At 37.9% G+C, this 288,358-nt stretch overlaps 1 protein-coding gene across 2 annotated transcripts; it reads left to right on the top strand.

Annotated features, from left to right (window-relative positions):
• Nucleotides 1-61,107: 61,107 nt before the first annotated feature.
• TDRD3 (tudor domain containing 3) lies at nt 61,108-282,031 on the top strand. 2 transcript variants are annotated; one of them, XM_061434427.1, is made up of 14 exons: nt 61,108-61,326; nt 126,706-126,790; nt 131,515-131,580; nt 165,958-166,118; nt 171,501-171,642; nt 178,385-178,456; nt 181,069-181,218; nt 201,381-201,521; nt 205,600-205,756; nt 206,520-206,645; nt 227,888-228,738; nt 238,323-238,448; nt 274,199-274,324; nt 281,778-282,031. In XM_061434427.1, exons 1-13 carry the CDS (start codon nt 61,286-61,288, stop codon nt 274,313-274,315), a joined length of 2,235 nt encoding a protein of 744 aa, XP_061290411.1. In that variant the 5' UTR covers nt 61,108-61,285; the 3' UTR covers nt 274,316-274,324; nt 281,778-282,031. The 2 variants fall into 2 exon arrangements, with proteins under 2 accessions (XP_061290411.1, XP_061290412.1); XM_061434428.1 differs by lacking the exon at nt 131,515-131,580 and having other exon boundaries at nt 61,202-61,326.
• Nucleotides 282,032-288,358: the final 6,327 nt, after the last annotated feature.

The following is a 288,358-nucleotide window of genomic DNA, read 5'->3' as shown; positions in this document are numbered from 1 at the left end:
TTTGTTGGTTATTCAGCAGGGTGTTGTTCATCCTCCATATGTTGGAATTTTTAATATTTTTTTCTCCTGTAATTGAGATCTAATCTTACTGCATTGTGGTCAGAAAAGATGCTTGGAATGTTTTCTATTTTTTGAATTTACCAAGCCTAGATTTATTGCCCAGGATGTGATCTATCCTGGAGAAGGTTCCATGTGCGCTAGAAAAAAATGTAAAATTCATTGTTTTGGGATGAAATGTCCTATAGATATCAATTAGGTCTAACTGGTCTATTGTATCGTTTAACGTTTGTGTTTCCTTGTTAAATTTCTGTTTAGTTGATCTATCCATAGGTGTGAGTGGGGTATTAAAGTCTCCCACTATTATTGTGTTATTGTTAATTTCTCCTTTCATACTTGTTAGCATTTGTCTTACATATTGCGCTGCTCCCGTGTTGGGTGAATATATATTTATAATTGTTATATCTTCTTCTTGCATTGATCCTTTGATCATTATGTAGTGATCCTCTTTGTCTCTTTTCACAGCCTTTGTTTTAAAGTCTATTTTATTTGATATAAGTATTGCTACTCCTGCTTTCTTTTGGTCCCTATTTACATGAAAAATCTTTTTCCAGCCCTTCACTTCCAGTCTGTATGTGTCCCCTGTTTTGAGGTGGGTCTCTTGTAGACAACATATGTAGGGGTCTTGTTTTTGTATCCATTCAGCCAGTCTTTGTTTTTTGGTTGGGGCATTCAACCCATTTACGTTTAAGGTAATTACTGATAAGTATGATCCCGTTGCCATTTACTTTATTGTTTTGGGTTCGAGTTTATACACTGTTTTTGTGTTTCCTGTCTAGAGAAAATCCTTTAGTGTTTGTTGGAGAGCTGGTTTGGTGGTGCTGAATTCTCTCAGCTTTTGCTTGTCTGAGAAGCTTTTGATTTCTCCTTCATATTTGAATGAGATCCTTGCTGGGTACAATAATCTGGGCTGTAGGTTATTTTCTTTCATCACTTTAAGTATGTCTTGCCATTCCCTCCTGGCTTGAAGAGTTTCTATTGAAAGATCAGCTGTTATCCTTATGGGAATTCCCTTGTGTGTTATTTGTTGTTTTTCCCTTGCTGCTTTTAATATTTGTTCTTTGTGTTTGATATTTGTTAATTTGATTAATACATGTCTTGGGGTGTTTCGCCTTGGGTTTATCCTGTTTGGGACTCTCTGGGTTTCTTGGACTTGGGTGATTATTTCCTTCCCCATTTTAGGGAAGTTTTCAACTATTATCTCCTCAAGTATTTTCTCACGGTCTTTCTTTTTGTCTTCTTCTTCTGGGACCCCTATGATTCAAATGTTTTAGCATTTAATATTGTCCTGGAGGTCTCTGAGATTGTCCTCATTTCTTTTAATTCGTTTTTCTTTTATCCTCTCTGATTCATTTATTTCTACCATTCTATCTTCTAATTCACTAATCCTATCTTCTGCCTCTATTATTCTACTATTTGTTGCCTCCAGAGTGTTTTTAATTCCATTTATTGCATTATTCATTTTATATTGACTCTCTTTTATTTCTTCTAGGTCCTTGTTAAACCTTTTTTGCATCTTCTCAATCTTTGTCTCCAAGCTATTTATCTGTGATTCCATTTTGATTTCAAGATTTTGGATCAATTTCACTATCATTATTCGGAATTCTTTATCAGGTAGATTCCCTATCTCTTCCTCTTTTGTTTGGTTTGGTGGGCATTTTTCCTGTTCCTTTATCTGCTGGGTATTCCTCTGTCTCTTCATCTTGTTTAGATTGCTGAGTTTGGAGTGTCCTTTCTGTATTCTGGCAGTTTGTGGAGTTCTATTTATTGTAGCGTTTCCTCACTCTGTGTGGGTTTGTACAGGTGGCTTGTCACGGTTTCTTGGTTAGGGAAGCTTGTGTCGGTGTTCTGGTGAGTGGAGCTGTATTTCTTTTCATTCCTTTCGAAGACTTGGGTTGCTTTTCTGGGTGCCTGATGTCCTCTGCCGGCATTCAGAAGTTGTTTTGTGGAATTTACTTGGCGTTTAAATGTTCTTTTGATGAATTTGTGGGGGAGAAAGTGTTCTCCCTGTCCTACTCCTCCACCATCTTAGCTCCATCTGATCTGCTTTAGAATGGACTGGTTGGATCTCCTTGCAGTCCAAGGGACTCTCAAGAGTCTTCTCCAACACCACAGTTCAAAAGCATCAATTATTCAGCACTCAGCTTTCTTCACAGTCCAACTCTCACATCCATACATGACCACTGGAAAAACCATAGCCTTGACTAGATGGACCTTTGTGGGCAAAGTAATGTCTCTGCTTTTGAATATGCTATCTAGGTTGATCATAACTTTCCTTCAAGCAGTAAGCGTCTTTTAATTTCATGGCTGCAGTCACCATCTGCAGTGATTTTGGAGCCCAAAAAAATAAAGTCTGACACTGTTTCCACTGTTTCCCCATCTATTTCCCATGAAGTGATGGGACCAGATGCCATGATCTTCGTTTTCTGAATGTTGAGCTTTAAGCCAACTTTTCCACTCTCCACTTTCACTTTCATCAAGAGGCTTTTTAGTTCCTCTTCACTTTCTGCCATAAGGATGGTGTCACCTGCATATCTGAGTTTACTGATATTTCTCCCAGCAATCTTGATTCCAGCTTGTGCTTCTTCCAGCCCAGCGTTTCTCATGATGTACTCTGCATGTAAATTAAATAAGCAGGGTGACAGTATACAGCCATGACGTACTCCTTTTCCTATTTGGAACCAGTCTGTTGTTTCATGTCCAGTTCTAACTGTTGCTTCCTGACTTGCATATAGGTTTCTCAAGAGGCAGGTCAGGTGGTCTGGTATTTCCATCTCTTTCAGAATTTTTTACAGTTTATTGTGATCCACACAGTCAAGGCTTTGGCATAGTCAAGAAAGCAGAAATAGTTGTTTTTCTGGAACTCTCTCACTTTTTCCATGATCCAGTGGATGTTGGCAATTTGATCTCTGGTTCCTCTGCCTTTTCTAAAACCAGTTTGAATATCTGGAAGTTCACAGGTCACGTATTGCTGAAGCCTGGCTTGGAGAATTTAAGTATTACTTTACTAGCGTGTGAGATGAGTGCAATTGTGTGGTAGTTTGAGCATTCTTTAGCATTGCCTTTCTTTGGAATTGGAATGAAAACTGACCTTTTCTAGTCCTGTGGCCACTGCTGAGTTTTCCAAATTTGCTGACATATTGAGTGCAGCACTTTCACAGCATCATCTTTCAGCATTGGAAATATCTCATTTGGAATTCCATCACCTCCACTAACTTTGTTCGTAGTGATGCTTTCTAAGGCCCACTTGACTTTGCATTCCAGAATGTCTGGCTCTAGGTCAGTGATCACACCATCGTGATTATCTGGGTCGTGAAGATCTTTTCTGTACAGTTCTTCTGTGTATTCTTGCCACCTCTTCTTGATATCTTTTGCTTCTGTTAGGTCCATACCTTTTCTGTCCTTTATCGAGCCCATCTTTGCATGAAATATCCCCTTGGTATCTCTAATTTTCTTGAAGAGATCTGTAGTCTTTCCCATTCTGTTGTTTTCCTCTATTTCTTTGCATTGATTGCTGAGGAAGGCTTTCTTATCTCCTCTTGCTATTCTTTGGAAATCTGCATTCAGATGTTTATATCTTTCCTTTTCTCCTTTGCTTTTCGCTTCTCTTCTTTCCACAGCTATTTGTAAGACCTCCTCAGACAGCCATTTTGCATTTCTTTTCCATGGGGATGGTCTTGACCCCTGACTCCTGTACAGTGTCACAAACCTCTGTCCATAGTTCATCAGGCAGTCTATCTATCAGATCTAGTCCCTTAAATCTATTTCTCACTTCCTCTGTATAATCATAAGGGATTTGATTTAGGTTATACCTGAATGATCTAGTGGTTTTCCCTACTTTCTTCAATTTCAGTCTGAATTTGGCAATAAGGAGCTCATGATCTGAGCCACAGTCAGCTCCTGGTCTTGTTTTTGTTGACTATGTAGAGCTTCTCCATCTTTGGCTACAAAGAATATAATCAATCTGGTTTCAATGTTGAGCATCTGGTGATGTCCATGTGTAGAGTCTTCTCTTGTGTTGTTGGAAGAGGGTGTTTGATATAACCAGTGCATTCTCTTGACAAAACTCTCTTGGCCTTTGCCCTGCTTCATTCCGTATTCCAAGGCCAAATTTGCCTGCTACCCCAGGTGTTCTTGACTTCCTACTTTTGCATTCCAGTCCCCTATAATGAAAAGGACATCTTTTGGGGGTGTTAGTTCTAAAAGGTCTTGGAGGTCTTCATAGAACCATTCAACTTCAGCTTCTTCAGCATTACTGGTTGGGGCATAGACTTGGATTACTGTGATATTGAATGGTTTGCCTTGGAAACGAACAGAGATCATTCTGTCGTTTTTGAGATTGCATCCAAGTACTGCATTTCAGATTCTTTTGTTGACCATGATGGCTACTCCATTTCTTCTAAGAGATTCCTGCCCACAGTAGTAGATAATGGTCATCTGAGTTAAATTCACCCATTCCAGTCCATTTTAGTTAGCTGATTCCTAGAATGTCGACGTTCAATCTTGCCATCTCTTGTTTGACCACTTCTAATTTGCCTTGATTAATGGACCTAACATTCCAGGTCCCTATGCAATATTGCTCTTTACAGCATCAGACCTTGCTCTATCACCAGTCACATCCACAACTGGGTAGTGTTTTTGCTTTGGCTCCCTCCCTTCATTCTTTTTGGAGTTATTTCTCCACTGATCTCCAGTAGCATATTGGGCACCTACCGACCTGGGGAGTTCCTCTTTCAGTATGCTATCATTTTGCCTTTTCATACTGTTCATGGGGTTCTCAAGGCAAGAATACTGAAGTGGTTTGCCATTCCCTTCTCCAGTTGACCACATTCTGTTCAGACCTCTCCATCATGACCCACCCGTCTTGGGTGGCCCCTCAGGGCATCGCTTAGTTTCACTGAATTAGACAAGGCTGTGGCCCTAGTGTGATTACATTGACTAGTTTTCTGTGATTATGGTTTCAGTGTGTCTGCCCTCTGATGCCCTCTTGCAACACCTACCGTCTTACTTGGGTTTCTCTTACTTTGGATGTGGGGTATCTCTTCACGGCTGCTCCATGTTCAAGGTCAGGTGGGCTGGCAGTGAGGAGATACCCCTCATCTTGTTCCTTTACCTGCTGGGTATTCCTCTGTCTCTTCATCTTGTTTATATTGCTGTGTTTGGGGTGGCTTTTCATATTCTGGCAGTTCGTGGTTCCTCTTTATTGTGGAGGTTCCTCCCTGTGGGTGGGGTTGGATGGGTGTCTTGTCAGGGTTTCCTGGTTAGGGAAGCTTGTGTCAGTGTTCTGGTGGGTGGAGCTGGACTTCTTCTCTCTGGAGTGCAATGAAGTGTCCAGTAGTGTGTTTTGAGATGTCAGTGGACTTGGTGTGACTTTGGGCAGCCTGTATATTGAAGCTCAGGCCTATGTTCCTGTGGTGCTGGAGAATTTCCATGGTATGTCTTGCTCTGGAACTTGTTGGCTTTTGGGTGGTGCTTGGTTTCAGTGTAGGTATGGAGCCTTTTGATGAGCTCTTATCAATTAACATTCCCTGGAGTCAGGAGTTCTCTAGTGTTCCCAGGTTTTGGACTTAAGCCTCCTGCCTCTGGCTTTCAGTCTTATTTCTACAGTAGCCTCAAGACTTCTCCATCTATACAGCACCAATGATAAACATCTAGGTTAATGATGAAAAGTTTCTCCACAGTGGGGGACACCTGGAGAGGTACACACAGTTACATGGAGAAGAGAAGAGGGAGAAGGGAGATGGAGATGATCAGGAGGAGAAGAGGGGGAATCAAGAGGGGAGAGAACAAGCTATCCAGTAATCACATCCCTATGTGCGCTCCACAGTCTGTACCCCTCAGAGATGTTCACAGAGTTACACAGAGAAGAGAAGAGTGAGGAAGGAGACAGACGTGTCCAGGAGGAGAAAAGGGGGAATCAAAAGGAGAGAGACAGATTCAGCCAGTAATCAGTTCCCTAACTGTTCTCCAAAGCCCAGAACACACAAAGAGATTCACAGAGTTGGGTAGAGAAGAGAAGGGGGAGGGAGGAGATAGAGGCGACCTGGTGGAGAAAAGGCAGAGTCAAAAGGGGAAGATAGCAATCAGGCCAGTAATCTCACTCCCAAGTAAAAATGGGTACTGAAGATTGGGTTCTTAAAGGTACAAAGTTGATAACAAATACCAAAAATCAAAGATTAAAAATCTAGAGTAGAGGTTAGGGTCTCAAAAATCAATATTAAAAAAACAAAACAAAGTCACAAAAATTACAAAATATATATATGAAGTTTGCTTTAAAAATAGGGTCTTTTTTTTGCAAGGTAATATTAGGTTATAAAAATGAACATTAAAGGAGTAATAGAGGACTGTAAAATAAATAAAAAACTTTAATTAAAAAAATGATAATAGTAAAAATATAACTAGAAATTTATCTGGAGCTGTTGCGGACAGTGTGGGATCAGTTCATTTTCAGATAGTTCCTTGATCTGGCTTATACTTCTCAAGATCTATAGGCCCCTTCCCATGTAGTTGGTGCTAACTACAGGGTTTTAATCTGTTGCACCTGTCACTTCCAAAGTGGTTCCCTCTGTTTATTTTAGCTTCTTCTGTTTGCTGGTCTCTTCAGTGTCTAATTTCCACCCTGACACAAGGGGGCGATGGTGGTCACTTTTTTAGGCTCACTTGTTCGGTCGTGCTGTGGGGAGGGAGGAACACTGCAAACAAATATCACTGGTGTGTGTGGGGAGTGCTAGCAGTGTTTCCGCTGCACTGGGTTCCCACCCCCCACCCTCACCTCCCGTCCTGCTCAGAGCATGTGTGCTTTCCCAGTCTACACTGCTTAGGCTCTAGGTTGCTCTGCTGGGAACTGTCTGAGGCCGGCCCTTGGTTGTATGCATTTCCCAGGTCTGAGCTGCTCAGGTTCAGGTTCTCGGGTACTCCACAAAGGCGCAGACTAGGTTGGGCCTGCGTTTTGTGCCCTTCCCAGGTCCGAGCAGCTCAGGTGACCAGGTGCTTGGCGAGTGCAGTTGCCCCCAGTTGGGTCTGCGTCTTATCGCCTCCCCCATCCCGGCTGCTTGGTTTTCTGGGTGTACAAGGGCTGCACCTTCTCAGGTGTGCCATGTGTCTCTTCTGGGGAGCTGATCTCTGGCTGCAACGGATGTCAACCGTCCAGAATCCCAAGAAGTCTTGGTTAGCAACAAAGCCTGATTGCAGTTTGGTAGATGATGCCTCTCTGGGGCCGTGATTGCCCCCTTCTGGCTCTGGCTGCCCCCGCCTGCCTGTCTCTGGTGGGGGATGGGCCGGTTTGCAGCCGGCTAGCTCTGCTCAGTCCTTTGTTCTGTGAGCGGGCCTGGCAGTGTCTTAGGTTAGGGCTTTTCCCACGACATAGCTATCCCACAGTCTGGGTTGCTATCTCTAGTTAGTTCCTTCAGATTGCCCTTGGGGCATTCAGGCCTGGTCCTTACCCTAAGCAATGCAGCCCGTGTCTCCCTGTCCAGTACCCGCTTGCTAGTGGCAGATGTGAGTGTCTGGGCTGCTTCTTCTCTGGGAGTTGTGGTTAGGCATGTAATCTGTGGGTTTTAATTAATTATTTATTTATTTTTCCTTCTGGTTATGTTGCCCTCTGAGATTCGAAGACTCACCACAAACCTGCCAGGGAGAGTGTTTCCTGGTCTTTGGAGACTTCTCTCTTTCTTAAGACCCCCTTCATGGGACGGATCTCCATCTCTACCTCTTTTGTCTCTCTTTTTATCTTTTGTCCTAGTTCCTTTCAAAGACAATGGGCTGCCTTTCTGGGTGCCTGATGTCCTCTGCCAGCATTCAGAAGTTGTTTTGTGGAATTTTCTCATCGTTCAAATGTTCTTTCTGTGAATTTGTTGGGGAGAAAGTAATCTCCCTGTCCTATTCCTCCACCATCTTAGGACCGCCTCCTGTACTGAGTCAAATAATATTTCTATAGATTCTTTTTATTATTGCCCAAGATGCATTGGAGATTTGTTGGGTAACACTCATAAATGCATAACATTTTTTTTTTTAACCCAGAAAGTACAAATGCTATCTGACACTGATTTTAGTCCATTAGTCTGATAGAACCTAGAGTAAACATTTCAAGTTTATCAGATGACAACAAGGGTTTATTACAGTCAGTAGCCAATGTCCTTGAATACTCTGTGCTTGTGTGTTTTATATCATTTAATCTTCCAAAAGTTCCTGTTAGTATGGTCCATTGGGAGATAATGAGGGTCAGAAGCTAGTTAGTTCTCCCAGTTCAATTCAATTCAGTTCAGTCACTCAGTCATGTCTGACTCTTTGTGACCTCATGGACTGCAGCACGCCAGGCCTCCCTGTCTATCACCAACTCCTGGAGCTTACTCAAACTCATGTGCTTTGAGTTGGTGATGCCATCCAACCATCTCATCCTCTGTCATCCCCTTCTCCTCCCACCTTCAATCTTTCCCAACATCAGAGTGTTTTCCAATGACTCAGTTCTTCGCATCAGGTGGCCAAAGTATTGGAGTTTCAGCTTCAGCATCAGTCCCTTCAGTGATTATTCAGGACTGATTTCCTTTAGGATTTATCTCCTTGCAGTCCAAGGGACTCACAAGAGCCTTCTCCCAGTAATGCACTGCTAATGAAAGATGCAGCCAGAATTCAAACCTGGATATCTAACTTCTAAATACACACTGTTGACCACCAAGCTTTGTGACCAACTTCAGAAAAAAGGATGAAATAAGGTCCTTGCCTATAAGCACCTCGAATTGTGAAGGGAGAAATGGGTGGATATATACACAAATGATACCACTGTGGTACAGTAAGAACTAGAGAAAATGAATTTACAAAATAACATGTGGGCACAGAGATGGTGGGTAGAAGTTGTGTCTGGGTAAATCAGGTGACGGTTCACAGACCTGAAGTCTGAGGCCCAAAGGAGAAGTAGAGTATTCAAGGCTAAGAACACAATTAATTAAAGAGCCACCAAAGAGGAAAGGGCTTCCCTGGTGACTCAGACAATAAAGAATCCACCTTCAATACAGGAGACCTGGGTTCAATGGCTGGGTTGGGAAGATCCCCTGGATGAGGGCATGGCAACCCACTCAAGTATTCTTGCCTGGAGAATCCCATGGACAGAAGAATCTGGTGGGGTACAGTCCATGGGGATTGCAAAGAGTTGGACACAACTGAGTGACTAAGCACAGAACATCACAAAGAGGAAATGAGATTAACACATTATGGAAATCATGCAAAGAGGTCCTTGTGGTAGGAGCACTGAAATTAAATACAGCAATGCTCTGAATTTACTCTATTGAATAACTGAATATTAAAATAGTCTGTAAGGATCAGGGAGCATAAGTTAAAGGTTAAGTGACTAAGACAGGACTTATGGCTTGCTAAGTTTCAAGCTAGGTCTATTTCTCCAGTTATTTTAATTACTTTGTCAGCATCCTTTAGAACATATTCTTTCTGTAGACTTTTTGTTTCAGGTCAACAACTTCTTGTGCACTTCAGCTAATGCCTCATTATTATGCTAACTGTATTTTCTCTGTTGAAGCTCTGTATTACAGCGTGTTACTATATATGGCAGGCTATGATTTGGCCTTGCTGAACTTTGGGCAATTACCAGTAGCTTCAGACTGAACAGGGTTATTTTGAGGTCATATACTGATGCTACAAAGGATTGAATTATTTATGACTTTAATATTCACCAGTGTTTCTAGTGCAAGAACCAATATACCACTGACTATTATCTGTCAACAAAACAATGCATCTGTTCCATTTGTTGATGACCGATAAAACAAAACAGTTTGAATTGCTGCTTTGAACGCCACGTGGGTTGAATTTCTTTTGGCCCTAAGTATTTCAATAATAATAATGAAAAAAATATTTGTAATAAATACTTAAAATGTTTATTAAAATAATCGTTTTGTGTGTGTTACTAATTAGCACTAACAAAGTGAATGTATAAAATTAAACATCACATCAGATCAGATCAGTCACTCAGTCGTGTCTGACTCTTTGCGACCCCATGAATCTTTGTGTATATTTGTAATTTTGCTGTATTACTATACTATTTTTATTTTTGCATAATATAGATTGACTTGGGGAAATAGGTGTCACCTTCAAACTCTGTAAGAAGTCAGGATTTGGTATAAAATATATTTTTTAAAACTTATAAAAGACTATTTCTATCTTACTTGACCACTTTTCCCCTTACACTTCTTAGCTTCATTAAAGGAAAACGGATATTAGTTATTATGAAAGAAGAAGTAGAAGAATAATTATTTTATAAAAGTAACTAAAACGTCTCCTTTTAAGTGGCACACCAAAAATAAATATATTGATAAGCTTATAGAATTAAGCCTTAGAAATGGAAGGCAGTTTAGAGTTCAGTTTTGGTAATTAAAAAAATATTTTTTTTTCAAAACTGTCAACATCAAAATAATTCTTTCTGACTACAAACCCTGAAATGAGTTTTCATTACCTAACACTAGTACTCCTTTGTACGAATCAAGTAGCACAGTGATAACAGCACTAGGAAGTTGTTGTTCAGTTGCTAATTCGTGTCTGACTCTTTGCAGCCCCATGGACTGCAGCACACCAGGCTTCCCTGTCCTTCACTCTCTTCCTGAGTTTTCTCAAATTCAAGCCCACTGAGTCGATGATGCCACCCAAACATCTCATCCTCTGTCATCCCCTTCTGCTCGTGGCCTCAATCTTCCCCAGCATCACGGTATTTTGCAATGAGTTGACTCTTTGCATCAGGTGGCCAAAATATTGGAGCTTCAGCATCAGTCCTTCCAATGAATATTCAAGATTGATTTCCTTTAGGATTGACTGGTTGGATCTTGCTGTCCAAGGGATTCTTAAGAGTCTTCTCCAACACCACAATTTGAAAGCATCAATTCTTCAGTGCTCAGTCTTCTTTATGGTACAACTCTCACATCCATATGTGATTACTGAAAAGTCATAGCTTTGACTATTAGACCTTTGTTGGCAAAGTGATGTCTCTGGTTTTTAATATGCTATCTAGTTTTATTAAAGCTTTTCTTCCAAGGAGGAAGCATCTTTTAATTTCGTGACTGCAGTCAATATCTGCAGTGATTTTGGAGCCCGATAATATAAAGTCTGTCAGTGTTTCCACTTTTTACCCTTCTATTTGCCATGAAGTGATGTGACCTGATGCCATGATCTTAGTTTTTTGAATGTTGAGTTTTAATCCAGCTTTTTTACTCTCCTCTTTCACCTTCATCAAGAGGTTTCAGTTCCTCATCACTTTCTGCCATCAGAGTGGTGTCATCTGCATATCTGAGGTTGCTGAAATTCTCCCAGCAATCTTGATTCCAGCTTGTGAGTCATCCATCCTACCATTTCCCATGATGTACTGTGCATATAAGTTAAATGAGCAGGTGACACTGTACAGACTTGACACTATATATCAATGTCACTATATATATATATATATATATATATATATATATATATATATATAATTTATCTCTGTCTATATAAAATCAGTTTGTTGTTCCATGTCCAATTCTAACTATCATTTCTTGACCTGCATACAGGTTTGTCAGGAGACAGGTCAGGTGCTCTGGTAGTCCCATCTCTTTACAAATGTTCTACAATTTGTTGTGATTCACACAGTCAAAGGCATTTGCGTAGTCAATGAAGAAGAAGTAGGTGTTTTTCTGGAATTCCCTTCTTTTCCTATGATCCAAAGGATGTTGGCAATTTGATCTCTGGTTCCTCTGCCTTTTCTAAATCCAGCTTGTACATTTGGAAGTTCTCAGCTCACGTATTGCTGAAGCCTAGCTTGCAGGATTTTGAACATTATTTTGTTAGCATGGGAAATGAGTACAACTGTATGTTAGTTGAACATTCTTTAGCATTGCTTTTCTTTGGGATTGGAATCAAAACTGATCTTTTCCAGTCCTGTGGTGTAGGGAATATGCTATGTAGAGGCCTGTACTATAATTAACAGGGCCTCTTTGAAAAGTAGGATTGACTTTCTCATCACTCCCAGGCAAAGGGCTGGGAGCAGTAAAAAGTAAATCATGGAAAGACATCTTGAAAACAAGATGCTGAAGTACTGATGTGACCAATGGATAATCATTAGTTCCCATAACCAGAGCCTTGAGGGAGTTGCTGAGAAACAGCGTCACTAGCCAAAGGGCTAAACAAAGTCATGAAAGGCCTGGAGGTTTGACATTGAGGACTGTGCATTGCATATCTTTATCTGAGATTGTAAAGAACAGATATCTCTTGAGCAGATATAAGGAAGCAGAAATTAACAATAAAAAGCATGCAAGGATTAGGATCTAGGTTTTTGCCTCCAAACGGCATCAGCTTCCTGATCCTCACTTTATTTCTGAGTCTTCTTTTTCTATATTCTTCTGCAGCACCGCTCCCTCAGGTCAGTTCGTTTTGGGGCTGGTCCCAACACTGTGGCCACTGCTGTTTTCCAAATTTGCTGACGTATTCAGTAAGACACTTTAACAGCATTATCTTTTAGGATTTGAAATAGCTCAGCTGGAATTCCATCACCTCCACCATCTTTGTTCACAGTAATTCTTCCTAAGGCCCACTTGACTTTGCACTCCAGGATGTCTGCCTCTAGGTGAGTGTCCACTAGAAAGCAGAACATCTTAAAATCTTATTTTCCCAAGGGACAACATTACATCTGGGAGTTGCTTTATTGATGAAAACTTAGCATAAAATAAGTCACAGATATGTCCAATAATACAGTATAAAAGCAAATATTGATTCATCATTCAGACCAGAGAAAATGATGCAAGTAAGTTCCTGGCACATAGTAGGCAATCCATACATGTTAGTGTGTCATATTCCAGGTTCTGTTTACTTTGGTTGCTTCAAAGACTGCCCTCAAAACTTAATGGATTAAAATAATAATAATAATCACCTGTTCTTTCTTATGGTCCCCAAACTGCATGACTCTAATGGGACTTGAACCCAGCCAAAAACACACACTACAATGAAGAATATGCTCCATTCTTTGCAACTAGAGAAAGCCCATGCACTGCAATGAAGACTGAACACAGACAAAAATAAACAAATTAACTTTAAAAAAGGAAAATGGGCTTAATGCATTTAAAACTATCCATCTGTGTAAAAAAATATACTTATATGAGAAATCTGTATTACTGAAACCAATGTTGGAGAAAGATGTTTCCCAGCTGGGGTTAAAAAGTGCAGATATGTTTGATAGGCAGGCTGACTCATGACCTCCCTGACATCTACTCCTGTAAGCGAGAGGTATGAGGAGGTTTCAGCAAGACAAAAGAGTGGAGAGAACAGTGCCATGTCAGTTCATTAACCCTGTTCTGTGCAGCCTCTTTTTTGAGCTGTAGGGAATCTGAAAGTGAAAGTGAAAGTGAAGTCGCTCAGTTGTGTCTGACTCTTTGCGACCCCATGGACTGTAGCCCACCAGGCTCCTCTATCCATGGGATTCTCCAGGCAAGAATACTGGAGTGGGTTGCCATTTCCTTCTCCAAAAGGGAATCTGAGGGCTGAAGCAAATGCTGTTTCAAAAGCAAAGTGTGTGGCCCACCAAGTAAGCAGAGTCCTAGGTGAACCAAGTGTACCAGGATTTAGAGAAGGGCTGGCCCCACTTTATGCAGAAGACATGGTGGAGGGAACACATTGTTCTTTGACATGTTGAGGTTTTGCAGGTTAGGGTCAGAATAAATAATCTCCTAGACAGAGAAATGGAGAAGTCAAGGTATGATGATTATATCCAAGTACTTTATTGTAATGGGTTGAGAGCCAGTGGACAAAACAAGAGGCCAGAGCAGGACACCGTGAAGGACTGTTGTTGCCCAAGTGTTACACATCTCCTGAGGAGTCTTTGCAAAATTAGAATTCATTATTGTCAGGGTGGCAATAAGTAATTCTTAAGTCCTGTAGTTACGCTCAGAGAAGGCAATGGCACCTCACTCCAGTACTCTTGCCTGGAAAATCCCATGGAGGCTTCCATGGAGGAGCCTGGTAGGCTGCAGTCCATGGGGTCGCTAAGAGTAGGGCACGACTGAGCGACTTCCCTTTCACTTTTCACTTTCATGCATTGGAGAAGGAAATGGCAACCCACTCCAGTATTCTTGCCTGGAGAATCCCAGGGACAGAGGAGCCTGGTGGGCTGCTGTCTATGGGGTCACACAGAGTCGGACACGACTGAAGCGATTTAGCAGTAGCAGTAGCAGTAACAGTAGCAGTAGTTACGCTGTGAAAAGAGACAGTAAAATTGGTATAGAAATGCTAATGTAGACTTTTTGAACTCAGTGTCAGATAAGGTCCTTGAAAATTTGGATCACACTAATAAACTATCTATAATTAACATTTAATTATTGATAATTTTATTTGACTTCTTAGAATTTTGAAGGATATTTGGAGGAATGATTTGGATAACTTATGTCTAAAAAAACTGAATGGTTACCTTCTCTGAGTCAAGCAGAAGCTTTATAAAATTATTCCATTTATTACCCTTTTCAGAAACATTTACTGAAGCATCTATTTCAAAGTATCATTATATGTTTTTTTGTTGTGAAACTTAGGGATCCAGACAGATCTCTGAATCTCTGGATCTTAGAGAAACAGACAGATCTCTTCTGTCTGGTTGTCCTGTTTATTGTTTTACTCTTTGCAAGTGTTAAAAAATGGAAAGGAAAAGAAAAAAGAAAAAAATCTACCATATGAACAGAATAATCACATGGAAGGCATAGCTTGGATTAGTGCTACAGAAAGAGTGACAGGAATAGAGAGAGGAAAATAAGCAATTGACCTCAAGTAATTGGCACCAAGGTTATGATTAAGGGTTTCATGGGCTAGGGGATGTTTAACACAATGCAGTTTTTCCTAATTTTAGTCATTTACAAGCCACCCTCAAAATTCTGCCATTTATCTACATTCTTCCAGTATTATTGCTTGCCTAATATAAGTTTTTGGACAGAGGCACTATTAAAAATCTTATCTGTATTTAGACAGGAAACTTTACTGACTATTGAAAATGGAAAACTAAAATAATTTGCCCTAAATAGAGAGCAACTATAAAAAATAAATACAAAGAAAATAAAGCAATGTTAATAAATTATAGTTAAAAGTTGTTGTCTACAGAATATTTGACCTTAAGGACTACTGTCTTTCTTTTTCATGAAAAATGGAGGTTGGCAAGTGTTAGGGAGATATTATTAATACAAACACTTACTCCAAACCAATACCTCCTCTTGAGGCCATAAGACAAACTGAAAAAGAATTGGAAAGGGGTATAACTTTCTTCTATGTGATTTATTTAATAAATATTTGCTAAGTTAATGTTATTTAAGGTCATATTCACAAACATGATAGTGATGTTTATGATAGAAATAATAGAAATTTCATGATAGAATGCCGGGGTCCAGCCCTGGTGGATCCAGGGAATTCGAAGCGGGGATGGCGTCGGTGAGGATCAGGAAACAACTGCTTAATTAAACATTAATTAAGGATATAAAGAGTAATAGAATAAGGATAGCTCAGTAGGAAAATTCAGTGAAGAAAAGAGGCTGAAATAAGGATAGCTCAGTGAGGAAATTCAGTGGAGAAAAGAGGCTAAATAATTCAGCCAGAAGCTGAGAGAAAGAACAACATGGGGAGACCAAGTTTCGGTGAACAAGGCCCACACTTTATTTTCCAAAGTAATTTTTATACCTTAAGTTATGCATAGAGGATAATGGGGGAAGAGGTAGAGTCATGCAGCAAGCCAGGCTTTCTTCCGGCAAACTTATCATATGCAAAAGCTTAGGTGATTTGCATCATCTTCTGGGCCGGAGGCCTGTTAACATTTTAAGACCCTTTCTTCAGAAAACTTATTTTTCTCTAAAGGTGATTGGTCAGGAGCCACCCTCCAAAAGCATTAGATAAAGTTGCATTCCTACAGAGCAAAGGTGTGGTGGGTTATAACAAGAAAAAGAATTAACTCAAGGGTCCCAGGTTACAAACATTAAAGCTACTACTTACACCAATTATATTAATCAATACACTGCTAGGGACACAGCAGGTAAGGGATATGGAAACTTAGCAGCAAACATTGGCCCGACAAGTGAAAAGTCCTTCACCAATACAATTTCTAATCAATCTTTTAACTGCTCAAAGGAATCTGTATTTAGACAGTTTAGAACATCTCATGCCTCTCACAGTTGGGAGGCTCTGAGCAATCACATGTGGCCGGAAAAACCTATTCAGGCAGGCTAGAGGACTTCCAAAGGAGTTTGTAGGTTGAAACACTTTCACACCCAGGAATTATTAACTGGAGCTGTAAGCTAACTGTTTTTTCAGAGAGAGGTAGTGGGGGACAGCCCCCTGTAAAGTCAGAGGTGAAGGTGAAAGCACAAAGCAGAAAGTAGGCAGACTCTGGTTTTGGGGGTAGATGCTTGAGAATTTCCAGGGGGACTCCTGAGGTTTGATCCCACCTTTGCGTATGCCGAGCCTCCTTCCTCATGACCTTTGTCATGGGTGGAGGTCTTCACGCTGGCTCCCGGCAATGATAGAATTCCAGTTGAGCTATTCCGGATCCTGAAAGATGATGCTGTGGAAAGTGCTGCACTCAATATGCAATATGCACTCAGTATGCAATATGCCGGCTCTCGGCAATAGAAAACTAGCAGTGTTCTCCATCTCTCTTTGTTCCATGTTTCAAGAATGTGTACTGGTTAAGAGGGTGGCGAGAGTGTTGGATAGACATGGATTTAAATCCCAGCTTTGTCATTTAATGGCACAGGTATCATGGAAATGTAATTTTACTACTATAATTCTGTCTAATTTGTATTTAAGGAAATATTTATCATACATAATGACAATGAAGCTGTCTGTAATGTAAAAATGAACAGGATGTGCTAAGGAAGGGACTATAAATATATCTCTATTGTTTTATTAAGGCATTATCTACAGGTTGGCTGTCAAGAAAATCCATTCTAACTTAATTTAGCTCAGTTATTTTAACAATCCATTCATATTATTTGTCCTCCTAACATCATATTCCTCCCAGCAATCTGGATATAGCTTCTCTGTTTTCTTTGCTACTTCCTTTCTTCTGCTTTTTAGTGTGATTTTTCCTTAGGCTCAATCTTTAAGCCTCTTCTCAGGTTTTATATTATTCCTTAGAAGCCTGGTCATTGATAAGGCTTTAACAATGTGTTGTAAGAAAACAACTCCCAAAATTGGCATCTCCAGATCTGCCCTTCACCCATTTATAGTCTAAACTACTGCTTGATACTTGGCACATCTTGTCCCTTTTAGATCTGACATGAGCAAAGATAGCACAACAACCTCTTCTACCTTGCCAATGATCCCAGCATTTTCCAGTTTCTTATGAGTGTGAGGGCTAATTGCCTGTGCTTTGGAGTCAGAATCCTTTGGAAACTTGGCTCTAACATTTACTAATTTAACTGAAAGTTACTCATCAACAAGATATTATGTGTATATAGTCAAAATTCCCCAAAACTTCAAGAAAAGTGTATGCTGGAAAAAACAATCTATAATGAAATGTATATAAAATACTCTTTACATTGAATTTCATTACTTACTTGTCCATTCTAAAGAGAGATATTGTCACCAGACACCAAAAGACTACAAAGACTTTTGGGGGACGATTTTCAGTTCTCTTTAAAAACATCATCCTTTGCACTGTATTAGACCATGTTGTGGACATAAAATACACATGGTATCTCTTCTAAATAGTTTAAAAGGTAAGTTCACTGGCTCTAGGGAATATAGCAAAAGTTAGTACCTGAAGTGAATTAAATAAAATAGCTAAAGTATGTTCAGTCTAATTTAGTAATATGAAAGCAAAACAGGCTAATTCTTCTTGAACATACTTATGATACTTGTCCATGTTGTAAAGTTTTTGGAAAGTGGCTGCCAATGATTTTTATTTAAATAAGAGTGATTATAGGAAATTTGAAAGTTATCCAGAAGATATATAAAAATTGTGATGATTCATTTTATGAGTGGGTGCAACTAGCATTCTTTTAAATGGAAGGTTTTTGGGTAAGTGAAAAATATAATACATGACAAAATAATGATTTGTACATCATTAGAAGGAATACAGCTCTGGTAGGTATCTTTTGGAGTGTCTGCTTGGGTAAATATCCCGTTGATTGCCTGCTTCTCACGTGTGATGGTCTTCTAGCACAGGAGTCCCCAACCCCTGAACCATAGACCAGGACCACCAGTCCGTGGCCTGTGTGGCACCAGGCTGCCCAGCAGGAGGTGAGAGGTGGGCAAGTGAGTGAAGCTTCGTCTATATTTATAGCTGCTCCCCATCACTCCCAGTACTGCCTGAACTCCGCCTTCTCTCATTTTAGTGGTAGCCATAGATTCTCGTAGGAGCATGAACTCTACTGTGCTTCAATCATCTTGAAATGATCCCCCTACCCTGCCCATGGAAAAACTGTCTTCCACAAAACCAGTTTCTAGTGACAAAAACGTTGGGGACTGCTGCTTTTGCAGCTCTGGGTGAAATGTGAGTCCTACTTTCTGACCATATTGGTTGAACTCCTGATGGGCTCCTTATCCATGCCATGCCACGTGGGAGTGCCTTCTCAGATATTTCCTGTTGAGGTTCAAGAGTGAGAGTTAGTCTCTCTGGGGCCTGGAACTATAGTATGTAAACTCATGAGTTAAGGATGTATGCTGTCATGCAAATTAGGAAGTAAGGAAAAAGAAAGAAGTTATACAGCGAGTGGAAGAGATGTAGCAAGAAGACAAAATTTCATCTGGGAATCCAGTGGCTTTTGGCCATTGCTTTTGGTCCTTCTTAAAGTCCACAGCTTCTCAGCTTGTGGATTCTATAGAATCCTGTATATCTTTAAACACACATTCTACTTTCCCTTAGTGTTACTGAAACCAAAGAGTCCTAACACAACTTCTACTGCATGGTCAACACTTTCAGTGGTATATCAAAGCTGTATTAAGAGCGGTGGCTGCATGGCGCTGGAGCAGTGAGCAGCCAAGAAGAGATACCCCACGTTCAATATCAGAGAAACCCAAGAAAGATGGTAGGCACTGGAGTGGCTGTTGAGGAGATACCCTACATCCAAGAGCAAAGGAGAAGCCCCAGCAAGACAGTAGGAGGGGCAAATTCGCATTTAGAATCAAACCCCATTCCCTCCAGAGCCGCTCAGAGAGCTCAAATAAACCCTGTGTGCACCAGGACCCAGGGACCCCTCAGAGACTGAGACAGAACTGTGTTTGAGTGTCTCCTGTGGAGGTATGGGTCGGCGGTGGTCTGCCAAAGGGACAGGGCCTCTGGGTGTGAGTATGGCATAAGTCCTCTTGGAGGAGGTCGACATTAACCCCACCATAGAGCTGCCAGAACTTACATAGGACTGGGAAATAGACTCTTGGAGGGCACAACAGAACCTTGTGCATCAGGACCCAGGAGAAAGGAACAGTGACCCCACAGAACACTGTCCCAGACTTGCCTGTGGGTGTCCAGCAGTCTCTGGTGAAGGCCTGGGTCGGTGTTGGCATGCTGCAAGGTTGGGGGCATGGACTGTAGCAGTACATGCATGGGATCTTTTGAGGGAAGTCACCATTATCTTTATTACCTCCACCATAGTTTGAAAGTGAAACTGAAGTTGCTCAGTTGTGTTCGACTCTTTGCTACCCCATGGACTGTAGCCTACTAGGCTCCTACATCTATGGGATTTTCCAGGCAAGAGTACTGGAGTCGGTTGCCATTTCTTTCTCCAGAGGATCTTCCTGATCCAGGGATCAAAAGGTAGACGCTTTACTGCCACCAGGGAAGTCAGTGGTCCATAGTTTGGCCCCAGGTAAATAGCAGGGAGGGAACACAGCTCCCCCCACAACAGAAAACTGGATTAAAGATTTACTGAGCATAGCCCCGCCTATCAGAACAAGACCCAGTATCCCCCTCAGTCAGTCTCTCCCATCAGGAAGATTCCATAAGCTTCTTATTCTTCTCCATCAGAGGGCAGACAGAATGAAAACCACAATCACAGAAAACTAACCAATCTAATCACATGGACCACAGACTTGTCTAACTCAATTAAACTATGAGACATGCAGAGTAGGACCACCCAAGATGGACGGGTCATGGTGGAGTGTTCTGAAAAAATGTGGCCCACTGGAGAAGGGAATTGCAAACCACTTCACCTTTCCTGCCTTGGGAAACCCATGAACAGTATGAAAAGGCAAAAAGATACGACACTGAAAGATGAATTCCCCAGGTCAGTAGGTGTCCAATATGCTCCTGGAGATCAGTAGAGAAATAACTCCAGAAAGAATGAAGAGACGGAGCCAAAGCAAAAACAACACCCAATTGTGGATGTGATTGGTGATGGAACAGGTCTGATGCTGTAAAGAACAATATTGCATAGGAACCTGGAATGTTAGGTCCATGAATCAAGGCAAATTGGAAGTAGTCAAAAAGGAGATGACAAGAGTGAACATCGACATTCTAGGAATCAGCGAACTAAGATGGACTGGAATGGGTGAATTTACTCTAGATGACTATTATATCTTCTACTGTGGACAAGAATCCCTTAGAAGAAATGGAGGAGCCATCATAGTCAACAAAAGAGCCTGAAATGCAGTACTTGGATGCAGTCTCAAAAGTGATAGAACGATCTCTGCTCGTTTCCAAGGTAAATCATTCAATATCATGGTAATCCAAGTCTGTGTCCTGACCAGGAATGCTGAAGAAGCTGAAATTGAACAGTTATATGAAGACCTACAAGACTTTCTAGAACTAACAGTAAAAAAAAAAAAAAAAAAATGTCCTTTTCATTATAGGGGGCTGGAATGCAAAATGAGGAAGTCAAGAAACACCTGGAGACATAGGCAAATTTGGCCTTGGAGTACAGAATGAAGCAGGGTAAAGGCTAACAGAGTTCTGCCAAGAGAACACACTGGTCATAGTAAACACCCTCTTCCAACAACACAAGAGAAGACTACACATGAACATCACCAGATGGTCAACACCGAAATCAGACTGATTATATTCTTTGCAGCCAAAGATGGAAAAGCTTTATACAGTCAGCAAAAACAAGACTGGGAGCTGACTGTGGCTCAGATCACGAAATTCTTATTGCCAAATTCAGACTTAAATTGAAGAAAGTGTGGAAACCACTAGACCTTTCAGTTCAGTTCAGTTCACTTGCTCAGTCATGTCCGACTCTTTGTGACCCCGTGAACTGCAGCATGCCAGGCCTCCTGTCCATCACCAACCCCCAGAGTCTACCCAAACCCATGTCCATTGAGTCGGTGGTGCCATCCAACCATCTCATCCTCTGTCATTCCCTTCTCCTCCTGCCCTCAATCTTTCCCAGCATCAGGGTCTTTTCCAATGAGTCACCTCTTCACATAAGGTGGCCAAAGTACTAGAGTTTCAGCTTCAACATCAGTCCTTCCAATGAACACTCAAGACTGATCTCCTTTAGGATGCACTGGTTGGATCTCCTTGCAGTCCAAGGGACTCTCAAGAGTCTTCTCAAATCAGATAAGATCAGATCAGATCAGTCGCTCAGTCGTGTCCGACTCTTTGCGACCCCATGAATCGTAGCACGCCAGGCCTCCCTGTCCATCACCAACTCCCGGAGTTCATTGAGACTCACATCCATTGAGTCAGTGATGCCATCCAGCCATCTCATCCTCTGTCGTCCCCTTCTCCTCCTGCCCCCAATCCCTCCCAGCATCAGAGTCTTTTCTAATGAGTCAACTCTTCACATGAGGTGACCAAAGTAATGGAGTTTCAGCTTTAGCATCATTCCTTCCAAAGAAACCCCAGGGCTGATCTCCTTCTGAATGGACTGGTTGGATCTCCTTGCAGTCCAAGGGACTCTCAAGAGTATTCTCTAACACCACAGTTCAAAAGCATCAATTCTTCGGAGCTCAGCCTTCTTCACAGTCCAACTCTCACATCCATACATGAACACAGGAAAAAACCATAGCCTTGACTAGATGGACCTTTGTTGGCAAAGTAATGTCTCTGCTTTTGAATATGCTATGTAGGTTGGTCATAACTTTCCTTCCAAGGAGTAAGTGTCTTTTAATTTCATGGCTGTAGTCATCATCTGCAGTGATTTTGGAGCCCAGAAAAATAAAGTCTGTCACTGTTTCCACTGTTTCCCCATCTATTTCCCATGAAGTGATGGGACTGGATGCCATGATCTTCGTTTTCTGAATGTTGAGCTTTAAGCAAACATTTTTACTCTCCACTTTCACTTTCATCAAGAGGCTCCTTAGTTCCTCTTCACTTTCTGCCATAAGGGTGGTGTCATCTGCATATCTGAGGTTATTGACATTTCTCCTGGCAATCTTAATTCCAGCTTGTGTTTCTTGCAGTCCAGCGTTTCTCATGATGTACTCTGCATATAGGTCAAATAAACAGGGTGACAATATACAGCCTTAACGTACTCCTTTTCCTATTTGACAAAGGAATGTCTCTACTTCTTAATATGCTGTCTAGGGTGGTCCTAAGATGGTGGAGGAATAGGACGGGGACACCACTTTCTCCCCCACGAATTCACAGAAAGAATATTTGAACGCTGAGTAAATTCCACAAAACAACTTCTGAATGCTGGCAGAGGACATCAGGCACGCAGAAAAGCAGCCCATATCTCTTTGAAAGGAGGTAGGAGAAAATATAAAAGATAAAAAGAAAGACAAAAGAGATAGGGATGGAGATCCATCCCAAGAAGGGAGTCTTAAAAAAGAGAGAAGTTCCCAAACACCAGGAAACACTCTCACTGGCGAGTCTGTGGCTAGCCTTAGAACCTCAGAGGGCAACATAACTAGGAGGAAAAATAAATAAATAATTAAAACACACAGATTATGTGCCTAACGGAAATTCCCAGTGGAGAAGTAGTGCAGATGCTCACATCCGCCACTAGCAAGTAGGGGCTGGACAGGGAGGCGCGGGCTGCATTGCTTAGGGTAAGGACTGGGCCTGAATGCCCCTAGGGCAATCTGAGGGAACTAACTTGAGATAGCAACCCATACTGTGATATAGCTATCGCACAAAAAGCCCTAACCTAAGACACTGCCAGGCCTGCTCACAGAACAAAGGTCTGAGCAGAGTTAGCCGGCTGCGGACCAGCCCATCCCCCACTGGAGACAGGCAGGCGAGGGCAGCCAGAGCCGGAAGGGGACAATCACGGGCCCAGAGAGGAATCATCTACTAAACTGCAAGCAGGCTTCGTGGCTAACCAAGACTTCTTGGGATTCTGGATGGTCGACTTCTGCAGGGAGGGTCACAACCAGAGATCAACTCCCCAGAAGAGACACACAGAACACCTGAGAATGTGTACCAGTTGCACACCCAGAAAACTGAGCAGCTGGGACGGGGGAGGCGATAAGTCGCAGCCTTCAAATGGGGGTACCGTGCTTGCCAAGCATTTGGTCACCTGAGCTGCTCGGGCCTGGGAAGGGCACAAAACGCAGGCTCAAACCAGTCTGTGCCTTTGGGAAGTACCCGAGAACTTGAACCTGAGCAGCTCAGACCTGGGAAGTGCATACAACCAAGGGCCGGCCTCAGACAGTTCCCAGGAGAGCAACCTAGAGCCTAAGCAGTGTAGACTGGGAAAGCACACACACTGTGAGTGTGGGCAAACCCATTGCGGCCAAGACACTGTGAGCACATGCCAGTGCTATTTGTTTGCAGTGTTCCTCCCTCCCCACCGCACAACTGAACAAGTGAGCCTTAAAAAGTGACCACCACCTCCCCCTTGTGTCAGGGTGGAAGCTAGACACTGAAGAGACCAGCCAACAGAAGAAGTTAAAACAGAGGGAACCGCCTTGGAAGTGACAGGTGCAATAGATTAAAACCCTGTAGTTAGCACCGACTACATGGGAAGGGGCCTATAGATCTTGAGAAGTATAAGCCAGATCAAGGAACTATCTGAAAATGAACTGACCCCACACTGTCTGCAACAACACCAGAGAAAGTTATAGATATATTTTTACTATTATAATCTTTTAAATTAAAAAAATTAAAAAAAAAATTTTAAGCCCTCTACTACTCCTTTAATTTTCATTTTATAACCTACTATTACTTTGCAAAAAAAAAAAAGACCCTATTTTTTAAAGCAAACTTCACATATATATATTTTATAATTTTTGAAACTTTGTTTTTTTCTTTAATATTGTATTTTTGAGAATCCAACCTCTACTCTAGATTTTTAATCTTTGCTTTTTGGTATTTATTATCAATTTTGTACCTTTTAGAACCCAATTTTCAGTATGAATTTTTACTTGGGAGTGAGATTACTGGCTTGATAGCTCTCTCCCCTTTGGACTCTCCTTTTTCTCCACCAGGCCACCTTTATCTCCTCCCTCCCCCTTCTCTTCTCTACCCAACTCTGTGAATCTCTTTGTGTGTTCTGGGCTGTGGAGAACACTTAGGGAACTGATTACTGGCTGGATCTGTCTCTTTCCTTTTGATTTCCCCTTTTATCCTCCTGGCCACCTCTGTCTCCTTTCTTCCTCTTCTCTTCTCTGTGTAACTCCGCGAACATCTCTGGAGGGTAAAGACTGTGGAGACCACATAGGGAAGTGGTTACTAGCTAGCTTGTTCTCACCCCTTTTGATTCCCCCTCTTTTCCTCCTGGCCACCTCTGTCTCCCTCCTCCCTCTTCTCTTCTCCATGTAACTCTGTGAACTACTCTGGGTGTCTCTCACTTTGGAGAAACTTTTCATCATTAACCTATATGTTTTATCATCGGTGCTGTATAGATGGAGAAGTCTTGAGGCTACTGTAAGACTAAGACTGAAAACCAGAGGTAGGAGGCTTAAGTCCAAATCCTGACAACACCAGAGAACTGATGACTCCAGAGAACATTAATTGACAAGAGCTCATCAAATGCCTCCATACCTACAACTGAAACCAAGCACCACCCAAGGGCGAACAAGTTCCAGAGCAAGACATGGAATACCACTCAAATTCTCCAGCAACACAGGAACAAGGCCCTGAGCCTCAATATACAGGCTGCCCAAAGTCACACCAAACCCAATGACATCTCAAAACTCACCACTGGACACTTCATTGTACTCCAGAGAGAAGAAATCCAGCTCCACCCACCAGAACACCGACACAAGCTTCCCTAACTGGGAAACTACCAGGGTCCAGCCCCAGCAGGATCCAGGGATACCCTCAGGATGAACGGCATTGGCAAGAGGGTAAAGGACAGAGAAAGAGGCTGATATTCCTTGGTTTACACAGAAAGCCAATAAAGTCCCCGACACGGGACTTGCTCTGTTCACAGAGGCCACAGGCACCCTCTCGATGGAGCGAAGATGCAGAGCGCTTTCTCTCTGGAGTGAAGATGCAGAGTGCCTTCTCCATTGGGTCTTAGAAGCCTGGGCAAAAAAGTGAACTCAGAGAGACTCTGTGCTCCAGGGAATCAGCCTGAAAAAAAAAAAAGAGAGAGAGAGAGAAAGAATGACACGGGGAGACCCAGCTTAGGTGGAACCAGGTATGCAGCTTTATTTTCAAAAGGAGCTTTTATACCCTGAGTTACACATTTCCACAAGTGAAAGATACAGAGTCATACAGAGTCAGCTCAACATTACATCAGTTTGACCTTCATCGAGACCAGGATGTTTTATGCATACCTTTCCATTTACAAGGGTCGTTGTGTTATGCACATTATCTTCTGGCCCAGAGCCTGTTGACATTTTATGACCTTTTTCTCATAAAGGTTGGTCAACCAGAAAACTTGTTTTCCCTTAAAGTGTTTCTTCTTTATTTTTCCAATCTCTCTCAGAAACTATTAAATAAAGTTGCATTCTTATGGAGCAAAGGTGCAGTGGGTTACAACAAAGAAAGAACTTATTCACTCAAAAGTCTTATGTTGTTAATTCCAAGGCTATTACTTGTTTTTCTGCATTTTACCTATGTTAACGAATGCACTCCCAGGCTCACAATGGATATGGAGACTTGGCAGCAAGCATTGGCTCAACAATGCAGTATTATTCTAATCAAACTTTTTCATCCCTCAAAGGTCATGGTTGGGATGTCGCGTTAGTTGCAAGAGTATGGATAGAATGCCAACAGAGGGGTCTGAGTTGAAATACTCCTTTCCTGCCCAGGAGACTTATTAATTAGAGCCCTAAGTTGATTTTCTTCAGAGAAAGGTGGTCGGGGGATAGCCCCCTGTTAATGTCAGAAGAGTTGGTGAAAGGCATAATATAGTAAACAGTAGACAGACAGACTTTGGTTTTGGGGTAGATGCTTGAGCAGGTCCAGGGAGTCCCTCGAGTCCTAATCCGCCTTGCCTGTCAGGTCTCCTCTGCATGATCTTGTCATTGGCAGGATCTCCCGTGGTGGCTCCCAGCAGGAAACCTTGACAAGCCACCCATTCATCCCCACCCATAGCAAGGAAACTCCACAATAAAGAGGAACCACAAACTGCCAGTATACGAAAGGCCACCACATACACAGCAATATAAATGAGATGAAAAGGCAGAGAAATACCCAGGAGGTAAAGGAACAGGATAAAGGCCCACCAAACCAAACAAAAGAGGAAGAGATAGGGAATCTACCTGATAAAGAATTCCGAATAATGATAGTGAAAATGATCCAAAATCTTGAAAACAAAATGGAGTTATAGGTAAATAGCCTTGAGACGAGGATTGAGAGGATGTAAGAAAGGTTTAACAAGGACCTAGAAGAAATAAAAGACAGTAAATACATAATGAATAATGCAACAAAAGAGATGAAAAACACTCTAGAGGGAACCAACAGTAGAATAATAGAGGCAGAAGATTGGATAAGAGAGGTAGAAGACAGAATAATAGAAATAAATGAAACAGAGAGGAAAAAAGAAAAATGAATTAAAAGAAATGAGGACAATCTCAGAGACTTCTGGGACAATGTTAAACTCCCCAACATTTGAATCATAGGCATCCCAGAAGAAGACAAAAAGAAAGGCCATGAAAAATACTTGAGGAGATAATAGTTGAAAACTTCCCTAAAATGAGGAAGGAAATAATCACCTAAGTCCAAGAAAACCAGAGAGTCCCAAACAGGATAAATCCAAAGTGAAACACCCCAAGACACATATTAATCAAATTAACAAAGATGAAACAAAAAGCACAAATATTAAAAGCAGTAAGAGAAAAACAACAAATAATGCACAAGGGCATTCCCATAAGGATAACAGCTGATCTTCCAATAGAAACTCTTCAGGCCAGGAGGGAATGGCAGGACATACTTAAAGTGATGAAGGAAAACAACCTACGCCCAGATTACTATACCCAGCAAGGATCTCATTCAAATATGAAGGAGAAATCAAAAGCTTTACAGACAAGAAAAAGCTGAGAGAATTCAGCACCATAAAACCAGCTCTCCAACAAATGCTAAAGGATCTTCTCTAGACAAGAAACACAGAAAGGGTGTGTAAACTTGAACCCAAAACAATAAAGTAAATGGCAACGGGATCATACTTATCAATAATTACCTTAAATATAAATGGGTTGAATGCCCCAACCAAAAGACAAAGACTGGCTGAATGGATACAAAAACAAGACCCCTATATATGTTGTCTACAAGAGACCCACCTCAAAACAGGGGACACATACAGACTGAAAGTGAAGGGCTGGAAAAAGATATTCCATGCAAATAGAGACCAAAAGAAAGCAGGAGGAGCAATACTCATATCAGATAAAATAGACTTTAAAACAAAGGCTGTGAAAAGAGACAAAGAAGGTCACTACATAATGATCAAAGGATCAATCCAAGAAGAAGATATAACAATTATCAATATATATGCACCCAACATAGGAGCACCGCAATATGTAAGACAAATGCTAACAAGTATGAAAGGGGAAATTAACAATAACACAATAATAGTGAGAAACTTTAATACCCTACTCACACCTATGGATAGATCAACTAAACAGAAAATTAACAAGGAAACACAAACGTTAAACAATACAATAGTCCAGATGGACCTAATTGATATCTATAGGATATTTCACCCCAAAACAATGAATTTCAACTTTTTATCAAGTGCACACGGAACCTTCTCCAGGATAGATCATATCCTGGGCCATAAATCTAGCCTCAGTAAATTCAAAAAAATTGAAATCATTCCAAGCATCTTTTCTGACCACAATGCAGTAAGATTAGATCACAATTAAAGGAGAAAAACTATTAAAAATTCCAACATATGGAGGCTGAACAACATGCTGCTGAATAACCAAAAAGTCACAGAAGAAATCAAAAAAGAAATCAAAATATGCATAGAAATGAATGAAAATGAAAACACAACAACCCCAAACCTATGGGACACTGTAAAAGCAGTGCTAAGGCGAAGATTCACAGCAATAAGGCATACCTCAAGAAACAAGAAAAAAGTCAAATAAATAACCTAACTCTACACCAAAAGCAACTAGAAAAGCAAGAAGAAGAACCCCAGTGTTAGTAGAAGGAAAGATCTTAAAAATTAGGGCAGAAATAAATGCAAAAGAAACAGAAGAGACCATAGCAAAAATCAACAAAGCCAAAAGCTGGTGCTTTAAGAAGATAAATAAAATTGACAAACCATTTGTCAGACTCACCAAGAAACAAAGGGAGAAAAATCAAATCAATACAATTAGAAATGAAAATGGAGAGATCACAACAGACAACACAGAAATACAAAGGATCATAAGAGACTACTATCGGCAACTATATGCCAATAAAATGGGCAACTTGGAAGACACATGGACAAATTCTTAGGAAATTACAACTTTCCAAAACTGAACCAGGAAGAAGTAGAAAATCTTAACAGATCCATCACAAGCAGGGAAATTGAAACAGTAATCAGAAATCTTCCAGCAAACAAAAGCCCAGGTCCAGATGGCTTCACAGCTGAATTCTACCAAACATTTAGAGAAGAGCTAACACCTATCGTACTCAAACTCTTCCAGAAAATTGCAGAGGAAGGTAAACTTCCAAACTCATTCTATGAGGCTACCATCACCCTAATAGCAAAACCAGACAAAGATGCCACAAAAAAAGAAAACTACAGGCCAATATCACTGATGATCACAGATTCAAAAATCCTTAACAAAATTCTAGCAAACAGTATCCAACAACATATTAAATAATCATACATCATGATCAAGTGGGTTATATCCAAGGGATGCAAGGATTCTTCAATGTCCACAAATCAATCAATGTAATACACCACATTAACAAATTGAAAGATAAAAACGCATATGATTATCTCAATAGATGCAGAGAAAGCCTTTGACAAAATTCAACATCCATTTATGATAAAAACCCTCTAGAAAGCAGGAATACCTCAACATAATGAAACCTATATATGACAAACCCACAGGAAACATTATCCTCAATGGTGAAAAATTGAAAGCATTTCCCCTAAAGTCAGGAACAAGACAAGGGTGCCCACTCTCACCACTACTATTCAACATAGTTTTGGAAGTTATGGCCACAGCAATCAGAGCAGAAAAAGAAATAAAAGGAATCCAGATTGGAAAAGAAGAAGTAAAACTCTCATTGTTTGCAGGTGACATGATCCTCTACATAGAAAACCCTAAAGACTCCAGCAGAAAATTACTAGAACTAATCAATGAATATAGTAAAGTTGTGGGATACAAAGTCAACACTCAGAAATCCCTCACATTCCTATACACTAAGAATGAGAAAACAGAATGAGAAATTAAGGAAACAATTCCATTCACAATTTCAACAAAAAGAATAAAATACTTAGGAATATATTTACCTAAAGAAACTAAAGACCTATATATAGAAAACTATAAAACACTGGTGAAAGAAATCAAAGAGGACACAAATAGATGGAGAAATATACCATGTACATGGATTGGAAGAATCAATATAGTGAAAATGAGTATAATACCCAAAGCAATCTATAGATTCAATGCAATCCCTATCAAGCTACCAACGGTATTTTTCACAGAGCTAAAACAGATAATTTCACAATTTGTATGGAAATACAAAAAAAACTTTGAATAGCCAAAGCAATCTTGAGAAAGAAGAATGGAACTGGAGGAATCAACCTGCCTGACTTCAGGCTCTACTACAAAGCCACAGTCATCAAGACAGTATGGTACTGGCACAAACACAGAAATATAGATCAGTGGAACAAAATAGAAAGCCCAGAGTTAAATTCATGCACCTATGGACACCTTATCTTTGACCAAAAAGGCAAGAATATACAATGGAGAAAAGACAATCTCTTTAACAAGTGGTGCTGGGAAAACTAGTCAACCATTTGTAAAAGAATGAAACTAGAACACTTTCTAACACCATACACAAAAATAAACTCAAAATGGATTAAAGATCTAAACGTAAGACCAGAAACTAAAAACTCTTAGAGGAAAACATAGGCAAAACACTTTCTGGCATAAATCACAGCAGGATCCTCTATGACCCACCTCCCAGAATATTGGAAATAAAAGCAAAACAAAACAAAACAAAACAAATGGGACCTAATTAAACTTAAAAGCTTCTGCACAACAAAGGAAACTATAAGCAAGGTGAAGAGACAGCCTTCAGAATGGGAGAAAATAATAGGAAATGAAGCAATGGACAAAGAATTAATCTCAAAAATATACAAGCAACTCCTGCAGCTTCATTACAGAAAAATAAACGACCCAATCAAAAAATGGGCCAAAGAACTAAACAGACATTTCTCCAAAGAAGACATACAGATGGCTAACAAACACATGAAAAAATGCTCAACATCACTCATTATCAGAGAAATGCAAATCCAAACCACAATGAGGTACCATTTCATGCCAGTCAGAATGGCTGGTATCCAAAAGTCTACAAGCAATAAATGCTGGAGAGGGTATGGAGAAAAGGGAACCCTCTTACACTGTTGGTGGGAATGCAAACTAGTACAGCCACTATGGAGAACAGTGTGGAGATTCCTTAAAAACTGGAAATAGAACTGCCATATGACCCAGCAATCCCACTGCTGGGCATACGCACGGAAGAAACCAGAATTGAAAGAGACACGTGTACCCTAGTGTTCATCGCAGCACTGTTTACAATAGCCAGGACATGGAAGCAACCTAGATGTCCACCAGCAGATGAATGGATAAGAAATCTGTGGTACATAATCACAATGGAGTATCACTTAGCCATTAAAAAAATATATATTTGAATCAGTTCTAATAAGGAGGATGAAACTGAAGCCTATTATAAAGAGTGAAATAAGCCAGAAAGAAAAACACCAATACGGTATACTAACAAATATATATGGAATTTAGAAAGATGGTAATGATAACCATATATGGGAGACAGCAAAAGAAATGCAGATGTATAGAACAGTCTTTTGGACTCTGTGGGAGAGGGCGAGGCTGGGATGATTTGGGAGAATGGCATTGAAACCTTCATATGTGAAACAAATCGCCAGTTCAGGTTCGATGCATGATACAGGATTCTTGGCGCTTGTGCACTGGGATGACACCGAGGGATGGGATGCAGAGTGAGGTGGGAGGGGGATTCAGGATGGGGAACACATGTACACCCGTGGCGGATTCATGTCAATGTATGGCAAAACCAATACAATATTGTAAAGTAAAAAAATAAAATAAAATATCCCCACCCCCCAATAATAATATGCTGTCTAGGTTGGTCATAACTTTCCTTATAAGGAGTAAGCATCTTTTAATTTCATGGCTTCAATCACCATTTGCAGTGATTTTGGAGCCCCCCAAAATAAAGTCTGTCAGTGTTTCCACTGTTTCCCCATCTATTTGCCATGAAGTGATGGGACCGGATGCCATGATCTTCGTTTTCTGAATGTTGAGCTTTAAGCCAATTTTTTCACTCTCCACTTTCACTTTCATCAAGAGGTTCTTTAGTTCTGCTTCACTTTCTGCCAAAAGGGTGGTGTCATCTGCATATCTGAGGCTATTCATATTTCTCCTGGCAATCTTGATTCCAGCTTGTGTTTCATCCAGCCCAGCATTTCTCATGATGTACTCTGCATATAAGTTAAATAAGCATCATGACACTATACAGCCTTGATGTACTCCTTTCCCGATTCAGAACCAGTCTGTTGTTCCATGTCCAGTTCTCACTGTTGCTTCCTGACACGGGTACAGGTTTCACAAGAGGCAGGTCAGGTGGTCTGGTATTCCCATCTCTTTCAGAATTTTTCACAGTTTATTGTGATCCATACAGTCAAATGCTTTCACATAGTCAATAAAGCAGAAATAGGTGTTTTTCTGGAACTCTCTTGCTTTTTTGATGATCCAGCAGATGTTGGCAATTTGATCTCGGGTTCCTCTGCCTTTTCTAAAGCCAGCTTGAACATCTGGAAGTTCACGGTTCATGTATTGCAGAAGCCTGGCTTGGAGAATTTTAAGCATCATTTTACTAGCATGAGAGATGAGTGCAATTGTGCGGTAGTTTGAGCATTCTTTGGCATTGCCTTTCTTTGGGATTAGAATGAAAACTGACCTTTTCCAGTCCTGTGGCCACTGCTGAGTTTTCCAAATTTGCTGACATACTGAGTGCAGCACTTTCACAGCATCATCATTTAGGATATGAAATAGCTCAACTGGAATTCCATCACCTCCACTAGTTTTGTTCGTAGTGATGCTTCCTAAGGCCCACTTGACTTCACATTCCAGGATGACTGTCTCTAGGTGAGTGTGAGTGATCACATCATCGTGATTCTCTGGGTCGTGAAGATCTTTTTTGTACAGTTCTTCTGTGTATTCTTGCCACCTCTTTTTAATATCTTCTGCTTCTTTTAGGTTCCTACCATTTCTGTCCTTTATGGTGCCCATCTTTGCATGAAATATTCCCTTGATATCTTTAATTTTCTTGAAGAGAGCTCCAGTCTTTCCCATTCTATTGTTTTCCTCTGTTTCTTTTGTTGATCACTGAGGAAGGCTTTCTTATCTCTCCTTGCTATTCTTTGGAACTCTGCATTCAAAAGGGTATATCTTTCCTTTTCTCATTTGCTTTTCACTTCTCTTCTTTTCTCAGCTATTTGTAAGGCGTTCTCAGACAGCCATTTTGCTTTTTTACATTTGTTTTTTCTTGGGGATGGTTGATTCCTGTCTCTTGTACAATGTCACGAACCTCTGTCCATAGTTCGTCAGGCATTCTGTCTATCAGATCTAGGCCCTTAAATCTATTTCTCACTTCCACTGTATAGTCATAAGGGATTTGATTTAGGTCATACCTGAATGGTCTGTTGTTTTTCCCCACTTTGTTCAATTTAAGTCTGAATTTGGCAATAAGGAGCTCATGATCTGAGCCACAGTCAGCTCCTGGTCTTGTTTTTGCTGACTGTATAGAGCTTCTCCATCTTTAGCTGCAAAGAATATAATTAATCTGATTTTGGCGTTGACCATCTGGTGATGTACATGTGTAGTCTTCTCTTGTGTTGTTGGAAGAGGGTATTTGCTATGACCAGTGGGTTCTTTTGGCAGAACTGTGTTAGCCTTTCCTGTCTTCATTCTGTACTCCAAGGCCAAATTTTCCTGTTACTCCAGGTGTTTTTTGACTTCCGACATTTGCATTCCAGTCCCTGTAATGAAAAGGACATCTTTTTGGGGTGTTAGTTCTAAAAGGTCTTGTAGGTCTTCATAGAACCATTCAACTTCAGCTTTTTCAGCTTTACTTTTCAGAGCATAGACTTGGATTACCGTGATATTGAATGGTTTGCCTTGGAAAGGAACAGAGATCATTCTGTTGTTTTTGAGATTGCATCCAAGTACTGCATTTCGGACTCTTTTGTTGACTATGATGGAGTGGCCGAGAGAAGCACCCCACGTCCAAGGTCAGGGGCAGCAGCCAAGAGGAGCTACCCCACGTCCACGATCAGGGGCAGTGGCTGCACTTTGCTGAAGCAGCCATGAAGAGATACCACACGTCCAAGGTAAGAGAAACACAAGTAAGATGATAGGCACTGAGAGAGGGCATCAGAAGGCAGACAGACTGAAACCACAATCACAGACAACTAGCCAATCTGATCACACAGACCACAGCCTTATCTACTAAATGAAACTAAGCCATGCCATGTGGGGCCACCCAAGATGGGCGCATCATGGTGGAGAGGTCTGACAGAATGTGGCCCACTGGAGAAGGGAATGGCAAACCACTTCAGTATTCTTGCCTTGAGAACCCCATGAACAGTATGAAAAGGCAAAAAGATAGGACATTGAAAGATGAACTCCCCAGGTCAGTAGGTGCCCAATATGCTACTGGAGATCAGTGGACAAGTAACTCCAGAAAGAATGAATGGATGGAGCCAAAGCAAGAACAACACCCAGGGTTGTGGGTTGTGGATGGAACTGGTGATAGAAGCAAGGTCTGATGCTGTAAAGAGCAATATTCCATAGGAACCTGGAATGTTAGGTCCATGAATCAAGGCAAATTGGAAGTGGTCAAACAGGAGATGGCAAGAGTGAATGTCGACCTTCTAGGAATCAGTGAACTAAGATGGACTGCAATGGGTGAATTTAATTCAGATGACAACTATATCTACTACTGTGGGCAGGAATCCCTTAGAAGACCTTTCAGGTATGACCTAAATCAAATCCCTAACGATTATACAGTGGAAGTGAGAAATAGATTTAAGGGACTAGATCTGATAGAGTGCATGATGAACTATGGACAGAGATTCGTGACACTGTACAGGAGAGAGGGAGCAAGACCATCCCCTAGAGAAAGAAATGTAAAAAAGCAAAATGGCTGTCTGAGGAGGCCTTACAAAAAGTTGAGAAATGAAAAGACGCTAAAAGCAAAGGGGAAATGGAAAGATATCCCCATTTGAATGAAGAGTTTCAAAGAATAGTAAGGAGAGATAAGAAAGCCTTCCTCAGTGATCAGTGCAAAGAAATAGCAGAAAACAATAGTATGGGAAAGACTAGAGATCTCTTCAAAAAATTAGAGATATCAAGGGAATATTTCATGCAAAGATGGGCTCAATAAAGGACAGAAATATTATGGACCTAAGAAAGGCAGAAGATATTAAGAAGAGGTGGCAAGAATACACAGAAGAACTGTACAAAAAAGATCTTCACGACCCAGAGAATCACAATGGTGTGATCATTCACCTAGAGCCAGACATCCTGGAATGCCAAGTCAAGTGGGCCTTAGAAAGCATCACTACGAACAAAACTAGTGGAGGTGATGGAATTCCAGTTGAACTATTTCAAATCCTGAAAGATGATGCTGTGAAAGTGCTTCACTCAATATGCCAGCAAATTTGGAAAACTCAGCAGTGGCCACAGGACTGGAAAAGGTCAGTTTTCATTCCAATTCCAAAGAAAGGCAATGCCAAAGAATGCTCAAACAACAACACAATTGCACTCATTGCACACGCTAGTAAAGTAATGCTCAAAATTCTCCAAGCGAGGTTTCAGCAGTACCTGAACCTTGAACTTCTAGATGTTCTATCTAGTTTTGGAAAAGGCAGAGGAACCAGAGATCAAATTGCCAACATCCGCTGGATAATTGAAAAACCAAGAGAGTTCCAGAAAAACATCTATTTCTACTTTATTGACTATGCCATAACCTTTGACTGTGTGGTTCACAATAAACTGTGAAAAATTCTGAAAGAGATGGGAATACCAGATGACCTGACCTCCCTCTTGAGAAACCTGTACCCAGGTCAGGAAGCAACAGTGAGAACTGGACATGGAACAACAGACTGGTTCCAAATCGGGAAAGGAGTACATCAACAGTGTATAGTGTCACCATGCTTATTTAACTTATATGCAGAGTACATCATGAGAAATGTTGGGCTGGATGAAGCACAAGCTGGAATCAAGATTGCTGGGAGAAATATCAGTAACCTCAGATATGCAGATGACTCCACCCTTATGGCAAAAAGTGAGGAAGAACTAAAGAACCTCTTGATGAAAGTGAAAGAGGAAAGTGATAAAGTTGGCTTGAAGCTCAACATTCAGAAAACTAAGATCATTGCATCCAGTCCCATAACTTCATGGCAAATAGTTGGAGAAACAGTGGAAACAGTGGCAGACTTTATTTTTTGGGGTTCCAAAATCACTGCAGATGATGACTGAAGCCATGAAATTAAAAGATGCTTACTCCTTGAAAGAAAAGTTATGACCAACCTAGACAGCATATTAAAAAGCAGAGACATTAGTTCACCAGCAAAGGTCCATCTAGTCAAAGCTATGGTTTTCTCCAGTAGTCATGTATGGATATGAGAGCTGGAGTCTTATTTCTCATAAAGAAAGCCGAACACCGAAGAATTGATGCTTTTGAACTGTGGTGTTAGAGAAGACTCTTGAGGGTTCCTTGCACTGCAAAGAGATCCAATCTGTCCATCTTAAAAGAAACCAATTTTGAATGTTCATTGGACGAACTGATGTTGAAGCTGAAACTCCAATACTTTAGCCACCTGATGTGAAGAGCTGATTCATTGGAAAAGTCCCTGAAGCCGGGAAAGATTGAGGGCAGGAGAAGGGGACAACAGAGGATGAGATGGTTGGATGGCATTACTGACTCAATGGACATGAGCTTGAGTAAACTCTGGGAGTTGGTGATGGACAGGGAGGCCTGGTGTGCTGCAGTCCACAGGGTTGCAGAGAGCCGGAAACGACTGAACGACTGAACTCAACTGAACAGATATTAATACAGCTATGGAAATGTTTAATGAAATATTAAATATTTAAAGTACTCAGTGATTTATAGAAAATTATGAAGTAAAAATTACGTTTAAAAAGGATACATAGAATACTTAAGTCAAGTAAAACATTAAACCTGAAAAAATATTCAAATATATAAATACAATTCATGTTACGTGTAACAAATAACAAGGAGAAAAATATTAACAGAAATGGAAAATATATGTAATACAAAATGTTACAATGCATTAGATGACAAAATCCTTAACAAGGGTAGGTAGAAGAATGTTCAAATTGATATAGCTACCAAGTGTATTGCACATAAATTACACATATATGTGAAATTCTAAGACTTCAAAGAAAAGAAGATGCCATGTAAATTCACTCTGCCACATATTTACTAGTGCTTATAAGACTAAAACTGTATATTCTAATCTTAGAATAATATATACATATGTAAAGTAGAACCTAAAATTTCCTATAGCTACCTAGAAAGCTACACTAGTAACATTTATGCATATGCTCTTTCAGTCTTCTTCACTTATATATAACTCAGGTTGCTATATTTGTGTCCAGTAAAGCTCACATAATTGTATTATTTTGTAATAATTGAGAAGAACCACAGTGATCACCTAAAATATTCGATTTGCTAAGTAAAACTCATTGTTTCTCCCATAAAAAATTAGAAAGAAACCTCTACAAATGCAGAGATTCCATTGGCCTTAATCACTGTATCTTCCCATGCTTAGCCTTTGGGTAAGTAAATTTTTGTTAAAGGATATTTGCATAGGTGATCAATAGTCACATTCAAGGACACATATAGAATACATAGAGCAAAATCAAATTACTTAAAATTAGTCATTTCAATAATAATGAAAACATAGATTCATAATATTACAAATAAGACCACAGGTTTGGTTTGATATCTTCATTGCACTTACTACAACTGTAACTAATTACCTGCATATTAAAGTAATCTAATATTTTTATACTCAGACTATAAATGTGTATGAGAGAGCTGGAAAATAAAGAAGGCAGAGTGCAGAAGAATTGATACTTTTCAACTATGATGCTGGAAAAGACTCTTGAGAGTTCCTGGGAGAGCAAGGAAATTAAACCAGTCAAACCTGAAAAAATCAACCTTGAATACTCTTTGGAAGAACTGATGCTGAATCTGAAGCTCCAATACTTTGGCCACCTGATGCAAAAAGCTGATTTTTTGGAAAAGACCTTGATGCTGGGAAAGATTGAAGGCAGAAGGAGGAGAGGGTGACAGAGGATGAGATGGTTGAATGGTACCAGATTCAATGACAAGAACTTGGGCAGATTCCGGGAGATGCTGAGGTACAGGGAAGCCTGGTGTGCTACAGTCCATGGGGAATCAAAGAGTTAACTATGACTTGGTGATTGAAGAACAATAACAACACGCTATAAACATCAAAAGCAGGGCTCATAACTGCTGATCTTACCTACAGTGCCTGGCACAATGGTTGGCTCACAGTGTGTGCTCAGTAAATCCCTGTTGACTGAATGACTGACTTACTCATCTAGCCTCATGATTCTTAAACCTTCTTTTTATTTGTTGAATCTTATATTCAAGTTAAAGCAGATAAGAGAAGTGCTGTTCTCCTTTAAGGGCCTCATGGGCTTAGACTTCACCTTGCTGCCCCTTCTTGCCACATTGCGTGGTTCTTCAGGCACGAAGTGGAGCCACTAGGGCTCCTTGAACATCTAACTGCTTGGATTCTTTTCTATATTTGTACCAAATAATCATGCAACAGAGGCTTGAATCATATAATGCTGGGGAAATTACTTTGTTCTGACACTGTCTGTTTCTTTGTTGGACTGCCTCTAGATTAAGATTTTTTATTAAATTAAGTTGAAATCTTCTCTTTAATCTTTAGGACTATCCTTTGGAACTGACAAGGACAAGTCTAAATTTTCTTTCACATTTCAAATATCTAAGGTCACTTTCTACAAAACAGAAGCAGACTATTACAGTCCTTTTATCTGACCTGCTCTCCCTTTTATTTTTTCTTCCTTGTTATTTTTATTATTTTTTTAACTTTACAATATTGTATTGGTTTTGCCATATATTAACGTGAATCCGCCACAGGTATACACATGTTCCCCATCCTGGACCCTCCTCCCTCCTCCCTCCCCATACCATCCCTCTGAGTCGTCCCAGTGCACAAGCCCCAAGCATCCAGTATTGTGCATTGAACCTGGACTGGCGACTCGTTTCATATATGATATTATTCATGTTTCAATGCCATTCTCCCAAATCATTCCACCCTCTCCCTCTCCCACAGAGTCCAAAAGACTGTTCTATACATCAGTGTCTCTTTTACTGTCTCATATACAGGGTTATTGTTACCATCTTTCTAAATTCCATATATATGTGTTAGTATACTGTATTGGTGTTTTTCTTTCTGGCTTACTTCACTCTGTATAATAGGCTCCATTTCATCTACCTCATTAGAACTGATTCAAATGTATTCATTTTAATGGCTGAGTAATACTCCATTGTGTATATGTACCACAGATTTCTACCCATTCATCTGCTGATGGACATCTAGGTTGCTTCCATGTCCTGGCTATTATAAACGGTGCTGCGATGAACACTGGGGTACACGTGTCTCTTTCAATTCTGGTTTCCTCAGTGTGTATGCCCAGCAGTGGGATTGCTGGATCATATGGCAGTTCTATTTCCAGTTTTTTAAGGAATCTCCACACTGTTCTCCATAGTGGCTGTACTAGTTTGCATTCCCACCAACAGTATAAGAGGGTTCCCTTTTCTCCACACCCTCTCCAGCATTTATTGCTTGTAGACTTTTGGATACCAGCCATTCTGACTGGAGTGAAATGGTACTTCATTGTGGTTTGAATTTGCATTTCTCTGATAATGAGTGATGTTGAGCATCTTTTCATGTGTTTGTTAGCCATCTGTATGTCTTCTTTGGAGAAATGTCTATTTAGTTCTTTGGCCCATTTTTTGATTGGGTCATTTATTTTTCTGGAGTTGAGCTGTAGGAGTTGCTTGTATATTTTTGAGATTAATTCTTTGTCCGTTGCTTCATTTGCTATTATTTTCTGCCAATCTGAAGGCTGTCTCTTCACCTTGCTTATAGTTTCCTTTGTTGTGCAGAAGCTTTTAAGTTTAATTAGGTCCCATTTTTTTATTTTTGCTTTTATTTCCAATATTCTGGGAGGTGGGTCATAGAGGATCCTGTTGTGATATATGTCAGAGAGTGTTTTGCCTATGTTCTCCTCTAGGAGTTTTATAGTTTCTGGTCTTACTTTGAGATCTTTAATCCATTTTAAGTTTATTTTTGTGTATGGTGTTAGTTTCTAGTTTCATTCTTTTACAAGTGGTTGACCAGTTTTCCCAGCACCACTTGTTAAAGAGATTGTCTTTAATCCATTGTATATTCTTGCCTTTTTTGTCAAAGATAAGGTGTCCATAGGTGCGTGGATTTATCTCTGGGCTTTCTATTTTGTTCCATTAATCTATATTTCTATCTTTGTGCCAGTACCATACTGTCTTGATGACTGTGGCTTTGTAGTAGAGCCTAAAGTCAGGCAGGTTGATTCCTCCAGTTCCATTCTTCTTTCTCAAGATTGCTTTGGCTATTCGGGGTTTTTTGTATTTCCATACAAATTGTGAAATTATCTGTTCTAGCTCTGTGAAAAATACCGTTGGTAGCTTGATAGGGATTGTATTGAATCTATAAATTGCTTTGGGTAGTATACTCATTTTCACTATATTGATTTTTCCAATCCATGAACATGGTATATTTCTTCATCTATTTGTGTCCCCTTTGATTTCTTCCATCAGTGTTTTATAGTTTTCTATATATAGGTCTTTAGTTTCTTTAGGTAAATATATTCCTAAGTATTTTATTCTTTTCATTGCAATGGTGAATGGAATTGTTTCCTTAATTTCTCTTTCTATTTTCTCATTATTAGTGCATAGGAATGCAAGGGATTTCTGTGTGTTGATTTTATATCCTGAAACTTTACTATATTCATTGATTAGTTCTAGTAATTTTCTGGTGGAGTCTTTAGGATTTTCTATGTAGAGGATCATGTCATCTGCAAACAGCGAGAATTTTACTTCTTCTTTTCCAATCTGGATTCCTTTTATTTCTTTTTCTGCTCTGATTGCTGTGGCCAAAACTTCCAAAACTATGTTGAATAGTAGTGGTGAGAGTGGGCACCCTTGTCTTGTTCCTGACTTTAGGGGAAATGTTTTCAATTTTTCACCATTGAGGATAATGTTTCCTGTGGGTTTGTCATATATAGCTTTTATTACGTTCCTTCTATTCCTGCTTTCTGGAGAGTTTTTTTTTTTTTTTTTTATCATAAATGGATGTTGAATTTTGTCAAAGGCTTTCTCTGCATCTATTGAGATAATCATATGGTTTTTGTTTTTCAATTTGTTAATGTGGTGTATTACATTGATTGATTTGCGGATATTGAAGAATCCTTGCATCCCTGGGATAGAGTCCATTTGGTCATGGTGTATGATCTTTTTAATATGTTGTTGGATTCTGATTGCTAGAATTTTGTTAAGGATTTTTGCATCTGTGTTCATCAGTGATACTGGCCTGTAGTTTTCTTTTTTTGTGGGATCTTTGTCAGGTTTTGGTATTAGGGTGATGGTGGCCTCATAGAATGAGTTTGGAAGTTTACCTTCCTCTGCAATTTTCTGGAAGAGTTTGAGTATGATAGGTGTTAGCTCTTCTCTAAATGTTTGGTAGAATTCAGCTGTGAAGCCATCTGGACCTGGGCTTTTGTTTGCTAGAAGACTTTTGATTACTGTTTCAATTTCCATGCCTGTGATGGGTCTGTTAAGATTTTCTATTTCTTCCTGGTCCAGTTTTGGAAAGTTGAAGTTTTCTAAGAATTTGTCCATTTCTTCCACATTGTCCATTTTATTGGCATATAATTAATGATCGTAGTCTCTTATGATCCTTTGTATTTCTGTGTTGTCTGTTGTGATCTCTTTATTTGCATTTCTAATTTTATTGATTTGGTTTTTCTCCCTTTGTTTCTTGATGAGTCTGGCTAATGGTTTGTCAATTTTATTTATCCTTTCAAAGAACCAGCTTTTGGCTTTGTTGATTTTTGCTATGGTCTCTTCTGTTTCTTTTGCATTTATTTCTGCCCTAATTTTTAAGATCTCTTTCCTTCTACTAACCCTGGGGTTCTTCATTTCTTCCTTTTCTAGTTGCTTTAGGTGTAGAGTTCGGTTATTTATTTGACTTTTTTCTTGTTTCTCAAGGTGTGCCTGTATTGCTATGAACTTTCCCCTTAGGACTGCTTTTACAGTGTCCCACAGGTTTTGCGTTGTTGTGTTTTCATTTTCATTCATTTCTATGCAACTTTTGATTTCTTTTTTGATTTCTTCTGTGATTTGTTCATTATTCAGCAGCGTGTTGTTCATCCTCCATATGTCGGAATTTTTAATATTTTTTCTCCTGAAATTGAGATCTAATCTTACTGCATTGTGGTCAGAAAAGATGCTTGGAATGATTTCATTTTTTTTGAATTTACCAAGACTAGATTTATGGCCCAGGATGTGATCTATCCTGGAGACATTTCCTGTGTGCTTGAGAAAAAAGTGAAATTCATTGTTTTGGGGTGAAATGTCCTATAGATATCAATTAGGTCCATCTGGTCTATTGTATTGTTTAACGTTTGTGTTTCCTTGTTAATTTTCTGTTTAGTTGATCTATCCATAGGTGTGTATGGGGTATTAAAGTCTCTGACTATTATTGTGTTATTGTTAATTTTCCCTTTCATACTTGTTAGCATTTGTCTTACATATTGCGGTGCTCCTATGTTGGGTGCATATATATTGATAATTGTTATATCTTCTTCTTGGATTGATCCTTTGATCATTATGTAGTGACCTTCTTTGTCTCTTTTCACAGCCTTTGTTTTAAAGTCTATTTTATCTGATATGAGTATTGCTCCTCCTTCTTTCTTTTGGTCTCTATTTGCATGGAAAATCTTTTTCCAGCCCTTCACTTTCAGTCTGTATGTGTCCCCTGTTTTGAGGTGGGTCTCTTGTAGACACCATATATAGAGGTCTTGTTTTTGTATCCATTCAGCCAGTCTTTGTCTTTTGGATAGGGCATTCAACCCATTTACATAAGTATGATCCCGTTGCCATTTACTTTATTGTTTTGGGTTCGAGATTATACGGCCTTTTTGTGTTTCCTGTCTAGAGAATATCCTTTAGTATTTGTTGGAGAGCTGGTTTGGTCGTGCTGAATTCTCTCAGCTTTTTCTTGTCTGTAAAGCTTTTGATTTCTCCTTCATATTTGAATGAGATCCTTGCTGGGTACAGTAATCTGGGCTGTAGGTTATTGTCTTTCATCACTTTAAGTATGTTTTGCCATTCCCTCCTGGCTTGAAGAGTTTCTATTGAAAGATCAGCTGTTATCCTTATGGGAATTCCCTTGTGTGATATTTGTTGTTTTTCCCTTGCTGCTTTTAATATTTGTTCTTTGTGTTTGATATTTGTTAATTTGATTAATATGTGTCTTGGGGTATTTCACCTTGGGTATACCCTGTTTGGGACTCTCTGGGTTTCTTGGACTTGGGTGATTATTTTCTTCCCCATTTTAGGGAAGTTTTCAACTATTATATCCTGAAGTATTTTCTCATGGTCTTTCTTTTTGTCTTCTTCTTCTGGGACTCCTACGATTCGAATGTTGTAGCGTTTAATATTGTCCTGGAGGTCTCTAAGATTATCCTTATTTCTTTTAATTCGTTTTTCTTTTTTCCTCTCTGATTCATTTATTTCTACCATTCTATCTTCTAATTCACTAATCCTATCTTCTGCCTCTGTTATTCTACTATTTGTTGCCTCCAGAGTGTTTTTGATCTCATTTATTGCATTATTCACTATATACTGACTATTTTTATTTCTTCTAAGTCCTTGTTAAACCTTTCTTGCATCTTCTCAATCCTTGTCTCCAGGCTCTTTATCTGTGATTCCATTTTGCTTTCAAGATTTTGGATCATTTTCACTATCATTATTTGGAATTGTTTATCAGGTAGATTCCCTATCTCTTTGTCTTTTGTTTGGTTTGGTGGGCCTTTATCCTGTTCCTTTATGTGCTGGGTATTCCTCTGTCTCTTCATCTTGTTTATATTGCTGAGTTTGGGGTGTCCTTCCTGTATTCTGGCAGTTTGTGGAGTTCTGTTTATTGTGGAGTTTCCTCGCTGTGTGTGGGTTTGTACAAGTGGCTTGTCAAGGTTTCTTGGTTAGGGAAGCTTGTGTCGGTGTTCTGGTGGGTGGAGCTGGATTTCTTCTCTCCGGAGTGCAATGAAGTGTCCAGTAATGAGTTATGAGATGTCTATGGTTTTGTAGTAACTTTGGGCAGCCTGTACATTGGAGCTCAGGGCTGTGTTCCTGTGTTGCTGGAGAATTTGTGTGGTATGTCTCGCTCTGGAACTTTTTGGCCCTTGTGTGGTGCTTGGTTTCAGTGTAGGTATGGAGGCATTTGATGAGCTCCTGTCAATTAATGTTCCCTGGAGTCAGAAGTTCCCTGGAGTCAGGGTTTGGATTTAAGCCTCCTGCTTCCGGTTTTCAGTCTTATTTTTACAGTTGTCTCAAAACTTCTCCTTCTATACAACACCATTGATAAAATATCTAGGTTAAAGATGAAAAGTTTCTCCACAGTAAGTGACACCCAGAGAGGTTCACAGAGTTACATGGAAAAGAGAAGAGGGAGGAGGGAATTAGAGGTGACACGAATGAGATGAGGTGGAATCAACAGAGGAGAGAGTGGGCTAACCAGTAATCACTTCCTTATGTGTACTCCACAACTGGACCGCTCAGAGATGTTCATGGAGTTATACAGAAAAGAGAAGAGGGAGGAAGGAGACAGAGGTGGCCAGGAGGATAAAAGGGGGTAATGAAAAGGAGAAAGACAGATCCAGCCAGTAATCAGTTCCCTAAGTATTCTCCACCGTCTGGAACACACAGAAATTCACAGAGTTGGGTAGAGCAGAGAGGGGTTAGGGAGGAGACACAGGCGACCTGGTGGAGAAAAAGGAGAGTCCAAAGAGGGAGAGAGCAGTTAAGCCAGTAATCTCGCTCCCAAGTAAAAATGGGTACTGAAGATTGGGTTCTTAAAGGTACAAAATTGATAACAAATACCAAAAAGCAAAAATTAAAAATCTAGAGTGGAGTTTGGAATTTCAAGGATACAATGTTAAAGAAAAGAAGAAGAGAAAGAAAGAGAAAAAAAAGTCACAAAAATTATAAAGAAAATATAGGTACAAAATTGATAAAAATAACAAAAAGCAAAAATTAAAAATCTAGAGTAGAGTTTGGAATTTCAAAATACAATGTTAAAGAAAAGAAGAAGAAAAAGAAAGAGAGGAAAAAAAACAAAGTCACAAAAATTATAGAAAAAAATATAGGTACAAAATTGATAAGAAATACCAAAAAGCAAAAATTAAAAATCTAGAGTATAGTTTGGAATTTCAGAAATACAATGTTAAAGAATAGAAAAAAAAAAAAAAAGAAAAAGAAACAGAAAAAAAAAAAAAACAAAGTCACAAATATTATAATATATATATATATATATATATATATGAAGTTTGCTTTAAAAAAAATAGGGTCCTTTTTTTTTGCAAAGTAATAATAGGTTATAAAAGTGAAAATTAAAGGAGTAATAGAGGACTTAAAAATTAAAAAAAAAAGAAAGAATGATCATGAAAATAGTAAAAATATATCTAGGACTTTCTCTGGTGTTTTTGTGGGTATTGTGGGGTCAGCTCATTTTCAGGTAGTTCCTTGGTCCAGCTTATATTTCTCAAGATCTATAGGCCCCTTCATATGTAGTCAGTACTAAGGACAGGGTTTTAATCTATTGTACTTGTCGCTTCCAAGGCGGTTCCCTCTGTTTTAGCTTCTTCTGTTTGCTGGTCTCTTTAATGTCTGATTCCTGCCCTGACACAAAGCGGGTGGTGGACACTTGTTTTTTTTTTTTAGGCTCACTTGTTCAGTCGCGCTGTGGGGAGGGAGGGATGCTGCAAACAAATAACACTGGCATGTGCTTGCAATGCCTCAGCCACACTGGGTCTGCCCCCACTCACGGTGCGTGTATCCTCCCTGCCCACACTGCTCAGGCTCTGGGTTGCTCTGCCAGGAACCATCCGAGGCTGGCCCTGGGCTGCATGCACCTCCCAGGTCTAAGCCGCTCAGGTTCAGGCACACGGGTAGTCCTCAGAGGTGCACACTCGGTTGGGCCTGCGTTTTGTGCCCTTCCCAGGTCCGAGCAGCTCAGGTGATGAGGTGTTTGGTGAGCGCGGTCGCTGCAACTTATCGCCTCCCCGCCATTCGGTTTTCTGGGTGTACAACCGACGCACCTTCTCAGGTGGATGTTGACCATCCAGAACCCCAAGAAGTCTTAGTTAGCAAAGAAGCCTGCTTACAGTTTTGTAGATAATGTCTCTCTAGGACTGCGATTGCCCCCTTCCGGCTCTGGCTGCCTGTCACCGTAGGGGGATGGTCTGCAGTCGGCTATCTCTGTTCAGTCCTTTGTTCTGTGCGCAGGCCTGGCGGTGTCTTAGGTTAGGGCTGGCTTTTCACGTGGTAGTTATCCCACAGTCTGGTTTGCTAGCCCATGTTATTTCGCTCAGATAGCCTTCGGGGCATTCAGGCCAGTTCCTTACTCTAAGCGATGTAGCCCATGCCTCCCTGCCCAGCCCCCGCTTGCTAGTGGTGGGTGCAGGTGTCTGCACTGCTTCTCCACTGGGAGAGTTACCGTTGGGCTCGTAATCTGTGGGTTTTAGTTATTTATTTATTTTTCCTCCCTGTTATGTTGCCCTCTGTGCTTCCAAGGCTCAGCACAGAATTGGCAGTGAGAGTGTTTCCTGGTGTTTGGAAACTTCTCTCTTTTTAAGACTCCCTTCCTGGGACGGAGCTCCATCCCTCCTTCTTTTGTCTCCTTTTTTGTCTTTTATATTTTTTCCTACCTCCTTTCAAAGACAATGGGCTGCTTTTCTGGGTGCCTGATGTCCTCTGCCGGCATTCAGAAGTTGTTTTGTGGAATTTACTCAGCATTTAAATGTTCTTTTGATGAATTTGTTGGGGAGAAAGTGGTCTCTCCATCCTATTCCTCTGCCATCTTAGCTCCTCTCTCTCCTTGTTATTTTTATACTGATTATATGTTCATTATATTAACAACATAAAACAATATGCTATAGAAAATAAAAGTATATTATTATTAACATTGTACAGGAGGCAGTGATCAGAACCATCCCCAGGAAAAGAAATGCAAAAAGGCAAAAAGGTTGTCTGAGTGGGGCTTACAAATAGCTGAGGAAAGAAGAGAAGTGAAAGACAAAGGAGGAAAGGAAAGATATACCCATCTGAATGCAGAGTTTCAAAGAACAGCAAGGAGAGATAAGAAAGTCTTCCTAAGTGATCAAAGCAAAGAAATAGAGGAAAAAATAGAATGGGAAAGACTACAGATCTCTTCAAGAAAATCAGAAATACCAAGGGAATATTTCATGCAAAGATAGGCACAATAAAGACAGAAACAGCATGGACCTAACTGAAGCAGAAGATATTAAGAAAAGGTGGTAAGAATACAGAGAAGAACTATACCAAAGAGATCTTAATGACCCAAATAACCATGATGGTGTTTATTATCTAGGTTACCACTCACCTAGAGCCAGACATAGTGGAATGTGAAGTCAAGTAGGCCTTAGGAAGCATCACTATAAACAAAGCTAGTAGAGGTAATGGAATTCCAGCTGAGCTATTTCAAATCCTAAAAGATGATTCTGTGAAAGGGTTTCACTCAGTATGCCAGCAAATTTGGAAAACTCAGCATTGGTTACAGGAATTAGGAAAGGTCAGTTTTCATTCCAATCACAAAGAAAGGCAATGCCAAAGAATGTTCAAACTCCGACACAAACTGCACTCATTTCACATGCTAGCAAGGTAATGCTCAAAATTCTCCAAGTGAGGCTTCAACAGTATGTGAACCAAGAACTTCCAGATGTTCAAGCTGGATTTAGAAAAGGCAGAGGAACCAGAAATCACATTGGCAACATCTGTTGGATCATCAAAAAAGCAAGAGAAATCCAGGAAAACATCTACTTTACTTCATTGACTACACTAAAGCCTTTGACTGTGTGGATCACAACAAACTGTGGAACATTCTTAAAGAGATGGGACTTTCAGACCACCTGATCTGCCTCCTTAGAAACCTATATGCAGATCAAGAAGCAACAGTTAGAACCGGATATGGAACAAAGGACTGTTTCCAAATTGGGAAAGTAGTATTTGAAGACTGTGTATTGTCATCCCCCTTATTTAAATTATATACAGAGTACATCATGAGAAATGCCAGGCTGCATGAAGCACAAACCAGAATCAAGATTGCTGGGAGAAATATCAATAACCCCAGATATGCAGATGACACCACACTTATGGCACAAAGCAAAGAGGAGCTAAAGAGCCTCTTGATGAAGGTGAAAGAGGAGAGTTAACAAGTTGGCTTAAAACTAAACATTCAAAAAAAAAAAAAAAAAAAAATAAGATCGTGGCATCTGGTCCCATTATTAGATGGGGAAACAATGGAAACAGTGACAAACTTTATTTTCTTGGGCTCCAAAATCACTGCAGCCATAAAATTAAAAGATCTTGCCCCTAGGAAGGAACGCTGCAACAAATCTAGACAGCATATTAAAGAGCAGATATTACTTTGCTGACAAAGGTTTGTATAGTCAGAACTATGGCTTTTCCAGTAGTCATGTATGGATGTGAGGGTTGGACCACAAAGAAGGCTGAGAGCCAAAGAATTGATGCTTTTGAACTGTGGTGTTGGAGAAGACTCTTGAGAGTCCCTTGGACTGCAAGGAAATCCAACCAGTCAACCTAAAGGAAATCAATCCTGAATATCCATTGGAAGGACTGATGATGAAACTGAAACTCCAATACTTTGGTCACCTTACATGAAGAGCTTAATCATTAGAAAAGACCCTGATGCTGGGAGGGATGACAGAGGGATGAGATGGTTGGATGGCATCACTGGTTCAATGGACATGAGTTTGAGCAAGTTCTGGCAGACAGTGATGGACAGGAAAGCCTGGTGTGCTGCAGTCCATGGGGTCGCAGAGTTGGACACAACTGAGTGACTGAACAACACCAAATAATGTAATACAATACTAGTGTTACAACTTGTAAAACCAAAATTATAAGTAATAATATAAGAATATATTCTTATTACTCAAGGAAAAATAACTAATATATTGTCATAATTGCTTCTGCTCCTTTTAAAGAAATAACTTTGTCAACAAAGCAAAATTCCTCTCTGGCAACCTCCCTCACACATATTCCATTTCTTCCTCAATTTAACCAGTATTCTGAGTTTGTTGTGTATCCTTCAAATCTATTTTCATCCTTCTATATATGTATATGTGCATCTATATATCCAGACATAAATATATCTATGCTGTTCTGTATAAAGCCACCAGCCAGTGTGATTATTTAAATCAAAATAAAATTTTTAAATGTTAAAGATCAGTTTTCTATTGCACTCATGATATTTGAAGTGCTCAGTAGCCACACATGACTAGTGGCTAGGATATTGGATTGTGCAGATATAGAATTATTGCACGGAGCTCTATTGTAATAGATGTATTTTTATAAGTGTTTTTTTAAATTTCACATAATGTAATACACTGAATAAGTTTACCAAGCTGCTTTTTCTTTTACTTGGCATTATGTGGTCAAGATCCACTCAAGTTGATATGTAGCATATTTCTTTAAACTAACATAGATTATTCTATTTTTTGATAGAACACATACATATACAACTCTTTAAAACCCATTTCTCCTTACCTGGACATTGGAATTTTCATTCTTCTATTTTAAGCAATGTATTAATGAGCATTTTTTCTCTGGAATATAGATCTAAAAATGAAAATACTCAATCATAAGGTATACACCTTTCAAGCTTTGCTAGAAATTGCCAAGTTGGGTTTCCCTTGTGGCTCAGCAGTAAAGGATCTGCATGCCAATGCAGGAGACGTGGATTCAGTCTCAGGGTGGAGAAGATCCCCTGGAGAAGGAAATAGCAACCCACTCCAGTATTCTTGACTGGGAAATCCCATGGACAGAGGAGCCTGGAGGGTTACAGTCTGTGGGTTCCCAAAAAGAGTCAGACACTACTCGAGCGACTAAACAACAACATTCATATACTCTGCCCATTTCTCTACTGAAATGTTGCCTTTCTCTTAAGGATTTGTACTAATTAATCATATTAAAACTTGCTTTTATTCTTTTACTCCACATATGTATCTGGCTAATATATCTTAGTCAGTACATAATGATCTATTTCTTTAACTTTTTTCTTTTGGTAATGTCTATGGTACCCACTGTAACTTATCTAAATATTCCACTATTGATTGACTTTGTTTATCTCCAGGATTTTGTCATTACAAATAGTACTGAGCCACATTGACTACCACAGTCATTAATCTTGCTCACTGAATATTTCTAGCTCTTCACCTACCAGCTCCTGGTGTTCGACTTCTTGTGTTGTTCTGTGTCCAATCCTGGCAGAGCATTCAGTTTCCAATGTGAGATACTCCAGAGTCTTCCTTCCTGTTACTGCTTCACTAGTGATCTTCCTGATGGTTAGTGCTTTGTCAGGGTTCTGAAGTGAGAAGGCCTTTCCCCTCATTCTCTAGACATCCACAGTGGACACATTACATGAAAGAGAAATAAACATGTTTTTTTTAAAATCACAAATCACTAATATGTTGTGGTTTTTTGTCATGGCATAACCTGGTCTCTCCTAATAGCAACCTACTTGTAGTCAGTACTTAAGAAACTTTTTTTTTTTTTAAAGGAAATAGTTCATTTTCTATAAAATTCTAGGACTCAAACAATCTTCAGACATCAGTTATTTGAATTACTCTTCCTACTAAATCATTTCATAAATCATGAGTTCTAAAACCATGTCAAGTGTGTTAACAGTAAATTCTCTGGTCTTCAGTTTGTGGATTCCCATTCCTTTTATGTATCTTTTCATCAGTTGATGGGCATTTGGATTTTTTCCCACTTATTGGTTATTACGAATAAGACTGTGAATAGTCATGTCCATGTTTTATGTGGACATATGTTTCCATTTCTCTTGAGTATATGCTGAATGGTTTTATGAAGACCTACAAGAACTTCTAGAACTAAGACCCCAAAAAGATGTCCTTTTCATTATAGGGGACAGGAATGCAAAAGGAGGAAGTCAAGAAACACCTGGAGTAACAGGCAAATTTGGCCTTGGAGTACAGAATGAAGCAGGGCAAAGGCTAATAGAGTTCTGCCAAGAGAACACATTGGTCATAGCAAACACCGTCTTCCAACAACACAAGAGAAGACTCTACACATGGACATCACCAGATGGTCAACAATGAAATAAGATTGATTATAGTCTTTGCAGCCAAAGAGGGAGAAGCTCTATACTGTCAGCAAAAACAAGACTGGGAGATGACTGTGGCTCAGATCATGAAATCCTTATTGCCAAATTCAGACTTGAAGAAAGTGGGGAAAACCACTAGACTATTCAGGTATGACCTATATCAAATCCCTTATGACTATACAATGGAAGTGAGAAATAGATTTAAGGGACGAGATCTGATAGACAGAGTGCCTGATGAACTATGGACAGAGGTTCATGACATTGAACAGGAGACAGGAATCAAGACCATTCCCAAGAAAAAGAAATGCAAAAAAGCAAAATGGCTGTCTGAGGAGGCTTTACAAATAGCTATGAAAATAATAGAAGTGAAAAGCAAAGGAGAAAAGGAAAAATATACCCATTTGAATGCAGAGTTCTAAAGAATAGCAAGCAGAGATAAGAAAGCCTTCCTCAGCCATCAATGCAAAGAAACAGAGGAAAACAACAAGTGGGAAAGACTAGAGATCTCTTTATGGAGAAGGCAATGGCAACCCACTCCAGTACTCTTGCCTGGAAAACCCCATGGATGGAGGAGCCTGGTAGGCTACAGTCCATGGGGTCGCTAGGAGTCAGACACAACTGAGCCACTTCATTTTCACTTTTCACTTTCATGCATTGGAGAAGGAAATGGCAACCCACTCCAATGTTCTTGCCTGGAGAATCCCAGGGACAGGGGAGCCTGGTGGGTTGCTATCTATGGGGTTGCACAGAGTAGGACATGACTAAAGCAACTTAGCACCAGCAGAAGCAGCAGAGATCTCTTAAGGAAAATTAGAGATATCATGGGAACATTTCATGCAAAGGTGGGCTCAATAAAGGACAGAAATGGTAGGGACCTAACAGAAGCAGAAGATATTAAGAAGAGATGGCAAGAATACACAGAAGAACTGTACAAAAAAAGATCTTCACGACCCAGATAATCACGATAGTGTGATCACTTACACTGACCTAGAGCCAGATATCCTGGAATGTGAAGTCAAGTGGGCCTTAGGAAGCATCACTATGAACAAAACTAGTGGAGGTGATGGAATTCCAGTTGGGCTATTTCAAATCCTGAAAGATGATGCTGTGAAAATGCTGCACTCAATATGTCAGCAAATTTGGAAAACTCAGCAGTGGCCACAGGACTGGAAAAGGTCAGTTTTCATTCCAATCCCAAAGAAAGGCAATGCCAAAGAATGCTCAAACTACTACACAACCAAGCCAGGTTTCAGCAATACATGAACCGTGAACTTCCAGATGTTCAAGCTCTTTGTAGAAAAGGCAGAGGAACCAGAGATCAAATTGCCAACATCTGCTGGATCATCGAAAAAGCGAGAGAGTTCCGGAAAAACACCTATTTCTGCTTTATTGACTATGCCAAAGCCTTTAACTGTGTGAACAATAAACTGAGAAATTCTGAAAGAGATGGGAACACCAGACCACCTGACCTGCCTCTTGAGAAAGCTGTATGCAGGTCAGAAAGCAACAGTAAGAACTGGACATGAAACAACAGACTGGGAATTTTTTCCAAACAGGAAAAGTAGTACGTCAAGGCTGTATATTGTCACCCTGCTTATTTAACTTCTATGCAGAGTACATCATGAGAAACGCTGGGCTGGAAGAAGCACAAGCTGGAATCACGATTATTGGGAGAAATATCAATAACCTCAGGTATGCCAATGACACCACCCTTATGGCAGAAAGTGAAGAAGAACTAAAGAGCCTCTTGGTGAAAGTGAAAGAGGAGAGTGAAAAAGTTGGCTTAAAGTGCAACATTCAGAAAACTAAGATCATGGTATCCTGTTCCATCACATCATGGCAAATAGATGGGGAAACAGTGACAGACTTTATTTTTCTGGGCTCCAAAATCACTGCACATGGTGACTGGAGCCATGAAATTAACAGATGCTTACTCCTTGGAAGGAAAGTTATGACCCACCTAGATAGCATATTAAAAAGCGGAGACATTACTTTGTCTCCAAGGTCCGTCTAGTCAAGGCTATGGTTTTTTCAGTGGTCATGTATGGATGTGAGAGTTGGGCTATAAAGAAAACTGAGTGCCTAAGAACTGATACTTTTGAACTGTGGTGTTGGAGAAGACTCTTGAGAGTCCCTTGGACTGCAAGGAGATCCAACCAGTGCATCCTAAATGACATCAGTCCTAAGTGTTCATTGGAAGGACTGATGTTGAAGCGGAAACTCTAATACTTTGGCCACCTGATGCGAAGAGCTGATTCATTTGAAAAGACCCAGATGCTGGGAAAGATTGAGGACAGGAGGAGAAGGGGATGACGGAGGATGAGATGGTTGGATGGCATCACCGACTCAATGGACATGGGTTTGGGTGGACTCTGGGATTTAGTGATGGACAGGGAGGCCTGGCGTGCAGTGGTTCATGGGGTCACAAAGATTCGGACACGCCTGAGTGACTGAACTGATATATTAATTTTGGGTCATATGAAAACTCTATCATTTAACTTTTTGAGGACCTGCCAAATTGGTTTCCAAAGTGGCTGTGTGATTTTATATTTCCACTGGCAATGTATGAAGGTTCCAATTTCTCCACATCCTCACCAACATTTGTCACTGTTCATCTGTTTAACCATAGTCATAATAGTGGGAGTGAAGTATCTCGTGTACTTTTCATTTGTATTTCCCTAATGACAAATGGGGGCTTCCAGGCAGTGCTAGTCGTAAACAACCCATCTGCCAGTGCAGGAGATGTGGGTTTCATCCTGGGGGTCAGGAAGATCCCCTGGAGGAGGGCATGGCAACCCACTCGTCTTCTTGACTGGAGGAGCCCCTGGACATAGGAGCCTGGGAGGTTACAGTCCATAAGGTTGCAGAGTTAGACACGACTGAAGAAACTTAGCACACATGCATGCAATGACTAATGATGTTGAGCACCTTTTCATCTATTTATTAACCATCTGTATATGTCCTTTGGGGAAAGGACATATACAGTCTTTTGGAGAAATATCTGCTAAAGTGCTTTGCCCATTTTTAACTGAGTTGTCTTTCTATTATTGAATTATAAATCTTTATATATTCTTGATACAAACCCCATTTTCTCTCATTCTGTAAATTGTCTTTTCACTGCCTTTGAGGCACAAAAGTTAAGTTTTTTTAAATTGGGGAATAGTTACTTTACAATGTTGTTGGTTTCTGCTGTACAGCATTGTGAATCAGTCACCCACACACACATTTTATATATATATATATATATATATATATATATATATATATATATATATCTCCATTTCCTTGGATTTCCTTACCTTTTAAAAGTTTTACATTTTGATGAAGTTTAAATTATCTAATTTCTTTTCAAAATTGTGCTTTGGTTGCCATATCTATTGCCTAACCCATTGTCGTGAAGATTAGCTTTAACATTTTGAGTATTATATTTTTAGCCCTTGCATTTAGATCTATAATCAGTTTTGAGTTAATTTTTACATATGATGTTAAAGGGGGTCCAACTTTTTTCTTCTGCATGGGAATACTGAGTTGTCCCAGCACCATTTGTTGAATATATATTTCCCCCCCTTTTAAGACTGAAAATCTTTTCAGGCATCTAGCGCATTTCTTGATATGCTCAGCAATTCGTCAGAGCTCCGTGGCATTGGCTCATCTAAGTCATTCACAGGTTATTTTAGTATTCTCTGTAAGGCGAATTGTTTAAAGTCAAAGATTTAATGTGTCTCAGAGGGGCTAGGTACTCTTATAATACCATTTTTTATTGTGGTTTTTACCTCCTTATCCAAAGCCTTCTATCATTTTCAATCTGAGAAACTTTTCTTTTACTGAAATGAAACAGTTGAATGGATTTTCAGTCTCTCTTCTCTTAATTTATTCCATTGACTCCAAATATATTTAATTCCTCATTTTTGTCCTCTTATACCTAACACTCTATTCCAATGACACAAGAGAAAACTCTACACATGGACATCACAAGATGGTCAACACTGAAATCAGATTGATTATATTCTTTGCAGCCAAAAATGGAGAAGCTCTATACAGTCAGCAAAAACAAGACTGGGAGGTGACTGTGGCTCAGATCATGAAATCCTTATTGCCAAATTCAGACTTAAATTGAAGAAAGTGGAGAAAACCACTAGACTATTCAGGTATGACCTATATCAAATTCCTTATGACTATACAGTGGAAGTCCGAAATAGATTTAAGGGACTAGATCGGATAGAGTGCCTGATGAACTATGGACAGAGGTTTGTGACATTGTACAGGAGACAGGAATCAAGACCATCCCCAAGAAAAAGAAATGCAAAAAAGCAAAATGGCTGTCTGAGGAGGCCTTACAAATAGCTGTTAAAAGAATAGAAGTGAAAAGCAAAGGAGAAAAGGAAAGATATACCCTTTTGAATGCAGAGTTCCAAAGAATAGCAAGGACAGATAAGAAAGCCTTCCTCAGCCATCAATGCAAAGAAATAGAGAAAAACAATAGAATGGGAAAGACTAGAGATCTCTTCAAGAAAATTAGAGATATCAAGGGAACGTTTCATTCAAAGATGGGCTCAATAAAGGACAGAAATGGTAGGGACCTAACAGAAGCAGAAGATATTAAGAAGAGGTGGCAAGAATACACAGAAGAACTGTACAAAAAAAGATCTTCACGACCCAGATAATCACGATAGTGTGATCACTTACACTCACCTAGAGCCAGACATCCTGGAATGTGAAGTCAAGTGGGCCTTAGAAAGCATCACTACGAACAAAACTAGTGGAGGTGATGGAATTCCAGTTGAGGTATTTCAAATCCTAAAAGATGATACTGTGAAAGGGCTGCACTCAATATGTCAGCATTTTTGGAAAACTCAGCAGTGGCCACAGGACTGGAAAAGGTCAGTTTTCATTCCAATCCCAAAGAAAGGCAATGCCAAAGAATGCTCAAACTACTGCACAATTACACTCATTTCACACACTAGTAAAGTAATGCTTAAAATTCCCCAAGCGAGGTTTCAGCAATACATGAACTGTGAACTTCCAGATGTTCAAGCTGTTTGTAGAAAAGGCAGAGGAACCAGAGATCAAATTGCCAACATCTGCTGGATCATCGATAAAGTGAGAGAGTTCCAGAAAAACACCTATTTCTGCTTTATTGACTATGCCAAAGCCTTTGACTGTGTGGATCACAATAAACTGTGGAAATTCTGAAAGAGATGGGAATACCAGACCACCTGACCTGCCTCTTGAGAAATCTGTATGCAGGTCAGGAAGCAACAGTAAGAACTGGACACTGAACAACAGACTGGTTCCAAACAGGAAAAGGAGTACGTCAAGGCTGTATATTGTCACCCTGCTTATTTAACTTCTATGCAGAGTACATCATGAGAAACGCTGGGCTGGAAGCACAAGCTGGCATCATGATTGTCGGGAGAAATATCAATAATCTCAGGTATGCCGATGACACCACCCTTATGGCAGAAAGTGAAGAAGAACTAAAGAGCCTCTTGATGAAAGTGAAAGAGGAGAGTGAAAAAGTTGGCTTAAAGCGCAACATTCAGAAAACTAAGATCATGGCATCCAGTCCCATCACTTCATGGGAAATAGATGGGGAAACAGTGACAGACTTTATTTTTCTGGGCTCCAAAATCACTGCACATGGTGATTGGAGCCATGAAATTAAAAGATGCTTACTCCTTGGAAGGAAAGTTATGACCCACCTAGACAGCATATTAAAAAGCAGAGACATTACTTTGCCAACAAAGGTCCATCTAGTCAAGGCTATGGTTTTTCCAGTGGTCATGTATGGATGTGAGAGTTGGAGTATAAAGAAAGCTGAGTGTTGAAGAATTGATGCTTTTGAACTGTGGTGTTGGAGAAAACTGTTGAGAGTTTCTTGGACTGCAAGGAGATCCAAGCAGTCAATCCTACAGGAGAGCAGTCCTGGGTGTTCATTGGTAGGAGTGATGTTGAAACTCCAATACTTTAGCCACCTGATGCGAAGAGCTGACTCATTTGGAAAGACCCCGATGCTGGGAAAGATTGAGGACAGGAGGAGAAGGGGATGATAGAGGATGCGATGACTGAATGGCATCACTGACTCAATGGACATGGGTTTGGGTGGACTCCGGGAATTAGTGATGGACAGGGAGGCCTGGCGTGCTGTGGTTCATGGGGTCGCAATGAGTCAGACACGACTAAGCGACTGAACTGAACTGATACCTAACATAGCTCTTCTGTCTTCTTTAGGCTCTTCTCCAGCTTTCAGCTCATTGTAGACTTTATATTTTCTGTAAATCAATGATTCATCTTATTAAAAATGGAAATCTAATTTTTTTGTCTAGTCACCTCCTACCATATCACATGGCATTAACTTATGTATATAGAGCATAATCCTAATTCTTGATGTGAAAGAAATGAGTATATTCCATGCTTTTCCCTTAAATTTTTATTTTGAAAAGCTTTAAACTTAGCAAAAATTTTAAAAAATATATAATGAGCACTGGACCCTCCAATTAGATTCCATCTTAAACATTTTGCCACATTTACCTTCTTTCATAGCACGCACACACACACACACACACACACACACACACACACGTGGTTATAAACACCACAGCTTTTCAGCCATAAATATTTGACATAAAGTTTCTTATATTAAGGACTTTATCATATCTAAGAAAATTATAATTACATTATACTATCCAGTATCTAGTCCATATTGAAATTTGTCCATTTGGCTACAAAATCTCTCCTGTTCCTTCCCCTGATTCTTTTTAAATCCATGATTGCATGTTGTTGTCATGTCTTTTTATTGTTTTTAATCTGGAAGAATTCTTTTTTAAAAAATTACATTTTCACAAATGTAAAAGTTAAATTACATTTGTACAGTCCCTGCCAGGTTTCTTGTACAAGATGCCAGATTCCAGTTTTATCTGCCTGTTTCCTTATGTTTTACTTGTTAAATTCCCTATGTATCTCAGCCTTGGCACTACTGACATCTTGGATCAGGTAGCTATCTTGTGTATTGCAGGATGTTTAATATTTCCCTGTTCCCACCAGGTTATAACAACCAAAATGTCTCTATACATGCCCAAATATGCCTGGAGGGCTGGTGGTGGAGGTTTAGATAGGGATCTAGAAGTTCACTCAAATTCGGGGTAAACAACTTTTTTGAGAATATTTGTCATATGATGTGTATTTCTGATTGCATTGTATCAGTAAGCACATAACATCTGATTGTCCCATTATTGATTAGCCTTGATTACTTATTTAAAGCAGTCACTTTTTTTTTTAACATACAGGTATGTTTTTCCCTTTTATAATAAGGGAAAAACAGACTTTTGATACTTTAACAACTTGATACTTTGACACCGAGTGAACATCCTGTACTCCTACTATCTTTCACCCAGTGACTTTTGGCATTCTCTAGTCTGAATCAATTGTGACTGATTTGCAAAATGGTGATTTTCTAATTCTATTATTTGTTGTACATTTACTCTCTGGTATTTCTATGAAAGAAAAGTTTTCATCCTTCCCTTTATTTATTTCTACTGGCACTTTTAAATTCATGCATTTTCTTTACCCAATTTTTAAATTCAATTATTCCAATTACTTTTTTTGAGGCTTATATTATCTCAAATTCCTCCAGTGGGAATCTTCAATCCATTCTTTAAGCATTTCTTACCATAAGAGAATTTAATGTTTTATGGAGAATTTTAATAAAGTTATTGTTAAGTACCACACAATGGTAAATTCTTATTGTATACACTGCACATGAAACCATATATTTAGCCAGTGAAGAATTCTGATTGGGACAACATATTAGTTTCACATTTTGACTACCTGATGGAAGAGCAGACTCAGTGGAAAAGACTCCGATGCTGTGAAAGACTGAAGGCAAGAGAAGAGGGTAGCAGAGCATGACATCATTAGGCAGCTTCACAAACTCAACAGGACATTAATTTGAGTAAACTCCCTGAGACAGTGAGGAACAGGGAAGCCCAATGTGCTGCAGTCCACAGGGCCACAAAGAGTTGAGGACAGGACTTAGCGACTGAAGAAGAGAAAATTCTGTTTCACAACCAACAAAAATTATCAGCCATTTAATTTGATTCATCTATGTGAAAGAGAAAGTTGCTCAGTTCTGTCTCACTCTTTGAGACCCCATGGACTATACAGTCCATGGAATTCGCCAGGCCAGAATACCAGAGTAGGTAGCCTTTCCATCATCCAGGGTTTCTTTCCAAACCAGGGATCGAACCCAAGTCTCCCACATTGCGGGCGGATTCTTTACCAGTTGAGCCATAAGGGAAGCCCAAGAATTCTGGAGTGGGTAGCCTATCCCTTCGCCAGGGCATCTTCCCTACACGGGAATCTAACTGGGGGTCTCCTGCATTGCAGGCAGATTCTTTACCAACTGAGCTATCAGGGAAGCCCTTTGAGTCATCTATTCACCTTCAAAATGGTAAATCTTTTCCTGACTCCAGGATATTTTGAAGTGGATGTCGCTCAGTCCTGTGTGACTCTTCGCGACCCCATAGACTATACAGTCCATGGAATTCTCCGGGCCAGAATACTGAAATGGGTAACCTTTTCCTTCTCCAGGGAAATCTCCCCAATCCAGGGATCGAATCCACGTCTCCGGCATTGCCGTCAGATTCTTTACCAGCTGAGCCACAAGGGACGCCACGAGGGATATTTTGAATGGTGCCTATAAATAGAAATACACAGATATAATACGTTTCGCCTAAACATTGTATACAATTCTAAAACTGCTTCAAAATATGTTTCATTAAAATCAGTAACTAAGCAATGTGCTTGGGCACACATTTCAACAGCATCCCAGTTAAGCAACATATCGTGATTTTAAAACTATGACTTTTGGGAAGCCCAAACGAAATAGGTCAGTTAAAATGAAAACAAAATTAAGGAATTTTAGCTTCACTCTGTAATTATCCCCCTCTTTCTGTGAGAGTCGGTTTCCTCCTCAGTCTCAGGTGTGGCTCTGCCGGGTTTCACAGACTCTGCTCTAAGTTCATGTTGGTGATGATGAAACAGATGAGGTAGCTCCGGTTATAGGGCTGAAGGTTTTAACAGTCTCCCCGCCGGACTTCACAGCTTGGACCAGCGCCACTCAGAAGAACCTTTCTCCTCAGCGGCCGCGGGAAACGACGGTGGAAGGCAGGGACAACTCTAGAGTATCCCCTGGTCCCACAGCCCCTTCCGCCTGCTCCTTTGATTGGCTGGTGTGAGTCTCGGCCGCCCAATCCCGTTGGAACGTCTCCCGCGCCGCTCGGCGCCGTCACCGCGCATGCACATTCCGGACCCGCCCCTCGTTTCAGCCCGGAGAGCCGGAGCAGGGCACCGGCACGGGGTGGGCGGGAACTAGGCCTGGCAGTACCCGCGCCGACGTCACAGCGCCGCGCCGGGGCCTGCACGGGCTCGGTGGGAGAACAGCGTGAGAGACAAGCACAACACAGCTCCCCGAGTTCCCACATCCCTTAGGTGCAGGTCTTCTTGGGTGCACGCATTCACTTTCATTGTAGCGCGGGACCTGGACAGTCCGATTTGACTCTGCGGAATAGAAAAAATTCGATTATATTGTTTTCTCTGCACCCGGGCAGATGGAAAAGGGGAAGGAATCGTTATAAGAAAGTAGCTTTTCTCCCGTGTAGAGTGGGTCGGGAACACTGTCCCTTTGAGCTTCACTGTAGGAAACGCGGCCGCCTCAGAGCCTAGCTGGCAGCGCCTTCCCGCCGCCTAGCGCCTCAGCTCTGCCCTCGGGAGGCGGCCGCCTGTGCGCGCTGGGAACGCAGGCTTCTTTTCTGCCGCACAGAGGACCGCCCCACGGGTCTCCACGGCGTGAAGCTCGGGAAAGTGAGCCTGGCGACGTGCAGCCGGCCCTCCGCCGCGAGGCCGCGCTGACAGACCGGCCTCGGCCCGTCCTCCGCGCACCGCCGCCCCCGGAGCGCGACGGGCTCGCAGCCGCACGCCGGGCCGGCCCCCGCGGCCGCTCGGAAAACGCGGCGAGCGGAACCCGCACGCGGAAGCGCCCGCCGCACTGAGCATGCCCAGTCGCAGAGCCGACCGGAGGAGTTTTTTTCTTTTCTTTTTTCTTTTTCTTTCTTTTTTTGGGGGGTCTCAAGTAGCAGGCCTCCCCCAGCCCCCTAGCCGAGCCCCCCAGCATCCCGGCATAAGCAGCTACCATGGCCGAGGCTCCCGGAGCGGCGCTGTCCCGGGCGGGTTGGTAAGTGGCGGGTCTCCCGGCCGCGGGTGCGGGCCGGGCCCGAGGAGGCCGGGGCCGGGGCCGGGGGCGCTGGGTGCGTGTCGGGGTAGGCAGAGGCGCCGCCTGCCCCGGCCTCTCCCGGGGCCCCCCGGCCGGCTCCGCCGCCGGCGCTGCGCGGAGCCGAGAGTCCCCCGGCTCCCTGCGAGGCGGTGGCGCGGCCTGGGCCCCGGGAGGCGGGCGGCGGGCCGCAGGGAGGCCGGGGACGCGGGGCGGGCGGCGGTGCAGGCCCGGGTGCTCCCACGGCGCTGCCGCGGCGGGACGAGGGGAGGCGAGGGCTGGGGAACCGAGCGCGGCAGAGCTGGGCGAGCGCCGGGCCCGCGCCCGCGCCCCCTCATTCCCAAGTACAGCACGGAGCGGGGATAGCCATCCTCTGCGGCGCACACAACTTCTGAGGCTGAAAATGCCCGCACTGGAGACTCGGGTGGATGCTCCCTAGAACTTTTCTTGAAAGGATGACGGTGTTCTGATTTTTAAGGACGCTTTATGTCAAGATTTTAGGATGAAAACAAACAAAATATACGAAAGTAAGCAGTTTCTGGAACTTCGGCCACGAGGGATATAAACATATAGCTTTATTTCCTAATGCTTTTCCAGGCCTGCATAGGCACAGTCTGGGATGAAAGGTGGCAAGGAAGTTGAAAAAGATTTGCTCCTGCTCGCTGTCTTAGCGCTAGGAGAAGGAGGCATTAAAACAGCAAACACACAAACAGGGGGAATTGTGGTAAACTGTACAGAGGTGCAGGCAAATGTGGTATGGAATTGGAGAGGAAGGAAAGTTGATTTTCCTAGAGAAGTGGACTTGGAAGTCTGGTGAGGAAAAGGTTTTCTGGATACAGAGCCGCTGGAGATAAGGCAAGGGGAGGTAGGAAAGAGCTTATTGGCTTAAAGTACTGACATTAAATCCCTATGGTTCCTGGAAGTAGAAGAGTGTCCAATGAAGAGTAAGACCTTAAAAGTTAGTGGCCAGATTGTGCAGCCTACGAGTGTCTAAAGGATGGATTTGATTTTATGAATAAAATTTTTGGTTAGAGTACTGTAACACCTGTGTTTTGAAGACGCTGCTCCTGGCTCCACAGATATCTCATTTTAGAGGTGTACAGATTAAAGCAGAGAATTGTTAAGTAACTTAAAAAAAAACTGACATAACTGGAAAGTGATAGAGTTGAATGCTGAGGACAGGGGTCTGGTTCCAACTCTGGTGCTTTTAACTGTTCGTGTTCTTACAGCTTTTGCATAAAACAGCATTACCATAACAAACTGTAGCTTTAAAAAGTCACTTTTTTTTTTTCAGTTTTACTTTTGTTCTTCTAACTTTATACATTCAGATTCTTCACCTCACAGTGTTGTCTTGAATAATCTTGTATCACTCTTCTATTTGAGTTGTCCCCCATTCTTAGTGAGCCTTAGTTCTTCAAACTACTTGTGTGAATTCATTTACAGTCTTTTGTCTGCTATCCAGCATGATGATGCCACCAGTGTCAGAAACACTAGTATCCTTATTTTGGTTCAAACACACACTAAATTGTTCTTTGGACTCTTATTTAAGATCCTTAAATGTGGTTAAACACCATCTTATGTTTCAGTATATCTGGAATGGTGGGAAATATTGTAGATTCTTAGTAAAATCTGGTAAAATTGACCTTGGATGGCAGTGCCCCTGACAGTCAGAATTCTCTAACCAGGGTCTCTACCCCAGCTTAGCATTTTTCTTGTCTTTATTTTGTTATAAATCCTCAGTAATGTTATTTTGTGACATTTGCCACTTTATGTTGCAGATTTTCTCTTTACATGTTTCTTACTCCAAACTGCTGCTTTTGAATGGCAGGGATTCATAAAGGCAGAAGTAATCAGATCAGATCAGATCAGTTGCTCAATCGTGTTCGAGTCTTGGCGACCCCATGAATCACAGCACGCCAGGCCTCCCTGTCCATCACCAACTCCCGGAGTTCATTGAGACTCACGTCCATCGAGTCAGTGATGCCATCCAGCCATCTCATCCTCTGTCGTCCCCTTCTCCTCCTGCCCCCAATCCCTCCCAGCATCAGAGTCTTTTCCAATGAGTCAGCTCTTCCCATGAGGTGGCCAAAGTACTGGAGTTTCAGCTTTAGCATCATTCCGTCCAAAGAAATCCCAGGGCTGATCTCCTTCAGAATGGACTGGTTGGATTTCCTTGCAGTCCAAGGGACTCTCAAGAGTATTCTCCAACACCACAGTTCAAAAGCATTAATTCTTTGGCGCTCAGCCTTCTTCACAGTCCAACTCTCACATCCATACATGACCACAGGGAAAACCATAGCCTTGACTAGACGGACCTTTGTTGGCCAAGTAATGTCTCTGCTTTTGAATACGCTATCTAGGTTGGTCATAACTTTCCTTCCAAGGAGTAAGCATCTTTTAATTTCATGGCTGCAGTCACCATCTGCAGTGATTTTGGAGCCCCCCAAAATAAAGTCTGTCACTGTTTCCACTGTTTCCCCATCTGTTTCCCATGAAGTGATGGGACCGGATGCCATGATCTTCGTTTTCTGAATGTTGAGCTTTAAGCCAACTTTTTCACTGTCCACTTTCACCTTCATCAAGAGGCTTTTTAGTTCCTCTTCACTTTCTGCCATAAGGGTGGTGTCATCTGCATATCTGAGGTTATTGATATTTCTCCTGGCAATCTTGATTCCAGCTTGTTTTCTTCCAGTCCAGCGTTTCTCATGATGTACTCTGCATAGAAGTTAAATAAGCAGGGTGACAATATACAGCCTTGATGTACTGCTTTTCCTATTTGGAACCAGTCTGTTGTTCATGTCCAGTTCTAACTGTTGCTTCCTGATCTGCGTACAGATTTCTCAAGAGGCAGGTCAGGTGGTCTGGTATTCCCATCTCTTTCAGAATTTTCCACAGTTTATTGTGATCCACACAGTCAAAGGCTCTGGCATAGTCAATAAAGCAGAAATAGATGTTTTTCTGGAACTCTCTTGCTTTTTCCATGATCCAGCGGATGTTAGCAATTTGATCTCTGGTTCCTCTGCCTTTTCTAAAACCAGCTTGAACATCAGGAAGTTCACGGTTCACATATTGCTGAAGCCTGGCTTGGAGAATTTTGAGCATTACTTTACTAGCGTGTGAGATGAGTTTAATTGTGCAGTAGTTTGAGCATTCTTTGGAATTGCCTTTCTTAGGGATTGGAATGAAAACTGACCTTTTCCAGTCCTGTGGCCACTGCTGAGTTTTCCAAATTTGCTGGCATATTGAGTGCAGCACTTTGACAGCATCATCTTTCAGGAGTAATAGGTGAGGCTAATAAGACTATCTTCCTACGAGTTTGGGGGTGATTCCTGGTGAGTTTTGAACTCATGAGACTTGTGAAGAAGACAGGAGGATGTCTTAGGCTTATAGTTGGCATGTATTAGATTTTATGTTTAAGTAGAGATTTATTATGTTAATATACGGAATCTCAAAGGTATACGTAGAGAAGAGTACAGGAAGGAGAATTTCTGGCCATAGAGCTGCTTTGACCAGCTCATTCCAGTTCTGACATCTCGAGTTTCCTATGACTCTTGGGATTCTCTGTTGTCACTGACAAAACCATTTTTTTTTTTTTTTAAGTACTCAGTCTGTTCACTTAATTACTTGTAGGACCTCAAAAGAAGTAGATGCTAAAACACTTCAACTATTATTATCTATTCTGTCAGCCTCATCTAAAATAGTAGGTTTGAGAAGTGTTTGCTACTTCACTTCAGTGAAGTCACTTCAGTCACTTCAGTCGTGTCTGACTCTGTGCGACCCCATAGACAGAAGCCCACCAGGCTCCCCCATTCCTGGGATTCTCCAGGCAAGAACACTGGAGTGAGTTGCCATTCCCTTCTCCAGTGCATGAAAGTGAAAAGTGAAAGTGAAGTCGATCAGTGGTGTCCGACTGTTAGTGACCCCATGGACTGCAGCCTACCAGGCTCCTCCGTCCGTGGGATTTTCCAGGCAAGAGCAACTGAAGTGGGTTGCCATTGTTTAGTGCTGAGTAATTTATGTTTCTGAAATTTTGATCTTCAGGAGGTGCAGATGGTCTTGATCTATTCCACTTTATGTTATTTTTTTCAGCACATATATATTTTTTTCTTTTAAGCCCTTAATCGTCATTATAATTCCCACAAAAAGCCAGTATTTAAAATAAAACTCCCAATAGCAGCCACCCTGGCAGACTACAATAATTTTTTTTTTTTCTTTGTGGCTAGTAGCACAGAAAGTGCTAGGTTTTGCTGATTTCAACTTAAAAGTTTCAGGAACTACTCTAGTATAGTGACAGTGTTTAAATACTGCATGAAATTATACCTTCAGTTGATTTAAGTTGCTCAGTCATGTTTGACTCTAGGGACCCCATGGACTGCAGCACACCAAGCTTCCCTGTCCATCACCAACTCTCCGAGTTTGCTCAAACTCATGTCCATCCAGTCAGTGATGCCATCCAACCATCTCATCCTCTGCCGTCTCCTCCTTCTGTCTTCAGTCTTTCCCAGCATCAGGTTGTTTTCCAGTTAGTCCACTCTTCACATCAGGTGGCCAAAGTACTGGAGTTTCAGCTTCAGCATCAGTCCTTCCAATGAATATTCAGGACTGATTTCCTTTAGGATTGACTGGTTGGGTCTCCTTGCAGTACAAGGGACTCTCAAAAGTCTTCTGTAACACCGCAGTTCAAAAGCATCAATTCTTTGGCGCTCAGCTTTCTTTATAGTCCATCTCTCACATCCATGCATGACTCTTGGAAAAACCATAGTTTTTACTAGATGCACCTTTGTTGGCAAAGAAATGTCTCTGCTTTTTAATATACTGTCTAAGTTGGTCATTGCTTAGTACTCTTGCCTGGAAAATCCCATGGACGGAGGAGCCTGGTAGGCTGCAGTCCATGGGGTCGCTAAGAGTCGGACGCGACTGAATGACTTCACTTTCACTTTTCACTTTGCACTGGAGAAGGAAATGGCAACCCACTCTAGTGTTCTTGCCTGGAGAATCCCAGGGATGGGGGAGCCTGGTGGGATGCCATCTGTGGGGTCACACAGAGTCGGACACGACTGAAGGGACTTAGCATAGCATAGCTTTCCTTCCAAGGAGCAAGTGTCTTTTAATTTCATAGCTGCAGTCACCATTTGCAGTGATTTTGGAGCCCTCCAAAATAAAGTCTGTCACTGTTTTCATTGTTTCCCCATCTATTTGCCATGAAGTGATGGGCCTGGATGCCATGATTTTAGTTTTTTGAGTGTTGAGTTTTAAGCCAGCATTTTCACTCTCCTCTTTCACTTTCAAAAAGAGGCGCTTTAGTTCCTCTTTGCTTTCTGCCATAAGGGTGGTGTCATCTCCATATCTGAGGTTATTGATATTTCTCCCTGCAATCTTGATTCCAGCTTATGCTTCCTCCAGCCTGGCATTTTGTATGATGTACTCTGCATAGAAGTTAAATAAGCGGGGTGACAATATACAGCCTTGACATACTTTTTTCCCAGTTTGGAACCAGTCCGTTGTTCCATGTCTGGTTCTAACTGTTGCTTCTTGACTAGCATACAGATTTCTTAGGAGGCAGGTAAGGTGGTCTGGTATTCCCATTGCTTCAAGAATTTTCCACTGTTTATTGTGATCCATACAGTCAAAGGCTTTAGTGTGGGCAAAGAAGTAGAAGTAGATGGTTTTCTGGAACTCTCTTGCTTTTTCTATGATCCAACAGTTTTTGGCAATTTGATCTCTGGTTCCTCTGCCTTTTCTAAAGCCGAGTTGAACATCTTAAAGTTCGTGGTTCACGTACTGTTGAAGGATTTTGAGCATTACTTTGCTAATATGTAAGATGAGTGCAGTTGTGCGGTAGTTTGAACATTCTTTAGCATTGCCTTTCTATGGGATTGGAGTGAAAACTGACCTTTTCCAGTCCTATGGCCACTGCTGAATTTTCCAAATTTGCTGGCATATTGAGTGCAGTACTTTCACAGCATCGTCTTTCAGGATTTGAAATAGCTCAACTGGAATTCCATCACCTCCACTAGCTTTGTTGGTAGTGATGGTTCCTAAGGCCCACTTGACTTCACACTCCAGAATGTCTGGCTCTATGTGACTGAGCACACCATCATGGTTATCTTTGTCAGTAAGATCTTTTTTTGTGTAGTTCTGTGTATTCTTGCCACCTCTTAATATCTTCTGCTTCTGTTAGGTCCATACCATTTCTGTTCTTTATTGTGCCCATCTTTGCATGGAATGTTCCCTTGGTATCTCTAATTTTCTTGAAGAGATCTCTAGTCTTTCCCATTCTGTTGTTTTCCTATATTTCTTTGTGTTGATCGCTGAGGAAGGCTTTCTTATCTCTCCTTGCTATTCTTTGAAACTCTGCATTCAGATGGGTATATCTTTCCTTTTCTCCTTGCCTTTAGCGTCTCTTCTCTTCTCAGCTATTTGTAAGGCCTTCTCAGACAACCATTTTGCCTTTTCACATTTCTTTATTTTGGGGATTGTCTTGATCACTGCCTCCGTCCATAGTTCTTCAGGTCCTCTATCAGATCTAATCCCTTGGATCTATTTGTCACTTCCACTGTATAACCATAAGGGATTTGATTTAGATCATACCTGAGTGGTTTTCCCTACTTAAGTCTGAAGTTTGCAATAAGGAGTTCATGATCTGAGCCACAGTTAGCTCCTGTTCTTGTTTTTGCTGACTGTATAGAGCTTCTTCATTGTGGCTGCAAAGAATATAATCAGTTTGGTTTAGTTATTCACCTTCTGGTGATGTCCACGTGTAGCATCATCTCTTGTGTTGTTGGAAGAGCGTGTTTGCTATGACCAGTGCATTCTCTTGGCTAACTCTGTTAGCCTTTGCCCTGCTTCATTCTGTACCCCAGGGCCAAACTTGTCTGTTATGCCAGGTATCTCTTCATACTTTTGCATTCCAGTCGCCCAGGATGAAAAGGACATCTTTTTTTTGGTATTAGTTCTAGAAGGTCTTGTAGTTCATCATAGAACCATTCAGCTTCTTCAACATTAATGATTGGGGCATAGGCTTGGAATACTGTGAAATTGTACCTTGGTGTTCTGTAATGCTTACTTATATGCATAGAACGAGTACTGAGAGAAGACATTTGACTAACTTTGTCTGAATGGACAGATTTACATCTCTTTGTTTCTCTTGAGGTTTCTTTAAGGGGAACTTATGTACTCCAACCTACCTTTTATGGTAGGTATGTTATGGGCTTCCCTGATAGCTCAGTTGGTAAAGAATCCATCTGCAATGCAGGAGACTCTGGTTCAATTCCTGTGTTGGGAAGATACGCCGGAGAAAGGATAGGCTACCCACTCCAGTATTCTTGGGCTTCCCTTGTGGCTCAGCTGGTAAAGAATCTGCCCACAGTGTGGGAGACCTGGGTTCGATCTCTGGGTTGGGAAGATTCCCTGGAGAAGGGGAAGGCTACCCACTCCAGTGTTCTGGACTGGAGAATTCCATGGTCTGTATAGTTCATGGGTTCGCAAAGAGTCAGGTTTAGCGACTTTCACTTTCACCTAACTTTTGGCTTATTTTTTAAAGAAAGAATCAGCCTTTCAGATTTTTCTTTCTTTCTTTCTTTCTTTTTTTTAATTAACAGAGTAATGTATTTATTGGGGGCAAAAAACCAAATTGAACTGTATAAAGTGAGAAAAGTTTAAAAAGTCTGGTCAGGATCACAAAGCTAAACCTTGAAGTGAAAACTAGAACCCAAGTCTTATCATTCATGAGAACTCTTTTAAAAATAGAAACATGTTAAGGGAATATAATCATCTGTATTTATTTTGGAAAAAGGTATTTTTTCTTTTTATATAGAATTAGTGATTGTATAGCTTAACTCCCTCAGTGTGCAGATCAAGAAGCTGAAACACTGGCATCAATAATTTACTCAGAGATATAAGGGACAGAATGAAAAGAGCCTAAATATTCAGAATAATATTCAGAATAAATATTCGGAATAAATATTCAGTACTGATTTTCATTAAGTCCTGGTGAGCACATTTAATTTAAATTGTTGATCAAGTAGAACACATTTTAAAATTGAGAATTGGATTTAGCCATTTTTTGATATGTAAATTTGCTTTCTTCTCTGGGAAAGATTGATGCTTATTCTGAGGAGTGATGCTGTTGGAAATCAAAGAAACCTTTACCTTTTGGTGGTTCACCTAATTACTGATTGGACTTATGTAAAAATCTGGTGAATTCTGTATTTTGGAATCTAAGAATATCTGAAAAAGTAAGGCATTATTTTCATGTATTTGACTTATCCAGAAGTTTTGAGTTCAAAACACCATAAATAATCATTAGAAATAATGCATTTCCATTTTATTCTGAAAAAAGACGTATTTTCTTAGAAACCCCAGGTTTCTAACATCCAAAGTTTAACTTGGTTGTGCTTTGAGGTGTTTTGTTTGGGTAGGGCAGAGTTGGAGGGAAAAGAGAGGATGAATACAAAGGTCATCTTCTTATCTTGACCCCCTTGAATTTCACTTCCCTTTTGGAGTTCTCTTTCCTTGGTTACTGGTGCTACCCCCAAACTGATATCTTCTGGCCCAGGAGTATACCAGACTTCATCCCCTTGATTTCACCTTTGAATAAGAAAGGCTACAAGTATAAATGTCTTTCCCAAGACAATACTAGAGGAGAGTATTTATTTATGGGATAAGGAGAGGAATAAAAGCACAATGTCAGTATAGATTATAAAGTAAAGGCTCTCTTGTGTTGAGAAGCCTGGTCTATTATTCCTTGTGTTGCTTTGAGATAGTGGCTCCAAAGAGCAAAGAGGTGGAACAATTTCAGGACATTTTGCTGGAATTTGGAATTCCTAGCTTTTGACCTATCCACAGGTAGAGAGCTTCCTTTTACATCCTATCACTTAGAAACTTCCTCCAAAGCATATCAAGACCAAAGAAGTCAAATTCTTGTTCAGTAGCTACCCTTGCATTTTCCTTGTTTGTGTTTTTTTTTTTTTTTTTCCTGAGAGACACACCTATTTCCCAGGAGATTGCTGGTGAATGAGCTCAATTTTCAAGTCAGGAATGATCTTTGTAGCATCATAAAAATAACTATACCTGCATATAATATACTCTTGGTAATAGTCAAGCATAAGAGTTTATGCAAAGGGTATCATAAGTTTTGGTCCCTCGTGATTCCTTGGTGGCTCGGATGGTAAAGAATCTGTTTGCAAATTGGGAGACCTGAGTTCAATCCCTGGGTTGGGAAGATCTCCTGGAGGAGGGCATGGCAACCCACTCCAATATTCTTGCCTAGAGAATCCCATGGACAGAGGAGCCTGGCAGGCTACAGTCCATGGGATTGCAAAGAATTGGACAACCCTGAACGACGAAGCACAGCACAGCACAGCATTATTCCAGCATAGCTCTTAGATATAGGTGTCTTTGTAAAGAATTTTGATAGTTCTTTATAAGGTTGTATGCTTAGTGCAGGATTTTTTTTTATTTTCTAAAATTTTAAAATACTTGACCATTTTTTAAATCTGTATAAAGTGTCTTTTTAAAAAGATGAATATTTTTAATGATAGGTACCATTCACATAGGAGGTAGACATCATAAACCATTAGACACCTTAATAACAAAGATACATAAAGCAAAAATCAAAAGAAATATAAGGGAAAAAATATATAATCATAGACAAATTAGCATTTCTCTGAGAATATTTTGTCAAATGCAGAAAAAAGAATAGGAGCATCTTGAATGATGTCATTAATTTACATTTAATAGATTTATATTTAATTAATTTATATCAATCATATCCTACACAAATATACTTAAAAATTTTCTATCTCATATGTTGTTATTAGAGGTCCATAGGACATTTAGAAAAATTGGCATAAAGATAAACATTACTAAATTTCAAAAGTAGACTTTTTTTGCGTGTGATTTATTTATACATATACATGTATTATTTTTGAAATTATTTTCCACTATAAATTTTTTACAAAATATCAACTATAGTTCCTGGAGCTATACAGTAAATCTTTGTTTCTTGTTGCATATCTGTTTTGTTAAATTAGAAATCTAGCCTTTTATTCATACTAAGTAAAATAAGTGGAATCAAAACATCATACATTTTTTAGTTAGGCAAAAATTCATAAGTTTTCTAAAATATAATACATATTATTTATATGTTTATTTATATATATATATATATATATATACACATATGTATGTATGCAAAAGCTTTTCTGCTGTGCTTGATAAGGAAATGGCATCCCACTCCAGTATTCTTGCCTGGAGAATCCCAGGGACGGAGGAGCCTGGTGGGCTGCCGTCTATGGGGTCGCACGGAGTTGGACATGACTGAAGTGACTTAGCAGCAGTAGCAGCATATGTATGTATGCAAAAACTTTTCTGCTGTGCTTGATAAAGACTTGGGAAAGAACCTCGAAAAAAAAAAAAAAGATGGAGAAACTAGAAAACATATACTGAATGAAATGAAAGCACTGAATATGAAATAGAAAAAGTGAAACAAACTAGATAAAGGTAAAAGATCCTCCTATAGTCCAGTTGTTTTTAAACATGGCTGCTCATTAGAAATATATCTGGAGCTCTTAGGGGGAAAAAAAAGAGCAGTACATGGACATTTGTATTTTTCAAAAAGTTCCAAGGTAATTCTGATATGCATCTGGATTTTAAAAAGTGATCACAGGTTTTCTATTAAATGGTAGTTTTGGTGATACAGAATTCTATAATTTTCCTGTTAACCAATCATGATACAATGGTATTAAGTGAGTAATAGTTATGTAATCACAATAGTGAAGTGAAGTGTTAGTTGCTCAGTCATGCCCAACCCTTTGTGACCCCATGGACTGCAGCCCACCAGGCTCCTCTGTCCATGGAATTTTCCAGGCAAGAGTACTGGAGTGGGTTGCCGTTTCCTTCTCCAGGAGATCTTCCCAACCCAGGGATCGAATCTGGTTCTTCCACATTGCAGGTAGATGCTTTACCATCTGAGCCACCAGGGAAGCCCACAATCAATAGCCAGACAAAAAATAAAAGATTATTACCATTGCAAGCCATAATGAGAATGTGATTAACCTAACGATATAAAATAATTACATATAATTTGGGGGATTAAGCAGCATACATGCCCATGTTTTCATTTGCTCAGCCAGTCTATGTTTTTTGCTTGGTGCATTTAATCTATTTACATTTAAGGTAATTACCAACATGTATGGTCCTATTTTCCCTGATGCTGGGAAGGATTGAAGGCAGGAGGAGAAGGGGACAACAGAGGATGAGATGGTTGGATAGCATCACCGACTCAATGGACATGAATTTGTGTAAGCTCCGGCAGTTGGTGATGGACAGGGAGGCCTGGTGTGCTGCAGTCAATGGGGTTGCAAGGAGTCTGACACGACTGAGTGACTGAACTGACCTGAACTGATGATCCTGTTGCTGTTTTTTAAATTGTTTTGGGTTTAAGGCAATGGCAACCCACTCCAGTACTCTTGCCTGGAAAATCCCATGGACAGAGGAGCCTGGTAGGCTGCAGTCCATGGGGTCGCTGAGTCAGACATGACTGAGCGACTTCACTTTCACTTTTCACTTTCATGCATTGGATAAGGAAATGGCAACCCACTCCAGTGTTCTTGCCTGGAGAATCCCAGGGACGGGGGAGTCTTGTGGGCTGCTGTCTATGGGGTCACACAGAGTTGGATATGACTGATGCGACTTAGCAGCAGCAGCAGCAGCAGCAGCAGCAGGGCTTCCCTGATAACTCAGTTGGTAAAGAATCTGCCTGAGATACAGGAGACCCCAGTTCTATTCCTGGTTTGGGAAGATCTGCTGGAGAAGGGATACACTACCCACTCCAATATTCTTGGGCTTCCTGTGTGGCTTAGCTGGTAAAGAATCAGCCTGCAATGTGGGAGACCTGGGTTTGATCCCTGGGGTTGGGAATATCCCCTGGAGAAGGGAAAGGCTACCCACTCCAGTATCCTGGCCTGGAGAATTCCGTGGACTGTATAGTCCACTTGGTTGCAAAGAGTCAGACATGACTTCACAGCTTTCCCTTCACTCTGTAGGTTGGACTTTTCCCTCTCTTGTTTTCTGCCTAGAGAAGTTCTTTAGCATTTGTTGTAAAGCTGGTTTGGTAATGCTGAATTCTCTTAAACTTTTGCTTGTCTGGAAAGCTTTTGATTTCTCCATCAAATCTGAAGTAGAGTTTTGCTGGGTAGAGTATTCTTGATTGTAGATTCTTCCCTCTCATCACTTTAAATACGTCATGCCATTCCCTTCTGACTTGTAGAGTTTCTGTTGAGAAATCCACTGATAACCTGACGGGAGTTCCCTTGTATGTTATTTGTCGCTTTTCCCTTGTTACTGTTAATATTTTATTTCTGTCTTTTATTTTTATCAGTTTTATCACTGTGTGTCTTGGTGTGTTCTTCCTTGGGTTTATCCTTCCTGGGACTCTCTGTGCTTCCTGGACTTGGTTGATTATTTTCTTTCCCATGTTAGGGAATTTTTCAGCTATTATCTCCTTAAACATTTTCTCAGGTCCTTTCTCTCTCTCTTCTCCTCCTGGGACCCCTATAATGTGAATGTTGATGTGGTTAATGTTGTCCAAGAGGTCTCTTAGGCTGTCTTCATCTCTTTTCATTCTTTTTTTCTATATTCTGTTCTGTGGCAGTGATTTCCACCAGTCTGTCCTCTGGGTTATTTATCTGTGCTTCTGCCTTAGTTATTCTGTTGTGAATTCCTTCTAGTGTATTATTCATCTCTGTTCTTCAGTTCTTATAGGTCTTTGGTAAACATTTCTTGCATTGTCTCAATCATTGCTTCCTTTCTTTTTCTGAGATCATAAATCATCTTCACTATCATTATTCTGAATTCTTTTTCTGAAAGGTTGCCTGTCTCCACTTCATTAAGTTGTTTTTCTGAGGTTTTATCTTGTTCCTTCATCTGGGAAGCCCTGATAGCTCAGTTGGTAAAGAATCCACCTACAATGCAGGAGACCCAGTTTCGATTCCTGGATCAGGAAGCTGCATTGGAGAAGGGATAGGCTACCCACTCCAGTATTCTTGGGCTTCTCTTGTGGCTCAGCTGGTAAAGAATCTGCCCTCAATATGGGAGACCTGGGTTCGATACCTGGGGTTTGGAAGATCCCCTGGAGAAGGGAAAAGCTACCCCCTTCAGTATTCTGGCCTGGAGAATTCTGTGGACTGTATAGTCCATGGGGTCACAAAGAGTGGAACACGACTGAGTGACTTTGACTTTACTTCATCTGGGATGTAACTTTCCACTTTTTCATGATGATTAATTTTCTGTAATGGGGTTTTGCTTTAGTCGCTGTGGGATTGCGGTTCTTCTTGCTTCTTTTGTCTGCCCTCTGATGGAGGAGGCTTAGAGACTGTGTCTTTGGTTTATGTTGTTTGTGAAATTATAATGTCGAAATGTAATAAGTGTTGTTGACCTTCTGTCTCAAAATATGTTATGTATTACCATGTATTACCTGGTTGCTTCTGTAAAATGCCAATAATGACTGTGTATTCTGTTAAACTACTTAAGTTTTCAGGTTTGAAGGTGCTATTTGCAGTAATTTTTTTGGTGAATAACCTATAAATCTAGTTTCAACTGCCTGTAGACTTGACTGCCTCAAGCATAAAGGGGGTATAAAAATAAACTTGCTACCTCAGCAAGTTGAAAGTAATTTTCTCCTCATGCAGCAGCATTTGCTAGATCAAGTAAAAATTGCATAGTAACATTTAAGAACCATAAAAATATAACTATATCTTTTTTTGGCTTATGCTTTTTCTTTTTGACAAAAGAAGAACATTAGCATCTTGACTTATCATGTTAAGTCCTGTCTATCTAGAAATTCTGACTTTTTGAAAGGTATAGGATCTGGAACTAGCTGAAGAGCAGTTTACTTCTGTATAATTTTTAGAATAGGCAGACTGCATATTTAGCAATGTAAAATTTTTCACGTAAAATTTGAGAACATTTGTGAAGTCATAAAATGACAAAAGCAGAGAAGAGAGCAGAAGTGTGTGGTGATAAAATAATAAAGTAAATCAAAGATACTCACAGCAGATACTCACAGGTCAGGTAGAGAAAGAGGAAAGAACCACACTATACTCTAGGGCTGGACAGAGCATACATGTGCCTTAGTACTGTAACCCCTGCATGGGTTACACCCATGCTCATGGGTGTGACATATGGGAGTACTGGTCATGCATTTTTCAGTTTTACACCCTTTTATGTGGAGACAGTAGCTATTTTAATCTCAGTATAGTGCTACTGAATGTATGACATCTTTGTAACAAGAAGTAAATTTAATGCATTAATTCAGGAAGGTATGTAACCCTGTAGTATTGTGTTGGAGAAGGAAATGGCAACCCACTCCAGTGTTCTTGCCTGGGAAATCCCATGGGCAGAGGATCCTGACAGATTGTAGTCCCTGAGTCTGCAAAAGAGTCAGACATGACTCATGACTAAACAGCAATAGTAATGTGTATAATCGGAGAAGGCAATGGCACCCCACTCTGATACTCTTGCCTGGAAAATCCCATGGATGGAGGAGCCTGGTGGGCTCCAGTCCATGGGGTCGCTAAGAGTCGGACACGACTGAGCAACTTCACTTTCACTTTTCACTTTCATGCATTGGAGAAGGAAATGGCAATCCATTCCAGTGTTCTTGCCTGGAGAATCCCAGGGATGGGGGAGCCTGGTGGGCTGCCATCTATGGGGTCGCACAGAGTTGGACACGACTGAAGCGACTTAGCAGCAGCAGCAGCAGCAGCAGCAATGTGTATAATAAAATACAAGTAGTAAATATTTATGCCTCTTCTACATAAGGCACTGTGTTTGTTGTTAGAATGATGTACAGGACAGAATTTGAACATGTTATACCCTGGTATTTTGCTTCCAGGGTGTTGTTGAGAACAGTTAACCCACACTTAGAAAGTCTGGAATGTTTTCCAGAACTAGTGATGTATAAGGAGGGTATGTTATATATGCCAACTCAATATGGTATCTAGTCTTTGGGAACAAAAACAGGGCAGATTCCTTGATGTACTCATTTAACAAATAATTATTGAACATCTTGTTGTGGCAGGCACTTTGCTGTAGTAGTATAATCAGAGGTAGTTTGTGGGAAGAAATCCATTAACTGCATATTCAAACATATTGCATTGGTAGAATATACTAGAGAGGAGAAAGGACATGACTCCATAAAAGCGAAATTTGGTGTCTTCATGGTGATCAGAGCATGCTTCCCTGAGACCAAGTTCACTTCATGGCAAATAGATGGAGAAACATTGGAAACAGTGACAGACTTTATTTTCTTGGGCTGCAAAATCACTGCAGATAGTGACCACAGCCATGAAATTAAAAGACGCTTGCTCCTTGGAAGAAAAACTATGACCTACTTAGACAGCATATTCAAAAGCAGAGACATTACTTTGCCGACAAAGGTCTGTCTAGTCAAAGCTATGGTTTTCCAGTAGTAATGTATGGATGTGAGAGTTGGATCATAAAGAAGGCTGAGCACTGAGGAATAGATGCTTTTGAACTGTGGTGCTGGAGAAGACTCTTAAGAGTCCTTTGGACTGCAAGGAGATCCAACCAGTCCATCCTAAAGGAGATCGGTCCTGAATATTCATTGGAAGGACTGATGCTAAAGCTGAAACTCCAATACTTTGGCCACCTGATAAGAAGAACTGACTCACTGGAAAAGACCCTGATGCTGAGAAAGACTGAAGGCAGGAGGAGAAGGAGACGACAAAGGATGAGATGGTTGGTTGTATGCATCACTGACTCAATGGACATGAATTTGAGCAAGCTCCGGGAGTTGGACGGAGTTGCAAAGAGTTGGACGTGACTGAGTGACTGAATTGAACTGAAGGGGAAAGCAGCATAGGTGAAGACTATATGACAGTAGGGAGTATGATTTAGTACCAAGAAATGAGGTACCAGTATTAATGGGGGTGAGACAGAGAGGTGGTGTAGTGAGATTGGGCTGGGAGATACCCAGGGACTAGATCAAGTATCTTGGGCCTCATAGGTCACAGTAAGTTCTGTTTTTATTTTTAAGCAATAGAAATCAGTTGAAAAGTTTTATTAGGTGAAGGGAGGGTTGAAGTAGGGGCTACATCTTCATTATGTTTTGAGGTATCCTTGCATTGAAGAAAATGGATTGGAGCTGCTGCTGCTGCTAAGTAACGTCAGTCGTGTCCGACTCTGTGTGACCCCATAGACGGCAGCCCACCAGACTCCTGTCCCTGGGATTCTCCAGGCAAGAATACTGGAGTGGGTTGCCATTTCCTTCTCCAGTGCATGAAAGTGAAAAGTGAAAGTGAAGTTGCTCAGTCGTGTCCGACTCTTCTCGACCCCATGGACTGTAGCCTACCAGGCCCCTTCATCCATGGGATTTTCCAGGCAAGAGTACTGGAGTGGGTTGCCATTAGGCAGGAGTAAATAGATTGGTGGTGATGACTGAGGTAGAGAGCAGTAGGTTGATTTGAGAGATATTTACGGGGTAAAATAAACAGAACTTTTTGATGAATTGGATGTGGGAGTGAGAGAAAAGGAAGTGTCAAGGGTTTGATTTCTTGGTTTCTGGCTTGTATACCTGAGTTGAATACAGTACAGTTAGATAGGAACTGTTAGAAGAGGACCACATTTTTGAGGGATGAATCATGAATTGAAGTTGGACATTATTTGAGTGTGAGGTGCCTTTGAATCATCTAAAATAAGATGCCATTTGGACATTAGGAAATACTAATCTTGAACTCAGAAGAGAAGACTGAGTTAAAGATATACATTTGTGGTCATCTGAGTATAGTTCAAGGTGAAGCAGTGCATGGATGAGATCCAGGCTGCACTGTCCAATATAGCAGGCATTAGCCGTGTGTGGCTGCTGAACAATTGAAATGGGTCTAGTCCAAATTCAGATGTGATGTGAAGATAAAATACACACTGAGTTTGAAAGCCAGTACAAAAATGGAATGTAAATATCTCCAATTTTTATATTGTTTGCATATTGAAATAATATTTTCAATATGTTGTGTCAAATATATTATTAATATTAATTTTACCTATTTCCCTTTACTTTTTAAAATATGGTTACTAGAAAATTTCAAATTACATATGTGACTTGCATTGTATTTTCTCTAAGACAGCAGTGATCTATGATCTAAAGACCGGTCTTTGAGTAGGAAGAGGCTAGTTTCAAGCAGTGAGGAATTTCAGCATTTTTAGAAAATAAGCCTTTAAGGAGCAGCCAGAGGAGGGAAAGCATAAGAAGTCATTGACTTTTCAAGAAGAGAAAATGGATATAATCTCTAAGAGTTCTGTGACAAATTATTTGATTAGGTTAGCATTAGTTTATTGACTTGCTGGTATTATAGTTTTAGAGCAGTTTTTAAGACATACTTTATAAATTTAAGTTATCTGAACATCATTTAAAAAAATTCTTCCCAAATCCCCCAAAACTCCTTTAAATATAAACTGCAAATAAAACTCAGTTGCAGCTTTTCAGAAGACAATCTATCATGAATATAAAGTGAAGATGTTAAGGAAAGACATTTTTATTTTGCGAAATTTCTAAGCAGGACCTTGAGAAATTTGAAAACTATCTAATATGAAATAACAAACATGAATATTGATGGGAAAAGTTGCTAAATAAATTTACCCAACATTTTATAATGAATATTGGAATTGATTCTCTTCAAGTATTGTTTTGAGAGAGAGATAATCATGATAAAATTAATGAAATAATTTTACCTTTTTCTCTTAAATATATTTTGATTTTAGAGTCAAACTAAATAAATATTTGGCTTTTCTAATTAGTTGAAATAGTTTGAGTTGTTGTTTTGTAAGCTCCTGTGAGGTGAGGATCAAGTCTATTCATATTTCTGTAGTATTCCTAGCATTTAGCAGGATGTAAGGTATACAATTCAGTTCAGTTGCTCAGTCATGTCTGACTCTTTGCGACCCCATGAATCGCAGCATGCCAGGCCTTCCTGTCCATCACTAACTCCCGGAGTTCACCCAGACTCACATCCATCGAGTCAGTGATGCCATCCAGCCATCTCATCCTCTGTCGTCCCCTTCTCCTCCTGCCCCCAATCCCTCCCAGCATCAGGGTCTTTTCCAATGAGTCAACTCTTCGCATGAGGTGGCCAAAGTACTGGAGTTTCAGCTTTAGCATCATTCCTTCCAAAGAAACCCCAGGGCTGATCTGCTTCAGAATGGACTGGTTGGATCTCCTTGCAGTCCAAGGGAAAGGTATACAGTAGGCACTTAAATGCTTGTGGAATGAATGTTAGCATCACCTTAATTATTCTTGGTATCTTTCATCGTATAGTTTTTGTGTTTTCAAGGGACATTAAATTTCTTCAAGTTTTTTGTAGAATAGAAAATTTTAGTTTCTGAAATGAATGTTGTAAAATGAAAAAAACAGCCCTAGCAATTTTATGACAAATGTAATCTCCACAGGAGTACAGGCAATGATCTGTTACACAAATATTTCTCTATTGATACTTATTTCTAACTGAATATAAAAATATATAGTTACAAGTATGTATTTGTATTTAGTTAGATGTAAAGTTTGAAATATGTTGATAAATTTTTTTTGCTTGGAACAACCAACTGCTTCTGTAGGGGCTTTGAAATGTTCTCTTTCAAAGTAATATTAATAGAACTATTTTCAAAAGCTCATTAAGTCAGTATATGTTTGTCCTAAGTCCTAATTATTTTCTCATACATTAGATATTTTATGAGATAAACCACTAATTCTTATTTGTCTTTTTGATATTTTAGAATTAATTGTTAGCTCCAGGTCCCTGGTTAACAAGGTGTTAGGATGATGAGATTGTAATTTATTCTAGGGCCTTTGATGAGGCAAAGAAGTATGCATTTAGGCACTTACCTAGTCAGGATTGGCGTAGGCTCCCAGTCCACCAAGCACACGTTGCTCTTTTATTATTTAAATTATGAGCACGGAAAAACACCATGTATATGTTACTAGTTAGAACACAAAGCACGTGAAATAGGCTTCTTCTCAGTATCCAGTTTCAGTGGCTCTTTCTGCCTGAGCTGGGGGCCTGAGTTGGTATAAAGGGACTCCTAATCCTATGGGTTTACCATGATCTTTTTCTGTTGCCTGCTGATTCTTCAGTCTGTGCCACTCTCAATTTTGAGTAATAATGAGATTTCTTCAGGGTTGTGTTTATTTGACTTCTTTGCTCAGTTGAGCTTTTGGGGGAGGATTGGGGTAGACTGCCCTGATGGTTCAGATGGTAAAGAATCTGCCTGCAATGCTGGAGACCCCGGGTTTGATCACTGGGTCGGGAAGATATCCTGGAGAAGGAAATGGCAACCCACTTCAGTATTCTTGCCTGGAAAATCCCTTGGATGGAGGAGACTACAGTCCATGAGGTGGCTCAGAGTGGGACATGACTTCACTTTCACTTTGGGGTAGACTAGTACCCATCATCAGAATCTTCTTTCCTTGCTACATTTTGAAGTTTTACAGGATTGGCATGTACTATTTCCTTATTTTGGTTGCCCCGATGAGTTTTTTGTCTTGATTTTTCTGGTTGTGGTTATTTTCTTTGTTTTTTACTGTTTTTTACCCTTGTTCATGTAATTAGTTACACATATACCAGCAGTCCTTATGAGCATATATATTATCTAGGTGTTTCTTAAGTAATTACAAATTGATAAATAATAAAAGTATTATATATATATCTAGTTAACTGCTATACCAGTACCGTGAAATTTCAGTGCCCTTGTTTATATCTTTTTCTACATCCTTGTTGTTACAAAGTGATTACCTAATGTAACTCTTAACTTTGTTGATAAACATACCTAGCTGCTTTTTGCTGCACTTACATTCAGTTTTCTACCAAAGACAAAATTTTATTTGCTTATAAAAGGGTATTGTACACCTTCCTGGTTTAATCATGTTGCTAATACCTAGTATGGCATGTCAAAGAAAGATGATCATGTTTGTTATGAAATACTTTTCAAATGTATTCTAAACTTTCTTATACTTTTATTTATCAACTAATATGAAATAATATTAGTTTACTGTTTGTTATGAGACTTACCTGTCATTATCATATTAGCTAACATTGCTTGACATGGTTTGAATTATTCTTGCCTCAACATGTTTTTATGAAAAATAAAGTTGAATTGGACTGTTGGTGGTCTTTTAAATTATTTTACCTTATCACAGTAATGTTCTGTGTAAATTGAATTATTTATAGTTGTTGGTAATGCTTTAATGCTTTAGGCAAGAGTATATTTTAAAAATGTATGGTTGTATATTTTTATGTATTGAAGATGCTTACTTTTAAAGTGGAAAATAGCCTAATATTTGAGTAAATGTTTTTGTTATATTCAGCATGCTTGTTGCTGTTTTGACCTGCCTCATATTACCCTGTGGCACCAATTTTTCCCATCTAAGTACCTTAACAGGAGATGGCAAGAGTGAATGTCGACATTCTAGGAATCAGTGAACTAAAATGGAATGGAATGGGTGAATTTAACTCAGATGACCATTATATCTACTACTGTGGGCAGGAATCCCTTAGAAGAGATGGAGTAGCCATCATGGTCAACAAAAGAGTCCGAAATGCAGTACTTGGATGCAATCTAAAGAATGACAGAATGATCTCTGTTTGTTTCCAAGGCAAACCATTCAATATCACAGTAATCCAAGCCTATGCCCCAACCACTAACACTGAAGAAACTGAAGTTGAACGGTTCTATGAAGACCTCCAAGACCTTTTAGGACTAATACCCAAAAAAGATGTCCTTTTCATTATAGAGGACAGGAATGCAAAAGTAGTAAGTCAAGAAACACCTGGAGTAACAGGCAAATACAGGCAAGTACTTAGGCTTGGAATACAGAATGAAGCAGGACAAAGGCTAATAGAGTTTTGCCAAGAGAATGCACTGGTCATAGCAAACACCATTCCAACAACACAAGAGAAGATTCTACACATGGACATCACCAGATGGTCGACACCAAAATCAGATTGATTATATTCTTTGCAGCCAAAGATGGAGAAACTCTCTACAGTCAGCAAAAACAAGACTGGGAGCTGACTGTGGCTGATTATGAACTCCTTATTGCCTAATTCAAACTTAAATTGAAGAAAATAGGGAAAACCAGTAGACCATTCAGGTATGACCTAAATCAAATCCCTTATGATTTTACAGTGGAAGTGAGAAATAGATTTAAGGGACTGGATCTGCTAGACAGAGTCCTGAGGAACTATGGACAGAAGTTCGTGACGTTGTACAGGAGACAGGGATCAAGACCATCCCCATGGAAAAGAAATGCAAAAAAACAAAATGGCTGTCTGAGGAGGCCTTACAAATAGCTGTGAAAAGAAAAGAAGCAAAAAGCAAAGGAGAAAAGGAAAGATATAAGCATCTGAATGCAGAGTTCCAAAGAATAGGAAGGAGAGATAAGAAAGCCTTCTTCAGCGATCAATGTAAAGAAATAGAGGAAAACAACAAAATGGGAAAGACTGGAGTTCTCTTCAAGAAAATTAGAGATACCAAGGGAACATTTCATGCAAAGATGGGCTCGATAAAGGACAGAAATGGTATGGATCTAAAAGAAGCAGAAGATATTAAGAAGAGATGGCAAGAATACACAGAAGAACTGTACAAAAAAGATCTTCACAACCCCAGATAATCTTGATGGTGTGATCACTCACCAAGAGCCAGACATCCTGGAATGTGAAGTCAAGTGGGCCTTAGAAAGCATCACTATGAACAAAGCTAGTGGAATTCCAGTTGAGCTATTCCAAATCCTGAAAGATGATGCTGTGAAAGTGCTGCACTCAATATGCCAGCAGATTTGGAAAACTCAGCAGTGGCCACAGGACTGGAAAAGGTCAGTTTTCATTACAATCCCAAGGAAAGGCAATGCCAAAGAATGCTCGAACTACTGTACAATTGGACTCATCTCACACGCTAGTAAAGTAATGCTCAAAATTCTCCAAGCCAGGCTTCAGCAATACGTGAACCGTGAACTTCCAGATGTTCAAGCTGGTTTTAGAAAAGGCAGAGGAACCAGAGATCAAATTGCCAACATCCGCTGGATCATGGAAAAAGCAAGAGAGTTCCAGAAAAACACCTATTTCTGTTTTACTGACTATGCCAAAGCCTTTGACTGTGTGGATCAAAACAAACTGTGCAAAATTCTTCAAGATATGGTACAGTATGTCAAGGCTGTATATTGTCACCCTGCTTATTTAACTTCTGTGCAGAGTACATCATGAAAAATGCTGGGCTGGAGGAAGCACAAGCTGGAATCAAGATTGCTGGGAGTAATATCAATAACCTCAGATATGCAGATGACACCACCCTTATGGCAGAAAGTGAAGAGGAACTAAAAAGCCTCTTGATGAAAGTGAAAGTGGAGAGTGAAAAAGTTGGCTTAAAGCTCAACATTCAGAAACCTAAGATCATGGTATCCGGTCTCATCACTTCATGGGAATTAGATGGGGAAACAGTGGAAACAGTGTCAGATTTTATTTTTCTGGGCTCCAAAATCTCTGCAGATGGTGATTGCAGCCATGAAATTAAAAGACGCTTCCTCCTTGGAAGGAAAGTTATGACCATCCTAGATAGCATATTGAAAAGCAGAGACATTACTTTGCCATCAAAGGTCCATCTAGTCAAGGCTATGGTTTTTCTAGTGGTCATGTATGGATGTGAGAGTTGGAGTATAAAGAAAGCTGAGCACCGAAAAATTGATGCTTTTGAACTCTGGTGTTGGAGAAGACTCTTGAGAGTCCCTTGGACTGCAAGGAGGTCCAACCAGTCCATTCCAAAGGAGGTCAGTCCTGGGTGTTCATTGGAAGGACTGATGCTAAAGCTGAAACTCCAATACTTTGGCCACCTCATGGGAAGAGTTGACTCATTGGAAAAGACCCTGATGCTGGGAGAGATTGGGGGCAGGAGGAGAAGGGGACAACAGAGGATAAGATGGCTGGATGGCATCACCGACTTGATGGACTTGAGTTTGTGTAAATTTTGGGTGTTGGTGATGGACAGGGAGGCCTGGCGTGCTGCGATTCATGGGGTTGCAAAGAGTCAGACACGACTGAGTAACTGAACTGAACTGAACTGAAGTACCTTAAAATAATAGGTCAGCAGAGAGTCTGGATTGTGAAAATACTGCCTAGGTACATGTTTGGATGTTTGAAACTGAGATGAATAAATTACATGGTTTTGAGTAGTTAAAAGTCTATTTTAGAATTATTAGTTAAGTGGAATTAATTAGAATTAAATCACAAAACTGGATTATCATGAGGAATTACCAAGGAAACAAAGTTAGAAAAACGTTAGTGTGTACCCTTGATCTTCAGTTAGACTTATACTTTTTTGGGGCTGCTCTGCATGGCTTGTTGGATCTTAGTTTCCCAACAAGGGATTGAACTCTCAGTTACTCCATAGTGAAGTGGTATGGTTGGTGTTTAAGAGTATGGGTTCTGAAGTCCTAGTCTCTTGAGGCAGGGTGTGTCCTGGTTCTGCCACTGAGTAGCTGTAATCTTGATCAACTGCTTGCTGCCTCAGTTTCCTCATCTGTTAAATGGTGCCGGTTGTGGCATTGACCCCATAGCATAATTATGAGGATTGGTGAGTGAATACACACAGTTTTAAAGAACATTACTTGTTGTATTATGAATGCTCAACGAATACTTGCAGTTCTTCCTATTATATATTAGGGCTGGACTCTCACAACTGATTGTTATCAGTGAAAACTGTACATATATGGATTTCTAATACTGTGTTGTTAATTGTTCAGTCTCTCAGTTGTGTCTGACTCTGTGATCCCATGGACTGCAGCAGACCAGGCTTCCCTGTCCTTCACCATCTCCTGGAGCTTGTTCAAACTCATGTCCCATGGCATCAGTCGATGATGCCATCCAACCATCTCATCCTCTTTTGTCCCCTTCTCCTCCTGCCCTCAATCTTTCCCAGTATCAGAGTTTTTTCCAATGAATTGGCTCTTCGCATCAGGTGGCCGAAATATTGGAGCTTCAGCTTTAGCATCAGTCCTTCCAATGAGTATTCAGGGTTGATTTCCTTTAGGATTGATTTGTTTGCTCTCCTTGCAGTCCAAGGGACTCTCAAGTCTTCTCCAACACCACAGTTGAAAAGTGTTAATTCTTTGGTGTTCAGCCTTCTTTATGGTCCAACTTTCACACCTGTACATGACTACTGTGAAAACCATAGCTTTTACTAGGTAGACCTTTGTCGGCAAAGTGATGTCTCTGTCTTTTTAATATGCTGTCTAGGTTGGTCATAGTGTTTCTTCCAAGGAGCAAGCATCTTTTAATTTCATGGCTGCAGTTACCATCTGCAGTGATTTTGGAGCCCTAGAGAATAAAAATCTGTCACTGTTTCCATTTTTTTCCCCATCTGTTGGCCATCAAGTGATGGGACTGGGTGCTATGATCTTAGTTCTTTGAATGTTGAGTTTTAGGCCAGCTTTTTCACTCTCCTTTTTCATCTTCATTGAGAAACTTTTTAGTTCCTCTTCACTTTCTGCCACTAGGGTGTTGTCATCTGCGTATCTGAGGTTATTGATATTTCTCCCTGCAATCTTGATTCCAGCTTGTGATTCATCCAGTCCAGCATTTCACATGATGTTGTGTTACTTTTAGGAAAAATTGTTTTATTTTAGAATACCTTACGTAGTCTCTAAAAGGGTTCCTTTGATAAAGACAAAAATCTTTATGTCTTAAGGATTTTTAATTTCATAATAAAGTATATTCTCATTATTTGGTAGTTTTATAGTATTTGTGTTTCAAGATAAAAGATACAATGGTACAGATAGAGTATTTCAACGTAATATTAATTACTTCATATTTAAAGGAAGAATAGATGTTTGAGAGAAGAGATTGTCAATATGCAGTCTCTTATTATGAATATTAATGTAGTAGGTGGCTCAGCAGTAAAAAATCTGCCTGCAATGCAGGAGACATGGGTGCAGTCCCTGGGTTGGGAAGATCCCCTGGAGGAGCAAATGGTAACCTACCCCAGTATTTTTGCCTGGAGAATCCCATGGACAGAAGAGCCTGGTAGGCTGGAGTTGTAAAGAGTTGGACATGACTGAGCAACTGAACAATAATAGCTCAACAATAAGTCAGAAATAGTGATTTGCCTTATATTTTTGTAAATAAGGATTTCATTTAAGGGAAAGTGGGAGTCCTCAAAAATTAAATGTTTGGATCCAGCTATGTAATATGTAAATTTATGGGACAAAATTTATTGCTCAAAATTCTCCAAGCCAGGCTTCAACAGTCTGTGAACCGTTAACTTCCAGATGTGCAAGCTGGATTTAGAAAAGATAGAGGAACCAGAGATCAAATTGCTGACATCCATTGGATCATAGAAAAAGCAAGAGAGTTCCAGAAAAACATCTAGTTCTGCTTTATTATTTACACCAAACCCTTTGACTGTGTAGAACACAACAAACTGGAAAATTCTTCAAGAGATGGGAATACCAGACCATCTGACCTGCCTCCTGCGAAATCTGTATGCAGGTCAGGAAGCAACAGTTAGAACTGGACATGGAACAACAGACTGGTTCCAAATCGGGAAAGGAGAATGTCAAGGTTGTATATTGTCACCATGCTTATTTAACTTACATGCAGAGTACATCATGAGAAATGCTGGGCTGGATGAAGGACAAGCTGGAATCAAGATTGCAGGGAAAAATATGAATAACCTCATATATGCAGATGACACCAACCTTATGGCTGAAAGCGAAGAAGAACTAAAGAGGCTCCTGATCAAAGTGAAAGAGGAGAGTGAAAAATTTGGCTTAAAATTAAACATTCAGAAAACTAAGATCATGGCATCCGGTCCCATCATTTCATGGTAAATAGATGGAGAAACAATGGAAACAGTGACAGACTTTATTTTGGGGGGCTATAAAATCACTGCACATGGTGACTGCAGCTATGAAATTAAAAGACGCTTGCTCCTTGGAAGAAAAGTCATGACCAACCTAGACAGCATATTTAAAAGCAGAGATGTGACTCTACCAACAAAGGCCCATCTAGTCAAAGCTATGGTTTTTCCAGTAGTCATGCATGGATGTTAGAGTTGGACTATACAGAAAGCTGAGCCCTGAAAAATTGATGCTTTTGAACTGTAGTGTTGGAGAATGTTGAGAGTCCCTTGGACTGCAAGGAGATCTGACCAGTCCATCCTAAAGGAAATCAGTCCTGAATATTCATTAGGACGACTGATGCTGAAGCTGAAACTCCAATACTTTGTCCACCTGATGTGAAGAGCTGACTCACTGGAAAATACCGTGAAGCTGGGAAAGTTTGAAGGTGGGAGAAGAAGGGGACGACAGAGGATAAGATGGTTGGATGGCATCACTGACTCAATGGCCATGAGTTTGAGTAAGCTTTGGGTGTTGGTGATGAACAGGGAAGCCTGGTGTGCTGCAGTTCATGGGGTTACAAAGAGTTGGACGTGACTGTGTGACTGAACTGAACTGATAATTGTTTAAGATTAAATACATTTTGAGAGAGGTATCTCCTAAGTCTAGTTTTTGAGGAAAGAAGGGTAAATAGCTTTACCCTAAGTAGGAGGTTGGTAAACTATGGCCCATAGGCCAAATTTGACCTGCTGCTTGTTTTTATAAAACTTTTTGAAACACAACCAGACCATGCTATTATGAGGTAGATTTGAGGAGATATGACAGGGATCATATGGCCTGAGAAACCTTCAAGTTTTACTATATGACTCTTCATAGAAGGTTTGTTGATGTCTTCTCTAAGTAATTAGTGAAATAGATTAGTCCATTATTAGAAAACACTGAAGTTTCAAGTAGTACATATTATCTCTCCAGTATTTGTCAGCAGTAACTTTACAAAACAATGACAGTTGTTCTTGTCCTGTCTCCTAATGATTGGTATGAATGGTGCTGGCTCACAGATTAGTAAATCCTCACTATTGAATAGGAATGTGCCAGTGCTTGCAGTGGAGCTTTCTATCAAATACAGAATTGTCAGGTACTTTTGAAGTTTTCTAATTATTTAATAGAAGTTTATCCTTATGTCCTAGGGCAGATAAAAATCCTTCATTAGTTTCACTTGAGAATTTCTTTAACATCTGGACAACTCCTGGATTTCATAGAAAACCTAGAGCACAGATAGTTGTTAATCAATTTAATACTGCTTACAGGAAGAAAATAGAATGGATGTAAAGTTGACCTCTTTAAACATATCAATCTGGAGTAAAATATAAAAGTTTGTTTTTAAATAACAAAATATATGTGGTACCCAGTCATTTAAATTAGCCTGATTTATCTGTAACAAGCTGATATTTTAGATTAGAAATTGAACTTATGGAAAAAAATCACTTCATACCTTGATTTGACAAAATTGGTGACGTTTTCTATCAGTGGTCCAGGGATTAAACGTGAAGGGTCTAATAAAATGCAATTTTTCAATATCTGTTGCCATTTTCATTCATATTTTTCCTTTTTGGAAATGTGTCCTCACACTTGTACAGTTACCAGTCCTACCATGTAGAGATTCATATTTGCTGGGATCCAGGGCATAATATCCATTTTTGACATTACTCTGATTATAGATAGAAATTATTGTTTCATCTGAACTTTTACATTTCATCTAATTACTTTGGTGTACTGGGGCTATAACTAATATACTGATTATAAGCAAACATTGCCATTTAACAAATGTAACCCAAGACAGAATGAGTCTGAGTGAACTCCGGGAGTTGGTGATGAACAGGGAGGTCTGATGTGCTGCGATTCATGAGGTCACAAAGAGTCGGACACGACTAAGTGACCTGAACTGAACTGAACTGAACCCAAAGCAAGAGAGTTCCAGAAAAACATCTACTTTTGCTTTATTGACTATGCCAAAGCCTTTGACTGTGTGGATCACAACAAACTGTGGAAAATTCTTAAAGAGATGGGAATACCAGACCATCTGACCTGCCTCCTGAGAAATCTGAATTAAAGTCAAGAAGGAGCAGTTAGAACCAGACATGGAACAACAGACTGGGTCCAGATTGGGAAAGGAGTAGGTGTCAAGGCTGTATATTGTCACCATGCTTATTTAACTTACATGCAGAGTACATCATGAGAAATGCTGGGCTGCATGAAGGACAAGCTGGAATCAAGATTGCAGGGAGAAATATAAATAACCTCATATATGCAGATGACACCAACCTTGTGGCAGAAAGCGAAGGAGAACTAAAGAGCCTCTTGATGAAAGTGAAAGAAGAGAGTGAAAAAGCTGGCTTAAAACTCAACATTCAGAAAACTAAGATCATGGCATCCGATCCCATCATTTCATGGTAAATAGATGGGGAAACAATGGAAACAGTGACAGACTTTATTTTCTCGGGCTGTAAAATCACTGCACATGGTGACTGCAGCCATGAAATTAAAAGACGCTTGCTCCTTGGAAGAAAAGTCATGACCAAACTAGACAGCATATTTAAAAGCAGAGATGTTACTCTGCCAACAAAGGTCCGTCTAGTCAGAGCTATGGTTTTTCCAGTAGTCATGCATGCATGTGAGAGTTGGACTATAAAGAAAGCTGAGCACTGAAATGATGCTTTGGAACTATGATGTTGGAGAAGACTCTTGAGAGTCATTTGGTCTACAAGAAGATCCAACCAGTCCATCCTAAAGGAAATCAGTCCTGAATATTCATTGGAAGGACTGATGCTGAAGCTGAAACTCCAGTACTTTGTCCACCTGATGTGAAGAACTGACTCATTAGAAAAGTCCCTGATGCTGGGAAGGATTGAAGGCAGGAGGACATGAGTTTGAGTAAGCTCCGGGAGATGGTGATGGACAGGGAAGACTGGTCCATGGGACTGGAAAGAGTTGGACATGACTGAGTGACTGGACTGAACTGAACTGAACCTATAATAGGCAAATGCCATTAGTAAGAAAACCAGGCCTTGCATTTTAGCTACACTGAACAGACCAAGGCAATCTTTATAGCTCAGGCACACACTTAAATAATATAATAATTTTGAAGAATGCATAGTTTTTCTGCAAAAACTATGATTAATTTTGCATATCAAATTGTGAGATGTAAACAAATAAAAAATGCTTCCTTCTTTAAAATAGCCAAGCTTTGTATGGATGACTTGATAAATCTCCTGGGAACCACCCTAGCCTAGAGACCTACTGAAAGTTTTAAATCAGGGCAATGAAAAGATCAGATTTGCTGTGTTTAAAAAGATATGTCTGGATTTTATTTCAAGCATGGCTTAATTGTTACACAGGGACAGTTTAAAGAAAAACATTTTTTAGAGGTAAATGTCATCAGTGAATTTATTCCTCCTAATTCCCTTAAGAAAGAAATGGAAAACTCTGGTTGGCTGTCAGTGTCCTTGACTTGTCTCCCCACCCTACTTTGCCCCAACTAAAAAAACCAGTTAATTCTGTTTACTCTGTGTTAATGCAGGTTGTTTCTTGGTGTCCTTTAATAAGACATTAGACATTAGTTTGTTGGATGCCTGAAAAATTGTGCTTTGTAACTTCATAAGTAGTGATGTTAGATTTAACATGTTAAATCATAGCAAAAATGACCTGCTTTATTTCAGTTGATCCCTTCAGTAAATAAGGTATCACTCTTAAGTGCAAAGGAAGATGAGGAAGTCCATAATATGGTTTTTAGATCTAAATTTCTGAAAAGAAGTAGGTCCGTTATTTTTAACTGGATCAACCATTAATTCCATTCTTACTTTAATGCTATTTCCAGTTGAATTATGTGACAGAGACTGTATTTAAAACATTCATTTGATAAGTAGATATTTATTAAGCAAGACATTTTTCTTTTAAGATCTGAATTGCCTTTTAAAGAAATTATCTTGTGACTGGCTTTTCTGATATTTTTCTTTGGTTTGAAAGTTGCTATTTTAATGTTGAGCTCATGTATGATTATGTTCATATGTAGAATTCTTTGAATCAGTCTTTATATTACCTTCTACCTCTTTATCTTTACCTCCTGTTCCATTTGTTGTCTGCTGCAGTCTGCCTTGTGCTTCTTCCACCCCACTGAAATGCATTTGCTAAGGTTAAAAATGACCTTCCAGGGAAGTACATTTCAACATGGGATGGTATTGGTCAACCTACTTCTTGAAATTCACTGTTTCTTATATTCTCTAACGCTACAGAATTCTTGCTCTCTTCATCCAGTTACTGGCTTTTATGGTATTCTTGTCCTACCCTTCTCTGCCTTTTCTTACCTGTCCTGTTGGTACTACCAAAATTACGTCGTTTCACTTTCTCATTCTTTTTTACTTTAACTGATAAATCTCATTTGAATTCATATTTAAACTAATTTATATATGTTAATGATTCCTAAATTTGCCTAGGCCTTTATTTGAAAAGGCACCCTTGTATAGGAAGAAAGTAGGGAAAACCACTAGACCATTCAGGTATGCCCTAAATCAAAACCCTTGGAATTATGCAGTGGAAGTGACAAATAGACTCAAGGGATTAGATCTGATAGAGTGCCTGAAGAACTATGGACGGAGGGTCTGTGACATTGTACAGGAGGCAGTGATCAAGACCATCCCCAAGAAAAAGAAATGAAAAAAAGCAAAATGGTTGTGTGAGGAGGCCTTACAAATAGCTGAGAAAAGAAGAGAAGCAAAAGGCAAAGGAGAAAAGGAAAGATACACCCATCTGAATACAGAGTTCCAAAGAATAGCAAGGAGGGATAAGAAAGTGTTCCTCAGTGATCAATGCAAAGAAATAGAGGAAAACAATAGAATGGGAAAGACTAAAGATCTCTTCAAGAAAATTAGAGATACCAAGGGAACATTTCATGCAAAGTTTGGCACAGTAAAGGACAGATATGGTATGGACCTATCAGAAGCATAAAATCTTAAGAGGTGGCAAGAATACACAGAAGAACTATACAAAAAAGATCTTCATGACCCAGATAACCATGATAATGTGATCACTCACCTAGAACCAGACATCCTGAAATGCGAAGTCAAGTGGGCCTTAGGAAGCATCACTATGAACAAAGCTAGCGGAGGTGATGGAATTCCAGTTGAGCTATTTCAAATCCTAAAAGATGATGTTGTGAAAGTGCTGCACTCAGTATGCCAAAAAATTTGGAAAACTCAGCAGTGGCCACAGGACTGGAAAAGGTCAGTTTTTATTCCAATCCCAAAGAAAGGCAATGCCAAACAATGTTCAAAGTACCATGCTAGCAAAGTAATGTTCAAAATTCTCCAAGCTGGGCTTCAACAGTATGTGAACTGAGAACTTTCAGATGTTCAAGCTGTATTTAGAAAAGGCAGAGGAACCAGAGCTCAAATTGCCAACATCCTTTGGATCATTGGAAAAGCAAGAGAATTCCAGAAAAAACATCTGCTTTATCGACTATGCCAAAGCCTTTGACTGTGTGGATCGCAACAAACTGTCAAAAATTCTCAAAGAAATGGAATACCAGACCATCTGACCTCCCTCCTGAGAAATCTGTATCAAGTCAAGAAGCAACAGTTAGAACTGGACATGGAACAACAGACTGGTTCCAAATAGGGAAAGGAATACATGAAGGCTGTATATTGTCACCCTGCTTATTTAACTTATATGCAGAGTATATCATGCAAAATGCTGGGCTGGATGAAGCACAAGCTAAAATCAAGATTGCCAGGAGAAATATCAATAACCTCAGATATGCAGATGACACAACCCTTATGGCAGAAAGAGAAGAACTAAAGAGCCTCTTGAAAGTGAAAGAGGAGAGTGAAAAAGTTGGCTTAAAACTCAACATTCAGAAATCTAAGATCATCCGGTCCCATCACTTCATAGCAAATATATGGGGAAACAATGGAAACAGTGACAGACTTTATTTTTTTGGGCTCCAAAATCACTGCCAATGGTGACTGCAGTCATGAAATTAAAAGACACTTACTCCTTGGAAGAAAAGTTATGACCAACCTAGACAGCATATTAAAAAACAGAGACATTTCTTTGCCAACAAAGGTCCATCTAGTAAAAACTGTGGTTTTTCCAGTAGTCATGTATGAATGTGAGAGTTGGACTATAAAGAAAGCTGAGCGCCAAAGAATTGATGCTTTGGAACTGTGGTGGTGGAGAAGACTCTTGAGAGTCCCTTGGACTGCAAGGAGATCCAACTAGTCCATCCTAAAGGAAATCGGTCCTGAATATTCGTTAGAAGGACTGATGCTGAAGCTGAGACTCCCAATACTTTGGCCACTGACTCATTTGAAAAGAACTGACTCAACTCATTAGAAAAGACCCTGATGCTAGGAAAGGTTGAGGGCAGGAGAAGAAGGGGATGACAGAGGATGAGATGGTTGGATGGCATCACCGACTGGATGGACATAAGTTTGGGGAAGCTTTGGGAGTTGGTGATGGACAGGGAGGCCTGATGTGTTGCAGTCCATGGGTTTGCAAAGAGTTGGACACGACTGAGTGACTGAACTGAATTGTACTATATATGGAACACTTGCTACATAATTTGAACTAGGTATCACAGAATCACCTCACATTCCCCATTCCTCAGACAGTGCTTCTCTTTCCCACTTCTCTTTTTACTTGATCTTAGTTGATGGCGTATTCATCAGTCATGTTAGAGTCAGTTTTTGCCTTATACCATTTTCTTGTATTTAAATTAGGTGTTGGTCCTGCCAGTCGTACTTGTAAATACTTTTCCACTTCAGGCTTTCATTGTTGTGAACATATTAGTAGCCTCCTCACTGGTTTTCTTGTGTCCTCTTAAATTCATCTTTTCCATGGCTATTAGAATGAGTTGTCTAAAATAGTCGTCTAACTTTTAGATCTTTTGTTACCTACGAAATGGACACTGTCTTCCTTACACACGTTTGTATGGCTTCTTGTTCTTTTTCTGGTCTTCTTTCTTGCTCCTATCTTCCTATAGTGTGTGCTGTAACATCAACCTGCTTGTAAATCTTTTGTGTATGTGGTGTATTGTGTCCTTCCGTTGTACCATTTCTCATAATGCTTTCTTCATTTGAGTCCATTCTTGCCTATCATTTTAAGCTGTCACCTGTTACTGGACTTCTTTTCTGATGGGACGTCCTTCCTCTGAGCTCCTGTAATATTCTAGCTGTAGGTCATTGGGTTATAATTATTTATATGTCTGTCTTTTCAGGTCAACTAAACATCATTGGAACTGAACGTATTTGAGGTCAATGACTGTTCCTTTCATCTTTGAATTCCAAGGACTAGCACAGTGTCACAGAATAGGGAGTCAAGACATATTTATTGAATAAAGTGACTGGACTTATATCAAGTGATATTGCCTATATGTGGAATCTAAAAAATGGTACAAACGAACTTATTTGCAAAACAGTATTGGAGTCACAGATATAGAAAACAACTTATGGTTACCAGGGAGGAAATAGGGTGGGGGAGGGTAAATTGAGAGACTGAGATTGACACATACACAGTACATTATATAAAAGAGATAATATAGGTCTATAATATAAATAGATAATGAGGACCTACTATGTGTATAGCATGGGGGAACTCTACTCACAACTCTGAAATGACCTAGACGGGAAAAGAATCTAAAACAGAGCAGGTATATACATACAAATATCAACTATACTGCAATAAAAATTAAAGTGATTGGCTTTTTCTTTTTAAATTTTAGCATGATTAACATACATTAGGGTATGCAGCTTTTAAGTGTTTAGTGTAGAAGATTTTAATAGTTGTTTACACTTAATGCCACCACCATCCTAAACGATGAAACATTTCCATCACTCAAGAAAGCTTTCTTATGCTCTGTCCCTTCCATTGGCCTGTGGCCCCAGGTCATCTTTGACATGTCATCCTGAATTAATTTTTCCTGTAATTGAACATCATAAAAATGGAATAATTTTTGTCTCACTTCTTAGAAGCTTAATAATGTTTTTGAGACTCAATTCATGTTGTCACCTGTAGCAGTAGTTTATTATTTTTTATTATTGGGTAGTATTTTTACATGTTTGCTGCTGCTGCTGCTGCTACTGCTGCTGCTGCTAAGTCGCTTCAGTCGTGTCTGACTCTGTGCGACCCCATAGATGGCAGCCCACCAGGCTCCCCGTCCCTGGGATTCTCCAGGCAAGAACACTGGAGTGGGTTGCCATTTCCTTCTCCAGTACATGTTTGATAGCATAATTTTTAAGTCTTTTTCCTATTGGTAGACATTTTGGGTTGTTTCTGATTTCCAGTTATGAAGAAGACTTTTCTTGTACAAGTGTTTTTTGTGGGCGTGTATTTCATTTCTTGTGGATAAAATGTATAGACATGGGATTAGTTGGCCATATGGTAGATTTATGTTTACCTTTATTTCTGAAGTGGTTGTGACATTTATACTCCAACCAACAAACTGATTTCTCTAGTTCCTCATGAGCGTTTTCAGTCCTTTTAATTTTAGCCATTCATACTTGTGTGAGATGGTATTACATTGCAGTTTTAATGTGCATTTGCTTGGTGACTAAAGATGTTGAGTACCCTTTAAAGTGCTTAGTGGTCATTTGCATATATTCTTTTAAAAAATTTTATCAAAGTATAATTGATTCATAATGTGTTGATTTCTGCTGTACCAAAGTGATTTAAACATATGTGTATATATTCTTTCACATATTCTTTTCCATTTTGATTTATTGCAGGATATTGAATATAGTTCTCTGTCCTATACAATAGGACCTTGTTGTTTATCCATCCTGTATATACTAGTTTGCATTTGCTAATCCCAAAGTCTCAATTCTTCCCTCCTCCTATCCACCTTCCCCTTGGCACCTGCAAGTCTGTTCTCTATCTCTGAGTCTGTTTCATAGATATGTGTTTATCTTCTTTTATGAAGTATCTGTTTGAGTCTTTTGCCTGTTTCTTTAAAAAATTGGATTGCTGAACTTTTCCTGTTGATTTACAGAAATTGTTTATATGTTCTGGATACAAATCTTTTGACAGATGCACATACTATGAATACTTTTCCATTTATGGTTTTTCAATTTATTTTACTAATGTTATTTTTTGATGTTAGAAATGTTTAATTTTATTGAAGATCAATTTTATCAGTTTTTTTAATGAATATTGCAGTTATGTCCTGTCCAAGTATTGTTGCCTACCTCATTTGTGAAAATGCTCTAATGTTTGCTTCCAGAAGCTTTATGGTTATATTTAGGTATGTGACCAAATTAATTTTTGTGTGTAGAGTGGGAAAGAGGCTGAATTTTATTTAATTTTTTATACACTTACTCAGTTTTTTCAGTAACATTTGTTAAAAAGATTTTGCTTCACTATTGGGTTGACTTAGCATTTTGTTGAAGATCTGTTGACCGTATTTTGTTCATCTATATTTAGATTCTTTTCTGTGTCTTTGTTCTGTCTTCATGCCAGTATCACAGTTTCTTAATTAATGAAGCTTTATCAATTAGTGTAAGTACTGATATCAATTAGTGTAAGTTCTCATCTCTCCTTTAAGTATAATCTGTCTGTTCTTGATGTTTTGCATTTCCGTATGAATTTTAGAATCAGTTTACCTATTTATTGAACAAAGCATACTGGAATACATGATAGTTAGAAAATGATGGTAGTGCAATGAACAACCTCTAAAATTGCCTCTCAACCTATATTTATGACAATTCTATGTAAAAACGTACTCTCAACTTATATGAAGATGAAGAATGCTAACACTGTCAAATAGCTGGGGGTGAAAAAACGTTAACAAACAGTGGTACCATGGTTTCACACACTCTCCCCTCAGACTGTTCCACTATGGGACTGGATGATTCAGGATCATAGGAAAAGCAGAGGAGAGATGCATGGGGCTTGAGGGGGAACCAGAAAGGTGAAATCTACCCTAAAGTTGAAAATGTTAAAGTAACTTGACATATCAGAAAGGTATTTCAAATTATGCATATCTTTAAGGGATACTTTCCAAATAAAGGACCAGGTTGAAGATTTAAAGAGATAGGTGTTGTCCAGTTGGTCAGGCATGGAACTTAAAGAGCGAGATGGTTATATAAAGGAACAAGTATGTGATTTAAAGGCTTAGTCTTGTACTTCCCTGGTGGTCCATTGGTTAAGAATTCGCCTGCCAATGCAGGGAACACAAGTCCAATCCCTGGTCTGGACTGCACATGTCTTGGAGCAACTAAGCCCATGTACCACAACTACTGAGCCCACACTCCAGAGGCCACAAGCTGCAACTACTGAAGCCTGCACACCCTAGAGCCCATGCTCCACAAGACGAGAAGACACCACAGTGAGACCCATGCACTGCAACTAGAGAGTAGCCCCTGCTTGGTGCCACTAGAGAAAGCCTGTGCAGCAGCAGAGACCTAGCATAGCAAAAAGAAATACATAAATAGAACTGATGAAAACAAATAAAGTTATAAAAGAGATAGACTCTAATTAAAAGATTGACTGATTTTAAAGAGCAGGCATTATTTGCAGGCATAAGCTTCCAAATTGCATAGCTTCTGAGAGAGAAAAAGGCAAAAGGGTAAAAAGTAGTTTTCTTTGGCATTTGGATAGTGAGGAGGAAAAAAATAAAAGACAGAATATTACAAGGCATTTGAATCGCAAGTTGGAGGATTCACAAAACTACTTCTGCTCCTCTGCTTTAAGGGAACAGACCAACCAACCACCCCATTAAAGTACGAGGCTGGTATTGATAAGATAGGGTGACATTGGACTAGAAGTACTGTAAAATGGATTAATAGCACAAAATAAAAAGGTTTCTGAACAGCAAACAGTTTCGTGCACAAATTAACTAAGAACCATCCCCCCGCTCCTGCCTTAATACATGCCATGAAGTTAGGACAACTGTAAATTGATACTCCAAACAGAATTAAATTGACAAGAATTTGACAATATGAAAAATATCTTTAATCAGAAATTCAAAAACTGAACACAGAAATGGACAACAAATGGGGAAGTCAAAAAAAGAATTGATGAAGTTCATAAAATAGAAGAAAGTGTCAAAATTATCCCAGAAATGAAGAATATATTACAGGGTGCCAAGGGGATAATAGACTAATATGAGAATTTAATAAGAGCATCAAAAAAAAAAAAAAAGAATAACTATGAGAATTAAAATTACATTAACTATGTAATGTTACATTAACTATGTAATGTTAACTATTACATTAACTATGAGAATTAAAATTTACAGAGAAGTAAAAAAATGTCACAGAAACAATAGTGGAAATGGAAAACAGTCAAGGAAGGAATAATATTTGTCTTCTTGGAATCTCTGAAGAAGAGAACCAAAACAACTGAAAAGAGCTAATATCTGAAACTATAATTCAAGAAAACTTTCCAGATAGACCCTGAATCCACACTGAAAGTATATCAAGAACCTGGAAAAATTAATTCATAAAATATATATAATTACTAGTATATATATTAGTGAAACTTTATTTCAAAGATAATAAAATCCTTAAGACTCCATGCAAAAAACCCAAATAACTTAGAAAGGCAAAATAATTATACAGTTAACCTTTGAGCAATGTGGGTGTTAAGGGTACTTACTCTCCACACAGTTGAAAATCCACAGGTAACTCATAGTATTCTATATCCACAGTTTTGGCACCTGCAGATTAAACTAACAGATTGTATAGTATTACTGTAGTATTTATTAAAAGAAAAAATGTGTATACCTGTGTATAAGCAACAACCTGTATTGTTCAAGGGTCAACTATACTAGCATCAAACTTTAAAACCAACATGCAAAACAAGGTAAAATGGAACAGCATTTTAAAAATTCAATGAAAAAAAGGATTCTGGGTTTTATATACAGTGAAGGTGGTTTTTAAATATGAAGATTATGTAAACATAGTTTTTAGCCTACCAGAACTTAGAGAAATGTTTACCCCTCAGTCCTTGAGAAATCTAGATGATGAGCTTCATCCAACCAAATGATTGGAAAAACTTCAACAGGAGAACTGATGTTGAACATCTTAAAATTTGTAAGTATACTTCTAACACTAAAAGAAGATGGGTGTGAGGATGAAATGCTAATATAAAAGTATTACATATTTTGACAGCATTGGAAAATAGGAAAATGGAGAAGGAAAAGGGAAAATGGTGCATTAGGATTTAAGAATATCAACAGTAAATGATAAATCATACATTATAAAGTTAAATGAGAAAACAAGACTCAAGGGGATTTAAAAAGGATTATAAGTACAGAACGCACCACAGAAACAAAAGTACAGACATTTGTAAAACCAAAAAACCTTTAAAATAGCGAAAAATACACATCCTGTGGATAAAGAAACATGCTAAAATAACAAAATACAAATTTTTAGAATATGATGATGAACTTGAGACCAGTGATCACTGTGAATGGGCTTTCCTCAAAAATGAAAAAGTAATTTGGTACATGTAATAGAACCTGATATGCTATTTACAAGAGACATAGTTAATGTGATTCAGAATAGCTGAGAATAGAAGGATGGAGAAAAGTATACCAGACAAATGGAAATAGTGTGAGAACAGGGGCAGTGATAGATAGAGCATATCTGTCAGATATGGTAGAATTCAAGCCCAAGAACATTAAATGTGACAGAGAAGGTTAATGCTAAAACCCACATCCCACAATTAAGATGTTACACTTATGAATATTTATATTTATCAACCACCTTTCAGAAATAAAACCCACAGGAGATGCAGGGCACATAGATAGAAACATACCAGTAAAAGGAGACTGTAATATACCACTTTCACTATTAGATAGGTAAAGTGGACAAAGAATAAAAGGAGATGATATAAGTAACAGTAAGATTGCTCTTGAGTGCAAACTGAGTGCTACAGTTCAGAAATAAAGAATACATGTTTCTACTGAGTGCCCGTAACACATTGACAAAGTTGGTTATATATTAAGTTTCAAAGAAAACAATAATTGCCATAAAGTAGACATATTACACACAACACTGATTACAATGCAGAATATAACTAGGTTTTACTACCAAAAGCGAAAACAGCTTTTTCTGCCTGGAAATTAAAAAATTGATTGAACAGCTTCTTGGTAAAAGGGGAAATAGAAAATCCAGAATTAGACCCCATAACAGTGGAAACATAGTATATGGCAAAGGTAATGTATCAGTCTGGTTCCAATAAGGAGAGAGAAACCACCATAGCAACTTGAACAGAGAAAACTTAGTGTAAAAATTATGAACTATAGCAGGAGATCTGAGTAATGAGGACTTACAAGGAGCAGAGAGAATTTCAAAATATATAGGAATAGAAGAGACGGGTAACAGCTACTATGCCTAAGGAGCAATTTCCCTTATCCTTAGGTCTGAGTGAGAGTTATTCCTTATTGAAGAGGGTACTGAATGGGAGAGAAATTGCTGTGGTCCTGCTCTGGCAGAACTTGCTGAAAATCACTCCTTTGGAACTTCTAAGTGGAACTTCTAAATCTACCTTGTAAAGTGTCAGTGAAGGCTGGTCACAGGGAAAAGTTACTGTGACTCTTACTGGAGTCACTCCACTATGCAACCACTTAGGGATGGTGCTGGGTGATGCTATTGGCCACTGTGCCCTGCTAGTTGGGTCTTGTTGAGCAGGTGCACTGGAACCTGGAAGCCAAACTCTTTCATCATGGAGTCCCTGATGCCCTCTACTGGCAAAGTTTGGCAAACAGGGTACCAGTTGGCAAAGAGAAAATACTTAAAAGGCTCAGATTGAATATCATAGTTCAGGCATCAAAAGGTGAATTTGGGGCTGAAAGACAGTAAACTGATAATGGTCCCAGGCACCATCTCAAAGCACTACAAAGAAGACATACTTTTAAAGGCAGTGGTACTGGGACAATTTAGTAGCCATTTGGAGAAAGGTAAAATTACATCCATGTCATAAACTATCCATAATATAATCTCTAAATGGATTACTATCTACTTGAAACTATACATGTAGTAGAAGAAAACACGGATGACTTCCTCTTCAACCTTAGAGTAGGGAAATAAATGCTTTCTAATTCTGACTCAAATCCAGAGGCAAGAAAAGATTGATAAATTTGCCTGCATAAAAATAAAAGATAGTTTGCACAGTGAAAAATACCATGAACAAAAATAAAGAAACAACTGCCTAACTGAAAGACTCAATATATAAAACAGACACAGGACTATGATACATAAAGAACTCTGGCAAAAGACCAATAGTCTGATAGAAAAATAGAGATTCCCTGGTGACTCAAACTATAAAGAATCTGCCTGCAATGCAGGAGAGCCATGTTCGATCCCTGGATGAGGAAGATCCCCTGGGCGGGGGGGGGGGAGAGAGAAATACTTAGAAAGGCACTCAGCATCTTCTGACATCATCATAGATTATCAGATGCATTCAGAAGATGGTGTTAGAGGATGAGATGGCTGGATGGGATGCAATGAAAGACAGTAAACTGATAATGGTCTGCCAGGCACCATCTCAAAGCACTACAAAGAAGACATACTTTAAAGGCAGTGGTACTGGGACAATTTAGTAGCCATTTGGAGAAAGGTAAATTACATCGGACATGTCATAAACTATCCATAATATAATCTCAAATGGATTACTATCTACTTGAAACTATACATGTAGTAGAAGAAAACACGGATGACTTCCTCTTCAACCTTAGAGTAGGGAAATAAATGCTTTCTAATTCTGACTCAAATCCAGAGGCAAGAAAAGATTGATAAATTTGCCTGCATAAAAATAAAAGATAGTTTGCACAGTGAAAAATACCATGAACAAAAATAAAGAAACAACTGCCTAACTGAAAGACTCAATATATAAAACAGACACAGGACTATGATACATAAAGAACTCTGGCAAAAGACCAATAGTCTGATAGAAAAATAGAGATTCCCTGGTGACTCAAACTATAAAGAATCTGCCTGCAATGCAGGAGAGCCATGTTCGATCCCTGGATGAGGAAGATCTCCTGGGCGGGGAACGGGAGGGAGAGAGAGAGAGAGAGAGAGAGAGAGAGAGAAAGATATGCATGAAATGTTCCCTTTTGAAGAGATCTCTAGTTTTCCTCTGTTTCTTTCGTTGATCACTGAGGAAGGCTTTCTTATCTCTCCTTGCTATTCTTTGGAACTGTGCATTCAGATGGGCACATCCTTCCTTTTCTTCTTTGCCTTCAGCTTCTTTTCTTTTCTCAGTTATTTGTAAGGCCTCCTCAGACAACTGTTTTGCCTTTTTGCTTTTCTTTTTCTTGGAGATGGTCTTGATCACTGTCTCTATGTAATGTCATGAACCTCTGTCCATAGTTCTTCAGGCACTCTATCAAATCTAATCCCTTGAATCTATTTGCCACTTGTAATGAAATAGACACTCTCATAAGTGTGAATGCAAATTGCTCTTCTGGCCCTGCTGCCTCTCCTAATTCTGCATTAAAAACCTGGAATGCCTTGGAATGCATTCTCTAGTTTTCTGAGGGCCTTAAGCCTTTGGTGACTGAATGGCTTGAGCATTTTGGGGATCCTCTCTCAATTCTCTTGCCTCACTCCCTACTTTTAGTAGTTGACAGCCTAGACAAAAAGAACATTACATAATGATAAAGGGATAAAGGGATCAATCCAACAGGAATATCACATATTTATAATGTATGTAACCCACAAAGATGCATCTGAATAGATAAAACAAATACTAACAAAATAAAGGAAGACGTTGAGAGTAACACAGTAATTGTAAGGAACTTTAATACCTCCACTTGCATCAGTGGACAGAGAATCCAGACAAAATTAGTAAAGAAACAGTGGCTATAAACAATACGTTAGAGAAGATGGGATAAATATTAATGTATTAAATACTTGACCCAAAGGCAGCAGAATAAACATTCTTTTCAGTGCACATGGAACATTTTCCAGGATATACCACATTAGACCACAAAACAAGTCTCAATAAATTTAAAAATCATAGTAAGTGTTTTTTTTCTAACCAATCATATGAGACTACAGGTCAACTATAGGGGAAAAAGAATACTTCAAAAGACACAAATGTGGATTTGACCCCTAGTGTTCTTGCCTGGAGAATCCCAGGGACAGGGGAGCCTGGTGGGCTGCCATCTATGGGGTCACACAGAGTTGGACACGACTGAAGTGACTTAGCAGCAGCAGCAGCAGCAGCAGGGAACTAAGATCTCACATGCCACTTGGCATGGCCAAAAACAAAAGAAAAAACATAAAATGGAGGCTGAACAATATGGTACTAAACAATCACTGGGTCACTGAATAAAATCAGAGATGAAATTATAAACAATACCTTGAAACAAAACAGAAGCACAGCAATCCAAACTCGATGGAACACAGCAAAAGCAATTCTAAGAGGGAAGTTTATGATGATACAAGCCTACCTCAGGAAACAAGAGAAAAAAAAATCCCCCAAAACCTAACTTTACGTCTAAAGGAAGTAGAAAAAGAACAACAAAGCCCCAAGTTAATAGAAGGAAAGAAATCCTGAATATTTCTCCTAAATAAGTAAAAAAATTAAAGACTAAACAATAGAAAAGATCAAGGAAACTAAGAGCTGGTTCTTTGAAAAAATAAAATCGATAAACCTTTAGCTGGACTCATCAAAGGGTAAAGGAGGTGGCCCAAGTGAATAAAATCAGAAATGAAAGGGCAGTGACAACTGGCATTTCAGAAATATAATGGATCATAAGAGATTTTTATGAACAATGATGTACCAATAAAATGGACAACCTTGAAGAACTGGATAAATCCCTAGAAATGTGTGGTCTTGCAAAACTGAATCAGGAAGAGTAAAAAAATGAACCAGTTACTGGTAATGAAATTGAATCAGTAATTAGAAAATGCCCAGCAAATGTACAGAGCCAATTGACCTCACAGATGCATTTTACCAAACATTTTAAGAAGATTTAACATTTATCTTCATCAAACTATTCCACAAAATTGCAGAGGAAGAATACTTTTGAAGTCATTCTGTGAGGCTCACATTACCCTGATACTTTGAAAACCAGTGAAAGATAACACACACAAAAATTTGCAGGTTAGTGTCACTGATGAATGTAGATGCAAAAATCCTCAACATAATATTAACAAACTGAATCAACAATACAGTAAAAGGATCATAAACAATGATCAAATATGATTTATCCCAGGGATGCAAAGATGTTTTAATATCAGCAAATCAAGTAATGTGATATATCACTTTAGCAAGTTGAACAGTTAAAGTTATATATCATCTCAATAAATGCAGGAAAAGCTTTTTGACAAAATTCAACATCTATTTGTTAATAAAAACTCTCAAAAAGTGTATGTAGAGAGAACATATCTCAACATAATAAAGGCCATATGTGACAAGCTCACAGCTCATATCATACTCAATGGTGAAAAGCTAAAAATGGTTCCTCTAAAATCAGGAACAAGACAAGGATACACTCTTGTCATTGACTTTTGTTATAGTACTGCAAGTCTTAGTCACAGCAGTTAGATAAGAAAAGAAAATAAAGAAATTAATATTGGAATGGAAGAAATAAAATTATCACTGTTTGCAGATGACATGATACTGTGTATCAGATGAGATCAGATCAGTCGCTCAGTCGTGTCCGACTCTTTGCAACCCCACGAATCGCAGCACGCCAGGCCTCCCTGTCCATCACAAACTCCCGGAGTTCACTCAGACTCACGTCCATTGAGTCAGTGATGCCATCCAGCCATGTCATCCTCTGTCGTCCCCTTCTCCTCTTGCCCCCAATCCCTCCCAGCATCAGAGTCTTTTCCAATGAGTCAACTCTTCCCATGAGGTGGCCAAAGTACTGGAGTTTCAGCTTTAGCATCATTCCTTCCAAAGAAATCCCAGGGCTGATCTCATTTAGAATGGACTGGTTGGATCTCCTTGCAGTCCAAGGGACTCTCAAGAGTCTTCTCCAACACCACAGTTCAAAAGCATCAATTCTTCGGTGCTCAGCCTTCTTCACAGTCCAACTCTCACATCCATACATGACCACAGGAAAAACCATAGCCTTGACTAGACGGACCTTTGTTGGCAAAGTAATGTCTCTGCTTTTGAATATGCTATCTAGGTTGGTCATAACTTTCCTTCCAAGGAGTAAGCGTCTTTTAATTTCATGGCTGCAGTCACCATCTGCAGTGATTTTGGAGCCCAGAAAAAGAAAGTCTGACACTGTTTCCACTGTTTCCCCATCTGTTTCCCATGAAGTGATGGGACCGGATGCCATGCTCTTCGTTTTCTGAATGTTGAGCTTTAAGCCAACTCTTTCACTCTCCACTTTCACCTTCATCAAGAGGCTTTTTAGTTCCTCTTCACTTTCTGCCATAAGGGTGGTGTCATCTGCATATCTGAGGTTATTGATATTTCTCCTGGCAATCTTGATTCCAGCTTGTGTTTCTTCCAGTCCAGCGTTTCTCATGATGTACTCTGCATAGAAGTTAAATAAACAGGGTGACAATATACAGCCTTGACGTACTCCTTTTCCTATTTGGAACCAGTCTGTTGTTCAATGTCCAGCTCTAACTCTTGCTTCCTGACCTGCATACAGATTTCTCAAGAGGCAGGTCAGGAGGTCTGGTATTCCCATCTCTTTCAGAATTTTCCACAGTTTATTGTGATCCACACAGTCAAAGGCTTTGGCGTAGTCAATAAAGCAGAAATAGATGTTTTTCTGGAACTCTCTTGCTTTTTCCATGATCCAGCGGATGTTGGCAATTTGATCTCTGATTCCTCTGCCTTTTCTAAAACCAGCTTGAACATCAGGAAGTTCATGGTTCACATATTGCTGAACCCTGGCTTGGAGAATTTTAAGCATTACTTTACTAGCGTGTGAGATGAGTGCAATTGTGTGGTAGTTTGAGCATTCTTTGGCATTGCCTTTCTTAGGGATTGGAATGAAAACTGACCTTTTCCAGTCCTGTAGCCACTGCTGAGTTTTCCAACTTTGCTGGCATATTGAGTGCAGCACTTTCACAGAATCATCTTTCAGGATTTGGAATAGCCTAACTGGAATTCTATCATCTTTACTAGCTTTGTTCGTAGTGATGCTTTCTAAGGCCCATTTGACTTCACATTCCAGGATGTCTGGCTCTAGGTCAGTAATCACACCATCATGATTATCTGGGTCGTGAAGATCTTTTTTGTACAGTTCTTCTGTGTATTCTTGCCATCTCTTCTTAATATCTTCTGCTTCTGTTAGGTCCATACCATTTCTGTCCTTTATTTAGCCTATCTTTGCATGAAATGTTCCTTTGGTATCTCTGATTTTCTTGAAGAGATCTCTAGTCTTTCCCATTCTGTTGTTTTCCTCTATTTCTTTGCATTGATCACTGAAGAAGGCTTTCTTATCTCTTCTTGCTATTCTTTGGAACTCTGCATTCAGATGTTTATATCTTTCCTTTTCTCCTTTGCTTTTCACTTCTCTTCTTTTCACAGCTATTTGGAAGGCCTCCCCAGACAGCCATTTTGCTTTTTTGCATTTCTCCATGGGGATGGTCTTGATTCCTGTCTCCTGTACAATGTCACAAACCTCATTCCATAGCTCATCAGGCACTCTGTCTATCAGATCTAGTCCCTTAAATCTATTTCTCACTTCCACTGTATAATCATAAGGGATTTGATTTAGGTCATACCTGAATGGTCTAGTGGTTTTCCCTACTTTCTTCAATTTCAGTCTGAATTTGGCAATAAGGAGTTGATGATCTGAGCCACAGTCAGCTCCTGGTCTTGTTTTTGCTGACTGTATAGAGCTTCTCCATCTTTGGCTGCAAAGAATATAATCAGTCTGATTTCGGTGTTGACCATCTGGAGATGTCCATGTATAGAGTCTTCTCTTGTGTTGTTGGAAGAGGGTATTTGTTATGACCAGTGCATTTTCTTGGCAAAACTCTATTAATCTTTGCCCTGCTTCATTCCGTATTCCAAGGCCAAATTTGCCGGTTACTTCAGGTGTTTCTTGACTTCCCACTTTTGCGTTCCAGTCCCCTATCATGAAAAGGACTTCTTTTTTGGGTGTTAGTTCTAAAAGGTCTTGTAGGTCTTCATAGAACCGTTCAGCTTCTTCAGCGTTACTGGTTGGGGCATAGACGTGGTTTAATGTGATATTGAATGGTTTGCCTTGGAAATGAACAGAGATCATTCTGTCGTTTTTGAGATTGCATCCAAGTACTGCATTTCAGACTCTTTTGTTGACCATCATGGCTACTCCATTTCTTCTGAGGGATTCCTGCCCACAGTAGTAGATACTGTGTATAGAAAATTCTGAAGGTATCACCCGAAAACCATTAGAACTCAGTAATGGTGTAGGTTACAAAATTAAAATACAAAAATCGGTTGTGCTTCTATATATACACCACCAACAAACTCTCAGAAAAATTAAGAAAACAATCCCATGCATAATTACATCAGAAAGAATGAAATACCTGGGACTAAATCTAACCAAGGAGGTAAAAGACCTGTACTTGGAAATTTATAAGATATTGATGAAAGAAATTGGAGATTGACACAAACAAATGAAAAATATACCATGCTCATGGGTTGGAAGAATTATTGTTGTTAAAATGTCTGTATGCCCCAAAGAAATTTATATTCAGTGCATTCCCTATCATAATATTAATGGCATTTTTTTCCTTGTTACAAAAATGGAGGAAATAATTCTAAAGTTCATATGGAAACAGAATAGACCCCAAATAGCCAAATCAGTCCTGAGCCTGGAGAATAAAACTGTAGGTATTACATGCACTGATTTCAAACTATACTTTAAGCTATAGTCACTAAAATAGTGTTACTGGCACAAAACAAGACACACAGGTCAATGGAACAGAATAAAGAAGCCCAGAAATGAACCCACAGTTATATGGTCAATTAATCTCTGACACAGTATGCAAGAATTGATAGAATGGAGGGAAAAAACTGCCTCTTCAACAAATAATTTTGGGAAAACTGCCTCATGCAGAAGATTCTAACTAGACTACTTTCTCAAAGCATATACAGAAATAAAGTCAAAATGAGTTAAAGACATAAATGTAAGACCTGAAACCATAAAACTCCTAGAAGCAAAACATAGGCATTATGCTCTTTGACATGAGTCTTAGCAGTTTTTTTTCAGATCAGTCTTCTCAGGCAAGGGAAACAAAACCAGAAATGAAGAAATGGGGCTGCATCAAACTAAATAATTTTTGCACAGTGAAGGAAACTGTCAACAAAATGCAAAGCTAGCATACTAAATGGGAGAATGTATTTACAGACATTATGTCCAAAACATACAAAGAATTCATACAACTCAATGTGCAAAACACAACCTGATTTAAAAAATGAGCAGAGGATCTGAATAGATATAGTTCCATGGAAGACATCAAGTGGTTAGTGGACACATGAAAAGATGCTGAACATCATTAGTCAGGAAATTGCAGATCAAACTTGCAATGAGATGTCACCTTACATATTTCAGAATGACTGTTATCCAAAACAGCATTTAAGTATTGCCAAGAATATGGAGAAAAGTGTAACCTCATTCACTGTTGTTGGGAATGTAAATTGGTACAGCTTCTCTGGAAAAAATATTGAGGCTCCTCAAAAAATTAAAAATAGAAATACCATACAATCCAGCAGTTCTACTTACGGGTATTTTTCTGAAGAATAAAAAAAAATTAATTTGAAAGATACATTCATTCATATGTTCATTGCAGTATTATTTATAGTAGCCATTATATGGAAGGATCCTAAGTGTCCAGCAATAGATGGGTGAATAAAGAAGATGTGGTTTATAGGATCAATGGAATATTTTTCAACCATAAAAAAGAACAAAGTCTTGTCATTTGTGATAACGTGGATGGACCCAGTTGGTAGTAGGCTAAGTGAAATAAGTCAGACAGAGAAAGACAAATACCATATGATTTCACTTATGTAGAATCTAAAAAACAAAACAAATGATACAAGAGAGAAACAGACTCTTAGGTACAGAAAAGAAGCTGATGGTTGCCAGAGGAGAGGTGTGTAGGTGTTTGGGCAAAGTAGAAGAAATGGGTTGCTGGGTAAAAACTTATAGTTACACAATAAATGAGTGATGCAGATGAAATATACAGCATAGGGAATATAGTCAATAATATTGTGATAACTGTGGTGATAGATGGCAACTAGACTTACTTTGTAATGTGTAGAAATAGCAAATCACTGCATTGTGCACCTGGGACCAACATAAAATAATAGGGGAATTATACCTCAGTTAAAAATATAAAGAACACATACAACTCAGAAAAAAAAAAAAAACAATCTGAGTAAAATACTGAAGTGGGTAGCCTTTTCCTTCTCCAGGGGATCTTCTGAACCCAGGGATCGAATCCAGGTTTTCCGCATTGCAGGTGGATTCTTTACCAGCTGAGCCTCAAGGGAAGTCCCCAAACTGGGCAGGGCAGCTAAATAAGACGTTTTTCCAAAAAAGATATACATATGGCTAACAGACATGTACACAGGTACTCAGTATCACTAATCCAGCTTTCCCACTTTGGGCTATTCAAAGACTATGAAAACAGTAGTTTGAAAAGATAGAAGTACACCTCTGTTCACAATGGCATTATTTACCATATCCAAGATAATGGAAACAGCAGAAGTACCCTTCAGTGGGTAGATTAATGGATAAAGAAGGTATGGTATGTATATACAATGTAATACCACTCATCCATTAACAAGATGAAATCTTGCCATTTCTGACAATATATGTGGACCTGGAGGATATTATGTTAAGTGAAATATGTCAGATGAAGAAAGACAAGCATCATATAGATTTCATTTTAGTGTGGAATATAAAACAACCAAACAAAGCCTACCAAATAAACCAAACCAAAGAAAAACAAACATGAAGATTTAGAGAATAGATTTGTATTTACTAGAGAGGAAGGAGATGAAGGAATAGATGGTATCAACTTTATGGTGAAGGAAGGAAACTAAATTTTTGGTGGTGAGTATGCTGTAGGGTATACAGAAATGAAAATATAATGTATGTATGAAACGTGTAATGTTATAAGTCAGTATTATCTCAGTTATTTAAAATTGAGATTTAGTAATCTGTAACAGTTCCTAATTTATATATGTCAGATATTATGAAACAATGCTCTTTTAAAATTAAAAGACATACCAAGGCTTCTTTATGATTAGATTTATGAAGGTGCAACTATTAGGTGAGTCATATGTCATTTCTGGGCAGGTTCACACACATCAGAATGAATAAACTGATATAAGCATAAAATCATGAGTTTATACTGAAAGTTATATTTCTAAACATTTTATATAAGAGACTTGAACATCTGCTGATTTTGGTTTCTGCAGAGGTCTTGGAAACAATCCCCCTTAGATACTAAGGGACAAACAGCCATTGAACAGAATGAGATGGGGAAATCTATGTTTGAAATGGAAGTTGGCCATGATGTATTCTTAAATGAAAAGATCTATTGCAGAAACTTTTATGTACCTGAGTCTACTTCTATAAACAAATATTTCCTTCTAAAATCTACCCCAGTTTATGTGTATGTGTATTACAGGGATATACCTAACATTGTTAATAATTTGTATTTTTTGGAAGAATTGGGAAGGGGCCACTTTCACTTTTTATTATTATTCCTCTGTAAAGTTATATTTTATTATTTATTGAATTAAACTGATCAAGTTCACTGAAGTTGATCATTCAGGGAGAGTTAATGAATCAGGACATTTTAAATTGAATAGAGGATGTTCTTCATAGATTCTCTTGTAAAGGATGACCTTTCAAAAGATAGGTTTTTATTGAGTCAGTACTTTCAAATGGCTTAAATTTGTAATAGGTGTGTCATTTTCATGTGAATGCTGTACCAAATACCCACAAGCAGAGGGGTTAAAACCATAAGAATGTACTCTCTTACAGTTCTGGAGGCTAAAAATCTGAAATCAAGGTGTGTGCAGACAGTCTGGGGGAAAATCAGTTGCTTGCTGTGTCCAGCTTCTGGTGGTTGCTGGCATTCCTTGGCTTGAGACCTCATCACTCAATTGCTGTGTCCATCTGTGTCTTTTCTGTATGTGTGTTTCAAAATTCCCTGGGCCTTTCTCTTATAAGGACACTTGTCATTAGATTTAGGATGCACCCGGATGATTGTCTCAAGTCTTTAAGAAATCATTTTTTCCCAATAAAGTAACATTCATTGGTCTCAGAGATTAGTACAGGAACATATCTTTTGGGGTACCACCATTCAGACTACTACAAAGAGATGAGTATTTAAATTACATTTTCTAAGCTGGAAAAAGAAAATTCTTAATTTATTTGCAACATATAAATTTCAAAAACTTCAACACCAAGCATTTTATATTTAAGGTGTATCTTAAAGAAATGATGATTAGGATTATTAATTCATATTTATCGACTGAGATATATACATGAGGGAATATTTCACTCTTTTGTAAAAAATTCGTTTTTATTTACTTATTTCATTTAGTATTTCATTTCACCTGCTAGGAAGATAATGCTCAAAATCTTTCAAGCTAATCTACAGTATGTGAACTGAACTGAGAACTTGCAGATGTACAAGCTGAATTTAGAAAAAGCAGAGGAACCAAAAATCAAATTGCCAACATCTGTTGGATCATAGAAAAAGCAAGAGAATTCCAGAAAAACATCTACTTCTGCTTCATTGACTACACTAAAGCCTTTGATTATGTGGATCACAGGAAACTGGAAAATTCTTAAAGAGATGGAAATACCAGCAACCTTACTTGCCTCTTGAGAAACCTGTATGCAGGTCAGGAAACAACAGTTAGAACTGGACATGGAACAACTAACTGGTTCAAATTTGGAAAAGGAGAATGTTAAGGCTGTATATTGACACCCTGCTTATTTAACTTCTGTGCAGAGTATATCATGAGAAATGCCAGGCTGGATGAATCACAAGCTGGAATCAAGATTGCAGAGAGAAATATCAGCAACCTCAGATATACAAATAACACCATTCTTATGGCAGAAAGCGAAGAGGAACTAAAGAACCTCTTGATGAGGGTGAAAGAGGAGAGTGAAAAAGCTGGCTTGAAACTCAACACTCAAAAAATGAAGATCGTGGCATCTGGTCCCATCACTTCACAGCAAATAGATGGGGAAACAATGGAAACAGTGAAAGACTATTTTCTTGGGCTCCAAAATCACTGTGCATGGTAACTGCAGCCACAAAATTAAAAGGTGCTTGCTCCTTGGAAGAAAAGCAATGACAAACCTAGACAATGTATTAGAAAACAGAAACACTTTGCCAACAGAGGTCTGAATAGTCAAAGCTGTGGTTTTTCCAGTAGTCATGTACAGATGTGAAAGTTGGACCATAAGGAAGGCTGAGCTCCGAAGAATTGATGCCTTCTAATTGTGGTGCTGGAAAAGACTCTTGAGAGTCCCTTGGATAGCAAGGAGATCAAACCAGTCAGTCCTAAAGAAAATCAGTCCTGAATACTCATTGGAAGGACTGATGCTGAAGCTCCAGTACTTTGGCCACCTGATGCAAAGAGCTGTCTTGTTGGAAAAGACCCTGAATCTGGTAAAAACTGAAGGCAGGAGGAGAAAGGGATGGAATGGTTGGATGGCATCACTGATTGATGGACATGAGTTTGAGCAAACTCCGGGAGATGGTAAAGAACAGGGAAACCTGGCCTGTTGCAGTCTGTGAGGTCACAAAGAGTCGGACACGACTTAGCAGCTGAACAGCAGCGCTTAATTTAGTAGCATATTTTAAGTGACTGCCATTTTTTATTTTAGGCCTCTTCTATTTTCATTTTAATTTTTGGAGAATTGTTGTGCTATTAAATGGTAACGTGTATGCTTACAGGTGCTAGAAACAAATAGGTATTTGTCATAATGGCCTGTGATAATTGAAGTAGGTTTTCATTTTTAAAGTTTTGAATAAATGGTATTAATTTAAATAAATTGTGAGTAAATCATAAAATATCATTTTAAAACATATTAAAATTGTCATTTATTTTTTTTTTAATTTTGAATTTATTTTTTAACTGAAGGATAATTGATTTATAGACTTGTGTTGGTTTCTGCCAAACATCAGTGTGAATCAGCCATAGGCATATATATGTCCCCTCCCTCCTCTTGCTCTTGAACCTTCCTCCCACCTCCTTCCCCATCCCACCCCTCTAGTTTTTAGAGAGCCCTGGTTTGAGTTCCCTGAGTCGTACAGCAAATTCCCATTGGCTAATTTTAATACAATATTAAACTTATTACTTATGAAGTGTTTCTTGACATCATTATTTTAAATTTTGACATAAATGGCAGATTGGAGAAAAATGATGGCAATGTATTTTGCATTGAAAATTCTCTTTGGGCATAAATAGTTGCACAGTCTCAGGGAGTAAGTTTTTTTTCTTATTGTTAAAAACTATGTGTTTCCAATATGTACAATTGGAAAATGTCAACAAATTAAATAATAAAAATCTTTTCATTTTGCAGACATCTTCCTTCATTTCTCAGTGAGCTCTATGTGAGGAGCCTGTTAGAAATATGTAGCTTAGGGTATTTTGGCTATTAGCTGTAACCTTTGAGGAAATTCCCTTTATTGGTTGGTGAATTTCATTCTTTTCTTTTCTTATAACCCTGAAGACTTTTTTTTAAAAAGTTGAACTATATAGATTCACTTACTGTATGAGTTTCAGAAGAAGGCATTTTTAAGGATCATTATCTTTTGGAGATATTTTCCAGAATAGAAATTTATTTTCTACAGTGCTTTAGAAGGAAAGAATCTAGTATTTATTTAGCATCTAACTTCATATGAAGCACATGATGGGTAATTCATTTATTCTTAGAACAACTCTAAAGATCAGCATTTTTTTTAGAACAACTCTGTAGACCTTTTTTTTTTTTTTTAAATTTTAAGTAGGGAAGGCACCTGAGGCACAGGTAGATTGAATTAATCGCTTTGGATCCCACATTGATTAAATGGTGAGGCTGAGATATGCATCTAGTTCTGTCTCACTATAAAGTACTGATCAGACACCCCAAGCTATTCATAAAATGCCTTCTAATATTTGGTACCATAGCTCCCATTTTAAAGTAATATTTTTCATGTAAACTTAGAATTAAGTACCTGGTCTGGTGTTGATCCTGGGAGGCCTGTGGCATGGCCTCTGCCAGCTCTGATGCTGTATCACAATAGTCAGTACATGGGACATTAGGCTTGAAGTAAGTCTTTCCTACTGATGTATGGTTTTATAGCTATCACCTTTGTGCTGAAACAGAGAAGAAAGAAATATCAAATAATCTCATTTAGGAGTTATTAAAAACTAATTTCAGCTCTGCTTCAGAATTTAAGAAGGAGAATGTTGAGTTGGAGGAAGGACATATGTTATAACCTCCAATGAAAGTAAAAATATCCAGGCTTTCATTGTATTCTTTAAAAATATGTAAGGGCTTGGTTTACAAAAATGAATAACATAGTTAGATTTCCTTGCTGCTATTTCTTGTAATGTATCAATTACGGAATTTCAAAAGAATATTTACAAATTTTTACTTGCTAGGGTGTTGTAATAATTGGTGGTGGTTTAGTTGCTAAGTCATGTCTGACTCTTGCATCCCCATGGACTAGCCTGTCAGGCCTCTCTGTCTGTGGGATCTCTAGGCAAGAATGCTGTAGTGGGTTGCCAACCCATTTACTTATTATTAAGTAAGTATAATAATTACTTAATACCAAATAAGCCTTCCAGGACTAATGCCTTCATGGATTGGGTTATATATAGGAAAAATATTTAAGATATCTGAAAATGGATCATAAAAATAGAAGTTTGTGTTTTGTTATCACCTTTCTTCTTATAGTTGTTATCTTAAAATACCATGTTTATTTGTTTTGACGTCAGAAAAGCAACAGTTGAAATGATGTTGAAAGTACCCTTCGTAATTATTCCACAACAAAAAAATATTAGTCTCTAGTAATTTATATGTACTATATGTAAATCTGTATTTCCAAAGGATGAACATAGGAGAGCATAAGAGAGAAAATTGTCTTTTGATATGCTTCAGTTTTTTTGTTTGTTTGTTTGTTTGTTTGTGTAAGAAATCGCTTGAGTGTCTGCTAAATGAGTTTCTTTTTTAAATCCTGAGTTATCTTTATAGCAAGCACAAATTTTAAAATTATAAATAGCTTATTTTATTTTTGATATATCTACTCTCCACCAGAAAAACCCAGTAAATGTTGGAAACATTTATTTTAAAGTGAGTTTAGTACATCTTTGGAGTCTTAGATTTTCCAGTAATAGGCTGATAATATTGTACTTGTAAAGCAAGGTTGTCATCTAGTGGTGTTTTCAAGTAGCACATCCTTCAGAATTAGCTCTCTAATACATCTCAAACATTTTAAAGGAAATGCTTAACGAAACAATTCTAGGTTTCAATTTTTCAGAATTTAAGCACTTTTAAATATTTTACATTATATATGACTTTACAAAGGATTATCCCTAGAAACTTTCTTAAAATCTGTATTTTGATCTTTAGTCCTGGGCCAAAAATTTCTTGTCTGGCCACTAAAATGTTGAAATTTTTTTTTTTTTTGAGTTTTTTTTTTTTTTGAAAGTCCCTTAGTCGTGTCCGACTCTTTTCTACCGCATGGACCGTAGCATGCCAGGCTCCTCTATCCATGGAATTCTCCAAGCCAGAATACTGGAGTGGGTAGCTGTTCCCTTCTCCAGGGGATCTTCCCGCCCCAGGCTTTGAATCCAGGTCTCCCACATTGCAGGCAGATTCTTTACTGTCTAAGCCACCAGGGAAGCCCAAGAACACGAGAGTGCATTTCTACAGGGAATCTTCCTGCCCCAGGAGTTGAACTGGGGTTTCCTGCATTGTAGGTGGATTCTTTACCAGCTAAGCTACCAGGGAAGCTTGAGTAGTACAGATCTTAATCATGATGTATCAGGGCATTTCATAATGCTTCAGATCTCTATGGAAATTACTTGTTTAGGAAAAAAGAGCCTTATGGAGTACTAAGTAGATTTTTTTTTTTTTTTTAACTTTTTACATAGTTATCCTTTCAGTTTTTGTGCAGGTTAATTTTATGAAATATTTGCAAATAAAATTTTAAGGTTGTAATGATTTTTTGCTTTTGGTGTTTTTATTTTTTTAATATAAAAGTTTGAAAACATAGCATAGAAGAAATTAAGATAGATTTTCTTGTGTGTAGAAAAAATATTACTGTCATGTATTAGCTAAATGATCAAAATAATATACATTTGTGCATGCAAAGAATCATACAAACTAAAAATGAGATGCCTTTTTTTTTTTGTCTTTTTAAAGAAAGGAAAGAAAACATTTATTTTCCAAGAGGGCAAGAAAGTTAGACTTTGGAAGAACTGGCTGGCTAAAATACTTAGATTTAAAAGCTGCAAATTACCTAGACTACCAAGTTTACATTAGTCTGTCCATGAAAGAAAAAACATGTCTATGAAAGAAAAAACAGTAGCTTTCTCTTGTTTCCCAGAGGTCACACTGTATCTTCAGACACCAACATAGCAAATGCCAAGTATAAAATAGTTTACAGGAAATATTCAAGGTTTTCCTCAGCCAGAGGCCAAACCCAGTCAAAGTGATCTTGTTATTTTTGTTTTATATCAGAGAGTTACATGTTTTCTTTGACTGTCATGTATGAAGTTCTTAATCATATTGGAAGCAGGGCAGAATGTCACTTTTTGCTTCTCCAGGATCAGTGTGGAATTTGTAGCCAATGAATTTAACACCGTATTCAGTTGGTTGGTTGAAATAAGCAGAAGTCTCTGTAGATCCTGTTTTCCAACTTCATCCTGAAGAAGCTGAGGCAGAGGTGTCCACTGACAGGCTCAATAGCATATCCCTCTGGGCCACAGTGTGCAGTTGGCAGCGGCTGTCCACTTCTCCAGCCCTTCTGATTGAGATGCATTTTTCAAGATAGTTTATATTTGAATAAAATCAACCTTGTATTGGAAATAGTTTTCTGCATTGATTAAGATGAACACTAATGACTTATTACTTAGAGCTACTTTAATACATGTTTTTATTCATCTGCCCATTTATAGATATATAACTCATAGAGAAAGTTAAATTTTAGCTAGTGTTGACTCAGGTCCTTATCGTAATTATTGGAATAAAGATTGTGGTATTCATTTTGGCAGAGTAGGTGGCCACTTTACCTAAAGAAGTATAAACAAACTGGAAGTGACAGAAGGTGGTACTTGTTTTTTAGGGAAATAAGATGGAAGACCTCTTTTTTTATTTTCTGCCATTTAGTGTCATGGGATTCCCTATTCTGAATTACTTGTAGTAGGATTCTGATCCTTCTTTATGCTGTGCTTAAAGATTTAGTCATGGAATCCCATAAAGTCATTGAACTTAATGCTAATGTATCAAGTTATATATTATGATTGGTGACTCCCCCACCCCACTCCCTTAATGTATTTATAAATTGTATTAAGTGTATTGATTTAGTCTACGCTGGGTTATTTGAAACAAATTGTGCGCAAATTTTTATTAAGTTAACTAATCGGGGTCACAAAGAGTTGGACAACTTGGTGACTGAAAAAACGAACAAATCTTATTACTCAGTGTGGTGTGGTTCATAAATAGATGTTCATAAGCTATTTTCCTATGCCATAGAGAAGGGAAACTAATTTATTATTTCAGTGTTTTTGACTATATACAGTAAAAGCCTATAAGAATAATAGCAAAACCAAAAATTTTCAGGAGACATGTTTTATTCCACTTACACTGTAGGCCTAGAAACAGGATAAGCAGAGTGAATACAGAGGCCTTTATTCGGGTAGTTTTTATAAAAAATATAAAAAATATTTTTTAGTGTTCTAGGAGTTTACAGTAGATTGGCCAAGTCTATATTTGCTAAAATGAAAGATAGCCTTTAATGTAAGTGATTTAAAAAATTACCTGTTATGTTTTATTCTTTTCTAACTCCATATTAGCTTGAATAATTGGGAGTTACTCAAGCTAATATAGAGACAGAATGGGAATATATTAGAGATCAATAGAATGGGAAAGATTAGAGATCACTTCAAGGAAGTTAGAGATACCAGGGAAACATTTCATGCAAAGATGAGTACAATAAAGGACAGAAATGGTATGGACCCAACAGAAGCAGGAGATATTAAGAAGAGGTGGTAAGAATACACAGAAGAACTATACCAAAAAGATATTCATGACCCAGATAACCACGATGGTGTGATCACTCACCTAGAGCCAGACATCTAGGAGTATGAAGTCAAGTGGGCCTTATTTAGGAAGCATCACTATGAACAAAGCCAATGGAGGTAATGGAATTCCAGCAGAGCTATTTCAAATCCTAAAAGATGATGCTGTGAAAGTGCTACACTCAATATGCCAGCAAATTTGAAAAACTCAGCAATGGTCACAGGACTGGAAAAGGTCAGTTTTCATTCCAGTCTCAAAGAAAGGCAATGGCAATGACAAAGAATGTTCACTCACCGTATAGTTGCACTGATTTTACACTTTAGCAAAGTAATACTCAAAATTCTCCAAGCTAGGCCTCAGCAGTAAGTGAACGAAGAACTGGAATCTTGGTGCCTCGGCAGAGGGACCAGAGATCAAATTGAAAACATTTGTTGGATCATAGGAAAAGCAAGAGAATTCCAGAAAAATATCTGCTTCATTGACAGATAAAGGCTTTGACTGTGTGGATCACCACAAACTGTGGAAAATTCTTAAGGCTCGAAATACCAGACTGCCTTACCTGCCTCCTGAGAAATCTGTTTGCAGGTCAAGAAGCAACAGTACAGCCAGACATAGAACAACAGAGTGGTTCAAAATTGGGAAAGGATTACATCAGGTGTGTATATTATCACCTTGCTAATTTAACTTATATGCAGAGTACATCATGCAGAATGCTAGATTGGAGAATGTAGAAGCTGCAATCAAGATTTCAAGGAGAAATATCAGTAACAGCATGTATGCAGATGACACCACCCTTACGGCAGAAAGCGAAGAGCAGCTAAAGAGCCTCTTGATGAAAGAGAAGAGTGGAAAAGCTCAACGTTCAAAAAATGAAGATCATAGCATCCGGTCCCATCATTTCATGGCAAATAGATGGGGAAGCAATGGAAACAGTGACAGACTTTATTTTCTTGAACTCCAAAATCATTGCAGACGGTGACTGTAGCCATGATAGATGTTTGCTCCTTGAAAGAAAAGCTATGACCAACCTAGACAGTATACTAAAAAGCTGAAACATTACTTTGCCAACAAAGGTCCATGTAGTCAAAGCTATGGTTTTTTTCAGTAGTCATATATGGATGTTAGAGCTGATTATAAAGGAAACTGACTGCTGAAAAATTGATGCTTTTGAACTGTCGTGTTGGAGAAGACTCTTGAGAGTCCCTTGGACTGCTAAAAGATCAAAGCAGTCAATCCTAAAGGAAATCGGTCCTGAATATTCATTGGAAGGACTGATGCTGAAGCTCTAATGCTTTGTCCAGTTGATGTGAAGACCTGACTCATTGGAAAAGACCCTGATGCTGGGAAAGATTGAAGGCAAAAGGAAAAGGGGACGATGGAGGATGAGATGGTTGGATGGCATCACCTACTTGATGGACATGAGTTTGAGTAAGCTCCAGGAATTGGTGATGGACAGGGAAGCCTGGCGTGCTGCAGTCCATGGGATAAAAAAGAGTTGGACATTACTGAGTGACTGAACTGAATTGATGTGGACTGGTAGTCTCAATGTGATAGCAAGTAGTCATGTATAGATGTATAGATCAGAGACTCCCCAAACCACATGTGGCTATGTAATTTGGGTTTTATTCAGAAACAGTTAATACTGTTCTGCATTATTCATTGTGCAGATGTGTCCTTTATTTTTGATTGAGTCCCTATCCATTTGGGAATCCATTTGGGAATAATATTTTCATTCTTGATTTTTTTCATCGCTATTTTAAAGAATTTTCATGCATCATCAGCCTAGTTTGTATTTATGTGCAATAATATATTCTCTCCTGAATTATCTTACAAATTCAATTCTCAGTTCAGACTTGAATGGGCATTCATTGCTTGGAATGGTAAAGGTAGGTAGAGGGGAAGAAAACTTCAGTGCACTTTTTAAATTATTTTGACCAATTAGACCATTTTTCCCCTAAGAAATATATGGAAATAATGAGGTAAAGATGAGTTCTTATATGTGCAGTTTGTGAAATATTTAGGCCAAAGTAAATGATTTGATGACAGCTCTAGTAAGAATATTGTTTCAATGCATAATTATGTTTATTGCTCTCCAAGAGTCATACAAAGTGACCTAAAATACACAATTATTTTCCTCTTTTGCTTGAAAAGTGTGTCAGCCATGGGTAATGTATCATTTGAGAGATACCTATAGCACAACCCTGCATGTCAGACAACTTGAAAGTGTATAGGAGCCAACAGGAAGATAACGGATATAAACTAATATGATTAGTACAAAGTATGTGTGTCACATGCAGACTGAAGCCTGTTTGGCTAGACACTGCTTTGCAAAAAACTAAAAGCTAAAAATGAGAATACTTGACAGTAGCTGCTTAACCTATCTTCATACAGATAGTCACTAGACCTGCCGCCTTTCATTCAGTTCAGGCGCTCAGTTGCGTCTGACTCTGCGACCCCATGGACTGTAGCACGCCAGGCTTCCCTGTCCATCACCAACTCCTGGAGCTTACTCAGACTCATGTCCATGGAGTCGGTGATGCCATCCAAGCATCTCAACCTCGGTCATCCCCTTCTCTTCCCGCCGTCAGTCTTTCCCAGCATCAGGGTCTTTTCCAATGAGTCAGTTTTTTGCATCAGCTGGACAAAATATTGGAATTTCAGCTTCAGCATCAGTCCTTCCAATGAATATTCAGGACCAATTTCCTTTAGGATGGACTGGTTGGATCTCCTTGCAGGCCAAGGGACTCTCAAGAGTCTTCTCCAACACCACAGTTCAAAAGCATCAATTCATATATGAATGCTGGAAAAACAATAGCTTTGACTAGATGGACCTTTGTTGGCAATATAATGTTTCTGCTTTTCAGTATGCTGTCTAGGTTGGTTATGCTTTTTCTTCCAAGGAGCAAAGCATCTTTTAATTTCATGGCTGCAGTCACCATTTGCAGTGATTTTGGAGCCCCCAAAAGAAAGTCTCTCACTGTTTCCACTGTTTCCCCATGTATTTTTCATGAATTGATGGGACCAGATGCCATGATTTTAGTTTTCTGAATGTTGCGTTTTAAGCCAACTTTTTGACTCTTCTCTCTCACCTTCATCAAGAGGCTCTTTAGTTCTTTGCTTTCTGCCATAAGGGTGGTGTCATCTGCATATCTGAGGTTATTGATATTTCTCCTGGTAATCTTGATTCCAGCTTGTGCTTCATTCAGCCTAGTGTGTCTTATGATGTACTCTGCATTATAAGTTAAATAAGCAGGGTGACAATATACAACCTTGATGTACTCCTTTTCTTATTTGGAACCAGTCTGTTGCTCCATGTCCAGTTCTAACTGTTGCTTCCTGACCTGCATACATTTTCCAAGAGGTAGGTCAGGTGGTCTGGTATCCCCATCTCTTCAAGAATTTTCCACAGTTTGTTGTGATCCACACAGTCAAAGGCTTTGGCATAGTCAATAAAGCAGAAATACGTGTTTTTCTGGAACTGTCTTGCTTTTTCGATGATCCAACGTATGTTAGCAACTTGATCTGGTTCCTCTGCCTTTTCTGAATCCAGCTTGAACATCTGGGAGTTCATGGTTCATGTACTATTGAAGCCTGGCTTGGAGAAATTTGAGCATTACTTTGCTAGCGTGTGAGAGGAGTGCAGTTGTGCGCTAATTTGAGTTTGAGCATTCTTTGGCATTGCCTTTTTTTGGGATTGGAATGAAAACCGTCTTCATACAGATAGTCACTGGAGCTACCCCCTTTAGATGGACATACACTGTTCAGTTTGTGGCTGCTCTCCTCATTACATGTACATCATAGTCAGCGGTTAAGTTAAACTCAAGGGTTTTACCTACTTTCATAGGAATGAATCAAAGGAAAATTGGTGCTCTTTTCCCTTGCGGTTTGTAATCCACTTACTGGTAATGGTGGCCCACTATCTGGATCTAATAAGTAATAGTAAACAATAGTATTTGTTCTTATCACACTTCCCTGTCAGTTGAGATTCTTGAATTGTAGTTTGGGCATGTCTGTTTTATATGTCCAAGTAACTTAGAACATGAGGTGAAGATAGTTTTAGTAGTGAGACCATTCTTATTTAAATATATATTCAGTACTTGTAATAGGAAACAACCTCTCCCCCAAATTGGTGGATAATAATTAGTTTTAAAACTTTTACTTCTGAAGTAACAAGAGTTGCTCAGGATTACAAATTAAATGACTCTGAGAAAGACAGGATTTTAACATCTATTTATGAAACAAGAAGCACTTTCCAAAATCTTTTTTTAAAAAATTTGAGTGTTTATTAAGCTGTGATTTAAAATGGAGTTATTTGGAGGTGAAATTAAGGAGAAATCTTAGAATATTTTGTAGTATGCAGAAATTTAGCCCTTTCCTGCCTTGCTTGTCAATAAAATTTTATTTCGATGTGTTTTTAGCTCAGAATAGTAATGAGTGGTTTTGCACTAAAATCTCTACCAGAGGAGAAGAAAAAGTTGTGCCTCTGGGCTGTTTTAGTAAACAGGAGCTCTCCAGGGTTTGTTTCCTCTTTAAGGTTTTGCCCTTGGGTGTAAGTGTGCAGAGATCGCCTGTGGAAACTGATGATGATTCTCTCCCGTTACGGTCCACGTACAGATGTGCACAGGGATCAGGTCTGGCATGCCTGTTCTGATTTGCAGTGCTTTTCCCCCAGTGACCACATTAAGGCTGGTGGGTTTTGTGTTGTTTTCTTCTTCTTTCAGTTACTGTGGTATTGTGGTGAATCTTAAATCTGATTTGGGCATTACACTTTGCTTTTATCACTTGTTTTATTCACTGATGATACTGGCATCTTTAAATGTTTACAAAAACAAAAGATTAATTTGCAAATCTCAAGTTATGTGAAAATGGTCCATTATTGACAGAAGGATCACCAAGATGTTACTAGGGAGACCTGTGAATGGGGTCTCCTGTTTCTTGATAATTACAGAGTAAAGGTGTAAGGCTCAAGTCCTCTTATTTTTAAAAAATATTAAGGGTGAGGAAGGAAGACTTGTAAAACTTGGAAATTGAGACTGAGCTGTATTTTATAATTTATATTCAGGAAGCCTACAGGCTTCCCTTTTTATATTTTACGGGATAGGTATTTTTTTCATTGTTGTAACAATTTTTTAATTGTTAGTTAATATTAGTTTCCTGATTTTTTACCATGGAAACTAGAACTATTCTTGTTTAATAAATCAATACTTTGGAGGCACTGATTTAATTTGCCTAATTGTGCTTTTTTGTGTGTGTTGATAAAGTGCCTAGTTGATTATGAAGTTGGTATGTATAGATGTTGGCTTTTGTTTATGAGAACAGAATTACATTTCTGATATTAGCATTATTTGGTGATGGACATGGAGGCCTGGCGTGCTGCGATTCATGGGGTCACAAGGAGTCGGACACAACTGAGCGACTGAACTGAACTGAACTGAAAAGCAGTGTGATTCCCCTGGAGGAGGAAATGGCAAACTACTCCAGTATTCTCTGGAACATCGCATGGACAGAGGAGCCTGGTGGACTACAGTCCATGGGGGTCACAAAGAGTCAGATAAGGCCTGGCATGCTCACACAATGAAAAGACTGCTACACTGAGAATCAGGACGCATTTTTAACTTTACCTTACTTAGAAGTTAGAAGTGTTGGTCACTCAGTTGTGTCTGACTCTTTGCGACCCCATGGACTGTATAGCCCGCCAGGCTCCTCTTTCCGTGGGGTTCTCCAGGCATGAATACTGAAGTGGGTTGTGATGCCCTTTTCCAGGGGATCTTCCTGACCCAAGGATCAAACCCAGGTCTCTGACTTTGCCGGCAGATTCTTTACCATCTGAGACATCAGGGTATTTTAGAGCAAAGTTTAGGTTAATATCTTTGAAAAAAGAGGCATTTTTTTCTTCACCTGTAAAGCTAAAGAGTTAAACTTTGAAAACTTTTTAAGATTATTTCCAGTTTTATCTGACATCCTGTAAGCTTTTAATTCTAAAGAGTTGCCTTTCTAGAAGATGAAGTATTTTATTAGTCATTGTATATTATTTCCGCACTGTAGGAATTTTGAAAGCTGTGTTTCTGTAACTACTCAGTCAGCATTTAATATAGGACCCATATCCCTCTATATACTTTTGCTTTCTAAAATTGATCTCAGCCTATACTGACCTCTCATCTCTTCCCCATTTTCCAATCAGAATGTCCCAGAATGTGTTTTACACTTTTTTACTTCATGGAGATGCCCTTTCTGTGCATTCTTTTCCATTCCCTAGCCACTTTGAGCTCCTATAACATTTTGTTTATAGTTATTTTGGCCTTGTATGGTAGCTATTTATGTGTTATGTTATGCTTTATATGAGACTGTAAATGCTTTAAAGGAAGATATTTATTTTTCATCATCTTATTACTGATTCACACACATAGTTCTTTTCATACAAATCACGTGTTAATTAATATTTGTAGAACTAAATTTGTAAGATGGTTAGTGCCAGATACAGTCAGTGGCTGTGAATGGTGAAAAATCATCAGGGTAATAAGGAAGTGAACTTACTCATTCTGAATTAAAGCAGTGTTTCCACCATCTATGCTGCCAGCAAACATTTGTATTCCATGGTCACTCATGTACAATTTATTCCAGCCTCCTAACCATTTATTCTTAGTGACACATCTAAATACTTAATGCTTTTTTCTCTCTCTCTGTAACCCACTTGACTCCTGGCCTTCATTCATCATTGTAGTTTAGCACTGCCTTAGCAATGGCACCCCACTCCAGTACTCTTGCCTGGAAAATCCCATGGACGGAGGAGCCTGGTAGGCTGCAGTCCATGGGGTCTCTAAGAGTCAGACACGACTGAGCGACTTCACTTTCACCTTTCACTTTCATGCACTGGAGAAGGAAATGGCAACCCACTCCGGTGTTCTTGCCTGGAGAATCCCAGGGACGGGGGAGCCTGGTGGGCTGCCGTCTATGGGGTCGCACAGAGTTGGACACGACTGAAGCCACTTAGCAGCAGTAGCAGCAGCAGCAAGCTTTTAATAGTATCTAATTTTTTTAAACACATTCTTGCTTTGATTTTTATATACTTCCCTTTCTTTTACCTCCTTGATCTTATTCATAGGCTTATCAGCTTTAATTTTCTATTGCTTTTTGTACTCTATTTTTATTTCTTTTTGCTTGCTCTTTTACTTTTGAGAAATTCATCCTTTATTTCTTAAAGGCAAATGCTCTTTGATTACTGTCTTCAGGTAAAGGTGTCTTAGAATCAGACTAAGGTTGGGAGTTGATGGTGGAATTGCTGACCATCAACTCTGGAAGAGCCAAAGTTAGCTCTGTTAGACTAGTACTCCTGTATCTTTTCAGTGGGAGACTATCTGTGGTGGCAGTGCCAGCACCAGAGTATGTAATACTGATTACAAAAGGTGCCAAATTTTAATGGGCATTTTTACAGGTGGACTTTTGTGGGGGGGTGATACGTGAATTGTAGAGTTATCAAAGAACTTCAAAATGGTTGTGTTGGGCGTGGGTGAATTGGTAGAGATGATTCCCTCCCAGCCTTTGGATTAAATAATTTTTCACCCTTCAGTTAATTATTGCTACAGATGAATGGTTGGTTTGGATTGAATAAAAGAACAAAGGGCAATAAGACAATGAGTAAAAAACTGAAAAGAGACAGGAAAAGTAAAAGATATAAGGTAAAAAGTTGCCTAACTTTGTGCCACTTGAAATCAATAGTGTTTATTGAAGATTCTTAGGAACATTATGTTAGACAAAGGGGAGTTGAAAAGATAATGTGAGAAAGTATCTGAGAGGAAAGTTTTGTTGGATTAAATTTAAAACTATGCTGTTTTTAGTTCTATTTTTATTGCACATGTCAATCTCTTAAGAGTTTACTCTAACTTAATATTTAAGTTGGATATTGTATTTGTGTAACAGGGAAGAGGAGCTTATTGATTCCTTAAGAAGCATATTGATGTTTAAATAGCTTTTCTTAGAAAGCATTTGGATACTTTTATTAACATAATATCCCTTTAAAGACATAAAAGGAAAAGTATGCGTTCTCCATCCTGTTCTATCAGAGATGGTAAACAGGGAGTATCCAGGGCTCTCTGGTATTTGCAGTAGAAACATTTAATAGTAGAGAACAAAACTACTTGTAGACTTAAGAAAGTAATTTTGGTTAACTTTGATTTTAGAAAATATTAAGCCATTTATTTTATTTTAACAGGTATCTTTCAGATGAAGGCATTGAAGCTTGTACAAGTTCTCCTGACAAAGTCAATGTAAATGACATCATCCTGATTGCTCTCAATGTAGGTTTTATTTATTAACTTATAAACATTTAGAATCTGGAAGCTATGTTTATGAAAAATATCTCATAGAATAAACTGGCTCTTATAAAGTGGAGAACGTCTTTCATTTTTATTGTCCATTTCAAGTTGCAGTGATGTTTGTTGCATTTGGTAATCTTATATAAGCCAATTATTAGAAATATATATTTCCTTAATGTCTATTATACGAAATCAGTGAAAATGGGAAAAGTGCAATTAAAACTTTTTCACCTTATGATCAGTTATAGAATTTCATTACATTTATAGTAGCTATGTAATAGCAGTAAAAACTGATCATATTCATAGAAACAAATTGATATTGAATTTACATACAAACTAGCTAGGTTACAGCTTCTTGACAGTTGTATTTTTTATTTTGAAGTAACTTTTCCTGTTGATCAAAGTAGTATATACTGTACAGTATGACTACTGCAGAAAATACAGAAAAATAAGAAAGCCCAATAATTACTGTTAATGTTTTGATACATTTTTCTTCCCTAGCTCTCTCCCTTTACCAATCTGTTTAGCAGTGTCTTTTTTATAATTGAGATTGACTTTTAGATTTTTTTTGAAGAGTTATAAAAATTGTTTGAAGTACAGATGTGATTAAATGAATATTCTTTTTTCAATCTTGTGGTTACCCTAGTGGGAATTTTTTTCTTACCGCCTTTACAATTACAGTCTATTAAACAATGAAATTTATATGCTATGTTATATAATCAATGAAATTCAGAAGAGAATTACTGTCTGACAAATCCATTATGTCACTGCAAAGTAGGTTTAGCATAAAGCAGAAAGGGTGGCAACTGATAAGAACATATGAAATATAAATTAATATATAACTATAACTTTTTCTTTTCCAATTACTGAAAATTTTATTTATGTAATTAAATGTGAATTTAAACATAGAATTTATATATTGAAATTTATCATTTTTTTAGCAGCTTGCAGTTTTATTCAGTAAGACAAACAGTTTTTTTAGAAATTATGTGTGTTACCCATGACTACAGATGGGGATATTTATTAGACATTTTATCTTTCCTTGACTTGCACCCAAATTAGTGAATTTTATTTTCAGAAAATGTTACAAAGAATCCCAGTTTATTTCTTTGTTCACTAAAAGCAAAAGACCTAAATAGGAAAAAGGCTTTGTGACAGTCTTCTCTTCTTATTGATATTTATATATGTAGGTAAATAGCATTGAGCTATCTAAAAATTGGGTAAGAAACTAAATAAAATAAGTCAACACAAAGTATTTGACCTGGTATACATAAGAGGTACATGATGATTATTAGTGAATTAACTTGTCTTTATAATTTTCTTTAAAATATATAAATACTCCAGTCCAAAGCTATCATGCTGTGTAATAGAATTAAAGAAATACTTTTAATAAGGATGAAGTCTATACCAGACAAGTAGTCTAATTTTCAAGTTCTTAAACTTTGAAGTAAAATCAGTCACATACAGTATTTCTGTTGAAATTTTTTAACTTTTGAGTGATTGCAGGATGTTAATCCCTAATTGAGAAAGACTTGCATTATTGATTTTTATATATAACTTACTACATATTGGGAGAATAATCCATGCACAAGCTTTCTTACCTTCTCTTCCTCCTATGGGGAACACACTAAATTTGTTCTTTTATCTAGCAGTGAACAAAGCAATAGTATGTATGTAGAGTGTTTCCTGCCCAGGAAAGTCCATTAGGCTTTTATTGGGCTGTTCAAAAATGTACTCTCTGCCTAGAATGCAACAAAATTCTAGACATCTCCCCTTGAAAGCAGGTGTTCACCATATCACATTGTTAATACAAATAATTTAGGCCGTGGGCCACATTTTCAGTTAGGGAATGGTTCTGGTACCAAGTTCCCAGATGCCAGCTTAGGGCCAACTTTGTAAGTGGGCCCTTCTAAAGGTAGCAGCCTTAGAGGTGCTATGTAACTCTTTTTAGCATGGATTAGTATGTTGAAAGGTGGGAGGTTTCTTAATTTTTACTCTGTAGAATGAGGAGTAAGGATTTTAAGAATAATATAGAAATTCAGCATGAAGTTTTGAATTCCTGCATTATTCAGAGCAAAATTAAGTGATAGTCTAGTCTTAAATTAGTAAATAATGTGTAATAGTAAAAATTTTAAAAGATTATTTTAAAATTTCTTTTAATATTCTGTATAGTATAAAATGCTTTGCCAAATAGATACTCTGCTGAACTTATTTGAAGAAATAAGTCAGGAATGTTGTTTGTGTGTGCACACATGCATCTTATAGGTTAAATATTTCTCTTGAATAATTAGTTATTCACTATAAATGCATTTTTGGACTCAGCTATTCTAGTGATCCTGATATAATGGCATCTGAATCATAGAATTAACTTTGATTTTAGGATGTTTAAATATTTGGTAGGTCATTTTCATCTTGCTAAAAGAACAATGAAATAATCTTCCTTATATGTGTGTATGATACTTTAAAAGTTCTGTGAACTTTGACTACATTGTTTCTTTCAGCATGACAACAACTTTGGAAGATAGAATTGTTAATATATTTTTGATCTTATGGAGGAATAAATTATCTGGATTTAGAGAATTTCTGACATGTCATATTAGTTATAATATACAGTAAATTGAAGTTTAGAATTTTAGTCTAGTGCTTATTTCTATAATACTTTATATAAATGCCTCATTTTATTTTACATTTTATAACTAGTGATAAAATCAGAAATGAAGGACCATGATGTATCATGAAATTTGTATATATTCTGTTTCTTATATGTGTTTAAATATTTCAGCTTTTCTGTGACTTTCAAAATAGTGATTTTTTATGAACTTAGTTGTATTATTTACTTGTTACATGCATTCAGATAATAACAGTATGCGTGTTTTATATTCAGTAAACATTATAGCTAACACTTATTAAATGCTTATTCTTTGTAAGTCATTGTGCTTAGTGCTTCACATGTATTATTTAATCTTCAAAACAGTGAAATGCCAGGATAAGAATTTTTTCCCCATATATTGCTTAGTATTTTCAAAGTAAAAATGCATGCAACTTGAGGTTTGGTTTATAGTTCTTTCACTCTGTTATTGGAGACTATACAAAGGATAAATCTGAAACATTGTTAAATATTTGGATATGGGGCTTAGTTTGCCTGGCAGTTCCATTCAGTGAATTGTACTTTAGGAATGATCCTTGCATTACATTGAGAAATAAAAGTCATGGTAGTAAAAAGACTGGAAAGGATCTGTGAGGGTTGTATAATATGTATTCTTTTTTCTTAAGCTGACTGTATGTGGATATTTCAAGTGAAATTATATTATTGTAGGTATTCAAAGGCAATGGCACCCCACTCCAGTACTCTTGCCTGGAAAATCCCATGGACGGAGGAGCCTGGTAGGCTCCAGCCCATGGGGTCGCTAAGAGTTGGGCACGACTCAGCGACTTCGCTTTCACTTTTCACTTCTATGCATTGGAGAAGGAAATGGCAACCCACTCCAGTATTCTTGCCTGGAGAATCCCAGGGACAGAGGAGCCTAGTGGGCTGCCGTTTATGGGGTCGCACAGAGTCAGACACGACTGAAGCGACTTAGCAGCAGCAGCAGCAGCAGGTGTTCAAAGAAGACTATCCTATTTCTCTATGTGTTATCCTTTTATAAATAATACAGTAATTGTAATCATCTATTGATAGTATTTTTGCCTTAAGTCTAACATAAATTTCTCCCTTAAAATTTTTGTGATTAAATGCATTCTGAGTCTCTTTTCTCTTGCTCTTGAGACAATGAAGAGCTCTGTTTACTGTTATTTAAGGAATTAAAAAAAAGTACAAATTTAGTTATTGAACTAACCTTACTGTCTCAAGCATCAAGATAATTTCTTAGCTTAAATAATTAGGCCTTTTTCATGAGTAGTATTTAGTTTTCTTCTGAATAAATTTCTTACTATTCCTTTAGTTTTCACTTCTTAAGACTGAATCCTTAAAAATTTTATGTAGACTGTGTGTGTAGTTGAAGTTTTGTTTTTGCATCAGAAATGCTATAGCTTTGTTTATCTTAGTCCTTTTTATGTTTTGCTTTGGTTTGTTGAGTAATAGGTGCATCTGGATTTTCGTGTAGTCAGTCTTTTGTTCACCAGCTTCTATTTCTGAAATTTGTTTAATAAGCAAATGAAATGTTTTTACTACAGTACAGTCTTACTGTGACTTCCTGCTTTTGTAGTAAAGAATATTCTCTGGGATATTTGTATGTTATGTAGCTTTATGTTAGGAGTATCACAGCCTATAGAGTACTGTACTTTCATGTCTCTGCATATCAAAGTTATATAGAATTTAGTTGTCGAAAATATACTCTCTTTGTTCAAAGTAGTCATTTGGTTTTGGATTGTGACATTAATTTCTTACTAAGTCTATATAGTTTACATAAAATCAAGTTTTAGATTTTAATAAAAGGGTACCCAGAGAAATACTACCAGATGTAAGTAAGGCCTTATATATTACTGTTTAATTTACTGGTGTACTTTAAACAGTGTATATATGGGACTGAAAATGGTTGATTTTTACATATATAGATCTCATAATCAGTTGAAATACAAGCTACATTTAACATATAGTTAAATTCTGTTACTCAGACCTTAACTAATTTTATCTTTGTTTGTGAGTGAGATTAGATTTAGAGTCATTTTTCTCTAATTTTATTTTAATAATAATATTTTTATTTTAGACAGACTTGAGAACAATTGGCAAGAAATTCCTCCCCAGTGACATCAATGGTGGAAAGGTAGAAAAGGTAAAGAAAAATGTTAACTTCCTAAATTATGTTAAGTACAATAAATATGAACATCTACTAAATTATTGGAATTATTTTTTGTCAAGGAAGACTACAACTTCAAAATATTTTGGAGGGAACAAGTCACACAGTTATCATTTTAGTGACTTCCTATACATATGGAAAATTATTAAAACGAACTTTTAAACTTTTGGTGACTTTTCAACATTAAAAAAATACTCTTGTCTTAGGAATTATAACTGTGACACACTTATTTACGTGTGAGACTTACCAGATATTGGAATTCAGAGGACCTTTTTGTATCTTTTTATTTTAGTATCTGTTACCATATTTATTTAATGAACTTATTGATATAGGAGTATAAGATTGTGAAAGAATGTTAGGAACAGTTTGGCAAAGCTGTGCATTTGGTTACTGCTATCATTTTTCATAACTTATGTATTTATGTTATGAATTTTTTCAGTGATTTTTTGAAATACAAGGATACAATTTTTGGATTTTAGATGCCAACTAGTCAGTCTTTTGAAGAAGGCAGTGGCACCCCACTCCAGTACTCCTGCCTGGAAGATCCCATGGACGGCAGAGCCTGGTAGGCTGCAGTCCATGGGGTCGCTAAGCGTGGGACACGCCTGAGTGACTTCCCTTTCACTTTTCACTTTCACGCATTGGAGAAGGAAATGACAACCCATTCCAGTGTTCTTGCCTGGGGAATCCCAGGGACAGGGGAGCCTGGTGGGCTTCTGTCTATGGGGTCGCACAGAGTCGGACATGACTGAAGCGACTTAGCAGCAGCAGCAGCAGTTAGTTTTTTACTTCTTATTCATTTATATTCAATTTCTTCTTTTTATTTGAAAATAATGCAAACTGTGTCAATCAAAAATTTTATATATGCTGTTGCTCACTTTTTGAATTATTAATGAACATCTTTATAATTTGAAATACTTTGAATGTGTATGTTTTGAGTTTGAGTAAGTATTCTTATCATTTTAATACTCACGTATTTAAGATAGTTGCTATACCTTAGATGTTTTAAATTTTAGATAATTTCAAAAGGTCTATAATGTATCAACATTTTTCACATTTTCTAAATGTTGGTCCTCATATGTGATAGGTGGTAATCATTTAGCTGGAAAGAGAACAAGAGTTTATAATCTGCCCTAGCTTTTGAAGCAGATACTCAAGAGAAGAGAGTTCTACAGACTCCTCAGCAATTCATTTTAATGTTTAACAATATTCTATGTAAGCGAATTTAATTGTATTTTAATCTAAATTTCTTATGTTGCAACTTAAGTCCGTAATATCTTCTTTATCTTCCCTCAGGGAAGTGGAGAACATCTGGTTACCTTCCTTTGTGAATAATTCTTCATATACTTGAATCTTGTAAATGTCACTGCTACAGGTTTCTTTTTGTTAAAACCATCTATCTTGGTTCCTCTGTTTATTCTGTCTCCGGCGTTCCATTCATCTTCATTGCTCTTCTCAGAGTCCTCTCCAGTTCCTTGCATTTCATTTTCTGGTTATGGTAGTAGTTCTGACCTCAGTGTGCATCAGAGTCATCCTGAGGCCTGCTACAACACAGAGTGCCAGCTTCCCACCTCGCCCACTGCCATGTTTCTGACTCCACTGAACTGGGAAAGAGCCTGAGAATTTGTACTTTGAACAGGTTTCTGTGGGATGTTGATTCAGCCAATCTGGGAAACATACTTAGAAAACCTCTAGGGTGTAGAACTCCAAATTAGGCAGCAGTCTTGGACAGGTCTGATGAATGCAACAGTTCCTCACAGAAGAAGTAACGAGTATCAAAGCAGTGCCTGCATATCCTTACACTAGTCTATTTAAGAAAACTAGCATTCTGGATTATTGATTTTCCATTTTTTCTTTTTCTGTCTTTAAGGACTCTCAGAACCTACCACTGTTAAAAGCTCACAGGGAAAGGTACTGCGAGAGTTTTCTCCGCTTTCTCCAACTTCTCAGAGCATTTTTGCTTCAGAAAATTTTATAAGTAGTCTCTTTAGAATTTCCTTTGAATATAGCTAACAGCAACAAGATATAACTTAGAATATTTGAATCTAGAATTTTCTATACCAAATTTTATCCTTTGAATTATTCTTAATGCTCATGTGGCTTTAGTTTATGAGTGGCTTTAGTAAAATGAGAAGATACAAAATAAGCCCTTTCACATGAAACAGAAATTGAGTGAGCCCTTTTCACATGAAACAAATCTCTGTTCCTCAGATTTGATTATATTTTCCCTTTCATTACCTGCTTCTGATACCAAATATAATTCTCTTCACAGTATTAGTGAAGATGTTTTGAAAATTAATTTTAATAGAAGTTTTAGAAGCCAACCCACTGGAGTTACTCATTTGTCTTTGGTTAAAATTTCATACATTATATAAAAATATATCTCCAATACTTTGGCCACCTGATGTGAAGAACTGGCTCATTAGAAAAGACCCTGATGCTGGGAAAGATTGAAGGCAGGAGGAGAAGGGGACAACAGAGGATGAGATGGTGGGATGGCATCACCAACTCAATGGACATGAGTGTGAGCAAGCTCCGGGAGTTGGTGATGGACAGGGAGGCCTCGCATGCTGCAGTCTGTGGGGGTCACAGAGTCGGACACAACTGAGCAACTGAACTGAACTGCTTTTAGGCAATAATAAATGTTTAAGTAATATATATTTTTGACATGAATTACTTGTGCTCTTTGTCTATAAAGTAAGACTAAAACAGTAAAAGTTACTTTATTTGTGCCTTTATCGGAATGCTTTATTACCCAGCACTTTAGCATGTTATTGGTGACAGAATCATTAAGACATGGCTCTAGACACTAAATTATGTATAACTGTTGCTTAAAATAAATTTTAAATAAAAAATTTAAAATAAAATTTAGTTTAATCTGTGAATAAGATAAGCAGAGTATTTGAATAAGTAATCTACCTGTTCCTTGATCATGTCAGATTTTGGTATTAAATAATAATATTTTCTAATTTTCTTTTAATAATAATAAAAAAAAGAATGAAAGAACTGGATTACCTAGTGATCTTCCAAATAAAACATGCTGGAAACTAATTGCAAAAACTAATTTAGAGAATTTAAAGTGTGAGATAGATTAGCTATCTCAGGAAGCAGAGACAGTTTTGATGAGCTTCAGATACAATGTGGAGAGGGAGAATAAAAAAATTCTGGTAACATACTGGATGGATACAGATTTTAGAATTTTTCAGCTGGACTTAAATCCTTATTCTTCCACTTATATTTTTGTGACTTCTGTAAAGTTATTTAATCTTGCCAGATTTTAATTTTCTCCTCATTCAAATGCTGTCTCCTTTATGACATTGAAGAATTAAATGAAAACCTGTGTGACTACATTGTAAATGTAGTGCAATGTGTATGACAAATATTGAGCATTATGAGACATTTAGGATGGTGTTTTTGTCCTGGACATCTAAGAATGCATGAATATTTATTACCTGACTTGGGTATCTTGTTACTGAGAGATCTCCAAGTGAAAGTGAAAGTCGCTCAGTTGTGTCCAGCTCTTTGTGACCCCATGGACTATACAGTCCATAGAATTCTCCAGGCCAGAATACTGGAGTGGGTAGTCTTTCCCTTCTCCAGGTATCTCCCAACCCAGGAATTAAACTGGGGTCTCCTGCATTGCAGGCTGATACTTTACCAACTGAGCTATCAGGGAAAAACGGAATCCTGTAAATGAGGTAATGTGAATAGATGCTTCATTATTGACTGTGTTTTGGCCCCAATCCCAATGCAGAACTTTATTGCTTGAGCTAAGTTGATCTTAGTACAATGGAATCAAAGTAGGTCAGAGTCCTTCTCTGACAATTTCCGCTAAGTTTCATGCCAGCCAGTGATATTACTACTTCTAAGAGAGACGAAGCCAAAGCAAAAAGAATTTGAGAGCATTTGCCCCAGCTTTAAGAAGCTAATACTTAATGAGCAAAAGAAGAGAGAAGGCTGTCTTTTTACAAGCTACTTCCATTAGTCAAGTGTGGGCGCTTTTAAAGGGCTGTAGTCCTGTGTCTTCCAACTCTCTTGGAAGCGTATTTATTAGGTCCAGGGCTCCATACAATGTACTAGAGATTCCTCAAGACAGAGGAGCAGTAATGCTTTTTAGAGGTAAATTAAAGGAATGTAGAGAAGAGTCTTCAAACTTCCTCTCCTGAGAAGTCAAAAGTAAATGCTTATGATGATGCTGTGTATTGTTATTATCATAATTAATAAGACTTAGATATGGCATTTTCAGCATTTGGAAAGGAGGCATGGAGAAGGCTATGGTTTGATAAGAGAGATGGCAGTAGTTAGGAGAAGACAGTTAATCCTGGAACACTGAATCGACATCTTTTTTGCTGTAAAGACAAACTGGGACCTTCAGAAGGGCATTGTTACCTAGAGTTTGAAACTGAAGTTTTAAATTCTATTAATTATCACTGATTATTTTGGGAGGAAGTAAGATGGCAAACTCTTGAGAGTCCCTTGGACTGCAAGGAGATCCAACCAGTCCATTCTGAAGGAGATCAGCCCTGGGATTTCTTTGGAAGGAATGATGCTGAAGCTGAGACTCCAGTACTTTGGCCGCCTCATGCGAAGAGTTGACTCATTGGAAAAGACTCTGATGCTGGGAGGGATTGGGGGCAGGAGGAGAAGGGGACGACAGAGGATGAGATGGCTGGATGGCATCACTGACTCGATGGACGTGAGTCTGAGTGAACTCTGGGAGTTAGTGATGGACAGGGAGGCCTGGCGTTCTGCGATTCATGGGGTCGCAAAGAGTCAGACATGACTGAGTGACTGAACTGAACTGAACTGAAGATGGCAAAAATTACAAGTTAACTTTGTTTTTAATTAATGTAATAGTTTTGTGCACATTTCTTTTCTCTTCCCTCCCATTCACTTTTTAATAGTATTTTGCAGTTCACATGTTTTCTCAATAAGGTTGCTCATAACTTTGATGCAAGGGTTTCAGACAAATTTAAAAAAGTGGTGAGAGTGAGAATATGATGACTTTTCTCCAGGCTTCTAAGCCTAAGCTAGATTTTCCTGTAGGCAGTTTGTGTTTAATTTTTAGGCCATAAAATTTTTTTAGCATGAAGCAATATGTGCCAGGAAAGCCATATGCTGCAATTTTTGAATTTTTCAGGGCAGGCTTTGTATTTCTAGATATGACAGGGCCGTAGAATATTTAGCTTCTCAGCTAAAAATCATGGAAAAAAGTCATGACAGAAAGGAAGTAAAACATATACTTACTGTAAAACTGTTTAACATTTTTTGTATTCTTTTTCAAGTTTGATATTTTGCTTGTAGTTATTTTCATAGCTTTGCCTTTGAACCAAGATGTAGAAGTTAATTATAAAATATAGGTTAATGTAAAAATGCTTTATTACCAATCCAGGTATGTGAGGACTTTTATGCATTATTGTGGAGCCCTAACAGGAAAGGCTTTTCAGATCTGTGGGGTTTTTTCCATCTAAGTTCTAGGACTGACAGTTTGTATGTGCCTTTCTAAAGACCTAATTTTGGGGATAAAATTGACCTTCTCAAAGCCGCAGCAACACCAACATCAACCACAAGATGGCTTCACTGGCTTAAAATTCAAACTGAATGCCCTCTTACTGACAGTATAGAACTTGGATGTTTTTAAAAAGAAAAATAATTGAAAAATGTTTTTAAGTTTTAATTTAAATAAATTGTATCATGTTTCATATGTTAATCTTTTATGTGCTAAATAATATGATTTACCAGTGTTTCTTTTAGTGAGTTATTAAAATTAAAAATGAATTTTTAATTTGAGAAGAAAATGATTACTGAAACTGATTTTACCATGCTTTATTTACAAGTGCTTATTGGTAGTTATTAGTAGGACTTCTGTGGAGTTTAAAAACAGTGCACAAAGCAATATGTATAGAATATATATTAGACTGATACTCTGATAATTGAAAAACAAACTGTTCATTTTGTTTTAATTCTCTCAGAGAACAAACAGCTATAGAGGTGAAGGATGGAAATAGGAAAATGACACACTGGCAGGAGTGTTACTTTTGACTGGAGTCTCACAATGTTTTTCTTGTAATTGGTTGGCTGCAATTACTTTGATTGAATAAGAGCAAATTATGTGCTGTGCTATTACTTTGATGTATAAATCGATGCTTTTTCAGGCGATCTCAAGGGAAAACCTATTCAAGGTTATGGTCTTTTTGTCAGTTACTAGAAGAAGGCGATGGCACTCCACTCCAGTACTCTTGCCTGGAAAATCCCATAGATGGAGGAGCCTGGTAGGCTGCAGTCCATGGGGTCGCGAAGAGTCGGACACGACTGAGCAACTTCACTTTGACTTTTCACTTTCATGCATTGGAGAAGGAAATGGCAACCCACTCTAGTGTTCTTGCCTGGAGAATCCCAGGGACGAGGGGGCCTTGTGGGCTGCCGTCAATGGGGTCGCACAGAGTCGGACACGACTAAAGTGACTTAGCAGCATCAGCAGCAACAGGCATTTAAAATGCCTTGTTTTTAAATTTTCTAAGGGGTAGAAACTTTTAGATCTTCTAGTATATACCATATTATGACTCAGAAAGTTTTTCTTTTATTATTATTTATTTATCTGTTTAAACTCTTGATGTATATGAATATCCCTTGAAAAATTTGAGATCAGGATTAGGGACTACCTTTCCAAAGCTATTTCTTTCAATTCCTTTTGCTTTTAACCTGTTTCCTTCTTGACCTTTTTTGGTACAAGCCCCTAACTTACCTAGGAGAACTCTAGTTTTCGGTAAACACATCTCCTCTTTGTCTTTATTGAGAAACTACTTTATGACAGGTCCCATGTTAAATAGTTTATCTGTGTAATCTTCAGAACAGCACTGAAAAGTAGAAATTATTATCAACTTTGGTTTTACTTTAGAGATTAGGGAATCACAGCTTGTCTAAAATCATAGTTTTTTGTTGCTATAGGACCTTAATAATTGCTATGTGAGTGGGATGTTCTTCTCTCAACTGCCTTGCAAACTGCTGTTTAGTCTTCAAATTCTAACTTGAATGCCATGTTCTTCTAATTTTCTTGGTCTCTTTTGAACAGAATGAATTTTTAAGAATTAATATTCCCATTGCCCGTTTTACCTACATGTTTTTAGTATGTAATAAATTTTATTATAGTTTTAGGATGTGTAATAGAAAGAAGACAGAGTTTGGTGTTAGGCATATCTTAGTTTGAATTCTAATTCTGCCTCTTCTGGCTGACTAACCTCTGTTAAAATACTTTGCTTTCAATTTTCCCATTTAAGACATGCAAATGATCCTAATATACTTTTCGGTTCTGGAGGTAAATTAACTTATGTAAAAATACTGCCACATTTTCTGGTGTATTTGCTAAGTGCTAAATAAATTATAGTAAAAAACTATGGTAAAAAAAAAACAACACAGGGAATTTATTTATCAAACAATTTTTGAATGTATATTTGTGCTTAGTGCAGGGGCTTTGAGATCAACAGGACAATCCCTGCCTACTAGTAAGAAATCAAGAAACCAACAGTTATCAGTATAGTAGAACAAATGCTGTGTATGTATAAGGAAGGGATGGCTATCTCAGCTTGACGAGCTTAGTGTGATGAGGTGGAGAGATTGCTTCTCTTGCTAGATTGTTAGTTTTTAGGCTTGTAATTCTCAGTAAGAGAATTATAGGCAGATCCCTAATTGGGGGTATATTTAATATCTTAAAATGGGAAGGTATATTTGGTGTGTGTTTAAAGATAATATATGTATACACATTCATACACACATTATTTCTATTTTGATAATAAAGCTACCAAAGTAAGATTTTTTTTTGATACAAACTATAGAAAATAATATTTGACAAAATCTTCTTGGCTGATAAAAATATATGCAAGATAAATATAGATAACATTTATGATTCCTAGAACCTGAATCTTTTCCTTTGTTTGGGGGAGTTTCCCATTTTCAAAGTCTTCGTGGTATAGAAGAAAATGCCAGTTGCTTTTCCCCAGCATCCTTTGCACCTATGCTGTGGACATGGACCTCAGCTCTATTAGTCAGGTATAGCTGCACAGGATATGGGTTAGTTGTACAGAAAAGCAGGAACCGTGGTTTTCTCTGGTAGTAGTAGAAGCTACAGCAAGATTGATAGCTACAGGAGTGCTGGGGTCAGTGTCCAGGGATTGATAGCCCAAGGAATAGAGCTAGATGCTTGAGTGTGTTGAATCTAGCTTATTCCATCTTATGAATGTTGATTATCAGCATTTCTTCCCTGATTAGAGGTCAGTAGTTGAAATCAGCTATGTTGTTGTTCAGTCACTCAGTCGTGTCCAACTCTTTGTGACCCCATGGACTGCAGCATGCCAGGCTTCCCTGTCCTTCACCACTTCCTGGAGTTTGCTCGAACTCATGTCCATTGTGATGCCATCCAACCATCTTATCCTCTGTCATCCCCTTCTCCTCCTGCCTTCAATCTTTCCCAGCATCAGGGTCTTTTCCAGTGAGTCGGCTCTTTGCATCAGGTAGACAAAGTGTTGGAGCTTCAGCTTCAGTGTCAGTCTTTCTAGTGAATATTCAGGGTTGATTTCCTTTAGGACTGACTAGTTTGAATTTAGCTATGGAAATTGGCAAATGCTACAAATTAGAGCTTCTTCTTTATTATTCATATCCGAAATTGTTTCATCACCACACCACTGCCATCAAACCAATTCTGTGGTTTGATTTTCAATTTTACTTGCTGTGAAACCTACAGACCTAGTTCTCTAATCTTCCTGCCACTTCTGTAAACTACCCAATGTCTTACTTTCAAAATGTTAGGTAAATTACTTGAGCAATTTAAATATAATGTTTGATATATGCTAACATATATACTGGTGTATATATACCAGTAAAAGTCTTTGACTGTGTAGATCACAACAAACTGTGGAAAATTCTTCAAGAGATGGGAATACCAGACCACCTGACCTGCCTCCTAAGAAATCTGTATGCTGGTCAAGAAGCAACAATTAGAACCGGACATGGAACAACAGACTGGTTCCAAATTGGAAAGGAGTATGTCAAGGCTATATATTGTCACCCTGCTTATTTAACTTGTATGCAGAGTACATCACGCAGAATGCTGGGCTGGATGAAGCACAAGGTATAATCAAAATTGCTGGGAGAAATGCCAATAACCTCAGATACGCAGATGGTACTACCCTAATGGCAGAAAGCAAAGAAGAGCTGAAGAGCCTCTTGATGAAAGTGAAAGAGGAGAGTGAAAAATTTGGCTTAAAATTCAACATTCAGAAAACTAAGATCATGGCATCCAGTCCCATCACTTCATGGCAAACAGATGAAACAATGGAAACAGTGACAGACTTTATTTTTCTGGGCTCTAAAATCACTGCACGTGGTGACTGCAGCCATGAAATTAAAAGAAAATTGATCCTTGGAAGAAAAGTTTTGACCAACCTAGACAACATATTAAAAAGCAGAGATGTTACTTGACCAACAAATGTTCATCTAGTCAAGGCTATGGTTTTTCCCGTGGTCATGTATGTATGTGAGAGTTGGACTTTAAAGAAAACTGAGCGCCGAAGAATTTATGCTTTTGAACTGTGGTGTTGGAGAAGACTCTTAAGAGTCTCTTGGACAGCAAGGAGATCAAACCAGTCAATCCTAAAGGAAGTCTGTCTTGACTATTCATTGGAAGGACTGATGTTGAAGCTGAAACTCCAATACGTTGTCCACCTGATGTGAAGAACTGACTCATTGGAAAAGATCCTGATGCTGGGAAAGATTGAAGGCAGGAGGAGAAGGGGATGACAGAGGATGAGATGGTTGGATGTAATCACCAACTCGATGGACATGAGTTTGAGCAAGCTTCGGGAGTTGGTGATGGACAGGGAAGCCTGTCGTGCTGCAGTCCATGGGGTCGCAAAGAGTGTGACTCGACTGAGTGACTGAACAGTTTGTCTGTTGTAACATGCTTCAGATAGCTCTAACGTATGTCCATTTGTAAGTATCTGATATTCATTGATTTTTCTCTTTTGTATAATAGTAAACGAATCCCTGGTGGCTCAGATGGTAAAAGTCTGCCTCCTATGCCGGAGATAGAAGTTTGATCCCTGGGTTAGGAGGATCCCCTGGAGACGGAAATGGCAACCCACTCCAGTATTCTTGCATGGAGAATCCCATGGACATAGGAGCCTGGCAGGCTCCAGTTCATGGGGTCCCAAAGAATCAGACACTACTGAGCAAATTCACTTTCCTTTCCTTTAAACTATTTAAACATACATAGTTTATTCATTTTCTTGTTGATGGATATTTAAATGTGTTTCTTTTTTTCCTCTTTTTTTCTTTAAATAATAGATGCAGTACTACTGCTTCTAGGAACAAACATATATTTTTCCTGGTGCACGTTCCCTTATATTCTTAAGGGAATATAATGAGGAATTGAGTCATTGTATGCTAGAATAAGCCAGCATTCAACTTTACCAGATAATGCCAAATTATTTTTCAAAGTGGTTGTACTAATTTGTATTACCATCAGTAGTGTATGCAGATCCCATTGATCTGTGTCTTTTGTGGCACTTGATATTATGAAATTTTTATAATTTTGGGGTTGTAAAATATGTTATTCTTCTTCAGGCTATTCTGTTCCTAATGGCCCCCTTCCCCAAGAAAGATTTTACAATCAGATGATGAAGTTTGTTAAAATGGGTCAGAGTTTTGATTGAAATTGTGTTGAATCTGCATATGAGCTTAAAGACAGTTGATGTCTTTATGATTACTGTTAATAATTATTAGTGAAATGCTGGTTAGCTGCCTTTCTAAAGAGGAAAAAATAAAGGCCTTATATGTAGTATTTGCCACTATTTTTAATATAAAAATTCCTGCAATGGATGATTATAAGCTCTACCAGCCAACCTTTTTGACACCAGGGCTCGGTTTAGTGGAGGAGATGGTTTCAGGATGATTCTCTCTCTTAAGTGGGGGGTGCAACCTAGATCCGTCACATGCACAGTTCACAGTTGGTTTCTTGCTCCTGTGGGAATCTCACGCCCCTGCTGATCTGGCAGGAGGTGGAGCTCAGTTGGTAATGCCAGTGTGGAGAGGAGCCTGACTGCAGTACATGGAGTCACTGAAGAGTCGGACACCATGTAGTGACTAAACAGCAGTAACTCTCGTTGCGGGGCACAGGCTCTGGGTGCATGGGCTTCAGCAGTTGTGATGCACAGACTCAGTAGTTGTGGCTCACTGGTCTAGGTGGGCTCTGGAATGCAGGCTCAGTAGTTATGGCACGTGGGCTTAGTTGCTCCGCGGCACGTGAAATCTTCCCAGACCAAGGATTGAACCCGAGTCCCCTGCATTGGCAGGCGGATTCTTACCACTGTACCATTAGGGAAGCCCTTTGCAATTTATTTAAAGTATATAGGTTGTGTATCTTTAGCAGACTTTATAACTGGAACTTCCTATTTTTGTTGCTGTAAATGTTATTTAAAAAAAAATACTGTTTTTTTCTCTGTTATTAGTACACAAAAGTTAACTGATAGTTGTATGTTAATTTTAAATTTGCTACCTTATACTTATTATTCTTCATTGAATATGAGTTTGAGCGAACTCGGGAAGATGGTGAAGAACAGGGAAGCCTGAGTTGGACAAAAGTTAGCTACTGAATAACAACAACTTATTGTTCTTGATAATATATCTGTGTATTCTTTTATGTTTTCTCTATAAACATGCCTTTTGACACTTCACATGAATGGAATCACATAATACATGCTTTGTTGTATTTGGCTTCTTTCACTTGGTGGTGGTTTAGTCACTACGTCATGTCTGACTCTTGAGACCTCATGGACTGTAGCCTGCCAGGCTCCTCTGTCCATGGGATTCTCCAGGCAAGAATACCGAAGTGGGTTGCCATTTCCTTCTCCAGGGGATCTTCCTGACCCAGGAATTAAACCTGGGTCTCCTGCATTGCAGGCAATTCTTTACTGACTGAGCTGTGTGAATCTGTGATGTAAGCATGTGTCAGTAGTTTGTTACCATTTATTGCTCAGTAGCATTCCACTGTGTGGGCCTACTACTTCTTTCTTTCCACTCTCGAGTTGATGGACTTTGAGATTGGTGTGCATAGGTCTCTTGCTGTTTTTTTCATTTCTGTTGAAAGTGTGTTTTTATTATTATTACTCCTTAAATTGTTTACTTGCATCTTTACTCTTTGCTTCCTGGTTAGTCTTGCTGAGTATCAGTTTCATTAGACTTTGTAAAGAATCAGTGCTAGACTTTGTTAACCCTTATTATGTTTTTAGTTTGCTATTTCATTAATTTATCTTAATTTTCTTCTTTCTTGTACCTTATTTGAATTCATTCTGTTCTTTTTGCATCTGGTTACTTTAACTCATTATTTTCCTTTATTTTCTAACATAAGCATCTGGAGGCTATTAATTTTTCTTCTACCACTGGTTTAACTATATTTCAGTGGTTTTATACATGTTATTTTCAATATCAATCAGTCCTAAATATAAGTTTATATTAAGATTTATATTAAGTTTATATTAAGATTTCTTCTTTAATTGTAGAACATCACCTTTTTTTCTTTCTGTTACAGATTTCTAATTCAGTTATATTGTGATCAGAGAATTTTGACTGACAGATAGCTGTATTTGCAGTTTTGTAGAGGTTTACATTCTTTCTGGAGTTATTTCTCCACTGATCTCCAGTAGCATATTTGGCACCTACCGACCTGGGGTGTTCCTCTTTCAGTATCCTATCATTTTGCCTTTTCATACTGTTCATGGGGCTCTCAAGTCAAGAATACTGAAGTGGTTTGCCATTCCCTTCTCCAGTGGACCACGTTCTGTCAGACCTCTCCACCATGACAAGCCTGTATTGGGTGGCCTCACGGGCATGGCTTAGTTTCACTGAGTTAGACAAGGTTGTGGTACTAGTGTGATTAGATTGACTAGTTTCTGTGAGTATGGTTTCAGTGTGTCTGCCCTTTGATGCCCTCTTGCAAACCTATCAGCTTACCTGGGTTTCTCAGTGGAGAAATAACTCCAGAAAGAATGAAGGTATGGAGCCAAAGCAAAAACAATACCCAGTTGTGGATGTGACTGGAAATAGAAGCAAGGTCCGATGATGTAAAGAGCAATATTGCATAGGAACCTGGAATGTCAGGTCCATGAATCAAGACAAATTGGAAGTGGTCAAACAAGAGATGGCAAGAATGAACATCAATATTCTAGGAATCAGCGAACTAAAATGGACTGGAATGGGTGAATTTAACTCAGATGACCATTATATATCTACTACTGCGGGCAGGAATTCCTCAGAAGAAATGGAGTAGCCATCATGGTCAACAAAAGAGTCCAAAATGCAGTACTTGGATGCAATCTCAAAAATGACAGAATGATCTCTGTTCGTTTCCAAGGTGAACCATTCAATATCACAGTAATCCAAGTATGCCCCAACCAGTAATGCTGAAGAAGCTGAAGTTGAATGGTTCTATGAAGACCTATAAGACCTTTAGAACTAACACCTAAAAACGATGTCCTTTTCATTATAGGGGACTGGAATGCAAAAGTAGGAAGTCAAGAAACACCTGGAGTAACAGGCAAATTTGGCCTTGGAATACAGAATGAAGCAGGGCAAAGACTAATAGAGTTTTGCCAAGAAAATTCACTGGTCATAGCAAACACCTCTTGCAACAACACAAGAGAAGACTCTACACATGGACATCACCAGATGGTCAACACTGAAATCAGATAGATTATATTCTTTGCAGACAAAGATGGAGAAGCTCTATACAGTCAACAAAAACAAAACCAGGAGCTGACTGTGGCTCAGATCATGACTCCTTATTGCCAAATTCAGATTTAAATTGAAGAAAGTAGGGAAAACCACTAGACATTCAGGTATGACCTAAATCAAATTCCTTATGATTATACAGTGGAAGTGAGAAATAGATTTAAGGGCCTAGATCTGATAGAGAGAGTGCCTGATGAACTATGGACTGAGGTTCGTGACGTTGTACAGGAGACAGGGATCAAAACCATCCCCATGGAAAAGAAATGAAAAAAAGCAAACTGGCTGTTTGAGGAAGCCTTACAAATAGCTGTGAAAAGAAGAGAAGTGAAAAGCAAAAGAGAAAAGGAACGATATAAGCATCTGAATACAGAGTTGCAAAGAATAGCAAGAAGAGATAAGAAAGCCTTCCTCAGCAATCAATGCAAAGAAATATAGGAAAACAACAGAATGGGAAAGACTAGAGATTCTTCAAGAAAATTAGAGATACCAAGGGAACATTTCATGCAAAGATGGGCTCGATAAAGGACAGAAAGGGTATGGACCTAACAGAAGCAGAAGATATTAAGAAGAGGTGGCAAGAATATACAGAAGAACTGTACAAAAAAGATCTTCACGACCAAGATAATCAACAATGGTGTGATCACTCACCTAGAGCCAGACATCCTGGAATGTGAAGTCAAGTGGGCCTTAGAAAGCATCACTACGAACAAAGCTAGTGGAGGTGATGGAATTCCAGTGGAGCTATTTCCAATCCTGAAAGGTGATGCTGTGAAAGTGCTGCACTCAATATGCCAACAAATTTGGAAAACTCAGCAGTGGCCACAGGACTGGAAAAGGTCAGTTTTCATTCCAATCCCAAAGAAAGGCAATGCCAAAGAATGCTCAAACTACCGCACAATTGCACTTATCTCACACGCTAGTAAAGTAATGCTCAAAATTCTCCAAGCCCGGCTTCAGCAATACATGAACCGTGAACTTCCAGATGTCAAGCTGGTTTTAGAAAGGGCAGAGGAACCAGAGATCAAATTGCCAGCGTCCGCTGGATCATGGAAAAAGCAAGAGAGTTCCAGAAAAACATCTATTTCTGCTTTATTGACTATGCCAAAGCCTTTGACTGTGTGGATCACAGTAAACTGTGGAAAATTTTGAAAGAGATGGGAATATCAGACCACCTGACCTGCCTCTTGAGAAACCTATATGCAGGTCAGGACATGGAACAACAGACTGGTTCCAAATAGGAAAAGGAGTACGTCAGGGCTGTATATTGTCACCCTGTTTATTTAACTTATATGCAGAGTACATCATGAGAAATGCTGGGCTGGAAGAAGCACAAGCTGGAATCAAGATTGTCGAGAGAAATACCGATAACCTCAGATATGCAGATAACACCACCCTTATGGCAGAAAGTGAAGAGGAACTAAAAAGCCTCTTGATGAAAGTGAAAGTGGAGAGTGATAAAGTTGGCTTAAAGCACAACATTCAGAAAACGAAGATCATGGCATCTAGTCCCATCACTTCATGGGAAATAGATGGGGAACAGTGGAAACAGTGTCAGACTATGTTTTTTTGGCTCCAAAATCACTGCAGATGGTGACTACAGCCATGAAATTAAAAGACGCTTACTCCTTGGAAGGAAAGTTATGACCAATCTATATAGCATATTGAAGAGCTGAAACATTACTTTGCCAACAAAGGTCCGTCTAGTCAAGGCTATGGTTTTTCCAGTGGTCATGTACAGATGTGAGAGTTGGACTGTGAAGAAAGCTGAGCGCTGAAGAATTGATGCTTTTGAACTGTGCTGTTGGATAAGACTCTTGAGAGTCCCTTGGACTGTGAGGAGATCCAACCAGTCCATTCTGAAGGAGATCAGCCCTGGGATTTCTTTGGAAGGAATGATGCTAAAGCTGAAACTCCAGTACTTTGGCCACCTCATTCGAAGAGTTAACTCATTGGAAAAAACTCTGATGCTGGGAGGAATTGGGGGCAGGAGGAGAAGGGGACACCAGTGGATGAGATGGCTGGATAGCATCACTGACTTGATGGACGTGAGTCTAAGTGAACTCCGGGAGATGGTGATGGACAGGGTGGCCTGATATGCTGCAATTCATGGGGTCGCAAAGAGTCGGACACAACTGAGCGACTGAAGTGAACTGAACTGAGAGGCTTATATTATGGCTTGATATATGTTTATAAATTTCACGTGCTGCTTCAGCAAAATGTTTTATTTCCTAGTTCTTAGGTTTGCAGTTCTATGTAAATTCTCTAGGTTAGGCTTACTGTTTTGTAGTGTGTGTTTTATAATTCTAAATTCTCAACTCCTTGTTAGAGTCTTAAGTTTCTGAAAAAGTATTTTTGTGATTCTCAGGTTTCATGGCTTATTTCATTGTATCATGATATTTTCTTATAATTTTATGTTTCTTTATCTTTCTGCATGGATCTCTTGGGCATTTGAATCATGAAATCTGGTAGTAGGGCTTATGGAGTTACTCTGGTGCTATTAATTTACAGTGAATTAAGATTCTGGGTAAGGTTAACTTTGTTACTTTTCCACCAAAGCTGAGGCTCTTAAGTGCAATGTTGTTACTACAAGAAGCAAATATAGATCTTCTCTGGAGGCTTATTTCATTGTGTCATGATATTTTCCTATAATTTTATGTTTCTTTATCTTTCTGCATGGATCTCTTGGGCATTTGAATCATGAAATCTGGTAGTAGGGCTTATGGAGTTACTCTGGTGCTATTAATTTACAGTGAATTAAGATTCTGGGTAAGGTTAACTTTGTTACTTTTCCACCAAAGCTGAGGCTCTCAAGTGCAATGTTGTTACTACAAGAAGCAAATATAGATCTTCTCTGGAGGAAAATGTTTTCCAGATTGGGAGTTACTGTAGATGCCTACATGGGTAACATGAGAAAAGTTATAAAATTTCTAACATTGTAATAAACAGTTCTCTTTTGTTCCCATTTTATTGAGTCTTATACCATCCTTACGGTGGTAGAGGGTATGACAAATAATACTATTTTTTCTGATCACTTCCTGTCTTACCTCTATTTTATTATCAAATTTTATAAAAATGATACTGAGTTATTTTGACAGAGCAAAGAATTAGTAAGAAGGAGGGCATCATAGAAATGTATCCTTCAGGCTTTTAAAGCAGCTAAAGGGAGAACCAATATTTCATATTTCAAGGCAACTTGAAATGATCCAGATGCTTGGATCCTCAGGTAGGGATGTGAATAGTCTAGCAAAAACTTCTCAATACAAATATGAGCATATGAAAAAATGAGCTTCTCAAAATCTCTACTGATACCACAGGAAACGCTTTCAGAAGTAGTGACTAAGTAAAGAAAAATAAATTGTGATTTTAACTACTTAAAAAGGACTGTGGAGGATGAAACTTCTATATTCTCTTAATTTTAACACACTTAGTAATAATGATGGAAGATTTAACAGAACTTAATCACACTGTCTTCAAGAAAATTAGAGATACCAAGGGAACATTTCATGCAAAGATAGGCACAATAAAGGACAGAAATAGTATGAACCTAACAGAAGCAGAAGATATTAAGAAGAGGTGTCAAGAATACACAGAAGAACTGTACAAGAAAGATCTTCATGACTCAGATGACCATGATGGTGTGATCACTGACCTAGAGCCAGACATCCTGGAATGCAAAGTCAAGTGAGCCTTAGCAAGCATCACTACGAACAAAGCTAGTGGACGTGATGGAATTCCAGTTGACCTATTTTAAATCCTAAAAGATGATGTCGTGAAAGTTCTGCACTCAATATGCCAGCAAATTCGGAAAACTCAGGAGTGGCCACAGGACTGGAAAAGGTCAATTTTAATTCCAGTCCCAAAGAAAGACAGTGCCAAAGAATGTTCAAACTACCGCACAGTTGCACTCACGTCACATGTTAGCAAAGTAATGCTCAAAATTCTCCAAGCCAGGGTCCAACAGTGCATGAATCAAGAACTTCCAGATGTTCAAGCTGAATTTAGAAAAGGCAGAGGAACCAGAGATCAAATTGCCAACATCCATTGGATCTTCGAAAAAGCAACAGAGTTCCAGAAAGCATCTACTTCCACTTCATTGACTATTAAGGCCTTTGACTGTGTTGATCACAACAAATTGTTGAAAATTCTTCAAGAGATGGTAATACCAGACCACCTGACCTGCCTCTTGAGAAATCTGTATGCAGGTCAGGAAGCAACAGATAGGATTGGACATGGAGCAAAGGACTGGTTCCAAATTGGGGAAGGAGTAGGTCAAGGCTGTATACTGTCAACCTGCTTATATGTCTTATTTGCAGAGTACATCATGCAAAATGCCAGGCTGGATGAAGGACAAGCTGGAATCAAGGTTGCTGGGTGATACCTCAGATATGCAGATGAAACCACCCTTATGGCAGAAAGTAAAGAAGAACTAAAGAGCCTCTTGATGAAAGTGAAAGAGGGGAGTGAAAAAGTTGGCTTAAAACTCAGCGTTCAAAAAACTAAGATCATGACATCTGGTCCCATCACTTCATGGCAAATAGATGGGGAAACAGTGGAAACAGTGACCAACTTTATTTTTTTGGGCTCCAAAATCACTGTTGATGGTGACTGCAGCTATGAAATTAAGACGCTTGCTCCTTGGAAGAACAGCTATTTCTAGCTTAGACAGCATATTGAAAAGCAGAGGCATTACTTTGCCGGCAAAGTTCCCTCTAGTCAGAACTATGGTTTTTCCAGTAGTCATGTATGAATATGAGTTGGACCATAAAGAAATCTGAGCAACAAAGAATTGATACTTTTGAACTGTGGTGTTGGAAAAGACTCTTGAGAGTCCCTTGGACTGCAAGAAGATCCAACCAGTCTATCCTAAAGGAAATCAGTTTTAACTATTCATTGAAAGGACTGATGCTGAAGCTGAAACTCTAATGCTTTGGCCACTTGATGCGAAGAGCTGACTCATTTCAAAATACCCTGATGCTGGGAAAGATTGAAGGCAGGAGGAGAAGGGGATGACTGAGGATGAGATGGTTGGATGGCATCACAGACTTGATGGACTTGAGTTTGAGTAAGCTTCAGGAACTGGTGATGGACAGGGAGGCCTGGCGTGCTGCAGTCCCTTGCATCACAAAGGATCGAACACAACTGACTGACTGAACTGAACTGAATCATACTCAGGAAGTTCTTTGTTTATGACCCTCTTACAGGGTTGACAGAAATTGTGATGCTTATGTTGCTAGGTATTGATAAATTCATTCCTCAAGGAAGTTGATAAAAGTACAAAAAGAAATGGCTGGAAGATTTTTCATAGTATCATAGAATGTCTAAGTTTAAATAATTTCCTTACCTGTGTTCAGACCATAGGTATGTGGTTCTATGTCATCCAAACTTTGAAGAGTCTTATTGTAAATAAGAACATTATTTAACATGATCAATAAATTGATAAACTAATACAGTCGTTTAAATCTGATATTCCATATTAATTGACATGGCTAGAGTTCAGATGGCATAGATGACAAAGACACAGATGTCTATCAACCAAAGGAAAGGAAGGAATGAAGCCTAGATGATTTCTTTTTGGCCTCAGAGAATATTTCCAGTGTATACCTCATATTGTTTATTGGAATTAGAGCTCTTTATTCTTAAATATTGAAATTTTTGCAATAATTTCTTTAACTTGCTCCTTCTTGCTCATGTAAAGGTGAAAATCAAATGTTAAAGAAATCTTGGGCAAAAAGTAGTCCTTGTTTGTTATTCCTTTCATTTAAATTGGATATCTTTTTTTACTTTACGGTTGCTCTTGACACTAGTTGAAGAAGGATTTGAAAGTTAGTTCTTTTCTTATATGATATTATACATGTTTCAATGCCATCCTCCCAAATCATCCCACCCTCTCCCACAGAGTCCAATCCAGGTTCGATGCAGGATACAGGATGCTTGGGGCTGGTGCACTGGGATGACCCAGAGGGATGGTACGGGGAGGGATGTGGGAGGGGGGTTCAGGTTGGGGAGCACGTGTACACCCATGGTGGATTCATGTTGATGTATGGCAGAACAATACAGTATTGTAAAGTAATTAACCTCCAATTAAAATAAATCAATTTAAAATAAAAAAAAAATAAAGTCATTGAGTTTTGTGGATGCTTTTAGATACAGGGTTAAAGCTAGGATTTAGAATATTTGCATTTTATTCTGTGTTTTATTTAGATTTAGTACTTTCCTATTTTTTGACTGCTTTGTGTAATTAATTGTATATTATAAACATTAAAATGAAAAAATCATTTTATCTGATCTTTTATTTATATTTTAGAATCTCTCCGAATTGTGTGGAATTAGTCTTAAGACCTATTGTTTCAAATTGAAAATCAAAAAGACTGTAATTCAGGAGTTTCTCAGGAGAGTCTAATAAATAGTTCCTCCTTTTTTATTTTGGTTTTGAATTGATGGAGAAGGAAAGAAGTGGCAAATGTGGGCCAAAATGTGCTGTGCTTAGTTGCTTAGTCGTGTCTCAGTCTATGCGGCCCCATGGACTGCAGCCCGCCAGACTCCTTTGTCTATGGGATTTCCCAGGCAGGAATACTGCAGTGGGTAGCCATTTTCTACTCCAGGAATCTTCCCGATCAACTTTATCACTGACAAAAATTAATTTGGAAGATATAGCTTGGTAGGAGAGACAAATGGATACATTAATTGAAGCACAAACCTGGCAGATTTATACATTCACTATGGCAATGCCAGTCCAGTGAAGAGGCTGAATAGGTACCTCCTCCTCTTCAGGGTCCTTACTTAGATCCCAAGGAATGAAGGGTGATGATGAGCCCAAAATATACAGTATATTCTTCCCAATCAGATAAGTAATTCCATAAATGGGTATGTTAGTCTCCTGAGGCTTTTGTATCAAATTCCCACAAACTTGGTGGCATACAATAACAGAGATTTATTCTTTCACAGTCTGTGAGCCAGAAGTCTGAAATCAAGGTGTCAGAAGGCTTGGTTCCTTGTGGAGGCTCTGAAGGAGAGTCTGTTTTATGCTCCTCTCATAGCTTTCAGTAGCTGTGGGCAGTCTTTGGTGTTCTTTGGCTCCTAGATGTGTAACTCCAACTGCTGCCTCCATTTTTTCCCTTCAACGGCCTTTGTACCCGGTGTCTTTGTGTTTATTTCTCCTTGTCTTCTGAAGACACTCATCATTGTGTTTCTCCTAATCCAGGATCATCTAATCTTTAGATACTGATCTTAATTAGATATATCAAGTCCCTTTTCCCAAATAGGACTATGTTTACAGGTTTCATGTGGACCCATCTTTTGGCAGGGCCACTATTTAATTCATTAAATGAGATGAAGAGGCTGAGAGTTGGAGTGAAAGTGAAGAAAGTAGAAGTTTCTCACTTGTGTCTGACTCTTTGTGACCCCACGGACTGAACAGTCTGTGGAATTCTCCAGGCCAGAATACTGGATTGGGTAGCCGTTTGCTTCTCCAGGGGATCTTCCCAACCCAGGGATTGAACCCAGGTCTCCTGAATTGCAGTCAGATTCTTTACCAGCTGAGCCACCAGGAAAGCCAAGAGTTGGAGTAATGAAATAAACTTGCTGCTTGCTAGGAAACATGGAGTTGGGAGCAAGTGTTCTTCCCTAGCACTCCTAGCTTTTTGTTCTCATGATCAGTCAGTTGTAGGAGATGAGCAAAAACAGTCTTGTTCTGTGTGGTTGGCATTGTTTTCAATTTGTGTTTCTTTGGCAGAATCTTTTAAAGCCACGTTTTCATTTTTGTGATCATTAATGGTTAAAACTAGGTCATATTACCAGTATATTCATTTAACTGCACGCAAATAAGTGTCAGTTTGTCACAGAACATTGGAAACAAACAAACCAGTGAAGGTGCCATGTCAATACCCATGTGATGTAGATTTTCCCAAATTCTATTAAGATGCCTTGTGACTAAACCATATGGACTGAGTAAGGGTGCCCTTGTTGCTCTGATTATGAAGTATTAATAATATTTAATTTCTTTGTTCCTAAAAATTAAATAGAAACAGTTGTTTTCATCCCACACTTAAGTGAATGTATACTCCGTAGAATCATTTTGGTTCACATAGATCTAGATCTTCACTGATGGTCTAATAGAACTTTTTGCAGTGATGTAGGACAGTCTGTTTTTCTGTTATGCAGGTATAGAATAATCAAAATGTGATCTGTGTGACTGAAGAATTGAACTTTTAATTTCACTAAATGTTAATTAATTTAAATGTAAATTTAAAAAGTTTTATATGGCTAGTGGACTCTGTTGGACAGCAAAAGCTAAACATATGAATAAAGAAAATGATGAACATTATAAGAACCGTAATATGCCTTTGGTTTAAATGACTTTATTTTAATGGCATTAACAAAAATAAAGGAAAAAGTTTATTCTGAATCAGTAGCTTATTGTTGTTAAAGGTCGGCTTATTTCAACTTAGAATTTTATTTCATAACAGAAACTTAGATGTAATTTTTGTCTCTTTTCTCTAATTATATTCTTGAGAGATCCTAGCCCTTTTTCTTTTGTTGTTGTTTTTAGTCGGTAAGTCATGTCCTACGCCTTTGTGACCTGATGGATTGTAGCCCGCCAGGCTCCTCTGTCCATGGGATTTTCCAGGCAAGAATATTGGAGTGGGTTGTTATTTCCTTCTCCAGGGGATCTTCCTGACCCAGGGATCCAATCCATATCTCCTGCATTGGCAGGTGAATTCTTTACCACTGACCCACCAGGAAAGCCCAATTATATTCTCTAGGGCTAAATTTTGGAGAAGGCAATGGTGACCCACTCCAGTACTCTTGCCTGGAAAATCCCATGGATGGAGGAGCCTGGTAGGCTGCAGTCCATGGGGTCGCTAGGAGTCGGACACGACTGAGCGACTTCACTTTCACTTTTCACTTTCATTTTTCACTTTCATGCACTGGAGAGGAAATGGCAACCCACTCCAGTGTTCTTGCCTGGAGAATCCCAGGGATGGGGGAGCCTGGTGGGCTGCCGTCTATGGGATTGTGCAGAGTCGGACACGACAGAAGCGACTCAGCAGCAGCAGCAGCAGCAGCAGGGCTAAATTTTATAACAGAATTATTTCTTTGTGGGCAAAATACTAGTAAATATAGGGTAGAAATTTGTCAACTTGGGAACATGCCTACTCAAGAAATTAAGTGTAAATGTCTTTTCATATTTCTTTTTCTCTTTGTTAAAATATATATTGAACTAATATGTACAAAAAGGTATTACTTAAAAGTCTTTTTATAACAAAAAAGCTTTTGTTCTTTGTCAGAATAATAGTATTTAAAGGTATGATATTTTATAATGTAGAAAGTATCAGCTCGTTAAATTTATTTTTCATACATATAAGCAGATTTTGCTCTCATTCTCCAATTATGCCATAGCATTTTATTATATTAAAACTTTTGACTTAATAGTTAGCCTATCAATTTTCTTTTTGTCTTTGATTGAAATATGGCTAGAGAGAACACTTCTTCTCCTTATTGCCAATGCATATAATACAGCATTACATTTAAACTCACTTAAAGAGGAAATATGAAAATAAATGTAGTTCACACTTCTTGGATTTTATGTAGTTTAAATTTTGGAATTTTTTAAATTCCAGAAGAGGGTGTACTTTATTTATTTAATAAAGAGATTTTATTTAAGAGAACTGTTACAAGTTGGGGAAATGACTGTTGCAATACAGGGACGGGGCCTTTTGTAATAGGGGGAACACTTTGACTACAGATTTGCAAGTATCTTAAATTCAACTTTAGAACTTACCTTTGAGGATTCTGAAAGAGAAGGCATTAGAGGAAGTCATCCAGAGGTCATGACTTCCTGTTGAGACTAGAACTGGACCTGGACAATCAGAGACTCTTCACCCCTTTCCTGTACTTGGAATGTAGGTGCTGCCCACCATTCCCACAGTGTGAGCTTGGTTTGAGGATGTAGCCCTGAGAGAACAATGTGCTGTTGAGGCCATCTGGACAGTACATGTGACTGGACCATGTTAGAACCTTCATGTGCACTTTTAAGATTGTGATTGATGGCCACAGAGATCTACTCACTTTGTAGCGAAGCAAGACAAACTTCCCGTGTACGTTCTCTTACTTATAAACCTGCCACTTACCTGTCTGGAGTGAACTACCTCTTTTTCTTTTTTTCTTTTAAATATTTTTAATGAGTACATTTTTGCTATCTGGAAATCACAAAATTTTTTATATTAAATTAGCCAATTGCATTCAATATTTAAAAAGAAATTAACCTGCTACTTCAAAGAAAATCACAGCTGGCATTCAGTAGTAATCTTGTGTATAATATGATCTATGCTTGAGGCCAACTTATTACCCTCTTTCCTCCATTTAAATTTTTTAAATTAGTTTATTTTAATTGAAGGATAATTACTTTAAAATCTTTTGGTGATTTTTGCCATACATCAGCATGAATCAGCCACAGGTGCACATGTGTCCCCCCATCTTGAACTCCCCTGGCACCTCCGTCTCCAGCCCATCCCTCTGGGTTGTCCCAGCGCACTGGCTTTGAGTGCCCTGCTTCATGCATAGAACTTGCACTGGTCATTTGTTTTACATATGGTAATATGCATATTTCAATGTTATTCTCTCAGATCATCCCCCCGCCTTCTCCCACATAGTCCAAAAGTCTGTTCTTTACATCTGTATCTCTCTTGGTGCCTTTCATAAAGGATCATCATTACCATCTTTCTAAATTCTGTATATATTTGTTAATATACTGTACTGCTTTTTCTCTTCCTGACTTACTTTATTCTGTCTAATAGGCTCCAGTTTCATCCACCTCTTTAGAACTGACTCAAATGTGTTCTCTTTTTATGGCTGAGTAATATTCCATTGTGTATATGTACCACAACTTCCTTATCCGTTATCTGTCGATGGACATCTAGGTTGCTTCCATGTCCTAGCTATTATAAACAGTGCTGCAATGAACATTGGGGTACATGTGTCTCTTTGAATTCTGGTTTCCTCGGTGTGTATGCCCAGCAGTGGGACTGCTGGATCATAAGGCAGTTCTATTTCCAGTTTTTTAAGGAATCTCCACAGTGTTCTCCATAGTGACTGTACCAGTTTGCATTCCCACCAACAGTGTAAGAGGGTTCCCTTTTCTCCACATCCTCTCCAGCATTTATTGTTTGTCAACTTTTTGATGGTGGCCATTCTGACCGGTGTGAGATGATACCTCATTGTGGTTTTGGTTTGCATTTCTCTAATAATGAGTGATGTTGAGCATCTTTTCATGTGTTTATCAGTCATCTGTATGTCTTCTTTGGAGAAACGTCTGTTTAGTTCTTTGGCTCACTTTCTGATTGGGTTATTTGTTTTCCTGGTATAGAGCTGCATGAGCTGCTTATTTATTTTGGAGATTAATTTTTGTCAGTTGTTTCGTTTGCTGTTATTTTCTCCCATTCTTAAGGCTACCTTTTTACCTTGCTTATAGTTTCCTTCATTGTGCAAAAGCATTTAAGTTTATTTAGGTCCCATTTGTTTGTTTTTTTCTAAGTATTTTATTCTTTTCATTGCAATGGTTAATGGGATTGTTTCCTTAATTTCTCTGTTTTTTCATTCTTAGTGTATAGGAATGCAAGGGATTTCTATGTATTAATTTTATATCCTGCAGCTTTACTATATTCATTGATTGCTGCTGCTGCTGCTAGTTGCTTCAGTCGTGTCTGACTCTGTGTGACCCAATGGACAGCAGCCCATCCTATGTCCACAGGATTCTCTAGGCAAGAATACTGGAGTGGGTTGCTATTTCCTTCTCCATATTCATTGATTAGCTCTAGTAATTTTCTGGTTGTACCTTTAGGGTTTACTATGTAGAAGATCATGTCATCTGCAAACAGTGAGAGTTTTACTTCTTTTCCAATCTGGATTTCTTTTATTTCTTTTTCTTCTCTGATTGCTGTGGCTAGGACTTCCAAAACTATGTTGAATAGTAGTAGTGAGAGTGGGCACCCTTGTCTTTTTCCTGATTTTAGAGGAAATGCTTTCACTTTTTCACCATTGAGGATAATGTTTGCTTTGGGTTTGTCAGATATGGCTTTTATTATGTTGAGGTATGTTCCTTCTGTGCCTACTTTCTGAATAATTTTTATCATAAATGGGAGTTAAATTTTGTCAAAGGCTTCCTCTGTATCTATTCAGATAATATAATGGTTTTTATCTTTCAGTTTGTAAAATGGTATATCACATTGATTGATTTGTGAATATTGAAGAATCCTTGCATCCCTGGATAAAGCCCACTTGGTCATGATGTATGATCCTTTTACCATGTTGGTGAATTCTGTTGGCTAGAATTTTCTTGAGGATTTTTGCATCTATGTTCATAAGTGATATTGGCCTATAGTTTTCTTTTTTTGTGGTATCTTTGTCTGGTTTTGGTACTAGGGTGATGGTGGCCTCATAGAATGAGTTTGGGAGTTTACCTTCCTCTGAGAATTTCTGGAAGAGTTTGAGTAGGATAGGTGTTAGCTCTTCTCTAAATTTTTGGTAGAATTCATCTGTGAAGCCGTCTGGTCCTGGGCTTTTGTTTGCTGGAAGATTTTTGATTACAGTTTCAATTTCTGTGCTTCTGATTTGTCTGTTCAGATTTTCTATTTCTTCCTGGTTCAGTTTTGGAAGGTTATTCTTTTCTAAGAATTTGTCCGTTTCTTCCAAGCTATCCATTTTATGGGCATATAGTAGCTCATAGTAGTCTCTTACTATCTTTTGTATTTCTGTGTTGTCTGTTGTGATTTCTCCATTTTCATTTCTAATTTTGTTGATTTGATTTTTTTCCCCCTTTTTTCTTGATGAGTCTGGCTAATGGTTTGTCTAGTTTACTTATCTTCTCAAGAACCATATTTTAGTTTTGTTGATCTTTGCTAGAGTCTCCTTCATTTCATTTTCATTGTGACCTGCTCTAATTTTTATGATTTGTTTCCTTCTACTAACTTTGGTTTTTTTGTGTTCTTCTTTTTCTAGTTACTTTAGGTGTAAAGTTAGGTTGTTTATTTGATGTTTCTCTTGTTTCTTGAGGTAGGCTTGTATTGCCATGAATATCCCTCTTAGCACTGCTTTTACTGAATCCTATAGGTTTTAGATTGTTGTGTTTTCATTTTTATTTCTTTCTATGCATGTTTTTATTTCCTTTTTGACTTCTTTCCATGATCTGTTGGTTATTTAGAAGTGTGTTGTTTAGCCTCCAAATGGTTGGATTTTTAACAGTTTTTTCATGTAGTTGACATCTAATCTTACTGCATTGTGATCAGAAAAGTAGTTTGAAATGATGTCAATTTTAAAAAATTTACCAAGGCTAGAGTTATGGCCCAGGATGTGCTCTATCCTGGAGAATGTTCTGTGTGCATTTGAGAAAAAAAAAGGTAAATTCCATTGTTTTTGGGTGAAATGCCCTATAGATATCAATTAGGTCTAACTGGTCCATTGTATCATTTAGTTTGTGTTTCCTTGCTTATTTTCTGTTTGATTGATCTATTCATGGGTGTGAGTGGGGTATTAAAGTCCCTATTATTATTGTGTTTTTGTTAATTTCCTGTTGCATACTTGTTAGCATTTGCCTTATGTATTGAGGTGCTCCTATGTTGGGTGCATATATATTTATAATTGTTACATCTTCTTCTTGGATTGACCCTTTGATCATTATGTAGTGTCCTTCTTTGTCTCTCATTATGGTTTTTATTTCAAAGTCTATTTTATCTGATATGAGTATTGCTTCTCCTGCTTTCTTTTGGTCTCCATTTGCATGAAATATCTGTTCCAGCTCTTCACTTTCAGTTTGTATGCATCCCTAGTTTTGAGGTGGTCTCGTGTAGACAGCATATGTAGGGGTCTTGGGTTTGTATCTACTTGGCCAGTCTGTCTTTTGGTTGGTCCGTTTAACCCAAAAAATTTCTTTTCATTTAAGGTGATTATTTTAGGTAGCTTTCTTTACATTTAAGGTAATTATTGATAAGTATGATCCCTTTACCATTTCCTTTGTTGTTTTGGGTTCGTTTTTATAAACCCTTTCTGTGTTTCCTGTCTAGAGAGGATCCTTTGGCATTTGTTGAAGTGCTGGTTTGGTGTGCTGAATTCTGTCAGCTTTTGCTTGTCTGTAAAACTTTTGATTTCTGCTTTGTATCTGAATGAGATCCTTGTTGAGTAGAGTAATCTTGGTTGTAGGTTTTTCTCTTTTATCACTTTTATGTCCTGTTATTCCCTTCTGGTCTGAAGAGTTTCTACTGAAAGATCAGCTTTTATCCTTATCCCCTTGTGTGTTATTTGTTGCTTTTCCTTTGCTGCTTTTAATATTTGCTCTTTGTGTTTAATTTTTGTTAGTTTGTTTAATATGTGTCTTTGGGCATTTTGTCTTGGGTTTATCCTGTTTGGGTCTCTCTGGGTTTCTTGGACTTGGATGACTTTTCCTTCTCCATTTTAGGGAAATTTTTGACTATTATCTCCTCAAGTTTTTTCTTATCCCTTTCTTTTTGTCTTCTTCTTCTGGGAAACCTATGTTTTAATATTGTGACGTTTAATATCGTTCCAGAGGTCTCTGGGGTTGTCCTCATTTCTTTTTTCTTTTTTCCTTCTTAACTCTCTGCTTCATTTATTTCCACCATTGTGTCTTCCACCTCACTTATCCTCTCTTCTACCTCAGTTTTTCTACTGATACGAGTATATGGTTCCCTCCAGAGGTTTTTAATCTCAGTTATTGCATTGTCCATTATTGATTGACCCTTCTTAATTTCTTCTAGGTCATGGTTAAACATTTCTTTCTTCTTCTCAATCCTTGTCTCTAGTCTGTTTATCTGTAACTCCATTTTGTTTTCAAGATTTTGGACTATATTTACTATCATTATTCTGAATTCTTTTTCAGGTAGACTCCCTATCTCCCCCTCTTTGGTTTGGTTTGGTGGGTTTTTGTCATGTTCCTTCACCTGATGAATATTTCTCTGCCTTTTCATTTTGTTTAGACTGCTGTGTTTGGGGTTTCCTTTCTGCAGGCTAGAAGGTTGTGGTTCCTCTTAATTTTGAAGTCTGCTCCCTGTGAGTGGGGTTGGACCAGTGGCTTTTTGGGGTTTCCTTGGGGGAACTTGTGTCTGTGTCCTGATGGGTGGAACTGGATCTCTTCTCTCTGGACTGCAGTCAAGTGTCCAGTAGTGAGTTTGGGGATGTCTGTGGGTTTGGTATGGCTTTGGGCAGCCCATCTTTTATTTTTTTTATTTTTTTTTTTTTTAATTTTATTTTATTTTTAAACTTTACATAATTGTATTAGTTTTGCCAAATATCAAAATGAATCCACCACAGGTATACATGTGTTCCCCATCCTGACCCCTCCTCCCTCCTCCCTCCCCATACCCTCCCTCTGGGTCGTCCCAGTGCACTAGCCCCAAGCATCCAGTATCGTGCATCGAACCTGGACTGGCAACTCGTTTCTTACATGATATTTTACATGTTACAATGTCATTCTCCCAAATCTTCCCACCCTCTCCCTCTCCCACAGAGTCCATAAGACTGTTCTATACATCAGTGTCTCTTTTGCTGTCTCGTACACAGGGTTATTGTTACCATCTTTCTAAATTCCATATATATGCGTTAGAATACTGTATTTATGTTTTTCCTTCTGGCTTACTTCACTCTGTATAATAGGCTCCAGTTTCATCCACCTCATTAGAACTGATTCAAATGTATTCTTTTTAATGGCTGAGTAATACTCCATTGTGTATATGTACCACAGCTTTCTTATCCATTCATCTGCTGATGGACATCTAGGTTGCTTCCATGTCTTGGCTATTATAAACAGTGCTGCGATGAACATTGGGGTACACGTGTCTCTTTCCCTTCTGGTTTCCTCAGTGTGTATGCCCAGCAGTGGGATTGCTGGGTCATAAGGCAGTTCTATTTCCAGTTTTTTAAGGAATCTCCAGACTGTTCTCCATAGTGGCTGTACTAGTTTGCATTCCCACCAACAGTGTAAGAGGGTTCCCTTTTCTCCACACCCTCTCCAGCATTTATTATTTGTAGACTTTTGGATCGCAGCCATTCTGACTGGTGTGAAATGGTACCTCATAGTGGTTTTGATTTGCATTTCTCTGATAATGAGTGATGTTGAGCATCTTTTCATGTGTTTGTTAGCCATCTGTATGTCTTTTTGGAGAAATGTCTATTCAGTTCTTTGGCCCATTTTTTGATTGGGTCGTTTATTTTTCTGGAGTTTAGCTGTAGGAGTTGCTTGTATATTTTTGAGATTAGTTGTTTGTCGGTTGCTTCATTTGCTATTATTTTCTCCCATTCTGAAGGCTGTCTTTTCACCTTGCTAATAGTTTCCTTTGATGTGCAGAAGCTTTTAAGGTTAATTAGGTCCCATTTGTTTATTTTTGCTTTTATTTCCAATATTCTGGGAGGTGGGTCATAGAGGATCCTGCTGTGATGTATGTCGGAGAGTGTTTTGCCTATGTTCTCCTCTAGGAGTTTTATAGTTTCTGGTCTTACGTTTAGATCTTTAATCCATTTTGAGTTTATTTTTGTGTATGGTGTTAGAAAGTGGTCCAGTTTCATTCTTTTACAAGTGGCTGACCAGATTTCCCAGCACCACTTGTTAAAGAGATTGTCTTTAATCCATTGTATATTCTTGCCTCCTTTGTCAAAGATAAGGTGTCCATATGTGCGTGGATTTATCTCTGGGCTTTCTATTTTATTCCATTGATCAATATTTCTGTCTTTGTGCCAGTACCATACTGTCTTGATAACTGTGGCTTTGTAGTAGAGCCTGAAGTCAGGTAGGTTGATTCCTCCAGTTCCATTCTTCTTTCTCAAGATCGCTTTGGCTATTCGAGGTTTTTTGTATTTCCATACAAATTGTGAAATTATTTGTTCTAGCTCTGTGAAGAATACTGTTGGTAGCTTGATAGGGATTGCGTTGAATCTATAAATTGCTTTGGGTAGTATACTCATTTTCACTATATTGATTCTTCCAATCCATGAACATGGTATATTTCTCCATCTATTAGTGTCCTCTTTGATTTCTTTCACCAGTGTTTTATAGTTTTCTATATAGGTCTTTAGTTTCTTTAGGTAGATATATTCCTAAGTATTTTATTCTTTCTGTTGCAATGGTGAATGGAATTGTTTCCTTAATTTCTCTTTCTGTTTTCTCATTATTAGTGTATAGGAATGCAAGGGATTTCTGTGTGTTGATTTTATATCCTGCAACTTTACTGTAGTCATTGATTATTTCTAGTAATTTTCTGGTGGACTCTTTAGGGTTTTCTATGTAGAGGATCATGTCATCTGCAAATAGTGAGAGTTTTACTTCTTCTTTTCCAATTTGGATTCCTTTTATTTCTTTTTCTGCTCTGATTGCTGTGGCCAAAACTTCCAAAACTATGTTGAATAGTAATGGTGAAAGTGGGCACCCTTGTCTTGTTCCTGACTTTAGAGGAAATGCTTTCAATTTTTCACCATTGAGGATAATGTTTGCAGTGGGTTTGTCATATATAGCTTTTATTATGTTGAGGTATGTTCCTTCTATTCCTGCTTTCTGGAGAGTTTTTATCATAAATGGATGTTGAATTTTGTCAAAGGCTTTCTCTGCATCTATTGAGATAATCATATGGTTTTTATTTTTCAATTTGTTAATGTGGTGTATTACATTGATTGATTTGCGGATATTGAAGAATCCTTGCATCCCTGGGATAAATGGGCAGCCCATCTTTTAATGTTCAGGGTTGTGTTACTGTTTTTCTGGAGAATTAGTGTGGTATTAATTAGCTTAGTTAGCTAGTTGGCTTTTGGGTGGAGCTTGGTTTCAGTGTAGGTATGGAGACTTTTGGTGGCCTTAGGGTTTTGGCCCTCCTCCTACAAGAGTGTCAACACTTCTCCATCCATACAGTGCAGAAGATAAAACCCCTAGGTTAATGGTGAAACAACTCTCTACAGCCAGGAACACCCAGAGAGATTCACAGAGTTTTATAAACAAGAGAAGAGGGAAGAAGGAGATAGAGGTGACCAGGAGGAGAAAAGGGAGAGTTAAAAGGGGAGAGAGCAGTCAAGCCAGTAATCAAGTCCCTCAGTGAAAATGGATACTGAAGATTAGATTCCTAAAGGTGCAAAATTGATAACAAATTTAAAAAAGCAAAGATTAAAAACTAGAATAGAGATTTAACTCTCAAAAATTCAATATAAATAATACAAAACAAAATCAGTCAGAAAAAAAATATATATATGGAATTTGTTTTAAAAAATAGGTCTTTTTTTTTTTCCAGAAAGGTAATAGTAGGCTATAAAAATGAAAGTTAAAGGAGTAATAAATAATTTTTTTTTAATTACAAAGTGATAATAGTAAAAATATACCTAGGAATTTCTCTGGCACTGTTGTGGGCAGTGTGGGGTCAGTTCAGTGTCAGATAGTCCATTGTTCTGGCTTGTACTTCTTCTCAAGGTCTACAAGTGAAGTCGCTCCGTCATGTCCTACTCTTTGCGACCCCATGGACTATAGCCTATCAGGCTCCTCCGTCCATGGGATTTTCCAGGCAAGAGTGCTGGAGTAGATTGCCATTTCCTTCTCCAGGGGATCTTCCTGACCCGGGAATTGAACCCGGGTGTCCCGCATTGCAGGCAGATGCTTTACCGTCTGAGCCACCAGGGAAAAATGTGCAGTCTCAGCATTACCTGAAGGGTTTTAGTCTGTTGAAGGCGTTCCCCACTTCTTTGTTTATTTTGCTTTCTTCTTTTGCAAGTCTCTTCAGTGTCTAGTTTCTGCCCTGATACGAGGGGATGAAGCTGGCCACTTATTTAGGGTCACTTGTTTAGTTGTCCTGTGGAGAGGGAGGGACACTGCAAACAGATACCTCTGGCACGTGTGGGTAGTGCTCACAGTGGATGGGCCACAGTTGGTTTGCCACAGGCGAAGGCGTCATGTACTTTGTGGTCCACAGTGCTCAGGCTCCAGGGTGCTCTGCAAGGGCACTGTCCCAAGTGGACCTTGTGTTTCGTACACGTCCCAGGTCTGAGCTACTGAGATTCTCAGGTGCTCTGCAAGGGCACAGACGCAGTTGGTTTGTACGTTTTGTGCCCTTTCCAGGTCCAGGCAGCTCAGGTGACTGGTTGCTTGGTGAGTGCACTGTCCCAGGTGGACCATGTGTCTTATCACCTCCCTGGTTCCGGCGGCTAGGTTTGCCGGGTGCACCACCAGGTGTGCTGTGTGTCTCCTCTGGGGAGCTGATCTCAGGCTCGACCCTCCTGGCAGATGTCAGCCATCCAGGATCCCAGGAAGACGTGGTTAGCAGCTGGCAGCCTGCTCACAGTTTGGTGGAATATGTGGTCTCTGGTGCTGAGATTGCAGTGGCCCCTTGCCTTCCAGCTCTGGCTGTCACACACTTGCATCTCTGCCTCCCGGGAGGGAGGGCCCTAAACAGCAGCTGGCTTGTTCTCCTTTGGTATTTGCTAGGGCACAAGCCTTTGTTCTATAAGTGTGCCAGGGGTCACCATAAGGAGTCAGAACCTTTAGAGGGAAAAGTCCTTTTTCCTTCTTTTTTTTGTCTCCCTGGCAGTGGCATGTTTTGGGTTACTGTGTCACATTAGCCTCCTCAGATTGTCCTCAGGGCATTCAAGCCCAGTCCTCATCCTAAGGATCAATGCTGCAGCCCATGCCTCCCTGCCCAGCCTCTACTCACTGCTGGCGGACACAAGTGTCTGAGCTGCTTCTCCACTGGTAGTTGTGGTTAGGTGCATATTCTGTGTATTTTTTTTTTTTTTCTTCCTGTTACATTGCCCTCAGATTCCAAAGCTCCCCACTGACATGCCTGTGAGAGGGTTTCCTGTTGTGTGGAAACTTCTCCTTCATGACTCCCTCCCCAGGACGGATCTCTTCCCATAAATCCTTTGTCTCTGTTTTTGCCTTTTATATTTTCTCCTACCTCCTTTTGAAGAGATTGGGCTGCCTTTCTGGGTGTCTGGTGTCCTCCATGATCATTCACAAGTTGTTTTGTGGAAATTGTTCGACATTCAAATGATCTTTTGATGAATTTATAGTGGAGAAAGTGGTCTCCCTATCCTATTTCTCTGCCATCTTGGGACATCCCCCCCCGCCTTCCTGAGAGTATACTTTAAACTTGATACTTTTGAACAGAACACAGTCCTTTCCACTGTTGTTGTGAAGTTGATATCCCTTAAAAAATTGCCAATGTTTTTAATTCCAGAATGTCTGTTAATGTACATGGGTGGAAAAGGGAGGCTATATGTGAACAATTTAGAGCACATAAGATGAAAAACATCTTTTAATATAACATTAATTCAGAAAATAACTTTTTCCCTAACATTTTTTCCTTTGTTTTCTGAAAATTAATTCAGAATTATATTTTAAAAAATCCTTCAAAAGACCTTTTTGAAGTTTTATCTTTAAATTAAAAAAAACCCTGATGTATGTAACAGTTTAAAATTTGAGCTTATTTAATTGAAATATCATTATAAAGAATAAAATATAACCATTAAGGAAAAGAGAAAGATTAAAGTGAAAACAGTGCTGTGGCTACAGGTGATATTTATTCCTTTGTCTTCTCACAGCTTGAAGGTCCATGTGTTTTGCAAATTCAAAAAATTCGCAATGTTGCTGCACCAAAGGATAATGAAGAATCTCAGGCTGCACCAAGGATGTTGCGTTTACAGATGACTGATGGTCATATAAGTTGCACAGGAGTAGAATTTAGTTACTTGTCAAAAATAAGGTAATTGGCTCTTTATTGTGTATATTTGTTGTGTTTAAAGGTACAATTCACAATGGCTTTTATTTCTAAGACCTTTAAAAAGAAGGAATGAACTCTTAAGTACATGTTATAGTTTTTCAGTATAAATTAGAGAGTTTGTACTATATCTGTAAAGAGAAATAGTTTAAACTGGATTTAGTTGCTTTAATATTAATAACAAAAACAGAAATTTAAGATATTCTTACATGGAAAGTAATCTTGTTAATTTTATCACTAAATTTTAGATTGTTAAAAATTTTCCGAACAGAAAGTGAAAGTGAAGTCGCTTAGTCGTGTCCGACTCTTTGTGACCCCATGGACTGTAGCTTAACAGGCACCACCATTCCCTGGGATTTTCCAGGCAAGAGTACTGGAGTGGGTTGCCATTTCCTTCTCCAGAGGATCTTCCCAACCTAGGGATCAAACCCAGGTCTCCCGCATTGTAGGCAGACACTTTACAGTCTGAGCCAAATTTCTTTAAATATGTTACAGTTTCTTCCTTGACAGTTAGTTGTGACCATCACACTGTTTAGTGGTTTAGAAAAGTTATAGGCAAATGAGTTTTCTTGGAGGAAATGATTGAAGCTAGAGAGATTTGTATGTTGCTCCACTTTCTAAAAGGGGGAATAATTCTATAAGGAAAAATTTCCAAATCCTTCTTTTGCCTGTTTTTATAATAGGCTTTTAGAGTCATGCCTGTTGGAATGGAAAAAAGCAGTGAGAGGCAAGGGAAAGTGTCTCCATTATTCTCAGTGTCTCCATTAGATCCATTTGAACTCTTTTTTCTGAGATGGGAATTTTCATTGGACATTTGCAAACAGTCCCTCTCACGTTTTTCTTTTCTTAGTCATTTTATATGCTTATGTTTGCTGCTCAGAGTCTTTTGTGCTTTTTCCATTTAATATTAATGCTGAGACCACACTTCTTTCCTGCCCAAGCATTTGTTCTAACATTTTTATCTGGTGCTGGAGGGTCAAAGATACAAAGAATTTAGATTTTGCCCCCAAGTAGCTTATATGGTGGAGAAGGCAATGGCAACCCACTCCAGTGTTCTTGCCTGGAAAATCCCATGGATGGGGGAGCCTGGTAGGCTGCAGTCCATGAGGTCGCTAAGAGTTGGACATGACTGAGGGACTTTACTTTCACTTCTCACTTTCATGCATTGGAGAAGGAAATGGCAACACACTCCAGTGTTCTTGCCTGGAAAATCCCATGGGCGGGGGAGCCTGGTAGGCTGCCGTCTATGGGGTTGCACAGAGTCGAACGTGACTGAAGCGACTTAGCAGTAACAGCAGCTTATATGGCAATGAGATAAGCACACAGCATACAGATTATAATATATATATAATCTAAAAGGAATAGGAGTTCAGGAAATTGCCTGTACCTAAGAGAGCCAGGAATAAGACTTAAAATATGAATAGGTATTTTGAGAGAGATTGGGGTAGGGGATGGCACGTGCAAAGACAGGGTACCTTGACAACAGATGAGTGAAAAGTTACACTTAGAAGAGCTTAGGTGATTGGCATGATGGTATATGGGAGGAAATATGGTAGGTTGAGGCCTTGTATTCCACAATCAGTGATCTCGTTCTTTTTTCCTTCCTTCAGCTAGTGTCTGCCTTTGGTGAGGGAGGCTCCTTGTGAGGGAGGCTCCTTCCTTAGAAGAGAGTATTAATGTTTGTCGAAAATGCTGATTTTCATATACAAAGTGGGGTATATTGACTTTGTGATTATGTTGTCTTTTCTTTGAAGAGTAGAATGATTCCTACTTTTATGGAAATACAGGCTTTCCTCCTTTGACACATTTAGTGAACTCAGGAGTTCACAAATGACTGGGTAGGAAGACTTGCTATGTAATGGCTCATTCTCTCATTTTACTGCTGTATATTTTTCTGTGGTAAATGAAAGCACAAGATCAGCCCAGAGAAGAGGGTCTCTTATGCTGTTCACCATTTTCTTTTGTTGAATTTATTACATTTTGACAATTGAGAAAAAGTGTTGCTTCTTTCTCATTTGCTCATCATTGAAACAGCATGACTACTTTTGGTTCTGTAGAAACAATAGCTTACAGAAGTGTTCTTCCATGTGAACAAGTTGGGAAACTATTTTCAAAATAAGTTTGGTGGTTAGTGGTTGTAACTCACTAGGGAGGATAAACCAGGAGTTGGTATAGAATGTGTTTTCACCACTGGGCATCGCATTTCTCTGGGGGTGCTTCTTTCTACTCATCTATCGTATCTCTAGCCTCACTTCTTCCTGTAGTTTTTTTTTTTTTTTTTTATTTAAATGAAGAGAGAGAATAAAGGAACTTTGGAGTGCCAATCAAGTATTAGTTAAATTGCAATATGCTCTCTGAGTAAGTTATGACCCTGAAGGTGATATAATAAAAATTTTATTAAAGTTTTAGCACCCGTTTATTCTTTTGTGGGAATAGAATTGTAATTCAGTGACTATAACTCTTTCTCAATTATCCTAGTGAGATTGTATGTTTGACTTCAGAAAATTCACTATCTTTTCCCTCTTAACCTATTAGAGAAAGAGTTTGGAAAGGTACAGTCATTTTACATAAAGATAACTCATTATCTGCTTTCACATTAGCTTTTGGTTTTAAAAATATATTATCATAATGAAAATGCCCCTGTAATTTGCTTCCTACTTTTTAAGGTCTTGTGTAGTTTCTTATATTGCTAATTTGTGATTTTTACATTTTCATTACACTTTCCAATTTTATCAATATGTTAGAAATTATTGGCTAAAAATGGCTCTAAAGAACTCATTGATTTTATGTAAATATTGTAATTCATTAATAATTTCTTTATAGGTTAAGAGTAGGGCACCTTGGTATTCTTGGTGCTTATTTTTTAAAATTTATCCCTAAATGATGACTATAGAGTTAGAAAATCTGTATCTGCTCTTTACCTGGAACTGGGAAAAACTTCACTTAGTGTATCTGTATTCAGTTGTTGCTGATTTTGAAGTTTGATAGGCATTGTGCAAAGTTTCCTACATTTACTACCATATGCTGTTGCTAAGTTGCTTCAGTCGTGTCCGACTCTGTGTGACCCCATAGACGGCAGCCTACCAGGCTCCTCCATCCATGGGATTCTCCAGGTAAGAATACTGGAGTGGGGTGCCATTTCCTTCTCCAATGCATGAAAGTGAAAAGTGAAACTGAAGTCACTCAGTCGTGCTCGACTCTTAGCGACCCCATGGACTGTAGCCTACCAGGCTCCTCTGTCCATGGGATTTTCCAGGCAAGAGTACTGGAGTGGGGTGCCATTGCCTTCTCCATATTACCATATAGCTCTCTACTTAAGAGTTAAGTTAGGCAAGGCTGTCCATGACCATTTGTTTTGTTAAGTTACATAAAGTGACTAAGAATGATTAAGCATGGGGTCCTCAGGATAATTTTAGGATAATTTTTACCAAATAATGATTTACTCTGTATGGGATTTTTGAAACCTTAAAAATAGGCATATTCTGTGTCTTCTTGTTAATGACCATTTTATCAACCATTTTTCTTCAAAATAAACCAGCGATACCAATGCTTTCATTGATTTGCTTTTAAAAAAAGTTAATTTATTTTAATTGGAGGATAATTACTTTACAATATTGTGGTAGTTTTTGCAATACATTGACATGAATCAGCCAAGGGAGCTCCCCATCTTGGGGAGTAACATGTGTCTTCCCATCCTGAACCACCTCCCATGCTCCCCCCATCCCCCCACCAATTGATTTGCTTTTGCACTATCACCCATTCCAGTATTCTTGCTTGGAGCATCCCATGGACAGAGGAGCCTGGCAGGCTACAGTCTAAAGGGTTGCAAAGAGTCAGAAATGACTGAAGTGACTTAGTATGCACACACACATTCCACATGGTGAATTTTATAAATTTTTAAAAATGTGACAGTGTGAAAGCCTCTCAGCATGATTTTCTAATTTATCTTAAGTGCTTTAGGACTGTCTTTATTCCTCTTTGCAGTTCTTTACCCCTTGCTGCTATGTTTGAAGAGATGCAGTGGGGCTTAGTATATATGCTTTTACTTTAGGACAAACCTATGTGATGAAATGGATTTCTTTCATTTTTTCCTTTACTGAAAAAGACTGGTAGAAGGATAAACAGTTTTTTCTCTGGTTTTTGTAAAATGGGTCATGGTATGATAATGTTTGTCCCAAATCTAATAATGTTAACCTATTATGGAAAAATCCTTTTGAAGTCAGTATGCTTTAGAGTAAATAACTCTTATTTGATCTTTAACTGGATGGTTAACAAAAAGAGCATTGTTTTAGGATTACAGTAGTTTATATAGATGTTAAAGGTCTCGGTTTCTTACAGATTTGTTATCTCTTTTGTATTGGAATTTAATTTTTTAACACAGTATAAAATGAGGTTTGGAAAAATGGAAAATTCTTTTCATTACACATTTCTCTTCACATGTTAACACCTTGTAATTATCAAGGCAGAATTGTTTAACATCCTTTGAGATCATAGACTCCAAGTATCTTAAAAGAAAGAGCTGTAAACATTGCACTGAAAACTTGCTTTAAAGCTTTACCTGACCTGTTAGTTAGGGTAACTCTGGGAGTTGGTGATGGTCAGGCAGGCCTGGCATGCTGCAGTTCATGGGGTCGCAAAGAGTAGGACATGACTGAGTGACTGAACTGAACTGACCTGTTAGTTTGTAGATAAACAACTGATAATAAGCTTTGAATGGTGCTAATAAGAGTTTAGAAATTCTCTCTATTAAAAATGGTTGCCCTTCCTCCCCAGGTGATGTAGTAAATTTAGACTATAATTCAACTGTTATTAGTAAATGACAGTGGTGTTTGCAAAATTTTGCTTTGTACTTCTCCTTCAAATTTGATTCTTTTTATTGTGCCATTATGAAGAAAAACCTTCAGATTTTTGGTATATAATATTCATTAAAAGACATTTTCCTATTTGTATTGATAATGTATTAAAAGTTATTTGTGGTTAATAAAAGGCTTCTTTTAAACACCTTAAAAAAAATGAGGTTGTAAAGCTCAGGGGAAAAAAGATCAAATCTTACATTTATACAATGTAATAGAGTCAAGGAAGTACTTTCACATCTTTTGTTTTCTTTATCTTTAAGTTCATGAGCTATGATTTCTATTATCCATATATTTTTACATGTAGAAAATTAAGGTAGAAAATGACAGTCTTGTACCTGGTCTTCTGATTTCTCCCTGATGACCTTTTCACACTATATAGCCCATCATCTGAAAAATAGTTTTCACATTAGTACATTTTGAAGAATTTTACTAGGTTGTATTATGGGACTGAATTCTAGTTTGGGGAAGGAGCTTAAATGTGTTTTAACTCTTTTTTTTTCCTTTGCTTTAGCCTAAACACACCACCTGGAACTAAAGTTAAACTCTCAGGTGCTGTGGACATAAAGAATGGATTCCTGCTCCTGAATGACTCTAACACCACAGTTCTTGGCGGTGAAGTAGAACACCTTATCGAGAAATGGGAGTTACAGAGAGTAAGTGTAGATTAAGAAGAACGGTTTGAACTTTTAAAATATTACACTCTTTTTGTATAGTCTTTCTTTTAAAGGATCACCCTATAATGAATAGTAAAATTATTTCTTTATGCCAGAATTGAATAGAGTGGAATAGAGTGATCTGTATAGAAATTATCTACCTTTGTTTAAGCATATTGTTCTTCTAAAACAGATGCCTTTTTTCAATATTTGTTATATTTTATTACATATTTTATAAGTCAGTCTTTACTGACAAGTTTTTAAAACTGCTAGGATACCAGTTATAAGCTATGTGTAATATTGTTTTTGTCTAGTCACCAAGTCATGTTCAACTCTTTTGTGACCCCCATGGACTATAACTTGCCAGACTCCTCTGTCCATGAGATTTCCCAGGCAAGAATACTGATGTGGGTCGCCATTTTCTTCTCTGGGGGATCTTCCCGACCTAGGGAACAAATCCACATTGGTGGGCAGATTCTTTACCACTGAACCACCAAGGAAGCCCTATATATAATATACCTGTGCTTAATTCTTTCTGCAGAAAACAAGTGTTTGTGCATATATATGAATAACGTGTATTTCTCTTATCTATAAACACACATAGATACAAGTGAAAGCAAATTAGAATTTCACTATAATGAAAGGATTCTTGTTGGATTTGACTTTCTAGTCACATTAGTTGATGTTTTCACCATTTATGTTAACAGAATCTTCATCCTCCTAGTCATCTATGTTATCTAATAATTGTCCTACTTTGCTTCTAGCCACCAGTTCTGTTGCTCAACTGCAGTCAGATCTCTCATCAGTGTCTTGCTCTCAGGTTCCATTGATATTACTGTAGTTTAAGTCTCTGGCCTGGGCTATTTGTAGTAGCCTTTTAGCTGGTTTTACCACATATCCTTTTTCTATCTTCTAATTTATTGTACTCTGCCAGAGTGTCTTTAACATAACTCAGAGCAATGCTACATCCTACTTTTATTTCACATACCTTAGTCGGGGATTCAAGATCATTCATAATCTAGCCCTAGTTCTAGTTTATCTTTTCAGCTTTCTTAATTTTTTTCACATAGGTTTTGTTTTCGCTAAATGAAACTACTTACTCTTCCATTCTCTAGGCTTTTCTCGGTTGTTCTTTTGAAAAAGAAGAAAGATTTTCCCAATTTTAGGATAATTTTAGTGTCTCTTTTATTTTTTAAAATTATTTTATTATTCTTATTTTATTTATTTTTATTTTTTGGCTGTAATGTGTGGCATGTGAGATCTTAGTTTCTCAACCAGGAATTGAACCCTTGGCCCCTGAATTGGAATGGCAGTCTTAACCACTGGATCACCAGGGTAGTCCCAGTTTCTCTCCTAATTCACACATGCCCATACTGTCCCCATGCCTTTTTTTATTTTGGTTTTATTTATTTATTTTTTAAAATTAATTATTTTATTTGATGATAATTACTTTACAATATTGTGATGATTTTTGCCATACATCAACATGAATCGACCATACTTTTAAACTCAAAATGCTTGTTTTTTCACATAGTGAAATATTTGTTCCTTTATTGAATTCTTAGAATACTTTATTCATGATATGAAGAAGCATATTATTTTTATACCTAGCAATAAAATTATATTTACTCCTTATCTCCTTTGACTGTAAGCTTTTTGAGGTCAGAATTCCTGTTTTTGTTATTTTTATTCAGTTCTACAAATATCTGTTGAACAGTGTGTATGCCTTGTGCTGGACTCTTGTATCTGTATATTATGTAATCCACCTAGCAGTCTTATAAGAGAGTGTTATGCCCATATGGATCAGAAAATAGGCTTTAAGAACTGTTAAACTTATTTTATGATTGATGGATCTGAGCCTTCCTGTATCTCCAGAGTGATGGCCCTGAGTCTGACATGTAATAAAAAAAGTGATTTGATAGTTTCATATAAATAGCCAAGTTTATGAACTGTGAGTTTCCTAGAAAAATCTCACCCATTTCTTGTTATCTTTTCCTTTTATAAGTTGATATATTGTATCCTTAAGAGATTTTTTTTAAAGTGTGTTAATATGTTAATATGTTCTCAAGTCAGACAAACAACCCAGCCAAAACTATTAATAATTAAGCATGTATTCCAATATCAAATGGCAAAGTTGATCAGTGGAAAACTTCAGTTACTTTTGCACCAACCTACCTCACTGATTGAAAAGTAGATCAAGCATTCCTCAGAAATTGCTCATCTCCAACATGCAAACACACACATACAAACACATATACTCTCTCACACACACACATACACATATATGCATGGATCAGTGGTAGTTTGACAATTATCCTTGTAATGTTTTATTATATGTTTTTGCACTTTGTTTTCTGAGAGCCATGCTAGTATTTCTTTTTGTGCTGTGCTTAGTCACTTAGTCATATCCGACTCTTTGTGACCACGTGGACTGTAGCCTGCCAGGTTTCTCTGTCCATGGGTTTCTCTGTCCATGGATTCTCTAGGCAAGAACTGGAGTGGATTGCCATGCTTTCCTCCGGGGGATCTTCCTGACCCAGGAATTGAACCAGGGTTCCCTGCATTCCAGGCGGATTCTTTACCAACTGAGCTACCAGGGAATCCCTATTATTTCTTTCTAAAGACTTTTGGAAAAAAAAAAAAAATAGCCCTAGTATTTCTTTTTAGAGGGCAGTAGAAATTTACATGAAAATGTTTGAAAAACATCTTAATATGATAATAGTTCTCTTTGGTTTTGTATTTTTTTGATTTTGGTAACCATAGTGATGGAGAAATCATGGAGTGTTCAAATTACTTGAGCATCTGGCAGGTGATACCCATAGAAATCAAATGTACACATAAAAATCATAAACCATAGAGTTAATTTTGGAAGCAGTGGGGTTTTCTTGTGGAAGTTTAATGGGTTTACCTCTTTGGCTCTTAAATTTAAGTGTTTGATCCATTTTTAACTAATTCTTAAACATGGTGTAAGTAAAGGGTAAAACTTCATTCTTTTCCATGTGGATATCCAATTTTCCCAGCACCATTTGTTGAAGAGACTCTCCTTTCCCTAATAAATGACCTTATCACCTTCATCACTTGACTTGATGAAAAATCACTTGACTTGAACAGCATGGAGATCAAACCAGTCAATCCTAAAGAAAATAAGCCCTGAATATTCCTTGGAAGGACTGATCCTGAAGCTGAAGCTCCAGTACTTTGGCTACCTTATGTGAAGAGCCAACTCCTTGGAAAAGACCCTGATGCTGGGAAAGATTGAAGGCAGGAGGAAAAGGGGGCGACAGAGGATGAGATGGTTGGATGGCATCATCAATTCAACGAACATGATTTGAGCAAACTCCAGGAGATAGTGAAGGACAGGGAAGCCTGGCGTGCTGCAGTCCATGGGGTTGCAAATAGTTGGACACAACTGAGCATCTGAACAACAACAAAATGCACGCAAGAATCTATTTCTGGGTTCTTTATTCGGTTAGTCTGTCTTATTGCCACTGTTTTGATTCCTATAACTTTTTAGTAAGTTTTGTAATTGAAAACTATGAGCTTTTTTCAGGATTATTTTGACTATTCAGGGTCCCTTGAGATCCCATGTGAATTCTAGTGTGGATTTTTCCATTTCTTTGAAAAATATTCTTAGGATTTTAATAGGAATTACAGTGAACCTCTAGATCTATTTGAATAGTACTAATATCTTAACATTAAATCTTCCAAGTCATGACCCTCTCATCTTTTTCATTTATTGGTATCTTCTTTAATTTCTTTTAGCAATCTTTTGTAATTTTAATTGCATAGAACTTCTTCTTCTTTGTTTAAGTGTATCCCTAAATGTTTTATTCTGTTTGATTCTAGTATAAATGGAAACCTGTAACTTACAGTTGTTTTTTGCTCAGCCTAGTTCTCAGCAGTGACTTACGGGAGGTCCTGTGCAGGTTTCTGAAACATTTTTTCCTTACGGGACTCTCTTTTTCAAGCCTCTGCCCCAGGGCTTGAATTATTTCAGTCCACCTTGAGCTATGAGACTGATTTTCCCAACGTAACTTTCTGTGCTCTCTGTCTGCATCATGTCTCAAACAGAAAGGCAGAGCTCACCTGTTATTTTTTCTCCTTCTCTTTGGACTTACAGTCCTACATTACTTCTTGCCATGTGTCATAAAACATTTGTTTCTTATATGTTGTCCATATTCCTAGTTGTAGAGGGAGATTTAAGTCTTGACTCTTATATATTCATCAGGATGGAAAGTAGAAATCCTGTAATATGCTTTTTACTATATAATGTGTATTGGAAAATGGTATTATTGGCAGCTTATGTGAACTATAAGAAAGTCATAGCATAAAATGAACTTGATTTTTTGGCTTTGGCTGGTCTTTTTTTTTAATATCTAAATTAAAACTAGGGAAAGGACCTCTCAATTATTTCATGCATTTGTGTGTGTGCGGTTTTTTTTTTTACTAGGTTAACATCTTAAATACAGTTTATCAAGAAATAAGATATTCATATACAGTTTAAATTGTTCTTTAGTTAAACTGAATATTATTGTTGCCTTTAGTCTTAGTGCTTTTTAATATAACTGACATAAAATGCAAAATATACTTTATATAATGCAGGGACTTTTAGTCCTGTCTGATTATTTGTGACACCATTGACTGCAGTAAACCTGCCTCCCCTATCCTTCACTGTCTCTTGGAGTTTGTTGAAACTCATGTCCATTGAGTCAGTGATGCCATCCAACCATCTCATTCTAGGCCACCCCCTTTCCTATTTTGCCTTCAATCTTTTCCAGCATCAGAGTCTTTTCCAGTGAGTTGGCTCTTTACATCAGGTGGCCAACATATTGGAGTTTCAGCTTAAGTATCAGTCCTTACAATGAATATTCAGGGTTAATTTTCTTTAGGATTGACTAATTAGATGTCATTGCAGTCCAAGGGACTCTCAAAAGTCTTCTGTAGCACTGCAGTTCAAAAGCATTAATTCTTTCATGCTCAACTTTCTTTTATGGTCCAACTCACATCCATACATGACTACTGGAAAAACCGTAGCTTTGACTATATGGACTTTTGTTGGCAAAATGATGCGTCTGCTTTTTAATACACTGTCTAGGTTTGTCATGGCTTTCTTTCTAAGGAACAGCATCTTTTGATTTCATGGCTGCAGTCACCATCTGCAGTGATTTTAGAGCCCAAGAAATGAAATAAAACAAATAAAATCTGTAACTTCTTCTACTTTCTCTCTTTCTGTTTGCCATGAAGTGGTGGGACTGGATATCATGATCTTAGTTTTTTGAATGTTGAATTTTAAGCCAGCTTTTTCACTCTCCTCTTTCACCCTCATCAAGAGCCTCTTTAGTTCCTCTTCAGTTTCTGCCATTAGGGTGGCATCATCTGCATACCTGAGGTTGCTATATTTCTCCTGGCAATCTTGATTCCAGCTTTTGATTCATCCAGCCCAGCATTTTTGATGATGTACTTTGCATAAGTTAAATAAGCAGGGTGACAGTATACAGCCTTATTGTACTCTTTTCCCAATTTTGAACCAGTCTGTTGCTCCATGTCTGGTTCTAACAGTTGCTTCTTGACCTGTATACAGATTTCTCAGGAGACAGGTAGAATGGTCTGGTATTCCCATCTCTTAAGAATTTTCCACAGTTTGTTCTGATCTGCACAGTCAAAGGCATAGTCAATGAAGCAGATATTTTTCTGGAATTGCTTTTTCTATGATACAGCAGATGTTGGCACTTTGATCTCTGATTCCTCTGCCTTTTCTAAATCCAGCTTGAACATCTGGAAGTTCTCAGTTTACATATTATTGAAGTCTAGCTTAGAGAATTTTGAGCATTACTTTGCTAGCATGTGAAATGAGTGCAATTGTTAGTTTGAATATTCTTCCCTGGTGGCTCAGAGGTTAAAGCGTCCACCTCTAATGCGGGAGACCTGGGTTCAATCCCTGGATCGGGAACATCCCCTGGAGAAGGAAGTGGCGACCCATGCCAGTATTCTTGCCTGGAGAATCCCATGGATGGAGAAGCCTGGTGGGCTACAGTCCATGGGGTCGCAAAGAGTCGGACACAACTGAGCAACTTAACTTTCACTTTCACTTTGAATATTCTTTGGCATCCCCTTTCTTTGGGATTGGAATGAAAACTGACCTTTTCCAGTCCTGTGGCCACTGCTGAGTTTTCCACATTTGCTGACATATTGATACTTTAACAGCATCATCTTTTAGAATTATAAATATCTCAGCTATAATTCTATCACCTCCTCTAGTTTTGTTCATAGTAATGCTACTTCAGGCCCACTTGACTTCACACACAGGATGTCTGGCTCTAGGTGAGTCATCACACCATTGTCCTTATCCAGGTCATTAATACCTTTTTTATATAGTTTTTCTGTGCATTCTTGCCACCTCTTCTTAATCTCTTCTGCTTCTGTTAGGTCCTTACAGTTTCTGTCCTTTATGGTGCTTATCCCTGCATGAAATGTTCCTTTGATAGCACCAATTTTCTTGAAGAGATCTGTAGTCTTTGCCATTCTGTTGTTTTCCTCTATTTCTTTGCATTGTTCACTGAAGAAGGCCTTCTTATCTCTCTTTGCTATTATCTTGAACTCTGCATATGTTTTATATAGTTTAAAATAATTAATAGGCTTTTTTTTCTGTTTTAGGAATCTACTAAAATAATTGGATTTCTTGTGCATAAGTTAAATATATTTTTAATGTCTAAATCTGTTTTATAACTCATTTTTCTCACAGAGCTTGTCAAAACACAATAGAAGCAATATTGGAACCGAAGGTGGACCACCTCCTTTTGTGCCTTTTGGACAGGTAATGACTTTCATTTTGGCAGATGAATTTTAATCATCAAAAAGTATATAAAAGTATTTTTCATTTATATTCATGTTGTGTTCAGTTTTGCGCTGACCTCTTCACTCAGTGGTCATAGGAGTTATGTGGAAATATATTAATTATAAGAAATTGTTAATTATGTTTTTTCCCCTTTATTTTAATTAACTCTTTTCTGAAATGCTGTTAACCCAAAGATTCAAAGAACTAAGAGACACACCAGATGTCAATTTAAGACTAAGATAAGATGGTGGGGGCTTTTGTTTTTTCAGAGAGCGAAAATGCAAATGTAAGAAGACAAAAATATGCTATAATTTCTCACTTTGTTCATTAAAAAAAAGAGGGAGGAAAAATAAAAGCATCAACAAGAGAATTGATAAGAGACAAAAAAATTGGAACAAGGAAGGGCATCATTGCACTTTAGGAGAACCTACTCTCCCAGATGTCCCTTCCAAGACTCTGTTCTTCTGCCTTCATCCAAAGACCCATCTTAGTCAAAGACTTAATTTTATTTCCAGTTGGTATTTTCCTTTTCAACTAAGGCATCCCTGATCTTTTTCTCACATAAGTGAAACATTTTTATTTCCTAATTATTTCCTAATTTTCAACCACCTTGCTGCAGAATGTTACCTCAAGGTAGCTCCTCAGCTGGCCAGTATCTTGTCTTTCTGGTTGTGCTAAACATCACATTGCATTCAAAACAATCTCTCTTAGCTTGTCCCTGCTTTATATCTGAAGAATCCAAGAGTAATCAACCACTCTGACTGCTTGCATCATATGATGCTACTAAAATTTAGCTCTTGGTGACCTGCCTTGCATTTGAGCTTTATTTTCCTTCAAGAGTGCTGACTCAAAAGTGAAGATAAGTTGTGAACACAGCAGCTAGGAAACAGAGACCTACATCTCAGTAACAATTTTAAAAAATTTGGTATGAGAAACATATCTAGTTGATCAGGAAATAAATGAGCAGAATCAGTTGAATGGCATCCTCTTCAAAACCCTTTTTTAGAGGATCAACTCAAAATTAAGTAATTCATGCTTGCATCATGGCTATTTTGAAAGTATTTAAAAACATATGCCATTTTTTATTGTGCTTAAGAACATGTGAAATTCAGTATAAAAGGAGGCATGATCCATGCTGATGATATTCTCATTTCTATAGTGAAAAATCCCAAAATGAAAACATTCTATTAACTTATATTTGAAAATAATAACTACTATTTTTAAAAATTTTCTTTCCTCATAAACATTTTAGGGATAATATTTCTTTCATAAATTACTAACAGAGCCTTATAATTTAATTATTTTCAAGAATTTGAAGTATATAGAGGTTTTTTATTTTTGGAGTTCAGTTCAGTCACTCAGTTGTGACCGACGCTTTGCGACCCCATGATCTGCAGCATGGCAGGCTTCCCTGTCCATTACCAACTCCTGGAGCTTGCTCAGACTCGTGTCCCTCAAGTCAGTGATGCCATCCAACCATCTCATCTCCGTTGTCCCCTTCTCCTCCCGCCTTCAATCTTTCCCAGCATCAGGGTCTTTTCCAATGAGTCAGTTCTTTGCATTAGGTGGCCAGAGTATTGGGGTTTCAGCTTCAGCATCAGTCCTTCCAATGAATATTTAGGACTGATTTCCTTTAGGATTTACTGAAATTTGTCTCAAGAGACTAAAATCCCACAACTTTGCAGCCTGACTGAGGGAGAGAGTATATTTTTAGCTTTTGATGTGGTTTATAAGTTGAAAGACATCTTTCTATATATAAAAGTAACTATCCATTTTGAAATTAGGAAATATGTTAAAAGTTACAGCTTCAGTAATGTTATTTGTTTATGAAGTCCATTGTGAAAATCTCTTCTTCAGCATCTTAGCCTTGTACATTGGTTAAAGACAGAGTATGCTGGCTGTGTGTTGGAATCAGCTATTTTATATGTATATTATTGAACATCTGTATTTCCATAACACATTTATTTGAAAACATATTTTCATTCCTAATTAAAATTGCTGAGGTGAAAAATGTTCATTTTATAGGAGTTTTGCTGCTAGGATTAAAAGGGAGAATTGAATTCAGGGCTTATTTTTAGACTTTGAGGGCTTTCTTCATTTGTCTCAAGAGACTAAAATCCCACAACTTTGCAGCCTGATTGGGGGAGAGGGTATGTTTTTAGCTCTTGATTTGGTTTATAAGTTGAAAGACATCTTTCTATATGTAAAAGTAACTATACTACTTAACCCTCATGGATGTTGTGGCATAATGTGGAAATCAGCTCTTAATAAAAAACCAAATTTTCTTCTTGTGCAATAGTCTAGACTGTTTGAAATTTTAAATTATTTTAAATCATCATCCTAAAATGAAACTTAGAGCTTTTGGTTTAATGAATGTTTTAAATATGCTCCCCCCTTTTAGATGGCTATATTTAGTGTAGCTTTCATTTACTAGTTACAGTTAAAGTTACTTCACTTAGTTAGAATTATATTTTTATGGGCTCTTACTTGTTGTGATTCAGATATTTCTTTTGAAGATATATACGTTCTTACAAAAAGTTGAATTTCTTCTGATATTACTGAAGCATTTTGTTTTTATTTATTATTACCAGAAGTGTGTGTCTCATATCCAAGTGGATAGCAGAGAACTTGATCGAAGAAAGACATTACAAGTGACAATGCCTGTCAAACCTCCAAATGACAATGATGAATTTGAAAAGCAAAGGACTGCTGCTATTGCAGAAGTTGCAAAGAGCAAAGAAGTAAGAAAATAAATCATTGCAAATTTCTCTTATTCCTTGCCTTTATGTTCTATTTAGATTACTCACAATCATTATTGTCTTTTCACATAAAGTAACTAATTGAACAAACTTTTGACATTATTTTTCCATATTCTATCAGTAGAGAATGTCCTGGTATCTTGTGGAGTCTTAAGCTTACACCATTTTACTTGTAAACATTTCTTTCCAAGTCTCTTTAACAATTCCATTAAGTTGCTTTTGCTGACAAACCACCCTTCTTTTCTCCCTCTTTCTTTTTTTCTTAACAGTTTACTACTGAACACAACAAATTTTTTTTTTAATGGCAGAGGGGTTCCTATTATTAGTTGGGATAGATGATACTTTCTGAAGAAAGTTTTCTCCTACAATAGAAACCTTGGAGGGGTTCAGGTAAAAATTAGAAGGTAAATCAATGGCTCAGGATTAACAATTTTGTCAGTTTTCATTCTTAAAAATAATGTATAATAAAAAACAATTTTTATCTTTGCATTTGTACATACCCTCTCTTATTTACTATTGTTAGACAAAAGGTTTTCTTTTCATTATTTTTAATTTCTTACTTATTTGAAATAGGTTGGTTCTCTATTTATTGATTTGTAGCTTTTGAAAAGAAATTTTAGTTCATGAATTAGTTGGTTGCTTAAACAGAATTTTCTTAACCAGTGATATTGAAATAAATTTCTTTATTCAAAACCAGCAATAAACCTTAGCTAACAATTTTTTTCCTATTTAAATTCAAAATTTAAGCGGGGATTTCTTGAATTTTGGTAGTTCTTCCCACAGTGTCATTCTACTATCTGTTTATGATAGGTGGACAAGAGCACAAATTCTAGAATCTGGCAACCTAGAAGCATATACTGCTGAGAACTTGGATCAGTTCAGTTCAGTTAGTCGCTCAGTCGTGTCCGACTTTTGCGACCCCATGAATTGCAGCAAGCCAGGCCTCCCTGTCCATCACCAACTCCTGGAGTTCACTCAAACTCATGTCCATCGATTCGGTGATGCCATCCAGCCATCTCATCCTCTGTCGTCCCCTTCTCCTCCTGCCCCCAATCCCTCCCAACATCAGAGTCTTTTCCAATGAGTCAACTCTTTGAGGTGGCCAAAGTACTGGAGTTTCAGCTTCAGCATCATTGGGTAGATTACTTAAATTTTATACCATGTTCTTCTATCTATGAAAAGATGATACCAGTGGGACAAGAGCAAGGATTCTGGAATCAGACAGCCTAGAAGCATATACTGTTGAGAACTTGGATAGATTACTTAAATTTTGTACCATATTTTATTTATCTATGAAAAGATGATAGCAGTAGTACCCACTTCATATGTTTACTGTAAGAATTAAAATTGCTAATATTTAAAACAGTTAGGATACTACATGGCACAGATAATGATACTGTTACTGAATTCCTGTTCAGCTGCTTATCATTCAATAATCCAATACTGAGAGTGTTGGTTAAAAGGAAATATGGCTTTACTGAGGAGGCTGGCAATTCTGAGGAGAAAGGTGGGAGTATGTTCCAAAAAGCCAGCTCCCAACTTGCCAGATTTTGCTTGGAGATTACATAGGGGAAAGAGGAAAGGGCTACGGTGCTCATAGGGAGGGGGCTGTCTTCTATTTTCAGAGATGATTGTCTTGATCGCGCAATTCCAAGTAGCTATCAAGTCTTGTGATTGGAACATTATCTAAGTCATAAATCTTTGGTTAACTATTTCTGGAGAATAAGGAACAAGGGTAAGGTTTACAGAACAACCAACTAATCTTCAGTCTCAGTAAGCACCAACAGTTTTCTTCATTCAGCAAGCTAAGCTAAGTTAATGTTGAACTAGGGTAGAAGTCAGACATCGTAAGCATAAGATCACAGCCATATCCTAACTAAGGAACAGTGCTGGAATAATGCAGAGGATCCGAGATCCCTAGTTATAGTTTCACAGCCTCAGTTACAGTGTTAGGTTGTCAGGTCACTTCAGTCAGGTCCAACTCTGTGCGACCCTATAGACTGCAGCCTGCCAGGCTCAATATTCCTTTGCTGTGCTATGCTTAGTCTCTCAGTCATGTCTAACTCTTTGTGATTCCATGGACTATAGCCCCCGAGGCTCCTCTGTCCATGGGGATTCTCCAGGCAAGAATACTGGAGTGGTTGCCTTGCTTTCCTCCTTCTTTTGCTAAAAGCCTTCAATGTGACTATTGCTATTCCTCAGTGTTTTATCTAGTCTAAGGCACGTTTAAAATTTACTTGAATATCTCTGAAATTAATTCATTTTATCCAGTTAGCATAAAATGTATTTATTCCTTTCCCCAAAACTGTTAAAATTATGGAGTTTCAGAAGAGGATATTGAGACTATGTCAGTTTCTTAATGATTGTAACAAAGGTGTTATTTTGATTTACATTTTTCTCAAACTTTCTTCCCAAAATTTTGTTTTATGTCTGTTTACTGGACTGTAGTTAATATATGGTAATAGGCTTAATTTTTTAAAGTAATAATTGATCACATTTTATTTTCCCATAAGTATTTGTAAATAAAGAATCATAGTTTTCTAAAGCAGAGTTTCAACTTTTCAGTTGATATGTAAGAGTTGATTGGAGTCTCAAAACTGTAAGAACGTGCCCAAGGTTACCCAGTGACAATTCTGGGACTAACCTACATATATTACAGTAGAAGATTATATTTATGTCTATGTATCTTTCTATATAGATGAGTATACACATATTCATACTTAATGAGTGTCTGAAAAGCAAAATTATATAACAGTGTAATTTTCTTGGAAAGATATTTTATGTTCATCTATTTAACCACTTAATGTGGGTTTGGTGGAATCTACTGCAGATGACCAAGTGATGTTTCTCGTTCCTTTCTTCCTTTAGTCCTTCACTCAATAAATTTTTTTTTGAGAACATGTAATATGCCAGGGAGTTATCTTAAATGCCTTGGTTTAAACAATGATTAAATATACAAAAGATTTCTGCCTTTATCAAGCTTACCTTTTAGTAAGCTAAACAGATTGGCATAGTAATAAGTATGTAAATTATATGGTAGGTTAGAAGTTGATAAGTGCCATGGGCAAAAGTAAAGTAGGATGGGCAGTTAGGAAGATGTTGGTTGGTCAGAGGTGTTGGGGGGTCGGGGAGTGCAGTTTAAAATAGGATGGTCAGAGGAGGAGAACAAGATGGCAGAGGAGTGGGTGGACGTGGAGCACATCTCTCTCCACGGATACATCAGGAATACACCTTCAGACACAGAAGTGCATGCAGAACACCAGCTGAGAGCAGACATGAGTACCTGACCAACAGAAAAGAATATATAGAACCACACAAAACTCAGTAGGATGAAGGAACTAGGGGGAAAAACAGGAGTGTTAGTAGGACTGGACCTGCCCTCAGTGGGAGGGGGGACTGAAGCAGGGGTCCGATCTCCACATCAGGGCACTTGTCTGAGTCAGAGGAGAAACATTTAAGGCTGAGAGTGAGGCAGGTGATCTGTGACAGCCTAAATGGAATGAGATCAAACAGTCCTTGCCTCGGCCATACATTAACATGGACAGGGATGCAGGTCCCCTGGAAGGCACAGCTGCTGGCAGCTGGAGTTTAGGGATTGTGGAGCAGCCAGGGTGAGGGTTGCTGTTGACTGCAGAGAGACAGATTGAGGGGATGTGAGGGAGGAGATTGTGGTGGGAAATGCCTGTGGAGGAAAGCCAGGCAGCCATGGAAGCAAGGGATACTGCTGAGTTATGTGTAGGGGCTGGAGTCATCACCATAGCCTCTCTTTCTCCACATGCCAGCATTGGCAGCTGAACAATAGAGAGGCTGGCCCACCAAACGCCTGACGCACTGAACTACATTGTAGGACCCCACCCAGGGTGCTCCTTTAACTGACTAATGGATTGATCTACAGAGTAGGACCCCACCCGGGGTGCCCTTTAAGTGACTGATGTGCTGATCTACAAAGTAGGACCCCACTCAGGGTGCTCCTTTAACTGACTGATGGATTGATCTACAGAGTAGGACCCTACCCGAGGTGCCACTTTAACTGACTGATGTGCTGATCTACAGTGTAGGACCCTACCCAGAGTGCTCCTTTAACTGACTGATGGATTGATCTACAGAGTAGGACCCCACTCAGGGTGCTCCTTTAACTGACTGATGGATTGATCTACAGAGTAGGACCCCACCGGGGGTGCCCTTTAAGTGATTGATGTGCCAAACTATAGAGTAGCACCTGACCCAGGGTGTCACTTTAAGTGCCTGGCACACTGATTTACAGAGTAAGACCCCAGCCAGGGAGGCCTCTCTATGTGTCTGACGTGCCGAATAACAGAGAAGGACCCCAGGCAAGGGAGCCCTGTAAGTGCCTGAACAGCTGGAGCTATAGAGAAAGACTGGCCGAAGAGGCCTACTGATCACCAGCTACAAGAGGCTTGAAAAAAGACTCTGACAGGGCCATAACTCTTGCAGTGGAGGCAGTCTGTGTCCCTGCACACTTAGCGCTGCCAGGGTCCCCACAAGCCAAGCGGCTGAGCCACCTTCACGCTCAACTGTCACGGAGCAGAGCTGCTACAGGCAAAAAATGTCTTGTGTCTATGCATGCAGGGTCGCTTCTGTCATGTCTGGGCTGTTTGTGACCCTATAGACTGGCCTGCCAGGCTTCTCTGTCAGGGAGCAGGGAGTTCTCCAGCGAAGAATACTGGAGCGTATTGGCCAGTACTGGTTGCAATACCCTTCTAGAGTTCTGTATTTCCTGCTGCCCTAGCCGCCAACCCCCTTGAGTACCTGGTGCTGCCAGAACCCCTGCGACCCAAGCAGCTGCACCACCTCCACACTTGGCTTTCACAGGGGCAAACCCAAGTCCTCTGGAGCAAACCCCAGTGGATGACCCATATGCACAGGTGAAAATAAAACCACAATTGAAACCCAGGGGCAGTGTGGTTAAGGAAGAAGACCTAAAACCTTCCCACCAGCTCTACAAGCTGCAGATTAAATCTACATGATCAGCTAGGCAGATTCTGTGTCTTTATAAAAGGTCATTGAGAGCTCCCACAAAAGAAATCGCACTAGTTCTGATACTTGTGGACATTGCAAGCAAGAACACACAGAAGTAGGACCAGATTAGAATCTGAGCTGCCCCACAGTAGGTCCAGAGATCAGCAGAGTGTTGGAGGACATGCTAGGGAGGTGAGGTGGACTGTAATTCCCTGCAAGGGAAAGAACTCTTGAGCAGTGACTCAAGAAAACATTTATTTTTCTTATGTTTTGACTTGTTTTGTAGATTCTTTTGGATTTTTTTTTCTTTTTTTCCCTTCTTTTTACCCCTCTGTTGCAGTTGTCAATTTTATTGGCACTGTGAAATCTAATTAAACTTTTGAGCTTTTTTTTTGTTTTTCTCAGTCACATTTTTTATTGTTGTGATAAATCTCTGCCTCTCCATTGGGCTTTTGCAGTTCTGAGGAGTTTTCCTTTTTTTTTTTTCCCCCTTTTTCTTTCATCGTCTGTTTTTTTTTTTTTTTCCTGATCTCTTTTTTAATTTAAAATTTTTTAAACCTATTATATTTTTTCTACATTTATTCCTTTGTTTGCCTTTCTTGCTTTTCTTTTCACCTTGCAGTTAGTCTTTAATGTATATAAATCTTCTTCATTTACCTTTATTTAACTTTTCATATCTATTCTTTCTTTCTTTTCTTTCTTTCCTTTCCTCTCAACATATTTGTTAGTTTTGTTTTCATTGCTTTATTCCCCACTTGGCACCTTGCTTTAGTTTTGTTTTCCAGTTTGTGCTTTAGTTAGTTTTGTTCTTAACTGGTAAATATAATTTTTATTTCCTTTGTTCACCAGGTCAGTCTACTGTACTTTATTTTTGTTGGACTGTATTGACTTTGCACATGGGTGTATATGAATATATTCCATTTTTTAAATTATTATTTGTCTGATTTTATAGCTGCCATTTGTCTGGGATTCATCTTTGGTTTCTCATTTTTGGATATTTGTTTTAATCTCAATGCCGTAACAAACCACTTGTGAAATGTTCGTTCCTGGCCAGAGATCAAGCCTTGAGACTTTGGAGTGGGAGCACTGACTGCAAAACCGGAGACTACCAGAGAACTAATCTTAGGGAGTATCAAAAAGTGAGTATTCACACAAAGGAAACCACTTGAATACAAAACCTGGCATCACCCAAACACCAGTAGCACCCTGTGCAGGATGCCTCATCTAAACAACAAACAAAAATACAAACCCAATCATTAGCGGACAGAATTACCACCTCACTCAGCTTTGCCCATGAGAGGAAAAAGAAACAAAAACTCTGCACAAATATCACCCTATAGGAAACTTTCACAAACCATTGGAACAACCTTAGGAGGGCGGAAACCAAAAGGAAGAAAGAATTCAACCTTGAAGCCTGGGAAAAGGAGACCTCAATCACAACAAGTTAAAAAAAATAAAATAAAAAGAGAACTACTACACAAATGAAGAAGCAAACTAGAAACACAGAAGTCCAAATAAATGAAGAGGAAATAAGCAAACTACCTGAAAAAGAATTCAGAATAATGATAGTAAAAATGATCAAAAACCTTGAAAACAAAATGGAAAAAATGCAAGAATTAATTAACAAAGACCTAGAAGTATTAAAGAATTAGCATACAGAGACAAACAACACAATTACTGAAATTAAAAATACTCTAGAAGGAATCAATACCAGAATATCTGAAGCAGAAGAACAAATTAGTGAGCTAGATGATAAAATGTTGGAAATAACTTCTGAAGAGCAGAATAAAGTAAAAAGAATGAAAAGAACTGAGGATAGTCTAGAGACCTCTGAGACAATATCAAATGCACCAATATTTGAATTACAGGGGTCCCAGAATAAGAAGAGAAAAAGAAAGTGTATGAGAAAATTTTTGAAGAGATCGTAGTTAAAAATTTCCCCAACATGGAAAAGGAGATCGTTAATCAAGTCCAAGAGGCAAAAGGAGTCCAATAGAGGACAAACCCAAGGAGAAACACTCCAGGACACATACTAATCAAACTAACAAAGATAATCACAAAGTAAGAATATTAAAAGCATCATGGGAAAAGCAACAAGTAACATACAAGGGAAACCCCTACGCTGATCTTTCAGTAGAAACTCTACAGGCCAGAAGGGAATGGCAGGATATATTTAAAGTACTGAAAGGGAAAAATGTACAACCATGATTACTGTACCCGGAAAGGGTCACATTCAAAATTGATGGAGAAATAAAAAGCTTTTCAGACAAGCAAAAGTTAAGAGAATTCAGTACCACCAAACCAGCTTTACAACAAATGTTAAACCAGCTTATATAGTCAATAAATACAAGAGAAGAAAAAAGATCTACAAAATCCACCCCAAACAATTGAGAAAATGGCAATAGGAACATATATATCAATAATTACTTTGAATGTAAATGGATTAAATGTGCCAACCAAAAGACACAGACTGGCTGAATGGATACAAAAATAAGACCCATATATATGCTGTTTACAAGAAACCCACTTTAGACCTAAAGACACATAAAGACTGAAAATAAAAGGATTGAAAAATATATTCAGTGCAAATGGGAAGCAAAAGAAAGCTGGAGTAGCAATCCTCATATCAGACAAAATAGACCTTAAAATAAAGGATGTTATAAGACATAAGGAAGGACATCACATAATGATCAAGGGATCAATCCAAGAGGAAGACAAAACAATTACAAATATCTGTGCACCCAGCATAGGAGCACGTCAGTACGTAAGACAAACACTAACAGATGTAAAAGGAGAAATTGACAGTAACACAATAATAACAGGAGACGTTAACACCCCACTCACACCAATGGACAGATCATCAAAACAAAATAAGGAAACAAGGATCATCAAAACAAAATAAGTCTTAAATGATATATTAGATGAGATGGATCTCATTGATATCTTCAGGACATTCCATTCCAATGCAGAATACATCTTCTTCTCAAGTGCACATGAAACATTCTCCAGGATATACTATTTCTTGGGTAACAAATCAAACCTCAGTAAATTTAAGAAAATTGTAATTGTATCAAGCATCTTCTCTGACCGCAATGCTATGAGACTAGATATCAATTACAAGAAAAAAAAAAAAAACTGTAAGAAACACAAACACATGGAGATTAAACAACATGTTTCTAATTAACCAACAGGTTACTGAAGAAATCAAAAGAGAAATCAAAAAATTTCTAGAAACAAATGACAATGAAAACACAACAACTCAAAACCTATGGGATACAGCAAGAGCAGTTCTAAGAGGGACATTTATAGCAATGCAGTGCTACCTCAAGAAGCAAGAAAAACATCGAATAGACAACCTAACTTTACACCAAAAACAACTGGAAAAAGGAGAACAAAACCCTCCCATAATTGTTAGAAGGAAAGAAATCATAAAGATCTGAGCAGAAATAAATGAAAAAGAAATGAAAGAAACAATAGTAAAGATTAATAAAACTAAAAGCTGGTTCTTTGAGAAGATAAAATTGACAAACCTTTAGCCAGACTTATCAAGAAAAAAAAGAGAGAAGAATCAAATCAACAAAATTAGAAATGAAAAAGGAGAGGTTACAACAATCCAGAAATGATAGACAATGTAGAAATACAAAGGATTATAAGAGACTATTTTGAACAACTATATGGCAATAAAATGGATAATCTGGAAGAAATGGACAGATTCTTAGAAAAGTTCAATCTTCCAAGACTGAACCAGGAAGAAATAAAAATTATAAACAACCCAATTACAAGCACTGAAATTAAAGCTGTGATCAAAAATCTCCCAAGAAGCAAAAGCCCAGGACCAGATGACTTTGCAGGAGAATTCTGTCAAACATTTCAAGAAAAGCTAATGCCTATCCTTCTAAAACTCTTTCAAAAAATTTCAGAGGAAGGAACACTTCCAAACTCATTCTGCAAGGCCACCATCACCCTGATACCAACAAGGACAACACACAAAAAAGAAAACTACAGGCCAATATCACTGATGAACATACATGCAAAATTTCTCAGCAAAATTTTAGCAAACAGAATTCAGCAACACATTAAAAAGCTCATATACCATGATCAAGTTTGGTTTATTCCAGGGATGCAAAGATTCTTCAACATATGCAAATCAATCAATGTGATGCACCATATTAACAAACTGAAAGATAAAAACCATACAATAATCTCAGTGGATGCAGAAAAAGCCTTTGACAAAATTCAGCATCTATTTATGATTAAAACTCTTCAAAAAATGGGCATAGAAGGAACCTACCTCAACATAGTAAAGGCCATATATGATAAGCCTACAGCAAACATTGTTCTCAATTGTGAAAAACTGAAAGTATTCCCCCTAAGATCAGGAACAAGACAAGGGTGCCCACTTTCCCCACTATTATTCAACATAGTTCTGGAAGTCCTAGCTATAGCAATCAGAGAAGAAAAAGAAAGAAAAGGAATCCAGATTGGAAAAGAAGTAAAGCTCTCACTGTTTGCAGATGACATGATACTATACACAGAAAACCCTAAAGATAGTATCAGAAAATTACTAGAGCTAATCAGTGGATTGAGCAATGCTGCAGGATACAGAATCAATACACAAAAATCATTTGCATTTCTATATACTAACAATGAAAAGTCAGAAAGAGAAATTAAGGAATCAATCCCATTCACCATTGCAATAAAAAGAATTAAATAGGAATAAACTTACCTAAGGAGACAAAAGAGCTGTACACAGAAAATTATAAGCCACTGTTGAAAGAAATCAAAGACAAAATAAACACATGGAGAGATAGTCCATGTTCCTGGGTAGGAAGAATCAGTATTTTGAAAATGACTATACTAACCAAACACAATCTACAGATTCAGTGTGATCCCTATCATATTACCAATGGCATTTTTCACAGAACTAGAACAAAAAATTTCACAATTCATATGGAAACATGAAAGATCCTGAATTGCCAAAGCAGTCTTGAGAAAGAAGAATGGAGCTGGAGGAATCAACCTTCATGACTTCAGATTACACTACAAAACTACAGTCATCAAGACAGTATGGTACTGGCACAAAAACAGAAATATAGACCAATGGAACAAGATAGAAAGCCTAGAAATAAACCCATGCAATTATGGGTATCTTAATTTTGACAAAGGAGGCAAGAATATACAATGGGGCAAAGATAGCCTCTTCAATAAATGGTGCTGGGAAAACTGTACAGCTCCATGTAAAAGAATGAAATTAGAACACTTCCGAACACCATACACAAAGATTAACTCAAAACAGATTAAAGACCTAAATGTAAGACCAGAAACTATAAAGCTCTCTGAGGAAAACAAAGGCAGAACACTCAGTGACATAAATCAAAACAAGATCCTCTATGACCCACCTCCTAGAGTAACGGAAATAAAAACAAAAGGATACAAGTGGGACCTGATTCAGGTGAAAAGACAACCCTCAGAATGGGAGAAAATAATAGCAAATGAAACAACTGACAAGGGATTAATTTCAAGGATATATAATCAGCTCATACAAGTTAATACAAGGAAAACAAGCTAATCAAAAAGTGGGGAAAAGACCTAAACAGACATTTCTCCAAGGAAGACATACAGATGGCTAACAAACACATGAGAAGATGCTCAGCATCACTCATTATTAGAGAAATGCAAATCAAACTACCTCTCAGCAGCCAGAATCACCATCATCAAAAAGTCTACAAACAATAAGTGCTAGAGAGGGTGTGGAGAAAAGGAAGCCCTCTTGCACTGCTGGTGTAAATTGATACAGCCACTATGGAAGATGGTATGGATATTCCTTAAAAAAACTAGGAATAAAACCACCAGATGACCCAGCAATCCTACTCCTAAGGATATACCCTGAGGAAACCAAAATTGAAAAGGACAAATGTATCCCATTGCTCATTGCAGCACTATTTACAATAGCTGGAAAATGGAAATAACCTAGATGTCCATCGACAGATGAATGGATAAAGAAGTTTTGGTATATATCCACAATGGAATATCACTCAGCCATAAAAAGGAACACATTTGAGTCAGTTCTGATGAGGTGAATGAACCTAGAACCTATAATACAGAGTGAAGTAAGTCAGAAAGATAAAGATAAATATTGTATTCCAACACATATAAACGGAATCTAGAAAAATGGTACTGAAGAATTTATTTACAGGGTAGTAAAGGAGAAACATCAATAACCTCAGATATGCAGATGACACCACCCTTATGGCAGAAAGTGAAGAGGAACTAAAAAGCCTCTTGAGGAAAGTGAAAGAGGAGAGTGAAAAAGTTGGCTTAAAACTCAACATTCAGAAAACTAAGATCATGGCATCTGGTCCCATCACTTCATGGGAAATAGACAGGGAAACAGTGGAAACAATGACTGAGCGACTGGACTGAACTGAATGAGCATATCCTACATGGGATCACAGTACTCTCCAAATTGTTTGAAAAATGCATTACAGACAAATTGTCTGACTTTCAAGTGGGCATAAAAGGCCCTCTAACCTATGCAGGTTTCCTCATTACACATATAGAAGTGTGTTTTTGCTCACTTCATGTGTAAGAGGTGGCCTTACGTTGTGTTGTATCCTCTGCTTTTTCTGTGGGACCATTCCATTCAGAGCAAAGAGCACCATGATTCCAATCTGTGTGTATTTATTAACTCTTCCCTGAAGTTTGTGTATGTAGGATATTGTGGTGTTTTAGATCACTGAATGTACAGAAGAAAGAATTCAAGCAAAATATTGCTGTTCTTCAGTAGTTTTGTTTGTGGAATTTGAAATTACTCAAATTTAAAATAAATTACTGGACTGTGGAAATAATAAAAATAAAATAGGATGGTCAGAAATTGAGAATTCTTTCAAATTTTATATAGTTTATATTCTAGTAAGGACAGTAAATAATATAAACATAGTAAATAAGTAAATTACAAATTTCAGCCTTAAATATAGTAATTTGATTAGGCTTCAAGATGGTGAAATTTGTGTCAAGAATCTAAGGCAGTAAGAATTAGTGACATGATCTGAGAAGAGTGTTCCAGGGAGAAGGAAAAGCTACTGTAAAGGCTCTAAAGCAGGAGTTTATGTTGAAAGAATAGCACAGTGACTAGTAGAAGCAGAGAAAGCAGAGGGACAAATTCTAGAATATAAAATCAGGAGTGATAATGGAGGTCAGCTTATGAAGGGCCCTGTAAGCCATCTTAAAGACTTTCAGAAAGAAATGAGGAGCCTTTGGAGGGTTGTCAGCATATCAATATATCAGCAGACCTACATTTAGAAAGTCTAATTCTGGCTGTTGTGTTCAGAAAGGGAAGATGGGAATCATACAAGTTAGGGAATTATTGAAATAATCCAGGGGGAGAAAAAGTTTTGGTAGTGATGGCAGCTGTATAGGTAGTGTAAATTGTTCAGATTCAGGTATTTTGAAAAATACAACCATCAGAATTTCTGAGAGATTAAATACATAGCTTGTAAGAAGAGGTGTTACAAAAGACTTCAAGGATTTTGCCCTGAAAAATTAGCAGGTTAGAGTTGCTTACTTTGAATTGGAAAAGACAGGGTTTGAATAGGGTGTTTTGTTTTGAACATGTTAATACTGAGGTGCCTTTCAGGCATCCACCTGGTAATGTCTAATAGGCAGCGAGACAGAGAAGAGGTAAAAGGTGAACTTTGGGTTGGGTGTGTGCATTTGAGAGTGAAATGCATATGAATGATATTTTAAAATCATGAGGTCACATGTGATCCCCAAGGGAATGGGAGCTGAAAGGAAGGGAAAAGGATAAGGAACAAATCCTTTAGCGTTTTAACCTTACCAGTTGAATGAAAGAAGTTGAACCAGCCAAGGTGTGACCAGTAAGATAGGAATTAAACAAGAGAATACAGAAATTATATCATGGAGTGTGGCGTATTGAATGTATCAAAGGTTGTTGAAACGTTCTGTAAGATGTAGCTGGAAAATTAATGTAGAGTTAGGGAAGTTGTGCATTCTCTTCACATTCTGTATAGATGGTGGTAAGATAAACTATAGATGTACAGATATTAGTGAGTAGGTTGATGTGGTAAAAATCTATGTAAGTTCTTTAATGGTTATTTTAGTTTTTCCAGTGAGGAAGTAAGCATGGTCATACAGTCACAATGAGGGAGAAGATGTTTGAAGTTTGAGGAGCTAGGAGACATGTGAAATGGTGGTTGGGAAGATTGGGAGGTAAATGGCCTAGGAAAATGTAGTACGACTGCATTAAGGCCCACTTAGGTTTCATGGTCATGATGATCTCACAGATGCCTGACTCACATCACTTACCTTATGGGTAATGTTTATGTTGTGATGTCTTTAGATATTTGTATGTTTAGTGAGGAACAACTATTTTACAGCAATGAAAAGTAGTTCTGAAAATGCTGTTTATCTTGTTCCTTAATCCATAAAATGGAAAGGAAATAATAAAGAAATGTCTCCAGAAGATAATCCTCCCAATATCGCAGTGAGGTAGGTTTTTCTGTTGACAGTGTAGTGTGACATGTGGGATCTTAGTTCCTGACAAGGAATCGAATCTGTGCTTTGTGCAGTGGAAGCGTGGAGACTTAACCACTGGACCAGCAGGAAATTCTCTTGTTCCTGTTTTAAGGATGAGAAACCCAAAGCTTATGGAAAGTAGAAGTTAAGTTAAATGTCTGAGGGCTGGAACTAGGAAGTGGCTCAGCAGAGATTTAAATAGAGGAAAACAATAGAATGGGAAAGACTAGAGATCTCTTCAAGAAAATTAGAGATACCAAGGCAACATTTCATGCAAAGATGGGCAGATAAAAGACAGAAATGGTATGGACCTAACAGAAGCAGAAGATATTAATAAGAGGTAACAAGAATAACACAGAAGAATAGAAAAAAGATCTTCATGACCCCAACAACCATGATGGTCTGATCTAGAGCCACACATCCTGGAGTGTGAAGTCAAGTGAGCCTTAGGAAGCATCACTATGAACAAAGCTAGTGGATGGAATTCCAGTTGAGCTATTTCAAATCCTAAAAGATGAGGTTGTGAAAGTGCTGCACTCAACATGCCAGCAAATTTGGAAAACTCAGCAGTGGCCACAGGACTGGAAAAAGGTCAGTTTTCATTCCAGTCCCAAAGAAGGGCGATGCCAAAGAATGTTCAAACATCCACACAATTGTACTCATCTCACAAGCTAGCAAAGTAATGCTCAAAATCCTCTTAGCCAGGTCAACAGTACGTGAACTGTGAACTTCCAGATGTTCAACCTGGATTTAGAAAAGGCAGAGGAACCAGCGATCAAATTGCCCACATCCGTTGGATCATAGAAAAAGCAAGAGAATACCAGAAAAACATCTACTTCTGCTTTATTGATTACACCAAAGTCTATGACACTAGATCACAACAAACTGGAGAAAATTCTGAAAGAGATGGAATACCAGACCACTTTCCCTGCCTCTTGAGAAATCTGTATGCGGGTCAAGAAGCAACAGTTAGAACTGGACATGGAACAACGGACTGGTTCCAAATTGGGAAAGGATTATGTCAAGGCTGTATATTGTCATCCTGCTTATTTAACTTATATGCAGAGTACATCATGTGAAATGCCAGGCTGGATGAAGCACAAGCTGGGATCAAGATTGCTGGGAGAAATATCAATAACCTCAGTTATGCAGATGACACCACTCTTATGGCAGAAAGTGAAGAGCAACTGAAGAGCCTCTTGATGAAAGTGAAAGAGGAGAGTGAAAAAGTTAGCCTAAAACTCAACATTCAGAAAATGAAGATCATGGCATCTGATCCCATCACTTCATGGGAAATAGATGGGGAAACAGTGGCAACAGTGAGAAACTTTATTTTCTTGGGCTCCAAAATCACTGCAAATGGTGACTGCAGCCATGAATTAAAAGACGCTTACTCCCTGGAAAAAAAGCTATGACCAACCTACTACTACTACTACTACTACTACTACTACTATTAAGTCACTTCAGTCGTGTCCAACTCTGTGCGACCCCATAGACGGCAGCCCACCAGGCTCCACCGTCCCTAGGATTTTCCAGGCAAGAACACTGGAGTGGGTTGCCATTATGTTAAAAGCAGAGACATTACTTTGTCAACAAAGGTTCATCTAGTCAGAACTATGGTTTTTCCATTGGTCATGTATGGATGTGAGAGTTTGACTATAAAGAAAGTTGAGCACTGAAGAATTAATGCTTTTGAACTGTGGTATTGGAGAAGACTCTTTGAGAGTCCCTTGGACTGCAAGGAAGTCAAACCAGTCCATCCTAAAGGAAATCAGTCCTGAATGTTCATTGGAAGGACTGATGCTAAAGCTGAAACTCCAATGCTTTGTCCACCTGATGCAAAGACCTGACTCATTGGAAAAGACCCTGATTCTGGGAAAGATTGAAGGCAGGAGAAGGGGTGACAGAGGATGAGATGGTTGGATGGCATCACCGATTCAATGGACATGAGTTGGAGAAAGCTCCAGGAGTTGATGATGGACATGGAAACCTGATGTCCTGCAGTCCATGGGGTTGCAAAGAGTTGGACATGACTGAGCAACTGAATTGAACTGAAGCCTGTATTCTTAACTATATTACATTGTTTCTCAGTCTGATAAACTTTGTATAACATTAATATAAACTCATATTTTTCCTATGGTAGCATAAACAAGGACTGTCAAGACATTTGAAATCTTTTTTTTTTTTTTTTTGCTGGATTGCAGGTAACAAAAATTGAATTAATCCAGGAATGAATCTCTGAAGATGTGGTTTTAATTTTGATTTGAGTTAAATTTAAATATTGTGATGTATCAACTACCTAATAGAGATATTTATGTGTTGTCCATTGATGATCGTATCACATCATTTTTCTGTTTTTCAGGTTTTATTTCTTTATATTTTCATATGATTCAAATTAGTCAGTCTTAATTAAATGTATATCTGAAATGTTTTCTTATTGTAATCATTGTAAGACACTTTAAAAATATTACTGGTTATCCCTAATAAAAATCAAGTGTTGGCTTCTACTTTTATTAGATTTGTTAGAAAACTATAAAGATATTATATAACCAGATGCATAATTTGATATTGTACAAATAACAACCGTGAGGTGCTTTTCAATCATGAAATTGTGTCTTTCTAAACCAGTGTTCTAATCTTTCCACAATGGTTTTGATAAAACAGAAATGAGATCAAATTCAAATTTCATTACACAAAGAATTATTCAAATGTCAGAAAAATAAGAACTAGGACTTTGAAAGTTTTATACATAGTTGATAAGGTATAGCATGGTGCAGTGTATGCATGGTCAGTCGTGTCTGACTCTTTGTGACCCCAAGGACTGTAGCCTGCCAGGCTCCTCTGCCCATGAGATTTCCCAGGCAGGAAATACTGGAGTGGGTTGCCATTTCCTTCTCCAGGATATCTTCCTGACCCAGGGATCTTCCTTTCCTCTTCTGCATTGGCAGGCTGATTCTTTACCACTTGTGTCATCTGGGAAGCCCCCAAGATATAGTATACTATGCAATTAATATAGATAATAAATTAGTAATGAGACTTTTAATCCAGTATTAAAATTTGTATTATTTGTTTACATTCTTCGATTATAGAATATGGAATATTATTCTTGTTACTGGATCATGGGTGTAATTTAACTAATTCTTAAATAGGTTTCAGTTCAGTTCAGTTCAGTCGTTCAGTCGTGTCCGACTCTTTGCGACCCCATGAATCACAGCACGCCAGGCCTGCCTGTCCATCACCAACTCCCGGAGTTCACTCAGAGTCGTGTCCATCGAGTTGGTGATGCCATCCAGCCATCTCATCCTGTCGTTCCCTTCTCCTCCTGTCCCTAATCCCTCCCAGCATCAGAGTCTTTTCCAATGAGTCCACTCTTCACATGAGGTGGCCAAAGTACTGGAGTTTCAGCTTTACCATCATTCCTTCCAAAGAAATCCCAGGGCTGATCTCCTTCAGAATGGACTGGTTGGATCTCCTTGCAGTCCAAGGGACTCTCAAGAGTCTTCTCCAACACCACAGTTCAAAAACATCAATTCTTCGGCACTCAGCCTTCTTCACAGTCCAACTCTCACATCCATACATGACGACAGGAAAAACCATAGCCTTGACTAGACGGACCTTTGTTGGCAAAGTAGTGTCTCTGCTTTTGAATATGCTATCTAGGTTGGTCATAACTTTTCTTCCAAGGAGTAAGCGTCTTTTAATTTCATGGCTGTAGTCACCATCTGCAGTGATTTTGGAGCCCCAAAAATAAAGTCTGTCACTGTAAAGTGATGGGACCGGATGCCATGATCTTCATTTTCTGAATGTTGAGCTTTAAGCCAACTTTTTCACTCTCCACTTTCACTTTCAAGAGGCTTTTTAGTTCCTCTTCACTTTCTGCCATAAGGGTGGTGTCATCTGCATATCTGAGGTTATTGATATTTCTCCTGGCAATCTTGATTCCAGCTTGTGCTTCTTCCAGTCCAGCATTTCTCATGATGTACCCTGTGTATAAGTTAAATAAGCAGGGTGACAATATACACTCTTGACATACTCCTTTTCCTATTTGGAACCAGTCTGTTGTTCCATGTCCAGTTCTAACTTGCTTCCTGACCTGCAACAGATTTCTCAAGAGGCAGGTCAGGTGGTCTGGGATTCCCATCTCTTTCAGAATTTTCCACAGTTTATTGTGATCCACACAGTCAAAGGCTTTGACATAGTCAATAAAGGAGAAATAGATGTTTTTCTGGGACTCTCTTGCTTTTTCCATGATCCAGCGGATGTTGGCGATTTGATCTCTTGTTCCTCTGCCTTTTCGAAAACCAGCTTGAACATCTGGAAGTTCACGGTTCACATGTTGCTGAAGCCTGGCTTGGAGAATTTTGCCCATTACTTTAGCGTGTGAGATGAGTGCAATTGTGTGGTAGTTTGAGCGTTCTTTGGCATTGCCTTTCTTGGGGATTGCAATGAAAACTGACCTTTTCCAGTCTTGTGGCCACTGCTGAATTTTCCAAATTTGTTGGCATATTGAGTGCAGCACTTTCACAGCATCATCTCTCAGGATTTGAAATAGCTCAACTGGAATTCCATCACCTCCACTAGCTTTGTTCTTAGTGATGCTTTCTAAGGCCCACTTGACTTCACATTCCAGGATGTCTGGCTCTAGTCAGTGATTACACCATCGTGATTATCTTGGTCGTGAAGCTCTTTTTTGTACAGTTCTTCTGTTTATTCTTGCCACCTCTTCTTAATATTTTCTGCTTCTGTTAGGTCCATACCATTTCTGTCCTTTATCGAGCCCATCTTTGCATGAAATGTCCCCTTGGTATCTCTGATTTTCTTGAAGAGATCTCTAGTCTTTCCCATTCTCTTGTTTTCCTCTATTTCTTTGCACTGATCACTGAGGAAGGCTTTCTTATCTCTTCTTGCTATTCTTTGGAACTCTGCATTCAGATGCTTATATCTTTCCTTTTCTCCTTTGCTTTTCACTTCTCTTCTTTTCACAGCTATTTGGAAGGCCTCCCCAGACATCCATTTTGCTTCTTTGTATTTCTTTTCCATGGGGATGGTCTTAATCCCTGTCTCCTGTACAATGTCACGAACCTCAGTCCATAGTTCATCAGGCACTCTATCTATCAGATCTAGGCCCTTAAATCTATTTCTCACTTCCACTGTATAATCATAAGGGATTTGATTTAGGTCATACCTGAATGGTCTAGTGGTTTTCCCTACTTTCTTCAATTTCAGTCTGAATTTGGCAATAAGGAGTTCATGATCTGAGCCACGGTCAGCTCCTGGGCTTGTTTTTGTTGATTGTATAGAGCTTCTCCATCTTTGGCTGCAAAGAATATAATCAATCTGATTTCGGTGTTGACCATCTGGTGATGTCCATGTGTAGAGTCTTCTCTTGTGTTGTTGGAATAGGGTGTTTGTTATAACCAGTGCATTTTCTTGGCAAAACTCTATTAGTCTTTGCCCTGCTTCATTCCATATTCCAAGGCCAAATTTGCCTGTTACTCCAGGTGTTTCTTGACTTCCTACTTTTGCATTCCAGTCCCCTATAATGAAAAGGACATCTTTTTTGGGTGTTAGTTCTAAAAGGTCTTGTAGGTCTTCATAGAACCGTTCAACTTCAGCTTCCTCAGCATTACTGTTTGGGGCATACACTTGGATTACTGTGATATTGAATGGTTCACCTTTGAAATGAACAGAGATCATTCTGTCGTTTTTGAGATTGTATCCAAGTACTGCATTTTGGACTCTTTTGTTGACCATGATGGCTACTCCATTTCTTCTGAGGGATTCCTGTCCGCAGTAGTAGATATAATGGTCATCTGAGTTAAATTCACCCATTCCAGTGCTTTTGAGTTTGCTGATTCCTAGAATGTCAACATTTACTCTTGCCATCTCTTGTTTGACCACTTCCAGTTTGCCTTGATTCATGGACCTGACATTCCAGGTTCCTATGCAATATTGCTCTTTATAGCATCGGACCTTGCTTCTATCACCAGTCACATCCACAGCTGGTTATTCTTTTTGCTTTGACTCCATCCCTTCATTCTTTCTGGAGTTATTTCTCCACTGATCTCCAGTAGCATATTGGGCACCTACTTAGCTGGGGAGTTCCTCTTTCAGTATCCTATCATTTTGCCTTTTCATACTGTTCATGGGGTTTCAAGGCAAGAATACTGAAGTGGTTTGCCATTCCCTTCTCCAGTGGACCACATTCTGTCAGATCTCTCCACCATGACCTTGCTAAAGAAAGCCTTGACATGTAGCTGGACCTGTAACACGCATGTCATGATATCAGTCAAGTATTTTACTGGAATAATTTTTGACATCTCATATGCATAATACTTGGATTATTTTCTATATTGCTGTCTACTTAAGTTTATTCTAATGATTTTCCTTGAAGATATAAATATTATAATCATATAATTTTTTTAATTCCCTGGACTTGTGGAAAGATGAGATTATGACTAGTAGATGTTTAGAAAGAATTAGTTAACATTTCATTTTTTTCCTGTTAAACATAATTAGGAAACTTAACTACTTCAGTTTTGCCAAGATGTTTTTAGTGATAACTTAGACTTTAGAGCTTTTTAAAATGCTGTTTATTTATATTTATTTTATCTTTCTCTTATCTGAAGACCAAGACATTTGGAGGCGGCGGTGGTGGTGCTAGAAGTAATCTCAACATGAGTGCTGCTGGTAACCGAAATAGGGAAATTTTACAGAAAGAAAAGGCAAACAAATCAGAGGGAAAACATGAAGGTGTCTATAGAGAACTGGTAAGACTGAAGAACCAACCATTAAGTTCACGTCTTTTTTGCTTTAATAGTCTTGTTTTTAAATTCTCGGAACCACCACTAACTTTTTGAGTATATTATAGACAGTGTTACAAGTATAAGAAGACTTTCATTAAGGATTCCATTAATTCGTGGAAAATTTGGATTATTTGAAAAATAATTTACTTAAGTAAAATTTACTTAACTTTCTAATGTGTGAATGATGTCTTTTGAAATGGACTGATAAAAAGTCATCGAATTATACAGAAAACGTTCAATGGAAATGATATTCTAAAAGATGATGCATCAAAAGCATAGTTATTTGCCCTTTCCTCTCCTTTCCTGCATCTTATCTCAGAATTTATCTGAAGTCATTTTGTTTTGTTCTTTGTGGAAAATATGTTGAAACAGTAAATTTATATTATAGGTTCAATTGCAAAATATTACTAGATTTTTAAGATAAATGGGAAGTCAGATGTTGTTGGGTATGCCACAGTGTCTTCAGATATAAGGGAACTGACGAATTCATTTTCCTCTACCTTTCCAGCTTGAATGACCTTGGGTGATTTTGTCTAGAGAGTTCTAAGATTAGCTTAAATAATAGGATTTCTCGTCTCATATAACAAGAAATCTGGATCTGGATGGTTATAAAGATTGGCAAATTAAGCAGTATAACAATGTTGGAACTCTGGTAGGCATCACTCTAGTTTCTTGGCTTTCTTCTCTGGGTTACAGGATTCTCTGTGTGTTAAATCTTCATGCACAAAGTTCAAAGGCAGGAATGAAAGGGGGCATTTCTCTGTGTGGGGGTGTTTTATGAGATAAGAAAATAATTTTTGAAATCTCCAGTAAATTCCATCTGTCGTTCATTGACTAGGACTAGGTTATGTATCCGTTCCTAAATCAATCACTAGCTAAGGAGAATGAGTTTATAACAGAGCTAGACTATTGCTTCCTTGAGTACATGACCATCTCATTGTAAAAAAAAAAAAAAAAAGTCAGTTTTCAGGTTTGAGTGGATATAACAAGTTGAAAAAGACACTGTTTCTTACTCAAGAAGTGCTTTAACTTGAGTGCATTGAGAACCATTTTTTGGGACTGTCTTGCCATAGAACACTAAAGACCAGCAGTTTCAGATTATTTTGAAGATTAAAAGCATAAGAAGGGAGTGATATCACAAAGATGGCAAAATGGAAAGTTCTAGGAATTGTCTCCTCCATCAAAACAACTATTAAGCTGACAAACGCCTGAAGCAACTATTTTACAACTTTGGAGTCAAGTCAAACTCTTGCGGCATACAGAGTGGTGATGGATAAAGAAAGAGGCTGGTCACTGGCTGATTACGGAGATAATGGAACAAAGACTCCAGTGATCACAGATCATAAAGAATAGAATCCTTACCAAAAAAGTTTGGAACAGTTACTAAACAAACTTATAACTGCAGTCTTCATCAAGAAACAACATCAGTCTCTGAGGAGGAGGCAGAAGTTGATTTCCAAAATTGCCACCAGTACAGTATTCAGAATTTTCAGTTCTCAGCAGAAAATTATAAAGCATACCAAAAAACAGAAAGTATGACCCATTCATAGGAAAAAGAAATTGAAAGAAACTATCCCTGAAGAAACCCAGGCATTGAACTTGTTAAAAAAAAAAAAAGGACCTTAAATTAACTGTCTTAGAAATACAGGTCTGAAGGGAACCATTGACAAAGAGCTCAAAGAAATCAGGAGAACAATATATGGATGATATATGAGGATATATCAATAAAGGTAAATTATAAAAAAAGAAAATAGAATTTCTTGAACTAGAAAGTACGGTAGTAGAAATAAAACATTTTCTTAGGTTCAACATCAGACAAGAGCAGGCAGAAGAAAGAATTACTGAGCTTTAATAGAGAGCAATTGAAATTACCCAGTCTAAGATGAGAAAGAGAGAAGAATGAAGAAAAATAGAGCCTAAGGGATCTATGAGGCATCATCAAATATACCAGGATATACATTACAGGAGTCTCAATTGAAAAGAAAAAGGAATAGGAAAAGTATTTGAGGAACTAATGCCCCCCCCCCATTACCAAATTTGATGAAATCTACAAATCTCAGAAGCTCAGTGGTCTCCTATAGGATAAATGCAGAGACACACCAAGACACATAATCTAGTTGTTGAAAGGTAGAGACAGGATATCTTGAAAGTGGTGAGAGAGAAGTAACTCATCAAATACAAGGGATCCTCAATAAATGGCCAGTTTTTCATTAAAACCTATGAAGGCAAGGAAGCAGTGGGGTGATACATTGAAAGTACTGAAAGAAAAACTCTTCATCTATAATTCTATTCATAAAAACTGTCATTTAAGAATGAAGGAGAATAATCAAAAAGACAGTTTGAAATTCTGATGATCAGGTACCCAGTGCTTTTGCCTGTTGCATGGTTTTCAGTTCTTTAATTTCAGCAATTGAAAAAAAAGACTTGATTTGGGGTGTCAGTGGATAGTTTCTTTAAAATATTTTTGACAATAGATGATTTTATAGGTTGAATCGTATCCCAACCCCACCTACCCCTAACAAGATAGATTGAAGTCTTGACCACCAGTACCGTAAAGTGTGACTGCCTTTCTTTGGAAATAGACTCTTTACAGAAATACCAAGTTAAAAAGAGGTCATTAGGATGAGCCCTAAGCCAAAATGACACTAATTTAACCTGTATAAAGAGGGGAGATTTAGACACAGAGGCAGACACATACAGAGAAAAGTTGACATGAAGACGCACAGTGAGAAGATGGCTGTGTGACTGGAATGATGCATCTATAAACTAAGGAAAGCCAAAAACTGCCAGTAAACCACACAAACTAGGAGAGGCAAGGAAGGTTTTTTCCTAAAGTTGTCAGGGCATGGACCTGCCAGCACGTTGAATGAGAGTTTGGTTAACTCCCAATCAGGTTAACAAGAAAGGTAGAATAAGTTATACCAAGGTTGGATATGTATTGATTCTTAAGAGTGTTTTTGGTTAAATTCTATCTTAAGGGACAGTATTCTTAATTAGATATTTACTTGTGAAATAATTGGGAGAGGGAAAGCCTTTGAAAGGATTTTTTTTTTTTTTTACATTTAGATAAGTTTTGAATAAGAAGGGTGGATTATAGTTTTAATGTCCAGACCTTTTTACATTTACTTTAGCATATCTACAGCAGGGATGTCAATTTTCTCTTATGTGTAACTCTGACCTATTAATAGCTATTACTGTGTTTGAAAAGGATTTTGTGTTTGGAATTCATAAAATCAGAGTTTTAAAAAAAAGAGTTTTAAAAAACAGGTTTTTTTTTTTTTTTAAAGTCCTTTATCAGTGCCTACGTGGGTATGAGAGTAGATGTGAGCAACATGCATGCTGTCTTAAATACTATCTTAAAGCCTATCCATCTCAACTCATAAAAGTACAAAAGTTAGTTGTGTATTTCTCAGCTGGTTGTGGTTTGATAAATGTCTTCATGAGATATGTTTATGATACTTAAACAGTCCTTTAATTCTACTCAGGTCCAGATTTTTCAAGATATGGGATTCTGACACTTGTAGATTTTTTTAATTTGAGGTATAGGTTGTCAAAGCTTCATAGATAGTATTGCTTATAAATATAAAGCAGAATATTGAAACAATAGAGAGTAGGAAAAAAACCAAGCTACTGAGATGGTACCATTTTGTTAGCTTCTTTTTATACTTTGAATTTTTTAAGAGGTGCTATATAAATTGTATTTCCTTAGGACAGAGAAGTATTAACCATGAAAATTTTTCATTAGGTAGTTTTCACTGCCCGTTTTATTTTCAAAAGCTTTATTGTGACATATCATAAAATTTCTTTTTTTGTTTGTTTTGCATTTGTAATGGTGCAAAGAAAATACTCAAGGCACAACCTTGCATATCACAGATCTTTTCTTGAGTGTTGGTATGAAAAAACAGCCAGCAAATAATATATTAATATTACATTTTTCCATAAACATCAGATATAATTTTTAGTTACAAAACAATATATATTTAAAAACTTATACTTCACTTGTTTATTGGCCATCGGCATAACTTTTCTTTGTTGCTTATAGGTTGATGAGAAGGCTCTGAGACACATAACAGAAATGGGCTTTAGTAAAGAAGCATCAAGGCAAGCTCTCATGGATAATGGCAACAACTTAGAAGCAGCACTGAATGTACTTCTTAACAGCAATAAACAGAAACCTGTTACAGGTCCACCTTTGAGAGGTATAATCCATTAATCAATGTGCCAGACGATATTGTTTGCTTTTCAGAGAAATGTATGTTGTTGACAGAAACTGGGTTTTGTTGCTGTGAAGTCTGTAACTTCATTTACCTTTATGGTAAGTGGAGGGAGCACCCATTTTGGAACCACAGAGATATATAGGTTATTTTTAGTCTCATAGTCTTCATCTTTATGTAAAATAAAGTAGATCTAATAAAACAAGGTTTTGAGTAATAGAGAAAATATAAAATAACTGGTTCTATTTAATCTATTTCTAGAACTAGGCCACTTTTATAACTGACTAAATAGTCTACAAACAATAATTAACAGGAACATGACTTTTATTTAGTGTTACTTTTAAATTATTGTATGGTCAAGCATATGTCATTTTTCAAATCCTAATCATATATTCTTTTAAAAAAATAAGTAGTCACTATATAGCAGAGATTACCACAACATTGTAAATCAACTGTATTTCAATTTAAAAAAATGTGGTTACAGAAAAATCTTATAAAAATGATTTATTTCCTTCAAACACAATTTACATGAACAAATTTCCAGATAGGCCATTTAGAAGATTAAAGGTGCTAGTTAATATAGTCATTTAAAAACATTTTTGTTATAAAGGATATAGATCCTACAGAAAAATATGAAAAGAAATACGTGTATAAAGTTTTACTTAAGAGGTTTGCTGATAATATTTTAGTGTATATTCTCCTTTTGTTTTTGCATGTATAATGTATGCATCTTACTTTACTTCTTCAGGTAAAGGGAAAGGCAGGGGGCGAATAAGATCTGAAGATGAAGAAGAACTAGGAAATGCAAGGCCATCAGCACCAAGCACATTATTTGACTTCTTGGAGTCTAAAATGGGGACTTTGAGTGTGGAAGGTAGGCTAAACTTAAAGTAGATTTCTGTTTAAAGCACCAAACTTTATTTGGAATTATACAAGAAAGTATAATATACTGACAATATAAACATATATTCTGAATTTTGTAAATTTATTTAATCACAAATTTCCTGTTTGACAAAAGCACAGAATAAAATTTTAATTGTTGTATTCTGAAAACATTGAAGCTTATTTTGCCCTTTAACTGAATGATAGACAATATCATCAAATTCTTTATCCCAGTTTACTGACTGACAAGATTAGCTATGAAAACATTGTTATGTTGGAGAAATTATTAATATTATTATTATGTAATTACATATGACTTTTTGGATTCTGAAATTAGTCTCTTTTTTCTCTATATATTAACACACTGTATGAAAATGTGTGGTTGGGGTTAGGATTAAATGAGCACAGTGAGTGAGTATGTTCTCACATTGTGGTATATTTCTTAGTGTGATATATTTTAGTGATTAACATAATACTGGAAGAGATATAATTATGTTAATTGTTTATTTTTAAGCATAGAATATGATAAAGATTTACTAGAATTAAAAGATTTTAATATATGATTCCAAAGATTTGGGGAAAGTATTTTTAGGGTTAATTTTCTCTTTCAGATATATTTTGAATTAAATTTAAGCTCAAAGATAAAATGGTTTTATAATAAATTTTGAATGTACAAATTTCATGAAAATGGAATCTCTCATTAGGGTACAAAGAAAAGATAATGCATTGTTTGAAAAACAAATGTTGGATGTAGAATGTAGATGATTTGTAAGTAGACACGTGAGATCAATATTTGCTTTTTTCTTTTTGCTTGTTTTTTAAAGCATGATGAACTCATTTTCTAATACTATTTCACAAAATACCAAAAGTTTAATAGCTTAAAACATTGCAAATATATTATCTCATAGTTTCGATGGTCCAGGAGTGTAAGTGTAGCTTAGTTGAAATCTCTGATCAAGGTCTCACATACTGAAATTAAGATTTTAGCTGAGCCTATGATCTTGTCTGAGGTTTGCAGTCCTTTTACAGGCTCATGATAGTTAGCAAAATTCACTTAATTGTGGATATAGGATTGACATACATTGCTTTCTCATTTAATATTTCCTGGGTAGTGCTTTCAGCTCCTAGAGATCCTCAGGTCCTTGCCACTTGACCCCATCTCTAGCAGTTCACGTGTTTGTGTCTACAAGGTTAGCAGGAGAACCTCTATCGCTTTTTAAAATCTCTCTGACTTATAGATATTTTTGTCCCAACCTCCCTGTATACTATCCCAATCAGAGCTTCTTTGATTTCCTTTTATCCTTCTCTTTCCCTACTTTCCTTGTAGCTCAGTCAGTAAAGAATCTGCCTGCAGTGCAGGAGACCCAGGTTCGATCCCTGGGTAGGGAAGATCCCCTGGAGAAGGAAATGGCAACCCACTCCAGTATTCTTGCCTGGGAAATCTCATGGACAGAGGAGCCTGGTGGGCTGTAGTCCATGGGGTTACAAAGAGTCGGGCACAACTGAGCAACTAACACTTTCTACACTTATTTGCTTTTGACTCCTAGAGTCTCTTCTAATTTGTAATGAAGTTGAGACTGAGAATAGCAATTCTACCGTGATCTGTGTGTCTGTCATCCTTCAGTTCTCACAGAGTACATCCTATACCAACAAAATTTAGTAATATAAGTATTCCACTTGGAAAAAGGTATTAAAGTTAATTAAGATATATGAGATGAATAATACACTCAAAACCGAGTATCAGTGTTAGACTTATTTCTGAGGGGACAGATATTTATGAACACATGTTATTATTGGATATTGTTATAGTAGACTGCTTTGTATTTGCTTTGTTGTTATTAACATGTTACAGAGGAATGTGGAATGTGAGAAAGAAATGGACATTATAATGGTATTTCACACCCTTGATTTTCACAATGAATATAACCTGTGACCTTCATAAATCCCCAAATTCAAAAATTAGATATTTCCAATATTTGTACAGACTCTAAAATTTTATCAAAGTTCACACTTTGCATTGATCATCCTAATGCTGGAAATTACCCCCTCCAACTTACATTAGAGTTGTCTGTCCTACTTGATAACCACTATTCTCAGTGAAGCAAATTTTTATTCTTTCCTAGAATATTGTGTGGAGAGGCCGGCTAACCAAGATGAGACATGGGCAGAGGTTTCCTAGAGTGGGTGGCATTTAGACAGGTTAAAGAAGGAGTATTGAGGGAAGGGTATACCAAATGTAGGGAACTCTGAATGTTCAGGCTTGGAGGCATCAAGAACATTAGTTCCATCAAAGGATAGATGGAAACAGAAGGCTACAGAAGGAAGTGGTAGGCTGGATACAGATCAGGAGGATTTTGTCCTAAAATATTTTTTTTAATTTATTTTTAATTGGAGGATAATTGCTTTACAATATTCTGTTGGTTTCCACCATATCAAATCCCTTACATTTATACAGTGGAAGTGACAAATAGATTCAAAGGATTAGATCTAATAGACAGAGTACCTGAAGAACTATGGATGGAGGTTCATGACATTGTATAGGAGGCAGTGATCAAGACCATCCCCAAGAAAAAGAAATGCAAAAAAGCAAAATGATTGTCTGAGGAGGCCTTAAAAATAAATGAGAAAAGAAGAGAAGCTAAAGGCAAAGGAGAAAAGGAAAGACATACCCATTTAAATACAGAATTCCAAAGAATAGCCAGGAGAGAAAAGAAAACCTTCCTCAGTGATCAATGCAAAAAAATAGAGGAAAGCAATAGAATGGGAAAGACTAGAGATCTCTTCAAAAAAATTAGAGATACCAAAAGAACATTGCATGCAAAGAAGGGCGCACAATAAAGGACAGGTATGGACCTAACAGAAACAGAAGATATTAAGAACAGGTAGCAAGAATACAGAAGAACTATACAAAAAAGAAGTTCATGACCCAGATAACCACGATGGTGTGATCACTCACCTGCTGCTGCTGCTGCTGCTAAGTCGCTTCAGTTGTGTCCGATTCTGTGTGACCCCATAGACGGCAGCCCACCAGGCTCTGCCGTCCCTGGGATTCTCCAGGCAAGAACACTGGAGTGGGTTGCCATTTCCTTCTCCAATGCATGAAAGTGAAAAGTGAAAGTGAGGTCACTCAGTTGTGTCCGACTCTTCGCGACCCCATGGACTACAGCCTACCAGGCTCCTCCGTCCAAGGGATTTTCCACGCAAGAGTACTGTAGTGGGGTGCCGTTGCCTCTAGAGCCAGACATTATGGAATGCGAAGTCAAGTGGGTCTTAGGAAGCACCACTACGAACAAAAAGTGGAGGTGATGGAGTTCCATTTGAGCTATTTCAAATCCTAAAAGATGATGCTGTGAAAGTGCTGCACTCAATATGCCAGCAAATTTGGAAAACTCAGCAGTGGCCACAGGACTGGAAAAGGTCAGTTTTCATTCCAACCCCAAAGAAAGGCAATGCCAAAGAATGCTCAAACTACTGCACAATTGCACTCATCTCACATGCTAGTAAAGTAATGCTCAAAATTCTCCAAGCCAGGCTTCAACAGTACATGAACCATGAACTTCCAGATGTTCAAGCTAGATATAGAAAAGGCAGAGGAACCAGAGATCAAATTACCAATGTCTGTTGGATCATTGAAAAAGCAAGAGACTTTCAGAAAAAACATGTGCTTTATTGACTATGCTAAAGCCTTTGACTGTGTGGATCACAACAAAGTATGGAAAGTTCTTAAAGAAATAGGAATACCAGACCACCTGATCTGCCTCCTGAGAAACCTGTATCAAGGTCAAGAAGCAACAGTTAGAACCAGACAGGGAATAGTGGAGTGGTTCCAAATTGGGAAAGGGGTACATCAAGGCTGTATATTGTCACCCTGCTCGTTTAACTTACATGCAGAATACATCATGAGAAATGCCAGGCTGGGTGAATAACAAGCTGGAATCAAGATTGCCGGGAGAAATATCAATAACCTCTGACATGCAGATGACACCACCTTTGTGGCAGAAAGTGAAGAAGAACTGAAGAGCTTCTTGATGAAAGTGAAAGAGGAGAATGAAAAAGCTGGCTTAAAACTCAACATTTAAAAAACAAAGATCATGGCATCTGGTCCCATCACTTCATGGAAATAGATGGGGAAAAATGAAAACAGTGAGAGACTTTATTTTCTAGGGCTCCAGAATCACTGTGGATGGTGACTGCAACCATGATATTAAAGATACTTGCTCCTTGGAGGAAAAGCTATGACAGACCTAAACAGCATATTAAAAAGCAGAGACATCAATTTGCTGACAAAGTCCAGTCTAGTCAAAACTATGGTTTTTCCAGTAGTCATGTACAGATGTGAAGTTTGGACCATAAACAAGACTGAGCGATGAAGAATTGATGCTTTCTAACTGTGGTGCTGGAGGAGACTTTCGAGAGTCCTTTGGACTGCAAGGAGATGAAACCAGTTAATCTTAAAGAAAGTCAACCCTCAATATTCCTTGTAAGGACTGCTGCTAATGCTGCAGCTCCACTACTGAAAGGTTGTTGCTGAGCTATTAAAGACGCCGGGATTCTTGGCCTCTGGAGGAGAGGAATTCAGTCCAGGGTCAGAGACAAGGCTTGCCCCCTCAATACTTTTGTTGTAATAAAGTTTTATTTAGGTGTAGAAGAGATAGAGAAAGCTTCTGACATAGACATCCAAAGAGGGCAGAAAGAGTGGTGCCCTGCTAGCCTTTAACAGTATGTTTCATACCTATCAGCAAGCTGCTAACTAGAGAAAGGAGATGTTTCAAAACTCTGAGTGGCGTCAGGCCCCTCACCTACAAGGTGCGTTTTGAGATAACATTGGCATCAGGTGAGTCATCCCGGGCCATAAAACAATTGACATGAATCTTAAAGAAAGGCAGGTTTCCAAGTAAATATATAGTTTCATTAACATAGATTAGGAGAACAGAGTATGAGTAAAAGATACTGGTTTGTTGAGCCCTTATGGGTTCTGAGTCTTAAGCAGAACTGATGTGAAGACAGACAGAGTATAGGGTAAATACATAGTTCATTAACATAGCTTAAGAAAAACATTTCCACAAGAAAAACGCATTGGTTAGCTCAAGGTTTGAGAAAAGTTAAGTTCAGGTGGAACTGGGTGTCGTCCTGGCAAGACAGAATTTTAAGAGAAACCCTCTTTTAAATTTGTATAGAGAAGGGAAAAAAAATCTGACACTTGTAGCTTGTTTCCTCCTGCCTCTTAAAAGAGAGATAAAAAAAAAGTCTTAACACTTGCAGCCTATTTCCTCCATTTGGAGACCCCTGGCTTTCCTGCCTGTTACCCTCTCACTACTTCAGGCACCTGATGCAAAGAGCTGGCTCATTTGAAAAGACCCTGGGAAAAATTGAAGGCAGGAGGAAAAGTGGGCAATAGTGGATGAGTTGTTTGGATGACATCATTGACTCAGTGGATGTGAATTTGAGCAAACTCTGGGAGATAGTGAAGGGCAGGGAAGCCTGGCGTGCTGCAGTCCATGGGTTTACAAAGAGTTGGATATGACCAAGTGACTGAACAACAGCAATACAGTATTTGTTTTTCTGACTTCCCCCTATACCACACTCTAGGTTCATCTACCTTGCTAGAACTGAATCAAATGTGTTCATTTCTATGGCTGAGTAAAATTCCATTGTATGTTATGTACCACAACCTCCTTATCCTTTCATCTTTCAATGAACATCTAGGACATGCTTGCATATCCTAGTTATACAGCCACTATTTGGAACCATATGAAGATTCCTTAAAAAGCTATTAGTAGGAATAAAACTTTCATGGAACCCAATAATCCTACTACTGAGACAACCATAATTGAAAAATACACATGTACCCCAATGTTCATTGCAGTACTATTTCTAGTTGATAAAAGGAGTTTTTATTTTATCCAAATGCCAATATAGAGCCCATGAGAGTAGCAAGTTTGGTGCTTTCAGAAAAATAATTTGTCCATTGGCAAGGTGGAAAATGGGATTGAGACTGAAGTGAGGCTACAATTGAATGCATTGTAAGAAATTATTCATTTTCAATAGAATTTTATTTGTACCTGGTCTGTGATAAGTGGTAGGGATACAACATTTATTAAATGTTTCAAATTTAGAAAATTCAGGGAAATAAATGGATTATGTAGCTCTTACCCCCGATAAACTTACTGTTAGTTTGTGAGACCGAAGAAGACCCAAACATAAAACATCATAGGAATACTTATTACTAAGAATATTATTATTTATGTAGTCTAAATGATGTCCTTTTTATCATCTATTTAGTGTAAGCAACACTGAACAAAATACAAAGTCTTAGCAGGAGGTATTCTGAATACAATAATCATATATGATCTGGCATTTTTGTAATCCATAATAACATTATAGTCTTTATTTCAAAGATTTGCTTCCAAAATAAAACTAACTAGTTGTTTTGAATGGCTGAGAAATCCTTGAAACAGACAAACTTGAAAATACAGCTTGGTTTGTTGTTTCAGTGTTTTAAATGTTGGACCGGAGAAACTCACCCTTTCTGTAGATGCTCTTCTCCCCATAAATTCTTTCTTTGGTGATGTTGACAACATATCAGAGGAGACTGATGATAATGCACATGAGCACAAACAGCTGAACAATAAATTGATACATAAATGGACTAAGGATTCTCATACTTGTAGATGTCTCATGCAGGCATACCTGGAAGATATTTCTGGTTTGGTTCCAGACCACCACAATAAAGTGAATATCGCAGTAAAACAAATCACACAAAATTCTTTGGTTTCTCAATACATTTCAAAGTTATGCTTATCCTATACTACAGTCTGTTAAGTGTGCAATAGTATTATGTCTGGAAAAGTACATACTTTTATTAAAAATGCTTAATTGTTAAATATGAGCCTTCAGCAAGTCATAGTGTAACATTAAAGATCACAGATCACACATCACTATAACAAATATAATACTAATGAAAAACATTGAAATAGTGCCTGAATTTACAAAGTGTGACACAGAGAATTTTGTTGTTCTGTCACTCAGTTCAGTTCAGTTCAGTTCAGTCGCTCAGTCGTGTGCGACTCTTTGCGACCCCATGAATCGCAGCACGCCAGGCCTCCCTGTCCATCACCAACTCCCGGAGTTCACTCAAACTCATGTCCATCAAGTCAGTGATGCCATCCAGCCATTTCATCCTCTGTCATCCCCTTTTCCTCCTGCCCCCAATACCTCCCAGCATCAGGGTCTTTTCCAATGAGTCAACTCTTTGCATGAAGTGGCCAAAGTACTGGAGTTTCAGCATTAGCATCATTTCTTCCAAAGAAATCCCAGGGCTGATCTCGTTCAGAATGGACTGGTTGGATCTCCTTGCAGTCCAAGGGACTCTCAAGAGTCTTCTCCAACACCACAGTTCAAAAGCATCAATTCTTTAGCGCTCAGCTTTCTTCACAGTCCAACTCTCACATCCATACATGACCACTGGAAAAACGATAGCCTTGACTAGACGGACCTTTGTTGGCAAAGTAATGTCTCTGCTTTTGAATATGCTATCTAGGTTAGTCATAACTTTTCTTCCAAGGAGTAAGTGTCTTTTAATTTCATGGCTGCAGTCACCATCTGCAGTGATTTTGGAGCCCCCCAAAATAAAGTCTGACGCTGTTTCCATTGTTTCCCCATCTATTTCCCATGAAGTGATGGGACCGGATGCCATGATCTTCATTTTCTGAATGTTGAGCTTTAAGCCAACTTTTTCACTCTCCTCTTTCACCTTTATCAAGAGGCTTTTTAGTTCCTCTTCACTTTCTGCCATAAGGATGGTGTCTTCTGCATATCTGAGGTTATTCATATTTCTCCTAGCAATCTTGATTCCAGCTTGTGTTTCTTCCACCCCAGCATTTCTCATGATGTACTCTACATATAAGTTAAATAAGCAGGGTGAGAATATACAGCCTTGATGTACTCCTTTTCCTATTTGGAACCAGTCTGTTGTTCCATGTCCAGTTCTAACTGTTGCTTCCTGACCTGCATATAGGTTTCTCAAGAGCCAGGTCAGGTGGTCTGGTATTCCCATCTCTTGAAGAATTTTCCACAGTTTATTGTGATCCACACAGTCAAAGGCCTTGGCATAGTCAATAAAGCAGAAATAGATGTTTTTCTGGAACTCTCTTGTCATGTCCAACTCTTTTTGACTCTATAGACTGTGGCACCCCAGGCTTCCCTATCCTTCACTATCTCCCAGAGTTTGCTCAAACTCATGTCCATTGAGTTCATGGTGCGATCTAACCTTCTCATCCTCTGTTGCCCACTTCTCTTCCTGCCCTCAGTCTTTCCCAGGGTCTTTTCTAATGAGTCGGCTCTTTGTATCAGGTGGCCAAAGAATTGGAGCTTCAGCTTCACCTCAATTCTTCCAGTGAATATTCAGGGTTGGTTTCCTTTAGGATTGACTGGTTTGATCTCTTTGCAGTCCAAGGGACTCTCAAGAGTCTTCTCCAACACTACAGTTCAAAAGCATCAGTTCTTTTCGGCAGTCAGCCTTCTTTGTCGTCTAACTCTCACAGCCGTATATGACTACCAGAAAAACCATAGCTTTGAGTATACAGACCTTTGTCAACACAGAAAATGGAAGAAAGCAAATGCTGGTACCAGTGCAGTTCAGTTCAGTTGCTCAGTCGTGTCCGACTCCTTGCGACCCCATGAATTGCAGCCAGGCCTCCGTGTCCACCACCAACTCCTAGAGTTCACTCAAACTCATGTCCATCCAGTCGGTGATGCCATCCAGCCATCTCATCCTCTGTTGTCCCCTTCTCCTCCTGCCCTCCATCCCTCCCAGCATCAGAGTCTTTTCCATTGAGTCAACTCTTCTCATGAGGTGGCCAAAGTATTGGAGTTTCAGCTTCAGCATCAGTCCTTCCAAAGAACACCCAGGCCTGATCTTCATTAGAATGGAATGGTTGGATCTCCTTGCAGTCCATGGGACTCTCAAGGGTCTTCTCCAACACTGCTTGTACCAGTAGGCTTGCTCAGTGTAGAGTTGCCACAAACCTTCAGTTCTTCTTTAAAAAATGAAAAATCTGCAAAGTGCAGTAAAAAAAAAGTATGCCTGTATTCTCTTGGCTGTCTTCACATAATCCCGTCACAATAAAGGTGACAGGACTAATATGTGGGGTCATCCTCAGGTCTCCTTCAGAGATCTTTCTGTTACTCCTTCTCTTGTTAACCCTTATACTGTTTGTATGTTCCTGGAGGAATTGAGGCTCATAATAAAGCAAACAGTTGAAGCAAACTACTGAATTGTTTTTCTGTTTATTTTATGATTTCATATTTCTTTTTAACTGAAGTAAAGCTCAGAATAAATTTTTACTTTTGTAAAATTGAATCTCCACTTTGGGTTTCCTTCAAAATTTGTCATTGTTCCATAAATCTTATATTGCAAAATCAACTCTTAATGATGGGAAACTCTTCACCTAAGAAAAATGTAGAAAGCTTTTCAGGATAGAATCTCCACAAATTTTATTGGTTAAATGCCTTATGGAAGGTTAATGGGAAGAATTATGGGCTTTTAATTTTATTCACATTCTTATCATCAGTATCATTATTTGGGTCTATTACAGAACTAAGTTGATTATAAGTAAATCATGATTCAGTGATGTGTATGTTTGTTTGTTTGTCTGTTTTTTGATGTTTGTTTCTAACTTAGTTAAGTCACCAGACCTCTCTTGCGTCTGTGTTTTGTGTCATTTACGCTCTCTGAGAATTTTATTTAGGTTGGGCATCCCTGGAAGCTATGTTTAATTTAGTAAGCCCAGGCCTGGATGCACTTGTTATGTCATATCAAATTCTGTGTAATATGTTAGGTTTTTTGGGAAAAAATAATACATCCTCTAAGAATGTGTTTTTGACAGATTTAATGCAGGTAAGTAACACGTTTGCTTTCACATTGTATTATATAATTTTCTGTAAAAGAATAAAACTATCATTCCTTTATTCTGATTTTTAAAAACTCCCATCAGATGTACAGTTATGCATTGGCGATGATGTGAGTTTGGTTCAAGCCACTAGAATAAAGCAAGTCACATTTTTTTTTCTTAATTCCTAGGGCATGTAAAAGTTATGTGTACCTTATACAGTAGTCTATTAAGTATGCAATCAGTTCAGTTCAGTCGCTTAGTCGTGTCCAACTCTTTGCGACCCTGTGAACCACAGCACCTCAGGCCTTCCTGTCCATCACCAACTCCCGGAGTCTACCCAAACCTGTGTCGATCGAGTCGGTGATGCGATCCAACCATTTCATCCTCTGTCATCCCCTTCTCCTGCCCTCAATCTTTCCAGCATCAGGGTCTTTTCTAATGAGTCAGCTCTTCGCATCAGGTGGCCAAATTATTGGAGTTTCAGCCTCAACATCAGTCCTTCCAATGAACACCCAGGACTGGTCTCCTTTAGGGTGGACTGGTTGGATCTCCTTGCAGTCCAAGGGACTGTCAAGAGCAAGAGAGTTCCAGAAAAACATCAATTTCTGCTTTATTGACTATGCCAAAGCCTTTGACTGTGTGGATCACAATAAACTGGAAAATTCTGAAAGAGACGGGAATACCATACCACCTGACCTGCCTCTTGAGAAACCTGTTTGCAAGTCAGGAAGGAACAGTGAGAACTGGACATGGAACAACAGACTGGTTCCAAATAGGAAAAGGAGTACGTCAAGGTTGGGTATTGTCACCCTGCTTATTTAACTTATATGTAGAGTACATCATGAGAAGTGCTGGGCTGGAGGAAGCACAAGCTGGAATCAAGATTGCTGGGAGAAATATCAAGAACCTCAGATATGCAGATGACACCACCCTTATGGCATAAAGTGAAGAAGAACTAAAGAGCCTCTTGATGAAAGTGAAAGAGGAGAGTGAAAAAGTCGGCTTAAACCTCAACATTTAGAAAACTAAGCTCATGGCATCTGGTCCCATCACTTCATGGCAAATAGATGGGGAAAGAGTGGAAACAATGGCTGACTTTATTTTTCTGGGCTCCAAAATCACTGCAGATGGTGACTGAAGCCATTATGACCAACCTAGACAGCATATTAAAAAGCAGAGTCATTACTTTCCTAACAAAGGTCTGTCTATCAAGGCTATAGTTTTTCCAGTGATCGTGTGTGGATGTGAGAGAAGTATGCAATAACACTGTCTAAAAAACAATGTATATACCTACCTTAATTAAAAATTGCCTTATCATCTATCAATTGAGAGTTGTCACAGATCTTTAATTGTAATAAATGCATATTGGCAAAGTACAAGGAAGCAAAATGCAATAGAATTAGTAGTGCCTGTAGCTGTTCATCACATGTACTTTTCCTAGAGATTTTCCCCTATCAACTTTTTTGTTGTGCCTTTTGAGTCAAATGTAATTCTACCTGACATTATTGTCAATATTATGAAAAAAATGAGGTTAGATTACACTGTTATATGAGAGTAATCACTAAAGTGTCTATGACCTCTAGCAGTTTAATATCAAGTTGGTAATATTAAGTTGATCAATTTGTGATAGGCTTGAATTCAGAAAGGCTTTTATATATAGGCTTTAAAATTTTTTTTGGTTTTTGTAGACTAGATATAGTCCTGGCCAGATTATCAGGCCAGCTGTCAACTTTACATACCTTAAGTTTATCAATAAATTACTTCAGTAATATGTAATTACCATTTAAAACAATGCCCACTGAAAATATGGGCACTAGAAATATATATTTTAAGTGTCAGCTTGGGACAGAAAAAGTAGGTATTATTCTTTCTGTTATCATGGAAGATACCTAGGTTGGCCAGAAATAGAGGGAAGGGATGCCTTAATATAATACTTTACTGTTTTAACTTTCTACATCTTAAATAAAACCAAATAAAGCTTAATTTTTCTGAATAAGCAACAAGGGACATTGTGAGAAAAGTGGACAGGGTAACCTTCTTAAATTTATACTCCTCTGTTTCCTTGTTTATGTAGCTTATTTTGCAAGTTAAATATGTGTTACAAGTTTTATTTGTGTTTCTCCATATTTTTTGTCAAGAAGCATACTTATCTGAGTCTCAGTCCTTTAGGCTTATTGGTATAATTTGAGAAGTTGCATCTACTTTCAAGCTTACCTTTCTACTTTCAAGCTTGCCACCTTGTTACTTTCTTATGAGTTACTGAAGGCAGTAAGAAGCAACCAGCACCTTTCATCTCTCTGGCATTTTCATACCAAGTTCTCTGAATCATTGGCCTCATTAGTTAGGTGCTCCAGTTTGAAGACAATAGACTGTAGTTTAGCCATTCAATGAGGAGTGAGTGCCAACTTCTTTTAGGGGATGCAACGACTTTCACTACCCTGTACCCTTCCTTTGCTAAACACACTTTACATTTTAGGTTCTGTCACTGTATCACTCTTTTTCCTGGCACTAATTTCTAAGTTGGGGCTTCCTAGGTGGCTCCAGTACTCTTGGCTGGAAAATCCCATGGATGGAGGAGCCTGGTAGGCTGCAGTTCATGGGGTCTCTAAGAGTCAGATAAGACTGAGCGATTTTACTTTCACGTTTCACTTTCATGCACTGGAGAAGGACATGGCAACCCACTCCAGTGTTCTTGCCTGGAGAATCCCAGGGACGGAGGAGCCTAGTGAGTTGCCATCTATGGGGTTCTACAGAGTCGGACACAACTGAAGCAACTTAGCAGCAGCAGCAGCAGCAGGTGGCTCAATGGTAAAGAATCCACCTGCTAATGCAGGAGACGTGGGTTTGATCCCTAGGTCAGGAAGAACCGCTGGAGAAGGAAATGGCAACCCACTCCAGTATTCTTGCCTGGAAAATTCCATGGACAGAGAAGCCTGGCAGGCTACAGTCCTACAGTCTATGGAGTCGCAAAAGTGTCGGACACGACTTAGTGTCTAAACAGTTTCTAAGCTAGTTTGCTTTAAGCTGTGAGCCACAGAAATCCAAATAAGTAAAAAGGTAATATATTGGCTCATATAACTGGAAAGTCTTTCTCTGTCTTTGAATTTTGTGTTGACAGATCATGTCATGTGGTAGCAAAGACTGGCCCATGAAGCACCAAGTATAGCCTATGGCCAACATATATAAGGGTGTATAAGGGGGCATAATGACATGTATAGATACACAGGTAAAAAAGCTCATCTTAACTTTGCAAGCACATGTTTTTTTATTTTTGGAAAAAGATAAATAGCTTTCATCATATAATTATTGATTCACCAAGCTCAACTGAGTTTCGCTGGTGATTTTGGCATTGGTGTGTATGAAGTGGCTGGAACAGGAGTACAGAGAAACTTGGCTAAAAGAGCACTACAGTTGTTGGTGTCAAATCTCCATTCATAATATGAAAAGGTAATTAAAAAAATATTTCTCAGAAACAATCAAATGGTCCTCATAACTGGGAGATCTGGCAGAAACAGACCTTCTGTCTTCTAATGTCTGTATCTGCCACCTTCTTAGGAGAGCTAAGACATCTTAATTGATTCTGGATTATATATAAAAGGAGGGAGTAGTTCCCATCACTCAAAGCAGAGTTCTGTTACCAAAATAAGAGGAGAATTGAAAAGATGCCGTGGCAGATACGTACAACTGATTCTACCACTAACTTAACTGACAGCTCTTATATTTGCTAGTGGTATGTCTTTGGGCAAGTTATATAATCTGCCAAATCTTTCTTTCTTTATTGGGAGATGGGAAAACAGTAGCACTGCATAAGTTTGCAGTTACTGGGAAGGTCAAGTTCATTGTGCATGCCAAATGTTAAGCGTGGTGTTTGGCACACAGGCCTCCACATAACGGTCGCTGTGCCACACCACTACCACAGTCAGCAGCATTGTCATCAGTTTTTAAAATTTATTAATTTTTTAAATGAAGAGTAATTGCTTTAGAGAATTTTGTTGTTTTCTGTCAAACCTCAACACATTATCGTCATTTTAATTAACAGTAGTAGCAACAGCATCCTCCACTCACTGTCTCTTCATCTCTTCCCTTTTCCTACTTTGCGCCCTCATCAGTTCTCTACTGACTCTTTGCAGAACTTTATCATCTCATCTTCTGTATAGCAAACAGTGATCTTTCAGAACATAAATTTGGTCCCATTACCCTCTTGCTTAAAATACTCCAATGACTCTTCTTATTGACAGAATAAAATTCAGACTATAATACATATACTGTTTTTGTGCAGTTCCAGTTCTTTATTTTCTGTGGATTTTGTGAGAATTTATCTTAGCATTTATCTTGGTTAATGTAATGCATAATTTCAAATTCTACATAATATTCAGATATAAGTAGATAGTAGCAGATATTAATGGATGATGGTTAATGCATATGAAGTTTCAGGCTTCTAATGGTTGGTAGGTGTCTTTTTGTTTTATTTTCATTTAACCAAGTTTCAAGTCAGTTTAAATAGTTTGACTTAATAGATTTATAGCTTGAATTTTGATGACTTAACAGTAGGGATACAGGAAGGAAATGTGATAGAATGATAATAGTTGAAAAGTCAGGAAACTAGGTCATGAAGAGAGAGAGAATATATTTGTGTTAGGCTGGATGTTCTTGTACAGGATTTCCTCAAGAAACAATCGCCCATATTATGTATGTTTACATCTAATTACATCAAACAACATTCCTCCTCATTTCCCTGTGCAATTGATTGATTAAAATTGATGGTGGAATGCTTCCTTGGAAGCCAGGAATGAAGGGTTGCTATGTGAATAGTCATAAGCTGTTAGCAAAATGTGTCATTTTCCACACACTACTTTTCACTTTCTCTCTGACCCTAGCCACCAGTATGACTTTCCCAGTCCTTGCCTTTTTCTGATCGTGCTTTACTGTTAACTTGAATTAATTGTTTCTACAGTGAATACTCTATACCCATGATCCTGTAGTCTGTAGTTCTTGTGTCTGATCTCATATAACTACAGATAAGTTTTACTCAGAAGGTCTTTTAGCAGTTTGTCAAAGCCTCAACATTTGTTACTGCATTTTAGACAAGTGACAGTCAACAGTTGATTGAAAATTAACTAGAACCAATAACTGGAACAAAACTCCTGGTCATTAGTTAGAGTTCTTTGAAATGCTCTGGTCTCTATTGTCATCTGACATTATGGTCCCTAGATTTGCAAGCATTCTGATAGCATAGCATCTGACATTATCCTTTTGTCAGGGCAGGAAACCAGGAAGTTTAAGGTGTTAGATAAATACCAGGTGGGAAGTGAAAATAGTCCACAGTGCTGCACAGGTAATATCCTGCTTATTAAAGTAAAGTTAGTAGTTATTTGAATTTAATAATTAATAGTATATAGAAATTTACATATGGATTTAGGGATAACTTCAGTGAAAATTTTTAAAGATAATACATAGAAAGTTGGTGAAAATTGGCTTACCATAAATTTGAAATACATTTTATGTTAAGTTTTTTAAAAATCAAGGAGATACACTAAACAGGCAATTGAAGTTAGAGATCAAATGGAGATGGAAGAGCCAATGAAAGAAGCTGAGAAAACAGCTGCCAAAAAAGCAGGAGGAGTAGAAGCAGAGAGGATGTGAAGTGTCCGTTGGTTTACACGGCGTTAGTAGTGCTTGTGCTGCTGAATGTTTAACAGCTGACCCTGGAGAAGAGGCGGGAGGCAGAGGAGTGATGCTCTACTTTTTAACTTTTTCTGATTTCTGTGGTATAAATATTCCACTATGGCTAATTTCAAATTATTAGCAGCTACTTTCAAGTTAATTTCAGTTTGCAACCAGATTGCAGATTTTCTGAAAATTTAATAATCAGTTTTTATGCAGTATTCAGACTGGCTCCAACACATCACTGATTGGAGATCTTGGCAAAAATAATGTCAGCGAAGTAGTGGGGTTAGAAGAAAGCTGAAGGATGTCCTATAGATAAATGATCTATGGACATTAAAATGATTATTTTGAAGAAAGTGGTAAGAAAGAACATATTTAATATAGCATGAAAAAGTTATACTTTAAGCTTGGAATGATGAGCAATATCTCTTCCTATCACATAATATTTTTAAAAGACTACATTTTATTTTTTATTATATGGAGAACGTTATCATTTAATAACCACTTGTGTTTATATGTACCTGCTAAGAATGAGATATACTTCTTTTTTTAACCTTTGTTAACGAAGTCAGGATACATACAGAATAAATTTATAGAGGAAGTAATTTTTTACAAGAGGAAACAAAGCATATAAATTTTGAGCTGATAGATAAACTTTTATAGCCAGAGAGTTTTGTCATCATTACAGAATATCTAAAGACATTTTAGATATTTAGAATATCTAAAGATATTTAGATAAAAATATGTAAAGATATTTTACACAAAAGCCGTTATTGGTATAATTGGGAAAATTAGTTGAAATTTTTGATGTGAAAAAAATGTAATCTGGTCTGTATATAGACATAGAAATATTAGGAAATGTTATGCTTCTGTTTTAATGTGAATTCATGTACTGATCAGTTAATACTATCTTTTTGTAACAAATATCTTTGATGATTTATTTTTATTTTGCTTTATTTGTTGAAAGATTACTCAGCAGTAATTTTAACTACTCTACTTGAATTAATATATACGTTATTTGGTAATCTGTTTTACCATGGTACTACAGAGAAGGCAATGGCACCCCACTCCAGTACTCTTGCCTGGAAAATCCCATGGACGGAGGAGCCTGGAAGGCTACATTCCATGGGGTCGCTGAGGGTCAGACATGACTGAGCGACTTCACTTTCATGCATTGGAGAAGGAAATGGCAACCCACTCCTGTTCTTGCCTGGAGAATCCCAGGGACGGGGGAGCCTGGTGGGCTGCCGTCTATGGGGTCGCACAGAGTCGGACACAACTGAAGCGACTTAGTAGTAATAGTATGACATTTTAAAAATAATATCTAGCTGATAAATAGGTATTCCTTTTGTTTTGCATTAATGGAAAGAGGTTATTAGTTTCAGGTCAGAATTTTGGCATTCCTAGTATCCAGATTTATAAATTTTTAGTTCATCAGAGATTGTGAAAGAACTTTTGTGACTTCTGTATCATACTAGGAATGAACAGATGTAGGTAATGAAATTGTAGCTAACACATGTTTTGTTACACTCTGCTTTGTTTCTCCAGGCAGGCAGCTTGCATAGGGAGAAAATTATGGTCTTTTTCTTCAGTTAGACTTGAGTTAAGCTCTGGCGCTAATGTTTTCTAGCTGTTAACTCAGCTTTTTGTTAATTCACTTATAAAATGGGGATAATAATATTGCCTTTCAAGGTGGTTGGGAGAATTATATGAAGTAGTGTAGTTAAAAGACCTTTTAAGTAGAGTCCGGTACATAGTGAAATATTAATTAAGCCATTTCTTTAAGTAGGTGTCTCAGAATACAATGAAGGATCATCTTGGGAAACAAAATGTACCTGTTTTTCTACTATAAAAAGCAGGTACAGCTGCAACTGGAGAATGAATACTCTGCAAAGAAGTATTAATATTTTAATTAAAATTTTAATTTAATTAAAATTTTAATTTAATTTAATAATTTAATTATAAAGCACATTCTAATGTACAAACCCAAATAAGTTATGACAATTAATAAATTCACTCTTAATGATCCTTGCATTTCAGAACATGGGCCTGTAAAACATTGTAATCAATTATTTTGTGAACTTGCCTTTTTAAACTTATGAGCTGATTTAACAGGAACATTTTATTACAAGTCAAATGAAACTCTTATAGTATCCTTTGATTAATTTTATCATATAAACTTTTATCACTTTGATCTTTTAGATGTTTTTATAATTTTATCTATTTTGTGATGAATTTTTGTCATTTGTTTGCTAATTTTCTTTTTCCATTTTTTCTCCTCTATTTAATATATAATATTACTGATTTCTATTTATGCTTTTCTTTCACCTTTCCCTTTCAGTTCATTAAAAAAAAGAAAAAAAGCAAAGGGTTTTATTCTCCTTCCTGTACAGAAAAGGGTCTCAGTGTATTTTCAGTTAGTGACTGTAGACCTGGCCTGTATTATCACTACTATTTTGGTGGTTTGGAATCATCAGTGCCTCCTCATGAAGAGTAACAGAGAGCAACTAGTTTCCAACTGCTGAATTAAGATGCTTTCTATTTGACTTCTGGGCTATTTCTATATTTAAAATCATCTTTCCACAATTTAGTGATTTAGTATATTCTATTATTTATTTAATAGATTAGTTCAGTTTCAAAATATTTACTTCTGACTTCATTACTTAACTAAGATAAAATGTTTAAGGAAATACAGGAGTGGTGAAACCTTTAAGGACCTTCCTTGGCTTCAGTTCAGTTCAGTTCAGTCACTCTGTTGTGTCCGACTCTTTGCGACCCCATGAATCGCAGCACGCCAGGCCTCCCTGTCCATCACCAACTCCCGGAGTTCACCCAGACTCACATCCTTGGCTTACTGTTGTTTTATTTTGTATGTATATGAAAACTGTGTTCTTTTAAAAGCACAATTTTATCTTCTGCCTCATTGAGTTTACTTTTTTAAGAGTAGTTCTTATTTTAAAATCAGTTTTCTTTATAGATTCTTCTCTCACTGTATTGTCTCAGCATAATAATGGGAATGAAGTATATTTATTAATAGTAAAATTACTGTTTTATTCTGTAATGTATATCATCAGTTAAGTAGATTAGGACATCTTTACCTTTTTTCTTCTTTTAGAAGAGCTGTAATCAAATTCTCCCACACCTACCAAGGCTAATTGAAACCATCCTGTATGCGTAGTTATTCAGACTGCCATTTGAGGTTCAGGATACTTAGTTATTCTCATGATGACTTAAGTTGTTTGTACTTCCTGATCATCATAGATTTTGGTGTTCCTACCTGGAATAATTTTGAAAAATTGATCCTTTAACTCCCTGAAGTTAAAATCAGGGATCTTAAATATCCCTGGTGGCCCAGACTGTAAAGCGTCTGCCTACAATGCTGGAGACCTGGGTTCAATCCCTGGGTCAGGAATATCTCCTGGAGAAGGAAATGGAAACCCACTCCAGGATTCTTGCCTGGAAAATCCCATGGACTGAGGAGCTTGGTAGTCTACAGTCCATGGGGTCACAAAGAGTCAGACTTGACTGAGCTACTTCACTTCACTTCCTAAATATCTATTCAGACTTTGTTGTCAGCAAATACCTTCATATTTGACTTACTTTGGAAACTAAAAAATTTCTTCAATTCACTATATATTACGTCTTTCTATTAAATAAACCCTATAACACTTGTATGTTTAGGCAGCTGTAGGGACTATAGATAATGTGTATAAAGGGCTAGTATGGGGTACCTAACACATAGCAGATAGTCAGCAAGAGGCAGGTGCTGCCTTTATTAACAAGTGCCAAAACATGCTTACTGCTGAAAATGCTCATTTCTACTTTTCTTCTTTCTAAAGAAAAAAAATTAATATTGACTACAGTGATCAATTGATATTGATCTAGTGATCAATAGATATCAATATCAGTAAGATATTTTTTGTGTGTTATATTGGTGAAACTGCTGCTGCTGCTGCTAAATCACTTCAGTTGTGTCTGACTCTGTGTGACCCCATAGACGGCAGCCTACCAGGCTCCTCCGTCCCTGGGATTCTCTAGGCAAGAACACTGGAGTGGATTGCCATGTCCTTCTCCAATGCATGAAAGTGAAAAGTGAAAGTGAAGTCACTCAGTCATGTCCAACTCTTTGCAACCCCATGGACTGCAGCCTACCAGGCTCCTCCGTCCATGGGATTTTCCAGGCAAGAGTACTGGAGTGGGTTGCCAGTGCCTTCTCCGATTGGTAAAGCAGATCTTGGGAAAAACTGATCTCGTAAAAGTATCTCTGTTGATGGTCTTGGCTAGTATTTGAGATCTTGCATATTTGAAAAATCTTTGTTCTTTGTCATGATCAGTGGGTGGTTAGGCTAAATGCAGAATTGTACTTAGAAAATAATTTTTCTTTAATTTCAAAGAGATTTAAAGTCTGTTAGATAAGCTTCTAGCTTCCATTGGCTCTGCTGAGAAGTTTCTTTTCATTTTGAGCCTTGATCTTTAGTCTTGACTTACTTTGTCACTTGGGGCCTTTTTAAAGATCTTCTCTTTATTTCTGCTGATCTGAACATTTTACTTGGTACCTTTTCTCCTCCAGTGGGTGTTTGGAAATGTATGGAGACAATTTAGATAGTCACAGTGACTAGGAGTGCTAAGGGAGAATGCTTTGGCATTTAGTAGCTAGAGATCAAAGAAGTTAATTTACTTGCAAATACAGGAAGCATTCTCACCCAGAATTTAGTAGTATCCCTATTAAGAAGTATTGTGACCTTGGTAAAATGTAAGAATAATCCTCATGTTCATACTGATTATAGTGTTTGGCAAGAGAAACAAGATGTGTGCACCAGGACCAGTCAACTTGATTGTAATTGTGTTATAGACATGCTATGAGAAACAGTGGAGGAAGAAAGAGTAAGTGACACAGAACAAATCGAAGGAGAATAAAGATCATTATGTGAAATATAACCATCAGATTATCTGTGAGGTATATGTATATATGCCATGTTACTGATTTGATTTCTGGTTGGACATTTTCTACACTATTTTGCTTAATCAGATTTTGACACTTTTCCCCCTGTATTTCCAAGTAGTACCTGTTCTTTGATAGGTTTATGTTATTATTCAGTCACTCAGTTGTGTCCGCCTCTTTGCATCACATGGACTGCAGCACGCCAGGCTTCCCTGTCCTTCACCAGGGAAGGTTTATAAATAGATATCTAATTGAAATTCAAACACTTAGCAATTCCAGATCCAGAAAGAACTGAGAATTTTTTTTTTTTTTTGCTAAGACTAGAACTTGACTGACAGTGAATGATACATTTTAAATCAGGTGGGGACTCAGAAAAGAACTGAGCTAGAGGTGTACTTGCACAGTTTCATAGCAGCTTCTGTGGTTTCAGTTTGTAGTTCTGTTTCACCAGAGCAGCATGTATAGATAGCCATAACAATGCAAATATTCAGTAACAAATACAACTTGCTTTTGAATTATCCACCATTTTTTTATGGTTCATATGATTGCTTTACTTCACTAATGTGGCTAACCAGGCAAACTGTACATTAGAAACATAAAAGTCTAACCAAGCAAAGAGGGATTAAGATAATGAGGTGGGAAGATAGTAGAAGATGTTAAATGAGTAGTTTGATAATTAAGTGTTAATGCAGTCTTCATTTTAATATGCATATGATTACTTTTACTTTTCAGAACCTAAATCACAGCCGCAGCAGCTTCATCAAGGACAAAACAGAGTGTCAAATACTGAGCAAAATGGAGTAAAAGATAATAATCAACCACGATATCTTCCTCGAAATGATACGAGACAGCCAAGAAATGAAAAACCTCCTCGTTTTCAAAGAGATACCCAAAATTCAAAAGCAGTTTTGGAAGGCAGTGGATTACCTAGAAACAGAGGTTCTGAAAGACCAAGTACTTCTTCGGGATCTGAAGGATGGGCTGAAGAGAGAACCAAATGTGATAGATCATATTCTAGATATGATAGAACTAAGGATACTTCTTACCTTTTAAGTTCCCAGCACAGTGATACTGTATTTAAAAAAAGGGATAACTCTATGCAAAGCCGATCAGGAAAAGGTCCATCCTACGCAGAGGCAAAAGAAAATCCTTTTCCTCAAGAATCCGTAGATTATAATAATCACAAACGTGGGAAAAGAGAAAACCAAACAGCAAATTCGGATCATTTTTATGACAGGAAGCCACGAACAATAAATAATGAAGCTTTTAGTGGTGTAAAAATTGAAAAACATTTTAATGTAAATACTGATTACCAGCATCCTGTCCGAACGAATAGTTTCATTGGTGTTCCAAATGGAGAGACAGAAATGCCACTGAAGGGAAGGCGAGTGGGACCTATTAAGCCAGCAGGACCCATCATGGCTTCATCCTGTGATGATAAGATATTTTACAGTAGTGGTCCCAAAAGAAGATCTGGGCCAATTAAACCTGAAAAAGTACTAGAATCATCTATTCCTATGGAGTATGCAAAACTGTGGAAATCTGGAGATGAATGTTTAGCACTTTATTGGGAAGACAACAAGGTATGCATGCTGTAAAGTTATTAAATACTAATATTAATGAATCTAACAGTCTAGTGAGACCATAGAAAGCCATTGCTTTGGGACAGGGTTTCAGTCTCTGGTTGTACTTGTTTATAGTCTTTGAACAGATGTATGCATATGTAACTTATCAAAGAAAGAGCAAAATATTTAATATTTTTTATGGATGCTTAGGAGTCCCATAATATTTGGTTGTTAGGTTTGATTTTCACTTGCATATCAGAAAAGTATTGTAAAAGTGAATAAATGAGGTTGACAAGTTACTTTAGTTATCATCTACAGAGCTATTAATATTTGCTTTTCTTTCTAATAAAATTGTACTGATTCACAAGGAGGCAAATCAGCTGAATGGTACACAGTTAAGTTCTGCAGATGTCATTAATTTAAAGGTAATATACATAATTAGCCTACTTTAAAAAAATTATGAGTAGGAAGGTTAATTATTTAGCTAATAATAAATAATTTAAGAATTATTAAACCAATAATTTAAACAGCCTTGTTTTCTACATTATATACTGGCTGAAAGGAAAAGAGGGGGAAAAAATGGAAATGGAAAGACACAAGATGAGATTGAGAAGGAATACAGTGAATCAGATAAAAGGGCCTGACAAAAGGAAGAAGACCGACACAGTGAGAACAGGAAGGGAAGAGGCCAGAGGGACCCTCAGACAAGAGGGACTTTGTTCGTGTCTCCATTTCTGCCCAGCATGCTCCTCTACTAACTGCTCTTCTAATCCTTGAAGACTTGGCTCAGAGACTTCCTAGAGGAAGCTTTCTTTGTCTGCACCCTCCTCCATTCTATATTATTGTCTTTCTCAATCAGTGCCTTGTTCACTTTCTAAAGCTTATCACAGTTTGTAAGTATTTTTGGTTTTGGTTCCTATATTGATAACTCTTTCCCCTGCCATGATTTTAAGTCCCTTGAAGACAGGACCATATCTCTCTAGTTTTTCTCTTATTGCCCTGTTCCTCTCACAGTGTAGGAATTTCATAATTATTTGTTAACTTTGTTAATTAGTTCATTTTCCAAGAAGCACTTGCATTGGAAAAAAAGTTGAGTGGTTAGGGCACTGGAGATATTGTTGTTGTTCAGTCACCCAGTCATGTCCCACTCTTAGTGACCCCATGGACTGTAGCCCTCCAGGGCCCCTGTCCCACACCGTCTCCCAAGTTTGCCCCACTTCATGTCCATTGCATCGGTGATGCCATCCAACCATCTCTTTCTCTGATGCCCTCTTCTCTTTCTGCCCTCAATCTTTCCCAGCATCAGGGACTCATCCAGTGAGTCAGCTGGAGATATTAGCAAGGTAATAAAAACCAGAGGTAGTCATACTAGGAAAACTATTGTGAAGGATGTAGGTGAATGTGAGGATCAAGTAAAAAATATATTTGAAACAAATATTTTATGTATAGAGTAGTTTCAGTTGAGATGGCTGTGCCCATATGTGTGACTGGATGGAATAGTGGAGATAATGTTACCTGAAGATTTCAAGGAATGAAAGTAAGGCTAGGAGGTGTGGTAGGATGTTTTAAGAGGTGCTATAAGGCTTGGGATCAAAAAACAGGCCCCACTGTGTTCAGTGAATGATGAGGAATAAACAGGGTGTTCAGTTCAGAACAGTTCAGTCGCTCAATCGTGTCCAACTCTTTGCAACCCCATGAATCACTATGCAAGTCCTCCCTGTCCATCACCAACTCCCGGAGTTCACTCAAACTCATGTCCACTGAGTCATTGATGCCATCCAGCCATCTCTTCCTCTGTCGTCCCCTTCTCCTCCTGCCCACAGTACCTCCGAGCATCAAGGTCTTTTCCAGTGAGTCAACTCTTCGCATGAGGTGGCCAAAGTATTGGACTTTCAGCTTCAGCATCAGTCCTTCAAATGAATACCCAGGACTGATCTCCTTTAGGATGGACTGGTTGGATCTCCTTGCAGTCCAAGGGACTCTCAAGAGTCTTCTCCAACACCACAGTTCAAAAGCATCAATTCTTCAGCACTCAGCTTTCTTCACAGTCCAACTCTCACATCCATACATGACCACTGGAAAAACCATAGCCTTGACTAGACCGACCTTTGTTAGCAAAGTAATATCTCTGCTTTTCAATATACTATCTAGGTTGGTCATAACTTTCCTTCCAAGGAGTAAGCGACTTTTAATTTCATGGCTGCAATCACCATCTGCAGTGATTTTGGAGCCCCCCAAATAAATTCTGACACTGTTTCCCCATCTATTTCCCATGAAGTGATGGGACCAGATGCCATGATCTTCGTTTTCTGAATGTTGAGCTTTAAGCCAACTTTTTCACTCTCCTCTTTCACTTTCATCAAGAGGCATTTTAGTTCCTCTTCACTTTCTGCCATAAGGGTGGTGTCATCTGCATATCTGAGGTTATTGATATTTCTCCCGGCAATCTTGATTCCAGCTTGTGCTTCTTCCAGCCCAGCGTTTCTCATGATGTACTCTGCATAGAAGTTAAATAAGCAGGGTGACAATATACAGTCACTTGACGTACTCCTTTTCCTATTTGGAACCAGTCTGTTTTTCCATGTCTAGTTCTAACTGTTGCTTCCTGACCTGCATATAGGTTTCTCAAGAGGCAGGTCAGGTGGTCTGGTATTCCCATCTCTTTCAGAATTTTCCACAGTTTATTGTGATCCACACAGTCAAAGGCTCTGGCATAGTCAATAAAGCAGAAATAGATGTTTTTCTGGAACTCTTTTGCTTTTTCAATGATCCAGCGGATGTTGGCAATTTGATCTCTGGTTCCTCTGCCTTTTCTAAATCCAGCTTGAACATCTGGAAGTTCACGATTCACGTAGTGCTGAAGCCTGGCTTGGAGAATTTTGCTCATTACTTTACTAGCGTGTGAGATGAGTGCAATTGTGCAGTAGTTTGAGCATTCTTTGGCATTGCCTTTCTTTGGGATTGCAATGAAAACTGACCTTTTCCAGTCCTGTGGCCACTGCTGAGTTTTCCAAATTTGCTGGCATATTGAGTGTAGCACTTTCACAGTATCATCTTTCAGGATTTGAAATAGCTCAGCTGGAATTCCATCACCCCACTAGCTTTGTTCGTAGTGATGCTTTCTAAGGCCCACTTGACTTCACATTCCAGGATGTCTGGCCCTAGGTGAGTGATTACACCATCGTGATTATCTTGGTCGTGAAGCTCTTTTTTGTACAGTTCTTCTGTGTATTCTTGCCACCTCTTCTTAATATCTTCTGCTTCTGTTAGGTCCATACCATTTCTGTCCTTTATCGAGCCCATCTTTGCATGAAATGTTCCCTTGATATCTCTAATTTTCTTGAAGAGATCTCTAGTCTTTCCCATTCTATTGTTTTCCTCTATTTCTTTGCACTGATCACTGAGGAAGGCTTTCTTATCTCTTCTTGCTATTTTTTGGAACTCTGCATTCAGATGCTTATATCTTTCCTTTTCTCCTTTGCTTTTCACTTCTTTTCTTTCACAGCTATTTGTAAGGCCTCCTCAGACAGCCATTTTGCTTTTTTGCATCTCTTTTCCATGAGGCTGATCTTGATCCCTGTCTCCTGTACAATGTCACAAATCTTAGTCCATAGTTCATTAGGCACTCTGTCTATCAGATCTAGGCCCTTAAATCTAGTTCTCACTTCCACTGTATAATCATAAGGGATTTGATCTAGGTCATACCTGAATGATCTAGTGGTTTTCCCCACTTTCTTCAATTTAAATCTGAATTTGGCAATAAGGAGTTCATGATCTGGGCCATAGTCAGCTCCCTGTCTTGTTTTTACTGACTGTATAGAGCTTCTCCATCTTTGGCTGCAAAGAATATAATCAATCTGATTTCGGTGTTGACCATCTGGTGATGTCCATGTGTAGAGTCCTCTCTTGTGTTGTTGGAAGAGAGTGTTTGTTATGACCAGTGTGTTCTCTTGGCACAACTCTATTAACCTTTGCCCTGCTTCATTCTGTACGTCATGGCCAGATTTGCCTGTTACTCCAGGTGTTTCTTGACTTCCTACTTCTGCATTCCAGTCCCCTGTAATGAAAAGGACATCTTTTTTGGGTGTTAGTTCTAAAAGGTCTTGTAGGTCTTCATAGAACCGTTCAACTTCAGCTTCTTCAGCATTGCTGGTTGGGACATAGGCTTGGGTTACTGTGATATTGAATGGTTTGCCTTGGAAATGAACAGGGTGTTAGGTGTTAGCTAATGATAGCAGCAAGAAGGGGTCCAGGTACAACTAGATGGCATAGTCTTTTAAGGTTTTTGTGTGAATGTGGCTAGTAGCAGCTTCTCTGCTGTCAAGTTTTTTTTCAAGGCTGAAAGGAGAGGAAGAGACTGCACTAACTGTGTCTTTTCTTTTTTTCAAGAAAAGTAAAAGCCTTTCCAGAAATACCAACAGATAATCTCATTGGTTGGAACTGTTTTACATGGCTACTCCTTGGTTCTTATGGAGACTTGGAAAACAAGTGCAGGTGTTCATCACTATCTAGACTCTTAGTCTTGCAGCTGAGACCACTCACTTTCCAAAACACAAGAACTGTTTGATTTAGCTAGTGCGGGGATTACTTATGCTTCGTCATTTCTCCATTAAGGTAGAGCCAAGAAGTAGTTGAAAATTAGAGTTGGTTTTTAGAGCTAACATTGTCTACCTTGGAGGGTTCACTTCTGTAGGGGACTTCCCTGATAGCTCAGTTGGTAAAGAATCCGCCTGTGATGCAGGAGACCCCAGTTGGATTCCTGGGTCAGGAAGATGTGCTGCAGAAGGGATAGGCTACCCACTCCAGTATTCTTGGGCTTCCCTTGTGGCTCAACTGGTAAAGAATCCGCCTGCAATTCAGGAGACCTGGGTTCGTCCCTGGGTTGGGAAGTTCCCCTGGAGAAGGGAAATGTTACCCACTCCAGTATTCTGGCCTACAGAATTCCACGGACAACATGTGTATGTATGTATAGTCCATGAGATCACAGAGTCGGACACGACTGAGCAACTTTGACTTTGACTTTGTCTTTTTGTCACTTCTGTAAGATGCTTCTGTGAACAGTAAAGATGAAGGTGGCAGAAATTTTTTTTTTTTGCATTGAACAATGTGGAGTTGGTGACCCTGACAAACAGAGGAAGTAAGTGAATAATTTGAGTTCAAGTCCAATAATGTTTGAAAGGCTTGGTAAGAAGACTCAGGCTTTCCACTGAAATCCTGTCAGGATCGTGTCCTAGTACTAAGTGCAAAATACAAGCAAGCCAGTAGAAAGCCTAAAATCATTCCTGCACATGATCAAGGGTATCTACTTGTACTCTGTCTGCCAGCTTCCTAAAATATAATCCTCCTTGAGGGAAAAGTAATATTTTTTAGAACCTCTTCATGGTATTTCACCTATTGATACAATGTCTGGCATCCTAAAAAAAAATTATCAGGCATGTTAAAAATATAGAGAGAATATGAATGAACGGAAACAAAGCAATAGAGAATAATGACAGTCCTAAGATATTTAAACGTAGACAAGTTCTTTAACAAATATTGAGTATTCAACAAACCATAATTGAGTAGCTGCTAAGTGTTAGGTACTTGGGATACATCAGATAGTTTTGCCTGTGCTATGAACCAAGTATCTTCAAATACCTGATCAGATTGTTATTAAAGCTTTATTTTCAACTGTAATTTTCTCAGAAAATCAATAATACTAAAGTCATATATTGTCTCTACTGAATATACTCAAAATAATATCATATAGCATCTGAAAGGTGGTGCCTAATATTTCCCAAAATATTTTGAGCTTTTAGAGGATTGTTGGAATAATTGAATGATCTCCTAAGGGGACTACTTGGATTTTACATGGATGTTTTTCAGTTTAGAGTGAAGGATTGTAGGCTCTGTATAGATACACCATTAAGCAAATAAGATAAATAATACTCTGTGAAAGAGATGGTATTGGTTATCTTATAAAACCACCTAATTTAAGTGATGACTTTTCAGTGTCTTGTCAAGAACAGGCAACTTTCCAATTTTCTAGCCAGAGACTAGGGTAAAGGCTTAAGAAAAGCATTATCTATAACTGTCATTAAGAAACCATGATTTTAATTGCATTATAAATGATGTTTGGAAGCAATCAGTTAGTATCATTTAAAACATTCCTCATGATATCTTGCCTTCTTTCAAGCTTTACTATCATAGAAAGACTGAGCATTTGGAACAATCCTCCTTCTCCCTGTACATCTGCCATGACTAGTTCAGCTGTTTCAGCTCTATCAACTGGGATAGACCTTTAAAATGGTCTCCTTGCCTTAAGTCTTATTCCTCTTAAATTTGTCACTGGAACTGCCGTTATTGTGATCTTGTCATTCTTCCTAGTTAAAATATTTCACTTGTAGTCTAGCATGCCTATAGAGCCTCTATCCACTGACCCTTACTATCTTGTCCTATTGGCCAATGCTTCTTACGTCATGCCATAATTAATTTAAAACTATTTGTTGTATCCTATACTCAGACGGTAAAGCGTCTGCCTACAATGCGGGAGACCCAGCTTCGATCCCCGGGTCGGGAAGATCCCCTGGAGAAGGAAATGGCAACCCACTCCAGTATTCATGCTTGGAAAATCCCATGGACTGAGGAGCCTGGTGGGCTACAGCGCATGGGGTTGGAAAGAGTCGGATACAACTGCGTAACTTCACTTCATACTCTTCTTCATGTTTTGTTTCTGTAAATTTTACTGCTTGGCTAAATACTCGTCATTCTTGAAGATTATACCCATTGTCATTTGCCCCTGGAAGCTTTTCCTGCACTCCTAGCCATATCAAGTGCCATATCACTACACCTTTACCTCCCATGTTATGTAGAAGTCATTTTTTACACAGGTTATCTTTAGTAAGTTCCTAAAAGGATGTCAAGTTGTTTCCCTAGGTTATATATTATGATTGTTTGTCATTGTTGAACCTAACTGGCATAATTGTCTAAAAAGCTTATAGTTGAAATATGTGAGAAATACAGCAATTTACAGAATATGGAAGTGTAAGGCTAAGAAATAAAGGAGCAAAGGAGAGATGTGGATATATAACTAGATCTCTAAGATAAAGAAAAATTCTGGCATGGTTTTTCTAATCTTCTTGCATCCAGATCTGGAAAAGAAATACCATGGATTAACTTAGTAACTTTTATAGTATGGCGTGTACTAGTTAGTTGGGCTTCCCAGATGGTGCTAGTGGTAAAGAACCTGCCTGCCAATGCAAGAAGCATAAAGGATGCAGGTTAGATCCCTGGGTCAGGAAGATCCCCTGGAGGAGGGTATGGCAATCCACTCCATTATTCTTGCCTGGAGAATCCCATGAACAGAGGAATGTGGCAGGCTGTAGTCCATAGGGTCACAAAGAGTCGGACACAACTGAGGCAACTTGGCAAGTGCACACGCACACTAGTAAAAGCAGATTCTTTCCTGGTACACTCACAGTAACTGCTAATTTAGAAGGTGATCAAGAATAAGAATTTTTGTTGCCTTTAGCATTTTTTGATTCCAGTGAACCCATGAAGGTTATTGAACTCAGGCTTGGCTGCTTGCTGCTTGAAAGCCAATTTTTGAGAACCAAGTATTGGGTAAAAGGGAACATGGCTTTGTTGAGGAAACTTGTGCTGTTCCGGGAAGAAGATGGACTCATGGCCCAAAAACTGACTCCCCTAACCAGCTCCCTTTTGCTGTTCAGGGGCAAGAGCTTTTAAAGGAGATATTTAGGGAGATACAGGTGGATGGAAGGGTTGGTGGAGGGGGGGCTTCATGCAGAACAGCTCCAAAAATCATCATCATCTCCAAAAATCATCTTGAAATTGGTCATGTAGTGGTCTGATCAGCTTCATATAGTTGTTTTAAGTACAAGTATTGTTCGGATTTCCTTGAGGCCAGTTCTTGAAATTGTGAAAGATGGAAGAGCTTATGTTGTAACTACAGTCTGGTCATCATGTGGTTAACTTCTTCTGTCTAGTGTGTGTTTCGGTATCTGCAAAACAGTCAAAGGATTTGACTGAGAATATGTATCTGTAGCTCTTGAGGAGAAACTGAAGGTCCTTAACTTTGCTTAATGGCTAAACTATTATTTTGTGTTGCTTGACCGTTTTCCTTTGTTTCCACGTTTTTTTCACTTCTCTGATTACATTTATTCCTTGGTTAAGCTTTTCTGTAGACAAGCAGCAGATGGAGGACCTGGGGAAGAAGGAGCGTCTGTCCCGGAAGGTCTCGTGGGGTCCTGTTACACTGATTCACTGTCAGAGTAGACTGTTAAAAGAGCATCCAACTCCCTTGTTTGAAGAAAACTTTCCTTGAGAGTAAATAAGAATTTTAAGAATTTTTTGTTGCTATTTCACGTTCATTAAGCAACATTCAGACCTATAATTCGAGTACTAAATGGGTTGACCTATAGTGAAGGGAATACTCCAGTCAGTTGATCTACTCCAAGTTGCCTTAACAGATAAATTAAAAATTGAAGTTGTTATGTGAATTCAGTTCCTGGTGACTTTGTGCATTGGTTCCCAGAGCCAAGTAATACTGGATAAACTGAAGAAATAAAAGGGTTTGGTCTTACAGTGTCTTAAATCCTATAAATCCTGGATATAAGTAGTGTGCTGACTTCTTGCCTGGGAACTCTGCTTCACCACAGCTGCCTGTATGACTATAGCAATGACAATGAGCCTTTGAGGATTTTTTTGGTCATAAATTTCTGTTTTTTAAATAAATTACTTCATACTTATATACTCTAATTAGTACATAAGAACTGTTTTACTAATGTCAAAGGGCTTGAGTGGCTAACAAGGAGACGTTGAAGAACACTAATTCTTTTTGCACCCATTAGCATATGAATATTCTCTACTGATCCTCTTAGTTCTGAAATCTTACTACTGCTCAGTGTATGTCAGAACTCACACGCATAAGAGAATCTCTCTTTTTCTTAGCCAATTTATGATTATCCAAAAGTAAATTTTGGACTCTGTGGGAGAAGGTGAGGGTGGGATAATTTGAGAGAATGACATTGAAGCATGTGTATTACCATATGTAAAATAGATGACCAGTCCAAGTTCCATGCATGAAGCAGGGCTCAAAGCCAGTGCTCTGGGACAACTTAAGGGATGGGGTGGGGAGGAAAGTGGGAGGAGGGGTTCAGATGGGGAGACACATGTGCCCCTGTGGCTGATTCATGTTGATGTATGGCAAAACCATAACAATATTGTAATGTAATTATCCTCCAATTAAAATAAATTAAAAATGCATTATCTTAAAAATTATTTTTTTAAATATTATATATTTCAAAGTTGCTAAGAGAATTTATATCTTTAAAGTTTTCATCCTAATGAAAAAATATAACCATGTGTGGTGATGGACACTAACTAGACTTATTGTGGTGGTTATTTCACAATATATACATATATCAGATTATTATGTTTTCCACTTAAAACTAATACAATGATATTGCAATAAAATTGATTTAAAAATGAGCTTTCAAAAAATGCTAACATTGTAACATTTTGAGTATTTATATTTCCATCATGCATCACCTTATCTAGACAATGTTGATCGTCCCGTTTAAAACTCCTTTTTGTCTCCTCAGTTTTACCGAGCAGAAGTTGAAGCTCTTCATTCTTCAGGTATGACAGCAGTTGTTAAATTCATTGATTATGGAAACTATGAAGAGGTGCTACTAAGCAACATCAGGCCCATTCAGTCAGAGGCATGGGTATGTGATACAAATTATGTACAAAGACATAAGCTGTTTTGAATGAAATACATAGCTCTGAATGATTAGTCATAGTAATATTAAATTTTCCAATGGAAAAATGTTTTGTTTAAAACTGGCTACTCCTAAAGTAAGGTTTTAATTAATAATTACCTTAAACTACAGTAAGAATGAGTGCATTGCAATTGCTTCTCTTATATAATGCTTTGTTATATTATGTTTGGCAATAAGTGCCCTTATTTATGTTTGCCAAAAATGTGTATGTGTTTTTATGAGTCTTTATGCATATTTTATTCTTTCCCAGTTTGTTACTATTTAAATTTGACCAAATTATGTCCAGCAATTGTCAAATTTAAATCTCTTTTGGATACATGTATAATCTTTATTATTTTAGTTAAATGTAAAATTAAGAAAAACACTTTAAATTATATATGAATTCATCTGCATTTACTAGACATATATATGTACATGTGCAGATTAAATTTAAATATCTTTGTTGAATAATATTTAATTTTGTTGCCAAATGTTATGTCAAAACTGACAGTTTTGTTGATATAATTTAGACAGTATTGACCTCCTGGAGTCCATTGTATACAAGATTTATGTAACTTTATATAGAGTCTCAACTATATTTAGGCAAAAACAAGAGGACAAAGCATATTAGAATTTGTTTAATAGAGTTTTTTTTTTACAAATTTCTTTCTCTAATTTGTGGGTTCAGTTCAGTTCAGTTGCTCAGTCATGTCCAACTCTTTGAGACCCCATGAATCGCAGCACACTAGGCCTCCCTGTCTATCACCAACTCCTGGAGTTCACTCAAACTCATATCCATCGAGTCGGTGATGCCATCTAGCCATCTCATCCTCTGTCATCCCCTTCTCCTGCCCCCAATCCCTCCCAGCATAAGAGTCTTTTCCACTGAGTCAACTCTTCGCATGAGGTGGCCAAAGTATTGGACTTTCAGCTTCAGCATTAGTCCTTCCAATGAACACCCAGGGCTGATCTTTAGAATGGACTGGTTGGATCTCCTTGCAGTCCAAGGGACTCTCAAGAGTCTTCTCCAACACCACAGTTCAAAAGCATCAATTCTTCGGTGCTCAGCTTTCTTCACAGTCCAATTCTCACATCCATACATGACCACTGGAAAAACCATAGCCTTGACTAGATGGACCTTTGTTGGCAAAGTAATGTCTCTGCTTTTGAATATGCTATCTAGGTTGGTCATAACTTTCCTACCAAGGAGTAAGCATCTTTTAATTTCATGGCTGTAGTCACCATCTGCAGTGATTTTGGAGCCCCAAAAATAAAGTCTGACATTGTTTCCACTGTTTCCCCATCTATTTCCCATGAAGTGATGGGACCAGATGCCATGATCTTAGTTTTCTGAATGTTGAGCTTTAAGCCAACTGTTTCACTCTCCACTTTCACCTTCATCAAGAGGCTTTTTAGTTCCTCTTCACTTTCTGCCATAAGGGTGGTGTCATCTGCATATCTGAGGTTATTGATATTTCTACTTATTACTAGAAACCTGATTTGTTGCTGTTTCCCTAAAATATAAAGATATACTAGAAAATTATATCATTTAGACTGTAGCCTTCATCATTGAAGCATATTTGTTTTCTTATGAACTTCTTTTGATTTAGTTTTGATCCTTGTAGATTTTCCTGTCATGACCTCAGGGTCATTGCCCACTTCACCCCCCTAAAAAAGAAGATAAATAAAGCTACAACAAAAATCTAGTAGCAGTAATCATATTGGGCCCGTGGATATTTTTATTGACCTTTTTATTCTAGAAAATTGATCATTTTCCAGGTAGCTTATTGTTTCATATTTTACAATATAACATTCATATCTTAATCTGTATAATTAAGTAAGAGATCCTTTCTCTCACTCTCATTCTCTAAAGTTTAGCTGCTTTTTCCCTAAAAGACTGAAATACCATAAATGTCTAATTTATATCTTTTCTTGGAGAAACTTGTTATAACTATATCTTTTGCCCTTTTGATTCCCACATGATGGCTATTTTTTATTCTCTTTTTTTAAAGTCAGTGCTCACATCTTAATGCAGTTATAATGGTAATAGTATTTATTGAGTCTGTATTTCTAGAAGGTGAGCCCAGGTTTGTTATTCATCATGTTATTCCCATGTTAGCCACTACAGAGTCAAAATAAAAATCTTTATTTTTTTTTAGGAGATTTAAAAAGAGATTAATTTTATTCTTTTCTCCCTAAAAAAATTTTAAGTTTCCTTACTTTGTTTCCTCTCTACTTCCTTTTTCTGTTCCAGAGTAGACATAGCTGTTGAGCAGCTTTCTTATTCCTCATTGTAGCTCTTCTACTCAGAGGTGTTTGGTGCCAAGTGATCTTTTTCTTTCTAAGTCAGTGACGTTTCCTCTTCCCCCTTTAATAGTCCCCATTGCTTTATTGATTTTAGGTCACTGTAAACTTGGCTGAACAACAAATGCATCACATGTGATAGCCCATGTAGTGATTCTGAACCACAGCAGTATTTCATGTTCTCTGTACCTCATCTAGGCTTTACTGTCCTATTTTTTTTTAACCTATTTACTTTTTCTGCAGTTAACTTAAAAATCTTTCATGCTGTGCTAAGTCACTTCAGTCGTGTCGAAGCCTTTGCAACCCCATGGACTAACAGCCCGCCAGGCTCTTCTGTCCATGGAATTCTCCAGGCAAGAATACTGGAGTGAGTTGGCATGCCCTCCTCCAGGGATTGTTCCCAATAAGATCCATGAAGTATTTTGCAGGAAGAGGCAGGATAGTATTATTAAAATATTTTGGCGATTCTGGTGTTTCTTTTTTCCTAATTACAAATAATTAAGTGATTGTTGATGTTTTATGCTTTTGCATAAATTAATATAACAAATATTTTTGGATCATGAACAGTATTATTAAGAATAAGGTCATCCTTTCTTCCTCATCTATGTGAATAATTGACTTAGTTGTAGATGCAACTCCTTTTTGAATAGAAGCCACACATTAACATATTTTCAGTCATCTCCATTAAAAAAAAAAAAAGTATGTGTCCATATACATAAAAAGCCTCTGAAGAAAAACAGTCAGTGTGACTGTCAGTACATTTAACACAGAGTTAGTGTATCGATGTGTTATCCTCTGAGAGGACTAATATTGGGGTCTGTGAGCACTTTTTTTTTTTTTGTAACTTTGGAATTATAACAAGTTCTAAGTTAATCAAAGTAAAACGTTCACTATACCAATAAGAAGGTAACTCTAATTGATGTCATTTTAGAAGCATTAAAGGGCTACAAAGGAAAGGCGAGGCTGATAGAAGCCTTAGCAGAGTTATTTACTCACACTGTGGATTGTGTAGTTTTTAATTTTTTTAACTCTTGCGCTACATATGTACATTACTGTTTTTAATTGTGAAGTGATTTCATATGTTTTAAGGTTTACGTTTGTTATTGCCGTAAGATTTTGGAAAATCTCTTGTCTTCCTAAATATAGTAATGAGCATTCATTGAGATTTTTTTAATAGTTTTCAGGAAAAATAATACAACCAAGAAGCCTGCATATACACCAAAAATCTTTATGGAAATCAGTTGTCTGTATTGTCTTAAAGGTATAAGGATGAATTATTAAATAAAAACATGAAATATTAAGAGACTCAGTGACTAAGTTAATAGTCTCTTATGTGGAAAATTAAGACAAAAATCAAATTAATAGTTTAAGTGTTAATTTCTTTCTTCATGAAGTTTGAGCTATTTGCCTTAAATCTACCTGTAGACAAATTTCTAGTTTCCCTGTCTATTTGTATATTTTCAGAGCATACACAGTGATGATATATTAGGTGATGAAAGTATACATTCTGATTATGATTAAATACTTTATTTCCTCCAAACTGATCTACTGAACTTTTTGTTCTGTCATCCTTGATTTTTTTCTTCTAGCGCAATTAAACTATCAACATAATGTGAGATTCACAGCTCATTTTTTTTTTTAATTTAATTTTATTTTTAAACTTTACATAATTGTATTAGTTTTGCCAAATATCAAAATGAATCCATCACAGGTATACATGGGCTCCCCATCCTGAACCCTCCTCCCTCCTCCCTCCCCATACCATCCCTCTGGGTCGTCCCAGTGCACTAGCCCTAAGCATCCAGTATTGTGCATTGAACCTGGACTGGCATCTCGTTTCATACATGATATTTTACATGTTTCAATGCCATTCTCCCAAATCTTCCCACCCTCTCCCTCTCCCACAGAGTCCATAAGACTGTTCTATACATCAGTGTCTCTTTTGCTGTCTCGTACACAGGGGTATTGTTATCATCTTTCTAAATTCCATATATATGCATTAGTATACTGTATTGGTGTTTTTCCTTCTGGCTTGCTTCACTCTGTATAATAGGCTCCAGTTTCATCCACCTCATTAGAACTGATTCAAATGAATTCTTTTTAATGGCTGAGTAATTCTTAACTGGATAAAGCCTATAATTTTTAATTTAATGTTCTTTGTATGTTGCAGGATTTTCCTTATTTTACCAAAGTAAATGAATCATTATGCAATCTCATATCATTTGTAAAACTGTATAGGGAGAAAACCATAAGGCTGTTTTATTTTCTTGACCACTGTATGTGAAACATTAGGGGCAAAGGAAACTTATTTATGTTTCTTGCAGCCATTTCCAAATTTACTACTTTTAACTCTAAAACTAATATCAGGAAAACAGTAAAAAGATGCCACAGGCCACTTGGAATTACTCTTTAAAATACCCTGGTGCTGCTGCTCAGACAAATCTTTTGTGTTTTTGGAGTGTTGTTCTTTCTGAGTTACTTATCTAAATATGGAAAGATAGTGTCAAGTCCTGATTTTCTCAGAATATTTATGACTTGTATGCCACTGAGACTTTTATATCCCAAGAAATATTTTAGAACATGCTGATTTCTAAACTTTTTCAAGTTTCATAGTGTTTTACTATGAGGAAATGATCTTTGTTCAGCTATTCTTCCAACTAGAAAATTTATTGTATAGATTAGTTTTATACAATAAATACTTACTGCATATCTGTTTAGGTGCTAGGTATTGTTCTGGGTGAGGAGTATATATTAGTACTCAGAACACACAGAAGTCCTGTGTACTACACAAAATTAGTGAAAGTTATATTTCCAATTGTGTGAAACAAACTTAAATATCTTGTGGGAGTCTTCATTTACCTCTTGAAGCTTTAAAAGAAGATATAAGTAGGAAAAATATTGTTTATTGATGTTTTAATTTTAATAATGTGTAAGGTCTATATTTTATTTCTCCTTATTTGAAGATAAATTATGGAATTAGAAAGTGTGATTTAATGAATTTTATGTGTTTAAAATTTCTTATTGATTTTATCTATTTAAAAAGTAAATTTCCTTTTAGGTAGGTTTGGATTTCTTTTTAAAATAATTATATATATTTTTAAATTTTAGCATACTTTACAAAAAGAACTATTAATCTCAACTTTTACTTTTGAAGTAACTTTGTGCAAAGTTTATATTATAATGTCACCCTGGGAAGCAAATTTGAAAATTACCTTTCCAAATTCAAATAATGTTCATAAAAAGCCATAAAGTATTCTACCACTAATAGAAATATTAAAGAGAAACATATAACCCCCCCATCCCTAACCTATTTAATGAGGAAGGAGATAGAGAATTGTGATATGCAAATTAATGAATTAAAAATGAATCTTAAATGTATTATAACAAGGTCATGTTAGAAATTTTAAAGATACAGGGATAAAGTTAGGCTATATCTCATGTGTATTTGATATCAAAAGATCATAATAAATATTAAAAAGGGGATAATTGTTATAGAAACCATTAACTTCAAAGAGAAATTAGAATTATGTAACAGTGAGATTCTGCCAGTTAGTATCTAGTAAAAAGTACAGGCACATATTTCATCATAGTCCAGAAGGTTTTTCATTTCTGCTAGTAAATTCTTAAATAAATTAATGGGTATAATTTACCATACTTAAATTTCTGCATAATTTGAGTAAAGTCAGTGAAATACTGTAATACATTTTCTTCCACTATACATATTTTTGGGATACTTCCCTTTCAAAAATTTCCATGTAAGCAGTGCTCTTTCTCTTTTGCAATATAAACACAGAGTATATTTAAAAAAAAAAAAAAGAGTTTAGCTGTCTTAGCTGCATTTAAGAACATTATCACCTATAATTTTCAGATTATAGGTGATAGAACTTGGGCGTTTCCATGCAATGTCTTTTAGCTCACTTTTAATAAAATTTGGTTGTATTAGATATGCTTTATTTATTTCTTAATCTGCCATTCAGCTTTTCACAGTTCCCACAGGAGATTGTGGATCATACAAAAGGACTTTACTGGAGATATGAAAGCTTCTGCATAGAGGGAGAGATGATCCATTCATAAATGCATGCCATATACATTGATATATCATATACATGATATATCAACTTAGATATAGATTGATGTCTATGTCCTGAATCCCAAATTCAGTTTGTGAATTTAAGATTATTATGAAACGTAAGAGATTATTATGAAAATCTGCAGAATCTAGTTTTGATTGGGCTACATTATTTAAGAGATACTTTATTTCACCACTTTAATTACTGCTCAGAAAATAGTATGCTATTTGAAGAACAAGTACTAAAGTACCACTGGAATTTTGCTATCTCATAATTTAATTTAATATAATCTATTCAAAAGATTAAAGATGCTATATAAAAGCATCTTTAAAAAGTTTCTGGGTAATCTGAGTTTTCCTTTATTAAGCAATGAAAGTACATCATGTAATTATTTCATGTTCCTTTTTACTGAAGGTAAAAATAACAAAGTAAAATAACATGGTAGGGAGTTGTCTAAGATGTGCTTTTTTGTTTCTAACCTTAATTATAATCCATAAAACACTTTAAACCTTATATTATTTAAATATTAAGAATCAAGTTAGCATAATTGAAAAATCTACAGCAATTGTTTGTATACATGAATAGTATCAGAAGATACGTTCATCTTTTATCTTCTAAGTCTCCCCTTTATTAATAGCAACTTAAAATATGGAAGTATGGCACTGGTCAATGGAGAAGTAAATTTAAGATGCTTTAGATTTATGCTAAATAAGGTGTAATTTTGATTTTTCTTCAAAGTAATCTACAGCCTAAGGGGGCTAGGATTGTCAGATGACTTATCTTTTCCTTTGACATTTTTGATTTGGTTGCCCCAAGATTTGTTCTCTTTCAAGTGTAAATGTTAATTGTTTCATTTACTTTATTTATCAGGACTTTTAAAACTGTAATTTCAAACTGCACTCAATTTTACCATTCCTTAACGTATATATGCAGAAGATTTACTAATACACTGATAATAAAATAGTAAAATAAATGAATTTGAGGACTATTTTTGTTTTGTTTTATTTCTTATTCCCAAACATATTATTTTTATACTGGGCATGTGCCTTGACTTGGCACTAATGTCAGTATATTTTAAAGATTTTTATAATTCTGAAGAGGCATTGTTATTGAATTAAAAAAAATTGCACACAGTTCTGTTTTTGATTCTTCCATCTGTACCTAAAAGGCACAAAAATATGTTGCTCATTGCAATACAGAATTTATTCCCTTTCAAATGGAGCTCCTGCAGTGTATCTTTTCAGTTCTAAAATCAATGATCCTTGATTGGTGATGGGCTAAAAGGGGACTTAGAATACATGTTTGATTGCACACCATAATGAGTCATCAGTTGTCCATTTTCTTTTTTTAACCTTACATAGTCATTTGTGTTCTCTTATACTCTTGATTTTTTTCATTTCATTTATTAGTTATCTCTGTGTGTTTTCATTCTATTTCTTAAACATCAGTGTATTTTTTACTTTGTTTTTTAAACTTTATTTTCTTTTTACCTTTAGTGGGTGGTATCTCTTGATGTAGTTGGTTACCCTTCCTACTGATCCTAATTTCTTGAACTTTACTGGACCTATAATATTTATTCTAGAATCATGTGCAGTAGGCTTCACTATCACACTTCTAGGAAAGGAGTGGAGTTGATCTGCCTTGTGAGAAGCTCTCTGTTACAGCTTCCAGTTCCGTTAAATTTGGAAACTACTGGCAAGAGTTTTATATGTTGGCTTGAAATAACTTCCTTAGTAGTGGCCTATCATTGGCTAAGAGCCCCATTCAGAAGGGACAGGAAGTACTGCAATACTGAGAATTTGCCTTAAAAAAAATGTAGTTTGTTAGGACTAAACATAATGATAATGTTCTAGTTGAGCAGCTCAGATCATCATAAGGATTAAAAAGTTATTGTATTTTTGTACATACATCTTCATGCCTAGTCCATCTAGCTCAGGGTTAGTTCTGCTTCCTAGTTAAATAAATTTGGAAAATGCTGGGTCAAAAAATTAAGTACATTTTAAATTATAGAATGTCTTTGAGCCAGTAGCAGGTTAATATGTATTTTAAATTTCCAAGAGAGAGACATCAGATCAGATCAGATCAGATGAGTCGCTCAGTCGTGTCTGACTCTTTGTGACCCCATGAATTGTAGCACTCCAGGCCTCCCTGTCCATCACCAACTCCCGGAGTTCACTGAGACTCATCGAGTCAGCGATGCCATCCAGCCATCTCATCCTCTGTCGTCCCCTTCTCCTCCTGCCCCCAATTCCTCCCAGCATCAGAGTCTGTTCCAATGAGTCAACTCTTCGCATGAGGTGGCCAAAGTATTGGAGTTTCAGCTTTAGCATCATTCCTTCCAAAGAAATCCCAGGGCTGATCTCCTTGAGAATGGACTGGTTGGATCTCCTTGCAGTCCAAGGGACTCTCAAAAGAGTCTTCTTCAACACCACAGTTCAAAAGCATCAATTCTTCGGCACTCAGCCTTCTTCACTGTCCAACTCCCACATCCATACATGACCACAGGAAAGACCATAGCCTTGACTAGACGAACATATGTAGGGGTCTATTGATTTACAAACTTATTTGGTCATGGAGCCCTCCTCTTTTTTTCCTATATAAAATCTGTTATATAAAGTCTACCAAGAGGTACTTTGAAAAACATCATAGCTCTTCTTTCTAGTTTTCAGATTTTCCATATAAAATAGATTGAAGACTTATCTTAAGAAACATTGTTTTGGATTTTCCAGACTTCTTAATAACATAATAGTATATGTTTATATTACAGATAGAATAAAAGGCAATTTCTCTTTAACCTTACTATGAATAGAAGACAAAATATATCTCTGAAATTTTATGTCCCTTCTAAGCACATATGCTTTTAGTAGTAGTGTTTTATTACTTAATGATAAAATTGAGATCCTTTTTTACATGTCATTATACACAACTCACTGGTCTTTTAATTTTATTTTAGCTTAATTCTAATTCTAGAAACTTTCATGTGCTAAGTTAAAGACTTTCTAAAGTTATCATTTATGAAGACTCACATTGTAGCTTTTATAATATTGCTGGGTTTTCTTTTTCTATAATTTTTGCCTAATAACCTGCATGATATTTGTATGTCCCAGCAGTAAGGCATTTTAATTTGTTTGTTTGTTATTCTCCAATAAGCTAAAGCAAAATCTGAAATCCCTGTTTTTGTTAAGCTGACAATTGGCTGTTGAATTCAAAAGAAAGTATCAAAGTGAGTTAATTCCACTGAGCACGTAGACATTAAGTGGCAAAGACTCCTAAAAGATGAAAAATTCTGTTTTGTTTCAGCATTTGTATTGCTCCTTTACTAATAGGCTTAAAACAACGTGGAGAAGGGTATTCTCATGTATTTTTTTCTTATAAAGTGATCAGGTAATATAAATCTTATTTAAAAATTCCTGAATTTGATCATCAGTACTCAAATGAATTACAGATCAAGAACTTGTGAGTATTAGTTCAGAAAGGCTCTAAAAGCTCTGGTCACAAATAAAGATATCCCTGATCTTTTTATGTGCCCTTATTAGTATTAATGCTTACTAAGAACTTGGCCTTACTGATAGTTGTTCTCTCTCATAAATAGAAAACCTATTAGAGACTGAGATGTCGTGGAGCTAATTACAAAATGGTCTAGAAATGATGAAACATTGGTCACATACCCAGTCCCTTTAAATCATATGCTTGTATTCTTAGGAAATAAGCAAAACAAAGAAAAAATTTTCACTGACTGTGTTTTGAGCTTAAATGTAAACAGTCCAGATGAGAAGTTAAAATATATAATTCCCTAAGAAAAATTAAAGAGAAATATAAGAAACTTGAGGCTGAGAACTCTAAATTTTGTTATTGAAGATTTCTTATAAAAGGCTACAATAAAATCATTTTAGATATAATTTAGAAATGAATGTAAGATTTATATTTCAAGAAGATATGTACATTTTCCCATTGATTCATTGAAAACACATAAAATTGGCTATGAAAAGGCTGAATATTGTATTAATTCTAATGAGTAGAATTGATTTAATGAAAGTAATGACTGAGGAAAGATATTTAAGGTAGGAAAAAAAGTGACCACAGAGAAGGTAAAATGTAGATTTGGTATCTTGGTTCTCAAATATTTTTCAAAATAATTTTCATAATAGTTTCAAAGGTTTGACTGAAACTGCTAAACAAAAAAATTTTGAACAAGACAACTTTAAATAATCTCAATTATAAAAATAAGTTTTGCTTTCTGAAATGAGAATTGCTATGCTTTGAAGTTCTAATTAATTTCACGTAAATGGCAAACTTCACCCAAAAATACTTCTGACATTGTTTACTGCCGATTGCCATTCTTGGACCCAGGGTTGAGAAACATTTTCAGATTCTGTGTGGTTTATCCTGAAAGAATTTGATGCGAAGGGGTCCCTGAGAGAGTCGTATGTCGGCTCAGCATGGCCTTTGAAAGAAGGGGAGAGGGCAGGGCTGGTCTCGGGCAGATCACTCCCGCTTCCCTTTTTGCCCTGCTCCAGCTCCAGGGGAGCTGGAGATGCACAGAAGTCAGAAGACCTGGGTCACGCCCCGGCTCTGCCTCTTACTTCCTGTGACTGACTTTGGGTAAGTTGTTTCCTGTCTCTGGGTCTCAGTTTTAGTGCAGTTATAGTGAGGATTAGGTAATATGGTCACTGGACGTGTGCTTTGTAAACTCCATAGGTCTATAGAAACTGAAAATTTTGTTATCACAACCTGGCCCCCTTCTTCCCCGTTCTTCTGTAGTCGAGTATCCTTGCCTCTGCATTTTTAAAGCAGCCAAAAATGACAGCTCCTTTTGCTTTTCCCTATGTCCTCTCCATATTGGAACTCTCATTCCTATCCTCTGCATTCTTCAAAGTATTCGAAGACTATGAAACCAGACTGGTTAAATTAATTTTCACTGTAGAGTGTGGGTTATGTTACCCCTTTTCACCCTTCCCACTCTCACCTTTCTTCTTTAATCTCAGAATTATGTGCTTAGAAATGTCAAAGAATCGCCAGTGTGTGGCAGTTTGGAGACAGTGTTGGCAGAAGGAAGTCCCTTAAATTACATTACCCAGATCACTTCTCTGTTAGTAAGGTTGACTGAGTACATGAGAGTATGATTGCGCCTCTTGTCCTCTTTTTCTCTATGGGAAAGGAGATGGAAATAGTTCAAAGATCTTCAGAAATGTCACTGAACACCTAGATCCTAACTTGAAGAGTAATCATAGGGAAGATACAAGGGATTTAGTGGCCATTTCTTTGGTCAGCTCTTTGAGTTCACATCGACTTTGGTTTTCAGTAAACTCTAGCCTCCCTCAGCCAAACTAAATTTATAACACCTGTTATCTTTACTGGGTGCTCAGTTGATAGAGGCTGCCTGGAGCTAAGAGGAAGGAGAATTTGCCTTTTGTGTGACATCTGATTTCAGATCAAGGGATCTTTAAGAGGGCATGAGAGCTTCTAATCTGATCCAACCTTCCTCATAATCTAATAATGCTTGATTTGGCTATGTGTCAATAATAGTAATAATAGCCCCTTATGTGAACTGCTTGCCGTTAATACCTAATTACCATGGAGCACAATAACCATTACTCCTATTGTGATTAGATAAAGTGTCTTAAAAATTGTATTTATTTTATTTTTATAGCCTTGAACCATTGACTTATGCTTAACATGGTTTCTTGCTGAAGTAGCAGTGTCATCTTTCATAACTAAAAATTAAAAATATTGAATTCTGGTATGAATTCAAATGCAAATTGAAACAGTTAAGTACAGTGTTAAATGTGTGAATTAATGGGGAAAAATTTAAATGATAGTGTTCATGTTGGCAAAGATGAAGTGACGTGAGTACTCTTACACATTGCTGATGGCAGTGTAAATTGATGTAATCTTTCTGATTTTTTCCCGTCTTGAAAGTGTTTATGCTCTTTAATAGTCTCACAGTTGTTAATCTCTGCTAGGAAAAGAGAAAAGGAATAAGTGCATTTCTGAGAGATGATCATTGCAGCGATATGATAATAGGAGAAACTAGAATCTTCCTAAAGGACTGGAAAATACACTCAAAGTAGTGATAGTGTATGTAGTAGAATTATGTACAGACTCTGGATATGAGTATATACGTATTTTTCAGTTTTATAACCTTTCCATAATTTTGTAGTACATTTTTTTATTTGAAAAAGTAACAGCAAGCAAAATAAAATAAAGTTGATCATGAGTAGGGAATTTTAGTCTAAAATCGTTAAAATTTGCAAAAAGGATCTGAAAATAGTGGAAGTTTAAAAGAGTAGGATGAATAAAAACATAAATTCTTTCTAATTTTGCCTTCATTGAGGTTAAACAGAAACATGATTATGGTTTTCCATGATAAATTACCATGATCTTTGAGCTTGTTTCTGTCTATAATTAATACATGAAATACTCCTACAACTAAACTAATGCAAATTACCACCTTCATTCAGTTTGTCCTTAAGCCTACTTCCCAATTCATTTCAAAATTCTCTCTTGATAACACTATTCCCAGAACACTTAAATACCTTCAGAATTCTCTCTCTCCCACGTGCTTTCAAATGCTTAGAAAAATACATTTCTTCTATGAAATGTTTATTTAATCAATACTGGCATACCTTTTTATTGCACTTCACTTTATTATGCTTTGCAGATACTACATTTTTTTTTCTCCCACAAAGTGAAGGTTTGTGACAACCCTGTTCAAGCAAGTCTGTTGTTGTTCTATTGGCAAGTTGTGTCTGACTCTTTGTAACCCCAGGGACTTCAGCATGCCAGGCTTCCCTGTCCCTCACCATCTCCTGGAGTTTGCTCAAGTTCATGTCCAATAAATCAGTGATGCCATCCAACCATCTCATCCTCTGTCTCCCACTTCTCCTTCTGCCTTCAATCTTTCCCAACATCAGGGTCTTTTCCAGTGAGTCAGCTGTTCCCATCAGGTAGCTGAAGTATTGGAGCTTCAGCTTCAGCATCAGTCCTTCCAAAGAGGATTCAGGGTTGATTTCCTTTTAAGATTGACTGGTTTGATCACCTTTTCCTCAGGACTCTGAAGAGTATTCTCCAACACCACAGTTTGAAAGCGTCAGTTCTTCAGCACTCTGCCTTCTCTATTGTCCAGCTCTCACATCCATACATGACTACTGGAAAGACCATAGCCTTGACTATATGGACCTTTGTTAGCAAAGTGATGTCTTGCTTTTTAACATTGTCTAGGTTTGTCATAGCTTTCTTGCCAAGAAGCAGTCATTTTCTAATTTCATGGCTGCAGTCACCATCCACAGTGATTTTAGAACCTTGGAAGAGGAAATCTGTCACTACTTCTACCTTTTCCCCTTCTGTTTGCCAGGAAGTGACGGGACCAGATGCCGTGATCTTAGTTTTTTTTAATACTGAAGTTTTAAGCCAGCTTTTTCACTCTCCTCCTTCACCTTCATCAAGAGATTCTTTAGTTCCTCTTCACTTTCTGCCACTAGAGTGGTATCATCTGCAACCTCAGATATGCGGATGATGCAATATTTCTCCCAGTAATCTTGGTTCCAAGTTGTAACTTATCCAGCCCAGCATTTCCCATGATGTGCTTGGCGTATAAGTTAAATAAACAGGGTGACAATAAATAGCCTTGTTGTACTCCTTTCTCAATCCTGAACCAGTCGTTCCATACAGGGGTCTATCTCTTGCTTCTTGATCTGCATACAGGTTTCTCAGGAGACAGGTAAGATGGTCTGGTATTCCCATCTATCCAAGAGTTTTCCACAGTTTGCTATAATCCACACAGTCAAAGGCTTTAGCGTAGTCAATGAAACAGAGGTAGATGTTTTTCTTTGATTCCCTTGCTTTCTCTATGATCCAGCAAATGTTGGCAATTTGGTCTCTGATTCCTCTGCCTTTCCTCAACATAATGCTAAAGCCTAGCTTGAAGGATTTTGAGCATAACCTTACTGGTAAGGGAGATGAGTGCAATTGTCTGGTGGTTTGAACATTCTTTAGTACTGCCCTTCTTGGGAATTGGGATGAAGATTGACCTTTTCCAGTCCTGAGGCCATTGCTGACTTTTCCAATTTGCTGACATACTGAGTGCAACACTTTAATAGAATCATCTTTAGGATCTTAAATGACTCTGCTGGAATTCCATTACCTCCACTAGCTTCATAGGCAGCAGAGCCCTCTAAGGCCCGCTTGACTTCACACTCCAGAATGTCTGGCTCTAAGTGAGTGACCACACCATAGTGGTTATCCAGGTCATTAAAATATTTCTTGTACAATTCTTCTATGCATTCTTTCTATCTCTTCTTGATATCTTTTGCTTCTATTAGGTCTTTATGGTTTCTGTCCTTTGTATTGCCCATCTTTGGATGAAACCTTTGATAATTCTAATTTTCTTGATGAGATCTCTAGTCTTACCCTTTCTGATTTTTTCCCTCTATTTCTTTTTGTTGTTCATTGAAGGAGGCCTTCTTGTCTCTCCTTGCTGTTCTCTGAAACTCTTCATTTAGTTGGGTGTACCTTTCCTTTTTTCCCTTGCTTTTCACTTCTCTTCTTTTCTCTGCTATTTGTAAAGCCTCCTCATAGAACCACTTTCCCTTCTTACATTTCTTTTTCTTTGGGATAATTTTATTCTCTTCCCTGTATAATATTATGAACCTCTGTCCATAGTTCTTCAGGCACTCTTGTTTACTACATCTAATCCCTTGGATATATTCATCACCTCCACTGTATAATCATAATGGATTTGATTTAAGTCAAACCTGACTGGCCTAGTAGTTTTTGCCGCTTTCTTTGTTCTAACCCTGAATTTAGCTGTGAGGAGCTGATGATCTGAGCCACAGTCAGCTCCAAATCGTGTTTTTGCTGACTGTATACAGCTTCTCCATCTTCAGCTATGAAGAATGTAATCAGTCTGATTTCACTTTTGACCATTTGGTGATGTTCATCTGTAAAGTTGTCTCTTGTGTTGTTGAAAAAGGTGTTTGCTATGACCAGTGCAGTCTCTTGTCAGAATTCTGTTAGCCTTTGCCCTGCTTCATTCTGTACTCCAAGGCCAAACTTGCCTGTTACTCCAGGTATCTCTTGACTTCCAACTTTTGCATTCCAGCCCCCTGTGATGAAAAGGATATCTTTTTTTTTGGTATTAGTTCTAGAAGATCTTGTAGGTGTTCATAGGACTGATCATCTTCAGCTTCTTCGGCATCAGTGGCTGGGGCATAAACTTGAATTACTGTGATGTTGAATGGTTTGCCTTGGAAATGAACCAAAATCATTCTGTCATTTTGAAGATTGCACCCAAGTACTGCATTTCAGACTCTTGTTGACTATGATGGCTACTCCATTTCTTCTAAGGGATTCTTACCCACAGTAGTAGATATAATGGTCATCTGACTTAAATTCACCCATTCCAGTCCATTTTAGTTCATTGATTCCTCAGATGTTAACCCTTGCTGTCTCCTGCTTGACCACATCCAATTTATCTTGATTCACGGACCTAATATTTCAGGTCCGTATGCAATACTGTTCTTTACAGCATCAGACTTTACTTTCATCAGCAGACACATCCATAACTGAGCGTCATTTCTGCTTTGGCCTGGCCGCTTCGTTCTTTTTGAAGCTGTTAGTAGTTGTCCTCCACTCTTCCCCAGTAGCACATTGGACACCTTCTGACCTGGGGGCTCATCTTCCGGTGTCACATCTTTTGCCTTTTTATACAGTTCATGGGGTTCTCATGGCTAGTACCTGGAGTGGTTTGCCATTCCCTCCTCCAGTGGACCATCTTTTGTCCAAACAGTGCACTATCCCGTGTGTCTTGGGTGTCTCTTCATGGCATAGCTCATAGCTTCGTTGAGTTACACAAACCCCCCTGCCTTGACAAAACGGTGGCCCATGAAGGGGTGAGCAAGTCTCCTGGCGCCACTTTTCCACCAGCAGTGCTCAGTTTGTGGCTCTGTGTCACGTTTTGATAATTCTCAAAATAATACAAACTTTACTAATACTAATACTTTACTAATACTATTATACAAACTTTACTAATACTATTGTTGTGGTGATCTTTGATGTTGCTATTGCAAAAAGATTTCAGCTCGCTGAAGGCTCAGATGATAGCATATTTTAGCAACAAAGTAAGGTATGTGCTTTGGTTTTTTTAGACATAATGCTATTGCACGTTTAAAGACATATTACAATATATGTATAAATATAAGTTTTAATTGCACTGGGAAAGCAAAAGTTATGTGATCCTTTATTGTGATATTTGCTTTATTGTAGTGGTCTGGAACCAAACCTGCAGTACCTCAGAGGTCTGCCAGTACTTGGTTGCCATTCTTCATTTTGGAAATATGTAATAATGATACTCTGACTCTTTGTCTCTCTCTTAGTTTCTGATACATTATTAAAATATTAAGTGTAAAACAAAATTTTTATATTGGAGATTTTTTATTAACTTACAATTCCAAATATGTATTAATCTATTTCAAAAAGCTTTTTGAGCACTTATTATATGACTTTATCTCTCCACCCCGAACAGTGCCCAGCACAGCACATTTCCTTAGAATGATTAGGTGTTAAACAATGGGAATGCATAGAGGAGCGGTCTGCACTAAGAGAGTCAGACTAGCAAAGGAGCCCGGCAAGTAAAGCGCCATCAGTTCACTGTAAACAGAACAGAAATAAATGGAAAGTACTTAACTCGGTCAGAAACTGACGCATAGAAGAGGCCAGGCCTTCCCCAACTGTCGTATTATAAAACAGCAGTGAACCATCACACAGACCCTCTGTCCGCTTTGCCCTGCTTTATTTTCTGTATATCCTGCCCCTGCCTCCAACTCCTAAGTGAAATCTCTATGAGAACAGGGATTTTGTCTCAGCTAGTACTTCAGCATTCCAAACAGTCCCTGAAAGTCCCTAAGGCTTTCAATAAATGCTTGTTAAATCTGAATGAATGAAGTTTAATGTAAAAGTTGAAAGTTTTGAAGGACTTAGCTTGGGGGAAGAAATGGATTCAAGTGTGAGAGAACAGCAAAGAGTATAGGAGAACATGGGCGGGTGGGGTATTTTGGCAGCAGTGTAGGCTGGGTGTAGCAAGTGTCAGTAGATAAGGCTGAGTACAGAGGCAGGTAGGGTTAAAGGATGAAGAGTCAGGTGGGTTACATAGGTATCTGGACTGTTATATCTCAGAAAAGGGACCAGTGAAGAAGTTTAGGTAGAGAAGTGTCATGATGTGATTTTACTTTAAGAGATTATTTCCTGTGGTATAGAAAATGGACTTGAGTGAAAGCAGAGAGCATGGAAGCTCATTATTGCAATAATTAAGGCAAGAGATGAGGACTTTGGAGTCATCAGAGTCTAGGCAAAAGTAAAGAGTATGGGTGAGATTGCCTAAAGAAAACGTGTAAAAAGAGAAAAGGCAAGGACAGGGGTCAGCTTCGGGGGAATCTCGCAGGTAAGGGGTGGGAGGGACATTGAGAAGCAGTGGTAGCTTGGGAGGACGGGGGCTGTGCGGTGAGGAAGGGGTCCTAATCCACAGTATAGAACACTAGGGAGGCCGAGGGTGTGGGATTGGAAAGTGCTGTTGGATCTGGCAGTCAGCAGGTACCGATGACTGTTGAAATGCACTTTCAGTGGAATGCTAGATGTGCAAGGCAATTTGTGGTTTTTTGAGAGTAAGTGGGAAATAAGAAAATGAGGTATAAGCTTCTTAAAAGAGCTTGGTTATAAAGAGGATAGAAGATGAGAAGAAGTAGTAAAGGAACTTACAGTAAAAATCCAAAGATGCTTGTATCAAAGGCAAAGTGAAGAAAAGAAAGAAGGAAAATTTGTAAAATAGGGATAAGGATTTTAAAAAGTCCAGGCTGTGATGAAAAGGTGGGATATGACCACTTTAGGTTACTTTGGATATGTTGAGGAGTACTAAAGAGAGAAGAGGGAAGTAGTAAATATAAGTGTGGATGATGTTATCAGCTGGGTTTCCAGGAAGGAAAGTGAATAATTCTTCACTAATACACTCTTCTCTCTCAAGTAAAAGCAGGTCATCTATTCAAAGTAAGAAGGTCAGAATAGAAGAATTTTGAAGAGAGATGTAAAGATATATATTTTTTAAATTTTTATTTTGAGTATAGTTGCTTTACAATGTTGTGTTAGTTTCTGCTGCTGCTGCTGCTTCAGTCGTGTCCGACTCTGTGCGACCCCATAGACGGAAGCCCAGCATGCTCCGCCGTCCCTGGGATTCTCCAGGCAAGAACACTGGAGTGGGTTGCCATTTCCTTCTCCAGTGTTAGTTTCTACTGTACAGCAAATTGAATCAGCTATACATATGTATATATATCTCCTCTTTTTGGATTTCCTTTTCGTAAGTCACCACAGAACATCAAATTCCCTGTACTATATAGTATGTTCTCATTAGTTATCTATTTTATAGATAGTATCAATAGTGTACAGGCTTCCCTGATGGCTCAGTGGTTAAGAATCTGCCTGCCAGTGCAAGAAATGAGGAATTGATCCCTGGGTCGGTAAGATCCCCTGGAGAAGGAAATGGCAACCCACTTCAGTATTCTTGCCTGTGAAATCCCATGGACAGAAGAGCCTGGTTGGCTATAGTCCATGGGGTCACAAAAGAAAACTAAACAAGAATAACAACAATCTATAGTGTATATATGTCAATTCCAGTCTCCCAATCCCTCTTACACTCCCCTCCCCCTGGAATCCATGCAGTTGTCCTCTATATCTGTGTGAAGGAGATATAAAGATTGAGACACCACCCAGGAGAGTGGGAGAAGAAGCTAACCAAGAATGTTTTTATTTTCACAGCAGGAGTTTTCTCTGACAGTTCATCCTTAATCTCTAGTCTTAGTAGCTGCAAGAAAAGTTTGTTAAGTGGATGTACAAATGAGAAAAACTTTACATGTTTATTAAGCAGAAACTGACAAGTTAACCACTCAGCCGATTTTCAGTAGAGGTTCTCATTAGAGATCTGATATTTGAAATTCTGTACAGTCACTGTGATTATATTATTGCCCTAGGACCTCAGCAGAATTCAGCATTGGAAAGTGCCCCGAGAAGATGATTTTAAGCTCTTGCTAGTAACATTAATATAATCCTAGGAATGTTAACAAAGTTTCAGCTCTTCTTGACTTCATCTTCATGCCAGGTAGTAATACATTAAATAGATCAGAATGTTAATTGGGTATTTGAGCATTCTAAGACACTGATTCTGTGTGTGTTTGGGTGTGAACACGTGCAAGCATGTGAGAAAGATTGTTGTAAAAACCATGATAGTTACTAAAACATTCATTTAGAGTGGGTTATCTAAGTAAGGAGAGAAGAAAATAAGATAGAAAGTTTTAAAACTGGTGCTCAATCTCTCAAACCTTAATCTATTGACTTTTCTATCTCTTAACAGACCTATTTACAGAGACGAGTTTTAAATAAGGAAAATATTTTCTATTTTTTTTTTTTAGGAAAATATTTTCTAAATGCTCACCATAATTTTTGCATGACAAAGAGTTGTCTAGCTATGGAATTATAAAACAAGTCAAATATGAAACCAGTTAAGAACATATGCTGTTCACAATCAGTGTTAATTTCTAAGCTGCCATGGAATATTCTTGTTTTGCCATTGAAGTGAACAGCCCTTTTTCATTGCTTCTATACCAAAATATTAATAAAGGTTTCTGAAAAAAACAGCTTCAACTACTTATTTTCAACATTTCCTAAAAGAGCTTAGGGAAGTAATCGGTCTCTGTGTTTATGCCATGGAATGTGATGGGCACTCATTAAACAGAAACGATTACTATGAGATTTACCAAATTATGAAATTGATAAACATCCCTTATTTAAAATATATTATAATCATAAATTCTTAGGTAAATTTAGGAACTTGCCAATTATATATACAACACAAAATTATTTATATTCATCCAAGCCTCTGAGGAGAAATGTCTTGAAACATGTAATAGTTAATGTGAAGAATCTTGTATGGAGATATTTGTATTTGTGAATTTTACTGCATTATTATATTTTCCTTCTCATTAGTAATATTTTCAGAGGAAATTCCATGTCTCTAGATACCAGGGTGGGGAGGGGGAACATTAAGTTGAACGAATTTTGTAAAGATAATTACAGTGAGCCCTCTGTATCCACAGGTTTCACCAACCGTGAATCAAAAATATTTGAAGGAAATTACAGAAAGTTCCTAAAAGCAAAACTTAACTTAGCTGCATGCAGGCAACTATTCATATAGCATTTATATTGTAATAGATAGTATAAGTACTCTAGAGATGATTTAAAATCTACAGAAGGGTGTGGGTCAGTTTTATAAGGGGCTTAAGCACTCATAGATTTTTATATGGAGGAGCAATCCTGAATCAGTCCCCCATGGGTACTGAAGAACAGATGTACTGTGTTTGGTTAGCTGGTAGGATTTGTCTCAGTAGAGAAGATTGCTGGGTTCATTTTTTTCTACCAAATAGAAAATGAACACGTTGCTAATTGATCAGAGTCTCAGCCTCACTTTTATATTACATTGGTATTAATGCCAATAATTGTAAAATCACTTTGTAAATGTAAAGTGCCACATAAAGGCTTATGTATTTTTCAGTGTCTATAACTCACTAGGATAATACAGTCAAATTGCTTGATGCAAACCAGTAAAAGAAAAGCTGTGTTGTGTATGGCATTATAAAGAATAGAACTTTACACTTGTGAAGGAGTAATCAGAGCTAACTTTCAGTTCAGTTCAGTTGCTTAGTCATGTCCAACTCTTTGCAATCCCATGGATCCCAGGCTTCCCTGTCCATCACCAACTCCTGGAGCTTGCTCAGACTCATGTCCATCGAGTTGGTGATGCCATCCAACCATCTCATCCTCTGTCATCCCCTTCTCTTCCTGCCTTCAATTTTTCCTAGCTTCAGGGTCTTTTCTAATGAGTCAGTTCTTTGCAAAGTATTGGAGCTTTAGCTTCAGCATCAGTCCTTCAATGAATATTCAGGACTGATTTCCTTTAGGACTGTCCGGTTTGATCTCCTTGCAGTCCAAGGGAGTCTCAAGAGTCTTCTCCAACACCACAGTTCAAAAACATCAATTCTTCAGCACTCAGCTTTCCTTATGGTCCAAGTCTCACATTCATGCATGCCTACTGGAAAAACCACAGTTTTGACTATATGCACCTTTGTCAGCAAAGTAATGTCTCTGCTTTTTAATATGCTGTCTAGGTTGGTCATAGCTTTTCTTCCAAGGACCAAGCATCTTTTAATTTTGTGGCTGTAATCACCATCTGCAGTGATTTTGGAGCCCAGAAAAATAAAGTCTGTCACTGTCTCCATTATTTCCCCATCTATTTGCCATGAGGTGATGGGACTGGATGCCATGATCTTTGTTTTTTGAATGTTGAGTTTTAAGCCAGCTTTTTCACTCTCTTCTTTCACTTTCATCAAGAGACTCTTTAGTTCCTCTTGGCTTTCTGCCATAAGGGTGGTGTCATCTGCATGTCTCAGGTTATTGATATTTCTCCCTAACTTTATGGAGTTAACTTTAATGAACTAACTTTACTGAGCACTTAGGTTGTACCCAGCATTATTCTAAGTTCTTTACTTAACACTAATTCATTTAAAGTATAGTAGCTGCTTATCCATAGTGTAGCCATTAGAAGGTAATTCATTCTCTCATTGAGTCATTTATAGTAGGTAGTGCTCAGAGTAGATAGCATTGTAGATAATTTATGTTTTACAGTAAGACCTATAGCACCTAAACAATGTATATTCATTTTGTTTTTATTAATTTCATGATGTATTTAAAATGTAATTGAGACTTGATTTTGATCTATTTATATAAGCCTTTAAAAGTTTAACACAGTCTCTCCTTTGTCCTGTGCATCCACTGGGATATGTGGAAAGAGCCTGGATTTTAGAGTACACCATAACTTGGGCAAGATACATAATCTTTTGATTGTCATAAAGAACAGAGTAGCTGCTCAATAAACATTTTGTTTATTGATTGAATGATTGAAATGCCTGACATATAGGTTCTTAATTACTGTTGGTTCCATTTCTCTCATTTTTCTTCAAGAATTTGGAACTAGCAGCCTCCCTTTTTGTTCACATCCTCAAAGTGATGAATTACTGACTGCAGCAGCAATTACTTACTGACTGGAACAATATCAAGAGTTGGATATCTGTCCCAAATTATTACTCGTGAAAGCAAACTCAGACTGCTTCCTTGTATCATCTTTTTCTTCAAATTAATTTTTTTTCTTTTATGTTTTCTGTTAAAATTTTCTGTTTGAATATTAGTAGTAAAATGAACTTTTGTCTTAAGAATCTTACAATATAGCCCTAACATAAAAATCCACAAGCCTTTTAAAGTAAACTAGTTTTTCTTATAAAGTATAAGAACTGCAATCCTTTAAGCCGGTAGTGTTGACTGCAAAGTTATAAAAATTTTCATCATTTTCTTTCACACTTTTGCAATCCGGTGGTTTGTAACTGCCTTCAAAAATTGGCGACTTCTGTCCCAGCTCTGACACAGAGGTTTTCAGCCTGTCCTGCCGTCAGTGTACTTGCCGCTTGACATTGACAAGATTCTTATCAAAACTGGGGTTTTGCATAAATTAGTGTTTAACCCTGGACAGGTTTTTCCCCCTCATTTCGGTGCAGCTTTTAAGAGACCATCTTGCTCTTATCCATAGATGATGACAGTGAAATTTGACTATTATATCATACATTTTGTAGGAGTACCATAAACTTTTTACTAGTCTTACTGATTTTTCATTAAGCCTTAACTAGTAATCCTCAGTTTTACCAATTCTTGTACAATATATTAATAGATATCATCACTGATACCCTACTATTCTTTCTTTCTCATCCAGAGGATCTATTTTCCTTACTTTTTTACTTTAATAAGCAGCTTACGTTGTATGTGGGGAAGAAAGTGAGAGAAAGGGGAAGGAGTTTCAAGTTGGCTAAAGGAGTAAACTTTAAATAATCTTATGAATTTAGAATTTTTTTTTTAATTATTTTAAATTTAGAATTTTTTTGGTTGTTTTACCTTTATACTTTACAGGGGTACATACTAAGCTTTGTGGGTAATTTGTGTTTTACAGGAAGAACTGAAGTACCTAAGTGATACTACATCAATTTTGTTTTATTTTATGATATATTTAAAATGTAAATACGATGGAAAGCACTTGATTTGATCTATTTGTATCAGCACTTGATTTTGATCTATTTCTTGGTATTTATGCAAAAAGATCTTTTGACTCTGTAATGTGGAGACTTTATACCTTCCTAATTTGTTCTTACCATCATTGTTTCAGCCATGGTTGAATGGAGAAGGAGAAACAACTTCATTCTTGAACTATAGGTATATTTGCATATTTGGTAGGAAAAAACATTTATTATGCTTTTAATTTGGGTCTGATAATGAACAGATTACTCTCCAAGAGTATATTATCAGTTCCCCTGGCCTCTGTTGGACATTTCAGATGTTTCGGGTGTGAAATTACATGTGACTAGAAACATGGCTTCTAAATTTCAGTAAACCTAGAAATAGTATTATTATAGCAAAATAGGGCTTCCCTGGGGGCTCAGACGGTAAAGAATCCACCTGCAATGCAGGAGACTAGGGTTTGATCCCTGGGTCAGAAAGATCCCCTGGAGAAGGGAATGGCTACCCACTCCAATATTCTTGCCTGGAGAATTCCATGGACAGAGGAGCCTAGTGAGCTACAATCATGGTGTCTCAAAGAGTCAGACACGACTGAGCAACTAACACTTTTCACTTTCATAATATGTTTAGTAGCCTTAATTAAATCAGGTGATATATACTGTCTAATTTTTCTTTACCTAAGTTGATGGAAATGTTTGTCACCTTATTATTATTGGAAAATATTTTTGTGATGCCTTTTTCTTTCTTCAGCAATCAAAATGATTGTTCATTCAAAATGATTGAGAAGAGAAGCTAAACTTGGACAGAGAACGATTTCTTTTTTTTTCCTCTTTTTTTAAAAAGCTGACTCTCATTTACCTAACATTGTGAAATCTCAACATGAGGGGAAAAAGCTCACAAATTCAAGCACACTAAAAGTAATTTATACTTAGTTATAGCAAGGTTATTACGTTTTATCTTTACCAACTTAATGAAATAAATTAGAATGAATGATAAGAGAATGTGAAGATTGAAGTCCCTTCTATATAAAACCTGCATATAATTGGAAATATACACTAGGTACCATATATAAGCTAGACTTTTGTTAGCTGATTTAATAACTACAGGGACCCTATGATATAATTATTAGTATTCCCATTTTACACACATGAAAAACTACAAATCCAAGTTCAGAGCTATTAAGAAACTTGCCTGAAATCTTTGGGCTGGTTGACTAATGTTTTACACTTTACCTGTAAAAGGAGATAAATTATACCAACCTACTTGAAGGGTTTTTTTTTAAATTTTATTTTATTATTTAACTTTACAATATTGTATTGGTTTTGCCGTACATCAACATGAATCTGCCACAGGTATACACGTGCTCCCCATCCTGAACCCTCCTCCCTCCCCGTACCATCCCTCTGAGTTGTCCCAGGGCACCAGCCCCAAGCATCCAGTATTGTGCATCGAACCTCGACTGGTGGCTCATTTCATATATGATATTATACATGTTTCAGTGCCATTCTCCCAAATCATCCCACCCTCTCCCTCTCCCACAGAGTCCAAAAGACTGTTCTATACATCAGTGTCTCTTTTACTTGAAGGTTTTTGTATAATGTATATAAAAATTTATCATAACAGTGTTTGTACTCAATATGTGATATACCATTTTGATAAAGTATCTTCCAGTCATTTAGTTCATTCAGTCTTAATTCTCACAAATTTAGAAAATTTTAAATTGTGAAGCAAAGATGTATATGTAAGATGTATCAGCTAGTATCTCTCAAGGGGCTAGAAAATATTTTACAAAGGGTATTAATAGAAAAAAACCCAACCTATTCCTTTAATCTAACAGTTCTATTCCTAAAAGAGCTTAATCTTGTAATGTGACTCTCTTTTTAGCTTCTAAACTTCACTGGAATCTAGTTTCAGGATTAAAATGTATTTTAGCCACCCATGTACATTTTAGGTGGTAGTCCTCCAGTTTCCACTATGTAAAGGAAAAAAAAAACCACTGACAAATTACCAAGGTAACTTTTCAGAGAAACGGATTTAATATTATATAGTTATTCAGAACACACCAATGATAACACTGGGTCAAAGTAGTATTTTTCAGTAGTGCATAAACTTCAGTTGCAGTCAAATTTAAAGAAAATAATTCTCTTCAAATATATAATGAAATAGACCTGGGAATGGGTTGTAGACATTTTGCTTGATGACAAATACAGTATGAGCAAACAGTAATCAAGTAGCTGCAAAACACATTGAAGCAGGGTCAGATTGCACTAATGATTTTCTGGAGTTAGCTCTTCATGGGAAATAGTATTATGTTCCAAGCAGACCTTACTTGCAATATTATTCTGAATACTAGGTTATATAGAATAGTAAATATTAAAATGTCTGAAGTAAAAGATGATCAAGATGATGGGAGATTCAGGAAATAATGGTATTTGACAAATAATTCCAGGAAATTAGTCTTTTGATTTTAGAAAATAGAAGACTAAAGAAAGGTATAGTACGTGTTTTAAAATAATTAAAAATCTTTCATGCAGCAAAGGAAATAGACTTAACTAGAAAGCCCAGGTAGTTTATACTTTCTAGAGAATGAAACAGAGGCTGCCTGAGAATGCCTGAGCGTCCTTCTCCAGCTGTTTGAAGGAGACAGGACCATCACACCATCTGCATGTGATGTGAGGGGATGAGTTTTATACCTCAAAGATGAGATCATTGACTCCTGGGGCACCTCACAAGGCTAAAGCTATGGGTTTTATTAACTAGCCTGATAACTGGTAAGGACTCTTAAGCATCTGTTATCATTATGTTCACCGAAGAAAAGTAATTTTAGTTCATTATGTAAATATTGTTAATATGGGTTGCTGGGTATATATGGGATTTAAATGTAAAAATGATGTTTGTTACTTTGTAATCTTACAGATGAGTACTGTAAGTTTCAAATTTTTATTCTTTTCCTGGTTATGTTCCTTAACTTTCACTGAGAGGGTGAAAACATTGGCAAATGATTTTATTTCTATACTATTAGGTATTGCAACTTTTTTCTTACATAAAGCATGTCAAGTAATCTTCTTTTCCTATTCCAACACTCAGTATTTTTTAATGGCAAAGATCTGGCCTGTGTTTTATCAATTTGACATGGAGATTTTTTTTTTTTTTCCCTATTTCTGTTTCTTTATTCTGTATTACAGGTCATTGAAGCATACCATAACTATTTGAAAGTAGTCAGTTACATAGTTATGGTATGCTATGTAAAGTCAGTTACATAAAATGTACTGGGCTGACTGCTGTGGAATAAAAAGGAGTCTGGCAATATGATGTGGTAATTATGGGCTTCTGTGGTGGTTCAGATGACAAAGAATATGCCTGCAATCCAGGAGACCCAGGTTCGATCCCTGGATTGGGATGATCTCCTGGAGAAGGGCATGGCAATCCACTCCAGTATTTTTACGTGGCGAACTCCATGGACAGAGGACCCTGGTAGGCTACAGTCCATGGGGTGGCAAAGAGTTGGACATGACTGAGCGACTGACACTTTCAATTAATTACTTTTAGAAAAAGAATTAGTTAATCCATTCTTAAAGTATGTTATAGTAGCTACCAGTTTAAGATGTAAAAATGATAAATTCTGAGGGACTGAAATGATTAACCATTTGTGATTAGTGCTCATAAGTTTTAACTATAAAATATTCTAAAACATATTTGCTCAATTAGCATATTTGGAAAAGCACTTACTTTTGCAAGAATAATTTATAGGCATTATCTTAAAAACATATCACCAGGAATAGATAGCCATTTTTCATTATTGATCATCATTACTATACTTCTACTTTTTAAATAGTGTTCTAACTGGTTTCTTTGTATGGCATTTGATAAAATTTTAAGGATATGGTATTGATATTTAAGGCAAGATGTTCAAAGAAGTTAATCATGTTAGTTTATTTCTAGCTTTTTTTAAAGCACTCATGTTTTATGTGAATAGTGTCTTTAACTTTTGCTTGATCATTTTTAGCAATGTGTCTTTGCTAATCTCCTCCTTCTCTTTGTTCTATTTGCCCTTTTTATCTATAATTAAGAAAGAAAACGACCTCTTCCTAAAAGAAAAAAAACAGAGTTAACAGTGGAACGATTTATACTGTGAAAACACTAGTTTTTGTGTATAGATATTTTGTAAATTTCTGAAGAAATGAAAGGTAGGCAGGTGACAGGAGTCTCCTTGCATTGGCTCTTTCATTTTCTACAGTGGCTTCACTTTCCTTATCTGACCAAAGCAATTTTAGAAATACTGTTACAAAAAACTTTCTGACTTTTAGCAAAATATGTGTCTTGATTGTTTAATTGAAGTGGGCATGTATATATAATTGTCAAAGAATTACTAAATTCCAAATAATAGATAACATAGATGGTTTACTTGCTAAACGCTTTATAGGTATTACATCATGTAATTCTCCTTGTAAACCTGTGAGTTGATTATTGTTGTCTATATGAGAAAACTGAGATATAGAGAAGTAGAGTAATATATCTGGTAGAGTCTAAACTCAGATCTGAACTAATAGACTGAGGTCTTAAATACCAATGCCATGTTAAAGTATCTCTTACGGAAATCTGGGTCAATTGGCATCTTTTGAAGCAGAAATACGCTTCCTACCCTGACTTCTGGACAAGGTTTTGGAGTCTATTTAACCTTAGCTTTAAAAGAGGAAGTGAGTTGGAGAGAGGTATACATTTATACAAATCATATATTCATTCTTTGGATTTCACTATAGCATTTTAACAAAAATGCTGGCCATTAAGTGATGTTTATACTAGCCTCAGGGCAGAAGCCATCTATTTATTTTAAATTAATCTTAAGCTAGCTATTAGAAAATAATAAGCAAAACTACACGAAAGCAGTGTAAAACAAACACTGTGATGCCATGGCAAGAGCTTAGCAGCAGACAGCCCAGGGATCTTACTGAAGCACAGCCACTCACGTAACTTTGGGTAAGTTACTTCTAAGCCTTAGGTTTTTCATCTGTAGAGAGATTGTTGTTCAGTTGCTAAGTCGTGTCTGACTGTGACCCCCATGGACTGCAGCATGCCAGGCTTCCATGTCCTTCACCATCTCCTGAAGTTTGCTCAAACTCATGTCCATTGAATTGTTGATGCCATCCAGCCACCTCATCCTGTGTTGTCCCCTTCTCCTCCCGCCTTCAATCTTTCCCAGCATCAGGGTCTTTTCCAGTGAGTTAGCTCTCTGCATCAGGTGGCCAAAGTATTGGAGCTTCAAATGGGATTAAGTATTTCAAAGCATTGTTGCAAGGATTAAATGAGATAAAATGCCAGACATATAGTAGAACAATCATTCATTCCCCTTTTTCTATTCCAAATTTTAAATAAAATTGGATGTATTTTTGAATGGAAGAATATCTATATTTCTGTATCAAACTTGAAGTTTTCTAAGGGTAACATGTTTCCTCCTCTCTTAGTTTTAATATGGATGCAGCCTTTTGATATTGAGTTGCATTTTCTTGAGTGTGTAAGCAGCCAAAAATAGCTTGACTACTTTGTATTAAAAGGTAGAAGATCTTAATGACGTTAGAAGAAAATCAGTGGTGATTAGTATTACATTTGTTGCATGCATGTATGCACAATCATGTCCAACACTTTGTGACCCCACGGACTGTAGCCCGCCAAGCTCCTCTGTCCATAGAATTCTCTAGGCAAATATACTGGAGTGGGTTGCCGTTTTCTCCTCCAGAGGATCTTTCTACTATCATTTAAACATCCAATTTTCTTCCATGTTGAAATTTGAATGTCTTATTTAGGTAGTACTTTAATTGGCAGAATATAGAAGAAAACCCTTCATCTAAAGAATCAGATGATTTCCTAATATCTAATAGAATCCTCAGTAATTCTTACATAATTCTTATGTATCTTTAGAGAATATACCCTTTTCTAAAAAGAGAATGTCAGAACATAGTGAAAGTTATCCTGAAATTCTACATGATATAGGAATGAAAACATTATGTCAGCCATGTATCTAAGACCAGTTGGTTAGTAACTAGACTTTGAATCAGATTTTGGGTTTTGTTTGAATGAGTGTGTTTTTTTTTTTCCTGCCATGAAATGTTTGGTTAAAATAAATTATTACTGGACATGGTATATTAAAGAGGTGATCTTAGAACTGCTCTGAGGGAAAGAGAGATTTATGATTCTGCATTATACTTTATTCTAAAATGTTTTATTTCATTCAAAGTTTCAAAAACAAATTAGTTTATTATAAAATTTGCTTATTTTGCTTTTATACAATGAAGACTGAGATTTTTTTTTTTTCCATTTAGGTATAGAAGGTGAATTTTTATTGTCAGTTGAGAAATTTAATTCATGGAAGTTTAGATTTTCCCTGTGATAACATCCAAAGGACTCTGAAGTGAGTCAGAGACTGATGTTCCCCTTCCTTTTCTTTCACTAGCTCATTTTCTTATATTATTCAAGTCGTTCAACCTAGTTGGTTCCTAGTATACAGCCAAAGGTGAAGTTGGGTTTTTAGTTTCTGTGCTTTTTTTGTGTTTTACAGAACTTGGAAGGACTAAAGAAGAGAAAGCCAGGGAGATACTGCTCACATACACGTTTTAAAAGACCTACTGTAACCTGATCCATCCATTTTTTTTGGAATTCATGTGAAATTTCACTTGACAGTAGAGTGCCCTATTTACCCCAGAAATGATGATGGTGAAAAATGGCAGTTTTTAAAATTTAAATCAGCTCAACTAGGTTATCCCCAAATCCTCTTCCATTTCTGACATTGGCTATTTGTGTTTCTTGCCCTCATTGCCAGCATAGTCTTAAGGGCAGACAGGACTATAAATCAGAAGACCTACATTTTAACTCAGTTTATCATGCTAATTATTTGAGCAAATAATAGCTTCTTAGTTATTTGGACTAACTGTCCTTTACATAAACTATCTGTTTTGTAGTCTGTGGTTCCATACTACTACAGACCCAGTTTTATTTTGTGCTAGAGTTGTAAATATTGAATTGGAATATATTTTTTAAACAAGGATAATTGGTAAACTAAGGGTCATTCTTAATGATGATATATGGCCTCTGTAGGCAAAACTGTTACCTATAATCTTCAATCACTATTCAATTTTAAGTTACTCTAATAGAATATTAATATAATTGGTCTAAAATAGATTACTTAAAATAGTTTAAGTTCTACTTTTGAAATCCATTATGTGATTTTTTGTTTTTGTTTTTGAATGGAGCAGAAGTACTTTATTTTAAATACTAGGACTAAAAAGTAAAATCAAAGGTCAAAATTTTCCAGTGGAAACCAAAAGGAAATGTTATGAATACCCAAGGTATAATCAAAATTAAATACAACCTTGAGCCAATTCAGAAAGCTCAGTAATCTTCAAAGTGATTTTCATACATTAATTAATCCTCATGGCATCCCAAGGATGAAAGAAATTTAATTCTCATATTCTAGTTACTGATAACCACAGGAAGAGTCTGAATGGATTGAGATGAGCCATTTTAATAAGGCAGGTCGACAAATATTTCATCAAATATTAAGAATCTACCACATAAGCTATATATGAGGCACAAAGTATCCCACTAAGGCAGCCTACTTTAAAGCCCTTTTTTTTTTTCTTTTTAAAGACTTTATTTTTTAGAGGAGTTTTAGACTCCCAACAAAACTGTGAGAAGGTATGGGATTTGCCATATACTCTTCATCTCCACACGTGCATAGCCTTTCCCAGTTATCAACATCCCCCACTAGAGGAGCACATTTGGTACACCTGATAGACCTACATTAACCCAGTAGTTTCCACAGTCCTTAGTTTACATTAGGATTCACTCGTGGTGTACACTGTATGGGTTTGCACAAATGTGTAGTGACTTGTATCTACCATCACATTATCATGAAGAGTAGTTTCAATGCCCTGAAAATCTGTGCTCTGTGTATTCATCCCTCCATCCCCACAACCCTTGGCAACCAGTGATCTTTTTACTGTCTCTCTTAATTTTGCCTTTATTATGTGATGTTTTGGGAAAGCAGGTTTGTCTTTAAAATTGCTGTTTGCTTAGGTATTTTATTAAAATTAGTTTCTATTTGTAAAAACTAACTACACAAGCTAACTAGACAGGTAAAGGTAGTCTAGAAATTCATAAAGTAGTTCATATATAAATCACTCAAGGAGACATGTACTTATTAATATTTCAGTTCAAAAGACAAAACCAAATGTCTATATATTTTTAAAATAAATTTCTTATTAAAGAAAAAAATATTTCAGTTTTCAACAGGATTATTTTTGAAGCTACTTGGTATATATTTCATAAGCTGACTTGTGTTTTTGTGAGTGCTGTGCAAATTGTTAAAATGAACAGACTAGAAAAAAAATTTTTTTTAATTACACACAAAATAGCTATTAGGCATGACTATTAGTAAGTTTTTTGTGTGAAGAGAATTGCTGTCCCTGTTCCCTACCCCCAGCATTAATCAAGAATCATTTTCTCCTAATAAAGTCATGGCTATGTGAAAATGCTGAAGAAATGGTAATCTAAGATAAGGCAATTCAGTAAGTTAATATGAACCTGTTGCTGAAGCAAAAGAAAACAAAGTATTGTCAGCAAATAGAGCTCTCATAAAGGCAGCTTTTAGGCATTAGAGACAGAGGCAGAAGAAATATCAAAAAGAAAAAGGGAAAGGGTGGCAAACCCAAACTTCCTGAATTTCATAGTTATTTTCCAGGCTACCCTGGCACTTAGGAGTAGGAAGTTTCCTCCTCTTTTGACTAGCCCAGGGTTTCTCAACTGTTGATGTTAGAACTGGTTGATTCTTTGTTGCGTGGGCTGTCCTGTGCATTACAGGCTATTTAGAATAGCCTCTACCTATTACACCTAGTAACAACTCCCCCAACCCTGCTCCTTCAGCTTGTAACAACCAAAAATGTCTAGACCCTCTAACTGCCAGTAGCACTCAGATAGAGCAACCAAAAATGTTTCTAGACATTGGCTTCCCACCCACACTCCCCCTGGTGGAGCAGGGAAATCCCTGCCAGTCCAGAACTGAGAGTCCAGGACCACCCGCTTCTGCAGAATACTGGTTTATATGCCTAGCTGCACAGACCTTAACTTGTGGAGCAACGAACTTCACCTGTATTTACTTGTGTTTCACATCTCCTATTGAAGTATGTTCCAGGTTCCAAGTAACTGATTTATAGTGAGCTTTTCTAACCCAGCTCATTTATAAATGAGGAAATAATGTATTTGTCTATATTCTCATTCGAGATGTAGTTTGTGCTAGTAAAAGTCTAAAAATGATATGCAGGAAGGATGTAGTTGTGACCTGTCAAGCATGTTTTACAGGTGAAGTTGTGCATCTCCTTTTTGGATTGGTGCTCTCTTTTTTTCCTTTCAGAATATCAGTTCATTCATGTTGGTGTCACAATGACTATTGCATTATGTATCTTTTCATTAAAAGGAGTAATGTTTAGCAGTTTAAATATTGGCAGAAGAAGAGGGTACATTTTGAATATTAAGTATTTTAAAACAGGTAAATCTGATAGCATGGCTCAGGTGAGCAAAAATGTGAGTCCCAATAAAATGGCTCTAAATCTCAAAAGCTTCAGTGAAGATGGCCTGGGTCAGTTCTATTTTTATGAAAATTGTTTCCAGTCTTTTAAAGAGCCTTGTCTGGGTCAGAAATAAAATGGTCCTGGTCTGGACTCTTCCTCTAGTGAGCTCTGTGACTTGGCAGAATCACCTCTCTGGGTTTAGAGATTTTCATGTCTGTCAAGTCTAGGGGGACAGAACAGATGGCTTTCCAGGAATGTACCAGCTCAAAATAGTGTCAGATATTTTTTCAAATAGTCATGAACTATGAAATTAATTTTTTATTTTTAGTTTTAAAGCTGTTACAGACTAGTGAAACTAAAATAAAAGGAGATAAAGTTATAAATTTCATCCAAAGAAACTGATCTGTTAAATTGGTCTGTGCATTGTATGGAAAGAGTTGCTCATTAAATGCTAAAAATTACTAGGTCTAGACTATATGAAGTGATTTTTGTGGGTAACCAGGTTTTCCCCAACTACTCTGTGGGAGGAATATTTAAAAGTTAAAAAAGCAAGATTGTGCCTTTGATGAAAACTGAGAACCAAGCTATCAGAATCTATTTTAGTTTTTGCTTCCTTTTTGTATGATTGTGAAGACATCAAATAATATGAAAGAAATCCCATGATTTGTCATCTCTATAAAATAATTTAATTGGCTCTGGCTAGTATAGTCTGAGAATCTTTTAAACGATAGAGACAGTTTTTCAAATAGCAATGCCATATTTATTATATAAATCTGGCTCACTCAGCAAATGTAGTGTCCTACCTTTAACACTGTATTTTACTGATAAACTATATAAATTTTTAGACCTAACCAATTCTACAGTTCTGGATGTGGAGAATGATAATATTCTGTTCTAATCCCTGAAACAATTATTTCACCTTCTACAGCAGCAAATATATTTTCATCTTTCTCATAATATGCAGAGAGCTTCATATATCGTGTCATAACAATAAATAGTTTCTTTTCAAATTTAGCTATAATATTTGAAAATAATCATTCAGAGCAGCAACCATATTGATAAAAAATAATTCTCTCCTGAACACTTTAATTTTCCTTACTGTACTTTAATTGCTTTACTAAATTATAAATGTTTAATGCTTCTAGCCATTTTGAGGTTAATTATTAATGAAAGGGACATAGAGGATGGAAAACTAATCTGGAAGTTTGTCTGTAAAATGTTGTTATTGTGTTAGTTTTGCCAGATATATTGTCAGATTTCTTTATTCTCTTATTTAGGTGATGATAGCACCTTAAGAGTGATGATTAATTTTTGGCTCTTGGTTTATTTCTTTTACATGCAGACTAAGACTTAAAGTAGCAGTATCTAAATCAAAACTCAGATTTACCTTTGAAATATTAGGGCAAAGTCACAAAGCTTTCCAGGACTTCAGTGTCCTATATATAATATGGAAAAATGTTTCTTAAGAGTACTGTGGAGAATGCCTATTAATGAGGGATTTGTTCATGCCAAATATTAAATATCATTTCTAAATAATAGGATTTGGTCAGATTATCTTAGCATCTTTCTACTTGCATCAAGTAAAATTGCAATAGTTTGATCTGTAAAAATTAAAGGATAGAACTCAGTCTTTCATGTAACTCCATTTAGTGTTAGGGTCAAAGGAAAGCTATCCTTGGGGATGGAAAATTCAGTGATAAAGTAAGGAGGAGGAGGAAGTAATAGCATAAATTTCCTAAATCATGCAAATTATTGTGCTCAGATAATTCAGAGAGCCAATTTTTTTGTCTCTCTCCAAAAGGAACGTACTTCATAGCTGCATTAATTTAAAACACTAAAATAACAGGGTGGCAGCACTCAGTAAGAAACCAGTGTGACTTTTGGCTACATTTCTGTTGCTGCTAAGTCCTTTTCAAATATTGTAATTAATTATACTCTTTCTGCTATTTATTTTGCTTATCCTAATTTATACATGCTATTCCTTGAACTGCTGGTTCTATACCCTTAGTAAGAAAGAAGATGAGAAGAAAATAGTTTGTGTCTTATTGTGGAGATTGCTATTTCTTGCATGACACTTTCTTTATATATAAATTATATTTCTCTCTTCATTCCGATCCATTATTTTTTCCTATCTCTAGATATAAGGTTCTTAATGATGTTGGACCTTTCATCAGATGAGGACTAAAACAGCTGGTGAATGTTCTCTGGCTCCTCAATCCCTTTTCCATATCTTGCCAAAACCCCCTTCCATGATAAATGCCCAGAAGCCCAAATATTCAATTAAAATTATATTATAATGTTGCTTTTCTGTGTTTGCACTACATCATGTCATGTCACTTGAGGAGATAACCATAATATTATATGGAAATATTTTCCTTTTCTAGATTAAATTTGATTCTGATGTTACCACTATAAATTTCATTCTTCTATTAACAACAACCAAAAGTTTTTACAGTGTCCTTGACTTCTTTTTCCTCTTTTTCCCTACTGCCCTCTATTATAAAAGTTGACAAATGTACATCCCAGGGCAGCTTAATAGGGTATAGCAAAATGGAGACTGTAAAATGTATTTAATGTAGGAAACGTGGAACTGTTTTGAACATATTAAATCACTACTCTTTGCAAACAGGAGGAAGAAGGCACCTATGACCAAACTCTTGAGTTCCGTAGAGGAGGTGACGGCCAGCCAAGACGATCCACTCGACCAACTCAGCAGTTCTACCAGCCTCCCCGGGCTCGGAACTAATGCAACAAGGTACATTTACATCGTGAGAAGCTGTCCACGTACAGAAAGATGCTACTCGTGTTAAATATATAAGCACGGTTTTAATATTTCATGATAACATACAGGCATACTTCATTTTATTGTGCTTCTCCTGATTACACTTCACAGATATTTGCATTTTTTACAAATTGGAAGTTTCTGGCAACACAGTGTCAGGGAAGTCTTGTCAGTGCCATTTTTTCTAACAGCGTTTGCTCCCTTTCTGTCTTTGTGTCACAGTGTGGTAATCCTTACAATATTTCAAACTTCATTATTATTATATTTGTTATGGTGATCTATGGTCAGTTGTCTTTGATGTTAATATTGTGAAATGATTATGACTCACTGAAGGTTTGGGTGATTGGTTAACATTTTTTAGCAATAAAGTATTTTTAATTAAGGTATGTACATTGGTTCTTAGACATAATGCTATTGCACACTCAGTAGACAAAAGTTTAGCGTGAATAAAATTTTTATATGCACTGGAAAACCAAAAACTTAGTGTGAGTTGCTTTGTTACAATATTCACTTTACTGTGGTGGTCTGCAACCAAACCCTCAATATCTCTGAGGTTTGCCTGCAATAGAAGAAAACTGATATTTTAAAACTACTTTCAGTTATAAAGTATTTAAGATAATACCATAGTTAACAAACTACTTTTCCTCCAGAGCTTTCCCCACAAATGCTATCCTTAATCCCCTTTTTTCTCTGTACCAACTCTTTTCTATTGAAGGTGATGACAATCAGTGAAATGACTATAAGTTTGAAAGTAGGAAAAAGATAAAAGAAAACAAAGGACCAGATACTTATCAACCTAGATAACTGAGTTTATCTTTTTGTTGTTTGATTAATTTCCATCCTTTTTAAGAAAGAGGAAGCGTTTCATATGTATCTTCAGGAATTCAGTGAAGACAGCCTTACTGCTTATTGAGATGTAATTTAGGAGCCTTATGCTGTTGATCCAGATTCTTTCGTCCTAGAGTTTCAGAAAGAAGGTTACTATCTGAAAATCATCTTCATTAATAAGGAAGATGTAACAAAGAAGTCAGCTAATTATGGGACCAATCTAAGGCATGCCATTTTGATGAACAGAGACCTTAATTCTTAGTACATTCTTAGAAAGAAATACTTTTGCCATCTTTGATAACATTTCTATTTTTTCCTTGTGCCAGGACTCTTGGATATTTCTTTTAATACTTAGAGTTTTCACATTAGAGCTTTTGCTATATATCACATAAACACTCTTTTAGACTTTATATCTTTTTTCTTAGTCTCTTCTCAGTAGAAAGACTACTGAGAATTTTTAATAAATTGTTCCCAATTCCTTATTTCAGCTGTTCATTCTGACAAAGCTGTTATCTACATTGTGTGTGTCCCCTACTCAGTGACTCTCTCAGTTCCTCACAGCAGCCAGGACTGTTTAGCACTGGAAATGCAGCTAGCCTGAATTGAAATGTTCTATAAATAAAGAATGAATACCATATTTCTAACACTTAGTTTGAAAAAAACTCAGCAAGTTGTATTGATATATGTTAAAATGATAATATTTTAATAGATTGAACTAAACAAAACGTTACTACAATCAATTTCACCTATTTAATTTTACTTTTTAATGTGGCTACTAGAAAATTAAAAATCATATATGTCTCACGTTATATTTCTGGACACCATTGTTCCAAGATCTTCTCCAGCTTCCCAAAACTCTTTCATTGGTTCAAAATTAGTTGTGTCATCCTAAGTGAAGAAATATTTTCTTATATTTTCTAGCCCTTTGCTTCTTATGTAATAGTTTGCCTGGAACAGAAGCCTAATGCTGTTTGACTTCTGATTTATCCCATTGAGCCAGGATAGCACCTTTTCCCTTTTATTATTGGTTTTTCTTTGCACTTATTACAAGACTGTCAAGTAGACAGACGTGCCCATGGTATCACAGAAGAGCTGATTCTTGACTTTGGGCATTTTTCTGTAGCATGCCAAGAATTGACCAAAGCAGAATCAAAGTACACGTAAGGACTTCAGCAACATTACATTGTGCACAGTCAAGCATCCACTTTTAACATAAGCTCAGTGTGCTTATAATTAAATCTTATTTAAGGTAAATGAAAACTGAGACTTCCCTGTTAGCTTTCCAGTGTCTTCTGAACTGTTTAAAACAGGTTTTAAAAGGCGACCAAAGGTTCTCAACCCCTCAATTACTATAGGACAGGAGATGCAGGACTCTAGGACGCTTCAAGGATGCCTGGGGCTGTTGAAAGCAGGGCCGAGTAGAGACAAGATGTAAGATAAGGAAGGGTGCAGCCGATGGTAGAACTTGTAAGTCCTCTGGGCCCTTCTTTAGTGTCTTTCATGTTTTCTACATTCAGTTCAGTTCAGTTCAGTTGCTAATTCATGTCCAACTCTTTGTGACTCGCCTGTCAGGCTTGCCTGTCCATCACCATCTCCCTGAGTTTACTCAAACTCATGTCCATTGAGTCGGTGATGCTATCCAGCCATCTCATCCTCTGTTGTCCTTCTCCTCCTGCCTTCAGTCTTTGCTAACATCAGGGTCTTCTCAAATGAGTCAGCTCTTCACATCAGGTGGCCAGATTACTGGAGTTTCAGCTTCAGCATCAGTCCTTCCAGTGAATATTCAGGACTCATCTCCTTTAGGATGGACTGGTTGGATGTCCTTGCAGTCCAAAGGACTCTCAAGAGTCTTCTCCAACACCACAGTTCAAAAGCATCAATTCTTTGGTGCTCAGCTTTCTTCACAGTCCAACTCTCACATCCATACATGACCACTGGAAAAACCATAGCCTTGACTAGACGGACCTTTGTTGGCAAAGTAATGTCTCTGCTTTTGAATATGCTATCTAGGTTGGTCATAACTTTTCTTCCAAGGAGTAAGTGTCTTTTAATTTCATGGGTGCAGTCACCATCTGCAGTGATTTTGGAGCCCCCAAAAATAAAGTCCTACACTGTTTCCACTCTTACCCCATCTATTTCCCCATCTATTTCCCATGAAGTGATGGGACCAGATGCCATGATCTTTGTTTTCTGAATGTTGAGTTTTAAGCCAACTTTTTCACTTTCCTCTTTCACCTGTATCAAGAGGCTTTTTAGTTCCTCTTCACTTTCTGCCATAAGGGTCGTGTCATCTGCATATCTGAGGTTATTGATATTTCTCCCGGCAATTTGTTTCTTCTAGCCCAGCATTTCTCATGATGTACTCTGCATAGAAGTTAAATAAGCAGGGTGACAATATGCAGCCTTGATGTACTCCTTTTCTTGTTTGGAAGCAGTGTGTTGTTCCATGTCCAGTTCTAACTGTTGCTTCCTGACCTGCATATAGGTTTCTCAAGAGGCAGGTCAGGTGGTCTGGTATCCCCATCTCTTTAAGAATTTTCCAGAATTTGTTGTGGTCCACACAGTCAAAGGCTTTGACATAATCAATAAAGCAGAAATAGATGTTTTTCTGGAGTGCTCTTGCTTTTTTGACGATCCAACGGATGTTGACAATTTGATCTCTGGTTCCTCTGCCTTTTCTAAATCCAGCTTGAACATCTGGAAGTTCACGGTTCACATATTGCTGAAGCCTGGTTTGGAGAATTTTGAGCATTACTTTACTAGTGTGTGAGATGAGTGCAATTGTGCAGTAGTTTGAGCATTCTTTGGCATTGCCTTTCTTTGGGATTGGAATGAAAACTGACCTTTCCCATTACCTTTTCCTAATGTTTTCTACATTAGGACTCCATCAAAAATTTCCTTTGAAAAAGAGTACACTGCTTAAAAGTAAACGATGAATGTTAGCCCTGGGGTAATCATAGCTTATTTGTATCAGAATGTACAATGCAGACTGTTCCTAGTCAACTAAAACATTACAATCTTAGTGGTTCTCTACGTACCTTGAGTTAAAACTCCCATCTTTCCCAGATGCTTGTTTTGGATTGTACTGTTGACATGGAAAATCCTCACAGTAAAGAAAATTAATTTTGGCAGAAAACAATACCATAATGGTATCACTAAAAAAACCTCACTGCAAAATGTATCCTAAAAATTAATTAATTAAGCAGGACACATGTGATCTTAGTTGAAAAACTTTATTTATTCATTTTTAAAATTTATTTTTCTTTATTGAAGGATAATTACTTTACAGAATTTTGTTGTTTTCTGTCAAACCACAACAGTATACATATATCCCCTCCCTTTTGAATCTCCCTCCCATCTCCCCCCGCTCCCGTGCCACCCCACCCCTCTAGATTGATACAGAGCCCCTGTTTGAGTTTCCTGAGCCATACAGCAAATTCTCATTGGTTATCTATTTTACATATGGTAATGTAAGGTTCCATGTTGCACTTAGTTCAGACATATGTTATAGAAGATAATGAAGTAGAATTAAATATACTCTCTTTGAATGGGAAGTTCAGCAACAAGGATTATACTTTTTGCTTTTGTCACACAACTGAATATATTATTTTCTTCTTCACTGAAAAGATACTTTATTATTTCCTCATTCCTAGTTTCCATTTAACTTCAATCATTTAAAAACAAGGTATATATTGTATCCAACCATTTGACTTGACTTCCAGCAACTATAAACATGAACTTTTTATCACTTTTTTTTTAAGTTCATAGTTGTCTTTCTTTTTATCTTTTGAGTACTTTGCTAGATGATGAATGCCATAGTAGCTGCTCAGTAAGTGTTTTCTTAAGTCAGTATATTTTGATAAAGTTGTTTATGTGTAATTTACATATTCTTCGATTGCCCTAAGGAGTTTTTTTACAAGTCTCCTACACCAACCCCCAACCCCTACACATTCATATACTTCCCCAGAGGTGCAAAGGGAGTTGGATTCTGCTTGAGGCTGGTACTAAGACAATATTAGTGATTAGCAAAAGTAGGAGATACCTGGGAGTTAGGACTCAGTGGGAGGAGCAGGTCTCAAGAGAGCAATATGGGAAATAGGCCTAGGTCTGAGAAAAAGTGGTGGCAAGTTAGATCCAGGCCCTGAGGGAGGAGAGGGCCCAAACCTCTATTATCTGGACTTGTCATTATTACAGACAACTTAGAAGTACGAGCAGTTGTGGATAGGGTGTCCATAGTTCTTTAACCAGTGAAAGGGACCAAATTATGTGCCTTTGAAAAGGTTTCTGGCATGATTGGTGTCCTAGAAATTAGATACCAGTTAGTAGGGGCAGGATTTAGAGAGTTTTTTGTTTTGTTTTTTTTTAGTAGAGTTGATTTAGTTTTCTTTCACAATACTTAGGCCACTTGATGCGAGGAACTGACTCATTTGAAAATACCCTGATGCTGGGAAAGATTGAAGGCAGGAGAAGAAAGGGACGACAGAGGATGAGATGGTTGGATGGCATCACCGACTCTATGGACATGAGTTTGAGTAAACTCCAAGAGTTGGCGATGGCTTGCTACAGTCCACGGGATCACAAAGAGTCAGACACAACTGAGCAACTGAACTGAATTGATTTAGTTTTACAGATGCATTTTAAAGCTTCACTTTCATGGTGGGGTAGAGTCCTCTGAAGATAATCTAAAAGCTGAGAAAGATATGAAGAAAGGAAGAGGCAGTGGCTATAAGAGAATGTGTGAACCAAAACAGCATTACTGATGGTGGCAGAAGAGTATCACTTTAGACTCCTGAAGAGTTTGACCTTGATGTGTTCAGTGCTGTCATGAACTTCTGAATAAGAATGATATGATCAAAATTAAGCTTAAGAAATACTGCTGTTGGATATAGGATGGATTAAGCACCAGAAGGAAAAGAATCTAGGAAGCTATTGCATTGGTCTAGCTGAAGAGTCAGAGAAGGCAATGGCAACCCACTCCGGTACTCTTGGCTGGCAAATCCCATGAACGGAGGAGCCTGGTAGGCTGCAGTCTGCGGGGTCGCTAGGAGTCGGACACAACTGAGCGACTTCACTTTTACTTTTTACTTTCATGCATTGGAGAAGGAAATGGCAACCCACTCCAGTGTTCTTGCCTGGAGAATCCCTGGGACGGGGGAGCCTGGTGGGCTACTGTCTATGGGGTCGCACAGAGTAGGACACAACTGAAGCGACGTAGCAGTAGCAGCAGCAGCTGAAGAGTAGTTAGAGCTTCGAGTTTTGCTGTGAAAAGAGAGAAATGGCAGACCTGTGTAGACTTTGTTTGACACATCAGAGGAGGTTCCCTACTGCCATGGAGGTTAAGGCTCAGTATGTAGAGTGGTTTAGTGAATGGTGACTCAGTTTAAATTTCACTTCTAGTTTCTTTGATGAAAGAATAGTCTTCATAGTTTTACATATTAACCAAAACCTTGAAGCTGATCACTAAGCATAGTTGTTGTTTAGTTGTCCAACTCTTTTGTGACCCCGTAGACTGTAGCCCTCGAGGCAACTCTGTCCATGAGATTCTGGAGTGGGTTGCCACTTCCCTCTCCAGGGGATCTTCCTGACCAAGGGATTGAACCCACGTCTCCTGCGTTGCAGGTGGATTCTTTAGTGCTGAGCCACCAGGGAAGCCCCTTTGAAACCAATAGCGAAGCATACAGTACTGTATAAATATCATGACCTTGTTTATTTTCCAAGGTCCAGGTTTTAACACCATTTTTAGCTAGTAGAAGATGTATTTTAGGATGGCTTTCTGTTTGTGTTTTTTTTTTTTTAAGACAATCTAGAGCAGCATCCTTGTGCAAAATTTTTCAAATCAAGGTCAGGGAAATGATCACTATAAAGATAGATGTTATAGAACCCCATGAAGCCAGCAGGAGAGGCATCATGTGAGGACAGTAGTACCCAAACCTCTAGTTTCTAATCAGGAGACTATTGACTTCAGAGGACTTATGAGCCGTTTGAATGCAGCCATGGGAATGCTTCCCGTCCCTGCCCACCCAGTTTCTTTCCTCCATGAAGCTGAAACAGGACTGGAGCAAATAGGGCCTCTCTCACCACCTCTCTCAGCCTTCTCTGTTGTCGCCACCCACAGCATTTCTGCTAGAGTGGCATCTGATAAAGGTGGGGAGCAGGCAAGGGAGGCAACAGGCTTAGGTCAATTACCTGAGAGACTGAACCAGCTCAGAGGGGTTCATAGGGGAAATGGAGGTGGGTAGGATGGGGGTAGATGCGATTCAGTGGCAGATTGCATCTTTTTTAGGTCACCCTCTGTTAAACTCTGCTCAGTTAATCCAGATTCCTGAAGCAACGTGCTAGCAATAGAGGGACTAACAGTGACAGAGATGTACTTTAAAAATTTCTAGAAGGAAAACTTATTTTTTAAAGACTTTGCTTTTTGTTTATGTACTGATTTATAGAAATTATGTTTATAAATTAGCAGTGTCCAGTTTGCTCTGCTTGTGATCTATTGATATTTGTATAAACACTTCACAGTTACAGGTAGGTTTCAGCAGTGTGTGTATGAAGAAGTTAAGTTGAGGTGCCAATTTCACTCTCTTCTTCTCTTCTTAAATAGAGTCTTTATGAAGAAAGGAGCTGTTGACTGAATCATCCTGGTCAGAACCTGTTGATAGACCTCCTGCTTTCCCTTCGGAGTAAGATGCAGACATGGTGGATATTATTATTTGGAGAACTAAAAGGCAGATTTTAGGGGGGAAAAAAATTCAACCCACATAAAGAATGGGGAAAAAATACAAAGTTAAATAAAGCAACTTTTACAAGTAGAAGAATTTTTTCTTCTGCCATCAATAAAACCAATGCACTATTAAATACATTGTTTTGCTATATGTTTTATTTTCTGAATGTTATTTTTCTTGTTCATCTGGTATTAACCCCATACTAATTGCCTTCTGTAGAATGGCAATTACAGCATACTGAAGCTCCACTGTAATTACAGAATAAACTGACTGACACAGTTTGCCACATTTCTCAACAAAACAACCTGAAGACAAATAGCAGTTCTTAGTATGGTAACACTGCAAAATATGACAGCAGAAAAATATTCAGAACTCTGATATGTTGTTTTAGCAGTCTGTTAATCTAATTCAGTCAAAAAAAACAGGCATTCCCTTGCTTATAAAATGTGCAGTGGATCTTTTAAGATGCATCTGGTTGCAGATAACAGAAAACACAGCTCTAACTGGTTAAATACTAAAGTGCTAGCTTATTTCACTCATCAGAAGCACATTAAGTTTCCGTTGGTTTAATTCACTGACTCAGAGTTGTCATGAAAGATCCTGATCCTTATTCTTTTCATCTCATTTCTGCTTTCTGTGACATAAGCTTCATTCTTCAGCTTCATATGATCCCAGGATGGCTACAGCTTCCTGAGCTGTTCAGTGCAGAGATGGGGTTGGGGTCCCTTCCGGAAGTGCACTCAGAAGAGAAAAGAAGCTATCCCTCTTAGGCTGCATTTACCTGTGTTGTGTGACTTTTCAGCCTTTGAACGAGAAACTTCAGCAAGGGTCCGTGGGTGAGTTTAGGCCTGATTCACGTGGGGGCAATCTGCTTTCCTGAAAACATATTCAATCTGAGGCAGAGGATATATATGTGAAAGTCAGGGCACTTGCCAAAATGAAAGTGAGAGGGATTAGCAGAAGCAACCAGGATCTTCATTCAGTTCAGTTCAGTTCAGTTCAGTCGCTCAGTCGTGTCCAACTCTTTGCGACCCCATGAATCGCAGCATGCCAGGCCTCCCTGTCCATCACCAGCTCCCGGAGTTCACTCAGACTCAGGTCCATCGAGTCAGTGATGCCATCCAGCCATCTCAGCCTCTGTTGTCCCCTTCTCCTCCTGCCCCCAATCCCTCCCAGCATCAGAGTCTTTTCCAATGAGTCAACTCTTCACATGAGGTGGCCAAAGTACTGGAGTTTTCATCTTTAGCATCATTCCTTCCAAAGAAATCCCAGGGCTGATCTCCTTCAGAATGGTTGGATCTCCTTGCAGAGAACCAATATTTCTGAGCTATAGGTTCTTAATAGGACAAAAATAATAGCCCCATAGTCTCAGTCTTATGAAGTCAAAAGTGAGTGGTTAAAATTTAAGGAGAAAGAGGGATGAAGGAAGGGAGGGGAAAACAGAATTCTCTGGTTAAAATAATTGACAAAAATTAGTACTTTGCTTTGATAGAGAAGGCATTGGGCATTTTCTCAGGGCCTATTAACTCTAAGTTTTGTTTGTTAGCCCACAGTCAATTGTTTGTTTCTACAGTATCTTAATAAGTGAAAGAGTACAGGTGAGAAAGACATGGCTGATAGTATGGGGTTTTTGTTTTTGTTTTTTTGGCTTTCTTTCTTTTTTTTTTTTTTAATTTTATTTTTAAACTGTACAATATTGTATTAGTTTTGCCAAATATCGAAATGAATCTGCCACAGGTAGACCTGTGTTCCCCATCCTGAACCCTCCTCCCTCCTCCCTCCCCATACCCTCCCTCTGGATCGTCCCAGAGCACCAGCCCCAAGCATCCAGTATCGTGCATCGAACCTGGACTGGCAACTCGTTTCATACATGATATTTTATATGTTTCAATACCATTCTCCCAAATCTCCCCACCCTCTCCCTCTCCCACAGAGTCCATAAGACTGATCTATACATCAGTGTCTCTTTTGCTGTCTCGTACAGGGTTATTGTTACCATCTTTCTAAATTCCATATATATGCATTAGTATACTGTATTGGTGTTTTTCTTTCTGGCTTACTTCACTCTGTATAATAGGTTCCAGTTTCATCCACCTCATTAGAACTGATTTAAATGTATTCTTTTTAATGGCTGAGTAATACTCCATTGTGTATATGTACCACAGCTTTCTTATCCATTATCTGCTGATGGGCATCTAGGTTGCTTCCATGTCCTGGCTATTATAAACAGTGCCACGATGAACATTGGGGTACACGTGTCTCTTTCCCTTCTGGTTTCCTCAGTGTGTATGCCCAGCAGTGGGATTGCTGGATCATAAGGCAGTTCTATTTCCAGTTTTTTAAGGAATCTCCACACTGTTCTCCATAGTGGCTGTATTAGTTTGCATTCCCACCAACAGTGTAAGAGGGTTCCCTTTTCTCCACACCCTCTCCAGCATTTATTGCTTGTAGACTTTTGGATCGCAGCCATTCTGACTGGCATGAAATGGTACCTCATAGTGGTTTTGATTTGCATTTCTCTGATAATGAGTGATGTTGAGCATCTTTTCATGTGTTTGTTAGCCATCTGTATGTCTTCTTTGGAGAAATGTCTATTTAGTTCTTTGGCCCATTTTTTGATTGGGTCATTTATTTTTCTGGTGTTGAGCTGTAGGAGTTGCTTGTATATTTTTGAGATTAGTTGTTTGTCAGTTGCTTCATTTGCTATTATTTTCTCCCATTCTGAAGGCTGCCTTTTCACCTTGCTAACAGTTTCCTTTGCTGTGCAGAAGCTTTTAAGTTTAATTAGGTCCCATTTGTTTGTTTTTGCTTTTATTTCCAATATTCTGGGAGGTGGGTCATAGAGGATCCTGCTGTGATGTATGTCGGAGAGTGCCTATGTTCTCCTGTAGGAGTTTTATAGTTTCTGGTCTTACGTTGAGATCTTTAATCCATTTTGAGTTTATTTTTGTGTATGGTGTTAGAAAGTATTCTAGTTTCATTCTTTTACAAGTGGTTGAGCAGTTTTCCCAGCGCCACTTGTTAAAGAGATTGTCTTTAATCCATTGTATATTCTTGCCTCCTTTGTCAAAGATAAGGTGTCCACATATGTGTGGATTTATCTCTGGGCTTTCTATTTTGTTCCATTGATCAATATTTCTGTCTTTGTGCCAGTACCATACTGTCTTGATAACTGTGGCTTTGTAATAGAGCCTGAAGTCAGGTAGGTTGATTCCTCCAGTTCCATTCTTCTTTCTCAAGATAGCTTTGGCTATTCGAGGTTTTTTGTATTTCCATACAAATTGTGAAATTATTTGTTCTAGCTCTGTGAAGAATACCGTTGGTAGCTTGATAGGGATTGCATTGAATCTATAAATTTCTTTGGGTAGTATACTCATTTTCACTATATTGATTCTCCCAATCCATGAACATGATGTATTTCTCCATTTAGTAGTGTCCTTTTTGATTTCTTTCACCAGTGTTTTATAGTTTTCTGTATATAGGTCTTTAGTTTCTTTAGATAGATATATTCCTAAGTATTTTATTCTTTACATTGCAATGGTGAATGGAATTGTTTCCTTAATTTCTCTTTCTGTTTTCTCATTATTAGTGTATAGGAATGCAAGGGATTTCTGTGTGTTGATTTTATAACCTGCAACTTTACTATAATCATTGATTAGTTCTAGTAATTTTCTGGTGGAGTCTTCAGGGTTTTCTATGTAGAGGATCATGTCATCTGCAAATAGAGTTTTACTTCTTCTTTTCCAATTTGGATTCCTTTTATTTCTTTTTCTGCTCTGATTGCTGTGGCCAAAACTTCCAAAACTATGTTGAATAGTAATGGTGAAAGTGGGCACCCTTGTCTTGTTCCTGACTTTAGAGGAAATGCTTTCAATTTTTCACCATTGAGGATAATGTTTGCTGTGAGTTTGTCATATATAGCTTTCATTATGTTGAGGTATGTTCCTTCTATTCCTGCTTTCTGGAGAGTTCTTATCATAAATGGATGTTGAATTTTGTCAAAGGCTTTCTCTGCATCTATTGAGATAATCGTATGGTTTTTATTTTTCAATTTGTTAATGTGGTGTATTACATTGATTGATTTGTGGATATTGAAGAATCCTTGCATCCCTGGGATAAAGCCCACTTGGTCACGGTGTATGATCTTTTTAATGTGTTGTTGGATTCTGATTGCTAGAATTTTGTTAAGGATTTTTGCATCTATGTTCATCAGTGATATTGGCCTGTAGTTTTCTTTTTTTGTGGGATCTTTGTCAGGTTTTGGTATTAGGGTGATGGTGGCCTCATAGAATGAGTTTGGAAGTTTACCTTCCTCTGCAATTTTTTGGAAGAGTTTGAGCAGGATAGGTGTTAGCTCTTCTCTCAATTTTTGGTAGAATTCAGCTGTGAAGCCGTCTGAACTTGGGCTTTTGTTTGATGGAAGATTTTTGATTACAGTTTCAATTTCCATGCTTGTGATGGGTCTGTTAAGATTTTCTATTTCTTCCTGGTCCAGTTTTGGAAAGTTGTACTTTTCTAAGAATTTGTCCATTTCTTCCACGTTGTCCATTTTATTGGCATATAATTGTTGATAGTAGTCTCTTATGATCCTTTGTATTTCTGTGTTGTCTGTTGTGATCTCTCCATTTTCATTTCTAATTTTATTGATTTGATTTTTCTCCCTTTGTTTCTTGAAGAGTCTGGCTAATGGTTTGTCAATTTTATTTATCCTTTCAAAGAACCAGCTTTTGGCTTTGTTGATTTTTGCTATGGTCTCTTTTGTTTGTTTTGCATTTATTTCTACCCTAATTTTTAAGATTTCTTTCCTTTTACTAACTCTGGGGTTCTTCATTTCTTCCTTTTCTAGTTGCTTTAGGTGTAGAGTTAGGTTATTTATTTGACTTTTTTCTTGTTTCTTGAGGTATGCCTGTATTGCTATGAACTTTCCCCTTAGGACTGCTTTTAAAGTGTCCCACAGGTTTTGGGTTGTTGTGTTTTCATTTTCATTAGTTTCTATGCAAATTTTGATTTCTTTTTTGATTTCTTCTGTGATTTGTTGGTTTTTCAGCAGCGTGTTGTTCAGCCTCCATATGTTGGAATTTTTAATAGTTTTTCTCCTGTAATTGAGATCTAATCTTACTGCATTGTGGTCAGAAAAGATGCTTGGAATGATTTCTATTTTTTTGAATTTACCAAGGCTAGATTTATTGCCCAGGATGTGATCTATCCTGGAGAAGGTTTCATGTGCGCTTGAGAAAAAGGTGAAATTCATTGTTTTGGGATGAAATGTCCTATAGATATCAATTAGGTCTAACTGGTCTATTGTATCATTTAACGTTTGTGTTTCCTTGTTAATTTTCTGTTTAGTTGATCTATCCATAGGTGTGAGTGGGGTATTAAAGTCTCCCAGTATTATTGTGTTATTGTTAATTTCTCCTTTCATACTTGTTAGCATTTGTCTTACATATTGCAGCACTCCCGTGTTGGGTGCATATATATTTATAATTGTTATATCTTCTTCTTGGATTGATCTTTGATCATTATGTAGTGACCCTCTTTGTCTCTTTTCACAGCCTTTGTGTTAAAGTCTATTTTATCTGATATAAGTATTGCTACCCCTGCTTTCTTTTGGTCCCTATTGGCATGGAAAATCTTTTTCCAGCCCTTCACTTTCAGTCTGTATGTGTCCCCTGTTTTGAGGTGGGTGTCTTGTAGACAACATATGAAGGGGTCTTGTTTTTGTATCCATTCAGCCAGTCTTTGTCTTTTGGTTGGGGCATTCAACCCATTTACGTTTAAGGTAATTACTGATAAGTATGATCCCGTTGTCATTTACTTTATTGTTTTGGGTTCAAGTTTATACACCGTTTTTGTGTTTCCTGTCTAGAGAATATCCTTTAGTATTTGTTGGAGAACTGGTTTGGTGGTGCTGAATTCTCTCAGCTTTTGCTTGTCTGAGAAGCTTTTGATTTCTCCTTCATATTTGAATGAGATCCTTGCTGGGTACAGTAATCTGGGCTGTAGGTTATTTTCTTTCATCACTTTAAGTATGTCTTGCCATTCCCTCCTGGCTTGAAGAGTTTCTATTGAAAGATCAGCTGTTATCCTTATGGGAATTCCCTTGTGTGTTATTTGTTGTTTTTCCCTTGCTGCTTTTAATATTTGTTCTTTGTGTTTGATCTTTGTTAATTTGATTAATATGTGTCTTGGGGTGTTTCGCCTTGGGTTTATCCTGTTTGGGACTCTCTGAGTTTCTTGGACTTGGGTGATTATTTCCTTCCCCATTTTAGGGAAGTTTTCAACTATTATCTCTTCAAGTATTTTCTCATGGTCTTTCTGTCTTCTTCTTCTGGGACCCCTATGATTCGAATGTTTTAGCGTTTAATATTGTCCTGGAGGTCTCTGAGATTGTCCTCATTTCTTTTAATTCGTTTTTCTTTTATCCTCTCTGATTCATGTATTTCTACCATTCTATGTTCTA

Source organism: Bos javanicus, chromosome 12, assembly GCF_032452875.1.
Source record: "Bos javanicus breed banteng chromosome 12, ARS-OSU_banteng_1.0, whole genome shotgun sequence".
NCBI classification, from domain to species: domain Eukaryota; kingdom Metazoa; phylum Chordata; class Mammalia; order Artiodactyla; family Bovidae; genus Bos; species Bos javanicus.
Note: the sequence above shows the minus strand (reverse complement) of the source record. Positions and strands in the feature narration are given on the sequence as shown.

Excerpts from the sequence above, each read along its gene's own strand:
- TDRD3 (XM_061434427.1), top strand. The coding sequence starts at position 61,286 with ATGGCCGAGGCTCCCGGAGCGGCGCTGTCCCGGGCGGGTTG. Across the intron at positions 131,581-165,957 it reads ATGGTGGAAAGGTAGAAAAG|CTTGAAGGTCCATGTGTTTT; the intron begins GTAAAGAAAAAT and ends GTCTTCTCACAG. Across the intron at positions 206,646-227,887 it reads GGGGACTTTGAGTGTGGAAG|AACCTAAATCACAGCCGCAG; the intron begins GTAGGCTAAACT and ends TTTACTTTTCAG.